Raw genomic sequence first — 288,358 nt, 5'->3', positions numbered from 1 at the left:
GATAACTTTCTCCATGGTGATACCAACAGTAATAACCCGGTACAAAGCCGAAAGTCCCAAGATGTGACATGACTGTAAACTCATCCAAAATGTTTTTATTGCGACACTTACGATGATTACAAGGACATCTTAACTTTCCACCATCCATGCATTGTGGATGTCTTTTAGCAAATGCAACAAAGTCCTCAACCCCATCAATAAACCTAGGATTTATAAATCCATCTTCCAATATTCTCTCATACATCCACTCACGATTGGAATTATTCATATTGTGCTCTCTGACACAAAGACAAATACATGTTAGAGCTTAAATGATGATAAGTTGTTTCTGACCGAAAAGGAAAACTTGTTCACAGGACTTCTTTATGCAGGCAAATATAGTTTTTCCTCATTCAGGTAAACAAAAGATCACTTTTCTGGTCAAAATACTGGAATATAGGCAATATGCAACCTGATTTGAGGAATAGAATTGTCAATTTATTCATGTGCTAAGATCATTAAAAGGCACAACCCCGACAAAATAAAATTCTGCAACTTTCAAAATAGATTGTGCTTCTACATTCAACAAGAGAAGTAGTACCTGTGAGTCCTCGCTTCCACTAGCAATAAAAGCTTAATCCAGTCCTCCAAAGCACGACCTCACAAAGAAAAATACTTGAAATTGCGTACTTTCTTTTTATCTTTTCACTAGGAATATGCTTGACTTTTGCTTAAATGTTGAAGAACTTGATCCAAAAAAAGAGAATAATAAAACCAAACATAATGGAAATAAGCATAGTGCATCCATACCACAATATTCACAAAATGCCAGTCTTTTCTAGACATTAAAAAAAAATGTAAAAAAAGAGTTCAACAATAAAGCAAAATGAGAACTGAGAAGACTGCGTATAACGGAAACCAATATAATGCATTCACACTAGAATATATGAATAAAGTACAACCCATTTTCTACTCACACCACATAAACATCAAAATAATTGCAGTAAATGAGTTGAACATATGTTGATAAACTAAATATCAACAAACTAAGCACAAACCCAACAAGCATTAGCTAAAGAACAAAAATGGTAGAAACCCAAATGAATAAAACACTAAAGAATGAACCAAAAAGCTTAAAAATTACTTCAAATCCACTTCAGTAAAGGACCCAATTTAATAGTTTGATCAAGATCAAAGATCAATTTTAGCCTAAATCGGAGTTTTTTTTTTAACTTAGATTAGAGGACCTAACAACAAAACCCAAAAATTATCCACTTAAGAAAACTTATTCAAGAAGAATGGAGACAAATTGGAGCAAGAGTTAAAGGACCAAAAAGTTATTCATTATAGATGAACTGAACAGATGAAGTGAACAGAGAAAATACAAACCTGTGAAGTCTAGAAGTGTGCCTTTGGCATTTTTGTTAATTTCTTTTGCACAGAGACGTACTCATCACTATTTATTTTCAATTTTGTAGCTATCAAAGGCACTGAGAAGACAATGAGAGTAGAGAAAGGCTCTGAGAAAAGGTTTCCGGAGGTCGGTAATGAATTCCTGAAATTCTATGTTGCGGTGGAAGACGAAAAAGGGGTTTGGGGTGGGAAAGAAAATATTGCAGTGGAAGATGAAAAAGGGGTTTGGGGTGGGAAACGAAAATATTGCGGGAATGTTGAAAAGTTGACCAAATTTTTCTTAAATTGTATCAGAAAAGATGTCAAAAACTAATTGTGACCGGAAATAGTTTGTCACAAAGTTAAGAATTTATTATTTTATTATATTTTTACATTTTGTGACGGAAAGAACAATCTGTCACAAATTTAGTGACGGACTTGTGACAATTTGTTGTCACATATTTTCATTTCTACAACTTTGTGACGGAAATTTTTTTGTCACAAAAATTATATTAAATATTTGTTACAATTCTGTCACAAATCCATCACTATCAGAATTTTTATAGAAAAAAAAACTATTTAAAAAATTTCGTCTAGATGAGGTTAATTTGTCACAAATCCGTCAAAATTCCGAGACAATTTGTGACGGACTCATCCGTCTCAAAAATTCCGTCACAATTTTGACATTTTCTTGTAGTGTCTAAGCTATTTCATCGAAACTTATCTTTCTCGTAGCCAACCTAGTCGGTCTTAAGTCTTCTTAACTCTTCAAATCACTTATCTAGGGACTTACCATCAAATACTGTTTAAAGTAAGATTTGCCAGCATCCAATGATCAGAACGGATCCTTATCACAATCCTAGAATCTCTTCGAAGCACAACCATTATCTTTACAACCCATTGTACTAACTGAAAGGCTAACTCTGGTGAGACACCACAAGGACTACTAATAACAAACCTCAAAAGTCAAGCGTCCCTTATCACATCCATTAAACTTATTTACTTGGAACCCATAAGTCCCATTAGAGTTACAAACTCGATCTAACCATTTCCATTCAAACCATAATGACCCAAAATGAATGCACCATTTCAAAATATATCAGTAATCACACAAACAGATTCCAAGATTCGAAACCCAATCACACTCTTACCTCACATAGCAAACCATAAGTTACCGCTCTCCGCTCTAAAAGCTGAAACTTATCCAAATGTTCTCAAGGTACCGGATAACGAAATCTTGCGAATGCAACCTCAAATTTCTTAACATCACCCAATACGCATACCTGGTACAACCCGAATTTTCCGACACTAAGGACATATGTACTCATAATTAATCTTTTAACTATCAAACTTTTCATTGTAATACCTCAATAACCCATAATACTTCCGAAAGCATTAAAATCTCATAATCCCTTGCGCTAACAAGCATAATCACCTCGAACCCATAATATCCAAAGTCCTTCCGTCAATGTTGTTTATAACACGAAACACTTAGCACAACACGATCCCATCTCGAAAACACTGATAACCATAACATACTAAGAATTTCTACAAATCCTTTCTCTAATACATACTTTAACTCATTCACTGCAAAGTACTGCGAAACTATCCAAAGGGGTACCACACAAGCCGCTTCCGATAAATATAACATGTTGGTTATCTGAAATCTCACTTCTCACTCAGCCACTGGTCACAGCTTCTTAGCACTTACCCATTCCGTAAACTTACTTTCCCAAAATCACACAACAATCACAAGCTCGTCTATTCCATACTAGAAAACAATACCACCATTCAAATAGATTCAAGTACTCCTAAGGGCGTACCTAATTCTTTCCACCCTCGACTGACACTAACCAATTCTCAAAGCTGCTAAATCAATTACCGCAAATCATAAGCCTTGCACACTACCGAACCAACCTTGGGGATAGAGTCACACCACACACTTTACATATTAGAGTTATCTTCTAACGCATCGGAGTCTAAACTGACTAAAATCTAAATCCAACGAAGCATATACTTGGTCTATAAAGACCCACTTTCCTCTACCAAGGTGCCCTTATTCCATTCCTTATTTTGAATTCCAAAATGATCCATGTAACTCGAATAGGTTTAAGCCTCATCTCTGATTCACTAAATTAGAACGTCTCCATTGTCGAATCTAAACACACCTAACTATTCAAGCGAGTACACCATCAAATCAATCGAATAACTACACTGATAAATAACAAAACTCACCGAAGCCACAAAATAAATACGAAGGCTCTCAGCCTCAATCCGATACTGGACATAACTCCTAATAGTTGCTTGGTTACTAGAATCTCACTCTCGTAATAGTCAGAAACACGTTCTCATAAGAATACCAAATGCCAATTATTTCCTTCTTAGTGCTCAAGAATTTTCTATCCAAATCCTCTTTATCACTACTCAATTCCATGTACACAACTTGTACCAATACCAATCCTCTTAAGAATTTGGATTCTCTATGCTCCCTCACAATATTTTCATGTTATTACTTACTCTCAACTCCTCTTATCTACCACACGCAATCACTATACTCGTCGAACTTTGTAATCTCTAGCGAACTCACTCTCGTCCTCGCATACCGATAATAAAAACTTAGCCATTGCAAAATCATTGCCTTCCCTAAGTTCACCTGTGCCATGCACACTATCACAACCCTCTCAAAGTCGAAACCTTCTTCCCAAGCAAGAACTCAACTAGGCCACGCATCTAAACCAAGATGACACCTCTCATACCATACCGCCACATAATATATGAGATCAAATGCATGAGAACGAGTGTTCGTCGTTTGAGGGAGGATGAAACAAGGATACAAAAATTCCAATTAGAATCGCCTAGATACCAATTGGACCCGTCGAGATACCAATTTGATCGAAGTAGCACTAATCGAAGGAATGAAGGGAGTTTTTTCTAAGATGCCTCATAGCCCCTCACGGATGGGTACAGACGTTTCCATACCATTCCACGAGACTCTACTACATATTGCTCTTGTACCTAGTAGATCGGTAACCTAGGCTCTGATACCAACTTGTCACGACTAAATTCGGGGTTATGCGGGCACTACCTTTCCCACCTCGATAGGCGAACCCTCTCATTGAATACACATCAATTAAATAAGGACTATTCATTTAAACCAATAGATATTTAGAAATAACAACGGAATATCACAATATTTATGTAATCAACTCAAGTGTTCATATGATTAGAACAAATACATGATTACAGACTCAATCCATCTTCCCATGACCTGGTCTAGACTATTACAAGAGTAACTAGTGTCTTAAGATTACCACTACATTCTAAAACTCAACCTCTTTCCCAGAATGAAATGGGAGGAGGCCTTCCAGATAGGCACCGCGTATTTCCACATATGCTTCGATCAATCACCAGAAACAATCTACACCCCAAAAAGGGTGTAGCAAGTGCAATATCAGTACAAACCACGCATACTGAGTAAGTATCATAGGCCGACAATGGTTAGTAACACATACCAGTAAAAGAATTCACAGGTAAACAGGATAATAACCCAAGCAAGTCATACGTCTATCTACCACACACTGTATATCAATACCCTTAAGCATTAAATTCACTCTAATAATTCACCAGTAAAGCTCACAACGATCTCGGAACTCACATATCATTAAATCTACCGTTTCAGTCTAGTAGTCAACTCATCATTAAGACACTCGTTACCCTACATCACATAGAGAATAAACATATAACTAATCTTACGGACGATCTGTGGGATACCTCCACAAGTTCGATCAATAAATCCAGATCCAAGTACATGTCATTGCCTAAGTAAAACATCTAGTCCCAAATGTGCCAAGTCTGAATAAATCAATCCGAATTCATTCATCATAAGTAAACACCAAATCATCTCAAACAAGCCATAATACAGTGCAATGCAAGATATATCAATGCAATGCATTGCAAGATGTATCAAGACAATGCAATGCAAGATGTATGAATGCAATGCCATGCCATGCAAATGAGGTGTAGACATGTACTCCGGACGGAAGTATCGACGTCTCGGTAGCACAACGTAGTGTGACTCGAAGGCTAAGTGCCACCCGTCCCGGATCTTTGCCTAACAGACAGACGGGACCCTGGCTAATTGCTCACAGGGGGAGTTTCGCTGGCACCACTCTCGGGGACCCGTAGAGTCTATGTACTAACAACCATTCCGGGATAATATCGGAATCGGCCATGCAACAACGATGCCGGAATAGCTCATCCGACATCAGCCACCTCACAGTCACTCAAGTAAAGGTTTATCAAAATATCAGTTTCGCTCAATCAACGATACCGGATCATCACCGGGTATTGGTCATGCATCATGAATATGAGAGAATGTATGCAATGCATATGTCAACAATTTCAGAATTGAACCTCGGACATCGGCCCTCTCACAGTCACTCAAGTAAAAGAGTTTGTGAAACACTAGTTTCATATAATCAATGATTCCGGAATGAATCTGCGGACATCGGCCTTTTCACAATCACTCAAGTAAAAGAGTTTAGCAAATATTAGTTCCGCTCAATCAAAGATATCGGATCATCACCGGGTATCAGCCATGCATCATGAATATGAGAGAATGCGTGCAATGCATGTATCAACATCAATAATCAAGCTCAATATCACAAGTACCAACAATGGGGTACGCCAATAATGTATCAATATCACAATACCAGTAGTGGGTATGCCAACAATGTATCTATATCACAATACCAACAGTGGGTATGCCAACAATATATCAATATCATATTACCAACAATGGCTGCCACCCCTGCAAATTGAACATATTGTGCAATATGCCTGCATTTGTGTCTGATATCACACATATTCCCATGCGATCCTTAATAATGTGTTGCCTTAAGTAGTCCAAAAACATACCCCACATACTAATGCTCTCATTAGCTCCAATTGCAAAAGCTAGAGGGAATATAGCTCCATTTGCATCCATTTCAACTGCTATTAGCAGCTTTATGTCATACTTCCCGTACACATGTGTTCCATCTATTGATATTACAGGCCGACAATGAGCAAAACCATCAATGCATGGTTTGAATGCCCAAAACACAAAATCAAAAATATTATCGGGCACACCAGGCTTCGATTTGAGCTTCTATTCAACAACGGTACCATGATTGAAGTGTTGTAGAGCCGCCATGTATCTCGACAACTTCTTAAAAGAGCCCTCTCAATTGCCATAGACTATCTCATGTGCACGCCTACGCCCAAGATACGCCTTCCTCCTAGTAAAAGTTTTGCTATATACTTTCAGGACGGCTGTAATACAATCTTTATTAAAGAACCTAAAAAAGTTGAAATATCAGCATATAACAACGAGGAACATTATATTAACACCAAAAATAAAATAAACTTAGGCGAAGGGGATACCTTTGGGTTTTTCCAATGTCAGCAACTAATACACATGCAATCAAATTAGTATCTAGATTACAGTGATCATTTGGGAGGTCACCCATATCACAAGTGTGCTTTGTGTAGAACTTTGAAATAACCCACATCTTTTCAGCAGTTTCCTTACCACAGAGCATCCATTCACAACCTTGATATTTTCGCTTGCAGACCAATCGCCAAAATTTTTGTGTGGAATCATCAACTTTAAACTCCCTCATCCCCTGGATGCAACAAATCTTAATAGCCCTTTGCAATGATTTTTTCGAGCTGAAAATCATGCCTTTTTCAATATGAGCCTTTTCTTTTAAAAGATCCACTGGCTCTTTCCACAAACTTCGCCGAATATGATTATCATCCCTAGTAAAGACAAAGGCATCTGGGCGATCTTGAAGATGATCAAAATAGAGGATCTCATCGGAATGCCACTGAATCGGGGTCGACTCTTGCTGTTGAAATTGGCTTTGCGGCTGAACCGGAGTTGACTCTTGCTGTTCAAATGGTTGTTGTGAATAGATGTTAACAACTACACAAAATTCCACACAAAATTGAGTTACTATGTCATTATTTGACCAATTTAGAGATATTAGTCGTCCTATATCGTTCACTCCAACAAACATATTTGAAGCAATGGGTAGGACCTGGGAACTAGATGATGATGATTTTCATTACTCAAATAACCCTAACGATAGATTTAATCGAGAATACAATAATAAAATGAGAGAGGAGTAAGATTGGTGTATTAGGGAGGCTGCAGCACTGGAGCACAAGTTAGCGTAAGTAGGGCTGAAACGCCCAAAAAAACGTGCTATGTCAATGCCTCGCGGAACTCCACAAGAGTTTAATTTTTGTCTTAATAGTTTTCGCGAAGAGAACAATCGGATGCAAATACGTTACCATAGGGTAGAATATGGTATGCATGGTAGCACAAGATTTAGATCCAAGTGGGATTCAGATTGTGAAATGTCCGATAAAGATTAATATTTTTCTTATAATAAGGTAAGTAGGTAGGGTCATAAAGACACCCCCCAGGGTACTTGGGGGTTTGCAACTACATAAGTAGCCTTTTTTTTGTTATTAGACTACACTATATTCAATGTCGAGTAGTGGAAACTCAGCTTAGTCTTTACTCTTTCCAAAAGAACCAAATAGCAGTGATGATGAGAGTTCAAATCATAACAGTTTTCAAGCGATACCAGTGATTTCAAACTAGATGAGCTAAATCCACACCTTCTTATAGAGCGTTATTATGATTTCTGCTGTGTGAAATATTTAGATCCGTGGGAATATTATTGCGGTTTACATCGAGAATGGTCACATCGTCTTGCCGAATCAGAACGTCTTGTTCGTGACTTGGAAAATCTCAATGCTCCAATCCTAACAAGGTACCCCTTAACCATGCCTCAAGTAGGTCTAGAAACTTGTGAGCTTGCCGTGCAAAAGATTAGAAAAGAAAATAACAGAATGCTGGCAAGACGATGTAGATTTTACATGCTAAAGTTGGCCGAAGAACAAGCATCATCAACCGGTAGAGAAGTAACTGCTACTGAAACAAGATGTGTCTTAAGAAATCGTCAATATTTTTCTGAGGACGATATTGAGGACTTGTACTCTGATGATGATTAAGAATGTTGTGATTTTAGTTTTATGTTTAAATTATGATGATGCTGTTATTTTGAAGAATATGAACAAGTTTAAGTATTTTCATCTATTCAAGGTTATGAATGATGCAATTTAATTAAGTTTTTTTTTTTAATTTTTTTTTAATGAATGCTGCCATTTTGACTAACTTTTGATTAATTATTAATGAACAAGTTTAAGTATTCGTAAAGAACTTCAAGCTAATGACACCGAGCCTTCAAACGAAAATGGCATTCGAGCACTTTTCAACCACTAAAACGGCCATCCAAAATTTTGTGTATCCTTGATGTATTGATCCTACCTTATTAATCGCACAAAAATAAGTAGGGTTCTATATAAAATATTGAAGTTTCGGGGTCCCGAAGTATGATTAATCTATAGTCAAGGTACGTTAAAAAGTGTAATGGAACAAGGGTTAACTAAAAGGGCCGAAAAAAAAGACGGACACTATAGCGCAGTAAATTTAACAGAGCCGCTCCCGTTATCTGCTTTAGCGCAGTAAATTACTGCGCTAAAGGTACTTCGGTAACATTTTTTTTTGTTAGGGTATTTTGATTCAAAATGATTTTTTTGGGGGGCATTTTGGTTCCGGACTCATGGTTTCACTTAACCTAGAACTCCATAATTAATATTGTCAGCAATGGTGCCGACTTATAGATCACTGACATTGTTGGTTATGTCTGGCATTACTTGTTGAATTTAGGCTACCACATTTCTTTGACCAAACAAATTGGTAACGGTTGACTTTTCATTTTGTTTTATTTTTGGGCCAATTTGGTCAAAACTAGCACTGCTCTTAGGTCTAGGCCCTCATTTCTAATGCCCTAGCAGTTGGACACGATTATGGCTCACTTTTCATGGATTTAGGCCACAATCCAAGTCGTTGCCTCAAGCATTGATCAACCTACTTTAATTCTATTTTTTCCGTTTCAATTTACATGATAGTTTTAAATATTGGACATAGAGTTTAAGAATGAAAATTAAATTCGTGGTTTAAAACAAGTTATAAATATTTGTGTGATATACATTATTTTATTAAGGAAAAAATGAAAAATTTAAAATTAAATTGTTGCTAAACGTCGAAAGGAGTCATTTTTTTAGAACTAACTAAAAATAAAATGGTGTTACAAAAATGAGGACAAAGAAAGTAATTGTTATATATTGAACATGATAACTCAACCATACGCCTAGCCTATTAGTTAGAAGAGCCCTTTCAACATATAAGCTCATTACTTTTTTGTTTTTTGTTTTTTGGCTATCAACAAAAAATTTAAATTGATTCGCAATATATTCACTTATAAGGTCATTCATGGTAACTCTCAAGTCTGACTAGATTTTGGAATTTAACCCTGAGCATTTTGAGAGATTTTACCCCTCAAGGCCGCAACATTCTTCCAAAATGACATGAAAAAGGAGTTTTTGCACAAATTTCCCTTCAAACGCACTGGTATTTAATATTTGCCCCTCGTATATGCTATCTTTATTTTTTTCCCTTCGTATTTGTGGTCTTTAATTTTTTCCCTTGCTGCTCATTTAATGAAAATATTCAAACCTGCTTAGCTCGGCATAAGTTCTGTAATATTTATCTGCGGAAACTGAACTTTTGCTTTGCTTGACATAAGTGTTGTAAGAATTAAGTTATGTAGTATAAGTTGTTTAGTATTTTCAGATTTCATTATAGTGTTCAGAAACTGGAGTTATGCTTTTTGGGGCATATACTCTTAATCCTTTTTGAGTTGAATATCGTGCATGTATTTTGTGGAGTTTGATGAGTTTTGACCATTTTATGTGTGAGTTTTGAAGTTTTTGAAAGTGAACAGGAAGTTGGGGGGGGGGGGGGGGGGGTATTGTAATTTTTTCGTTAAGTTAATCGACTGTTTGATATCAGTAGTAAACTATAGCTTGTATTTTGAAAGTAACTTAGGACAAGCAGAAATTAGATTGCAGTAGGTAAATGACACCAAATATTTTATGTTGGTTCGGATCCAATGCAGATACTAATCCAGTCCCTTTGGGTTACAAGGATGTTATCTGCAACTCTTGTAATTGTTTTTGGTACAATGGTTTGCTTGAATCTACATCTACACTCAAAGTCTCGTAATCTTTTTGATACAATGCCTCACCAACTATATTTTTTCTCTACTTTCTTTTTTGTTTACACAATAGATCACTCAGAAATATAATGCTTATGAAAAGTAGAGCAAAGAACTTAAGAAGTTGAGACGAAAGTATATTTTCATTCGTTTGTCGAGCCTCTATTTATATTCTTCAAAATATAGCAGTTTGGCTCTTCAAGTAGAGAAAGTAACACAAGAGATTTGATCCTTGAAAAGTAGGAATATTGAGGATCCTAATTTCCAAGAATAAGGCAAGAGCATTCATTGTCGATTGATTTTCAATATCTTCTAGGCAACTTTCTTTATAGATGACTTCATTTGTTACTTGATTGAAGATCTCCAGTAGTACTTTCCTTAATTTCTTCTCTTTGATGTAGTCCCTTGGTACTTGCTTCCTTAAATAATAAGATCCTTGATTGACCGTGAAGGCGCGAAGTGTATCTCCTTTCCTTTGAGCAGAAATCTTCGAGATTATTTTCCTTGGACGAGAATATGCTTCACTTGGGCTAATTGATTATACAACGTTATGGGCTATATACATCAATGGGATGACTAACTTGTCTTCAAGATCTGTCCAATGGGCTTGTTTAGGTCTTTGAGTATTTTCTTGCAAATTAGACTTGCCATCATTAAAATATTAGCATTAACAACCTCCCCCTTTTTGATGATGACAATTAATACTCAAGAGAGATTAGTCAACTTCCCTGTTATATAACTGACTTGGCTGCTCCTCCTGAATAGTTGACTTCCCCTGAATTGCAGACAGTTGACTCCTCCTATTTCTATTCTCCCCCTTTGGCATCAATCAAAAAATATAAGCAGAAAATAAAATAGTACACAACACAAAATATAACAAGCATAGCAAGTTAGACATAAATAGGACAACTTAAGAAGTCATAGTGCTGAATCAATCAGCACACAAGTAGCAAAAGCAGAAACATAGTAGCAGGACTTATGTCCAAAAGCACATTGTTTAAACAAGCCAATCATAAAAAACCATAACAAACTATATTGTTGCTGCGAACGAGAACGAAGAAAATAATCCAAGGTGTTCACAACGGTATCCTTCAGAGCCACCAAGGTTTCAGACATTTTGACAAGAAGATCAACCACACTTGTCTGAAGCTTGGTAAACAACTTCACTGCTTCCTTGAAAACTTGATCTAGCTTAATCTTGAGACGAGCAACATCAACACCTGTTTCCTTTGTAGATTCCCTTACCTTCTCCATGTTGAACAGGGTCGATGCCATTAAATCTTTAAGAGATTCAAGTTTTGCACCAGTATCATCCAATTTTGTGAAGACCTCAGAAGAACATTTAGTGGGAGGAGAGGATTAAGAGGTAGAGGGTTTGGACTTGGAAGGCAAAATAGAAGGAATTTCCTCAAGAATATCTCTGGGAATCCAAGTATCTCCAGAAAGAATATACCCCATGCTACCAAAGGCTTTAGAATTGTAGTATTTTTTGACAAGGATGCTGGGATAGTCATTCAAGTTGATATGATGAGCTTCAAGAATACGAGTGATGATCACACCATAAGGAAGACTAGTGGGGTTAGAAGCACACTCAATCATATAATTTATCATGACAGCGGACAGTCTGAGCTTCTTTCGAGTAAGCAAATAGTAGGAAATAATGACATCTCGCTGAGCAACATTTGAGAAAGAACAGACATGAGGAAGGATTGTGGTAGAAACAATGTGAGCAAGAACACGGGCTTTAAAGGTGATATCAAAAGGGCCTATTTGAGAAGGGGCAGCGGAGGAATCAAACAAGGTTTGTTTGACTTGGTCATAGGAAACTTCAAGAGATTCAGGCCATGTATTTTTGGAGAGCTCAGAGAAACCTGAGCAATGGCAATCTAGAATAAAGTCAATCACTTCATAGTCTAGCACGATTAGGGTTCCGAGAACAAGAGTTTTGAGTTCATTTGGCTTAGGGGATCGGAGATTAGCATAGAATATTCTAACTATCACAACCCAATTCGTGGGTTGAGCGGGCACCCACACTATCCCCCCTGGTGGGCGAACCCTTCCCTTATTTTTACCTTATTTGAAATAACAAGTGGAACATTAAGATAATACATAAGCAGTCTCTATATATAATTAGTAAATAAAAGTGCGAAAATACAAGACATACACTCCAAGAATCTAGTCTGAATCGTAGTACAAGAGCTACTAAATAAATATAAGTATAAAATGGAATACTAAGTCTCAACCCTAACAATAAATTGTCTCAGAAGAGTACGAATGTCAGATAATAGAGAGAAGAAGGCCTGTGGCTACGAATCTGGCAGGGCTCACCTTGAAGACTCTAGTAGATAGGCCTCGGGATCACTCACAAGGCTGTGACGAGGATGTAGTAGCAAACTTTGCACTCAGAAAAAGAGCACAACAAGGTAGTATTAGTACAACACAGTATTGGTAAGCATCATAGGCCGATAACAATTGGTTCACATATATAAAAGACAGAAATTAACAGGTATGCAGATAAGCAATCAAGCACACTCCATGAACAGTCTCAGTATAAAGACAGAATATGAATAAAATCAATTGAAACATAAGATCAATCCAAATGCAAATATCATTCAAGGCACAGAATCAGTTAATGCAAATGAATGAATGTATATGCGATTAATGCTATGTAATGGACTGACCAACGTTTCTGTACTGTACACACATGCTAAGGGCAAAAACTCATAGCCATGATCCATGGGGGACCCGTGAAGTCAATGTACACTTTGTGCCAGCAAGACACCTCGGGCATTGAGCACTCTCCTTCTCCGACAAATGACCTCAGATCACGAGCACACATTCTGCTCCGGTAACATCCTCGGATCATGGACTCTCGTCTCTCTTTTACGCTCTCCAATAGAGACCTCAGAGGCTACACTATCTCACTTATCTTCCTATCTAACACAGTTCATATCAAATCATCATATGAATAAGAATGTATGCCATGCATGACATCAACATTTACAGTTCATATCAAATTACATTCGTTACTTGTCATGAAGTACACAACACAAATTCAATCCTTGTTCATGATCTTTCCTCTTTCTGATGATAAGTGAGAAGACAATAGAGAGATGAATGCAAACCAATTACAATTTAACAAATATGGCGACGAACCCACATAACAGCTGACGGAACCAACCTAATTGGATTTCACCTCCACGCTATGCTCGAAGGCCTATCTTGCATTCCCTATCAATAACTACTTCTACATGGGCGGACCCGCACAGGCAAACCCACACCCGCAGAAGCGGGACACCAGAAACCAGCAAAATCTAATTTTTCACCAAGTCCAACCCAAAACCCAACACTCATCTGAGACCTCTCGGAACAAACCAAATATGCATAGCAATGTAGACGTGCTACGAACTCACTCTTGCCATCGTAATTCCTAACGGAGGTCATGTTGACCATGTCAACCCCCAAAACCCTAAAATTAAGTTTCCAACCAAACGATCAAACTACTCACGATCTCCTCGGGAATCGAACAAACCACCCCACCAACTTATAAATAACTTTTGAGATCTTATGGAACTGATGAAAATCCATAAAAGGTTCATTAACGCAAAAGTCAACTATTGGTCAAAGGTTTTCACTTTAAGCATCTAATTTCCTCAATTTTCACCTAAGATTCGCTTGGCTACCTTTGGAACCGTTCCACCCATCCCCACAAGTCAAACACACTCTTACGGAGCTAGGGGAAAGGTCAACAGGGGCAAATGGGTAAAATAATGCCTAAACGACCAAACGGGTTGTTACATTATATACCAACTAAATAATCGTTCGGCCTCGAACGGGGAAGAAGTGAAACGAAGGAAAGGTACCTGAGTCGGTAAAGAGCTGGGGGGATATCTGGTACACATATCAGACTCGATATCCCAAGTAGCCTTCTCAACTAGACGGTGCTTCCATTGCACCTTAACTGAACCTATCTCTGTTGATCTCAACTTACTAACCCGCTGGTCCAATATCGCTACCGGCTCCTCCTGAAAGACATATTTTTATCAAACAACACCGAGTCCAACAAATGATATAAGAGCCGTATGAATGGTATTTCTTCAACATGGACACATCGAACACCGGATGAACACCTGATAAACCTAGTGGGAAAGCCAACTCATAAGCCACCTCACCAACACGACGAAGAATCTCAAAGGGCCCGATACACCTCGGGCTCAACTTGCCCTTCTTCCCAAATCGCATTACACCCTTCACGGGTGAAACCTTCAACAAAACCTGATCACCAACCATGAACATAAAACCCTGAACCTTCCAGTCCACATGCTTCTTTCATACCTGATCCTCGAAAATGTGAACTAACTCTGCTCGAGTCTTTTGATTTGATTATAACCATACCTCTGAATATAATCGATTGGTCCACACATATCACCTAAACAACACAATCCTTTAGATGTAGTCACAAACCATTGCCCACTATGTATCAAAAAAATATTCTGATTCTACTACCAATTTTGGCAGAGTTTTCTCTATACTTCTTACTACCTCATTCCTGTACACAACCTAGAAAACACATCCGATGCCTCACGGAGCGATCCCAATTATCCGTAATAGCTAGCTCAAGTTCTTATATCAAATTCTATTGCTATTAATAAGGCAGGAAACATACCTTTCAGAGTAGCAATTTCAATTCTTATCAATTACTTCATGGCGGCATAATCAAATGCTTATCCATAATCAAAACATTTAGGGTTAGAATCAGGGACATTACATCCTATAATTTAGCTCTTATAGCATGATTTAATATGAGAAAGAAAGGTCAATCATTCCTAAATGCCTTCCAGCCTCTTGTTTATAAGTGTGGCGCGCTTCACACTCATAAACAAGACTCTACTGGACACGGTCTGTAGACAACCCTAGGACAGAACTGCTCTGATACCGAAATTGTCACGCCCTAAATCTGGAGTGGCGTGACCGGCACTCGATGCCAACCTAGGCCTGAGCAAACCACTCTAAATCTGAAACTCTGCGAGTAACCCCCAACTTAAACGAATAAGGCCTACGAGGCTGTCATGTATAAATATAAATACGCAACTGAGCTAGCCGATGAGGCTGCCATGTATGTTGTGCAGAAAACTGAGAGCCGACAAGGCCACATAATATCCCCAACAACGTACAACTGTCCACAGACCTCTAGGGAACACGAGGTAAATGATGAAATGTATAGATGTGTCTAGAATTTAAAAGAAGTGTAAATGATGAAAAAAGTGGAATCATAGGGTATTTATATCCTTTGAGAGTCGGTTCCACCGACTTTCTAAATGGGGCCCACGGGGATCCATTTGGCAGATTGGAGGCTTATTTTAAAATGCCCATAACTCCCTACTCCGATGTCATTTTGACGAATGGTTTGTTGCGTTGGAAACTAGACTTCCTAAACTTCGATTTAGGATTTTGTTTCACTTCAAAACTTCTGTTATACTAGGGATATGCCCCTCTAAAGTTTACCCAAAATTTCTATCCAAAAGTCTGCAAACGTTTTTCCAAATGTTCGAAAAACTTATTTTCTTCGATTTGCTTGATCCCGGAACCTTTTGACACTTACTTAACACTTGTTAAGAGTATTCCTTAACCATATAAGGGTTCCATTCCTCTCTTAGCTTACATTAGTTTACTTACAACGCAAACGGCGCGAAGATTTTCGAGGTGCAACATTCTTCCCCCCCTTAGAAACATTCGTCCTCAAATGTTGTCGCTTGTGAGCTTACGATGTTATCATCAATTTCTTGAAATGGTTGTCCTCCTTTAGTTCCTGATCTTCATGCTCTTATACTATGGGTTCATTAGTCTTCTTTCAAATTCTCCCAATTCTTTGTCGAACTTATTCATTAGTTCAATATCCTTATGTTCTTATGCATGTACTCAGTGGTCAACTGATATCTAGTTACTGTCCTGGGACCTGTTGCCATTAAGATGGTTCTAACTCATGATTGCTACGTCTCCTCACTGATCTGTGAGCACTTTTAATTGTCCCACTCTTTTGCCTTGCTCCTTATTTCTCTACTAGTAAACAAATTCTCTTGTTCAGATATGACACCTTTTCAATTTCCTCTCCTCAGTTTTAGCATAATTACAAAATAAACTCATGAACATGGAACTAAGATAAAATCCTAATTAATCATAATTTTCTTCGAATACGAGTATGCTTCCCTCCTTAAGTCCTTGGCTCTCGTATACCGGTGACTAATTGAGACTTAAACTAACCTCCATTCTTCTTTGGCTCCTTATCGTCATCCTTGTACCATTCTGTTAGCCATTTCATCATGGCGATCGTTTTTATGGTTCTATATCATACACCCTTGATAAGTTAGTATTTTACCAACTTATCTCTTCTTTAATCTTATATTTTTACTATGTTTGATTGATAAAGTAGTGCATTTAATGTCGTTTACTTCTATTTTACAGGTTTATGTGATTTAAAAGTGATCAGGAGAGAAAACAAGTGAAAACAAGTCAAAAGAGGTCAAATTGAAGAAAATGGAAAAAGTGGCTAAAAATGCAAAAACGGGTCAGATTTGCAAAATTGAAAGTTAGGGGCTTATTTTGTCATATTTTGACTTTGCAAGATTGGGGAATTATAAGAGAATGACTAGGGAGAAAATATCATCATCTTTGGCCATTTTACAAGTCTTGGAGAGCTAGGGTTCCAACACCCACCTTGAAGATTTGAAGATTTTGATGAGAAATTTCTTACCCCTTTACTCATTTCTTCAATTCCTTGCTATGTATTGAATATCTAAGTGTGTAGTATTTCATTTCTATACTTGAACCTTTTTTATGGAAGTATACATTGTTAAAGTTTGGATTGAAATTCTCGGTTTGCTTATGTATTGAATGATTTTTATTCCTAATGAAGTGAGTTAATGTTGTTTTAGTTAATCTTGTTCTTTAATATTTTTTTAAGAGATTAGCTAGCCCTAAGACCCGCCCATTTACTTCGATTTGTGCTTGGGAGAGGAGAATTGAGTTGGGAAAGATTAATTAACAAGAATTTGGGGCATAACCCTCATCTAATAACTCGAGCTAGGGATAGAAAAGTTACTTGAGATTATATTGATTGTGCTTGATATCACACTCTAAGGCTTGGAAAATCTTAGAGTGAAATTCACTGATTTGGTTGTAAGACTTTCAATGAGATTTTAGAAATCATTATCTAACTAACGTAAACTTGCTCTTAGTTGTAAAATCGTGAAATACATTCGATCGTTACTTGAGCGTAGGTTCCTTTATTCCCAAACTTGTGGCCATTGATCATTTTACTTGCTTTCTAGATTATTTTATATTTTCACATTAGGTATAATTTTCTCAAAAACCAAAATGTTATTAAGTGTTTGGCTTAGCATAGAAAGTGATAATTCCTTACTTATTTAAATCGGCTAGTATATTGTTCCCTGTGGGATCGACCCCAACTCATAGTTGGGTAAATTATATTGCATACGACTGTGTACAGTTTCTCTTTGAGGAGTGGATTTGGACGTTATCAACCCTCACAATTGATATAACCGGCGACTTGGAATTTCATGACTTACGAGGTACATCCTAATCTCAGGCAGGGCTGCTGTCTTGCTATCCATAGACACACTATCTTCCTTTCCTTTGAAGATTATTGAACTTCCTATAGATATTCCTCCTTTAAAGCTTTCATGTCTTCTAGTGCTACAAGTTCTTTTTAGCAATCCCGATTGTCCCTTATACTTATCCATGGTCACATGCGACCTTTCTCACTCCTTCTGTTACCCCTTGGAGTACTTGACTGCATATCTTAATGTACCTAAAATTTCTTCGGTGCGAGTGATTCAAGTCATAGTCCAGAATACAACGTATTGCGTTGACGAAACTTATTCTCTTTGATTCGCTAAACCTTCATCATCTTGTCATGCCTCCTTTTTCACATTTATCTCATAATATACTTGCATTTAGTCCATTCTCACTTTTCTTTAGCACATTCTTGACATATCGGTTCATCTCAAAATTTCACTCCTTCGATCCAATATGTTTCCCTCTTTTGAGCTTGGGAATAGTGTAGCTCATCTTAGAACTGAATTTGTTCTTCTCCCCTTTTAAAGGATGTTCTCATATACGCATAACCTTTGAGTATCAACCGTCTTTGATAGTCATCTGGCCTACCTTAGCGATCCTTCAACTCCTCTATTCCATATAATGCTAGAGTTCTTTCATCGCAGGGTTTAACTTATTTTCCTTTTTGCTAGTTGAGTTCTTGTATCAAATCAAAATGCTTGTACATATCAGATACAATTAAGATGCCTTCTTTGTTGTCTTTTCACTTCTACCTTTCATGACTAGTAATTCTCTAGGCTAATGAATTAATGGGGACATCAGAATTCATTAGGTCCCTTATGGAGTGTCCGACTATACTACGCTCCTTTAGCCCTAGTATTTCTCCATGACTATCTTCTTAATCTCCTTGAAATTCTCCTTGCTCTGGGTTCCCAATTCTGATTTATGTCTATACTATACCAGTAAAAGTTTATAATCCACACCATCCATTCCCACGACTCGTCCTTTCATTAAAGCCTTCTTATAAGGATTAGCTCGAAATACGCCTCATATTCCTAAGGTTGATACAATCTCCACTTCCTTCGTCGGCCAAACAACATCACATTTAGAGGTTATATAAACAATCTAGAAAACAATCATAATTGCAAACCAAGTTACCTAACCATTTCTCATTCTTGGGTTCAAGTGCATCAATTAATACCCGCAGTAACTCGGCCATAATAATTCTCAGAACAGTACCAACTATCAAATACTCAGAATCCCATTGAAGTCGAATGACTGGTGACCTCTGCATCCCAATGCAAACTCACATCATGTAGGAAAGTCCGATTAAATGAATCTATGTGTCTATCATCAACACGTCCTGATCTTATGTGTATATACATATATATCAATTTCTAGAGTAAAACTTTCCTCTATTCGTTAACTTCTTTTCCCATATCAATATCTCTTCATGATCCTTTACTAACCAATCTAATCTATAAATCGTAATACTGCATTTGAATTCCGAGTGTCAACTTTCCCTATATCCTCAATAAATATCAATTCTTCGAAATCTCGAATGCAACTCATTCCAGTTCCTTCAATTACTAATAATTTTTCCCTCCAGCGTTTTTCCCTTAAATTAAATTAAAATCATTCTAAAACTTCTCTTTGAAAGCATCTCATAATTGTTCATTCAATCATGACTTACCAAACATCCGATTGTCACATTTTCCTTTCATTCTTTATCTATAGCATAGACATTCAAACAATTCAATTTGTAAAAATTTCGGCACAGTTTCCTCTATACTTCTTACTGCCTCATTCCGGCACACAGCGCAGAAAACACATCCGATGCCTCACGGAGCGATCACAATTATCCATAATATCTAGCTCAAGTTCTTATATCAAAGTTTATCAATATTAATAAGACAGGAAACATGACTTTCAGAGTAACATCTTAAATTCTTATAAATTACTTCATAGCGGCATAATCAACTGCTTATCCATAATCAAAACATTTAGGGTTAGAATCAGGGACATCACATCCTATAATTTATCTCCATGGCACGCTCTAAGATGATAAAGAAAGGTCAATCATTCCTAAATGCCCTGCAGCCTCTTGTTTATAAGTGTGGCGCGCTTCACACCCATAAACAAGACTAGGACACGGTCTGTAGATAACCCTAGGACAGAACTGTTCTGATACCAAAATTGTTAGGCCCAAATCTGGAGTAGCGTGACCGGCACTCGATGCCAACCTAGGCCCGATCGAACCACTCTAAATCTGAATCTCTGGGAGAAACCCAACTTAAACCAATAAGGCCTACCTGCACACAAACAATACTAACAAGCCGGCGAGGCTGTAATATGGATATATATATATATATATATATATATATATATATATATATATATATATATATATATATATATATATATATATATATATATATATATATATATATACTGACCATCTCGTCTGAACTGGGCACGCATACCCAAAATATAAATACGTAATTGAACAAGCCGACGAGGCTGCCATGTATGCTGTGCAACAAAATGAGAGCCGACAAGGCTATATAACATCCCCAATAACGTACAACTATCCACAGACCTCTAGGGAACATGAGCTGTTGAAAGGACAGGACATGGCCCTGTCATACCCATATATACATGTCTAAATAGCATACCACAAAGGGACTATAGCTTCGGACCAAGTGGAGCGCACAGACTGCGGCTGAGTGGAAGGCCTATTAAGTTGGATTGTCTGTTCGGCTACCTGAGCCTGCAGGCATAAACGCAGCGCCCCCCAGCAAAAAGGATGTCAGTACGATATAATGTGCTGAGTATGTAAGGCAACAGATAACTGAAACTGAACTGAAAATATTATAATTTGGAGTCCAAAGATAAACATGTGCTGCAAAGAAGAAGGATAAGAATCAACTTGGCACATCTGGCTTACTAATGAGAATCTAGCATGCATGTTTCTTTATATTCTTCTACCTTTAACTACATCTATGTATAATACTGTGATCCTGACCTACGTATCCTCCTGGTCTGATCAGTGGTAACTGCCCGACCGGCTGCTGCATGGTGGTAACTGCTCGTCCTATTATCACCCGACGGTAGAGCGCAACTGCCTGACTGATAAGTGGTAACTTCCCAACTGGCCGTAGCTTGGTGGTAATAACTACCCAACTAGCCGTAGCATGGTGGTGAATATATAGCTGCCAACCGGTCGTGGACCAGTGGTAAAGATAATCAACATCATGATCCGTGCTTCATAAGTAATCTCTATGCATTTCTCATGGTCACATACGACTTATAGGCACAGTTCTGGGCCATTAGGACTTCTTCCCGCTTAACTAAACATTAAGCAAAGCCTGAGATACATCATAAGCCTCTCTTCAAGCATCAAATACTTCATTAGGGATCCTCTACTAGCACTCTATTCATGTCCTACAAAACATTGCTTAATTATACATTCCTAAACTCATCAGAGTGACGTAAGGTCGGTAAAGCTCCAATTAACATTATGGAACTATCATCATGAACATATCTTACCTTCAAAGAACAAAATCATAAGATGATATCAACATCAATGAATAACATCTATAGTCATGAAACAAGATCAATGATATCATTAGAACATCGGGAACTATAAGACTTGGTATCTTTAGAAATAGGGTTATTGAAGATATCATGCATAGGTTCACAACAAAGGAATCATGCCTTACGAAAGAAGGGTTTAGCCTTAACATACCTGGAAGTTCACTTCTCGACTTTTCAACCTACTTCCGATCTCGCAATCTACATATAAAACCATTCATACTATTGTTAGGCTTATCATCATATGCTTGTCTCAAGCCTTCAAATTAAATCCCCTTAAAATCTGCCAAAATTCGGGCATTATCTCCCCTGTTTATATTCCTAGCCCGAAATCACAATACCAAAAACCAACACAACAACAACAATACGGACACCAACAGCATCATCATCAATACAAAAATATTCCATAAAACATCCCACACGATGTTTATCAACATACAATAACAAATATACACTTCCTTTCTTCCCAATCAAGGAGCATAATATCATCAACATACCAACAACATTCGATACCATCCATATACATGGAAATTAGCCCAACAACACAGCCAAAACATGCTCAAAACAGTCCATAAACTCAACAACTACAACACAACATTTTATGACCTTTCCTCTATAACTATTTTCACTTTTAAGACTTGATAAACCTTCAAATCAACTCAACATAAGAGATAGGATGAAGAACATACCTTATACTTGAAGAAAGTTAGCAACACCAACTTTCTTCAAGACCAAACTCACCACAACATCAAGTAGAAACAAGAACAATCACTTTTCATGAACTAGTTTGGTGTAATCTTGCTGAATTCTTGATTTAAGGGGTTATAAGTGTTTAAGAGCGGTGTATGCATATGTCTAGATCTTAAAAGAAGTATAATTGATGAATTAAGTGGAATCATAGGTTATTTATACCCCTTGAGAGTCGGTTCCACCGAGTTTCCAAGTGGGGCCCGCGGGGAGCCATTTGGCAGCTTGGAGGCTTATCTTAAAATGCCCATAACTCCCTACTCCGATGTTGTTTTGATGAACGGTTTATTGTGTTGGAAACTAGACTTCCTAAACTTCGATTTAGGCTTTAGTTTCACTTCAAAATCCTATTATACTAGGAGATATGCCCCTCTAAATTTGACCCAAAATTTCTGTCCAATATTATGCCAACTTTTTTCCAAATTTTCGGTAAACTTATTTTCTTCGATTTGCTTGATGCTGGAACCTTTTGAAACTTGCTTAACACTTGTTAAGAGTATTTCTTAACCTTATAAGGGTTCTACAATGCAAACGACGCGAAGATATTTTGAGGTGCAACATAAATTTATTTCCGGAAACGGTTGACTTACAATGGCGAACAAGATGGACAAGAGGCAAGGATTCTAGGAGAAATGGCTGAGATGCTACAGGGCAAAGTGCTGCAGATGGAAAACAATCTCCACGAAATAGGGAGAAGGATTGAGGAAGTGGATGGATTGCTAAACTTGGTTGGAAATCCGCCGGAAGGCGTACCCCAGGAACAGTACTAAGAAAATGTCCTTGAGGAGGTGAGAGAGTTAGTGTTGAATTACATATCACTGGAAAGAAGACCCGTGACCCCCAGGGAAAGGACCCAGAGGAAACCAGTGGAGGAAAAGGGGCAGATTCGAACTCGTGGGTGTTCATGCACGATCCGCGTGAGGGAGGGGAGCCCTGGGAAAAGGACTTCGAGCCTGTTGAGGAATAACCAGAAGAAGAAGAAGAGGAACCAAAGGAAGAAGAGGAAGAACCTCACGACATGGAAGAGCGTATCAACGTAGGGGTCAAAGGAGAGGAGAACCCATTTGATATGTTCCTCGAGTTCCAAGAAAACGGTGCAGATGAAGAATATGTTATTATGCCCCCATTGATGAGGGAACTGATTCTATGAGCCTTTGCCCACGATGATACCCACCGTCTCCGCTATGGCTTCGGAACACTTTGTAAGAGCGAATCTCCCCGTCCTTGCCTCGTAGAGCATTGCATTCAAAGCTCGGTCTTCTCCATTCAGGGTAGCCTTTCTACTTATCACCTGTAAGGAAATATTCATGAATATGATGGCTACCGGGATGGATTGCACTACTAGGGCTAGGTTGCTGGTCCCCGACTTGGTATACGCCTACAAAAGATGACCATTTCACCTTAACCAGGCAGGGCACACCCTAAACGAGTGCATAGCATTGAGAAGAAGGATTTTTAGTCTCATAGACGACAAAATCATCGGGACCCTATGGGGGCCACACACTTTGCTAGTTCTTGACCCCATCACTTTAGGAGAAGGGGTTGCCCCCGAAACCCAGATATGGCAGTACGATTTTACTTTCTTTGAAGAATCATATGCTCACATTTTCTCAACTTTGGATTTATTGAACCGAGTCAGGCCTATGGAACTTGCCTACGAGCCCGTACCGATAGGGCCCAACAGGAACAAGTTCTGCCTATACCATACCAGAGACAGGGGACATGATATCGAAGAATGCCATGCTTTCAAGCTCGAACTTGAGAATATGATCAGGACCAGACAAATTTTGGTCCTACTTCCACCGTGGTTCTGAGAAAGAAAGGTCCGACAGAGAAAGCAAGTCCGTAAGGACAATGGCTTGCAAGAATTATACTTTTTGGTAGATACTAGGTGTCCGATATTTTGCACAAATGTTTCCCCCACCCTCAAAAAAATGTAAAGAAACCGCGCCGAACTGATGTCCCAATGGAGGGATACGCGGAAAGCCCTAGTCGGGCCTGGTCAGGGGATGTCTGTTGCTAGGACTAGTTAAAATGATATTTAGGAAAAATGTATATCTTAATTTTGTAATCGAACTACGTAGGGCCTGATTTCCCACGGTGGGATACATAGGCAGTCTACGTAAGACTCGGTCCCTTTCTGTTTCAAATTTTAAATTCCCCTCCTCATCCGCCTAAATGACAAGGCTCAGGGCTCGCCATTCTAAGTCAACCGCAGGGCCACTAAACCAAGACTCACCCGAACATAAAAGCCCACAATATCCCAGACTTTGGAACATCAGATCAAGAGTACCCAAGCTTCAATATGCGATCTTATGTGCTACTTGCGTGTTAAATACCTATATTTGATATTGTGCTTTATAATTGATATCCAAAAACTAAATCTCTTTGCCATTGAGTTTTTCTTATCTTATAGAAAGAGGCCATTTAGTGTGGTATCAAAAGCTAGCATATTTCACAAGGTCCAAAGCCGCGTTAGCAACCCGCTCCGACAAAGGGAAGGATGAAATGACTAGTACTTGTTGACACCTCATAAAACGCATATTTTAATTTTCAAATTTCCTGAGTCCAAGATGGAATAAGGATGCCCTTAAAAAATTTAAGAATTTAAAAATCCCAAGGCAATTGTAAAAATTGACGTTTAATTATTATTAAAAGAAATTACGAGTTATTTACTTTCATAAATATAATTCAAAAAGAGAATACATATCCCGCTCCATCTAACTCGAAAAAATTATTAATTAAGATGACGAATGAATTACAGCTCATTTTGATCGCATTTTTCAAAGCCCTAAAAATTATCCGGAACTATATCAATATTAGGCTCGTTTGAAGCTAATTTTATAAATATATGAGTTTTAAATTTTAAATTATCCTAACTAACTGTTTTTATTTGGTTTATATCACTTAGTTATTACATGGTTTATATTAAGAGGGAAGGGTTCTGATTTTAATTTTTTAAAACTTGGGAGGGTGGGTGGGTGGGGTGGGGAGAATCTATTAAAATAAAAGGGGGGAAGTTTAAATTAATTAACTTCCTCGCCCCCCCCCCCCAAATCGTTTCTTTTGTTTCCACCCGGCTCCTCTTATTTCTTTTGAGAGAGAATGGCTACGGCGTTAGGGTTTGGTCTTTGGGCTAATTCACGGCATCTCATAGCTGTTTTATGATGGATTCTAGGGGGTTTCTCTATCTTGTTTTCTTATGGTTACCAGGTTTATTTTAGCATATTTCGTTTGTTTGATCTTTGAATTTTTACCCCAATAGGGGGTGGGGATGTTGCTCGGGTCCTTCATGTGTGTAGTAGCCATGGGCGAGGCCTTGAGCCTCTAGCCAACTTGTGCACTACTCACAAAGTGTGAAGGACCTAGGGCAATTTCCCATGGGTCCCTTCCAAAATTGGGTACTAGGTTTAGGGGATTTTATCTGTTTATGTACGTTTTGTACCATTGAGACGCTGTATTTTTGTTTTGTTGTATGACTAGGTATACTATTTAATTTTTTGGATGATTTATTGGATTTTAGGGTATAGTTTTGTTATTATGTGATTTAGTATGTATTTGTGATTGGATAGAGGTACGAATTTGGAAAAATTGTGAGAAAATCTAGTTGGCTTTTCTGAATTTGAATGGGAGGAGTTTTAAAATAGGGTAAGAATGGGCGGAAATGGGATTTTTCCAGGTCTGTCCTTAAAACCCTACTTAAGTTGCTATAAGTAGAAAGTCTTTTGGCCATTTGGGGGATCCCTCTTTCTCTGAAAAAATCTCCTAAAAAATTCTGAAAATGTCTAGCCTATATACATGAAATATACCTCATAATATACAAAATATACATAGCAATATACCATGGTCTACTGAAAACACAAGAGAAAACTATAGTATATACTAATATACAAGAAGAATTTGAAAAAGAAAAAGAAAGAAAATCATCTTTTAAAGGGGTTTTCAAGTGCTTGTTGAAGTGTTGATCTAATCCCCCTTGTTTGATCCTTAGGTTGCCCCTCGAAAAGGCAATACTCAATTTTAGTTCATTTTTTATTCCTATCTCTATCTTACCCTATGTATTAACTTGTGAATGATTATTTTAAAAGCTGTTTTAGAGTCACTGTTTTATGAGTCTAGTTAGCATATATATGTTGATGTTGTTCATGTTAGTATAAAGGCTGTTTGTTTGCTGTTTTATTGAGCTTATCATGTTATTGTGTTATAACACTAGCATAATGAAGTATTAAAGATTTCAATCATTAGTTACTAGGCATTAAGACCAAAATAAAAGTCAAAAGAAGAAGATGTTAGTTTCTAGTTTGTTTACTGTTTCATTGGAGTTTTTAAGGCTGTCATGTTATAATAACAATATAATGAAGTTTAAGAGGATTATGAGTGCTAGTTGTTAGGTATTAAGGTTAAAAAAAGTTAAAAATAGTAGGTGTTTTGACTTTGGTTCTTGATTACTAAGCTTAAGACACTAGAGATGCCTTCTTCCCTTTCTGTGATTGTTTAGTTATGGCTCTATGGTTTTTGAGTACCTCTAGTCCTACTGTGACAGCTTTAGCTCTTCCTTTCAGTTTGTTAAATGATTTTGGGCAAGTTATGCACTATGTGATCTGATTCGCAGTTAAATGTTAACGTTTACTGTCAAAAGCTATTTAGAATCTTAAAAAATAAGCTCATGTTCTTATGTTCATTGCTAAAAATTGAAACCTAGCCTACATGATGTCTTGAAATGATTGTAAGGTGGCTAAATAGTCTTAAGATGAGAGCTAGTCTAGAAAAATGAATTTCAGTATTATTCTCCCCTTGAAGTGGTATGTTTTGAGTGTACTTCTGAAGATTTTGAGATCTGTCACCTATTTTAGATTTATATGGCCCTCTAGGATTAATTTAGACTTAAAATGACCTTGAAATCCTGAAATATAATGTTTGTGTTGTGTTGCTTACATATATTTGAGCTAAGAAGGAGTTTAAATCTCTGATTGCTTGTTGTATTTGTATTTGTGCTAGTCCTTTGTCACGACCCATTTCAGCTTAGGTCATGCAGGCACCTACCTTTCCCACCTCGGTAGGCGAACCCTTAACTCAACATTCACAATAATAGAAAGTAGCGGAAGAAAGTAAAATAACGTATGTCTCACAATATAATATAATGTTAACAAGTGCGAAAGTAAATGAAATCCTCCCCAGTATCGAGTCTGGTCATACAAGAGCATCTAAATCCAATTACTAAAGGTATGAATAATAATACATAAGTAGTCTCAAATAATGTCTCAGATTGGAAAGCAAGACATAAGTAGTAGGAGAGTCTTCGAGGTCAGCGGACGCTATGCTCACCCTGGAAAACTAGAGTGGAAGCTGAAGAGTCGATCAGTCACGAGTCAGAGAAGTAGATCTGACCTGATACTCTGCATTTATAAAAGGATGCAACAAGTGCAGGTCAGTACAAATAACAGTACTGGTAGGCATCATCGGCCGACCACGCATAGATAACACAATTCAGAAAATAAATAGATAGAAAGGAATCCAACAAGTATAAGATAATAAGATCACAACCAAGTATTCGTCATCGTCTACGTAAAGCCACTAAACCCAAGAACAACAAGTCTAAAATATGTATATATCCAATTCCATCATCAATCAACCAATCACCAAGAATCGCAATCAAGCCAATGCAATGCAATAATGGAATGGATGGAATGTAATGCCATGCAAATGAGGTGAACACATTGACTCTGGACGGAAATATCGACGTCTCGGTAGCACAACCCAGTGTGACTCGCGAAGTCTAAGTGCCACCTGTCTCGGATTTTTGCCCAACAGACAGATGGGACCCTCGCTAATTGCTCACAGGGGGAGTCTCCCCGGTACCACTCTGGGGGACCCGCGGATCCCATACACTAACAACGAATCCGGAATAACGTCGGAATCGGCCATGCAACAACTATGCTGAAGTCGATCATCAGTCATCGGCCTCTCACAATCACTCGAGTAAAAGAGTCGCTCAATCAACGATACCGGATACTTACCGGCAATCGGCCATACATCATGAATATGAGAGAATGTATGCAATGCACTTATCAACGATTCTAGAATTGAACATCGGACATCGGCCTTCTCACAATCACTCAAGTAAAAGAGTTTATCAAACATCAGTTTCATACAATCAACGATTCTGGAATGAATCTTCGGACAACGGCCTTTACAATCAGTCAAATAAGGAGTTTATCAATTATCAATTTACTCAATCAATGATACCAGATCATCACTGGGTAACGACCATGCATCATGAATGTGTGAGAATGACTGCAATGCGTTTATCAAGTATTCAACAATCAAGTTCAATATCACAAGTACCACGAAGGGGTACGCCATCAATGTATCATATCATAATACCATCAAGGGTATGCCAACACTATATCAATATTACTAGTACGAACAACGGGTACGTCAACAATATCTCAGTCAAGATAGTAACACAGATTCTGATATTTACCACTACTCGTAGCATCAACCATGAAAATGGAACAACAAATACATATAACTGGTTGGTTAGTCCCAACACATATGAGGGCCCAACCTAAGGCAATGTCTAACCCAACTTCATACCCGAAGGTTCGCATGCTGTCTCCGACATTATATTCTAAATATGTGATTCGCTATGCAAAGTCTCACTAGAGGTAAGCCATAACTTACTTGGACTGCCGAACCGCAACACAAACAAGTCACTCTATCGCCTTGCCCTTCCATTGAAGCTCAGAACCAAAGTAGTCTAAGCATAATCGAATTCTAAATTAGAAATCATGGAGAATGATACTGATATTGCTATGACATCAATTAGGTCCATTTTAACCCTAGAATTTGGGGAAACGGGCCCACAATGGTAAAACGGGAAATTCGCTCGCAAAATATCAAATTAAGTACTAGGGAATCCTAACCCAACCATTAATTGTTGAATTAACTCAAGAATTGTCCCAAATCTGATTTCAAGTAAAAACCCCCAAATTGGGTATGAACCCTAATTCTCCAAATCTGAAATTCAACGTTAAAAGTGAAATATATGAGGTTACTAAGCTTAGATTCATCATATTTTAACATCAATATCATCAATTTATCAATTATAATCCTAGGGAAGAGTCTCCTAAAACCCTCCTTCAAATTCCATTTCTAAGGGATTGAAAAGGGAAGGGGAAAATCTAAGATATTTGTGATTGAAGAGGAGTAAAGGATTAGACAAAGTTTTACCTCTAAGAATTTCCTCAATTTGACTCCAAGATCAATATCCCTAAGCTCCAATAGCGAGATATGAAATAATGAGGGTCTAAGACTCATTTAGGACTCATTTAATGGATTTAACTGCTCGTCACCCGCTATAGCGATACTGTGACCGCCCCAGCAGCGCCGCCCCAGCGGCCACCTGACCAACTTCGATATTTTGACTAACTCCCGAGGCCATCTGCTCACATACCAGATACCTAGTCCCACATAAAACACTCTACGAACGCGCTTGTTGCCTCAAAATTGTCAACGGCGGTCTCGTTGACCGAGTCAACCACCGATGCCTTAATTCCCATTTCCTATCCAATGTCCCGAAATGCATCCGAATGGATTGGGAACTGAACCAAATGCACACACAAGTTCTAAACGACTACCCGGACCTCTCGGAATTGACGGAATTCCAAAAATGGTCGTTTTCCCAAAAGTTAACTTTAGGTCAACAACCTTTACTTTTAAGCCTATATTTTCACCAAAGTTACCCGAATCCAGTTTAGACACCTCAGGAAGCATGTCAACGGTCCCCTCAGGTCAAAAGTGAGCCAATCAATGCTCGAAAATGGGCGAAAGTGCCAAAAGAACTATAACGACCAAACGGGTCGTTACATGAGATACCAATTGAACCGTTGCTCGTCCTCGAGCAAAGAAAAGAAGGAAAGTAGGAAAATACCTGAATCGATGAACAACTGGGGATATCGGCTACGCATATCAGATTCAGTCTTCAAGTAGCCTCTTCTACAGGACGGTGCTTCCATTGCACTTTCACAGAAGCAATCTCATTAGACCTCAACTTTCGAACCTGCTTATCCAAGATCGCGATAGGCTCCTCCTCGTAAGTCAAATTCTCATCAAGCAATATAGAATCCCAACGGACAATGTAGGTACCGTCGGCAAGGTGTTTCTTCAGCATCGAAATATGAAAGACCGGGTGAACTCCCGCAAGCCTGGCGGAAATGCTAACTCATAAGCTATATCACCTATACAATCCACGATCTCAAACGGGCCAATGTATCTAGGGCTAAGCTTTACCCTCTTACCATACCTCATAATACCCTTCATGGGTGAAACCTTCAATAGAACCTAATCACCATTAGCAAACTGCAAATCCTGAACCTTCAGGTCTGCCTACATCTTCTGTCTACTCTGAGCTGCCACGAGTCTAACTTGAATAACCATCACTCTATTAAGGGACTCTCTCAATAGATCCATGCTCCCGGGTCGAGCCTTTAACCATCGAACTAACCAATCGGAGACCTACACCTCCTACCATATAAGGCCTCAAAAGGTGCCATACCAATACTAGAATGATAACTGTTGTTGTATGCAAACTCCACCAAGGGCAAATGCTGATCCCAATGACCACCAAAGTCAATAACACACGTTCTCAACATGTCCTCGATCACCTGAATGGTCCACTCAGAATGGCCATCGACCTGGGGATGAAAAGCTGTACTAAAGTCCAATCGGGTACCCAACTCGTCATGAAATGCTCTCCAGAATTGGGAAGTGAAGATAGTACCCCGATCTGTCATGACCCGTCTAGGGGGCCGCGACGAGCACCCGGTGCTAGCCCACCCGGGCACCCCTTGACTCATACTTATGCTTACATCTAGGTGAGCCACATAATTAGACATGCATTTTCTTTCATTCATCAAACTAGTCCCATCGGACAATCACATCTTTAAATCATCATTGACATTTATGCCACATCAGATGTACATAAGCCGACAAGGCCAGACATATCTAACCGTATACACGTGACTACGAGCCTCTAAGAGTATAACAGAACATATGAGCGGGACAGGACCCCGCTATGCCCATAATTATATACACAAAAGAATAAGTACCCAAAAGCTATGGCTCCGGAAGAAAAGGAGCTCTGCTATGCAATGTCTGAATAAGCAGCTATGGATCAAGTCTATCTCCCTGTGCACCTACGGGCATGACGCAGCGTCCACAAACAAAAGGACGTCAGTACGAAGAATGTACTGAATATGTAAAGCATGATCAACATCGATATATAAGCATAGTAAACAACATGTGAAGTAGCATATGAGGGGAAGACAATAATGTCATCATCATGGCACTTACCTACCTTTCATAGGAAATACCCATTTCTCATGCGTATTTAATAATAGTGCTCGTATTAGTATACATGCCTCTGTTCGCGTTCATATACATAGTCTTTTCACATTCATATTCATATTATATACATAGCCATACACTTATATACATACATACGTAGCGTACCCGACCATAAGGTTTGGTGTTTCATACATACTTGGCCAACCAAGGCTCAATGTTATATCTACCTGGCCCTACCAAGGCTTCAGGGTTATCCATACCATCTACAGATGTGTGCGCGCGTTACGTAATCATATACATACATTTATATAAACATATACTCTACCCGGCACCATAGGCTCGGGGTTTCATTATATCCCTTTATAGGCACACATACATCTAATAGCCCGTAGGCACCCTTAGCATCATTATTATTATCATTATCATGACTATCATTATCATTATTGTTACATCTATATCATAGGCTTACTCGTTATATGAGGAGCGTAGTACAAACGTAGTACATATCGAGGATTGTGAGCTTATGAGCTCGGAGATCAATCATTTGGAGACAACATACTCGTATAGAGGATTTAGGAATTTGGCCAAAGAACCATGCCTTATGAAAGAAGGGTTAGCCTTACATACTTTTTTGTCAGACTATTCTACACTTGCACGTCCCCTTCCAATGTTAGTGTTTCTACCTTCATTAATATCATAACAATGGCCATTAGTTATTCACATTATCCACATTATCTAGATTTCTCAACTTGTTTCTAATTCATCCATATTCAAGGTCATAACACCCAACTACGTCCATCCGTCTAAAGTATCTAGTTCATGATCTTAATACCATTTATAACACATTCATATCACAACACAACAACATTCGTGATTCAATTCAAACTATTCCTCAAAATGTCACTATTCATCATTCATGACCTAGTTGACCATATTTTCTACAATCCATGCATTTCAGCTCTCCAATATCTTAAACATCATATAAATATCACGAATCTTACCTTAGAAGTTGTAGGAACAAACTTTAGTTGATAATACTCCACTTTGAGCAAAACCCTAGTTTTTCTCCATTTGGATTTCTTGACTTGGATGACCTTTGATGATGTTCTTACTCTTGATTCACTTTGTTTTATGTTGTTGATGACTTATGATCCTTGAAAGCTTGGATAATAAATGTAGAGAGAGGTTTTAGAGAGAAGGTGTGTAATGTGGAAATGAAATAAAACAAGTGTTGGTCCCTTTATTTAATGAATTGCAAAATCTGTGCTGCGGTGAACAGTGGTCGTAAACTGAGTTTACGACCACGTATTCCATTTTACGGTTCGTCCCTTGCGGTCGTCTTTAACCTTTTCAAAAACCAAAAACTTTGGTTGCTTGCATGGTGATTTGCGACCACGGTTTACGGGCCGTAAATCACTTTACGGTCCGTAAACCAGATCGTATTTTACCATTTCCTTAACTGGCAGAAAGTTGAAGGCTTGCATGCCAGTTTACGACCTAGCAGTTTACGGACCGTATACCAGTTTATGGTCCGTATTTGCACTTTACGACCACTGGGCAGATTTCAATTCTGCAACTTTCCATATTTCTTAGACTTCTCATTTTAATCACCCATATCCATGCACATGCATTGTTCACCTCACCTTGCCTTATCTTAGCCAACTTTCTCGTCTTACGTCGGATTCCTTTGAAATCTCGCCTAAGGTCATCAAACGTCGTTTCTTGCTCATGGACATCATACACCCATACTTATCACTAGTTCGTTCACTTACGTAACAACGGAAATTTTTTCTAAGGTGTAACATTCTTCCCCCCTTAAGAACATTCGTCCCCGAATGTTAAGGTGCTCGGGAATTCTACAAAAATTTCGCCAGAGTTTCCCCTATAACATGGCACTACCATCCTGCCACAACAACCCATAATATCGATGCCACACAGGGCCATAACATAATAACATAAAACTTTGGCCACACATGACCCAAAAGCATAAAAGGAAAACATACATACCTTATGATCTTGACGTCTCATCTTAGGCTTCTTCCAAGGGCTGAAATAAATGTGGGTATTTGGATCACATACTTTCTTCCGCTTCCCACGTCATTTCCTCTCGATGGTTATTTCTCCACAAAACTTTAACTGAGGCCACTTTTTTATTTCTAAGCCTCCGTACTTGCCTATCTAATATGGCAATGGGTATTTCATCATAAGTCAATTTCTCTGTCACTTGTACATCATTTACTGGGACGATCCTAGTAGGATCTCCAATGCATTTTCGGAGCATCGAGACGTGAAACACTGGATGGACTGACTCTAATTCCGGAGGTAGTTCTAATTCATAGGCCACCTTGCCTATTTTGCGCACAATCTCATATGGCCCAATATACCGGGGACTAAGTTTCCCCTTTTTGCCAAATCTCATAACGCCCTTCATTGGCGACACTTTCAAGAACACCCAATCTTTCACTTCGAACTCTAAGTCCCTTCGACGATTATCCGCATAGGACTTTTGACGACTTTGGGATGCTAACAACCGATCTTGTATGAGCTTAACTTTCTCTATAGCTTGCTGGACCAAGTCTGGCCCTATTAACTTAGTTTCTCCAGTTTCAAACCACCCAATTGGGGATATACACTTTCGCCCATATAAAGCTTCATACGGTGCCATCTGAATACTGGAATGATAACTGTTGTTGTAAGCAAATTCAATGAGTGAAAAATGATCATCCCAATTTCCTCCAAAATCTATCATACATGCCCGTAACATATCTTCAAGAGTCTGAATAGTACATTCGGCTTGCCCATCGGTCTGTGGGTGAAATGCCGTACTAATGTTAACTCGGGTCCCTAAACCCTCTTGGAAAGACTCCCAAAATTTTGCTGTAAACTGAGTACCTCTATCAGAGATAATAGATACCGGAACGCCGTGGAGTCTCACTATCTCTTTAAGGTAAAGCCTTGCATAATCTTCTGCCGCATAGGTCGTTCTGACCGGTAAGAAATGGGCTGACTTTGTGAGTCTATCCACAATCACCCATATAGAGTCATACTTACGTCGAGAACGAGGTAACTCCGTAATGAAGTCCATATTAATCACTTCCCACTTCCACGTTGGGATTTCTATACCTTGCAATAATCCGCCCGACTTTTGGTGCTCGATTTTCACCTGTTGACAATTAGGACATTGAGCTACGAATCCCGCTATATCTTTGTTCATCCCATTCCACCAATATATAGTCTTAAGGTCATGATACATTTTCGTCGCTCCAGGGTGCACAGAATAACGGGAGCAATGAGCTTCTCTCAAAATCTGGTGGCGTAGGTCTGCCACATCAGGGACACATAGTCTGCCTCGGCATCGGAGAACTCCTTCTCCCGAAACGTCAAACGATGACTCCTCCTTTTGAGGGAGTGTGTCTCTGTATTGTATTAGCATGGGATCCTCATATTGTCGATCTTTCACTTCTGCTACTAGCGACGAGACTGCTGTATTTTTGATAGTAGCTCCGCTGCTACCTGAGTCCATTACTCGGACTCCTAGGCTAGCTAACTGTCGGAGCTCACGGGCCATTTCTCTCTTTTCTGGTCATACATCACTTAGACTTCCCATCGATCTACGGCTAAGAGCATCAGCCACAACATTTGCCTTTCCGGGGTGATACAAGATATCCACATCATAGTCTTTCAGCAATTCTAACCATCGTCGTTGCCGCAAATTCAACTCTTTCTGCTTGAAGATGTATTGAAGACTCTTATGATTTGTATAAATATCCACGTGGACACCATATAAGTAATGTCTCCATATCTTTAATGCATGAACCGGCACGGCCAATTCTAGATCATGGGTAGGATAATTCTGCTCATGTTTCCGCAATTGCCTTGAAGCATACGCAATCACTTTGCCATGTTGCATCAATACTGTCACGACCCAGCCCCGTGGGCCGCGACTGGTGCCCTAATTGGACACCCAAACAGACTTACGTACCAGATCGACATATCAAAGACTTATCCAAATTTAGCATACGTTCTTTTGCACAAATACTGAGAACAGACATCATCTTAAGCGGTCACCCATACAAAAACATCATATCAATCCTGTAGGCTGGGGGAATACACATCGCCCCAAATATACACATATAAACAAACATATGGGCCGTTTTGGCCATAATAACAAACGGGACCGCTTAAGGCACAAGTCAGAGACATAATCGAACAAACACGACCCATGACCCACATATATGTCTACAGACCTCTACAGATAGCAACAGAATCACAAGACGGGACAGGGCCCCGTCATACCCCTGAACCACATACAAATGTACAATGGCAAAAGACTGTACCAAGACGTAGGCTCCGGACAACCGAGCACTCCAAGACAGCAGAATAGAATCCTAAGCGGGCGGATCGGTAAATCAGTCGTTTGTACCTGCGTGGCATGAAACGCAGCCCCCGAAGAAAAGGGGTCAGTACGGAATATGTACCGAGTATGTAAAGCACAGAATGTAGTAAACAAAGTCATAACCGAAGCAGAAGGTACAGAAAATGAACGGAATATCCAGAATAGCAAAATGCTGATCATAAAGCATAAATAGTGCATGCAGAAAACATATGTCATATCTGGTCCCATTACGGGACTGGGTAAACAGAACGTGATCGCCACCCCGACACTGGCGCCACAACACAGCATAACTCCAGAGTAGGGAATAACTCTGTAACATATCATATCATATCAGAATGTGCACATGTCAAACATATCAGATGGCCATATCATATCATATCATCATATATCAGAATATGTGTACATGGCACAACATACTCCACAACCCATGTACATGTATACCTGCCCCCTCACATCGAGGCGCGGCGAACAATGCAGTGGAATACGCGTGATAACATATCCTGGCCCGGGCTCAGTGAAGGAAACATTGAGGCATCCACGAGTGGAGTAGTGAGAAACTAAATGCATATAATTAAATAAATTCCAAAACTCGATGGACAAATATATTTACGACATCCGAAGGCTCAGAAATCAGTTTCGGGTCAACCGGAATTAGTATACGAAAGTTACGAACTTTTGAAGTACAGAACGTTCTAAAAACGTTTCAGAAGCTCTTTTTGAAAATTCAAGTAACAATCATATTAGGAAACTTTTAAATATCCTTATGGATCAAATCGAATGGAGCCTTTAGAGTCATATGTACGTATCAAAATATATATCCAAGACTTTAGCCATATCAAATATTTTTCGAACAACATTCGGAAACATATCGAATAGAACTTCGGACATCATAAGTACGTATCAAACCATGTGGAATGGCTTATGGAAGTCAAAGATATTGGCCATCCTGGTGGCTTTAAGAATAGAATTTTCTTTAAAAGCATACATATGTGTTATTTGTTCGTTTCATAAAGGCCATGCCAAAAGAAAGAAAGGTAGGCTTTACATACCTGGGTTTCTATCTAATTGTCCAACGTCTACTTCTCGAACTCGTAAGACTACAATTAAGATGATAACATCACGATTAGACCACCTACACCATTTACAATTTAATTTGCATACAAATGGAACTTAACAAAATTCGAGCAGCATTTCCTCTATAACCCTCACTCCAATCCAATTCGAAAACGGTCCATAATACGTACAATATCCCCAACAACAGCAACAACACTAAATAGCAACATAACCACTTGAGAATTTCCCCAAAAACCTCACCACAATAGTCCACAAGGCAATCATGTCAACAAACTAGTTAATACTTTCGTAGCACCATTTCCGCCACTTTAAACTAGGGAATTCTTTCGTAAACAACTTAATTAACAAGATATGAGGATAAAACATACCTTAATTGATGAATCTATCAACCATCCTTTTCACTTAAATTTGCCAAGAACAATCTTGCTCCTGTTAGATATTTGAACAAGAACTATACTTGCTTTCATAAAATAAGTGTGAAACGTTGCTGCATAAGTTCATGAGAAATTATTTAGCTAAGTATAACTTGGGGCTGCTGGTTACGTTTGGAAATTGCTCCCAAAATGAGAAAATAGGTACTGCAAACGTTTAATTCCCTCAATGACTTGTTGCTAAAATTAACGAAAATGGGTGTTGGAAGCAGTTAGTCTACTTGGTATATAAGAAGACATGTGTCCCTTATTTTACTCATCCCTTAGAATTAACTTAGCTTCTTGTAAGCACATGAATTCTCCACGTAGCAACACTTGGACAGGCCATTTAATCCTTTTCCAACTATTGATGTTAATCTTTATCCAATGCTAGTAATTCCCTTGGTGGGACCGATGTGTCCCATGTTGTCTCCCTTAAAATCAATAGAATGTTTATAATAATTCTACACGTAATTTATTTCTTAATCTTGATTTAATTAAATATGGACTACTCTTAATATACTTCATATACTCATTATCATGATTATGCAACATGACACTAGTTCATAGCTCTTTTTGATACACGCAAAATATTATTTCCAATCATCGTTGTCACACTTTTTCCATCTTAAATCATTTCGGGACTTTATTCCTTGTATACATCGAGTTCTTAATTTTCATGCTTGAATATGACCATATTCTTCGGGCTCAGGTAAATTTGTTCATGTTGGATGTTTCAATTTCCTAGTCCAAAAATACGGGATGTTATGGAGTAAGATGGAAACTTATCAGAAAAAGATTATTGCTGGCCAAATTTCTTAATTATAAAGAATGAATAGGTAATGATGATGTCTAATATATGTCCAAAATTCATGTGGTAACGTGGATGATATGCCACCCCTCCAATTATTTTAATGTAAAAAGTAAAATCATAAGATATAATCTCATACACTAATATTTTAATATTTCTTTGAAATACATAAGCTTCCAAAAATTTTGTTATTGAAATATCATATCAACTTAAGACATACACGTATTTCATAAAAACTAATACATCTAGAAATCATGTTCGTCAAATTATAATCTTTCCTCAACTTAACATCAATAGTACAAATTATTGTACTATCAATTCTCATAATGGAAAAAGATAGCTTTTCATAAGAGAAAATAATTTATGTACCCATAACAAATAAAATCTCATTTCTAAATGTCCTCATACCGCACACATAATTAAAAATGTATCCCAGAAGTAGTAACAGTAATAACTATAGAAAATCATGCTTATCAAATATTTACTAAAAGGGATTTACTTAAAAGAAAATACTATATCAAGACCATATATAACAGTTTCAAAATTCATCAAACTTATTCCGTTACTAATGTCATTGAACTCGTACGCTTTACAACTTGTGAAAATGAGGGATGTAACAAATACACAGCCTAGCCTAGCGCCTGAAGCATCACAATAAACGACATATCCTTCCAATCCCTCTGGAAGTATCAGAACTGGGGAAGAAGCCAATCTACCCTTTAACTCTTGGAAACTACGTTCACAAACATTTGTCCATTGAAACTTTGCCGATTTCTGGGTCAACTTTGTGAGTGGTGCAGAAATAGAAGAAAAACCTTCAACAAATCTTCTGTAATAACCTGCTAAGCCCAAAAAGCTATGAACCTCCGTAGGAGTTGTGGGCCTTGGCCAAATCTTCACGGCCTCAATCTTTTGGCTATCCACTCGAATGCCATCGGCTGCAATGATATGCCCTAAAAATGCTACCGAGTTCAACCAAAACTCGCATTTGGAAAACTTTGCAAATAACTCTCGAGTTCGAAGAACTCGAAGGACAGTACGCAAATGATCCGCATGCTCCGCCTCGGATCTAGAATACCCCAAGATGTCATCGATAAATACTATCACAAATAAATCCAGGAAGGGTCTGAACACATTATTCATCAAATCCATAAATACCGCTGGCGCATTAGTTAGCCCAAATGACATTACCCGGAATTCAAAATGACCATATCTTGTTCTAAAAGCTGTCTTAGGGATATTTTTTTCCCTAACTCCCACTTGATGATACCCGGACCTCAAATCAATCTTTGAAAACCATTTGGCACCTTGCAATTGATCAAACAAGTCATCAATCCTCGGGAGGGGATATTTATTCTTAATCTTCACCTTATTCAATTGCCTATAATCAATGCACATTCTCAAAGCGCCATCTTTCTTTCGGACAAACAATACGGGCGCTCCCCACGGGGATGAACTAGGCCTAATAAAGCCTTTCTCAAGCAGGTCTTTCAATTGCTCTTTCAATTCTTTCAGTTCGGCGGGTGCCATTCTATAAGGAGGAATAGATATAGGTTTAGTGTCTGGAAACACATCAATAGCAAAGTCAATCTCCCGCTCGGGAGGAAGGCCTGGAAGCTCGTCCGGGAACACATCCGGAAATTCATTCACTACGGGAACTGACTGAAGAGTCGGCGATTCAGCTTCTATATCTTGAACTCGCACTAGATGATAAATACATCCTTTCGTGATCATCTTCCTTGCCTTTAGATAGGAAATAAACCTACCTTTTGGTGACGCTGTGTTCCCTTTCCATTCTAAGATTGGTTCTCCCGGGAATTGGAAACAAACCATATTCATTCTACAATCAACATTGGCATAACAAGAAGCCAACCAATCCATGCCCATAATGACGTCAAAATCTACCATTTCTAGCTCATGCAAATCAATCATGGTACGACGGTCACAAGGCATAACTACACAATCTCTATATACTCGGCTAGCTATTACCGATTCACCCACGGGTGTAGACACCTCAAAAGGTTTGATCGACTCCGGCTCGACTATAAATTGACCCGCAATATAAGGAGCAACGTATGATAATGTGGAGCCCGGATCAATCAAAGCATATACATCATGAGCGAATACCGATAATATACGTGTGACCACGTCAGGAGAAGACTCAAGATCTTGGCGTCCAGCCAAAGCATAGATACGGTGCTGAGGACTGCTAGAACTGGGAGCTCTGCCTCTACCCCTACCAGGGCTAACTGGCGCATGTGAACCTTGCCCCGTAGGGCGTACAGATGCCGAAGATCCGGCTACTGACCCTGATGGCTGGGTCCTACCTCCACCATGTACTGAGGGGTAATCACGCATAATATGGCCTGGTCGAACACATGAATAACAACCATCTGAACCCAATCGGCATCGACCCCAATGCGACATCCCACATTGGGAACATTGTGGTGCAGGTGGCCTTGACTGGCCTGAATCATCTTTGAACTGAGGTCCTGAATAGCTCGGACTCAGCCCTGAACGAGCAGATCTATCAAGGCTCTGGCCTGGAAACCGTGGAGGGGCACTGGTCATGGAATAGCTTGAATGCCTGGAAAGCTGCTGCCTGTGTCCGCCTCTGGACTTACTCATCGGGCCTGAGGATCTGGCCCTCTTGCTATGTCCCCGATCTTGCTCACGCTCACTCCTCCGCTGTTGTAGGCTTTCTTCTAAGTTCTGAGCATGTGCCTGAATGCGTGCAATATCCATACCGTCCTGAAGGGACGCAGTCAAGCATTTATCCATCAGGTGTGGCCCTAGGCCCTTTACAAATCGGTGTACCCGGTCGCCCATATCCGCTACCATGGCCGAAGCATACCTAGCTAAGGAGTTAAAGCGGAGGCTATACTCTAGAGCACTCATACTACCTTGCCTTAAATTCAAGAATTTATCGGCCCTGGCTCGCCGAACTTCTGGGGGCATATAATGACGGAGAAAAGCATCGACCAAATCTTGCCATACCGGGGAAGGTGCATTGGCCCCTCGTGAAGCCATCCATACCGTATACCACTGGATCGAGACATCTCTCAATCTATATGACTCTAGTTCCACCGACTCGGTGTCCGAAGCATGTAACCGAAACGTCCTTAGCATACCATCGATGAAATCATGAGGATCCTCCTCCGGCTTTGACCCAAAGAATTTCAGAGGGTTTAAAGTAATAAAATCACGGGCCCTTGCACTAACAGCCCTATCACCATGCCTTGAAATGTGCCTCTTAGTCTGGGCCGCAACCAATTGAGTCAACAAATTAATGGCCTCTTTTACATCTTGGCCAGAAGCATCCGGCGGAGGAGCTGGACGTGCTGGAGCTGGGGCTGAGGCCCCCTCACGCTCCTCAGAAATAGGCACAGCTGGGAGGACTGAGATTGAGCCGCACTCTGGGACTCACTTTCCTCTACTACCGGTGACGGTGCTCTTTTAGCCAGCTTTTCTGCCACCGTCTTGCCCTTTTGGGCTGCTGTAGCCTTTTTCTTCTTAGGCATCTCTGAAATGCACAACACACGATTAAGGAGCAAGAATTTCTTACATCATAGCTCTATCGCACGATTCTTATGAAGAAGAAGGTCATTTATTCCTAAAATGTCCGCAGCCTCTTGTTTATAAGTGTGGCGCGCAACACACCCATAACCTAGACTCTACTAGACACGGCTTGTAGACACACCCTAGGACTGAATTGCTCTGATACCACTTTTGTCGCGGACCCCTAGGCGGGTCGTGACACGATCAGATACAACAGAAATAGGGATCCCATGTAATCTCACAATATCCTGAATATACATCTTGGCTAACTTCTCCGCGGTATAAGAAACCTCATCTGGAACAAACTGAGCAGACTTAGTCAATCGATCCACTATCAACCAAATAGAATCAAACTTGCCAAGGGTCTTCGAAAGACCCGTGACAAAATCCATGGTAATCCTCTCCCACTTCCACTTGGGAATGGGCATCCTCCGAAACACCCCACCGGGTCACTGGTGCTCATACTTTACCTGTTGACAATTTCCACACTTAGCCACAAAATCAACTATATCCCTCTTCATACGTCGCCACTAATAGTGCTGTCTCAAGTCACGGTACATCTTAGTCACTCCCGGATGAATTGAATAGCGAGAGCTGTGGGCCTCAGATAAGATCAACTGAATTAGATCACCAAGACGAGGAACGCATACGCGTCCTCCAATCCTCAGAATGCCTTCAAAATCAATCACGGCCTCCTTGGCCTCTCCTCTCGACACCCTATCGCGGATCTTGCTTAACTGAGAATCCTCAAACTGATGAGCCTTGATCCGATCCAATAACGATGATCTCGCCTCTATACAAGCCAAAATCTTTCCCGGGGTCGAGATGTCGAGACGGACGAAACTGTTGGCCAGAGTCTGAACCTACATGGCCAATGGATGCTCAGAAATAATCAATCGAGCCAAACTCTCCATACTCACTGCCTTGCGACTCAAGGCATCAACCACCACATTGGCTTTACCAGGGTGATACAGAATAGAGATGTCATAGTCCTTCGGGAGCTCCATCAATCGGCGCTGCTTGGAATTAAGATTTCTTTGGGTAAACACATGCTGAAGGCTATGGTGATCGGTAAAAACCCCACAATGGACACCGTACAAGTAATTCCTCCAAAGCTTCAAGGCGAAGACTACAGCCAATAATTCCAAATCATTAGTAGGGTAATTCTTCTCATGAACTTTCGTATGACGGGAAGCATAAGCTATCACTCTACCCTCCTGCATCAACACCGCACCCAAACCCATACGGGAAGCATCACAATAGACCGCGAACTCCTTGCCATCCACAGGTAAGGCTAGGATCGGGGCTGTGGTCAAAAGAAGCTTGAGCTTTTGAAAGCTCTCCTCACAATCATCCGTCCACTGGAAGGGAACATCTTTTTGAGTAAATCTGGTCAAGGACGAAGCAATAGCAGCAAAACCCTTCACAAAGCGACGGTAATAACTGGCCAAACCCACAAAACTATGAATCTCGGTAACAGTAGTGGGCCTCGCCCAACCCCTCACAGCCTCAATCTTCTGTGGGTCAACCATAGTTCTTTCTTTGGACTTCACATGACCCAAGAATGCCACAGACTCTAACTATTACTCACACTTAGAAAATTTTACAAATAGGCTATGTTTCTTTAACAACCCAAGGACGGTAAGAAGATGGCTCTCATGCTCCACTCTACTCTTGGAATACACCAAGATGTCATCAATAAACACAATCACAAAAGAATCAAGAAATGGCCTAAAAATGCCATTCATCTGAAAATGCCATTCATCAAGGTCATAAATGCAGTTGGGGCATTGGTAAGCCCGAAAGACATCACTAGAACCTCATAGTGGCCATATCTCGTCCGAAATGCTATTTTCGAAATATCCTCCGCCCTAATCTTAAATTGGTGATAGCCGAAATGCAAATCAATCTTAGAAAATACCGAAGCACCCTAAAGCTGGTCAAATAGATCATTAATACGAGGCATAAGGCAATTGTTCCGGATAGTGAACTTGTTCAGCTGGCGGTAATCAATGGACATCCTCAAGGTCCCATCCTTATTCTTCACAAATAACACCGGAGCACCCCAAGGGGAGACGCTCGGTCTAATGAACCCCTTGCTCAATAAATCCTACAATTGTTCCTTAAGCTCTCTCAACTCGACAGGTGCCATCCGATATGGTGGGATGGAAATAGGACGAGTACTCGAGTCCACGTCGATACAAAAATCAATGTCACGATTGGGTGGCATACCCGGCAAATCTAACGAAAATACCTCCGCGAACTCACTCACAATAGAAAGACTCAAGGGATGGAGATGCAACAGTCATATCATGAACATGTGCCAAATATGCTAAACACCAATTACTTACTAACTTCTTCGCCCGGAGGATGGAAATAATCTTCTTCGGAGCAGGACTATGAGTACCTCTCCACTCAAGCCTAGGGATGCCCGGCATGGCTAAAGTGACTGTCTTGGCAGGACAGTCCAAGATCACATGATAAGGAGAAAGCCAGGGGATACCCAATATAATATCAACGTCCACCATATCCAGAATCATCAATTCTACCTAGGTGTCATACCCCATAAAAGTAACTAAACAAGACCGGTAGACTCGATCAACAACTACAGAATCTCCGACTGGAGTAGACACATGAATAGGTATATCTATGCTATAACAGGGTAAATTCCAATCAACGGCATGTAATACAGATATATACGAATAAGCGGATATATGATCAAATAACACAGAATAAACTGACCTCGAACAGCAAAAAATACCTGCTATCGCCCCATCAAGGATCTCCAACCAGAGACCTGGCTGCCCTCGCCCTCGCGGCCTCAACTCTCACTGCACAGTCAACAGTGTCCTGGAACGAAGCGTCCGCTGCCTCAAGCTTGACACAGGGCAGCTGGAGAGGACCATCCAACCCGCTAATGAACCACCGAATCCTACCAGCCTCCGTCGGAATCAAAGGGTAGGTGTAATGAGCTAAGTAGGAGAAGAATAACACGTAGGTAGCGACCGGCATACCCCCCTGACGTAGAGCGAGGAACTGACCCTGACATTCATCCTTCTGAGAACGTGGCACATATCTCTCCAGAAACATCCCATAGAACTGCTCCCAAGTAAGTGGGCGCACACATGCTGGCCTGCTAGCAAGGTAGTCTCACCACTATGACCTCGCGCCAGCACTGAATCGAAGGGTAACATACCTAACTACAAGGGTATCTGTGATCCCTGCTGCATGGAGTAGCTCGTGCGTGATCACGATGAACTCATAGGCATTCTCGTCTGGTGCGCCCGTGAAAATTGGTGGGGTCAACCTCGTGTACATCCTCCATGCTGGCGTGTCCCGAATCCTCACCATCTATGAGTGAAGAGGTAACAATCAGATACCAATTTGGTCTTTCCAGATACCAATTTGAATAAAGTAGCACGATGGAAAGAAAGAAAGTGAGATTTCCTAAATGTCCCATAGCCTCCCGCAGATAAGTAAGAAGCTCATCGTACCGATCCACGAGACTCTACTAGACACACTCTTATATTAAAGATCAGTTAACCTAGGGCTCTGATACCAGCTTGTCACGACCCATTTCAGCCTAGGTCACGTGAGCACCTACCTTTCCCACCTCGGTAGGCGAACCCTTAACTCAACATTCACAATAATCGAAAGTAACGGAAGAAAGTAAAATAACATAAGTCTCACAATATAATATAATGGTAACAAGTGCGGAAGTAAATGAAATCCACCCCAGTATCTGGTTTGGTCATACAAGAGAATCTAAATCCGAATACTAAAGGTTTTTACAATAATACATAAGTAGTCTCAAATCATATCTCAGAATGGAAAGCAAGACATAAGTAATAAGAGAGTCCTCGAGGTCAGTAGATGCCATGCTCACCTTGGAAAACTCGAGTGGAAGCTGAAGAGTCAATCAGCCATGAGTCAGAGAAGTAGATCCGACCTGATACTCTGCATTCATAAAAAAATGCAGCAAGTGCAGGTCAGTACAAAAAACAGTAAACAATTCAGAAAATAAGTAGATAGCAAGGAATCCAACAAGTATAAGATAATAAGATCACAACCAAGTATTCGTCATCGCCTATGTAAAGCCTCTAAACCCAAGTACAACAAGTCTAAAATATGTATATATCCAATTCCATCATCAAGAAATCAATCACCAAGAATCGCGATCAAGCCAATGCAATACAATAATGGAATGTAATGCCATGCAAATAAGGTGTACACATGTACTCTGGACGGAAATATCGACGTCTCGATAATACAACCCAGTGTGACTCGCGAAGTTTAAGTGCCACCCGTCCTGGATCTTTGACCAACAGACAGACGACACCCTGGCTAATTGCTCACAGAGGGAGTCTCCCCGGTACCACTCTGGGGGACCCACGGAGCCCATGCACTAACAACGATTCCGGAATAATTTTGGAATCGGCCATGCAACAACTATGCCGGAATAGATCTTCGATCATCGGCCTCTCACAATCACTCGAGTAAAAGAGTCGCTCAGTCAACGATACCGGATACTTACCAGCTATCGGCCGTACATCATGAATATGAGAGAATGTATGCAATGCACTTATCAATGATTCCAGAATTGAACCTCGGAAATCGGCCTTCTCACAATCACTCAAGTAAAAGACTTTATCAAACATCAGTTTCATACAATCAACGATTTCGGAATGGATCTTTGGACATTGGCCTTTAATCACTTAAATAAGGAGTTTATCAATTATCAATTTACTCAATCAATGATACCAGATCATCACTGGGTATCAGCCATGCATCATAAATAAGTGAGAATGAGTGCAATGCATACATCAAGTATTTAACAATCATGTTCAATATCACAAGTACCACGAAAGGGTACGCCATCAATGTACCATATCACAATACCATCAAGGGTATGCCAACACTATATCAATATTACTAGTACCAACAATGGGTACGTCAACAATATCTTAGTCAATATAGTAACACAGATTCTGACATTTACCATTACTTGCAGCATAACCATCAAAATGGAACAACAAACACACATAACGGGGTGGCTAGTCCAACGCATATCAGGGCCCAACCTAAGACAATATTCAATCCAACTTCATACTCGAAGGTTCGCATGCTGTCTCCGACATTATATTCTAAATATGTGATTTACTATGCATAGTCTCACTAGAGGTAAGCCATAACCTACCTGGACTGCCGAACCGCAACACAACAAGTCACTCTTTCACCTTGCCCTTCCTCTGAAGCTCAGAACTAAAGTAGTCTAAGTATAATCGAATTCTAAATTAGAAATCATGCAGAATGATACTAATATTGCTATGACTTCAATTAAGTCCATTTTAACCCTAGAAAATGAGAAAACGGGCCTATAAGGGCAAAACAGGAAATTCGCGGGTAAAATAACAAATTAAGTATTAGGGAATCCTAACCCAACCATTAATTGTTGAATTAACTCAAGAATTGTCCCAAATATGATTTTAAGTAAAAACCCCCAAATTGGGTATGAACCCTAATTCTCCAAATCCGAAATTCAATGTTAAAAGTTGAATATATGAGATTACTAAGCTTAGATTCATCATATTTTAACATCTACATCATCAATTTATCAATTATAATCCTAGGGAAAAGTCTCCCAAAACCCTCCTTTACATTCCATTTTTAAAGGATTGAAAAGGGAAGGGGAAAATCTAAGATATTTTTGATTGAAGAGGAGTAAAGGATTAGATAAAGTTTACCTCCAAGAATTTCCTCAATTTGACTCCAAGAATAGTATCCCTAAGCTCTAATATCAAGATATGAAATAATGAGGGTCTAAGACTCATTTAGGACTCATTTAATGAATTTAACTGCCCGTCACCCGCTACAGTGGTACTGTGACTGCCCCAGCGGTCACCTGACCACTTCAGCGGTCAAGCCAAAATGGCTTGGACCACTTCAGCGGCAAGGCTACCGCCCCAGCGGTGCCGCTGCTGCGGTGCTGGTGCCGCCAAAGTAGACAACAGACACCAGAACTTGGCCTAAGTTTTTCATTTCAATTCAATTTTTTGACTAACTCCCGAGGCCATCTGCTCACATACCAGATACCTAGTCCTACATAAAACGCGCTACGAACGCGCCTGTGGCCTCAAAATTCTCAACGGAGGTCTCGTTGACCGAATCAACCACCGATGACTTGATTCTCATTTCCCATCCAATGTCCCGAAATGCATCCGAATGCATTGGGAACCGAATCAAATGCACACATAAGTTCTAAACGACTATCCGGACCTCTCGAAATTGACGAAATTTTGAAAATTTTCTTTTGCCCAAAAGTGAACTTTGGGTCAACCACCTTCACTTTTATGCTTATATTTTCACCAAATTTACCCGAATCCAGTCTAGACACCTCGAGATGCGTTTCAATGGTTGCCTCAAGTACAAAGTGAGCCAATCAATGCTCGAGAACAGGCAAAAGTGCCAGAAGAACTATAACGACCAAACGGGTCGTTACATCCTTCCCCATTAAAGGCTATTTTTTTTTATATATGTGTAAAAAAAAATAGTTTCCTATTCCTTTTAATCCTCCTATTTTTAAACTAAGTGACTCAGTCATTGCTTTGCCTTGATGTATATATTTTGCCATTCTTATACTTTACTAAGTATTTGAAAAGTGAAAATGATCCTACCTATTTGCTTTGTGAACTTTGAAATGGTTAAATGTGGATTAGAGCCTCTAAAATTGGAATATCTGTTTAAAAATGGGAACTTGATAAGTTTGTAACCTGCACAATTCATTCATCAGTATGACTTGGGTTTTATTTGGTCTTGTGTGTATACTTGCCACTTGTCTAAGTTATTGTTGATATACTCAGTGAGCCTGTTTTGATTAGATGACTTCTAAACACCCTTTTGTTTGTCAAACCATGTAGAAGCTAATGAAGACTAAGTTTAACCTTTTAAAAAAAAGGGAAATCTAGAACCAAGCAAAGAAGTGATTTAGATTCCTCCTTCCTTTCTTTTCTATGTTTGATCCTAGAACTTGAATATATTTGTTCCTTATACATTGTTGGACTATATTAAGTTGCTAAGAACTGGTTATGACTAGGATTTCTCTTAAAAGACTTGATTAAAACTTGTAAGGCTTGTGACATCTAATGTGGTGGTAAAACTAAACCTAGAACTGGTTTTAGTGAAACCATATTTTTTTAAAATGCTTTGAAAATGTGGTTATGAGATCCCAAAATGTGTTTTGAAAATCCAGTAGCTTGTCTGATTTCCTTGAGAGATTTAAACTTGAATCTCTATTTTTTTTCTTTAAACAACTGTGTGGTTATAAAAATTAAAAAAAAAAAAAAGAAGATTGGTGATTTATAGGTTTGCTTCTGCTTTATTTGAATATTGGCTTGTCCCTATTTGATGCTATTGAGTCTCCTTTGAAAGGTTGAGTTGGTTTTTGGACTTAGATTGTGAATTTTAAAATTTGTTTGAGGTTCTAGAAACTGCTAGTGAAGTATGTGGGCTTTTAAAAGGAGGACCTGGATATAAAAGATTGTTTGGAAGGTCCATGTCATTTGCTGTCTGCCTTATTGATTTCTGAGATTTTAAGTGTTATTTAGAACTTTGTGTGTGTTGCTAATGCTTATTCTGCCAAGCTGATTATTAGAATTTAGAAGTATAAAGAGTTTTTGGGAGGCTTGATTTCCTGTTTTTAAAACTTAGTATAATAGGCCTAAACTAATACTGTTGAAACTGTTGTATGTTATTTGTGGAATTGGTTTTCTTTCATCTGTCTATGTTAAGAACGCCCTATAGTCACTTGTTTCTTGAGACTTGTGCCTTCAGGATTGAAGTTTTGGGCTCACAGTTCTGGGAACTTTCGTCACATAGAGTTTAAATGTACAAAAAAAAAAAAAAAAGATGAAGCTAAACCAAAAGTGTCTAACAAGGACTAAGTGTAGGGTCTGTATTTGTGTGAACCATTCCCTTGGCCATTTGGTTTGGTTAATCCTATGACTTGTGCATTTTATTCTCCTTTCGTTGTTTGTTTGATTTATGCCATATCTGCACCATCTAGATCCTTCTGACTCTATGAATATGATTGTGATTATCCCCAATAGAACTCACTTTGTTGTGGTTTGACATGTTGAAACCTGACCTAAGCTTTCACTTAGAATAACATTAGGTGCCTCTGAATCCTTCTACTTTAACTAGATGGGCTAAAATTTCTTAGTGTTGTCATTTGAAAATTCCCTTTGTTGAATTTGACTTATGTCTACACCTAGGAACAGTATCATGCACCATTTGAATCCTTTGTCTTTTATAACTTGCCTTGATTGCCCTTCCCCCTTAAGTTGGAATCCCCTTTTGTTTGAAAAACTTGCATTGATCATTTTCTATCAACACCTAGGCCTATTTCCCTTTTATGCTATCCTGAGAATAAACTGATATTAGATCATCATTTGAGATTCTTGTGCTAGTATTTTTATAGGATCCATTGTTGTTAAGACCACTTATGGGACTTGTCTTTTAAAGCTGACTAATTTATAAACTTGCTTAAGATAAAATTGGCATAAAAAGGTTGTAAATGACAAGAACTGGCCTCTGTGGCTTCTGGTGAAGGGGATGGATTAAGAAAATAGTTTCCTTGCACTAGGTCTAATTCCCTCTTGTTTAAAAATGGATTTTTTAAAACTAGATAATGTACCACTTTGCCTCTATTAGCTACTGACCTCCTGAAAAGAGCTAGAAGTGGAGATTCTTGAATATGATAGTTGGGACCTTTGCCTTGTCACTTTTGCTCTTGTACTATTTTGCTCTTCCTACTCTGTCACTGTTGTTGTTGCTTATTTTGTCATTCTAAAAAACCAACCATACATTTCTTGGCATTATCATAATTGATTGCATGAAACTTCAAGTGTGTGTTGTGTCTAGTCATTGTCTACACTTGGAATGCCTGAGGCTATTTAAGTTCTCTTTGATACTTACTAAAAGACCATGTGACTCCATTGTTTTGTGATTGTGAACCAATCGTAGAGGACTGTGCCTGCTTGTATTGGTCTTGTTTGATAGAATGAAATAGGAATTTGGAGACTGTTGGATCATTGGGTAGGTTTAAAATTTTCTATTGCGCTTTATGTAAGGTGTTTAAGATGATGATAATCAGTTGAATGTGTGGTGTATATCAGGTGTATAGAGGGCATGCCCTTTATGGGTTTTCCTCTCTATTTTTAGTAGGTATATCAGTGGTATATCATGTGTATTTTAGCTTTGACACTTAGAAAAACTTGAAAAAATATAGAGTAGTATATCGGTAGTATATCTCGTATATACAATCCTGACACTTAGAAAATTCTTTAAGGGGGAAATGGTCTGGGCTTGGGCCTTGTCAACCGGGCTTCCATACTTGAGTTACTATTACTGTTGGGCCGAGACTATTTTGCTTGGATTATTTGATTATCTGTTGCTGCCAATTATAATGTATGGGCTTGGCCCAATAACACTGTAATTCATTTTGCTTTGTAATAATTATCGCAGTCTTAATTTTGTATTTATTTTAATTCATGAATGTGTACTAATATCATGTATACCCATTTGCATTCTTGTCCACCTAAACCCGACGGTGGGCCCCAACGAGGCCCACCAACGTATCTAGATCGAGTCAACCCAACTTGGAGCAAAAATGGAGCATACGTTTTTGGACCCGAGGATTTCCCCAAATGTGTAATATATTCTTGTTGGGCTTGGTCGGCCCAATATCCCTATCTCTTTATTTATTTATGCATTTAAATTCTATACTTGTGTATTTATCTATAAATTGGAACCCTTAAGGTTACCCCATATTTAAAGTTGCCTAAAACTGATTTTTGAAACTATGTAAAACCAATCATGCAAACTTTAATAGGATTTATGACTTCAAATGGATTGATTTAATTTGGATTGAAAATGACCGATGTCATAAAATTATGGGACCAATTCGGACATTCATGAAACCTGCTGACTTTGGCATGTGGACTAATTTGGACTAAACTCGTGGGACTAATTGCGACTATTTAGACTTAGATTAAATACTAAAATTTGGCTAAAACTTGACCAAAGCATAAGATAAAAATGGACTATATATGTAGTATACTATTAATATATGAGTTATAATAGTATGCCTAAAAATTATTTTCTTTAAAAAATACTTTCTGTACTAAAATATATATATATATATATATATATATATATATATATATATATATATATATATATATGTATTTTGAAACAACTATTTTGGGTGGACTTACGTAGAGTCCTACTTAGGCTAAGAGCCCTCTGGTATTAGCCTAAGTGTTATAGTTCGAAACCCTAAACGCCTTTTGACAAAATTTTATTACTTTTGATTTTTAAAATGCGCTATTTTTGCATAATTGACTAATATTTATTTGCGGAAATATTAAACAGAAACTATTTTTATCATAAACTAATTTATATCTATATAAACATATTAGTAGAACCCGTAGGTAAACCGCAATTGAGCAATACCGGGTGCCTAACGCCTTCCTCGGGGGATCACCAGAACCCTTACCGAGATTCTGTGTAGATTAGGTTTCTTTTAAAATAATCATAAAATAATTGTTTTAAATGAACCCTTTTCGACTCGGTTTTTCCTAATTTCCTACAAATTAGGTGGCGACTCTAAAATAAGTCCATTTAGAGTACCATTACGTAGAAGTATATTTTTTCCTTTTTCCCGATACGATTGACAACCGTACTTCCCCGGGACACTTTCCTTTCTAAATGAGGAAACTGTAAATACGAATCGGAAAAAATATGGCATGCTACAATAAACCCGAGGAAACAAGAAATGAGCTCGTTCTCTGCAACGGGGACGCCCAGGACTCGCAAGAGGCTGCCTCCAAAGAAGATGTAATCGCGACATTGTTAACTAACGTCGCTAGTCTCCAGGAAAACGTAGCCAGGAGGGAGGCAGTCGACGCAGAAAAAACACCACTGAAGGGAAAAGGGCCCCTCCCCCATTCCCTGTGTTGAGTTCCACAGTGCCCGGCCATTTTTCCATCTACCCGCCTGGAACCATGCCCCCACCACTAAGCATCGCCAACCCAAACCATGCTGGCCCTTCTTACTGTACCCAACCACCAGCTAAAAATGCTCAAGTTCCAGGGGCCATTCATTCGGTCTCCACATATCAAGCCCCACCGGCTAGTATTCTACAATCAAACCAGTCAAACGCACGTGCCAGTCCTGCCTGCGGGACAAAACGCTTCCTCCCCATTCAACCATGTCATACCCCAGATGTCCTTTTTCACTCCTAACGTGCCAAATGAATCCTCCCCTATGCACAAAGAACTAGATCACTACGAGGAAATAGAGAGGGTTTGGAGAGCTGAACGGGATAAACGAGAGAAAGACATGGAGAAAAAGATGGAGGAGTTGCGGGAAAAGTCCACAAGGTCTACAAGGAAGGCGACAGGCCTAAGGTGTGATGACTTGTGCATGCATCCGGACCTAGACCTGCCAGAACGGTTCAAGATCTCGAAGTTCGAGATGTTCAACGGGACAGGGAACCCCAAAGCGCACCTTCGCTCATACTGTGACCAGTTAGTCGGAGTAAAGAAGAATGAACCCCTGATCATGCGATTGTTCAGTCGCAGCTTGACAAGTAAGGCCGCGGAATGGTTTGCCACACAGGACATGCGACAGTGGCTCCATTGGGAAAATATGGCGGAATCCTTTATGGAAAGGTTTCGGTTCAATATCAAGACAGTACCAGACCGCTACTACCTTAAAACAGTCAAGCAAAAATCCACAGTAAATTATCGAGAATTCGCCAGCAGATGGAGAGCCGAAGCAGCCCGCGTGCAGCCGCCCATGAAGGAGGGAGAGCTCATTTCCATATTTATCAGGTTGCAAGAGCCGGATTTCTATGATAGAATGCAGTCAATGGCTTGAAGATCGTTCTCCGAGTTGGTAAAAATGGGAGAAGCCATAGAAGATGGCCTTAAGTCTGAGAAGATCGTCAGTATCTTTAACAAAGCGTCTGGCCAGGCCGCCACAGGGATCTTCCGCAAGAAGAAAGAGGACGTGGCAAGCATATCCCACGTCTCTGACCAAAACCCAAAAGGACCCTCACCATCCCACCAAGCCTCGCCCCTTCAAAATTGTTCCACCTCCCCACAAAACTCAGCTCATGTATATTACACCCAGCCAGCATTTACCTCGACTGCGCCAACATACCTGGCTCTGCCTGGCATCCCGATATCGGCCCCTGCTTACCAACTACCACCACAACAATCATACCAACCACCACCGCAGCAAAACTACCACCCACCACAAAATAACCCCTCGCAAGCCTATCAAACCCAGAACTACCAAAATCAGCCACCGCCCCTACATATAATGCGCCACGCCCAGCTTTCGAGAAGAGACCTGTGAGGGAATTTACGATGCTCCTCCAGCTAAGAGCCAAACTATTAGAAAAATTGCTGACTGCAGGATTAATTCAGAAAGCCCCGCCAAAGTTAGTACAACCTGGGAGCCGGTTCTACAGGGCCGATCAAACTTGTGCTTACCATTCGAGAGGGGTCGGGCACAGCACAGAAGATTGCATAAACCTAAAGTACAAAATCCAGGACCGAATCGACAAGAAGGAAATCGTTTTGGAGACTGCCGCCCCTAACGTGAACATGACCCCATTGCCAAATCATGGAAATGGTGGGGTCCATATGATAGAGAGAGACAAAGACTGGGAAGTCTGCTCCAGGCTATCCCCCGGAACCACCCAGCATCTGGAACAGACGGTGGCGTCCCTCATACTCTAAGAATAACCCAAGTTCAGACTCTTGATCCTTAGCCCGAGGGTTCCCAAGGCCATGTTCAGAACCTCGATCCTAGAGCCTATGGTGACCCAGATAGCGCGACTGGTGGTGTTGGACCCCAAAAGGACGGTCACCGTAAAGACCGCAATAACCCAAGGCATGACCCGTTTAAGGAGATATTACACTTCAGAAGAACTGGCCCAAAACTCCACAAAGAATGAGAATGCTCAGAAAAGGGCGATAACTGAGAGACAGGCGGAAGATTTCTGGCGGCGTATACAGCCCAAGGACTATTCCATTGTCGAGCATCTGAAGAAGACACCAGCGCAGATTTCGGTGCTCACTATTGGCTAGTTCACCATCTCACAGGCACGCCCTCATGAGGGTATTAGATGATGCACATGTGCCGGTAAGGACTAGCAGTGAGGATCTGGCCGAGCTGGTGGCCCATATCATTGGCGAACACAAGATCTGCTTCTATAAAGAAAAGCTGCCTGTTGAAGGGACCTCCCACAATAAGGTCCTCCATATCACCCTGGAGTGCCCTGACAAGGTGGTGGGAAGAGTATTGGTGGACAACGGGTCAGGCCTCAACATCTGCCCCGCTACCACCCTGACGCAGCTCGGCTACAACGTAGGAAAGATACGCCAAAGCACGACAAATGTCAGAGGTTTCGATGGAGCCTTAAGTGACTCCTTAAGAGAGGTCGACCTATAGATTCGGGTCATACCTGCCTCCTTCACAACAGAGTTCCAAGTCATGGCAATCACCGCCAATTACAACATGCTCTTAGGAAGGCCTTGGATCCACTCCACCGGTGCGGTACCGTCAAGTCTGCACCAGGCCATCAAATTCGAGTGGCAAGGATAATAAATTGTTGTGGCAACTGAGAGGGATGTTCAGAAGTCGCCTTATAACACCATCTCCTCGATCTAAGGGAATTATCCTTTCTCCAATTTTCACATAATAGGATACGCAGGGGAAACCCATGCAGGAGAAGAGACTGGCAACCCTATGCCAACCGTCTACTGAATGATTGTCTCGACATTATTGATAAATGGTTCGAAACGGGAAAGGGTCTACGAAAAGACCTCGAAGGAATAATATAATCTGTGCTGATCCCGGAGGAAAATTACCATTTAGTCTGGGATATACCCCTAACAAGGATGAGCTCGTGAGGGCACTTAGAAGGGAACCCAGAATAGGGAAACTACCTCATCCAATCTCGGGTTTGTACCAGTCATTCCCCAAAAGGATGCCGATGCTAAATGAAAAGGAAGTTGTTGAAAGTCTACAATCCTTGTTTTAAGAGGAGGGATGCTATGTAGTGAAGAAAGTTAGGAGACACCCAGCATATGCGACGTAGAGCCAGAGGAGCACCTGAATAATTGGATGTCCACACCCCTCTTGGTTCCTCGGTAGATAGATTTTTTCTTAAAAATAAAATCTTTTGCTAAAAAACGGCAACATCGGCCGAGGCCCGAACGATCAACCCTTTTTCCTAAAAAGGTTATTCTGCAATGTTCTGCAGTGGGAATGATCCAAGTTGTTCCGGACCAGGACCACAATTGTAATCCGTTGTTTTTGAATTAATGAAAGCCTTGTAAATCACTGCCTTTACCTATCACACCCTAATCCCGCTTGGGTGTGATGGGCACCCGGCCCCATATCCGGAGCCGAGCGAACCCACAGACTCTTATTTTACACATGATCTCCTCGGACTCTGAAATTAAATAGTAGTGAAATACATAGTAAGCTTTCAAATCTTTCTAATCTTTCTTTCATCAACGTTTTCGAATCAGACAACATCTGTAATCATGTGGAGTTTATCACATAATACAAAATGACATATCGGCTGATGGAGCCGCTTACAAAACCGACATACTATACCCACGACTCTGTCTGCAAAGTCTCTAACTTTGAAAAAACATCACAGCACATATACTCTGACTCGGCAACGCTCCAGGAGCAAATGGAGTTGCCAATCCAGTTGAAGCATCTTCTAGCAAAGTCCCGTACTCATCTGGGTGTACCTGCGTGGCATGAAGCGCAGCCCCCGAAGAACAGGGGGTTAGTACGGAATAATTACTGAGTATGTAAAGCATGGAATACAACAAACAGTATTATAATCGAAAGAAACGATACAAAAGTAAGTACACTTTCAGAATGCCAAAATACTTATTCTTCAGAATGCAAATCGTATATACTGATGCCATACGTCAGAAGAAGTACAGAAAGTAAGTAGGTCATCCAGAGTATCAAAATGTGTATTTTCCAAACACAGACCGCGCGTGCCAACAGCGTATGTCATCATATACGTTTACACATGACTGATTCATACGTAACATAATAGTGCCGAGGAACGTACAGCCCGATCCATATAACATATTAGTGCCGAGGAACGTTCGGCCCGATCCACAAATGTATTTGTTGCGGAACGTCCAGCCCGATCCATATACACATATTATATTGTTGTGGCACGTACAGAAGGTTAGTACAGACATTAAGCACGATATGCAGAATAATAAAACACTTACTGGGAACACGAATCATGCATGCCAAGAACGGTATCCGGCCCCTTACGGGACCCGGGGAAACGTGGCGCCACCCTGCCTTTGGCGCCACACACATCATACTCCAGAAGGTTTGCTCCGTAATCTCCGTCACACATCTTAATATCACATCATAAGATCAGAACATATATATACACATATATGGTTCGGCGAACCATGAACACATCATAACACCGTAACACATCATACTCTGGAATACATATATGGCACCCGTCCCTCAAGCAAGGGACCCGGCGTACCATGCGCACGATATATACCGGCCCGGGACTCGGCGAAAGAAGTAATAATACATGCACGAGCAGAGTAGTGGGAAACTAAATGCACATAAATCAAGACTCGATATATACGTACCTATACCGACCTTTGAAGGATCTTAAACATGTTTCAAGTCAATCGGAGTTAGAATGTGAAAGTTACAGACATTTTTACCACAGAAACTATTACGAACGTTTCAAAGCAAATCCAATATCTTTTACAGAAGTTAGGGACATTAAAATTTACAGAACTCTTTGAACGTTTCAGAAGCTTTCCTTGGAGAATCAAAATAATAGTCATATCATGAGCTTTTCGCATCTCATTATGGATCAAATCAGATAGGTCTTTTGGAACCATACATACGTATCAAACATAGCAGACTATTTCCAAAAAATTGAGCACATTGATTCTTACAGAATTCCTTTAAGAACATGTCAAAAGTGCACACGAATCATAAACAAGCTCGGAATCACAGAATAGAGTAACCCCAATGTACATATCAATATCATACCTTACTTGGCTCTAGGAGATGCCAAAGAAAGAAAGGGTAAGCCTTACATACTTGTCCCACGACCAACTAGCTACAGTTATTTGTCAAAACTTGCTAATCTACATTCAAGAAAATTGACATAATCATTAGACTCGTCGACATACACTTGTCTTAGTCTTTCAATGAATTCATTTATATTCTACCAAAATTTCGGCAGCATTTCCCCTGTAAACACACCATCCCCGAGAATCTAACTCGGCCAAAAATACAACAACCAATCCGAGAATTTAACTCTGCCAAAATATCAACAACAATACCAACAATTATTCTGACAATATCCACCACAACAATTCTAATAATCGTGCCAACAACATCAGTAATCAAATCAAGACACATTCTAACATTAACAACCTTCATCGCACAATCCAACGACATTTCATTTATATTCAATTCAATCACCTATAATCAAGCTAACACCAATGATCCCACATTCAAGTATTAATCCGAAATCTTTCTAACATAATTCAAAAATGCTTCTAACAATTCACATGACATTCCAACAACCCAATCAACATTTTTACTTTACCCGAAACTTTCCAAATGCGACACAACAACCACAATACATTCTCTTCTTGCAAATTCATGAACTATACCAACAATTCACACACTAACAACATTATTTTTCATAAGTGCAAGAACACTATATTCAATTCACATTAACTTCTAAAACAATTTTCCAACAATTACAACTTGAACTAGAATTATAAACTTCCATTTCTCATCATAGATTCCATTACAACAACAATCAAAATACTAGATAAAATTAGCTCATCATCCCTACACATTACAACACATATACACGGCCACACACACACTACACATCCATATTTTCACAAACGACTACAACTTCATTTTCAACCATTAAATCCTCATTTTACATCATAGAATCCACAACACAACAACAATAAAATTACTAAATAAAATAATTGGTTTACCATTCTTACACCACACACCTATTCGGCCAAGCACCAACACCCATAATTTCATGAATTTCATCCATTTCCACACTCCACAACATACATAATCACCCACAACATATAAGAAAAGGATTAAACCTTACCTTTTTCCCTTGATTTTTCACTTTGCTAGAATTTGTAACTTGTATGAATATATGTTTTTCTTGCTCCAATAACCACTTCACTTTGCTAAGGACCCTTTAATGGATTGTTTAGCTAGAAGAGAATAATTTTTTGATAAAAATTTTCCAAGGTTCTTGTTGGATTTATCATGGCCGAATGGCCTTGGTTCTTTTTCTCCTTCTCTTTTGTTCTTTAGTCTTCTTGAAGTTTCTAGGAAGGGAATGAATAAGATGACTAATAAGTCATCTTTTGGACTTATAAATTTTGTCCCCATATAGGCTTTGACCCATCTATTATGGACGGCCCAATGGCCCCCTTTAATTTCCAAGCCCATTTTTTTTTTGTTTTGTTTTGCACTTCATGAAAATTTATTTTTTTCAAATTCCAAATTTTCCCTTCGCCTTCCTCCATATTTCCACGAGTCATTTTGCGAATTTCCCCTTTTTACCCTTTGCCTTTCTTAATATTTCCACAAAAAACATTTTCATAAACAGCTCATTCACTAAAATAATTTTGGAAAATAGTCTTGACTTTAATTTCTCGCAATCATCTTGAATTATCCGAATGTACGAAATACGGGCTATAACATTACCGACTAATAATAACTGCTTTTCTTGCTAACTAATTAATAACAACCAATAATAAGCCTAATTTACCTCGCATCGCTTTTTAGTAATAATCATAATAAAATAGGAAAAACGTCATGGCATGTGGCGAAACGCGCGAAGAGGGCGACAAATAGGGGTACAACGAATCTACAATGATGCCAGAAGGGCTGGCGGAAGAGTTGGAAGAGGTGGAAGAAAAATAGAAGCCAAATATGGATGAAACTGAGGTGATCGACCTCGGTGGCAGAGGGGATGTCAAGGAGACGCGAATCAGCGCCCACTTGGGAGCTCCGCAAAGAGAAGAACTCATAGCTTTACTAATAGAGTATGCGGACGTCTTCGCTTGGTCGTACGCGGATATGCCGAGGTTGAGCACTAAGATAGTGGCTCACATACTGCCCATTAAACAGGGGTTCGCCCCAGTCAAACAAAAAATGCAAACGTTCAAGCCGGACATGAGTATCAGAATAAAGGACGAAGTCGAAAAGCAGATCGAGTCAGGAATAGTAGAGGTAACATCCTACCCCACTTGGGTGTCCAACATAGTGCTAGTGCCCAAAAAGGACGGAAAAATCTGAATCTATATGGACTATCGAGATTGTTACACCTCGAAAAATTTCTCGTTGATGCACAGTGAATAGACTAATGAAGAGCACGAGTATACGATATTTCAATAAGTAAGGAATGACATTTGATGACCCTAATTAAGATTTCAAAGACATTTGGAGTAAGAGGAGAAAGTTTGCCAAGAGAGGGCAAGGCATACGATGTGTATCAGAAAGGATTTACGAGTAGCAAGTTAATGATGATTTAATAGCGTCTTGGAGAAGAATTATAATGTCCCTTAGAATCGTTAATGAGGTGTTAAACAAGTATCAAGAAGGTTCCATAAGGATTGGAGATCAAATGAAGTGACGAGGACAAGATCAGAGGGAAGATGGGTTCCACGACCGATTATACGGTGCGTATAATGGTCTGCACAATCGTCACAGTGAAGTCCCTCATTGGCGGGATTATACGGTCACTTATACAGACCGTATAAATTTATTTATACGGCCCGCATAATGTGCCGTATATTGGTCACAGAATCGAGAGGTTAAAGGGGCGATTTCACGGTCACTTATACGGAGCGTATAAGTTTATACGGCCCGTATAAGTGTCCGTATAATTTCCTGACAGATCAGATTTCTAAGTTATTAAAAAGGGACTCAGTTCATTATTTCATTTCATTTTTCATCCAACAGTTCAAGAACTCTCTAGAAACCCTCTCCACTCTTCATCCATAAGAACACAAGAGAAATTTATGGTCAACTTCATCAAACCAAGAAAACCAAGTGTAAGAAACTCATTAGAGATCATTCAAGTCAAGAAATTTCATTGGAGGTGAACTAGGGTTTTGGATCAAGTGAAGTATTTCCACCCAAAGATTATTCCTACAACATCTAAGGTAAGTTTTATGATCTTTCCATGTTATTTAAGGTATTGAGAAGTTGAAACACTTGGATTGTAGAAGGAGATAGAAAATGGGTTATAAATGTGGGAATGGTGTCATTTTTGAATAGTAGCTTGGATTGAGTAATGATTCTTGATATGTTATGATTATAATCATGTTCTAAATGGTATTGAAAACATGGGATAAACATTGTATATGAGCGAATGTAATAGTGTGGTATGACCATAGATATGGATGATTGGAAGTGAATTGAGAAGTAAGGATAATGTAGGTGAATAAGGACTATTGTTATAATGTTGTAAATGTATTATTGATGCTTGGGAGTTGATATATGATATGGAGGAAGTCATAAATAAAGGAGATGCTGTCCCATTTTCCCTAGCTTTAGTCAAGAATGCTAAGCTATCGATTTTTTAATGATAGTATAACTCTAATGAAGGTAGAGACGCGAGCATTGAAGGAGAACGCGCAACTGATAGAATAGTTGAACGGAAAGGTATGTAAGGCTAACCCTTATTTCATAAGGCATGGTTCTTTGGCCAAATATCTAATCTTCTATAAGCCTATGATGTCCTCCAAATGATGCTACCTTCAAAAGCCACTAAGCTCATGATTCCCGATATGTTACGATTGTACTAAATTCCTTATATGACGAGTAATCCTATAAGGATAGATGCAGTGAACGACGATAGTAATGATGATAAAGATGCTTATGAGCTTTTATGTATATGTGCCTATGTATGCCTATTATGAAAACCCGAGCTTATTGGCCGGGTAGAATAGATATATATATATATATATATATATATATAATGCGCGCGCACCACTGCAGTTGGGTACGGAAAACACTGAGCTTTGGTAGGGCCAGGTATGTATAACACTGAGCCTTGGTAGGGCCAGGTATGTATGACACCGAGCCTTGTCATGGTCGGGTATGTGAAGCCACCGAACCTTCATGGTCGGGTATGCTATGTAAATGATATGTATATGAATATAAATATGTATATGACTATGAAAATGAGTATGGATAAGAATACGGATACGGATATGGATGTATGTGCACAATTACGCACTAGAAACAGAAAGTCTCTATGAAAATCAAGTAAGCGTTTATGATGATGATTCTGCTATCTCCCATCCTATGCTATATCTTATGTTTTATATTATGCTTTCATAATGATGTTGATCATGCTTTACATACTCAGTACATTCTTCGTACTGACGTCATTTTGTTTGTGGACACTGCGTCATGCCCGCAGGTGGCTAAGGAGACATACTTGATCCATAGCCTTATTACTCAGAGACTATATAACGGAGCTCCAGTTCATTCGGAGTTACAACTTTTGGTACTTATTCTATTGTGTACATATTTATGGGCATGGCGGGGTCTTATCCCGCCTATATGATATGACATACTCTCTTTAGAGGCTCGTAGACATATGTATATGGTTAGATGTGTCTGGCGTTGTCGGCATATACCTTTTGGTTATCATTTTGTTATCCTCGTTTGCTTATGTACATTGATATGGACATAGTTGCTAATGATCATATAAATGCATTGTTGTCCAATGGGATTAGTATGATTGATGGATAGAAAGTATGATTTAGCTATGTGGCTCACCTAGATGTAAATGTGAAGTATGATAAGAGGTGCCCGGGTGGCTTAGCACCGGGTGCTTGTCGCGGCCCTCTGGTTGGGTCGTGACAAAAGTGGTATCAGAGCAGTTCTGTCATAGGGTGTGTCTACGAGCCGTGTCCAGTAGAGTCTTTGTTATGGGTGTGTTGCACGCCACACTTATAAACAAGTGGCTGCGGGCATTTTAGGAATGAATGACCTTCTTTCTTCATAAGATCCTGCGATAGAGCTATGACCTAAGAAATTCTTTGTCCTTAACCGTGTGTTATATATTTCAGAAATGCCCGTACTAAGAAAGGCTACGGCAGCCCAAAAGGGTAAGACAGTGACAGAAAAACGGGCTGAAAGAGCATCGCCAATGGTTATAGAGGAAAGTGAGTCCCAGAATACGGCTCAATCTAAGTCCTCCCATTCAATGCCTATTTCTGAGGAGCGTGAGGGAGCCTCAGCCCCAGCTCCAGCACCTCCGGCTCCTCCACCGGATGCTTCAGGCCAAGATGTAAAAGAGGCCATTCATTATCCTATAGGGTTGTTAGTGCAAGGGCCCGTGATTTTATTAGCTTGAAATCTCTAAAATTATTTGGATCAAAGCCGGATGAGGACCCTCAGAATTTTATTGATGGAATGTTGAGGACACTTCGGTTGATACATGCTTCGGACACCGAATCAGTAGAGTTAGCATCCTATAGATTGAGGGATGTTGCAGTTCATTAGTAAATGGTTTGGATGGCTTCACGGGGAGCCAATGTACCCCCCTGGTATGGCACGAATTTGTAGATGCCTTCCTCCGATATTATTTGCCTCCAGAAGTTCGGCGAGCTAGAGCCGATAAGTTCCTGAATTTGAGGCAAGGAAGCATGAGTGCTTTAGAGTATAGTCTCCACTTCAATTCTTTTGCAAGGTATGTTTCGGCCATGGTATCAGATATGGGTAACCGAGTGCACCGATTTGTGAAAGGCCTAGGGCCACATTTGATGGATAGATGCTTGATTGCGTCCCTTCAAGACAATATGGAAATTTCACGCATTTAGGCCCATGCTCAAAATTTAGAAGAAAGCCTACAACAACAAACAAGTGAACGTGAGCATGATAGAGGGTATAACAAAAGGGCTAGATCTTCGGGTCCGATAAGTGAGTATAGAGGCGGGCACAGACAACAGTTTTCTAGGCATTTAGGCTATTCTATGACTAGTGCGCCTCCATGGTTTTCAAGCCAGATATTTGATAGATCCACTCATTCCGGGCCGAGTCAGAGTTTTTTCGATTCGCAGTTCAGAGGCGATTCGGGTCAGGCGAGGTCACCCATGCCACGATGTTCCCAGTGTGGAAAGGTACATTGGGGTCAGTGCCGATTGGGTTCAGAGGGTTGCAATTCATGTGGTCGGCCAGGCCATATTATGCGTGATTGCCCCTCAGTTGGTGGTAGAGGTAGGACCCAGCCTTCAGGGTCGATAATCCGATATTATCATATATACGCCCTATGGGGCCAGGTTCACATGCGCCAGTCGGCCATGGTAGAGGCAGAGGGAGAGTCCCCAGTTCTAGCAGTCCTTAGCACCGTATTTATGCTTTGGCTAGACGCCAAGATCTTGTGTCTTCTCCTGATGTTTTCACAAGTATATTATCGGTATTTTCACATGATGTATATGCTTTGATAGATCCATGCTCCACATTGTCATATGTTACTTCGTATATTGCGGGTCGGTTTAGAGTCAAACCGGAGTCGATCAAACCTTTTGAGGTGTCTACAACCGTTGGTGAATCGGTAATAGCTAGCCGAGTATATAGAAACTGCTTAGTTGTGATTTGTGACCGTTGTACTGTGATTGACTTGCATGAGTTAAAAATGGTGGATTTTGATGTTATTATGGGCATGGATTGGTTGGCTTCTTGCTATGCCAATGTTGATTGTAGAATGAAAATGGTTCACTTCCAATTTCCGGGAGAACCAGTTTTAGAATGGAAAGGGAATATTACGTCACCAAAAGGTAGGCTTATTTCCTATCTAAAGGCAAGGAAAATGATCACAAAAGGTTTCATTTATCATCTAGTTCGGGTTCAAGATGTAGAAGCTGAACCGTCGACTCTTCAGTCAGTTCCTGTAGTGAATGAGTTTCCGGATGTGTTCCCAGAAGAGCTTCCAGGCCTCTCTCCCGAGCGGGAGATTGATTTTGCTATTGATGTGTTTCCAGACACCAAGCCTATATCTATTCCTCCTTATAGAATGGCTCCCGCAGAATTGAAAGAGTTGAAGGAGAAATTGAAAGACTTGCTTGAGAAAGGCTTTATTAGGCCTAGTTCATCCCCGTGGGGAGCACCCGTATTGTTCGTCCGAAAGAAAGATAGCTCTTTGCGAATGTGCATTGACTATCGGCAATTGACTAAGGTGACGATTAAGAACAAATATCCTCTTCCGAGGATTGATGACTTGTTTGATCAATTACAAGGTGCCAAATGGTTTTCAAAGATAGATTTGAGGTCTGGTATCATCAAGTGAGAGTTAGGGAGAAAGATATCCCTAAGACAGCCTTCAAAACAAGATATGGCCATTTTGAGTTCCGGGTAATGTCATTTGGGCTAACTAATGCACCGACAGTATTTATGGATTTGATGAACAATGTGTTCAGGCCCTTCCTAGATCTATTTGTAACTGTATTCATCAACGATATCTTGGCGTATTCTATATCCGAGGCAGAGCACGTGGATCATTTGCGTATTGTCCTTAGAGTTCTTCAAACATGAGAGTTGTTTGCCAAATTTTCTAAGTGTGAGTTTTGGTTGAACTTAGTGACATTTTTGGGGCATATTGTTGCAGCCGATGGTATTCGGGTAGATAGCCAAAAGATTGAGGCCGTGAAGACTTGACCAAGGCCCACAACTCCTACGGAGGTTCATAGCTTTCTGGGCTTAGCAGGTTATTACAGGGGATTTGTTGAAGGTTTTTCTCCCATTTATGCACCACTCACAAAGCTGACCCAGAAATCAGCAAAGTTTCAATGGACAGATGCTTGTGAATGTAGTTTCCAAGAGCTAAAAGATAGATTGACTTCTGCCCCAGTCCTGTCACTTCTAGAGGGATTGGAAGGTTATGTTGTTTATTGCGATGCTTCAGGCATTGGGCTAGGTTGTGTGTTGATGCAACATGGTAGGGTGATTGCGTATGCTTCAATGCAATTACGAAAACATAAGAAAGATTATCCAACCCATGATCTAGAATTGGTTGCAGTGATTCATGCATTAAATATGTGAGACATTACTTGTATGGTGTCCATGTGGATGTTTATACAGATCATAAGAGCCTTCAGTATATCTTCAAGCAGAAAGAGTTGAATTTGCGGCAACGACGATGGTTGGAATTGCTAAAAGATTATGATGTTGATATCCTGTATCACCCCGGAAAGGCAAATGTTGTGGCTGATGCTCTTAGCCGTAGATCTATGGGAAGTTTGTGTGATGTACGACCAGAGAAAAGAGAAATGGCTTGTGAGATCACCCAGTTAGCTAGCCTAGGAGTTCGAGTAGTGAACTCAGGTAGCAAGGGAACTACCATTCAGAATTTAGCAGTCTCGTCGCTAGTAGTGGAAGTGAAAGAGCGACAATACGAAGATCCCATGCTAATGTATTACAGAGATAGTGCGACTCCATGGTGTCCCAGCATCTATTATCTTAGATAGAGGAACTCAGTTTACAGCTAATTTTTGGAAGTCCTTCCAAGAGGGTTTGGGGACTCAAGTGAGCCTTAGCACGATATTTTGTCCCGCAGACTGATGGACAAGCTGAACGTACCATTCAGACTCTTGAGGATATGTTACGGGCATGTATGGTAGATTTTGGAGGTAATTGGGATGATCACTTACCACTCATTGAATTTGCTTATAACAATAGTTATCATTCTATCATCCAAATGGCACCGTATGAGGCTTTATATGGGTGAAAGTGTAGATCCCCAATTGGGTGGTTCGAGGTAGGAGAGAGTAAATTGATAGGGCCAAATTTGGTCCAGTAAGCCATAGATAAAGTTAAGCTCATACAAGATCGGTTATTAGTAGCCTAGAGTCATTAAAAGTACTATGCGGATAATCGTCGAAGGGACTTAGAGTTCCAAGTGAAAGATTGGGTATTCTTAAAAGTGTCAACAATGAAGGGTGTAATGAGATTTGGAAAAAAGGGGAAGCTTAGTCCCCAGTACATTGGGCCTTATGAGATTGTGCGCAAAGTAGGCAAAGTGGCTTACGAATTAGATCTACCTCCTGATTTGGGGTCAGTTCACCCAGTTTTCCATGTCTCGATGCTTCGTAAATGTGTTGGAGATCCTACTAGGATCTTGCTAGTAAATGATGTGCAAGTGATAGAAAAGTTGACGTATGAAGAGGTACCCATTGCCATATTAGATAGGCAAGTACGGAGGCTTAGAAACAAAGAAGTGGTCTCAGTTAAGGTTTTATGGAGAAATAATAACCGAGAAGAAATGACATGGGAAGCGAAAGTAAATATGAAATCCAAGTACCCGCACTTATTTCTGCCCCTAGAAGAGATCCAAAATGAGACGTCAAGATCATAAGGTATGTATGTTTTCTTTTTATGCATTTGGATCGTGTCTGGCCAAACTCTATTGCTATTATGTCGTGGCCCTGTGAGGCATTGTTGTTATGGGCTATTGTGACAGGATGGTAGTGCCATATTACAGGAGAAACTCTGGTAAAATTTTATAGAATCCCCGCGGACTTAACATTCGAGGACGAATGTTCTTAAGGGGGAAGAATGTTACACCTCGGAAAATTTCCCGTTGATGCACAGTGAATAGACTAATGAAGAGCACGAGTATACAGTATTTCAATAAGTAAGGAATGACATTTGATGACCCTAATTAAGATTTCAAAGACATTTGGAGTAAGAGGAGAAAGTTTGCCAAGAGAGTGTAAGGCACACGAAGTGTATTGGAAAGGATTTACGAATAGCAAGTTAATGATGATTTAATAGCATCTTGGAGAAGAATTATAATGTCCCTTAGAATCGTTAATGAGGTGTTAAACAAGTATCAAGAAGGTCCCATAAGGATTGGAGATCAAACGAAGTGGCGAGGACAACATCAGAGAGAAGATGGGTGTTATATCCCGTATTTTGTACGTTCAGATATTTCAAGGTAGTCGTGGTAAGTTAAGGGAATGACCATCATCCAAAATTATTTTAATGTACAAGTTGGTTATGAATATTATTTATGAATATTATTAGTGTGAAAATATGGAGAAAGGTTAAGGGTAAAAAGGGAAATTCACAAAGTGGTTCATGGTAATATTGTGGAAGGCTAGGGGCAAAATGGGAATTTCATAAAACTTCAAGAAAAATTATGAAATGGGCCAAGGTGGCCGGCCAAGGTAGATATGGGCCTTGGCCCATATGGACCAATAATATATGTAGTCAAAAAATGACAAATTAGGATATAATTATCCTTTATTTTAAGAAGTTTCAAGAAAAAAGGAGAAGGGGGCATGTGTCCCCTTATCATTTGTTGGAGCTAATTATAAATATAGGCCAATGCTTACAAGGCAAGACAATTTCATCTTCCAACTTAGGAATATGAAGAGAGAAATATGGTAGGGTTCGGCCATGGCTCAAAATGGAGGCCATGGAAATTGATCAAGAAAACAAATATTTTCTCCTAGTATTCCAATTAATTGGAAGCCCCTCATTAACATGGAGTGATTGTTGGAGCAAGCAAAGCATTTGTTGTGCAAGTTGGAAACCTTAGCCAAGCCAAGAAGTTGAGTGAGAAATGTATGTGTTCAATCCTCTTTTACATATGTTATGGATGGTTGTGTATGTTGTAGTGTGTAGAAATGGATAAAAATCATGAATTTGGTATGATTGGGTGTTGGCCGAATATAGTTGCATTGTGTAGAACAAATGAATTGATTTTATTTAGTAGTTTGATTGTTGTGTTGTGGATTCTATGATGTAAAATGAGGATTTAATGGCTTGAAATGAAGTTGTAATCGTTGTGGTGTCGTTGTGGAAGTAAATGTGACACTAGCATGAATTCTTATATTTGTATGAATGAAGTTGTTAATGTAGGATGTTGGTGGAGTTATGAATTTGGAAGAAAAGAATGTGTAGGTTGTAAATATATTCATGAATTTGGAAGTGAGACATGGCTTGGAAGATTGTAAGTTGGGTTGTTGTGATTGAATTCGAAAGAAGGAAATAGGTTGTTATTGTCCTTGTTGGAATTGGAAGGTTTCGGGTGAAGTAGTATGTTGATTGAGTCGTTTTGAATGTTATGTGAATTGAATTGAATATAAATGAAATGTCGTTAAATTGTATGACAAAGGTTGTTAATGTTAGAATGCGTCTTGAATTGATTGTTGATGTTGTTGGCACGATTGTTGGTATTGTTGTTGATAGTTTGGCCGAGTTGAATTCTCGGATTGTTGATTGATGATTTGGGCCGAGTTAGATTCTCGGGGATGGTGTATTTACAGGGGAGATGCTGCCGAAATTTCGGCAGATCATAAGTGAATTTATTTGAAAGACTAAGACAAGTGTATATGATGATGAGTCTAATGATTGTGGCAATCTTCTTGAATGTAGACTAGCGATAGCGAGCTTGGACAATTAAGCGTAGCTAATAGGACGTGGAGCAGGTATGTTAAGGCTCGTCCCTTTCTTTCAAAGGCATGATCCCGATATTATGATTTCATAATTGTTTCCATATCTTGTTTTTCAACAGTTAGATGTTTATGATTCCAAGGCATAATTCTCTTCCCAATAACTCGTAAATGTTTTTCCAAAGTGTCCGTATTCTACCAAAACAGAGGTTTGTGATTTTGTAAGCTCTTATGACAATAACGATGAATATGTTTCGCAATGACAATGATGATGGCAAGGATAAGAATATTTCTATGATGACTATGTTAAGAATGATTTCATGTTTAAAGGTACTTGGTGTCACACCCTAATCTCCCTAGGGTGTGATGGGCACCCGTCCCCATATCCGGAGCCGAGCGAACCCACAGACTCTTATTACATACATAATCTCCTCGGACTCCGAAATCAAATAAAAGTAAAATACAAAGTAAGCTTTCAAAATCTTTCTTCTATCGTTCTCAAATCAAACAAAATCTTTGATCATGTGGAATTTATATCATAACACAAATGACACATCGGCTGATGGAGCCGCTCACAGAACTGACATTCTATACCCACGACTCTGTCTGCAAAGTCTGTAACTTCGAACAAAACATCATAGCGCATATACTCTGACTCGGCAGCACTCCAGGAACAACTGGAGCCTGGCAACTCCGCTGGATCATCTTCTATAATAGCTTCAACTCATCTGGTTGTACCTGCGCGGCATGAAACGCAGCCCCCGAAGAAGGGGGTCAGTACGAGCAATGTACTGAGTATGTAAGGCATGGAATACAGGAAATAGAACTATAATCGACACAAGCAGTACAAAAATAAGTACATTATTCAGAATACCAAACTACTTATTTTTTTAGAACGCAGATCGTATTTGTCGATGTCATATGTCAGAATAAGTACAGAAAGTAAGTAAATCATCCAGAATATCCAAATACTTGTTTTCCAAACCCAAATCATATATGCCGAAGACATATGCCAGAAGATAGGTGGCTTATCCAGAATATCAAAATGCTTACTAGAAACACAAATCATGCATGTCAGAAACGGTGTCCGGTCCCTTACGGGACCCGGGGAACGTGGTCGCCACCCCGTCTTTGGCGCCACACACATCATACTCCAGAAGATTTACTCCGTAATCTCCGTCACACATAACACATCATAGCATATACACGGTACCCGGGAACCGGACATATATACACGCGAACCCGGGAATCGGACACATCATACTCCATAACATATACACGGTAACCGGGGGCCGGACACATATACACGGTACCCCGGAACCGGACACATCATACTCTGGAATTATATATATGGAACCCGGCCCTCAAGCAAGGGACTCGGCGAACCATACGCACGATACATACCGGCCCGGGACTCGGCGAAAGAAGTAATGACACATGCACGAGCAGAGTAGTGAGAAACTAAATGCACATAAATCAGTTTTTTTAAGACTCGATGGATAAGTATACTTACCGACACCTGAAGGATCAAAAACAAGTTTCGGGTCAATCCGACTTAGTATAAGAAAGTTATGAGTGTTTGAAGTACAGAACCTTCTACGAGCATTTCAGAAGCTATTTTTGGCAAATCGAAGCAACAATCATATCAAGTGCCCCTCGGATATCGTTATGGTTCAAATCAAATAGAGCTTTTGGAACCATATGTACGCATCAAACTATATCAAAGACTCGATGGAGTAATCAAACGTGTTGTCATACTTACAGAACTCTTTTAAAAACATGTCAAAAGTGAATAAGAATCATAGACAAACTCGGAATCACAGAATAGAATAACCCCAAGATACATATCATACCTTACTTGGATCTAGGACATGCCAAAAGAAAGAAAGGGTAAGCCTTACATACCTGCTCCACTTCCTATTAGCTACGCTTAATTGTCCAAGCTCGTTAGTCTACATTCAAAAGAATTCACACAATCATTAGATTCGTCGTCATACCCTTGCCTTAGTTTCTCACATAACTTCACTTACATTCTACCGAAATTTCGACAGCATTTCCCCTGTAAATACACCATCCCCGAGAATCTAACTCGGCCAAATCATCAACAACAAATCCGAGAATGCAACTCGGCCAATTTATCAACAATAATCCGAGAATTCCACTCGGCCGCATTATTAACAATAATCCGAAATCTTCCAAACTTAGTAAGGACAATAACCACATTGTTTTCTTCCAATTCATGAACTACACCAATATTCTACATATTAACAACTTCGTCAATCAATTCCAAAATATATTCTAATGTTAGTAATTTCTTTTACATAATTCGACAACACTTTTCTTATGTCCAATTCAATCACAACAACCAACTTACAACCTTCCAAACTCAATAAAATCAACATATTTCTCCCTTCCAAATTCATGCATTATACCCATAACTACACATTGACAACATTATTCCTACAAGTATAATATTTCATGCTAGTGTTACATTAGCTCCTTCAATAATCCCACAATGATCACAACTTCATTTCAAACCATCAAATCTTCATTTTACATCATGGAATCCACAACACAACAATCAAACTACTAAATAAAAATCAATTCATTTGTTCTTCATAACTCAACTATGTTCGGCCACAACATCAACACACACATGTACCATGAATTCTATCCATTTCTACATACTTCAACATACATAAGCATCTCTAACACATGTAAAAGAAGATTAAACACATACCTTTTTCACTCAACTTCTTGTCTTGGCTAGGGTAAATAAATTGCACCAATGAAGACTTTGCTTGCTCCAACAACCACTCCATGTAAATTAGGGCCTTCAAATTAGTTGGAATACTAAAAGAAAATAATTTTTCTTGATAAATTTCCATGGCACCAAATTTTGGCACCTTGGCCGAATGGCCCTATTTTTTTTCCTCCAAGTTCTCTTCTTGAGATTTCATGAATAATTTGTCTTGGTTGGTCATCTCTCTACACACACACACACACACACACACACACACACACACATATATATATATATATATATATAGCTCCCTCCAATAACATGTAAACACATGCCCTCTTCTTGAAGTTTCTTAAATAAAGATGACTAATTATTTTATTTGGTCATCACTTTTCCTTATTTATATATATATCACACGGCCAAAGTGGCCTTCCTCAAGAATTTTCTTGAACATTTTGTGAAATTCCCATTTTGCCCCTAGCCTTCCACAATATTACCATAAGCCATTTTGCGAATTTCCCTTTTTTCCCTTAGCCTTTCTCAATATTTCCATACTAACAATATTCATAAATAATATTCATAACAACTTGTACATTAAAATAATTTTTTTGAAAATGGTCTTGCCCCCAACTTATCACGACTATCTCGAATTATCCGAACGTACAAAATACGGGCTATAACACTTGGTATGATTATTGCTTTGATTTTCCAAAAATGGCTTCTGAAACGTTCGTAGAAGGTTCTGTACTTCAAACGCTCATAAATTTCTTATACTAAATCAGATCGACCCGAAACTTGTTTCTGAGTCTTCAGGTGTCGGTTTATGTACGCTGTCATTCGTTGCTAGTCTCATCTTATAGTAATTGTTCCTTCAAGGTGAGACAGAGTCATGATGATTACTCCATAATATAATCGGAGGTTACCGACCTTACGTCACTCCGATAGATACATGACTTTCTTTGGGCTCTCCTGCATGCTGTGATATGATATATGTATATGTACATGTATATGGGGTAAGGGGAAAGGTGAGAGCGTTATATACGCATAGCCACCTGATCAGTTGGTATGATATGATATCGTACCGGACGCGGGATATATGGATAAATGGATCGGGCTGCACGTTCCGCAGCAATATAATATAGTATATGTATATATGGATCGGGTTACACGTTCCGCAGAACTAAGCATGCATGGCATCCTCCCTAAGAGGCACTCAGATGTACAGGTTACCCTTTTACCTCATGATATTCTCGATATTTCCATTCTGTTATTATTCATATTTATATCCCTTACTATGTTACTATTCATGCCTTACATACTCAGTACATTGCTCGTACTGACCCCCTTTCTTCGGGGGCTGCGTTTCATGCTGCGTAGGTACACCCGGATGAGTAGAAGCTATTACAGAAGATGTTCCAGCGGAGTTGGCAAGCTCTATTTGCTCGGGAGTGTTGCCGGGACAGAGTACTATGCTATGATGTCTTGTTCGAAGTTAGAGACTTTGCAGACAGAGTCGTGGGTGTAGTATGTCAGTCTTGAAAGCGGCTCCATCAGCCGATGTGTCATTTGTGTTATGATATAAGTTCTATATGATTATAGATTTTGTTCGATTTGAAAGCAATGAAAAAGAACATTTCTGAAAGTTGTGCTATGCGTTTCATCTTTATTTGATTTAAAAGTCCAAAGGATTATGTTTGTAATAAGAGTCAGTGGGTTCGCTCGGCTCCTAGTATGGGGTCGGGTGCCCATCACACCCTAGTAAAGTCGGGGTGTGATAAAGTGGTATCAGAGCAGGTCGTCCTAGGGGTTGTCTGCAAAGTCGTGTCCAGTAGAGTCCTGTTTATGGGTGTAAAGCCGGCCACATTTATAAACAGGAGGATGCGGGGCATCTAGGGATTGTTGACCTTCTTTCTGTCTTAGATCGTGTGATAGAGCCAAGTCATAGGAAAAAGAAATTCCTTATACAAGCCTTACCTACGGTGGAAGAAGGTGAGAAGCGATATGGAAAGTCACAGGGGTAAGTATTGATAATCTGTTCTGTTACCTGAAACTGGAGGCTCTGGATGGCTGAGATGTGTCGTATACGTATGTATGCCCTGTAAGGTATTGTCAATAATTGCTGCGTACAGATTTGGAATAGTAAGGATTGCAAAGGAGATTCTGCCGGAATTGTTCAAAAATCAGGTCATTTAGGTAAGTACGTCTAGCAGAAGGAAGCGTGGAAAGGAAATATCGTAAACGGACGATAAGTGGGATGAGTTGTTTCAGAAAGGTTATGGATTTGGTATGATACGAAAAATAATAGCGAGAAAGACGATTAGCAACCCAGAGGATTAAAATGGATAACGTTCGAGGCTTAGCAGGAGTAAGGTCTGCTAAAGGATTCAGAGAAAGTCGACAATTAGTTTTGCTGTGGATTATTAGGTAAGGATGGTGGGTGGAAGTCCGAACTGGCTGATAATCGGGTATGCGTAAGTAACGGCGACGAAGGTATATTCGTTACCATCAGGAATCTGGGAATCTAGGACGAAAGGTAGTGATACACGAAGGTGAAGGGTAAAATAGTAATTGTAAAGGGAAGGACGTGTTATGGGAATGTCTCGGAATCTATAAGACCTCGACATGCTCCAGATTATATGATGAAGGTCATGCGAGGAAGTGGACGCGATTATATCAGCAATAATGCATCGGATTCCATCAAAGTTTCGAGGTTAAGCGTGCTAAGGTGGGAGTAATTTTAGGATGGGTGACCCCCTGGGAAGTATGCAAGAAATTCTATATATCCAGACATAAGAGACAAATGAGAAGTTAGAGTAACCTAAGGGAAATTAGAGTATACGGGATGGCTGGAAACCTTAAGAGGTCGCGTAAGACGAGGTAGGCTAGACTGAAGAAGAGACAGAAAGTGCGTCACAGCTCTGGAAATTTAGATAGGCTTGAATAGCGTTTGGAAGTATTTGTGGGCTAGTTGATAGTATAAATATATATATGTATATATATATATATATATATATATATATATATATATATATATATATATATAAATGCGTAGGATATCTCACATATGATTGTATCGGTGGACATGGGAGTTCCAGCAATCGGCGCTATGGTAAGGAAGGCATTAATCAAGTAAGGGTACCGAAGATCGAGTGACAGCAAGAATAAATTATATAAGTGTTACAAGGTAAATTGATATCATTTTCACTACCGACTAAGATTGGAAAACTCAAATACAGCGATATTTGGAAAAGAGAGAGAGTGAGTAGATGGAAGATAAAGAAATCAAAGTGTCGGAAGAAGGTGAAAGGTAAGAAACCTTAGTGAGTGAAGCTCCCGAGAGAAACTACCTGCAAAGCACGAGACTATTTAGGTAAAACTTCAAAGATAGACATGTGAGAAGGATAGAGTGTGGTCATGCGAAACAAAGAGGAATGTGTGGAGTTCGAGGACCGGTTCCAATAAGTAAGTGTAAGGGAATAGTGACCACGACAAGGAATGTGAAGTAAGAGAAAGAATGATAAAGCCTTGTGACGATGTTAGGAGGAAAGTAACCGGAAATCTTTAACCATAGAAGTAAGAAGGATGTTCTGGTAAGTTAGCGGTAGGAATCTGATCACGCACCAAGGAAAGAATAAGGATGATGAGTCGACACTGCTGATTGGGAAGTTAGTGGTATGGAATAAGAATTCAGGTGAGGTTTGGAGAGATTTGATCTTAGAGGAAATGGAACGAAATGCAAGGAATGTACATGGGAGACCGCTCAGTCATAGTGTCATAAATATAGTCAAAAGTTCGATAAGTAAGGATAGAAGAAGTGTAACCTGTAAGGATTCTGTAATAAGAACAAAAGTAGTGGGACGCTCGAAAAATATGGACGCACAGCTGCAACGCGAACGCGTAGTTAAGAAGAATCATGAGTAAGCGAGCTAAATGGATGAAAGGAACTAATAGTGGGTAGGAAGATATGGGAATATTGACAAAAATTATGATATAGGCGCAGAATGAAAGGAAAACTTATGATGAGAAGTTCCCGATACGTCATGTACAGAGTTGGGAAGAAATGACTTGGGAAGGACAAGGATAATGAGTTGGCGCAGTGGATTAGAAGACCCATGATACGGAATAAGGATTCCTGTAAAGACCGAGAGGTTCGATTGTAAAGAAAATAGGGTGAAAGATAAGGAATGGGGATGAAGGAAAGGACAATTCTAGAAGGGACCCTCCAGAAGTACTATAACACCCCATGAGATCAGTTGAACATTCGAGGACGAATGTTCTAAAGGGGGGGAGGATGTTATATCCCGTATTTTGTACGTTCAGATATTTCAAGGTAGTCGTGGTATGTTAAGGGAATGACCATCATCCAAAATTATTTTAATGTACAAGTTGGTTATGAATATTATTTATGAATATTATTAGTGTGAAAATATGGAGAAAGGTTAAGGGTAAAAAGGGAAATTCACAAAGTGGTTCATGGTAATATTGTGGAAGGCTAGGGGCAAAATGGGAATTTCATAAAACTTCAAGAAAAATTATGAAATGGGCCAAGGTGGCCGGCCAAGGTAGATATGGGCCTTGGCCCATATGGACCAATAATATATGTAGTCAAAAAATGACAAATTAGGATATAATTATCCTTTATTTTAAGAAGTTTCAAGAAAAAAGGAGAAGGGGGCATGTGTCCCCTTATCATTTGTGATATATCCCGTGTTTTCGCACCTTTGGAAAAATTGGAAATACTGTTGATTTGTAAGAAATAAGGTTATAATTAATTTTATTTGACATAGGAGTTGTGTATGAAAGGATATTAATGTGGAAGTGTCGAACAAGGCTAAGGGTAATTTTGGAATTTTGGAAATTAGTTTCGGGAATTACAAAATACTATCCATAAGTTATTGGGCTCAAAAATTGAATTGAAAATGAGGCCCAAAGAGTTAAGGGTGGCCGGCCATGATGGCCTTGGCCCAAACCCAATTAGTGGTCATGTGCTTGGTCATGTGACCAAGCACTTCAATACTTATATAATTGAAGACTAATGATAAGGATCAACTAGAACAAACAAGAACAAAAAAAATAGAAGAGGAGAGAAAGAAGAGGTCTCGGGTTTGTGGAGAAAAATTGGGTATCAAAAATCTTGTTCTAAAAATTCATTTCTTGTTAAATTCCTACTAAGTCAAGGTTCCTTTGTAACTTGGTATAGTTGGATTGGAGTGGGGAGCATTAGAATCACCAAAGTGATCATATTTCCAAGTGAAGAAGACTTGAGGAAAAGGTAAGAATTTCTACCTTTTTATTGTGTTATGAAGCTTTGTTTGTGTTGTAGTATGTAGAAATGTGTTGATTGTATGAAGAAATGGAAGTTTGTGATGTGGGTTTGGAATATGGTGTTTAGCCGTGTGCATATGTGCCTTATATATCAATAATGTGTTGAATTTATGTTATATTCTAGTTGTGATTATGATGAAATACATATTGGGATTGAAAGTTGAATGATTTAGTTGAAGTTGCCAAAATAAGCATATGGCCGTATGGTATGTTGGAATTGGGATAGAAATGAATTAAGTTGTTTAGTGTGTTAGTGTGTTATTGTGATGTTTGTAATGTAAATGAAGTTAGAATGATATAAGTTTGTATTGAATTGGAATGTAGAAACTTATGTCGTTTTAGTATGATTTTCCGACATTAAGGAAATGAAGTTGTTTGGTTGTGAATTATGATGATCATTGATGAATTTGGAAGTTGGAAACTTGTTATGAAGTTGTATGCCAAAGATTTGATGTTTTGCATAAGTTATGATTTTGGCGGAAGATTGTATATCATGTATATCGAGTGTATATCTTAAGGCAAACGATATGAAATGTATCTAGAACTATATGGTGATGATCTTGATTGTTGATGAATATGAAATTATTGATATTAGTTGAAAGTTTGGGTTGAAATGAAGGTTATGTCAACTTGTGAGAAAAATGTCTAGTTGAAGGATATTTGTGTTCTTAATGTTCTTCGTTGATGTTAATGTTTTCGTTTGGGTTGTTGTTGATGATTTCTAGCCGAGTTGAATTCTCGGGGTGCCATATGTATAGGGGAAGTGCTGCCAAAATTTGGGTAGCCAAATATGCTTAAAGTTGAAATAATGGCATTAATAACTCACAATTGGTAAACTTGACCAATTGCAGTTTTTCGACGAAACGGGAAGTGAGTTTGGAAAGGCTTAAGGAGCGTGAAAGGTATGTAAAGCAACCCCTATTCTTCCCTTGGCATGCCCTTAGTGTGTTAGGGTCGGATCCGGGCCTCGAAGGACCTCTTGGCCCTCGGAATCCGCAAGAGAAAATTTCAGTTTTTCCTTCAGTGGAATTGAACCCCTTTAGTATGCTTTTCCGGAAAATTATGCAACTTTGCTCCAAATTACTTGGAAAGTCATAGAATGTCTGTATAACCTTTTTAGGTGATACCATAAGCTTAGAGGGCATGATTTGAGCCCGCCGCCTTATTTGTCCCTAGGCGGGCCCACTATTTCCGGTTTTGCCCTTAATGTGCTAAAGCTTCCTTTTTAAGCGATTTTTGAAAGAAATGTTTTGATTACCCTACTAATCGCTTAACAAATATTGTTTTAAATATTCTATTAAATCTTATAAATTATTTTGACACTCGGAATGACTTCGGGAAGGTTATATTTCTGTACTTTATTATGATATCCGAAATGCATATATTATGATTCCGTCCGACTTCATTGGATTTGTTTATCTTTGATATGCCTCTTCGAGTCTTTGAAAATGTTTATGATATTTTTAAATTGCATTAGTCTCTCACTACTCCATTCGTGGATGTCCCAATGTTTCCCACACTGAGCCCGGGCCAGGATATGTTGTCAAGCGTAATTCTCTGCATTGTTCGCCGCGCCCCGATGTGAGGGGGCAGGTATACGCGTACATGGGTCTGTGGAGTATGATGTGCCATGTCCGCCTATTCTGATCTGATCTGTTATGGCCATTCTGATATGACATTTTATGATACGGGGCCACGCCCCTTTTTCTGATTCCTCTGTATTGTGGCACCAGTGTCGGGAGGGTGACCACGTTCTGTCTGCCGAGTCCCGTGGCAGGGGCCGGATATGATATGACATATGTTTCTGTACACATTCTGTCTGTTTTGGAAATATGCATTTGACACTCCGGATTTTGTACTCATTTTCTGTAACCATTATGATTTGATTTCTGTGATTCCGCTTTACATATTCAGTACATATTTCGTACTGACCCCCTTTCTTCGGGGGCTGCGTTTTTATGCCGCGCAGGTACAGACGACAGGTTCGCTGATCCACACGTTTAGGATCCCGTTTCTGCTATTTTGGGGCGCTCTCTTCTTCAGAGCCCATCTTTTGGTACAGTCTGTCACTGATATCTGGATATGTACTTTGTTCAGGGTATTACGGGGCCCTGTCCCGTCTTATGATTATGATATGTTCTGTAGAGGTCTGTGGATATATCTGTGTGGGTTCTGTACATGTGTTTGGGATACTTTGCTTTATGATGGCCTTATCGGCCTATGTGTGCCGAGTCTGCTTATCTGCTAAATTCTGTGGCGTCCACTAATATTTTTATTATATTATTATTCTGTTAATATGTTAGTTTGGGTATCGGGTACGTATAGGTGCCCAGCTCGGGCACTGGTCGCGGCCCACGGGGTTGGGTCGTGACAATTTGTTGGAGCTAATTATAAATATAGGCCAATGCTTACAAGGCAAGACAATTTCATCTTCCAACTTAGGAATATGAAGAGAGAAATATGGTAGGGTTCGGCCATGGCTCAAAATGGAGGCCATGGAAATTGATCAAGAAAAAAAATATTTTCTCCTAGTATTCCAAGTAATTGGAAGCCCCTCATTAACATGGAGTGATTGTTGGAGCAAGCAAAGCATTTGTTGTGCAAGTTGGAAACCTTACCCAAGCCAAGAAGTTGAGTGAGAAAGGTATGTGTTCAATCCTCTTTTACATATGTTATGGATGGTTGTGTATGTTGTAGTGTGTAGAAATGGATAAAAATCATGAATTTGGTATGATTGGGTGTTGGCCGAATATAGTTGCATTGTGTAGAACAAATGAATTGATTTTATTTAGTAGTTTGATTGTTGTGTTGTGGATTCTATGATGTAAAATGAGGATTTAATGGCTTGAAATGAAGTTGTAATCGTTGTGGTGTCGTTGTGGAAGTTAATGTGACACTAGCATGAATTCTTATATTTGTATAAATGAAGTTGTTAATGTAGGATGTTGGTGGAGTTATGAATTTGGAAGAAAAGAATGTGTAGGTTGTAAATATATTCATGAATTTGGAAGTGAGACATAGCTTGGAAGATTGTAAGTTGGGTTGTTGTGATTGAATTCGAAAGAAGGAAATAGGTTGTTATTGTCCTTGTTGGAATTGGAAGGTTTTGGGTGAAGTAGTATGTTGATTGAGTCGTTTTGAATGATATGTGAATTGAATTGAATATAAATGAAATGTCGTTAAATTGTATGACAAAGGTTGTTAATGTTAGAATGCGTCTTGAATTGATTGTTGATGTTGTTGGCACGGTTGTTGGTATTATTGTTGATAGTTTGGCCGAGTTGAATTCTCGGATTGTTGATTGATGATTTGGGCCGAGTTAGATTCTCGGGGATGGTGTATTTACAGGGGAGATGCTGCCGAAATTTCGGCAGATCATAAGTGAATTTATTTGAAAGACTAAGACAAGTGTATATGATGATGAGTCTAATGATTGTGGCAATCTTCTTGAATGTAGACTAGCGATAGCGAGCTTAGACAATTAAGCGTAGCTAATAGGACGTGGAGCAGGTATGTTAAGGCTCGTCCCTTTCTTTCAAAGGCATGATCCCGATATTATGATTTCATAATTGTTTCCATATCTTACTTGTTTTTCAAAAGTTAGATGTTTATGATTCCAAGGCATGATTCTCTTCCCAATAACTCATAAATGTTTTTCCAAAGTGTCTGTATTCTACCAAAATAGAGGTTTGTGATTTTGTAAGCTCGTATGACAATAACGATGGATATGTTTCGCAATGACAATGATGATAGCAAGGATGAGAATATTTCTATGATGACTATGATAAGAATGATTCCATGTTTAAAGGTACTTGGTATGATTATTGCTTTGATTTTCCAAAAATGGCTTCTGAAACGTTCGTAGAAGGTTCTGTACTTCAAACGCTCATAACTTTCTTATACTAAATCGGATCGACCCGAAACTTGTTTCTGAGTCTTCAGGTGTCGGTTTATGTACGGTGTCATTCGTTGCTAGTCTCATCTTATAGTAATTGTTCCTTCAAGGTGAGACAAAGTCATGATGATTATTCCATAATATAATCGGAGGTTACCGACCTTACGTCACTCCGATAGATACATGACTTTCTTTGGGCTCTCCTGCATACTGTGATATGATATATGTATATGTATATGGGGTAAGGAGAAAGGTGAGGGTGTTATATACGCGTAGCCACCTGATCAGTTGATATGATATGATATCGTCCCGGACGCGGGATGCCCGGACGCGGGATATATGGGTAAATGGATCGGGCTGCACGTTCCATAGCAATATATATATGAATCGGGCTGCACGTTCCGCAGCAATATATGTATATGGATCGGGCTGCACGTTCTGCAGCAATATAATATAGTATATGTATATATGGATCGGGCTGCACGTTCCGCATCACTAAGCATGTATGGCATCCGCCCTAAGAGGCACTCAGATGTACATGTTACTCTTTTACCTCATGATATGCTCGATATTTCCATTCTGTTATTATTCATATTTATATCCCTTACTATGTTACTATTCATGCCTTACATACTCAGTACATTGCTCGTACTGACCCCCTTTCTTCGGGGGCTGCGTTTCTTGCCGCACAGGTACACCCGAATGAGTAGAAGCTATTACAGAAGAGGTTCCAGTAGAGTTGGCAAGCTCCATTTGCTCTGGAGGGTTGCCGGGACAGAGTACTATGCTACGGTGTCTTGTTCGAAGTTAGAGACTTTGCAGACAGAGTAGTGGGTGTAGTATGTCAGTCTTGAAAGCGGCTCCATCAGTCGATGTGTCATTTGTGTTATGATATAAGTTCTGTATGATTACAAATTTTGTTCGATTTGAAAGCAACGAAAAAGAACATTTCTGAAAGTTGTACTATGCGTTTCATCTTTATTTGATTTAAAAGTCCAAAGGATTATGTATGTAATAAGAGTCAGCGGGTTCGCTCGGCTCCGAGTATGGGGTCGGGTGCCCATCACACCCTAGTAAAGTCAGGGTGTGACAAAGTGGTATCAGAGCATATTATACGGTCCGTATAATGGTCTGCAGAATCGTCACAGTGAAGTCCCTCACTGATGGTATTATACGGTCACTTATACGGACCGTATAAATTTATTTATACGGCCCGCATAATGTGCCGTATAATGGTCACAAAATCGAGAGGTTAAAGGGGCGATTTCACGGTCACTTATAAAGACCGTATAAGTTTATACGGACTGTATAAGTGTCCGTATAATTTCCTGACAGATAAGATTTCTACGTTATTTAAAAGGGACCAAGTTCATTATTTCATTTCATTTTTCACCCAACACTTCAAGAACTCTCTATAAACCCTCTCCATTCTTCATCCATAAGAACACAGGAGAAAGTTATGATCAACTTCATCAAACCAAGAAAACCAAGTGTAAGAAACTCATTAGAGATCATCCAAGTCAAGAAATTTCATTAGAGGTGAACCAGGGTTTTGGCTCAAGTGAAGTAGTTCCACCCAAAGCTTATTCCTACAACATCTAAGGTAAGTTTTATGATCTTTCCATGTTATTTAAGGTATTGAGAAGTTGAAACACTTGGATTGTAGAAGGAGATAGAAAATGGGTTATGAATGTGGGAATGGTGTCATTTTTGAATAGTAGCTTGGATTGAGTAATGATTCTTGATATGTTATGATTATAATAATGTTATAAATGGTATTGAGAACATGGGATAAACATTGTATATAAGCGAATATAATAGTGTGCTATGACCATAGATATGGATGATTGGAAGTGAATTGAGAAGTAAGGATAATGCAGGTGAATAAGGACTATTGTTATGATGTTGTAAATGTATTATTGATGCTTGGGAGTTGATATATGATATGGAGGAAGTCGTATAAATAAAGGATATGCTGTCCCATTTTCCCTTGATTTAGTCATGAATGCTAAGCTATCGATTTTCTAATGATAGTATAACTCTAATGAAGGTAGAGACGTGAGCATTGAAGGAGAACGTGCAAGTGATAGAATAGTTGAACGGAAAGGTATGTAAGGTTAACCCTTCTTTCATAAGGCATGGTTCTTTGGCCAAATATCTAATCTTCTATAAGCCTATGATGTCCTCCGAATGATGCTACCTTCAAAAGCCACTAAGCTCATACTTCCCGATATGTTACGATTGTACTAAATTCCTCATATGACGAGTAATCCTATAAGGATAGATGCAATGAACGACGATTGTAATGATGCTAAAGATGCTTATGAGCTTTTATGTATATGTGCCTATGTATGGATATTATGAAACCCCGAGCTTATTGGCCGGGTAAAATAGATATATAAATATATAATGCGCGCGCACCTCTGCAGTTGGGTACGGAAAACACTGAGCCTTGGTAGGGCCAAGTATGTATGACACCGAGCCTTGTCATGGCCGGGTATGTGAAACCACTGAACCTTCATGGTCGGGTATGCTATGTAAATGATATGTATATGAATATGAATATGTATATGACTATGAAAATGAGTACGGATATAAATACGGATACGGATATGGATGTATGTGCACAATTACGCACTAGAAACAGAAAGTCCCTATGAAAAGCTAGTAGGCGTTTATGATGATGATTCTGCTATCTCCCATCCTATGCTATCTCTTATGTTTTCTATTATTCTTTCATAATGATGTTGATCATGCTTTACACACTCAGTACATTCTTCGTACTGACTTCCTTTTGTTTGTGGACGCTGCGTCATGCCCGCAGGTGGCCAGGGAGACAGACTTGATCCATAGCCTTATTACTCAGGGACTACATAACGGAGCTCCATTTCATTCGGAGTTACCGATTTTGGTACTTATTCTTTTGTGTACATATTTATGGGCATGGCGGGGTCCTGTCCCGCCTATATGACTCAGGGACTACATAACAGAGCTCCATTTCATTCGGAGTTACCGCTTTTGGTACTTATTCTTTTGTGTACATATTTATGGGCATGGCAGGGTCCTGTCCCGCCTATATGATATGACATAATCTCTTTAGAGGCTCGTAGACATATGTATATGGTTAGATGTGTTTGGCCTTGTCGGCCTATGCCTTTTGGATATCATTTTGTTAGCCTCGTCGGCTTATGTACATTGATATGGACATAGTTGCTAATGATGATATAAATGCATTGTTGTCCAATGGGATTAGTATGATTGATGGATAGAAAGTATGATTTAGCTATGTGGCTCACCTAGATGTAAATGTGAAAGTATGATAAGAGGTGCCCAGGTGGGTTAGCACCGGGTTCCCATCACGGCCCTCTGGTTGGGTCGTGACAGAGATGTCAACCGGGATAGTCCGAAGGATAACTTCCCTCTCCCGAGCATCCATATCCTGATAGATAATTACGCCAAACACGAACTACAGTCATTTGTGGATTGTTTCACTGGATACCACCAAATACTCATGAGTAAAGAAGACGCCGAGAAGATAGCCTTCAATCACCCCCTGGGGAGTCTATCATTACAGGGTAATGTCGTTTTGCCTTTAAAACGCCGACGCCATATATATGAGGGCTATGACTACTTTTTTCCATGACATGATGCATCGAGAAATCGAGGTCTATATGGACGATGTCATGATAAATTCTAAAGAAAGCTCGGAGCGCAAGTTCTTTGATAGGCTTCGCAAGTTCAACCTAAAGCTAAATCCTGCAAAGTGCGCATTTAGAGTGCCTGCTAGAAAATTGTTGGGGTTCATAGTTAGCCACAAGGGCATCGAATTGGATCCTACCAAAATCAAAGCAATCCAGGAATTGCTGCCACCCAAAACCAAGAAGGAGGTCATGAGCTTCCTAGGAAGGTTGAATTAAATTGGGCGGGTCATAACCCAGTCCACCGTGATCATGAAGCCAATCGTTAAGTTACTTAAGAAATATGCTCCCACGAATTGGACGGAGGAATGCCAAGAGGCATTCTAAAAAATCAAGAGATATTCCTCCAATCCCCTCGTTCTGGTGCCGCCCAGGCAAATGAGTCCTCTCTTACTGTACCTATCAGTATCGGAGAACACTTTCGGTTGTATGCTGTCCTAGCATGACGAAGAAGGCAAAAAGGAGCATGCCATTTACTGTCTGAGCAAGAAGTTCACATCCTGCGAAGCGTGGTACACGTTCGTGGAAAAGACCTGTTGTGCTTTGACTTGGACTGCTCAGAAGCTAAAGCACTACTTGTCGGTGTTTACCACCTACCTCATAGAGGCTGCTAACAAGAATATTAAGAGAATCCTGAGAAAGACAATTGACAACTACCGAGATTGGCACGAGCAGCTGCCTTACGTGTTGTTGGGGTACCGAACGACAACCCGCACTTCCACTGGGGTGACTCCTTATCTCATTGTCTATGGTACAGAAGTAGTTATACCCGCGGAAGTGGAGATTCCCTCGCTCCGGATCATCCAGGAGGCGGAGCTACAAGATGCGGAGTGGGTTAAGAGTCGTTACGAACAGTTGTCTATGATAAAAGAGAAGAAAATAGTGGCAGTGTGCCACGGACAACTATATAGGCAAAGTATGTCTCGAGCCTTCAACAAGCGGGTCAGAACCTGGCTCTTCCAGATCAGGCAACTTGTGCTCAAGTAAGTGTTTCCCCACCAAGAAGAATATAAGGAAAAATTCGTGCCAAACTAGCAAGGGCCATACATGGTCAGAAAAGTACTCTCGGGAGGAGTTGTGGTCTTAGCCGAAATGGACGGGCAAGAGTGGCCCAAGGCTATGAAAGCTGATGCACTTAAGAGATACTACGTTTAGGATTTCATTTGCTTGTAATTGCATTGTTATTTTCTTGTAATCGCATCTTCCGCTTATACTTATACTGGAATAGTAGCAAAACTAGTCATCTATATAATGAACTACGCAATGAACTGACTTCCCACGGTGGGATACGTAGGCAGTCCATATCGGACCCGGTCGCTTTGTTTGAAAAACAATCAATCTCTTTTACTCGAACTACGTTTGACCTGAATTCCTACTGTGATAGAATATGTAGGCGCTTTTGAGCTCGGTCGTCACAAAAGAAAAACCCAAAAACCATTAAGAAACCCCAAAGGCAATGGAAGCGGCGAAATTAAAACGCGAGAGCTGACCAGTGTCAAACCCACACTGGGGCAGAATTTTTGAGAAGATCAAAAAAAATCCTACCAAGGAACAATCCATAGAAAGTAGAGGGGGCCTCTCAAGGCAAGCCCAAACTGAGATAAGTTTTCAAGAAAGGTCTTGGAATCCCCTCGCCAAGTTCGGAGTCAGCGGTTGTACCTCCCAGGAATCTGGGAGACTGCGCTCACGGCTACATGTCATGACAATTTTTTTTATTTTTTCGAAATAATAATGATATGTATATAATCCTTAGTATAAGCGCTCCCCAAAACCGTCTTTAGAAATGCCAAGGCCAAGAGGATTCAGAAGAACATCCAGGGAAGACGCCAGACTGAAGCACAATAGCGCTAATCGTCTTTTTACGACACTTACAATTTATCTGTGGATACAAGTTTTAACTAGGGGTGGGCATAAACACCAAAAACTGAAAAACCGGACCGAACCTAATTAGTTCGGTTTTTCGATTCGGTTTCGGTTTTTTTAAATAAAAAATTGGGTGTTCGGTTTGGTATTCGGTTCCGGTTCACCGGTTCTTCGGTATTCGGTTAAACCGAAAATTTAGTAAATAATTTTTACTCCCCTCACCTTCAGATCAATTAGCTGGTTAGCCCACTCCACTTTCTATCTTTCTTAGGCCCAACTTAATATATCTATCCAAGCCCATCCTACCTGACCCAAATTAGTATTACCAGGCTACCAGCTATCCAATCCAACTCGTCTCCAAGACTCCAACAAATCAACCATTCAACCCTAACTTCATTTCGTCTCATCTCCTCTCCTCCTCATGCCTAACCTAACAGTCCGACTCCTCACTCCTTAGTCCTCACACGATCCACACCTAACAGTCCTCACACTGCTCTGTCCAACGGCGGCGGGAGTTCTCAGGAACCTCACGCCAAGGTAATTTCATTTTCTCCTTATAATTTCTTTGTTTGATTGTTCTTTCCTTTTCATAAGTTTGAACCTTAATTTCTTTTTTCACCGAACCCTAGCTAGTTTTGGATAAAAAATCACTGAATTTGTAAGTATTGGGTTGGATTTGTTTTAAATTCTTTTCCTTTTCAGTAAAGTTTAAATCTTTATTATGGGTGTTAGATTTTCTTAAATTATCAGTGGGTATCTTTAGAATTGTAATGAAAAGAAGAAGATAACATCTGTTCTTGTAGTTTTGGAGAAATCTGGGCAAGAATTATTTATACTGTAATTGCTAGATTTTCTTTAGGTGTATAACTGCATATTTGCTGCTTCTTGTTCGGTTTTGTTGAGTGTTTGTTAAACTGCTCTCCTGCTATAGAGCTCTATTTTTTTTTCTTTGAAACTGGTAACTGTTGCTATAGAGCTTCTATCTTATAGTTTCTCTTTTTAATTTTTCATAGATGGCGGATGAAACTAGACTAAGTGCGGCTGGTTCAACTAATAGCATTCCTAATACAGATGATAGCAATGACTCAGTTGACACCAGACCCAGGTAACAAAGAAAAGAAAAGAAATAAGTTCTAGGTCAGCGGTTTGGGATCATTTTGATAAGGTCATTGTGAATGGTATTGGTAAAGCGAGGTGTAGACATTGTAAAAATATTTATGCCGCTAATACAACTATAAATGGGACAACGGGATTGAGACAACATATAAACTTGAGGTGCCCAGTATATAAAGACAAGATTGAAACTTGCACTCATAAAAAGATAAATTTTGCATCTAAGGGTGAGCCGCTTTGGGAATTTGATCAACAGTTAATTAGGAGGGCTTTAGTTGAGATGATAATTACGGATGAACTACCATTTAGCTTTGTAGAAAAGGAAGGCTTCAAGAAGTTTATGAATGTAGCCCAACCTTTATTTCAAGTTCCTTCCCCTAAAACAATATCAAGAGATTGTTATGAACTTTATGGCGAGTTGAGACTAGATTTGAAGAAGAATTTTAGATAAGCAAAATAAAAAATTAGCCTTACTACTGACACATGGACATCATTGCAAAGAATTAATTATATGTGTTTGATCGCTCACTATATTGATAAAGATTGGATGTTGCATAAAAAAATACTGAATTTTTTCCCTATCACTAATCATAAGGGTGAGCATATGGAAGAGGCTATTAGTAATTGTTTGCTTTATTGGAACTTGGATAAGGTTTTTTCTGTTACTGTTGATAATGCTTCTTCCAACGATATTACAGTTAGAGAATTGTCTAAACAGTTAAATATGCGGGGAACTAATATAATGGATGGTAAGCAGCTTCACGTGAGATGTATGGCACACATAATTAATCTAATTGTGCATGAAGGTTTGAAGGAAATTGATGCTTTTGTCAAACGTGTTAGGCAAATGGTGAGGTATGTTAGATCATCTTCGGCAAGAGGAAGTCACTTTAAGAAATGTTATGAAGTTCAAAGGTTGGATTGTTCTAAAACATTAGAGCTAGATGTGCCTACTAGGTGGAATTCCACCTACTTGATGTTGGATACGGCACAAAACTTTGAGAAGGCCTTTGATAGGTTTGATCTTTTTGATGAGAATTTTAATAATTATCTTTCTACTCATGTTCTTGAAGATGGAAGTGTTGTAGGTCCTCTTCAATCTGATGATTGGGTGAATGTAAGGAATGCGATAAAGTTTCTTAAAAGATTTCACGAGGTCACCGTAAAGGTTTCAGGTTCACATTATGTTACTTCTAATGTTCATTTTGAGGATATATGTGATCTTGATGTACATTTGAAAGTGTGTTTATCAAGTGAAGATCTTAATTTGAGTAAAATGGCTGAGCGGATGAGAGAAAAGTTTAAAAAGTATTCGGGTGATCCTGAAAAGATGAACAAAATGATTTTTGTTGCTTCCGTGTTGGATCCTCGTAATAAGTTTGTGTATGTTAGCTTTGGGCTTGAAGAGCTATTTGGGGAAGAAGTAGGAAAGAAAGTAAGCAAAGGAGTGTATGATTATATGAACTCTTTGTTTGTAGAGTATCTCAAAAATTATTCAAGAGAATTTCATCATAAATTATCTCCATCTGCATCTTATTCATCTCAATGCTCATCTGATGTATCTTCTAGTTCTGACACCTCTTTGAGAGCAAAAGCTTTGAGAACTAAGCTTCAGTTAAAGAAACAAAAGGAAGATTCTGGATGTGGGGGTGCTAAATTGGAGTTGGATAAATACATTAGTGAAGAACAAGAGCCTGAAGATGAATGTGTCGAGTTTAAGGTCTTAGATTGGTGGAAAATAAATGCTCCTAGATTTCCTGTTCTTTCGGAGTTGGCTCGTGATGTGTTGGCTATTCCGGTTTCTAGTGTGGCATCAGAATGTGCATTTAGTACCGGTGGACGTATTCTTGATCCATTTAGAAGTTCATTGACTCGTAAATGTGTGCAATCTCTTATTTGTGCCCAAGATTGGCTTAGAGAAGAGACTAAACCCGTTAGTGTGGAAGAAAGTTTGGAGTATCTTGAGCAACTTGAACTTGGTAAGGTTTTATATTTTTTTGTGTTTTTTAGTGCAAAAATCATATACTTATTTATGTTGTATGACATATTTGATTAAATTTCCTTTAGAGATAGCAAATAGTGGAAGAGATCCTTGCATTGTTGATGTTTGATTTAGGGAGTTTGATTGCAATTTGCTACTAGTGGTAAGTTTAATATTTTATTTTGTATTTCTATTCTTTTATCTTGAAAGTTATATTCTAAATTTTTGTTTTGTCTTATTTTTTATTATGTTCAAGTTCAACAATGCCTCTTAATGCTCGCTCACATGTTTGGGAATATTTTGCGGTAGTTCAAGACAATGAAGAAGGGCATAAATTAAGGTGCTTGACATGTCGTATGATACTTAAATATAATTCAAGAGTGAATGGCACAGGTTCCTGGATGAAACATATTGGGAAATGTCTTGAGCGTCAACAAGAGAGGCAAATTCGCCTTCAAATTTGAGCTTGTGTTTTGAATTTGGTGAATTTTGGACCAAATTGTGATTGCTAGTGTTGTGTTAAGACAATGGATTTAAGACTTAGTTTGTGACAGCTAATTTTTTGTATTTGGAGCTAAATTTTAAGACATTTGTGTTGTTTATTTATGTTGTTTGGCAGTTTGGCTGCTGCTCGTTTAAGCTTATGTTATATTGTTATTTGTGTTGCTTGTTTTTACCTTGTGCGTTGTTTTGCACTTTTGCTGATGCTAGCTGGCTATTGTTATTGTTTTAAGTTGAAGGATTTAAGCCTAGTGGTTTAGTTTTGCTACTGCTGGCTGCTGCTACTGATTTTTGTGCCAACTTGGCTGCTGCTACTGATTTTTAGGTGGGCTGCTGCTACTGTTTTTTGTATTAGTGCTATGCTGCTTATCACTGTGGGCTGCTGCTACTGATTTTTGTATCTGCTACTGATGTTTGTGCCAACTTGGCTACTGCTACTGATTTTCGAGTGGGCTGCTGCTACTGTTTTTTGTATTAGTGCTGCGCTGCTTATCACTGTGGGGTAGTGGGCTGCTGCTACTGATTTTTGTATTAGTGCTATGCTGCTTATCACTGTGGGCTGCTGCTACTGATTTTTGTATTAGTGCTACTTATCACTGGAAAAATCGATTTTCGTATTAGTGCTGCTGCTACTGATTTTTGTAGTAGTTATGTACAACAGTCAGCAGTAGAATAGTTGAGTTGCAAATATGGTTAGTTGTACGTAAGATAAATGGCATGCCGTCTATTAAAGAAAGTCCATTTTACAAGTAGAAAACCGAATTAGAAAAATCGAAACCGAACCGAACCGAACTTCAAAAAACCGAACCGAACCGAATTAATTTAGTGCGGTGTTCGGTGTCCACTTTCAGAAAACTGAAACCGAAAAAACCGAACCAAAGAGCCGAACGCCCACCCCTAGTTTTAACAGGAAAGGAGACAGAACCGGGGAAGCCAAGACCCGCAAAGACAGCAAAAGAAGCAAAGGATGAAGAAACGTTCAACTAGAAAGACATGGACAAAAAGACGAAGGAGCATCAAAGACATATTTGACCAAAGGGATCATTACAAAGACAGAGGGGCATATCCGGCCACGAGGGTCCCAACCCACGCATAACAGATCATCCAGCATCAAGGGCCATATCTGTATCTTTTAACTCCTTTCAATCATTCCAATTCTTTACTTTCTTTTCGCCAAGAGCCGTTGCATATTTATTTTCTGTCGCCAAGAGGGCCATGCCAAAAGGGTCATTGCATATTTATTTTCTGTCGCCGAGAGGGCCATGCCAAAAGGGCCATTTATGCATCTCATACTGCCAAAAGGGCCATTCATGCATCTCATACTGCCAAAAGGGCCATTCATACATCTCATATTGCCAAAAGGGCCATTCATACATCTCATACTGCCAAAAGGGCCATTCATACATTTCATACTGCCAAAAGGGCATTCATGCATCCATGTAACACTGCCGAGGAGGAGGCTGTTCATTTTATTACATAATGCCATCACATGTTTGCTTCTGCTGCAGAAAGGATCATTTCACGCAAATACACGGAGACATTCGTGATATTGTTGAGCTTCAGAAGCAGGCACGCAATCTCTGAAATAAAGCCAACTTGCTAAACTGGATCCAAACAAATCGTGAAACAAACATGGAAATTTTCTTACACGGCCTGCCAAAAAGGGTGCCCATGAGAGTTAAGCTCTCCGGCCAAGATTTGGAGGACGCCAATCCCAGACTCAGCAAAGCCTGCTTGCTTTTGATTTCTTTTGCTAAAAAACAGCAACTAGTTGGGTACACGCCGGGAAATCCAAAGATGTTCCCTCATAAGGGACATACCCTTCTCCAACAAGTCGAGCTACATGTGGCTTGATTTCCAGAGGCCAGGGATATGTAGGCGGTCTCACCACCAGAGAGCCGACCACGCTCCAACGAAAAGCCCGGGCACTCGGGCACAATACCGTTGATCCCGGGACTCTCCCGTTACGCGCTCGAAAGTATTTAATAGAGTCGAACTAGAAGTGGCCTGAGCTCTCATATAGCCCGAGATATGTAGGGAACCCAATAGCCCGGGTCCGGCCACACCTATGTGATTTGCTTGAAAATTGAAGGGTAAAAAGAGTCAGGTTGGTCAAAAAACCAGGGTTAGTCAAATTTCGTTGCTCAGGGATGGTCTCACCATCCCCGCACACCGAAGGGGCAGTTGTTGACACCTGATTTTTGAACTTCCCTAATTTACTTTACTTACTCAGGGTCCTTGGATAATAAATAAGATAATTCTGCACACCCGCAGAGATTTATGAATAATTTTAAACAATTATTCAGGTTAATATTTTTTACTTCCATAAATTAATAGGGGCACTTTCAAAGCTTTACTAATTATTCAGAAATTTATTTTACAGTATTTTACAGCACTTTCTATAATTCACCCCTGCATGCCAGTACAATTTCGTACAATTGTTCATTTAGTTCAGGAAAAATCAAGAAAGGTTGGATAAAAGGCACTTTCATCTATTTTGTCCAAGGAATTTGTGTAATTGAAAGAATTCGCTACTTTTACCCCTCGAGCTTTGAATTATTGCTATATAGGCATATTTAAGCCACTTATGGAAAAATTATTTTCAAATTATGATTTCTAGCCTAATTTATTTTATTGTACATTTATGACCACCTCATGATTAACCAACTCATGGTTCAATACATCTAGGGTCAATTTTGCAAATTTCTGAATTTCGGATGGCCTTAATTGAAATGTCCAAGTCATGGACAGATTGATTAAAGACGTTGATTCAAATTAGTCTTATGTCACGACCCAATTCAGGGTCGCGTGGGTACCTACCTTTCGCACCTCGGTAGGCGAACCCTCTCATTGAATACACATCAATTAAATAAGGACAATTCATTTAAACCAATAGATATTTAGAAATAACAGCGGCATATCATAATATTTATGTAATAAACTCAAGTATTCGTATGATTTCAACAATACATGATTAAAGACTCAATCTAATTTCCCATGACCTGGTCTAGACTAGTACAAGAGCGACTAATGACTTCAGATTACCACTACATTCTAAGACTCAACCTCCGTCCCGGAATGAAATGGGAGGAGGCCTTCAAGATAGGCACCGCGTATTTCCACTTATGCTTCGATCAATCACCTGAAACAATCTACATCCCCAAAAGGGTGTAGCAAGTGCAATATCAGTACAAACCACGTGTACTGAATAAGTATTACAGGCCGACAATGGTTAGTAACATATATCAGTAAAAGAATTTACAGGTAAACAGGATAACAACCCAATGAAGTCATACGTCTATCTACCACACACTGTATATCAATACCTTTAACCATTAAATTCACTCTAATAATTAACCAGTCAAGCTCACAATTATATCGGAACTCACATATCATTAAATTGATCATTTCAGTCTCGTAGTCAACTCATCATTAAGACACTCGTTATCCTACATCACATAGAGACCAAACATATAACTAATCTTACGGACGATCTGTGGGATACCTCCACAAGTTCGATCAATAAATCGAGATCCAAGTACATGTCATTGCATAAGTAAAACATCTAATCCTAAATCTTCCAAGTCTGAATAAATCAATCCGAATCCATTCATCATAAGTAAACACCAAATCATCTCAAACAAGCCATAATGCAGTGCAATGCAAGATGTATCAATGCAATGCCATGCAACATGTATGAATGTAATGCCATGCCATGCAAATGAGGTGTACACATGTACTCCAGATGGAAATATTGACATCTAGGTAGCACAACCCAGAATGACTCGTGAAGTCTAAGTGCCACCCGTCCCGTATCTTTGCCCAACAGACAGATGGGACACTGGATAATTGCTCGTAGGGGGAGTCTCTCTGACACCACTCTGGGGGACCCGCGGAGTCCATGCACTAACAACTATTCTGGGATATCATCGGAATCGGCCATGCCACAACGATGCCAAAATAGATCTTCGGACATTGGCCACCTCACAATCACTCAAGTAAAAGAGTTTTATGAAAATATTAGTTTCGTTCAATCAACGATACCGGATCATCACCGGGCATCGGCCATGCATCATGAATGGATGATAATGCGTGCAATGCCTGTATCAACATCAACAATCAAACTCAATATCACAAGTATCAACAAAGAGCTACACTAACAATGTATTAATCCGTTTTCACACAATCAACGATTCCAGAATTGGTCATCGGACATCGGCCATCTCACATTCACTCAAGTAAAACGTTTTATCAAAATATCAGTTTCGCTCAATCAACAATACTGGATCATCACCGGATATCAGCCATGCATCATGAATGGATGAGAATGCGTACAATGCGTGTATCAACATCAACAATCAAGCTCAATATCACAAGTACCAACAATGGGGTACGCCAACAATGTATCAATATCACAATACAACCGGTGGGTATGCCAACAATGTATCTATATCATAATACCAACAGTGGGTTGTTACACCTCGGAAAATTTCCCGTTGGTACGCAAGTAAATGAACTAATGATGTGTGCGAGGAGTGCGAGTGTATAATGTTTCATGGGAAATGTATGTGAAGGGATGTGGGTGATTAGAATGAAAAGTCGAGAAATGAGAAAAATTGAAAGTTGGAAAAACTGCCCAGTGGTCATATATTGCAAAATACGGACCGTAAAGTGCAATACGGTCCGTAAACTAGCAGTCGTAAACTGCCATGCAAAAGCTTCAGCTTTCTGCCAGTGGTCGTAAAGTGCAAATACGAACCGTAAATTGGTATACGGTCCGTAAACTGCCAGGTCGTAAACTGGCATGCCAAACTTCAACTTTCTGCCAGTTGAGGAAGAGGTATAATACGACCTGGTGGACGGACCGTAAAGTGATTTACGGCCCGTAAACCATTGTCGTAAATCACCATGCATGCAGGCCAAAGTCTCTGGTCCTGCTTAAGCTTAAAGACGACCACGAGGGATGGTCCGTAAAGTGGAATACGGACCGTAAACCTCCATGGAAGACCACTGTTCATCCAGCACAAATTTTCCAATTCATTAAATATGAGGAGCAAGACTTATTTTATTTCATTACAACATTACACCACTTCTCTCTAAAACTTCTCTCTACATTTATTATATGAGTTTTCAAGGATTATAAGCCATCAATAACATTAAGACAAGTGAATCAAGGATAAGGGAATCATCAAGGATCATCCAAGTCAAGAAATCCAATGGAGAAAAACTAGGGTTTTGCTCAAAGAAGAGTATTATCAACCAAAGCTTGTTCCTACAACTTCTAAGGTAAGATTCATGATTTTTACAAGATGTTTAAGGTATTGGAGAATTAACATACATGGATTGTAGAAAATGTGGTCAACTAGGTCATGAATGATGAATAGTGACATTTTGAGAAATAGTTTGAATTGAGTTATGAATGTTGTTGTGTTGCGATATTAATGTGTCATAAATGGTTTTAAGATCATGAACTAAACACTTTAGACGAATGGACGAAGTTGGGTGTTATTACCATGAATGTGGGTGAATTAGAGGCAAATTGAGGAATCTAGATAATGTGGATAATGTGAATGACTAATGGCCATTGTTATGATATTAATGAAGGTATAAACGCTAGCATTGGAAGGGAACGTGCAAGCATAGAATAGTTCGACGGAAAGGTATGTAAGGCTAACCCTTCTTTCATAAGGCATGGTTCTTGGATAAATTCTTAAATTCCTCTATATGAGTATGTTGTCTTCACATGGTTGACATTCCGAGCTCATAAGCTCACGACCCTTGATATGTACTATGCTTATACTACGTTCCTCGTATGACGAGTAAGTCTATAAGGTAAATGTAACGATAATGATGAAGATAGTAATGATGATGAGAGTAAAATGAGACTAGAGATGCTTACGAGCTACGATATATGTGTATGTGTGCCTATGAAGGGCTATAATAAAACCCCGAGCTTATGATGCCGGGTAAGACTATATGTATATGACTATGTATAAAGTATGTATACGATTACGAAACGCGCGCCCACCTCTGCAGATGGTACGGATAACCCTGATGCCTTGGTAGGGCCAGGTATGTATGACCTTGAGCCTTGGTTGGCCAAGCATGTATAAGACACCGATCCTATGAGGTCGGGTATGCTATGTAAATGCTATGTATATGAAATGACTATGTATATAATATGAATATGAATGTGATAAGACTATGTATAAGAATACGAATAAGGACATGTATACGAATATGAGCACAAGTATGGTACGAGTATTATTATGGGATATGAACGACGATGTAAGCAAGTAAGCGACATGATAATGATGATATTACTGTCTCCCCTCCTATGCTATTTCATATGATATCTATTATGCTTCTATATTGATGTTGATCATGCTTTACATACTCAGTACATTCTTCGTACTGACGTCCTTTTGTTTGTGGACGCTGCGTCATGCCCGCAGGTGCATAGGGAGACAGACTTGATCCATAGCAGTTTATTCAGAGATTGCATAGCAGAGCTCCATTTCTTTCGGAGCTGTAGCTTGTGGGTACTTATTCTTTTGTGTATATAATTATGGGCATAGAGGGGTCCTGTCCCGCTCATACGATATGTCATACTCTTAGAGGCTCGTAGGCATGTGTATGTGGGTAGAGATGTTCGGCCATGTCGGCCTATGTTTTGTATATCCTTTGTTGGCCTCGTCGGCCTTGTACTTACGATGTGGCACATATGCCTATGATATGTTAAATGACGATGGTCGTCTAATGGGATCAATATGATTAACGATAAGGAAAGCACGAATTGACTTATGGTTCACCTAGATGTTATGTTATGTACGATAAGGGGGTGCTCGGGTGGGGTAGCACCGGGTGCTCGTCGCGGCCCCCTAGCCGGGTCGTGACATGGGTATGCCAACAATATATCAATATCACATTACCAACAGTGGGTATGCCAATAATGTATCTATATCACAATACCTACAGTAGGTATACCAACAATATATCTGAACCACAAATACCACAATGGGTACACGAATCTCACCCTACACTCAAAATCCTTCGTCACAATTGATTTAGAATTCAGTCACAATCGTTGGTACATTTTATCCTCCCATATATCCATTAGATTCAGTATTAATGGCATAACATAAGTAATCATATATTATGGGAAATTTTCATCATTAGGCAAAAAATTAAGTTTCGTCTGCCACTCCCAAGTCCCACAAATCCACCGATGTTCAAGAAAAACCACATCAAATAACCTAAGGAATCTACAGGCCACAAGCCCGAACAAAGAAGTCACACAACAATACCATCTGGGGATTCCATCCCAAATCTCCGATTTCCTACGCATGCATTCTCCGTTACTTATAATACAAAAATATGGGAAACTAATCGGAGTCTACCGAAGGGAAGCCATAACCTTCCTGGCAGCCAAGTAGGTGCCACGAAACCACATCTTGTTTCGTCTTTCGAAGCGTCTCCAAACAATCAAACTCTATCACGTATGAATTCTATGTAAGAAACCATGAATAATGATACCCATAATGAGCATATTCTATTCGGGTCAAAACCCATTCCTTAATTTAGAAAAAACGGGACTCAAGGGTAAAATGGGAATTTTATGGTCAAAACACCAAATTCAATACCAAAAGATCAAAAACCTTTACTATAATCATAGGAATACTCGATTAATTCTCAAATCATCATTTATATGAAAACCCCCAAATTGGATCTAAGAAACCTAACTTTGATTCATGAATTTCAACTCTAGCATGGAAGATTATTGGTTAACAAGCCTAGAAATATCATTATCTAGCATAAATAGCAACATTAACATCATTTATTCATAATCTAGGAAGCCAATTTGATTTTAGAACTCAACTCAAGAAACCCATTTAAAGACCTATTAGATTCTAGGGATTCTATATTATGCTAGATTATGAAGAGAGGTTACTGAAACTATAGGAATGTTACCTTAGGGAAGAAACAACTTGAAAACCCTCAAATTTGCCTCCACAAAGCTCTCAAGTCGGAATAGAAATAATGACTAGGGTTTTGGGGTTTTAAACTTATAAAACTACTCATCGACCACTCCAGCGGTCGAGACATTGCCCCAGTGATACCGCTCCAGCGGTCTAGTCACAATTCCTATTCATCGCTCCAGCGGCACCATCACCGCCCCAGCGATGCTGCTGTAGCGGTACTGGTGTTGCTGCAACGGACAGAACTAGATCGGACACCAGAATCCAGTTTTTAAGTTTCACCGTTTGATCCGATTTTCCGACTAGTTCCCGAGGCCATTTACTCATATACCATACACATAGACACACTTAAAAACACGCTACAAACGCGCCCGTGGCCTCGGAATTCCCAACAGAGCTCTCGTTGACCGAGTCAACTTTGGGTCAACTCTCTTTCACTTTAAGCCTATATTTCAAAAAACTTGCCCGAATCCCGGTCTAGACACCTCGGGAAGCGTGCCAATGCTTCCCTCGAGTAGAAAATAAGGTAATCACTACTCGGAAAAAGGAAAAAATACCAAAACGGCCATAACGACCAAACGGGTCGTTGCATATTAATTGGTTAAATTAAATACCGAAATAAGGCTACGCTTGCAAATACTTAATTGCGAGGATTATTTATGCAATTAATTACAATAATTGACCGTATTTGCAATCTTTACTACTGAAAGGTCAATTTGAGGCTTTTTCTGCAAAAGTACGTTTCGAAACACTTTTTAATTTTGTTACGTCTTCAATCGCCCTCGTTTTAATTATTTCCTTTTATGATTGCATACTTTGAGTAAAACCCCTTTTATTGGATTATTGTTTTTCCCTACGAGCGTATATATATTCGATATGTGCCCATATACTTGCGAAGTATACAAAAAAGGGGTCAGATTTTGAAAAAATATAGGGCTAGGTCAAGCCCACAAAGGGGCTGACCCGACCCAAATGACTTATAATAGTCCCTTATTAGAACTCCTAAAAAACAGAAGGGCCTTCATGTTATTTTAGAGGAGGGGCAAGGGTGAAACCCTAGCCGCCTCTCTACTCCCTCACCCCTCTACCCCTTTCCCCCTCTCTACGACTGGTCAAATCATCGATTACTGTGCTACCACCAGGGTAGTGACATCGTTGGGTGGTTGAAAGAGGACGAAGCATTTAAGGCTTCGTTCTTTTTCCTCTAGTTTTGCCTGATTTTTTATCCAAACAACCCCTATAAAGGTACAATCCACGATTTACATTTATTTGTACTCCATTTTACAGTTATGAGGAACGGTTGTGACCGTTGATGGCCATAAGCCTTGAATCTGAGCCCTTCCTCTGTGGATCTGGGCTTGAAATTGTGAAAATATGGAGGAGTCCTATATCGTTGTTAGTAACCTTAGGAGCATTCTAGGGTTTCTATAAATAGAAACCCCTTTCCACGAGTAAGGACACAGACTTTGAAAAGGGTTAAGACATTGGAGCTATAAAAACTCTCAAAGTTGAATATGTTTTAGTTTTTTCTTAAGGTTATTTTGATTTGCTCGAAAACCTAGTCTAAAATCTTTGTTTCTATTTTATTTTGTTGCTGGGCTTGTGCTTGGAGAGGGGAGTTCCTTTCAAATCCAGATTGGGTCCTGGCCGTGCCCAAAAAAGGCAATAATCTTTTGTTTATTTCCTTCCCTTTAATTCCTGTCAAATTTGTTTTCATTTGTTTATTTTTCGAATGATTTATTTTTAGTGATAAGTAGTTGTTTCTAGCATTGATTATTATGGCAACGTCTTAGCTTAACTTAGGTTTGGTGTGATAAATATAGGCAATAGATTGATGTTGTTGGTTTGATTAGGATCATGTTGTGACATTTGTTTCAGTCTTATGGAATTCAGTTATTTTGTAGAGATGGCCTAGTCTGATATGCTTTCTGTTGGCTTGTTTTGAATGGTCTGTTGTCAGCACTGGATAATGTTTTTGTTAGCTTTAGATGGCATGGCAATTTCCTTGAATTAAAGTTTGGTGCTGGTGAATGTAGGTAGCAGATAATGTTGTTGGTTTGATTTAATCATGTTACACCTCGGAAAATCTTCCGTTGGGACGCAAGTGAATGAACTAGTGAAATACGAGTATCGGGTTAATGATGACTTAAGGGCATTTTGGGAAAGAGTTATAACGTCCCTTAGATTGCTAATGAAGTGTTAAACAGGTGTTAAGAAGGTTCCATAAGGATTGGAGATCAACGAAGTGACGAGAACAAGTTCAGTGGACTGGTGAGTTTTACGGCACATTATACGGACCGTATAATGGACCGTAAAACCATCACAGTGAAGGTTGCTCACTGGTGCAATTTTACGGTCAATTATACGGACCGTATAAATTTTTACGGCCCGTATAATGAACCGTCAGATGGTCACAGTGTAGGGTGAAGGAAAGACACGTTTTACGGTCAATTATACGGACCGTATAACGATTATACGGACCGTATAATGGACCGTATAATGGACCCCGACAATTCAGCGATGAGTTATTAAATAAGGGACCAAGTTCACAAAATCATTTCCACATTTCATCCTTCTCTCTAAAACATCTCTCTACATTTACTACACAAGTTTTCAAGGGTTTGTAGTGATTAACAACATTAAACAAGTGAATCAAGAGTAAGAACCCATCAAAGATCATCTAAAGTCAAGAAATCCAAATGGAGGAAAACTAGGGTTTTTGCTCAAGTGGAGTATTATCAACTAAGGCTTGTTCCTACAACTTCTAAGGTAAGATTCATGATATTTACATGTTGTTTGAGGTATTTGAAAGTTTAAATGCTTGGTCATTAGAAGAGAATAGCAAAATGGGTTATGAATGATGAATAGTGACGTTTTTGAGAAATACTTTGAATTGAATTACGATTGTTGTTGTGTTGTGATATGAATGTGTTATAAATGACGTTAAGACCATGAAATAGACTTTGTAAATGAACGGACGAAGTTGGGTGTTGTGACCATGAATATGGATAAATGAAAGTGAATTGAGAAACCTAGATAATGTGGATGATTAATGGCCACTGTTATGATATTGTGAATGTGTTGTTGACGTTTGGAAGTTGAATTACGATATGGAGGAATGTCGTATAAATAAAGGAAATGCTGTCCGATTTTCTCTAGCTTTAGCCATGTGTGCTAATTGTCGATTCTAATGATAGTACAACTTTAATGAAGGTAGAAACGTGAGCATCCAAGGAGTACATGCAAGTGTAGAATAGTTCGACAAAAAGGTATGTAACGCTAACCCTTCTTTCATAAGGCATGGTTCTTTGGCCAAAAGTCTAAATCCTCTTTAAGTCTACGATTCCTTCAAATGATTGACCCTCTGAGCTAGTAAGCCTATGACATAGATGTAACGATAATGATGATGATAGAAATGATGCTAGAGATGCTTATGAGCTATTATATGTTCGTGTGCCTATGAAGGGCTATAATATGACCCCGAGCTTATGATGCCGGGTAAGAATATATGTATATGAATATGTATAAAGTATGTATACAATTACGTAACGCGCGCACACCTCTGCAGATGGTACGGATAACCCTGATGCCTTGGTAGGGCCAGGTATGTACGACCTTGAGCCTTAGTTGGCCAAGTATGTATGAAACACCGAACCTTCATGGTCGGGCAAGCTATGTATATGTATGTATATATGTGACTATGTTATGTATATGAGATGTAAATGATTATAAGAGTAATTAAGTACGGATGTGGATGTATGTATACGGATACGCAATAGAAACAGAATGCCCCTATGGAAAGCAAGTAAGTGCCATGATGATGATATTGTTGTCTCCCCTCCTATGTTACTGCCTAAGTTGTCTATTATGCTTCTATATTGATGTTGATCATGCTTTACATACTCAGTACATTCTTCGTACTGACGTCCTTTTGTTTGTGGACGTTGCGTCATGCCCGCAGGTGCATAGGGAGACAGACTGGACTCATAGTTGCTTATTCAGAGATTGCATAGCAGAGCTCCATCTCATTCAGAGCCATAGCTTTTGGGTACTTATTCTTTTGTGTACATAATTATGGTCATAGCGGGGTCCTGTCCCGCTCATGTGATATGCTATACTCTTATAGGCTCGTAGTCACGTGTATGTGGTTTGTTAAGTCTGGCCTTGTCGGCCTATATTTTGTATATCATTTTGTTGGCCTCGTCGGCCCATGTACATTGTTGTGGCATAGCTGCCTATGATGATTAAAGATGTTGTCGTCCTATGAGACTAGTATGATTGATGCTTAGAAATGTATAATTGATGATGTGGCTCATCTAGATGTGAGTATGAGTGTAAGCTAAGGGGTGCCCGGGTGGGCTAGCATCAGGTGCTCGTCGCGGCCCCCTAGTCGGGTCGTGACAAATCATGTTATGGCATTTGTTCTCCCTCAATGAAGTCCAATTATGTTGGTAGAAGGAGTCTATTTCTATGTCATGGGTGGAATGCCTATTTTGTTTGAACTTAGGATAAAAAACGAATTAGTTTAGTTGAGATACTGGCTTAGGTTTTGTTTGACAAGGGTATGGATGTTGACACCTAATTTTTACCTTATAAAATGCGTGTTTTAATTTTCAAATTTCCCGAGTCCAAGACGGAGTGAGGATGCACCTCAAAAATCAAAATTTCAAAAATCCCGAGAAAATTGTAAATTGACGTTTAAATTACTGTTTAAAAGAAAATTGGCGAATATGAGAAAATACGAGTTATTTACTTTATGAACATGTTTTAAAATTAAGACAAAAATCCTGCTCTGTCTAATTCGGGAAAATGACAAATTAAAAGGTAACGCATGAATTACGACCTATTTAAGCGCATATTTTTAACGTATTTGAAATAATAGTCGAAACTATGTCAATATTGGGCTTGTTTTAAAGCTCGTATTTTAAAAATACATATTATGATTTTATTTTTTTCAACATATTAGTTTACAAAGGCGATTTAATTCAATAAGTTATTTCTAAACTATGTATTATATTTGAACTTTATATTATGTTTTAAATAGGGGGGGGGGGGTCAAGTTTTAAATTATCAACTTAACCCCCCATATGTCTGAGACGCGTCATTTTTAACACTTAACCTAAAAAAAAATCAATATCCCTTTGAGAGAATGTCGAGGCGGCGTTTAGGGTTCTGTGGTGGTGCTGCCATGGTTCCACCGTGTTTCTTCCATTTTTCTTTGACATCGCGGGTATTCCCCCACCCCTATGGTGGTGTGAGATGCCATAGACAAGGCCCATGAGGCCGTTTATTATCTTGTGCTCTCACACCAACTCCTAAAGGGGTGTGTTGTGGCGATATGCTCATCGATTCCCTTTCCTTGTACTGTTGTGGGCTCTGATTGTTTTCCATCGGTCCTTTTGGATCGTGTACTGGTATTTTTATTTGTTTCTGTGACTCATCGTACGATTTGCTTGCTGTTATTTTCGTATTTGTGCAATTTTTGGAATCATTTGTCCTATTTTGTACTATTTTCGCGTGATTTTAGGGGCCTTGTACTGTTATTACGATTTTGGATAAAATCCCTTTTGTTTTACTGATTTTGAAATTGAAAATTGTGGATTTGGACGGGAAATTTGTAGAAGGGTCTTGAACCTTTCCCTTTTTGTCCCTAGGGTTCCTATTTGGTTCCTATAAATATTAAGTTCTTTGGCCATTTTCGGCGTTCAGAAATTTTGAGATTTTAAAGAGACTAGGGTTTCAAATATATCTCTAGTTTGAAGCTTTTTCAGTTTCTACTATTTTATACTACAAAAATACGTACATATACACTGCATATATTACATATACACCATGAAATACATACTTATTATAGCACAAGATACAATTCATAAGATATACAAAAGGAATTTTTTTTGAGAAAAAGGCTTGAAGGGTCTCTCTTGGCATGGTGTTTGGCTAGTTGGTCTCCAATTCCTCCATTTTGATCCTACGTTGCCATTTGAAAAGGTATTATCTTGTTTCAACTCACTTTCAATTCTATTTGTAGTTTAAACCATTTATTTGTTGCTTCCTTAATTATGGGTTAAGTGTTTATCTAGTTCATATACATGTTTTAGTGTTTTTTATGATAGAAGGTGACATTTCACCATTTAGATTAGAATTTCCATTATTATTGAGTGACATTTCACTAATGTGAGGCTTTCCTTACAAATTTTGCGCTACTTGGATCATATGGTTGATCCTTTGCTTATGAATCTGCCTATTTGAGTAGATGTTTAGTATGATGGGTTTATTATAGGATTCTTAGGCTTACAATATAACAATTGAGTCTTAATATGCTATGTAGGATTGTTTTAGGTCCATGGTTATTGTTTCATTGACTTTTTCTTGGGAAATGTGAAGTGTTTTTAAAGGGTTTAAGGTTTTAAGAAGTCCATTGATGGTGTTTTGGTGTCATTTGAATGAATTTGTGACTTAAACTGGTTTAAGAACATGAATAAGGGCTCTTTTTTTTTTTTTTTGAGTTTTGGGGTCTGTCCCATTTTCGCTAAAAAATTTGGTATGTCATTCTCTATATTGAACTTAAAACTTGATTGTTTTGCAGTATCACCTTGTTAAAAAGATTTCTTAAAATAGAAATGACTTTGAAGCATGCCTATTTGCTATGTTGTTAAAATCTTTTCATTAGAAGGAATCGGTCTTTTGCCTTGTTAACTCGGCTTTCTGAAAACAAGAATAGAAAGAGAGTAAGATAGATAATTGTTTTAGCTTGTTTATGTGTTTGCTTGACAGTTTAAGATTCAGTTTCACATGATATGCTCACCTAGACTAAGTAATAATTTAGGAGTCTTAAAGCTAATTTGGAAGACCTAAATTTGATGTTTATATTCTCAGATGCTGTCTATTTGTGAAAACTGGAGGTTGTCTTATCATTTTTTTTTTCTTGTGATGCTTTTGAGTTTAAAACAATGCCTAGTATGCTTATTTGGACCTATAACAGACTCCATGTCCTTTTTATCTTTTTAACTTGGTTCCTTATGTTTGTGTCCTGTCAGCAACCTAGGATAGAAACCATGCTCCATTTGGTGTTTCCATGATCTTAACCTGTATGTGTGATCTCTCCCTTGTGTTTAGTCTAAAAATGGACTTAATCCCAAACCACTGTCTATGCTATCTTAAACTACATTTGCATTTGTGTGCTACATGTTTGGCTTAGTTGGAATATCATGTCCCTAGAGGTGTTATTTGAAACCCTTTTATATTGCTGAAAATTTGGTCTAGATCCTATACTGTCGGAATGAACCTTTGATGCCTTGTTCATTTTTTTGCTTTGCTATGTTTGCACCTATGTGTGACTACTTGAGTTTGGCTGTGATCCTTGGATCTAGTCCTTTGGCCTATGAAGGATTCCATGCTCCCTTCAGACCTTAATTTGACTCCATAAGTTTGGCCCTTTTGGATAGGATCCATGTAACTTTAAACTTGTTTGAGTCCCCCTTAACTTGCTCTGAATGACCTCTTTATGCAAATTCCTGGAAATGAAGTTGTGTGTAATCTCTTTCACCACTGTTGATACCTTATTTGGATTCATTGACTTAACTTATTTGCTATTTGAAACCTGCCAGACTTAAAACTAGACTGAATTGGACATTGCTTGAAAATTTAGCACTGTGGTATCTTGTTTAGAAAAACTGGAGAATGGTTTGGTGTCTGATATGTTATTGTTAGTCTAAAATGAACCTCTAACCTGCTTGTCCACAATTTTAATGTTTTCTGTGTGGTCTTGTATGGTTCAACTTGGCACCTTTGAGTCACTTGTGCATTTCTGGGAGTTAGTAGTGATTCAGTCCTCATTTGAGACCTAGTTATATTGATAGAACCTATCTTTTGGCCCTGCATTAAGCTTAAACTAGATTAAAATTGAATCATGCACTTGTGATTACTGCTGTAATCTTCTATTTTGCATTAGATGATTTAAGAAGGCTTAAGCTTGGTTCAAACTGGTAAAATGATTTCCTCAAAACTGAACTCTGTGCATTGCTTATACTCCTACTAATTGTCCATGTGATATATAAGTCTTGATTGGCTCTGTGTGCTCCCAGTGTGATACCTAATACTTGTTTATTTCTTGATTTGTTTAAAACTTATGTGTGGTACTTGTGTGCTTCCCTTTTGATCTTTTAGTTGTGACTTACCCTGCTTGGTTTTTGTTTTTGCCTGTCACTATCACTTCCTTGCCATCTTATCTATTTGGAATGACACTACAATGCCTAGTTGTGCTATGTTTTTAGTTGATCTTGTATATTTTGAGCATTAGTGTAATCTGTCTATTTCTGGGTACTGTTGTATAAAGTCTAGTTGAGTTTTGCTTTTCTGTGTGAGGTTTGAGATGTTAATTAGCCCAGTGTCGCTTCTGATTGAATTCTGGACCCTTTTTTATACTCTAAAATCAACTAGAAACTTTAGGAGTTAGCCTAAAATGAAGTGTTCTTGGGTAAGAAATTGCTTGTGAGATTCTGGGATGAGGCTTTGCCTCTGATTTCTGGGAATGGATGATATACAAGGGTGTATATCATGGATATTGAGAAAGTGACCCTGTTTTGATCCATTGGAAAGGTGTATATAGGGGTTGTATATTCTGTATACTCTTTGACACTTAGTAAATTTTGGGGTGTTCTCCCTCTTGAGCCTCCAATATACTCTTGTGCCTGTATACTTCGTATTTGGGCAATTCATTCGATATACATGATCTGTTAATTATTATCCTATATAGGCCAAGCCCAACAAATGTGTAATTCATTTTTTGGCATTGTAATAATTTAATTTCCGTACTTATTTTCAAGTTATGAACATGTACTAATATTACGTATGCCCTTATCTATTTTTACTATTCCAAACCCGTTGGTGGGTCCCAACGGGGCCTACTAATGTATCTAGATCAAGTCAACCCAACTTGGAGCAAAATGGAGCATATGTCGGAATTAAGATGAACCCAATTGCATAAACATTTTTCTTTTTTTGAGCTTGGTCGGCCCAAATTCTCTATCTCCTTTAATTATGCACTTTAAATTCTTATTTGCACAATTATTATGTCAATTGGAACCTTATGAGTTATATCAAGTATTTAGAATCGCCAAAAAATGATTTTTACAAACTAATTGACACTAACTTGTGATAAATAGCATGAAAAATGGAGTAATTTGGACTTATGGATTATAACTGCCGAAATTGTAAGACTGAGGGACTAAAGTTGACATTTATTGGACATGTGGACTGATTTTGGACAAAACTTATGAGACTCATTATGATTGTTTAGACTTAAACCAAAAAATAAAAATTGACTTAGAAAAGCATAGAAATAAAATGGACTATATCTATGTACGTAGAATATTATATGGACTATAATAGTGTATCTAAATTATTTTCTTAAAATCTACTTTCTTACACTTCGAAATATTTTTTTCAAAACTTTTTGGGTGGACTTACGTAGAGTCCTACTTAGGCTAAGAGCCTCGGGTATTAGCCTATGTTCTAGTCCAACACCTTAAATGCCCAATTTGGGATAAAATTTTATCACTTTTGATTCTTGAATAGTGGTATGTTTGCATGAATGACTAATTTCTATTTGCGGAAATATGAAAAAATAAACTATTTTTATCACAACCAATTTATATCTACATAGACATACTATTAGAACCCGTAGTCAACCTGTTTTACGGATCCTTAATAGCGTGGTGCCTAACACCTTCCCCGGGGGATCACCAAAACCCTTACCCATACTTTGGTTAGATTAGGATTCTTTTAAAATTTAACTGCTTTAAATGAACCCTTTTCGAACTGGTTTTTGTAATTTCTTAAAAATTAGGTGGCGACTCTAAAATTAGTCCATTTAGAGCACCATCCATATAGAAGTATATTTTTTCCCTTTTTCTGGTACGATTGACAACCATACTTCCCTAGGAAACTTTCCTTTTTAAATAAGGCAAGTGAAAATATGAATCGGAAAAAATACGACTCGCTATAGATGGCGACTCTGCTGGGGAAATTTAAGGTTTTAACCATAAGGATTCCAATTGTTTGTGTGTTTGTGTGATATAAATTGTTTATGTGTTTAAATTTCCGCAAAATACAACTATCATTCATGCATGGATACTCCGCCACTCCTGGCATTTATTTTATATTTTTCTAAAGGATGACGACGTGAGATGAGCTGCGGTCATACCTTCACTAAAAAACTTTTAATATATTCTTTGGATGTCTCTAAGTTTGAGTGGGCATGCGGCTATCCCATAGCCTTAGAGAACCCACCCCCGGCTTGTCCGCTTGGGTAACCTGTGTCATTGGTTTGAAAACTACTTTAGAATAATTAGCATAGAGCGAAGTCAAATCCTTACTGATATAGCGCATACTGACCATGGATCGGTTTGGGTATCTCAGACCTACCTGAATCAGGCAGCAAAGACACCGTACTGTGTCCAGATGGTGTAAAAAACGGAAGACACTACATCTCACTATTTGCTATTTGGAAGCATTATTGTGTGTTGTGTGAAATAAATTACTGCTCCTGGGGGCGGGGAACTAACAGTGTTTTGTCTTGCAGGTATCTCCTGATGTGCAGTTTGATATGGTTTTGGGTCCACCACCTGGTTTAGTGATATGGTGGAAAGGTTTGACTAATGACCAGAAGAAAGAAATAAAAGGTTGTATAGGGCATCTACCTTCACTGATAGATATGGCTGGGGATCCGGGTCTGCTAGAGATCATTACTGGTTATGGGGATAACGACAGAATGGTGTTCAGATTTAGAGAGATAGAGATGATTCCCACTTTAGAAGAGATTAGAGATGTCTTGGAAAGCGTAGGAAGTGCTAATAGATCCAAAAAGAAATTAGCTCAAAATGTCCTTATCCCTCACAAACCTATCCGAAAAGAAATCAAAGACATGTTTGTTGTCAAAAAAGCCGATTGGGCACAAGGTCCCACTATAGTGTTTAGAGAGTTAGGGAGGTATTCATCCAAACATAGGTACGAGAACCACATCCTTGAGTTTTCCTCACTCCAGTCCTGGGAAGCTAACCAAACACTAGCCTTTATCACCTATCTACTGGGAACTATGGTATTTCCACTAAATGCCTCCCTAGCTATTGATACCCAAATTGTCTTTGTTGCCCATGTCGTTCTTAAGGGATTCACAACAAATGGGCTTACCAAATATTTCGACATCATCCCTATTATCCTATCAGACATATATCGAACTTTGCGAGAGTGCCGCAACCATTATTATTATTTTTAGGGTTGCAACCTCCTAGTCCAATGGTGGATACTTAAGCATTTAGATAAGAGTGGTTTATCTACCCGCCGAGATCCAGTCCTGAGAGAAGACGATTTAGGAGTGTCTGCTATACCTTGTGGGGTTCAAGATAAGAAATGATGGGCTCACATCTTTTCCAGATTGAGAGAAGAACACATCAGGTGGAGGGTACCTGATTTTCATTCCAAGACTGTTTGTGTTAAAAGCTGTAGGCGTCCATAGCTACCGCTTATGGGAATTAGGGGAATCAGACCCTACGTACTATTGAGAGTACTTAGACAGTTTGGCATAAGACAGGTTATTCCAAATGTGGGTAATATGGGGGAGTTTGTACGAGATTATGAAGAAGGTCGCATCGAGGGTATAAAAGATGCTCAGGTAGATTGGAAGAATGTGATAAAGAAAGATAAGTTGGATGAAGATCGAAACAATCCAAGTCATGATGAAAACTACTACGAGTTGCTTATGGCTGAGATAGCTGGTACTGCCACTCCAGGGCCGTATTTGTACAAATTTCCTAAGGATAGGGAAGCCGCGAATGCAATTCATGTTAGAAGAATGAAACAGCGAATAGAAGGAAGAGAAATGGATCATCAAGAAAAAACAAAATATGACCAGGAGATAATTAAGAGTCTGACAGACGAGGCGGATGCCTCATTAAAGAGCTTTGAATAGCTTGACACTTTTGTTAGAGGAGTCATGGATACAGGGATATCATTGCGTGATGATCATAGGGGTCAGTGGATCAGGACAACATTGATGCCAGCCCATGTAGCCATTCAGACCGCCCTTCGAAGGGCAAAAAAGGCGCGAAATGATAGAAGGCAGATTTCTATCCGTTTTCTTATTATTGCATTCACTTTAAAAGCCTTGTAATCCCACTTGGGAAGATACTATTAATGAAAAGCATTGGGATTTTTATTTTTTGGGAACAATATATTTGTTTACATATGGCACAATTCTGCTTCATACGCTAGTAGCCTCGGAGCAACGAGGTATAGGAAAGCCAATTATATATTGTCTAAATGCTTATTTGATATAACTGTTTTGGGTGAAAATCATATATTGTTGAAAACTCTTGATTGGTCCACATTCCAGTCACTACCCAAAAGAAAAACCAAAGAAAATAACCCTTAAAACAAATTTAACTCCACTTTTAAAAGGTTGATTCGCTTATAGGAAATGGAGACTCCGGACAGCATGAGTACAACTTCACCTTACGTTAACCTAGTTAGTGATAAAGAGAGCACGGAAGCAACAAGTGAGAAAAATAAAAAATGGGACGATAAAATGGCCCTAGCCACTGCTAGAATGAAAGAGGTTGTACAAACCACTAAGGCAGCCAATGAAAAAATGAAAGAAGTTGAAACTCTCCTAGCTTATGTTGAAAAACTAACAAAGCAACACCTGTGAACCGGGTAAAATAGGGAAAGACACTTGAAGCTCCACTTGGGAGTTATGTCCCACTCAATCAACAAGAAGGGCTTGACCCCATACCATACGGAGACGACGAACTACTTATCCCCAATCTGAAAGTTTATGGAGACCACCGCGAATCTCAGCTCGAGGAACCTCCTGTTTCATGCACAATTGTTCTTCAAGGCACAAGATCACACAATTGGGGTACACTAGTGTAGTTGTCAAAATAAAAACTCTTGGTGACCTTGGGAAGCGTTAGAGTGTACGCACAAATACCAAATCTGTTGCCACCATGCGCTCCTTCTTTGGGTTACAGAAAGTGTCTCTACCACCAAGGTCAATCAGGCCATACAACCAATGAGTGCGGAGCATTGGAAAGGAAGTTTATCCAATGGATTGACCAAGGGAGAATTAGCCAACTGTAGGGACCCTACTCTCTCTTAACTCATGACCAAGGAAGAAATCATCCAGAAAGGATATCAAAGGTTAGGTTCTGGAGAAGCGACTTTTCCAAATTCGAGGAGTCATACGTCAGGATCCACTCCCTGCTATGTAGCGTGAAGACGATAAGAGCAGTACCACAAACCTACTACGGTCACCCAGGATCCCCGAAAGAAAGGGTTTGTGTGTATCACCATGGCCTCCCCGGCCATAACATTGAAGAATGTGTGAATTTCAAACTTGAGCTGGAATGTCTCGTAAATGAAGGTCATGTTTGGATTGTCGCAGAAGGACGAGGATAGAAGATGAAGATAAAGAAAACAATGAAGATCTACTTAGTATGGTTGGGTAGAAAAACATAAGTATCCCTTTACTGCTTTCAATAAGATAGAATATCCCTTCCTATTTTATGTAAACGGAACGACGCTGACCTGATGTCCCGTTAGGGATACGTGGGAAGCCTACCTAAGCTCTGGTCAGGGTAGAAAAACTAAGTTTCGAGTAGTATAGGGAAAACCTTTTCTGTGTATGCCTGAACTATGGATGGACCTGATTTCCCCTTAGTGGGATACGTAGGAAGTCTAGTTAAGACTCAGTCCTTTTATGATAAAAATATAAATCCCCCTTAGTATAGGATGGGTACAAGCAAATCAACCATACAAACTACTTGCCGAAAAATCAATATTTCCAAAAATACAAAAACACCAAAATACCCTTGGAATGTGAATCAATCAAGAGTTGAAATAAAATATATGATTCTATGTGCTATAAACTGCAAACAACGTGATATTTTGTGTTTCGTGCTTAAAATCTAACGCTAACTTGGGGGATTTTGAGTTGTTTTCTCTTATAGACAGGGGTCGATTCGCTGGCACCAGTCACTCGATCAAAAGCTACCGCAGCGTCCTTAAACCTTCAAGAAGAAAACATGCCTGAAACTCTACCACCGAACAGAAATGCTTTAGTCGAAGGTACCCCAACAACTGACATAACTGGAATGCCTTTAGAAGATTCTATCGGTCTGCTAATGAGACAATTGGCTGAAGCCAGAGAAGAAGCGGACCGCCTGAGGGCCGAGAAAGAAAATGCTACTTATGCTGAGGCTAGGAGACCTCCACCCACTTTCCCAAATCTGGATTTACCAATTCCTGACCATTTCCATCAAACCCAGACCGGGGCTACTTTTCAAACTCCACTACGCTGAAATACCACCCATGTGGGGAATTCCTCCCATCAAACCCTGGCTTTTCAAACACCTGCTCACACCGCGAACGCGAATGCTCATCAAGCCCCTGGGAAACAGGGGTTCCTGCGATTCACCCAGTACAACCAAGTGTCACTTTCCAAGACCATGTTACCTATATAGACTCTTCACCAGAACTGGAAAACATGAAAATGTTCTTTGAAGCAAGAATAGACAAGAAGGAAATGGGAAAAAAATTGCTGAACTGGAACATGGCTCTAAAAAGAAAGAGGGGTTAATATACTCCAATTTGTGCATACATCCAGACCTGGGTCTGCTAGAAGGCTTCAAAATTCCCAAATTTGATCACTTTAATGGGTCGGGCAATCCCAAGGCCCACTTAAGGGCTTACTGCGACAAGTTGGTTGGAAATGGCGGAAATGAAGCTTTGCTCATGAGGTTGTTTAGTCGAAGTCTGTTAGGAACAGCTATGGAATGGTTTATCTCTCAAGACATTAGTCGCTGGAAAACATGAGAAGAAATGGCAAGTTCATTCATGTAAAGATTCCGCTTCAATGTGGAAAATGTGCCTGATCACTTCTCATTGGAGAAAATCCATTAGAAATCGACTGAAACCTACAGATAATATGCCAGTCCCTGGAGAGATGAAGCGGCGCGTGTGCAACCACCTATGACTGAAGCTGAGCTGGTAGCCGCATTCATACAGTACCAGGAAGCTGATTGCTTTGACAAAATGATAACTATGAAAGGGAGTTCCTTTGCAGATTTAGTCGCCATTGGGGAAGATATCGAAGATGGCCTCAAGACCGACAGGATTTTTAGTGTACTAAACAGAGCAGATGCGTCTAGCGCCGTAGGTGGAAAAAAGAAAAGAGAGAGTGTAGCTTATGTTTCTAGAACTACCAGCCCGAAAAGCCGAGGAAAAGAGATGACCCACAAAAATCCAGATAACTACCATCACCTCCACAGCCTAACTATATAACCACTTCACCCCAATATAGCCCAATGTCTATGTGCTACACACAACCCGGCTACCAAGCTCCACAACCAAATTATCAAATACCAGCACCAAGCAACTGAGCTCCACGACCAAATTATCGAATGCCAACACCCAATATCCAAGCTCCACAAAACCAGCCTCCGCCAGCAAACTATGAAGCACGCTAAAGGAAACCCATAAGAGCATTCACAACTTTGCCAGAATTAAGGACTAGTTTATTTACCAAGCTAAGAGATGCCGGGCGAATAGGCACTGTTCCACCAAAACCTGCTAATCTCACGGATCGATGGTACAGGCCGAATTTCTCTTGCGCCCACCATTATAACCAAGTTGTCCATGCAACCAAATACTACATAAACCTATGGCACAAATTATAAGATATGATTGACAATCATGAGCTTATCCTAGAACCAACACCTCCAAATGTGGACACAAATCCGCTTCTAAAGCATGGAGGAAACCAAATTCACATGATAGAAAGAGGTGATGAATGGGAAGAGTGTGCGGCGATAATTCGTCCAGATATTGAAGGGTTAGAGAGCACCATCGCCTCGTTGTCTTTACAAGAGCGAGAAGAAGTGTTAAGCCCTCTGACAAAGAAACCTAAGACATCTATTGTAGCCAAAAGGGAGCCTTTTGTGCTCAAATATCCCTCAGCAGTAGCTCGAATTCATAACGAGCCATTCATACTCAAAACATCAGGACTAGTTGAGAATGCACCATTTGTGATCAAAACGCCGCACCAGATGATGATCTATAAAGAAAAAGAGGTAGCTGCTGTGGTTCAGGGTATGATCAGGTTAGGAAGGTGTTATGCCTCAGAGGAACCTATGCTCAAAGCGCCACGTTGCGAAAACCCTCAGAAAAGACCAATCACCGAAGGTGAAGCTGAAAACTTCTGGAGGGCAGTCAAGAATTATTCGATTATCGAGCACCAGCATAAGACTCCTGCCAGGATATCGGTAATGTCATTGCTATTCAGTTCGTCTCAACATCGCTTATCCTTGATGAAAGCCTTGGATGAAGGCCGTGACAAGATTATTCCTCAAGTGCTAATTGATGGAGGAGCTGGGTTAAATGTATGCCCTGTGACGACTCTGAAACAACTCCGGTATGATATTGGCAAGATTTGTCAGATTCGGACCAACGTAAAAGCTTATGACGGCACGACCAGCGACATACTTAGAGAAATAGATCTACACATATAAATGGGCACTGCAGAGTTTGTAGTGGAGTTTGTCATCATGGATATCAGAACAAGCTATAACCTATTGTTAGGCCGACCATGGTTGCATGCCGCCAGGTTGTTGCATCTTCGTTATACCAGTCTCTCAAATTCATATCGGATGATTGAGAAGTCATGATTCACGGTAAAGGAAGTATGCATAACTATCCAGATAACTCTGTACCAGTCATAGAGAAGTCACCAGTGGGCGCTGATTTTCACACTGTTAAGCTAGCCATAGTAGATCATAGGGGAGATGACGAAGATATCCCTATGCCGCTGGTCTATAAAATGGTTGTTACAACTATGATAAGGAGTGGGTTTGAACCCGGGAAAGGTTTGGGAAAGAACTTACAAGGAATCAAAGAACCAATGAGTATCAAACATGGGAAGTTTCGATTTGGGGTTGAATACGAGCCATGTGAGGCAGAAGAAGAAGCAGAATATGGGCCGAGAGGTCCCATTGAAATGAGAAAGCAGTTACCTCATCTATACTAGTCCTTCACAGCATGCCCATGGGTCACAACAGCAAGGATCTAGAAGATGGTTTAAAGACGTTGTTTTGGGAAGAAGAATGCGCAACCATCATTGAAAAATGCTTTGATGCATTAGACATTCGCCATGCTGAACTAGGAGAGACAACAAGTGGATGGACTTCTACCCCATTGTTCACTCTGAGATAGAAAGAATGCTCATTTTTAGAAAAAATGGCGAAAGTCGGCTTTGAGGCCCAGCTTATCGCCTTTTCATGCTTTTATTTACGTGTTGTTTAATAATGGAAATGGCTCGATGTTCCATTCCGAATCAGGACCACAGTTTGTATCACTCTTTTAAATTTCAATGAAAACGCCTCAAAACTTATAATAAAGACAAAAATCATTTTACTAAACCTATATAAATATATATACATATGTGTTTACTAAACCTATATAAATATATATACATATGTGTATATATATATTTATATATGAATGATTATATATAAATACGCGATTAAAATTTCTTTTAAATGATTAATAACCGTGTTTTTTTTGTTTTACAGTAATAATACAGAGGCCACAAATAATGTCATGACATGTTATGAAACAAGTAAAAACGATGACGAACAAAATGGCGACGAACAAAATGCCGATCAAGAAGAAGAGATAACTGAACCAGAAGGGTTGATAGATGTCGAAGAAGAATATGAGAACAGACCAACGCCAAACCTAGAGGAAACAAAGGCAGTTAATCTAGGAAATGAGGAGTTGGTTTGGGAAACTAGAATAAGTGTGCATTTGATAGAAAATGAGATAGAAGGGTACCAGAGTTTGCTGAAAGAGTATGAAGATATCTTTTCTTGGTCATACGCCGATATGCCAGGTTTGAGTACAAACATTGTTGCCCATAGGTTGCTGATCCTTGAAGGATTTTCCCTGGTAAAATAGAAAATCAGACAGCCAAAGCCTGACGTTAGTATCCGAATTAAAGAAGAAGTAGATTCAGTCGGGAGTTGTTGAAGTGACACCATACCCGATATGGTTTGCCAACATAGTCACGATACCAAAGAAAGATGGGAAAATAAGGATTTGCGTGGACTACCACGATCTTAACCGTGCTAGCCCAAAGGATAATTTCCTACTCCCGAACATTCACATATTCATTAATAATTGCGCCAAGCATGAGGTCCAATCTTTTGTGGATGGTTACGTGGGCTATCACTAGATACTGTTGGATGAAGAAGATGCTCAAAAGACGGCATTCATCACGCCATGGGGAGTGTATCATTATCGGGTTATGCCTTTTGGACTCAAAAATGCCGGCGCTACTTACATGAGGGCGATGACCGCCATCCTTCATGATATGATGCATAGAGAGATAGAGGTATATGTGGATGATGTCGTCATCAAATCCCGAGTAGGTGAGGACTACCTCAAACATTTAAGAAGATTCTTTGATAGATTCCGCAAGTATGATTTGAAGTTGAATCTTGCAAAATGCGCATTTGGAGTGCCTGCTAGAAAATTACTAGGATTTATAGTCAGTCGTCGTGGTATCGAATTGGATCCCACCAAGATTAAAGCAATCCAAGAGCTCCCACCGCCAAGAACGAAGAAAACGGTCATGAGCTTCTTAGGAAGGTTGAATTACATTGGGCGCTTCATTGACCAGTCCACAGTAATCATAGAACCAATCCTTAAATTCCTCAAGAAAGATGCTCTAACTAAATGGACGGAGGACTGTCAAAAATCCTTCGACACGATTAAAAGATACCTGTCAAATCCACCTGTTTTGGTCCCGCTAAGGCCGGGAAGCCCTTTGTTGTATATGTCGGCATCAGAAAATGCTTTTGGGTGCATGTTGGGATAAAATGACGAAATAGGTTAGAAATAAAGAGCCATCTATTACATTAGTAAGAAGTTCACACCCTGTGAATCCAGATATTCCTTGGTGGAAATGACGTGTTGCGCTCTAACCTGGGTATCTCAGAAGTTGAGACATCATATGGCTGCATACACGACCCATTTGATCTCAAGAATGGATCCGCTAAGCTACATCGTTTGCCAGCCTATGCCCATAGGAAAGTTGGCCAAGTGGTAAATGTTGTTAAGTGAGTTCGACATTCAATAAGTCGCGTAGAAAGCAGTTAAAGAGCAAGCAATGGCAGACTTACTGGCCGGAAGTCCTGTAGATGACAATCCCATACCCTTGTGAACTTAATCCCCGAATAAAGAAATAATGACAATTGAAGGCGAAGAAAGTGAAGACGAGTCAGGATGCAAAGTATACTTTGACGGATCTGTCAACTTTAAAGGATCAGGAATCAGAGCCGTCTTGGTTTCAGATTTGGGCCAATATTATCCAGTGGTAGTCAAGTTGAGCTTTAGTTGTACCAACAACATGGTTGAATACAAAGCATGTATCTTGGGTCTATATTTAGCCCTCGACATGGATGTGAAAGAACTCCAGGTAATCGGCCACCCGGACTTGCTAATTCATCAGGTTCGAGGAGAGTAGGCCACTAAAAATGAAAAGATCATACCGTATGTTAGACTTTTGCAAAGATTGGCAGATTGATTCCGAGAAGTCAAGTTTAAAGACATACCGAGAAGCCAGAATGAGTTTGATGATGCATTAGCAACAATAGCGTCCATTATTCAGCATCCCGACAGTAGATGCATTGATTCTATCAAAATTGAGATTAAAGATCAACTAGCCCACTGTGCTTTCGTAGAGGCAGAGACTGATGGAAAGATTTGGTATGTTGACATTAAAATGTTATTGGAGAAAGGAGAATATCCCGAAGGAATCACCTTAAATTAAACGAGAACGACCTGTACAAAAGAACTCCGGATATGGGATTGATTAGATGTGTTGACTCGGTTGAAGCAACAAGATTGATTGAAGAAGTACATGCCGGAACCTGTGGGCCTCACATGAATGGGTTCGTGCTAGCAAAGAAAATCTTGAGAATAGGTTATTACTAGATGACCATGGAGAATGACTGTAGCAAATTCGTCCAGAAATGCCACAAGTGTCAGATTCACGGAGACTTGATAAAGGTCCCTCCGACAAAACTGAATGCTATGACGTCACCTTGGCCATTCGCCGCTTGGGGCATGGATGTCATAGGACCAATTGAGCTAGATGTGACAAACAAACACCACTTCATTTTGGTTGTCATAGATTACTTGACCAAGTGAGTGGAAGCAGCATCTTATTCATCAGTAACAAAGAAAGTAGTCACAGAGTTTTTGCGCAACAACATCATATGCCGATTTGTCATCCCACAATCAATCATAACAGACAATGGGGCTAATCTGAATAGCCACTTGATGAAAGACATGTGTGCGCAGTTCCGAATCACTCGTCGGAATTCAACCGCATACCGACCGCAAATGAATGGGGCTGTAGAAGTCGTCAACAAAAACATCAAGAAAATCCTCCGAAAGATGATTGATAACTACAAAGACTGGCATGAACAATCTCCTTATGCGTTACTGGGAAATCACACTACTGCCAGAACTTCAACTGGTGCCACTCCATACCTGTTGGTGTATGTCACCGAAACAGTAATACCAGCCGAAGTAGAAATCTCTTCACTTCGGATAATACAAGAAGCTGAGTTGGACGATATGGAATGGATCTGCAAAAAATATGAACAACTGGCTTTGATAGATGAAAAGCGGATGATTGCGGTTTGCCATGGCTAACTATACCAACAAAGAACGGCGCGAGCTTTTAACAAGCAATTGAGAACTAGGGTTTTTCAAATCGGGCAATTGGTGCTCAAACGACTATTCCCTAATCAAGAAGAATACAAAGGAAAGTTCGCACCAAACTAGAAAGGCCCCTATATGGTGCAAAAGGTTCTATCAGGAGGAGTTGTAGTACTTGCTAAATGGATGGTCAGGAGTGGCCAAGAGCAATAAATTTAGATGCCATCAAGAGATACTATGTGTGAAGAAAAAGACGACTGCGAAGATTCAGAGTTTTTATAGTTTATGTTGCTTTGATTACAATCCTTTGCTTGTAATTTTGCATTTTTAGGAAAACCAAAACCAAAATCATGTATGAACTACGCAAGGACCTGATTCCATATGCTTATAAAAGGATACGTAGGCGTTTTTCAAGCTCGGTCGCTTTAATAAAAAATCCCAAAATTATGTGTTTTGAACTACGTTATGACCTGATTCCCATTTGGGATACATAGGCGCTCTTTCGAGTTTGGTCTTACAAAAAAATTCCAATATGTTTACCCCGAACTACGTTTCAACCCGATTCTCAAAACGGGATACGTAGGCGCTCTCCCGAGCTCGGTCATTCCAAATAAAATTCCCAATAAACCTTAGGAAACCTCGGAAATGTTTTAGCAAGAGACAGATAAAGGTAACCCCACAAGGAAACTGGGGCAGAATTTTTGTGAGGATCTCAAAAATTCTTTAAATATATCAGTTCAAAGGAACAGACTGACTAAAACTTCCACACTGGGGCAGAATTTTCGAGAAGGACCTCGAAAATTCCTCGACCGTGGTAAAATTAAGAATTAACAAGTACAAACTTACACTGGGGCAAAATTTTTTAGAGGATCTCAAAAATTCCTTCGACATAGCGAAATTCGAGTTGGTATAAAGATGTATACAAACAAGGATAAAATTTTCGAAAGCACAAGTCGAGATCAAGAAGGAGAAAAAGAGACTGAAGACCTTGTTTGAGTAACCAATGTCATGACATTAGAAGGGCGTATGTAAAATATTATTTTCGAAATGTATATAATATACCAAAATACGTATATTCTCCAAAAATCACCGCCCAAAAAAAAAAACTTTTCGGCTCTACTAGAAAAAATAAAAGATTTTAAGGAAAATGAGCATCCTTTCCTGCCAAAATGTGAACGGAAGAAGTCCATGCGCAGGGAGAGCGGTCGACCATATAGGAAACTGACAAATTTTCTGTGGATGCAGGAACATAAAAGCATGGATGATTTACACTAACTTGTTTGCTAGAATGTTTAAAACAGGGTAACATCAATGAGCCAAGTGAAGAAGAAGCATTAAGGAATAGCAGCACAAAAGAGTGTACAAAGGGTAATGAAGCCCTCTCCAAGTAAAGTTTGCTTTACGCTAATAAGTTTGTTCATTTTGGAGAGCACAAAGATTGTTACAAAAGAAAAACTTTAAAGACTACTGAAAGATATAATCACGGTACACAAAAGTAGGGTCTCCACTAAATATTATTGTATCAAGGTATTGAGACCCCTGCCTAGTATACATTGGCTGAGTGGACATCCAAAAATCTAAAAATTTAAAATAACGCGTTGATATTGGTATTTAAATGCCGTTATTCACAATCGAGTCTATTCCTTTTGGGAGATGTGAACCCTGTTGACGGGCGGGTATTCTTCCCTTTGAGTCAAAAGGAAAGTGTAAGTCTTGCCACCAAGGTAAGGTTCATTACTCAAAATGACGATATGGATCGAATGACTACGTACCGAAGGGGCTGAGTCGTCATCCATATATATAGCCAAAAATAGGTAGCATAATTCCGAGGTTGATGTCCGCAATTGTTGAAATATGAATGTGATTCCTACATCAAGATTTGCGGTCGCTATTGCAGTCTATTTCAAGCTAATGTAATCATGGTTCAGGGATAGTGAAAGTCATGAGAAAAGGCTTCGCACTTGAATATGCAGTAGTTAACTTGAAAATTCTTACTAAATGTTATAATTCAAGATACAGAGGTTAGTAGTCATCATGAAAGGAATATGATACTGCACTCTGATATGCAGTATACATTTGGGTATTTTTTACTATAGGTAATGTTAGACCAACTGGTATACCGCAGTCACCGTATGCGGATAACGAGACATGCGACACCAGATTTGGATAGTCATCGCGATATGCAAACATTATGTGATGCCAAAATTTTGAGGGTAGCGGAAGTCGTAAGAAACAAAAATGTCCCCTCACAAGAAAAAATGGGTTTCATGATTGACATATCGACTTACGAAAATGACAACCGGACTGGGGTGTGTAGGTTCACAGGAATGCGGTGTAGCCCGACCCAGATCCCAACAGAAGTTATCATTGAACGATGAAAACATCTGAAAATGATGAAAAAAGAGCCGGTCAACGAATCATGATTGTTATCCAGAGTAGATGGTTTTTTCAAAAGATACATGAAAAACACACACTTACAGGAGAAAAGAAAGAAGACAGACAAGCATTTGCAAAGGACAAACATAATATCAACAAAACGGCAAAATACCACTCAGGTATGACTACATTAAAATCAAAAAAATTCAAAAGACTAAAACGCAGGACTTAGCATTTGGAAACGAGCTAGAAGTTACCGAAGATGGAAGCAAAAGCTGGATTCAAAACATGCAGAGAAAACGTGAAACGTTTTTTGGGCAACCGGTCAAAAACCGTGTACGAGAGTCAAGCTTTCTACACCAGGGATTGGGGATCACTTCAAACATCAACACTCATAAGTCCTTTCTAAAAACCGCCTCCAGTTTGGATTTTCAACCGGAAATAGCCAAAGGGGTTCCCACATAAAGGGATATTCCTTTTTGGGCTATCGAGTCGAACTACATTTGGCCTGATTCCCGCCAGGAATATGTAGGAGACTCAAAATTCGGAGCCCGGCCATATTCCTATAATTATCTCGAGATACCTCGAGGTAGTTTAAATAAAACTCTTTATTTTCGTAGTCCTCATAGAGTTAGAACTACAAACGGCCTAAATTCTCATTTAGCCTGAGATATGTAGGAAGCCTATAAACCGGGGTCCGGCCATACTCCCAAAATTTTGGGCAAGAAGAGCTGTAATTTATATTATTCAGTAAAAATTAGGTTTGTCAAATTCGTAGCTCAAGGATGGCCTGCCATCCTTGAACATCGAAGGGGCAGTTGTTGACACCTAATTTTTACCTTATAAAATACGTATTTTAATTTTCAAATTTCCCGAGTCCAAGACGGAGTGAGGATGAACCTCAAAAATCAAAATTTCAAAAATCCCGAGAAAATTATAAATTGACGTTTAAATTACTGTTTAAGAGAAAATTGGTGAATATGAGAAAATCTGGTTTTGCTCGATTTTTCATCCAAACAACCCCTATAAAATTACAATCCGCGATTTACATTTATTTTTACTCCATTTTACAGTTGTGAGAAACGGTTGTGACAGTTAATGGCCATAAGCCTTGAATCTGAGCCCTTCCTCTGTGGATCTGGGCTTGAAATTGTGAAAATATGGAGGAGGCCACATCGTTGTTGGTAACCTTAGGAGCATTCTGGGGTTTCTATTCATGAGTAAGGACTCAGACTTTTAAAAGGGTTAAGAAATTGGAGATGTAAAAACTCTCAAAGTTGAACATTTTTTAATTTTTTCTTAAGGTTATTTCGATTTGCTTGAAAACCTAGTCTAAAATCTTGGTTTCTATTTTATTTTGTTGCTAGGCTTGTGGTTGGAGAGGGGAGTTCCTTTCGAATCCACATTTGGTCTTGGCCGTGCCCAAAAAAGGTTATAATCTTTTTGTTTATTGCCTTCCCTTTAATTCCTGTCAAATTTGCTTTCATTTGTTTATTTTTTGAATGATTTGTTGTTAGTGATAAGTAGTTGTTTCCAGCATTGATTATTATGGAAACGGCTTAGCTTTACTTAGGTTTGGTGTGATAAATATACACAATAGATGAATGTTGTTGGTTTGATTAGGATCATGTTGTGACATTTGTTTCAGTCTTATGGAATCCAGTTATGTTGTAGAGAGGGCCTAGTCTGATATGCTTTCAGTTGGCTTGTTTTGAATGGTCTGTTGTCAGCACTGAATAATGTTTTTTGTTAGCTTTAGTTGGCATGGCAATTTCCTTGAATTAAAGCTTGGTGCTGGTGAATGTAGGCAGCAGGTAATGTTGCTGGTTTGATTGAATCATGTTATGGTATTTGTACTCCCTTAATGAAGTCCAATTATGTTGGTAGTGTAACCATCCATTTTGTTATTACCATGATTCTTCCGTTTTTGCCCTCGTTGACCCGTTTCTAAGTCTCGTTAGAACTATTTTGACCCGAGAAGATAGTTGGCATGACTTCCTAGACATCATTTTGGGCTTTGGAATGGTTTCTAGAAAACTTTGGCTTTAAGCGAAAATAGTTTGATCGGGAGTTGACTCTTGGGTGAACGGATTTGATTCGGAGATCAATCGATTCCGAGAGGTTCATAGACTGATTCATGACGCATTGGTGGGACTGGTTCGGCTCCCAATGCACTCAGGTTCATTTTGGGACTTAGTTTGGGAATGGTTATTGAGGTTTGAGAGTTGACTTAGTCAACGATATTATCACAACCCAACCCCGTAAGCCGCAACTAGTGTCCGTGCTGGACACCCGAACGTACCCAATAACCCAAACTAGCATATAAGCAGAATATTTAAATGTAAAAGTCAATTGGCGTTATTAGTTATCACAGATGAACGGATAAAGCACGAGGAAGCCGATCAGGCTGTCACAGATCATATCAATCCAAATCATATACAGAACCCACGTGCATGTCTACAGACCTCTACAGAACACATCAGAATTATAAGACGGGACAGGGCCCCGTCATACCCCTGAATAGCATACATATGTACAATAGCAAAAACTATACCAAACGTAGGCTCCGGACAAAAGAGCACTCCAAGATAGCAGAATGTAGCCCTAATCAGGTGGATCAGCAAATCTGTCGTCTGTACCTGCGCGGCATGAAAACGCAGCCCCCGAAGAAAGGGGGTCAGTATGAAATATGTAAAGCCTGAAGTACAGAAACAAAATCATAACCGGAACAGAACGTACAGAAAATGAGTGAAATACCCAGATTACCAAATGTATATCTTCAGAACATAAAGCGTGTATGCAGAAACATATGCCATATCATATCCGGCCCCCGCCAAGGGACTCGGTGAACAGAACGTGGTCGCCACCCTGACACTGGCGCCACAACATATCATACTCCAGAATGGGGAATGGCTCCGTAACATATCATATCATATCAGAATGTGCACATATCAAGCATATCAGATGGCCATATCATATCATATCAGAGTAGGTGTACATGGCACAGCATACTCCATAACCCATGTACATGTATACCTGCCCCCTCACATCGAGGCACGGCGAACAATGCATTGGAATACGCTTGAGAACATATCCTGGCCCGGGCTCAGTGGGGGAAATATTGAGGCATCCACGAACGGAGTAGTGAGAAACTAAATGCAATAAAAATACCATATATTTCCAGATATTCAATGAGGCATATCGAGTGACAAACCGTAATGATGTAATCGGACAGAATCATAACGAGCGTATGTCGGATGTCATAATGAGTTGCGGAAAAATAATCCTTCTTGGATCGTTTTCATATTCCAAAATAGTTCACAAAACTCAAGGGAATCATTAGAACAATTTTTCCTTTGGTAGTTAGAAGGATAGTTAAAACGTTTCATTTTATATTGTTCGAAAATAAGGCAATAGTACAATAAAAGGCAAAGCGGGAATAGTGGGAGACTAATTGCAACACAAAATTTCATACCTTTACAAAAACTCAATAAAGTATTTAGAATAAGTATCATTAGTAGTTAGAAGAGTAGTTAAGACGTTTCCTTTAAAATCGCTTGAAATCAAGTTACAAATTACAATAAAGGTGGAATCGGGAATAGTGGGCCCACTTCGGGACAACCGAAGCGGTAGGCTCAAATTACGTATATTAAGCTTATAGAGTCACCTATAGAGGTCCTAGGGACGTTCCATAACTTTCTAAGCAATTTGTGAAAGTTTGCATAATCCTCTCAACATAACATACTTATAGAATTCAATACTATTGAAAGAAAAAGGGACATTTTCAAACGCGGACTTCTATGAACGGAATACCTTCCGAGGCTCAAATCCGATCCTAGTACACCTAGGACATGCCAAAAGAACGATAGGGATAGCTTTACATACCTTATACGCTCTTTACGCCTTTCCAAATTCAATTCCCATTTCGCCCAAAATCTACAAATGGTCATATTTACCAAATGTTAGCCATAAGACTTTAGGACCTAAATCATAAATCAACACTTTTCTACAAAACTTTGGGCAGCATCTCCCCTATACATATAGCGTCCCCGAGAATTCAACTCGGCCAAAACAATCAACAACAACCCAACAACAACACCAACAACAACAACAATCAATATAGGACACAATATAACACAACTAGTCTTCTTTCCAACATAATGCAATAACTTTCATTCCGACTTCACATTTCCAAACCAATCTCAATGTTTTCATATTCATTACTAATCAAGATCATTACAATATAATTCGGAAGCATTCCATATCATTTCTACAAAATATTCACAAGATATACAAAATATACAAACTTTCCATCAAACCATAATTCATCCAAAACTTCTAATTTTCAACATACATATTCATAACATATTTCCACCTTCCAATTGCATCAACAATAGTCATAATTTGCACCTTAACAACTTCATCTCCATAATATCACAAAATCATACTAAAATTACACAATCTTCTACACTCCATTTCAATGCCAACTTAAACCATTTTATCTTCATTTACATTGCAAGGATCACAACACACAACTAACATATTAAACAAAATTAATTCATTCCCATTCCAATTTCCATATACCACACGGCCAATACCTATATTTCCAACTTCAACCAAATTCATTCAACTTTCATTCTCAATATGAATTCCACCCTACTCACAACTAGAATACAACATAAATTCAACTCACCATAGGTATACAGCATATATACACACACAGCCACATGCCATCTTACATACCCACTTTGCAAACTTCCATATTTCCATACTTTCTACTCATTTCTACATACTACAACACAAACAAACCTTCATAGCATAATAAAAAGGGGTTAATTCTTACCTTTTTCTTCAACTTCTTCACTTAACCAAAGTGTGAGATTGATGAAACAAGTACTCTCTCCTCCCAAACAATTGCACCAAGTTGTAGAGGACCCTTAATATAGTAGGAAAACCACAAAATAATAATTTTTGGAGGGAGATTTTTGAGAGGTGAAAGTGAAGAGCAAGGGCCGAATGGCCTTGTTTCTTTAGCTCCTCTTGTTCTTGTTTTTCTCTTCTTTGCTTCTTGAATCATCTAATGGATAATGATACATATATGGTCCCTTATATTAATTTGGCACATGGAAAATTATTAAAATTGTGGGCTTGGGCCTAAAGTTGGTCGGCCACCCCCCCCCCCCCCCCCCCTTAAAATTGGGCCTTAATTTTCATCCATTATTTTGAGCCCAATGACTTATGGATCACATTTTGTAATTCCCGAAACTAATTTCCGAAATTCCAATTTTTGCCCTTGGCCTTCTTCAACACTTCCACACTAATATTCTTTCATAAACAACTCATATGTTAAATGAAATCAATTATGACCTTATTTCTTACAAGTCAAAATTATTTCCAATTTTCCAAATGTACGAAAACACGGGATATAACATCCTCCCCCCCTTTAGAACTTTCGTCCTCGAATGTTAGATTAGTCTTATAGGGTCCGTAAGCGCTTCGGGGGAGTTTCTTTTTACGGCCAGCACAAATGATACACATTCATTATTGAATATAACTAAGTAAGGATTTCAGATTACCTGTGGGCATAGGGAATAAGTGAAGATATTTCTTCTTCATTTCCTCTTCAGCTTCCCAGGTCATCTCTTCCCTGTTATTGTTCCGCCACAGCACCTTAACGGAAGCTACATCTTTATTCCGTAATCTCCTTACCTGGTGGTCCAGAATGGATACAGGCTGCTCCTCGTAAGATAGTCCCTCCGTCACCTGAATATCGTCTGCTGGAAATATTCTGGAAGGATCACCGATACATTTACGGAGCATGGACACATGAAATACCGGATGTACCGCTTCCAAATCAGATGGCTGATCTAGCTCATAGGCGACATTCCCAATCTTTCGAATAATCTGATAAGGTCCGATATATCGCGGACTGAGCTTACCCTTTTTGCCGAATCGCATTACGCCTTTCATAGGCGATACCTTTAAAAATACCCAATCGCTAACCTGGAACTCCAAAGGTCGACGCCGTTTATCAGCGTATGACTTCTGTCGACTCTGAGCTGCTAATAGTCTCTCTCGGATAAGTCTCGCCTTATGAATCGCCTGTTGGATCATATCTGGGCCTATTAGTTCTGTTTCGCCAATATCAAACCAGCCGATCGGTGACCTGCATTTTCTGTCAAACAAAGCCTTGTACGGAGCCATCTAGATGCTAGAATGGTAGCTGTTATTATAAGCAAACTCAATCAACGGCAGATGATTATCCCAGCTGCCTCTGAAATCAATAACGCAGGCCCGCAACATATCTTCTAGCGTCTATATAGTGCGCTCGGCCTGTCCGACGCTCTGGGGATGGAACACTGTGCTCAGACTCACCTGAGTCCCTAATCCTTCCTGAAAAGATCTCCAGAAATTAGCCGTAAACTGGCACCTCTGTCAGTGATAATAGATATAGGAACTCCGTGAAGTCTCACTATTTCCTTAATATATAGCCTGGCAAAATCCTTAGCTGGATAAGTGGTTCTGACGGGGAAAAAAATGGGCTGATTTTGTCAGCCTATTAACAATAACCCATGTGGAATCATACTTTCGTCGAGTGCGAGGCAAACCTGTAATAAAGTCCATATTAATTATCTCTCACTTCCAAGTCGGAATTTCCATTTCCTGCAACAGTCCACCTGGCTTCTGATGTTCAATTTTTACCTGCTGGCAATTTGGGCACTGGGCAACGAACTCTGCGATGTCCCGTTTCATGCCATCCCACCAGTATAGGCATCTGAGGTCATGGTACATTTTAGTGGATTCAGAATAAACAGAATACCGAACATTATGCGTTTCGCCCATAATTGGCCGTCGCAGCCGTACAACGTCAGGCACACCTAATCTGCCTCTGTATAACAATACCCCATCAGGTGGGGCCCCAACTGGGTCCTTTCCTTATCAATGGTTGTATCTCTGTACCATACCAGAATAGAATCCTCGAACTGACGTTGTTTTACCTTTTCCATAATCGGTGATTCAGCAACTTCTCGGACAAAAATCCCAATATCTCCAGAATCGACCAAGCAGACTCCAAGGCTAGCTAACTGATGAATTTTTACAAACCAATTCCTTCTCTCCGGATACACGCCGGTCAAACCGCCCATAGATTTGCGACTAAGTGCGTCTGCCACCGCGTTAGCTTTTCTAGGGTGATACAAAATATCAACGTCATAATCTTTCAATAATTCAGGCCACCTTCTCTGCCGCAAATTCAGCTCCTTCTGCTTAAATATAATGGAGGCTCTTATGGTCCGTATAAATATCAACGTGGACCCCATGTAAGTAATGCCGCCATATCTTTAAAGCATGAATCACCGCAGCTAATTCTAGATCATGAGCGAAATAATTTCTCTTGTGCGGTCTGAGCTGCCGGGGAACATAAACTATAATCCGACCATGCTGTATTAATACAAAACCTGTCCCAATACCGGAAGCATCACAATAAATAACATGCCCGTCTGGCCCTTCAGGAAGAGCTAGAACTGGAGCTGTAATTAATTTTTCCTTCGGCAACTAGAGTACATTCACGAGTGTCGGTTCACTGAGATTTCACTGCCTTCTGAGTTAGCTTCATTAATAGTGCCGTAGTAGAAATAAAGTTATCCACAAATCTTCTGTATGCCAATTGTTTCCATTTATACTTACTTTACTTTCATCCGCTCCCCCCTTTGGGGTTATACTTATACCCTATCCATGTGTTTTCTTTCCAACCTATAGCTTGATTATCTTCGTACGAGGCCTTAACAGAATCACGATTATATAGTACAAAATCTTATCCGATAGCTAGCACTCAAGTAATATAATTAATATAGCAGTTTATCTCTTAGTAATCACATTCTTCCTTCATACCCATTCCTTATCTGTCGTTCTGTTTTCTCAATAATCGAATTATTTGATATTCACATGATTCATCATTTCATGCCATAAGTTTTCCTTTGCCATGCACTATTTCATTTTAGTTCGTTTTCGCAATTAACTTCGTACCTTGCCCGTCGGCTCTTTTAAAGGCTCTGCTTAACTACGTTTCTTACGATTCACTTTTTCTGACATTTTGATCTCCTTACCTTCCATTCAATTATTCTCTTTTATTTCCAAACATCGTTGTATTAGAATCTTCCAAACCCAACCGGTAGCAAAATGAGTATCAGTCTATTTCGTAACATTTGTACCATACCTTTCCCTTTTTCTCGTAAATTCTGTCCGGTTAATATTTTCCATATATTTCAACACTGGCTATTAGGGTTCACCAATCGATCGACATAGTCATAAATGGGGGGTCCTACACATACGTACATATATCACTGCCATTTCTTTTACAATACATCTTCAATCACCCGTTCAAATTTTTACTCTAATTCCAGAGCTGCGCTGCTTTTCCTTCCTTTTTACCAATCTAATCCGTCTCAGCTCACGTGACCCCTATAAGGTTTCTAACCATCCCACATATTCTAATTCCCTTTTGGTTACCCCGAATTTCCTATTCGTCTCTTATATCTACGTTTGTGAAAATTCTGGTACATTTCGCAGGGGGTCACCCATCCCAAAATTGTTCTGGCCCTAGCACGCTTAACCTTAACACTTCACTGCATTTAGGTGCGTTAAAGCAGGTATAATCACATCAACTGCCCCATGCGAACTTTATCACGTATTTTAAGGCAAATCGGGGTCTTAACAACTTTCAAAACATTCTCGTAGCGGGTCCCACCCCGATTTAGAGGGGATTCTTTCACTTTCTGACTATATAGTTACCGTGTCACCCCCTGTAAGTCCTCAATATTTACCTTCACGTATATATATAATTCTAGAAAGCCCACGAGTTTAAGTTTTTACTCCACAAATTCCATCTCCAATCAGTCAATGAAAACGGATAAAATGTTACTGTAAGGCTTTTTCCGACCACCAGTTAAAGAAAACTAGAGTCCGAAGCACTTCGCGGAATCTTCTAGTACTTAATTCACATAATTACCTCTATATATATATATATATTGAGTCGTGAGCGAACCACTCAATTCCCAACTGCCTGTCATACACTTTGTATTCTTCCAATTAGAGGAAACTTAATTGTTGGACATTTTTGCCCTTCCACATAGGCTGTTCTAAAGTAAAATGGGGTTGGAACATATTCTGGTCCGTTTAAATAAATTGCAAAGTTGCAACTCATATATGCTTTCTCGAGATACAATTTTCCAAATAAGGATAATACTTTTTACGAATGACATGGAGGGTATCTCTTAAACTTTAATCCAACATAATTGATTTACCCTATCGGTATCGACCTTCAAGACATGTGAAGAATTTATATCTCATTTTTCCCTTCGTATTTCTAGAAATATTTGGGCAGAGGTTCCTCTGTATTTCTTACTATCCCAAAACCTGCACACAGGAAATACCAACCATGCCTCACAGGGCCAACACATATACGTATATATATATATATATATATATATATATATATATATATATATATATATATATATATATATATATATATATATATATATATATATATATATATATATATATATATATATATATATATATATATATATATATATATATATATATCATATCATATCATATCATATCATATCGCATCATAGCCACACAGGGCTAACAATTTCAAATAAAAATATAAAGATGCTGAGGCTTACCTCACATGTCCAACTCGAACTGCACCTGTTACACTTTCCTGTTTACTTTCCCTTTCAATTTTCAAGTTTATGTTTCAATCGTACTTCAAATACCTTACCCAACATGCGTCTTTTCATACTATTGCTTACCTGTGTACTGTGTAGCTTCCCATATCATCGGTCACTGTCTTACGTCGATACCGTTCTCCAGCTGAAATCAGAGGTTAGTAAAAAGGAATTCATTTCCTACAGCTGGCTCTATCTCACGATCTAAGATTCAAAGAAGGGTAACATCCTAAATGTCCTGTAGCCTCCTGTCTATAGGTGTGGTGCACAACACACCGATAAACAAGACTCTACTAGACACGGTCTGTAGACACTCCGAGGACGAACTGCTCTGATACCACTTTTGTCACGACCCAACCCCGTAGGCCGCGACTAGTGTCCGTGCTGGACACCCAAACGTACCCAATAACCCAAACCAGCATATAAGCAGAATAGTTAAATGTAAAAGTCAATTGCGTTATTAGTTATCACAGATGAACGGATAAAGCACGAGGAAGCCGATCAGGCTGTCACAGATCATATCAATCCAAATCATACACAGAACCCACGTGCATGTCTACAGATCTCTACAGAACACATCAGAATCATAAGACGGGACAGGGCCCCGTCATACCCCTGAATAGCATACATATGTACAATAGCAAAAGCTGTACCAAACGTAGGCTCCGGACAAAAGAGCACTCCAAGATAGCAGAATGTAGCCCTAATCAGGCGGATCAGCAAATCTGTCGTCTGTACCTGCGCAGCATGAAAACGCAACCCCAGAAGAAAGGGGGTCAGTACGAAATATGTACTGAATATGTAAAGCCTGAAGTACAGAAACAAAATCATAACCGGAACAGAACGTACAGAAAATGAGTGAAATACCCAGATTACCAAATGTATATCTTCAGAACATAAAGAGTGTATGCAAAAACATATGCCATATCATATCCGGCCCCCCGCCAAGGGACTCGGTGAACAGAACGTGGTCGCCACCCTGACACTGGTGCCACAACACATCATACTCCAGAATGGGGAATGGCTCCGTAACATATCATATCATATCAGAATGTGCACATATCAAGCAGATCAGATGGCCATATCATATCATATCAGAGTAGGTGTACATGGCACAACATACTCCACAACCCATGTACATGTATACCTGCCCCCTCACATCGAGGCACGGCGAACAATGCAATGCAATACGCTTGAGAACATATCCTGGCCCGGGCTCAGTGGGGGAAATATTGAGGAATCCACGAACGGAGTAGTGAGAAACTAAATGCAATAAAAATACCATATATTTCCAGAGACTCAATGAGGCATATCGAGTGACAAACCGTAATGATGTAATCGGACAGAATCATAACGAGCGTATGTCGGATGTCATAATGAGTTTCGAAAAAATAATCCTTCTTGGATCGTTTTCATATTCCAAAATAGTTCACAAAACTCAAGGGAATCATTAAAACAATTTTTCCTTTAGTAGTTAGAAGGATAGTTAAAACGTTTCATTTTATATTGTTCGAAAATAAGGCAATAGTACAATAAAAGCAAAGCGGGAATAGTGGGAGACTAATTGCAACACAAAATTTCATACCTTTACAAAGACTCAATAAAGTATTTAGAATAAGTATCATTAGTAGTTAGAAGAGTAGTTAAGACGTTTCCTTTAAAATCACTTGAAATCAAGTTACAAATTACAATAAAGGTGGAATCGGGAATAGTGGGCCCACTTCGGGACAACCGAAGCGGTGGGCTCAAATTACGTATATTAAGCTTATAGAGTCACCTATAGAGGTCCTAGGGACGTTCCATAACTTTCTAAGCAATTTGTGAAAGTTTGCATAATCCTCTCAACATAACATACTTATAGAATTCAATACTATTGAAAGAAAAGGGACATTTTCAAACGCGGACTTCTATGAACGGAATACCTTCCGAGGCTCAAATCCGATCCTATTACACCTAGGACATGCCAAAAGAACGACAGGGATAGCTTTACATACCTTATACACTCTTTACGCCTTTCCAAATTCAATTAGCATTTCGCCCAAAATCTACAAATGGTCACATTTACCAAATGTTAGCCATAAGACTTTAGGACCTAAATCTTAAATCAACACTTTTCTACAAAAATTTGGGCAGCATCTCCCCTATACATATAGCGTCCCCGAGAATTCAACTCAGCCAAAACAATCAACAACAACCCAACAACAACAACAATCAATATAGGACACAATATAACGCAACTAGTCTTCTTTCCAACATAATGCAATAACTTTCATTCCGACTTCACATTTCCAAACCAATCTCAATGTTTTCATATTCATTACTAATCAAGATCATTACAATATAATTCGGAAGCATTCTATATCATTTCTACAAAATATTCACAAGATATACAAAATATACAAACTTTCCATCAAACCATAATTCATCCAAAACTTCTAATTTTCAACATACATATTCATAACATATTTCCACCTTCCAATTGCATCAACAATAATCATAATTTGCACCTTAACAACTTCATCTCCATAATATCACAAAATCATACTAAAATGACATAATCTTCTACACTCCATTTCAATGCCAACTTAAACCATTTTATCTTCATTTACATTGCAAGGATCACAACACACAACTAACATATTAAACAAAATTAATTCATTCCCATTCCAATTTCCATATACCACACGGCCAATACCTATATTTCCAACTTCAACCAAATTCATTCAACTTTCATTCTCAATATGAATTCCACCCTACTCACAACTAGAATACAACATAAATTCAACTCACCATAGGTATACAACATATATACACACACGGCCACATGCCATCTTACATACCCACTTTGCAAACTTCCATATTTCCATACTTTCTACTCATTTCTACATACTACAACACAAACAAACCTTCAGAGCATAATAAAAAAGGGTTAATTCTTACCTTTTTCTTCAACTTCTTCACTTAACCAAAGTGTGAGATTGATGAAACAAGTACACTCTCCTCCCAAACAATTGCACCAAGTTGTAGAGGACCCTTAATATAGTAGGAAAACCACAAAATAATAATTTTTGGAGGGAGATTTTTGAGAGGTGAAAGTGAAGAGCAAGGGCCGAATGGCCTTGTTTCTTTAGCTCCTCCTGTTCGTATTTTTCTTTTCTTTGCTTCTTGAATCATCTAATGGATAATGATACATATATGGTCCCTTATATTAATTTGGCACAAGGAAAATTATTAAAATTGTGGGCTTGGGCCTAATGTTGGTCGGCCACCCCCCCCCCCCCCCCCGCCCCTTTAAAATTGGGCCTTAATTTTCATCCATTATTTTGAGCCCAATGACTTATGGATTACATTTTGTAATTCCCGAAACTAATTTCCGAAATTCCAATTTTTGCCCTTGGCCTTCTTCAACACTTCCACATTAATATTCTTTCATAAACAACTCATATGTTAAATGAAATCAATTATGACCTTATTTCTTACAAGTCAAAATTATTTCCAATTTTCCAAATGTACGAAAACACGGGATATAACATCCTCCCCCCCTTTAGAACATTCGTCCTCGAATGTTAGATTGTCCGTAAGCGCTTCGGGGGAGTTTCTTTTTACGGCCAGCACAAATGATACACATTCATTATTGAATATAACTAAGTAAGGATTTCAGATTACCTGTGGGCATAAGGAATAAGTGAAGATATTTCTTCTTCAATTCCTCTTCAGCTTCCCAGGTCATCTCTTCCCTGTTATTGTTCCGCCACAGCACCTTAACAGAAGCTACATCTTTATTCCGTAATCTCCTTACCTGGCGGTCCAGAATGGCTACAGGCTGCTCCTCGTAAGATAGTCCCTCCGTCACCTGAATATCGTCTGCTGGAAATATTCTGGAAGGATCACCGATACATTTGCGGAGCATGGACACATGAAATACCGGATGTACCGCTTCCAAATCAGATGGCTGATCTAGCTCATAGGCGACATTCCCAAACTTTCGAATAATCTGATAAGGTCCGATATATCGCGGACTGAGCTTACCCTTTTTGCCGAATCGCATTACGCCTTTCATAGGCGATACCTTCAAAAATACCCAATCGCTAACCTGGAAATCCAAAGGTCGACGCCGTTTATCAGCGTATGACTTCTGTCGACTTTGAGCTGCTACTAGTCTCTCTCGGATAAGTCTCGCCTTATGAATCGCCTGTTGGATCATATCTGGGCCTATTAGTTCTGTTTCGCCAATATCAAACCAGCCGATCGGTGACCTGCATTTTCTGTCAAACAAAGCCTTGTACGGAGCCATCTGGATGCTAGAATGGTAGCTGTTATTATAAGCAAACTCAATCAACGGCAGATGATTATCCCAGCTGCCTCTGAAATCAATAACGCAGGCCCGCAACATATCTTCTAGCGTCTATATAGTGCGCTCGGCCTGTCCGTCGCTCTGGGGATGGAACACTGTGCTCAGACTCACTTGAGTCCCTAATCCTTCCTGAAAATATCTCCAGAAATTAGCCGTAAACTGGCACCTCTGTCAGTGATAATAGATATAGGAACTCCGTGAAGTCTCACTATTTCCTTAATATATAGCCTGGCAAAATCCTTAGCTAGATAAGTGGTTCTGACGGGGAAAAAAATGGGCTGATTTTGTCAGCCTATTAACAATAACCCATATGGAATCATACTTCCGTGGAGTGCGAGGCAAACCTGTAATAAAGTCCATATTAATTATCTCCTACTTCCAAGTCGGAATTTCCATTTCCTGCAACAGTCCACCTGGCTTCTGATGTTCAATTTTTACCTGCTGGCAATTCGGGCACTGGGCAACGAACTCTGCGATGTCCCGTTTCATGCCATCCCACCAGTATAGGCATCTGAGGTCATGGTACATTTTAGTGGATTCAGAATTAACAGAATACCGAACATTATGCGCTTCGCCCATAATTGGCCGTCGCAGCCGTACAACGTCAGGCACACCTAATCTGCCTCTGTATAACAATACCCCATCATGTGGGGCCCCAACTGGGTCCTTTCCTTATCAATGGTTGTATCTCTGTACCATACCAGAATAGAATCCTCGAACTGACGCTGTTTTACCTTTTCCATAATCGGTGATTCAGCAACTTCTCGGACAAAAATCCCAATATCTTCAGAATTGACCTAGCAGACTCCAAGGCTAGGTAACTGATGAATTTTTACAAACCAATTCCTTCTCTCCGGATACACGCCGGTCAAACCGCCCATAGATTTGCGACTAAGTGCGTCTGGCACCGCGTTAACTTTTCTAGGGTGATACAAAATATCAACGTCATAATCTTTCAATAATTCAAGCCACCTTCTCTGCCGCAAATTCAGCTCCTTCTGCTTAAATATAATGGAGGCTCTTATGGTCCGTATAAATATCAACGTGGACCCCATGTAAGTAATGCCGCCATATCTTTAAAGCATGAATCACCGCAGCTAATTCCAGATCATGAGCGAAATAATTTCTCTCGTGCGGTCTGAGCTGCCGGGGAACATAAACTATAATCCGACCATGCTGTATTAATACAAAACCTGTCCCAATACCGGAAGCATCACAATAAATAACATGCCCGTCTGGCCCTTCAGGAGGAGCTAGAACTGGAGCTGTAATTAATTTTTCCTTCGGCAACTGGGAATACATTCACGAGTGCCGGTTCACTGAGATTTCACTGCCTTCTGAGTTAGCTTCATTAATAGTGCCGTAGTAGAAATAAAGTTATGCACAAATCTTCTGTATGTCAATTGTTTCCATTTATACTTACTTTACTTTCATCCGCTCCCCCCCTTTGGGGTTATACTTATACCCTATCCATGTCTTTTCTTTCCAACCTATAGCTTGATTATCTTCGTACGAGGCCTTAACAGAATCACGATTATATAGTACAAAATCTTATCCGATAGCTAGCACTCAAGTAATATAATTAATATAGCAGTTTATCTCTTAGTAATCACATTCTTCCTTCATACCCATTCCTTATCTGGCGTTCTGTTTTCTCAATAATCGAATTATTTGATATTCACATGATTCATCATTTCATGCCATAAGTTTTCCTTTGCCCTGCACTATTTCATTTTAGTTCGTTTTCGCAATTAACTTCGTACCTTGCCCGTCGGCTCTTTTAAAGGCTCTGCTTAACTACGTTTCTTACGATTCACTTTTTCTGACATTTTGATCTCCTTACCTTCCACTCAATTATTCTCTTTTATTTCCAAATATCGTTGTATTAGAATCTTCCAAACCCAACCGGTAGCAAAATGAGTATCAGTCTATTTCGTAACATTTGTACCATACCTTTCCCTTTTTCTCGTAAATTCTGTCCGGTTAATATTTTCCATATATTTCAACACTGGCTATTAGGGTTCACCAATCGATCGACATAGTCATAAATGGGGGGTCCTACACATACGTACATATATCACTGCCATTTCTTTTACAATACATCTTCAATCACCCGTTCAAATTTTTACTCTAATTCCAGAGCTGCGCTGCTTTTCCTTCCTTTTTACCAATCTAATCCGTCTCAGCTCACGTGACCCCTATAAGGTTTCTAACCATCCCACATATTCTGATTCCCTTTTGGTTACCCCGAATTTCCTATTCGTCTCTTATATCTATGTTTGTGAAAATTCTGGTACATTTCGCAGGGGGTCACCCATCCCAAAATTGCTCTGGCCCTAGCAGGCTTAACCTTAACACTTCACTGCATTTAGGTGCATTAAAGCCGGTATAATCATATCAACTGCCGCACGCGAACTTTATCACGTAATTTAAGGCAAATAGGGGTCTTAACAACTTTCAAAACGTTCTCGTAGCGGGTCCCACCCCGATTTAGAGGGGATTCTTTCACTTTTTGACTATATAGTTACCGTGTCACCCCCTGTAAGTCCTCAATATTTACCTTCACGTATATATATAATTCTAGAAAGCCCACGAAGTTTAAGTTTTTACTCCACAAATTCCATCTCCAATCAGTCGATGAAAACGGATAAAATGTTACTGTAAGGCGTTTTCCGACCACCAGTAAAAGAAAACTAGAGTCCGACGCACTTCGCGGAATCTTCTAGTACTTAAGTCACATAATTACCTCCATATTTATATATATATATATATATATATATATATATATATATATATATATATATATATATATATATATATATATATATATATTTTGAGTCGTGAGCGAACCACTCAATTCCCAACTGCCCGTCATACACTTTGTATTCTTTCAATTAGAGGAAACTTAATTGTTGGACATTTTTGCCCTTCCACATAGGCTGTTCTAAAGTAAAATGAGGTTGGAAAATATTCTGGTCCATTTAAATAAATTGCAAATTTGCAACTCTTATATGCTTTCTCGAGATACAATTTTGCAAATAAGGATAATACTCTCTACGAATGACATGGAGGGTATCTCTTAAACTTTAATCCAACATAATAGATTTACCCTATCGGTATCGACCTTCAAGACATGTGAAGAATTTATATCTCATTTTTCCCTTCGTATTTCTACAAAAATTTAGGCAGTGGTTCCTCTGTATTTCTTACTATCCCAAAACCTGCACACAGGAAATACCAACCATGCCTCACAGGGCCAACACATATACGCATATATATATATATATATATATATATCATATCATATCATATCATATCGCATCATAGCCACACAGGGCTAACAATTTCAAATAAAAATATAAAGATGCCGAGGCTTACCTCACATGTCCAACTCGAACTGCACCTGTTACACTTTCCTGTTTACTTTCCCTTTCAATTTTCAACTTTATGTTTCAATCGTACTTCAAATACCTTACCCAGCATGCGTCTTTTCATACTATTGCTTACCTGTGTACTGTGTAGCTTCCCATATCATCGGTCACTGTCTTACGTCGATACCGTTCTCTAGCTGAAATCAGAGGTTAGTAAAAAGGAATTCATTTCCTACAGCTGGCTCTATCGCACGATCTAAGATTCAAAGAAGGGTAACATCCTAAATGTCCTGTAGCCTCCTGTCTATAGGTGTGGTGCACAACACACCGATAAACAAGACTCTACTAGACACGGTCTGTAAACACTCCGAGGACGAACTGCTCTGATACCACTTTTGTCACGACCCAACCCCGTAGGCCGCGACTAGTGTCCGTGCTGGACACCCGAACGTACCCAATAACCCAAACCAGCATATAAGCAGAATATTTAAATGTAAAAGTCAATTGGCGTTATTAGTTATCACAGATGAACGGATAAAGCACGAGGAAGCCGATCAGGCTGTCACAGATCATATCAATCCAAATCATATACAGAACCCACGTGCATGTCTACAGACCTCTACATAACACATCAGAATCATAAGACGGGACAGGGCCCCGTCATACCCCTGAATAGCATACATATGTACAATAGCAAAAACTGTACCAAACGTAGGCTCCGGACAAAAGAGCACTCCAAGATAGCAGAATGTAGCCCTAATCAGGCGGATCAGCAAATCTGTCGTCTGTACCTGCGCAGCACAAAAACGTAGCCCCCGAAGAAAGGGGGTCAGTACGAAATATGTACTGAATATGTAAAGCCTGAAGTACAAAAACAAAATCATAACCGGAACAAAACGTACAGAAAATGAGTGAAATACCCAGATTACCAAATGTATATCTTCAGAACATAAAGAGTGTATGCAAAAACATATGCCATATCATATCCGGGGCCCCCGCCAAGGGACTCGGTGAACAGAACGTGGTCGCCACCCTGACACTGGCGCCACAACACATCATACTCCAGAATGGGGAATGGCTCCGTAACATATCATATCATATCAGAATGTGCACATATCAAGCATATTAGATGGCCATATCATATCATATCAGAGTAGGTGTACATGGCACAGCATACTCCACAACCCATGTACATGTATACCTGCCCCCTCACATCGAGGCACGGCGAACAATGCAGTGGAATACGCTTGAGAACATATCCTGGCCCGGGCTCAGTGGGGGAAATATTGAGGCATCCACGAACGGAGTAGTGAGAAACTAAATGCAATAAAAATACCATATATTTCCAGAGACTCAATGAGGCATATCGAGTGACAAACCGTAATGATGTAATCGGACAGAATCATAACGAGCGTATGTCGGATGTCATATTGAGTTGCGGAAAAATAATCCTTCTTGGATCGTTTTCATATTCCAAAATAGTTCACAAAACTCAAGGGAATCATTAAAACAATTTTTCCTTTAGTATTTAGAAGGATAGTTAAAACGTTTCATTTTATATTGTTCGAAAATAAGGCAATAGTACAATAAAAGGCAAAGCGGGAATAGTGGGAGACTAATTGCAACACAAAATTTCATACCTTTACAAAGACTCAATAAAGTATTTAGAATAAGTATCATTAGTAGTTAGAAGAGTAGTTAAGACGTTTCCTTTAAAATCGCTTGAAATCAAGTTACAAATTACAATAAAGGTGGAATCGGGAATAGTGGGCCCACTTCGGGACAACCGAAGCGGTGGGCTCAAATTACGTATATTAAGCTTATAGAGTCACCTATAGAGGTCCTAGGGACGTTCCATAACTTTCTAAGCAATTTGTGAAAGTTTGCATAATCCTCTCAACATAACATACTTATAGAATTCAATACTATTGAAAGAAAAAGGGACATTTTCAAACGCGAACTTCTATGAACGGAATACCTTCCGAGGCTCAAATCCGATCCTAGTACACCTAGGACATGCCAAAAGAACGATAGGGATAGCTTTACATACCTTATACGCTCTTTACGCCTTTCCAAATTCAATTCCCATTTCGCCCAAAATCTACAAATGGTCACATTTACCAAATGTTAGCCATAAGACTTTAGGACCTAAATCTTAAATCAACACTTTTCTACAAAAATTTGGGCAGCATCTCCCCTATACATATAGCGTCCCCGAGAATTCAACTCGGCCAAAACAATCAACAACAACCCAACAACAACAACAATCAATATAGGAGACAATATAACGCAACTAGTCTTCTTTCCAACATAATGCAATAACTTTCATTCCGACTTCACATTTCCAAACCAATCTCAATGTTTTCATAGTCATTACTAATCAAGATCATTACAATATAATTCGGAAGCATTCTATATCATTTCTACAAAATATTCACAAGATATACAAAATATACAAACTTTCCATCAAACCATAATTCATCCAAAACTTCTAATTTTCAACATACATATTCATAACATATTTCCACCTTCCAATTGCATCAACAATAATCATAATTTGCACCTTAACAACTTCATCTCCATAATATCACAAAATCATACTAAAATGACATAATCTTCTACACTCCATTTCAATGCCAACTTAAACCATTTTATCTTCATTTACATTGCAAGGATCACAACACACAACTAACATATTAAACAAAATTAATTCATTCCCATTCCAATTTCCATATACCACACGGCCAATACCTATATTTCCAACTTCAACCAAATTCATTCAACTTTCATTCTCAATATGAATTCCACCCTACTCACAACTAGAATACAACATAAATTCAACTCACCATAGGTATACAACATATATACACACACGGCCACATGCCATCTTACATACCCACTTTGCAAACTTCCATATTTCCATACTTTCTACTCATTTCTACATACTACAACACAAACAAACCTTCATAGCATAATAAAAATGGGTTAATTCTTACCTTTTTCTTCAACTTCTTCACTTAACCAAAGTGTGAGATTGATGAAACAAGTACTCTCTCCTCCCAAACAATTGCACCAAGTTGTAGAGGACCCTTAATATAGTAGGAAAACCACAAAATAATAATTTTTGGAGGGAGATTTTTGAGAGGTGAAAGTGAAGAGCAAGGGCCGAATGGCCTTGTTTCTTTAGCTCCTCCTGTTCTTGTTTTTCTCTTCTTTGCTTCTTGAATCATCTAATGGATAATGATACATATATGGTCCCTTATATTAATTTGGCACATGGGAAATTATTAAAATTGTGGGCTTGGGCCTAATGTTGGCCGACCACCCCCCCCCCCCCCCTTTAAAATTGGGCCTTAATTTTCATCCATTATTTTGAGCCCAATGACTTATGGATCACATTTTGTAATTCCCGAAACTAATTTTCGAAATTCCAATTTTTGCCCTTGGCCTTCTTCAACACTTCCACATTAATATTCTTTCATAAACAACTCATATGTTAAATGAAATCCATTATGACCTTATTTCTTACAAGTCAAAATTATTTCCAATTTTTCAAATGTAGGAAAACACGGGATATAACAGATATCTCCGTTGGGAAATCCGAGGTATGGGTGCATTCGTAGCGTGTTTTTACATGTGGATGGATATTTCGTTTGTTGAAATCGGACCTCGGATGATTATCGAAAATCGGGTTGGAAAATTGTTTTTTGGCCGCTTGGGAGTTGACTTAGTCAACGGTATTTCCGCTGGGAATTTCAAGTGAGCGAATGAGTTCGTAGCGCGTTTTTTCTTATATCTACATATTTTGTTTGTCAAAATCGGGTTTCGGAAGAGCTTTCGAAGTTTCAGGGCGAAAAATTGAAAAACCGGGGAATCTGGTGTCTGGTGACTGCTACAGCGGACCCTTTACTACTGGGACAGCACCGCTACAGCGCCTTAGGACTGCTACAGCAGTTTGACTGCTGAAGCGGTAGTGGTTGCCGCTATAGCGGTCCTGTGGAAAACTGAAGTCGGGGCCAATATAAAAACCCTCATATCTCCCTCATTGTAAGTCCAAATGAGGCGATTCAAAAGCCAAAATTCAAGGGAGTTTCATGACGATTCCAATGGTTCCATCCAATCAGCATTTTGAGGTCATCTTGGCACGAAAAGTGAGGAAAAGCAGAGACTATTTCGGATTTAGACCTCATTTAGGGAACCTTCTCTTTTGGAAGCTTGGGGATGAATGGATTCTTGGTTATTTCTCAAGATTGTTCCTATGGGTAAGGTCTAAATCTCATGCTTAATAGTTTCCATTAATTAATTGTCATGACCCGAACCGGAGGGCCGCAACTGACACCCAAGACCCTACTCAGCTGAGTGCCATACTACTATTCCATCCATGAGTCACAACTTTTTGTGAACCGTTAATTTATGAAATGACGCTTCCGTCAAGTAAAACAGGACAAAATTTTCAATAAAACTCTTTCGTCAAATTAGGGACTTCTCCCTTATAGTTAATTCGAAGAAAACCTTTAGTCATAATAAAATCTTTAAAAACAAAGCATAAAAACACATCTACTTACATGGTCGCTTTACACAACGGTCGACATCTCAACGTACTATCCACAGGACACTGTCTGCAAAAGTCTCTAACATACACGAGATACCATAAGATAAGTACTTTAACTCGGCAACACTCCGAACTGAGATAGAGCTCACCAATCTAGCTGATAGCCTGGGAACATCGTCCTATAGCCAATGTCTTCTACTTATTTGTATACACCTGCGTGGCATGAAAAACAGCGCCCCCAGGAAAAGGGACGTCAGTACGAATAATGTACCGAGAATGTAAGGTAGATCTGAAGCAATATATCTCAACTCGAGTAATAAGGAAGTAATAGACTCAATCTGTACCTGTAACCAACACTGCAAATCATATATATAATGCCTTCGCCCTGCTCGCAGCCCCTTTGGGCATAATAGCATAATGGCCCCTTCAGGCAACCCCTTTGGGCATCAAAATCATCGTATACCAGCTGATCAGGTGGTTTGCGTATATAACGCCTTAGCCGTTTTCCCCTTCTCCATGAAATGATGTCGTGCATGTATGTAAATATGAAATGCTTGAAAATCTTTGGAAACCATCAAAAGACTCCCTTCAGAGCAACTTTTAGTTCCAAACGGGAACTTCCTCCCTTTTCTTAAAAATGGGAACTTCTTCCCTTTTCTTAAAAATGGGAACTTCTTCCCCTTTGTCTAAAAAATGGGAACTTCTTCGCCTTTTCATTTGTCTCCTTCGAGACTCAAAATCAAATGTGAAATGCATGGGAATAAGGAAACCTTAAGAATGTCCCATTCGGGAATTTGACATCGTTATGAAATCGTACAACTTATGGATGCCCTTTGGGACTTAAGAAGTCAAGAAACTCAATATATCCTACATCTAGGAATGGATTCATTATGGATATCATTATGCTTCGCACTTGTCATAGATCATGACAAAAATAAGGAAAGGATAGCCTTAAAATACCTTTTTTGCCTCCTACTAGTTACGCTTGTCCCTCCGAGCTCGTAATTCTAGAAGGAAAGGATAGCCTTAAAATACCTTTTTTGCCTCCTACTATTTACGCTTGTCCCTTCGAGCTCAAAATTCTACATTCAAAGGAATTCATACTATCGTTAGACTTATCATCGTATACTTGTACTGAGCTTTCGAATTAAACTACTTTATATCCTGCTGAAAATTGGGTAGCATCTCCCCTGTTTATATGCCTAGCCCGAAATTATAATCCAGCAACCAACAACAATAACAACAATACCAACATCAACCACAATATTATCAACACCAATAGGCTCCATAAAACATCCCACACGATGTTTTTCAAATTTCTCAACTAACCATAACCATATGTCACAATACCATAATCAAAGAATTATATTCAATTTAACCCAAAATCTCCTTTCAAATTCACCTCATGGCCATGAACTTCAATTCAACACTTTATGATTTTTCTCCTATGATTCTTTTCTCTCTAAGACTTGCTAAACCTTTACATCATCTCAGTCATGTAATAATAGGAAGAACATACCTTATAGAAGAAGAACTTCACTCTATTCACCCCTTTCCAAAATCAAGTTCATCACCACCTTGAAGAGAAACAAGAACAATTATCTTCCATGGATTTTATTTGAGGTTTTGATGTTGGTGTTCTCTCTTAATAATTTGGAAAGGCTATGGAAGATTATGGAAGGTTATGAAGGATTATGGAAGATTATGGAATGTTATGTAAGATGATGGAAAGTGATGGGAAATTATATAACTCTCAAGAAGTGTGACGGATGAGAAAATGATGAAAAATGATTAAAATTAATGGGTTAGAGGGGTATTTATAGGTGTGTGTCGGGTCGGTTACTGTAGCACTCGGTTACTATAGCAGCATTTTCCTGCTTCGTCCGCCTACCCTATAAGGTCCATAATTCTCTTCTTCGATGTCACATCGATGAGAGGTTTGTTTCCTTAGAAACTAGACTCTATGAACTTTATTTTAGGCTTTTGAAACACCTTAAAACTCCTAATATACTAGGAGATATACCCCTCCAAAATTGACTAAAAATCTGCCTAAAATCCTGCCATCTTTTTTCAAATTTTTGTCAAACTTATTTTCTTCAATTTGCTTGATCCCGGAATCTTCCGAAACTCTCCATGCATGATATTTATCATTAATCATACTTGATAATGGTCATGTCCTTTGGTTCCAAGGTTGTCATTCCCGGTTACGACTTACAAGATCGTAATTCATCCTTCACTTAAACAATATACTTAATAATGCTTTGTTCCTCACAATCCAAAGTTATTTTACCTAGAAATAGCTCGACATACTTACATTCAAATTTAACCAGTTCTTCTCTGAGGTACGGGGTGTAACATCCTCCCCCCCCCCCCCCCCCCCCCTTTAGAAACATTCGTCCTCGAATGTTGAGCTCTTAGGGATTTCTACAAAAAATTGCCAGAGTTTCCCTTGTAATTTTACCAGTACCATCCTGTCACAACAACCCAAAATATTCAATGCCTCACAGGGATACAACATCAATACCCATATTGGCTACAAACGACCAAGAATTCAAAGAAGCATCACACACCTGAGGATAATGATGTCTCTGGATGGATCTCTTTTGTTCTTGTGTACATAATCAGAAATCAACAAGTATCCTATTCTTGTTCTATCTCCGTTACAGTAATCTTGCCGGACTATGTCACGGCTACTCGCCATCCTGCGAATACTCTCTTTTTCTCGCTCTTTATTTCCCTATTAGTAGGCAACTCCCTTGTTTACTCCTTCGATGTCGCCTCGAGCTATCCCTTCTTATACTCATTGATCTTTTATACGCACTATATTGTCTCCTTGTCTCATCTTTAGGATATGTCACTGCGTATCTGGGTGCGGTACAATTTCCCCGGTACGAGGGATTCGAACCACGGTCTAGAAACATCATTTTCTTTGACTTGTTAATTCCCCTTATTTTCCTATCATACTTTCTTTCTCATACCTGCCCCATAATATACTTATTTTCAATCTGTTTTTGTTTTCTCCTGATACATTCTCGAGCTTTGGCTTGTTCAAACTAACACATTTCTTTCTTTTGAATTTTTGGGAAGGTCATAATTCATTTCTGGACTAAATCTGCTCTCTCCCCCCCCCCCCCCCCCTTTTTAAGGATGTTCTTATACACCAATAACCTTCAAGTATGAACCGTCTTTGATAATCATCAAGCCGACCTTAGCGATCCTTCAGCTTCTCTATTTCCTATAATGCCGGAGTTTTTTTCATTGCATGGCTTAACTCACTTCCTTTTTGTCAGTTAAGTTCTTGTATCAATTCAGAATCCTTATGTATATCGGATACAATTGTCACGACCCAACCCCGTAGGCCGCGACTAGTGTCCGTGCTGGACACCTGAACGTACCCAATAACCCAAACCAGCATATAAGCAGAATATTTAAATGTAAAAGTCAATTGGCATTATTAATTATCACAGATTAACGGATAAAGCACAAGGAAGCCGATCAGGCTGTCACAGATCATACCAACCCAAATCATATGCAGAACCCACATGTATGTCTACAGACCTCTACAGAACACATCAGAATCATAAGACGGGACAGGGCCCCGTCATACCCCTGAACAACATACAAATGTACCATAGCAAGGACTGTACCAAACATTGGCTCCGAACAATAGAGCACTCCAAGATGGCAGAATATAGTCCTAAACATGCAGATCAGCAAATCTGTAGTCTGTACCTGCGCGGCATGTACATGTAGCTTCCAATATCATCAGTCACTGTCTTACGTCGATACCGTTCTCCAGCTGAAATCAGAGGTTAGTAAAAAGGAATTCATTTCCTACAGCTGGCTCTATCGCACGATCTAAGATTCAAAGAAAGGTAACACCCTAAATGTCCTGTAGCCTCCTGTTTATAGATGTGGTGCACAACACACCGATAAACAAGACTCTATGAGACACGATCTGCAGACACTCCGAGGACGAACCGCTCTGATACCACTTTTGTCGCGGCCTACGGGGTTGGGTCGTGACAAAAGGGGACATTTCATAACTTTCTAAACAATTTGTGAAAGTTTGCCTAATTCTTCCAACAAAGCATACCTAAAAGGTTCAATTCTATTGAATGAAAAAGTGACAATTTCAAACGCGGATTCCGATGGACAGAATATATTCCGGGGCTCAAATCCGATCCTAGTACACCTAGGGCATGCCAAAAGAAGAATCGGGATAGCTTTACATACCTTATATGCTCTTTACGCCTTTCCAAATTCAATTCCCGTTTCTCTCAAAATCTGCAATTGGTCACATTTACCAATTCTCAATTTCCAATCTTTAAGTATTAAATCTTTATTCATAATTGCCTACAGAAATTTGGGCAGCATCTCCCCTATACATATATCATCCCCGAGAATTTAACTCGGCCAAAACAATCAACAACAACCCAACAACAACACCAACAACGACAACAATCAATATAGGACACAATATAACACAACTAGTCTTCTTTCCGACATAATGCAAGAACTTTCATTCCGACTTCCCATTTCCAAACCAATCTCAATGTTTTCATATTCATTATTAATCTAGATTATCACAATATAATTTGGAAGCATTTCATATCATTTCCACAAAATATTCACAAGACATACAAAATATACAAACTTTCCACCAATGTCATAATTCATCCAAAACTTCTAATATTCAACCTACATATCCATAACATATTTCCATCTTCCCATTTCATCAACCATAATCATAATTCACATCTTAACAACTTCATTTCCATAATATCACAAAATCATTCTAAAGTGACATAATCTTCTACATTCCAACTTCAACCAAAATTCATTCAACTTTCATTCCCAATATAATTTTCACCATAACCACAACTAGAATACAACATAAAATTCAACTCATATATGTATACAACATACATACACTCACGGCTACATATATATATATATACACTTTGTAAACTTCTATATTTCCATAGTTTCTACTCATTTCCATATACTACAACACAAACAAACCTTCATAACATAATAAAAAGGTATGAATTCCTACCTTTTTCTCCAATCTTCTTCACTTGTCCAAAGTGTGAGATTGATGAAACTAATGCTCAATCTTCCAAAACAACTACACCAAGTTGTAGAGGGACCTTGAATTAGTAGGAATTCAACAAGAAAATAATTTTAGAGTCAAGATTTTTTTGAGGGTGATTTTTCTATGGCCAACCCGAAATGGCTCTTATGTTTGCTCTTGGTTTTTCTTCTTTCTCTTCTTTCTTTGTTTCTTGAAACTTCTATTAGATAGTGACCATTTATAATTAATTAGCACATGGAAATATTCATTAAAACCATGGGTTGGGCCTCACTTGGCCGGCCACCCCTTAAACATTGGGCCTAAATTTTCATTTTATTTTTTTGGGTCAACTCGGTTGATCCCGAGTTGGGCCTAGCCCACTGACCTTTCGACCTTAAAACGTTCATATCTCCTTGTACCGACATCACCTAGGAACCCACGACCTATGGATAGAAAGCTAATTCAATTATCTACAACTTCTATTTCATGGTATCTTTCCAAATTCCAAACTTATAATACCGTTTTTGCCCCTCAAAGTCAGGTCACCCGAAAACGTTTTCTTAAAAATATTCGTTTGGAGGGCTTCCACTTTGATTTGGCCCAAGGGTACTTCATGAGTTGTGTTTAACTTTACATATGTGATTCATATGACTTTTTAGATGTTCTAAAAAAAAATCTCGGTGTGTGGGCCCCACCCCAGCAAATAATCCGACGTTCAAAAATACGGGATATAACAACAATTCTGATACCTTCTCTATTTTTCTTTCACTTCTACCTTTCGTGACTAGTAGTCCCCTGGGCAAATGAATTAATGGAGACATTGAATTCATTGGGCCCCTTTTATGGAGTATCCGACTATACGACACTTCTTTAACCCTAGTCTTTCTCCTTTCATTCACTTCTTATTTCCCTTTACGATACCATAGCTTGCTCGTATGTGTGTCTATCCCTCATATATTTGTTCTATTTCCTTCGTAATCGTATCTCTATTCCAAGTCCATTGTATCATGCTACCAACGTATACTTTTGGCCAACCTTACTAATTTAATAGACTTCCTCTTACCATCGATTGTCACATAACTTCCTTTAACCAATTCATTAACGTTCTTTCTCTTACTTTCATCTTAAGGTTCTTCTTGATTTCCTTTTCTCTTAAAGTGTTCTTTCGCCTTGGCAATTTTATAGTATGCCTAGAAATCTATAGAACATTCCACTATAAGTACAACCCGTCATCAACCCGTCCTGATCTTATGTGTATATATATATATATATATATAAACTTCTAGAGTAAAACTTTCCTCTACTCATTAACTTCCTTTTTCCATAACAATATCTCTTCGTTATCTCTTACTAACCAATCTAATCAATAAATCGTAATACCGTATTTGAGTTACTAATATCCACTTTCTTTATGCTTTCAATAAGTCTCAACCCTCCGAAATCTCGAATGCAACTCATTCCAACTCCTTTAATTACTAATCATTTTCCCCTCTCCAGAGTTCTCCCTTGAATTAAATTACAATAATTCTAAAAACTCTCTTTGAAAATGTCTCATCATGGTTCATCCAATCATAACTTACCGGTTGGGACTCACAATCGGTTCTAAGATAACATAACACTTATCGACGCCTCTGGTCTTGTGGGTCCACTAAGTCATAATACTCTTTCGCATAAATCATTCTTCAAACCACACTAAGACCATCTTAAAACTCCCTTGCATTCCCTTCTATTTTCTTGTCATATCCTTCCCATTTTGTGGACATTAAGTTCCCCACTAGAATATCGTTCAATTTCTTTTCTTCCCCACGAATTATTTTCAGTCCAGTCTCAATAGATACTCTTCAGTTACTCTATTCATTTGCTGACTTGCCTTCAGCTCTTGTTAAACTTATCTTCACAATAATTTTTACTTCAAATTATCTCTATAATTCATTCCCAATACAATATCTACCACATATTATTTCAGTCCTTGTGCTTGTACTCAAGCTTACTCGCTTCCCCCTTAAAGGTTTTACCTTATGGTGTTATCTTCCATTGCCATTCTCGATCGAACTTTCATCCCATAATAATCCTTTGGTCATCGCTTTTGTTCTTACATTTATGAATCCTTCAAGTTCCCTACTTATCATTACCCAAAAATGCTACTTTAAATCTCAAATCTTGCCTATAATAACCCCTGGGGATACTCGAAATAATGATGTTCCCAACTATCTGTCCAGCCGGAATAGTACTTTTTATTCCAATAACTAATGCCCAGTGTCCACTTGTAGCGTCATCTTCCTTTTATCATTCCATATCAACCTATCCCATACTTTCACATTAATGAATCTATAGCAATCATAGACGTATAACCTTCGTGATCTCCTAAATGTTTGGTCCTTGCCCTTTTTTGTCCTTGTCCTTAAATTTTAAGTAAATTCAAGCAGAGTGTCCCTTATATTTCTTACTATCCTAGACCTGCACGCAGCCCAGAAAATACATACAATGCCTCCCCGATCCAATTATATACATACTTGGCACACCTTATCCATACAGGCTCTCAATATCGAACAGAAATGCAAAGAGGATGAAACTTACCTCGTGCGTCACAACTCGGAATATACCTGAGCCATTATCGATTGTCCCTTTTTGCTTCCCTAGTCACTTCCTCTTCCGTTCATTAGCTATACATTTCAATCGTACTTGCAACATTCTTACCATATCTAACTTATAATTCTGTTTACCAATACTTACCTGTGTGTTGATTCCTTCAACTTCTATTGTCCCTGTAACCCCAATATCATCATTCACTTCCTTTGTCAATACCATTCTTCCGATGAAATCAAGAGTTAGTGCAAGAAATTTCATTTCCTATGACTTAGCTCTCATCGCACGATCTTAGATATGAAAGACGGGTAACCATCCTAAATGATAGCCTCCTGTTTATAAGTGTGGCACGCTTCACACCCATAAACAAGATTCTACTGGACATGACTTTGCAGACAATCCCTAGGACGAACTGCTCTGATAGCACTTTTGTGACGACCTAAATCGAAGGGTCGTGACTGACACCCAAGACCCTACTCGGCTGAGTGCCATACTACCATTCCATCCATGAGTCACAACTTTTTGTGAACCTTTAATTTATGAAATGACACTTTCTTCAAGTAAAACAGGACAAACATTTCAATAAAACTCTTTCGTCAAATCACGGACTTCTCCCTTATCTTTAATTAGAAGAAAACCTTTAGTCACAATAAAATCTTTAAAAACAAAGCATAAAAATACATCGACCTACATGGTCGCTTTACACAACGGTCGACACCTTGGCGTACTATCCACATGACACTGTTTGTAAAAGTCTCTAACATATACGAGATACCATAACATAAGTTCTTTGACTCGGCAACACTCTAAACTGAGATGGAGCTCACCAATCCAGCTGATAGCCTGGGAACAACGTCCTATAGCCAATGTCTTCTACTCATTTGTATACACCTGTATGGCGTAAAACGCAGCGCCCCCAGGCAAAGGGACGTCAGTACGAATAATGTACCGAGTATGTAAGGCAGATCTGAAGCAATATATCTCAACTCGAGTAATAATAAATTAATAGACTCAATCTGTACCTGTAACCAACGCTGCAAATCATGTATGTGTATATGAACTTTTAATGCATCATGAGTATATATATATATAATGCATGCCTTCGCCCTAATCGCAGCCCCTTTGGGCATAGTAGCATAATGGCCCCCTCGAGCAGCCCCTCCGGGCATTATAATCATTGTATAGCAGCTGATCAGGTGGTTTGCATATATAACGCCTTATCCCCTTTCCCCTTCCCCATGAAATGATGTCATGCATGTATGTAAATATGCAAATGCATGAAAATCTTTGGAAAACATCAAAAGACTCCCTTCGGAGCAACTTTTAGTTCAAAACGGGAACTTCTTCCCTTTTCTTAAAAATGGGAACTTCTTCCCCTTTGTCTCAAAAATGGGAACTTCTTCCCCTTTTCATTTGTCTCCTTCGAGACTCAAAATTAAATGTGAAATGCATGGGAATAAGGAAACCTTAAGAATGTCCGCTTCGAGAATTAGACATCGTTATGAAATCGTACAACTTATGGATGCCCCTTCGGGACTTAAGAAGTCAAGGAACTCAAGATATCCTATATCTAGGAGTGGATTAATTATGGATATCATTACACTTTGCACTGGTCATAGGTCATGCCAAAAATAAGGAAGGATAGCCTTAACATGCCTTTTTTGCCTCCTACTACTTACGCGTATCCCTCCGAGCTCGTAATTCTACATTAAAATGAATTCATACTTCGACTTATCTTCGTATACTTGTACTGAGCTTTTGAATTAAACTAATTTGAATCCTTTCGAAAATCGGGCAGCATCTCCCCTGTTTATATGCCTAGCCTGAAATTATAATCCAGCAACCAACAACAATACCAACATTAACCACAATATTATCAACACCAATAGGCTCCATAAAACATCCCACACGATGTTTTCCAAATTTCTCAAGTAACCATAACCATATGTCACAATACCATAATCAAAGAATTATATTCAATTTAATCCAAAATCTCCTTTCAAATTCACCTCATGGCCATCAACTTCAATTCAACACTTTATGATTTTTCTCCTTGATTCTTTCCTCACTAAGACTTGCTAAACCTTTACATCATCTCAATCATGTAAATAATAGGAATAATAAACCTTATAGAAAAATAACTTCACTCTATTCACCCTTTGCAAAATCAAGTTCATCACAACCTTGAAGAGAAACAAGAACAATTATCTTTCAATGGGTTTTATTTGATGTTTTGATGTTTGTGTTCTCTCTTAATAATTTGGAAAGGTTGTGGAATATTATGGAAGGTTATGAAGGATTATGGAAGATTATGGAATGTTACGGAAGACGATGGAAAGTGATGGAAAATTATAGAAATCTCGAGAAGTGTGGGGGAGGAGAAAATGATGAAAAGCCAAAAAAGGATGTTTTGTGTATAATCCTACATAATCTCGAATGTTATCAGTTCCGGTACGTAGACCAAATAATACAATGCAAGAAAAAGTTCCTAGATTCATGGAGATATAGGTGTGTCTTGGGTCCGGTACTGTAATACCCAGGTACTGTAGCACCCGGTTACTGTAGCAGCGTTTTCCTGCTCCGTCCGCCTAACTTGTAAGGTCCATAATTCTCTACTCCGATGTCGTATTAATAAGTGGTTTATTGTGTTGGAAACTAGCCTCGACAAACTTCATTTTAGGCTTTTGAAACACCTTAAAACTCCTAATATACTAGAAGATATACCCCTCCAAAGTTGACTAAAAATCTGCCCAAAATCTTGCCAACTTTTCCCAAATTTTCGTCAAACTTATTTTCTTCGATTTGCTTGATCCCGGAATCTTCCGAAACTATCCATACATGATATTTATCATTAATCATACTTGATAATGGTCTTGTCCTTTGGTTCCAAGGTTGTCCTTCCTGGTTACGACTTACAAGATTATAATTCATTCTTCACTTAAACAATATACTTAATAATGCTTCCTCACAATCCAAAGTTGTTTTACCTAGCCATAGCTCGACATACTTACATTCAAATTTAACCAGTGCTTCTCTTAGGTATGGGGTGTAACATTAATCCATCATTTTGGTTTGGAAAAACCCTTCCTCTTCCAAAAATCTCTATGCAAAACCTAGGATTCTTCAACCCAAAATCGAGGTTTTTCATGAAAGAGTTCTAAAAATGAATTTTCTTCCTAGATTGTGAATAAATGATGTTAATGTTCCTATTTATTCTAGACAATGATATATCTAGGCTTGTTAACCAATAATCTTCGATTCTAGAGTTAAAATTCTTGAATCAAAGTTAGGGTTCTTAGACCTAAATTTGGGGGTTTTCATATAAATGATAGTTTTATTAATTAATTGAGTTTCCCTATGATTAAAGTAATGGGTTTTTCCCTTTTGGTATTGAATTTGGTAATTTGGTCATAAAATTTCCCGTTTATCCCTTGAGACCCGTTTTTCCTAAATTAAGGATTGGAATTTGACTCGAATAGAAAGTAGCCAATATGGGTGTCATTATTCAGGGTTTCTTAAATATAATTCACATGTGATAGAGTTTGGTTATTTGGAGACGCTTCGAAAGACAAGGCAACGTGTGGGTTCATGGCACCTGTTCGGCTGCCAAGTAGGTTATGACTTCCCTTTTGGTCGACTCCGGTTAGTTTGATATATTCGTGTATTAGAAGGAATGGAGAATGCATGTATAGGAATTAGAGATTTGGGATGGAATCTTAGGATGGTATTTTTGTGTGATTTGTGTGTTCGGGCTTGTGGCCTGTAGATTCCTTAGGTTGTTTGATGTGGTTTTTCGTTAATATCGGTGGATATATATGACTTGAAAGTAGCGGGTGAAACCTATTGTTGTGTCTAATGATGAGAAATTCCCGTAATATGTGATTTTTGTGTTATGCCATTACTAGTGAACCTGTTGATAGATTGGAGGCTAAAATACACCAATGATTGTGATTGAGTTCTAAAAGGAGTTATGACGAATGATTGTGAGTGTAAGGTGAGATTACTTGTTCTAAGCTAATAGGCTGATTTAAGGAAGTGGTAATAATGTAAATTTACCTTTGAGTGTGGGACTAGCCACCCCGTTATGTGTGTTTGAGTGTTCAATTGTGTTGGCTTGATGCCATTTGTAGTTGGTAGATATCAAATTTTACTTATTGTCCTGATTCAGATAGGATTGACATACCCGTTGTTGATATTTCTACTTGGATATATTGTTGGCGTACCCACTATTGGTACTTGAGTTATTGATATATATTGGTATGCCCACTATTCGTATTGTGATGTGATACGTTGTTGGCATACCCGTTCTACTATTTGTGCTATTGAACTCCACTGTTGATAGTGTGATGTGATACGTTGTTGGCATATCGTTGTGGTATTTGTGATATTGTGCTCGACAGTTGGTGATTGACATTTACATTGCACACATTCTCTCATATCTATCATGAATAGCCGATACCAGGTGATGATCCGGTATCGTTGATTGAACAAAACTGATATTTGATAAACTCTTTTACTTGAGTGATTGTGAAAAGACCGATGTCTGGAGATCCATTCCGGATTCGTTGTTTATATGAAACTGATACTTCATAAACTCTTTTACTTGAGTGATTGTGAGAAGGCTGATGTCCGAGGTTCAATTCTGGAATCGTTGATTTGTGAAACTGATATTTGACAGACTCTTTTGAGTGATTGTGAGGAGGCCAATGTCCGATGGTATATTCGGGCATCGTTGTTGCATGGCCGATTCCGATGTTATCCGGGAATCATTGTTAGTGCATGGACTCCATAGGTCCCCCAGAGTGGTGCCGGTGAGACTCACCCTGTGAGAAATTAGCCAGGGTGTTGTCTGTCTGTTTGGCAAAGATCCGGGACAGGTGGCACTCAGACTTCGCGAGTCACACTGGGTTGTGCTATCGAGACATCGATATTTCCGTTCGGAGTACATGTGTACACCTCATTTACATGGAATGGCATTGCATCCATACATCTTGCATTGCATTGATACATCTTGCATTGCATGTTATGTATGGCTTGTTTAAGATGATTTGATGTTTACTTATGATGATTGGATTCAGATTGATTTATTCAGACTTAGCACATTCAGGATTAGATGCTTTACTTAGGCAATGACGTGTACTTGGATCTTGATTTATTGATTGAACTTGTTGAGGTATCCGATAGACCGTCTGTAAGATTAGTATATGTTTGGTCTCTATGTGATGTAGGATAACGAGTGTCTTAATGATGAGTTGATTACTAGACTGAAACGATCGATTTAATGTTATGTGAGTTCCGATATCATTGCGAGCTTGACTGGTGACTTATTAGAGTGAAATTAATGCTTAAGGGTTTTGATGTACCGTGTGTGGTAGATAGCCGTATTACTTGATTGGGTTGTTATCATGTTTATCTGTGAATCCTTTTACTGATATGTGTTACTAACCATTGTTGGCCTATGATACTTACTCAGTACGCGTGGTTTGTACTGATATTGCATTTGCTACACCTTTTTGGGGTGTAGATTTGTTTCAGGTGTTTGATCTAAGCAGATGTGGAAATACACGGTGCTTATCCGGAAGACCTCCTCCCATTTCATTTCGGGACGAAGATTGAGTCTTGGAATGTAGTAGTAATCTAAATTCATTAGTTGTACTAGTCCAGACCAGGTCATGGGAAGTGGATCGAGTCTGTATGTGTTACATCATTGTAATTTTATTGATTCTTAAGTTTATTGAATATATTATGAAGTATCGGCTGAATTTCTAAGTATCTATTGATTTAAATGAATCGCCTTTACTTAATTGATGTGAAATCAATGAGAGGGTTCACCTACCGAAGTGGAAAAGGTAGGTGTCCGCGCGATCCCGAATTGGGTTGTGACAGGTAGAAGGAGTCTATTTCTATGTCATGGGTGGAGTGCCTGTTTTGTTTTAACTTAGGATCAAAAAATGAATTAGTTTAGTTGAGATATTGGCTAAGGTTTTGTTTCAAAAGGGTATGGATGTTGACACCTAATTTTTACCTTATAAAATACGTATTTTAATTTTCAAATTTTTCGAGTCCAAGACGGAGTGAGGATGCACCTCAAAAATCAAAATTTCAAAAATCCCGAGAAAATTGTAAATTGACGTTTAAATTACTGTTTAAGAGAAAATTGACGAATATGAGAAATTACGAGTTATTTACTTTATGAACATGTTTTAAAATTAAGACAAAAAAACCCGCTCCGTCTAATTCGGGAAAATTGTAAACTAAAAGGCAACGCATGAATTACGGCCTATTTAAGCACATTTTTTTACGTATTTGAAATAATAGTCGAAACTATGTCAATATTTGGCTCGTTTTAAAGCTCGTATTTTAAAACTATGTATTATGATTTTTATTTTTTTCAAAATATTAGTTTACAAAGGCGTTTTAATTCAATACGTTATTTCTAAACTATGTATTTTATTTGAAAGTTATATTATGTTTTAAACAGGGGGTGGGGGGGGGGGGGTTAAGTTTTAAATTATTAACTTAACCCCCCCCCCCCCCCCCATATGTGTGAGACGTGTCATTTTTAACACTTAACCTAAAAAACAAATCAGTCTCTCTTTGAGAGAATATCGAAGCGGCGTTTAGGGTTCTGTGGTGGTGCCGCCATGGTTCCACCGTATTTCTTCCATTTTTCTTTGACATCGCGGGTATTCCCCCACCCATATGGTAGTGTGAGATGCCATGGAAAAGGCCCATGAGGTTGTTTGTTATCCTGTGCTCTCACACCAACTCCCAAAGGGGTGTGTTGTGGCAATTTTCTTGTCGATTCCCTTTCCTTGTACTGTTGTTGTGATGTGTGAGACTCTGATTGTTTTCTAACGGTCCTTTTGGATCATGTACTGGTATTTTTGTTTGTTTCTAAGACTCATTGTACGATTTGCTTGCTGTTATTTTCGTATTTGTGCGATTTTTTGAATCGTTTGTCCTATTTTGTACTATTTTCGCGTGATTTTAGGGGCCTTGTACTGTTATTACGATTTTGGATAAAATCCCTTTTGTTTTACTTATTTTGAAATTGAAAATTGTGGATTTGGAGGGGAAATTCGTAGAAGGGTCTAGAACCTTTCCTTTTTTTGTCCCTAGGGTTCCTATTTTGTTCCTATAAATATTAAGTTCTTTGGCCATTTTCGGCATTCTAAAATTTTGATATTTTAGTGAGACTAAGGTTTCAAATATATCTCTAGTTTGAGGATTTTTGGGTTTCTACTACTTTATACTGCAAAAATACGTACATATACACTGCATATATTACATATACACTACGAAATACATACTTATTATAGTTTAAGATACAATATATAAGATATACAAAAGGAAATTTTTTCTAGAAAAATGCTTGAAGGGTCTGTCTTGGTTTGTTGTTTGGCTAGTTGGTCTCCAATCCCTCCATTTTGATCCTAGGTTGCCATTTGAAAAGGTATTATCCTGTTTCGACTCACTTTCAATTCTGTTTGTAGTTTAAACCATGTATTTGTTGCTTTCTTAATTATGGGTTAAGTGTTTATCTAGTTCATATACATGTTTTAGTGTTGTTTTTGATAGAAGGGGGACATTTCACCATTTAGATTAGAATTTCTATTATTATTGAGTGACATTTCACTAATGTGAGGCTTTCTTCACAAATATTTCGCTACTTGGATCATATGGTTTATCCTTTGCTTATGAATCTGCCTATTTGAGTAGATGTTTAGTATGATGGGTTTATTGTAGGATTCTTAGGCTTACAATATAACAATTGAGTCTTAATATTCTATTTGGGATTGTTTTAGGTCCATGGTTACTGTTTCATTGCCTTTTTTCTTGGGAACTCTTAAGTGGTTTTAAAGGGTTTAAGGTTTTAAGTTTGGTGTCATTTGAATGAATTTGTGGCTAAAATGGTTTAAGAACATGAATAAGGGTCCTTTTTTTGAGTTATGATGTCTGTCCTATTTTCCCTAAAAAATTTGGTATGTCATTCTCTATGTTGAACTTAAAACTTGACTGTTTTGCAGTATCACCTTGTTAAAAAGATTTCTTAAAATAGAAATGACTTTGAAGCATGCCTATTTGCTGTGTTGCTAAAATCTTTTCATTAGAAGGAATCGGTCTTTTGCCTTGTTAACTCGGCTTTCTACAAACAAGAATAGAAGGAGAGTAAGATAGATAATTGTTTTAGTTGGTTTCTGTGTTTGCTTGGCTGTTTAAGATTCATTTTCACATGATATGCTTACCTAGACTAAGTAATAATTTAGGAGTCTTAAAGCTAATTTGGAAGACCAAAATATGATGTTTATATTCTCAGATGCTGTCAATTTGTGAAAACTGGAGGTTGTCTTATCATTTGTTTTTCTTGTGGTGCTTTTGAGTTTAAAACTATGCCTAGTATTCTTATTTGGACCTAGAATAGACTCCATGTCCTTTTTATCTTTTTAACTTGGTTCTTTATGTTTGAGTCCTGTCAACAACCTAGGACAGAAACGATGCTCCATTTGGTGTTTCCATGATCTTAACCTGTCCGTGTGATCTCTCCCTTGTGTTTAGTCTAAACTTGGACTTAATCCCAAACCACTGTCTATACTATCTGAAACTACATTTGTATTTGTGTGCTACATGTTTAGCTTAGTTTGAATATCATGTCCCTAGAGGTGTTATTTGAAACCCTTTTATGTTGTTGAAAATTTGGTCTAGATCCTATACTGTCTGAATGAACCTTTGGTGCCTTTTTCATTTTTTTGCTTTGCTATGTTTGCACCTATGTGTGACTACTTGAGTTTGGCTATGATCCTTGGATCTAGTCCTTTGGCCTATGAAGGATTCCATCCTCCCTTTAGACCTTAATATGACTCCATAAGTTTTGCCCTTTTGGATAGGATCCAGATACCTTTAAACTTTTTTGAGGCCCCCCTAATTTTCTTTGAATGACCTCTTTATGCAAATTCCTAGAAATGAAATTGTGTGTAATCTCACTATTGATACCTTATTTGGATTCATTGACTTACCTTATTTGCTATTTGAAACCTGCCAGACTTAAAACTAGACTGAATTGGACATTGCTTGAAAATTTAGCACTATGGTGTCTTGTTCGGAAAAACTGGAGAATGGTTTGGTGTTTGATCTGTTATTGTTGGTCTGAAATGAACCTCTAACCTGCTTGTCCACCATTTTAATGTTTTTTGTGTGGTCTTGTATGTTTCAACTTGGCACCTTTGAGTCACTTGTGCATTTCTGGGAGTTAGTAGTGATTCAATCCTCATTTGAGACCTTATTATATTGATAGAACCTATCTTTTGGCCCTGCATCAAGTTTAAACTAGATTAAAATTGAATCATGCACTTGCGATTACTGCTGTAATCTTCTGGTTTGCATTAGATGATTTAAGAAGGCTTAAGCTTGGTTCAAACTAGTAAAATGATTTCCTCAAAACTGAACTCTGTGCATTGCTTATACTTCTATTGATTGTCCATGTGATATATATAAGTCTTGATTGCCTCTGTGTGCTCCTAGTCTGATACCTAACACGTGTTTATATCTTGGTTTGCTTAAAACTTATGTATGGTACTTGTGTGCTTCCCTTTTGATCTTTTAGTTGTGACTTACCCTGCTTGGTTTTTGTTTTTGCCTGTCTCTATCACTTCCTTGCCATCTTATCTATTTGGAAGGACACTACAACGCCTAACTGTGCTCTGTTTTTATTTGATCTTGCATATTTTGAGCATTGTTGTAATCTGTCTATTTCTAGGTACTGTTGTATAAAGTCTAATTGAGTTTTGCTTTTCTGTGTGAGGTTTGAGATGTTAATTAGCCTAGTGTCGCTTCTGATTGAATTCTGGACCCTTTTCTATGCTCTAAAATGAACTAGAAACTTTAGGACTTAGCCTAAAATGAAGTGTTCTTGGGTAAGGAATTTCTTGTGAGATTCTAGGATGAGGCTTTTCCTATGATTTCTGGGAATGGATGATATACAAGGGTGTATATCATGGATATTGAAAAGGTGACCCTGTTTTGAACCATTAGAAAGGTGTATATTGGGGGTGTATATTCTGTATATGTTTTGACACTTAGTAATTTTTGGGGTGTTCTCCCTCTTGGGCTATCCTGTTTGAGCCTCCAATATACTCTTGGGCCTGTATACTTCGTATTTGGGCCATTCATTTGATATAGATGATCTGTTAATTATTATCTTATACGGGCCAAGCCCAACAAATGTGTGATTCTTTTTTTGGCATTGTAATAATTTAATTTTCGTACTCATTTTCAAGTTATGAACATGTACTAATATTACGTATGCCCTTGTCTTTTTTTACCATTCCAAACCCGTTGGTGGGTCCCAACGGGGCCAACTAACGTATCTAGATCAAGTCAACCCAACTTGGAGCAAAATAGAGCTTACGTCGAAATTAAGATGAACCCAATTGCATAAACATTTTTCTTTTTTTGGGCTTGGTCGGCCCAGATTCTCTATCTCCTTTAATTATGCACTTTAAATTCTTTATGTCAATTTGAACTGTATGTCTTATATCACGTATTTAGAATCGCCAAAAAATGATTTTTACAAATTAATTGACTCTAACTTGTGATAAATAGCATGAAATATGGACTGATTTGGACGTATGGACTATAACTGCCGAAATTGTAAGACTGAGGGACTGAAGTTGACATTTATTGGACATGTGGACTGATTTTGGACAAAACTTATGAGACTAATTATGATTATTTAGACTTAGACTAAAAAGTAAAAATTGACTTAGAAAAGCATAGAAATAAAATGGACTATATATATGTATGTAGAATATTATATGGACTATAATAGTGTATCTAAATTATTTTCTTAAAACCTACTTTCTTACACATCGAAATATTTTTTTTCAAAACTTTTTGGGTGGACTTACGCAGAGTCCTACTTATGCTAAGAATTTTCGAGTATTAGCCTAAGTGTTCTAGTTTGACATCATAAACGCCCAATTTTGGGTAAAATTTTTCCACTTTTGATTCTTGAAACGTGGTATTTTTGCATGAATGACTAATTTCTATTAGCGGAAATATAAAACAAAACTATTTTTATCACAACCAATTTATATCTACATAGACATACTATTAGAACCCGTCGGTCAACCGTATTTTACGAATCCTTAATACCGGGGTCCTAACACCTTCCCTGAGGGATCACCAAAACCCTTACCCATACTTTGGTTAGATTAGGACTCTTTTAAAACTTAACTGCTTTAAATGAACCCTTTTTGAACTTATTTTCCTAATTTCCTAAATATTAGGTGGCAACTCTAAAATAAGTCCATTTAGAGCACCATCCACGTAGAAGTATATTTTTTCCTTTTTCCAATCGTACTTCCCTGGGATACTTTCCTTTTTAAATGAGGCAACTGCAATTATGAATCGAAAAAAATACGACTTGCTACAATGGAAGAATAACATAATAGTTTAAAAGGGGGGAGGGAGTTACTAGTTATTTTGGTTGAATGAAAGGAAAGATGAAACGAGCTAGTAGCTGATAATTGTGATGCCAGCCTAGTCTTAGATAGGTTCATGACATCCTATTAGTGATACTATGATTGTGCAGCCCTATGTGATCTACTTCTTGATCCTGTTGAAACTTGTTAAGATTAAAATGCTCAGTAAGGGTATATGTTTTAGTATAATGTTGGTGTATGTCTATAGTGTGAGCCCTACTTGCTGTTGAAAGGGGAAGGGCCATGTGGAACAAAGTGAATTTTGAAAAGAAGGATGTAATAGCTTATCTGTCTTCCCTATTTTCTTCTTTGTGAATTGTGTTGAGCCTTTTGTTCAGAATTGGATTATTTGCACCTAGTGTTAGTCTCTTGTCTGAAAAATCCTGTCTGTTTGTTCAAGCTATCTTCATCATGTATATTATTGATACCACGTTTTGGTCTCTTGTGAGGATGTAGACTTAAGAGATATAATAAGGTTGTCTTCATGTGGTTTTGTAAGGGTGTGGCCTTGTACTATTCCATGATCACCAAGGCCAGTCATTTGTTTTTGGCACACATTACCCTTAGGTGGTTTAGCTCAACCTCTAATCTGCAGCTTATTCTTTAAGTTGTTATGTGCCTCCGTGAACCTCTGCTGGATTCAGTGTCAAAATTTAGTCACTCTAAGTCTGCTTTCACATAAAATGATATCCTACGTCCCTCCCCTTTTTTCTTGCTTGTTCATGCTTATTGAGTAGAGACCTTCTCAACTTTTTTCTTTAGAATATATGTGTGTGGCCTAGATGTAGCTTGCCTCCCTTTATGTTAAGTATGACCTGCTTGTTTCCTTCCCTCTTTCCCTAAGTTTGCTTTATTTTTCTCCCACCTTGCTAGTTAAACTTGTATGAACTAGAGTTAAACATACACCTTGGAACTTCTTTTGACTGCCTTGAACCAACACCTGTGCACCAAATTTCAAAACCCCACACTCATTCCCTTTGCATTCCAACTAGCCGCTCATGCTATTTGTATAAATGAGTCATCTAGAATGGATATGTGTATGCATTTAGCCACATGCATAGCACCTTGCCAAGCCTCCCTCTTGCATTGGCCCAGGCTCAAATTAGTCAGTGAGTATGCCCTCTTGCTTAGATAAGGTGTCCATATAGGTTGATCACCATTTTTACTATGCCTGCATCCCATGTATACCTTTTGACTGAAACCAGTTCTGTCTTCTCCTTGAACTGCCACATTTCTTGAAGTATTTTTGCATATCTAGCATACCTATTATTGCACTAAGTGTGTGATCATCCATGTCCTGTGTGTCTCTCAATGCCTCTGTCACCTATCAACAAAAACATCTATGCCTCAAGACCATTAAATGATTGTCTAGATTTTTTAAGCGTATGGTTTCCCTCTGGCAACTTCATCATAAAGTCTTGCCTATCATATCCCTGTCTACCTCACCTTGTTTAGTGTTTATCCATGTTTGGCCAGGTATGCTTGTTTCTCCTTTTCTCTCTTTTCTTGTTCCTTTTATTTTCTCTCCTTGCTTGGTATTGACATCTATAGTCCCTCCCCTTTCTCTTAACATGCCTGTTACCTACCCCTGCTTCCGTTGCTTGGATGCACCATTTTGTTTGTTTTACCTCACCTAGTCATGTAGTCCTAGGTACCAACTTTTCCTACTCCTTGTACATTACTGTGGTCTGCACCTAACTATGTACTATAGATATAGAAATTGGACTTGGTGACATTTCTATGACTTGTACTGAGCTTATGACCATGTTGTATTCCTTTGTTGATGCTGAACTATTCTGTTAAGACTTCTTGCTTTGCCTTGTCTTGTTCTATGGCCTTCTCTGCTGCTTTTGTTTGGAGCTTTGGTCCTTGATATGGCATTTTGCTTAGGCTCCCATCATGTCCCTACCCCTGTCCATGCATAATCTTGTCCAGACTACCTTGCTAGTGTGATTAGCTGCTACTGTTCCCACACATATGATTGGTCACAAGCCTCTTGTTTTAAGCAAGCTTGATGTCGTTTTCTTGCGTGTACTAATTTGCCTGAGGATAGCCCTGCATGCTCCTTCATTCTGTAAAGACTTGACCTCAAAATGGGCTGATTGACTCTTCTTCTTGGGCTGATCTTGCTTCAATTGTGTTGCCATATTATTAATAACCTTTGCTCTCCTTCAAACTTGCTGTAAAATGCTAATAATATTCTCATGCTGTGCCTTGGCTGATCTGCTGAATCTTACCAAATCATTACATGCTATGCCTTGGTTACATTTCTTGTTCCTGGACAGTGCTGTTGTTTTGTCATGTATGAGCTTAGTTGATTTTGTTTAGTCTTAAAGCCTTATGCTCTACTGTCTCTCTTTGGGGGTTTATCAGTTTTGAAATGAGTCGTGGTAGTTGGTGTTATCCAAGCCTTTCCCGGTGTTAGCCATGTCTGGGGTCCCTAGAAACCCCTTTGAACATGTGCGACATCGGGTATACGGGGCAAGGACCCAGTCCCCATAGCATGACAAGTCTTAACAAATAAAACCCCATTTTGGGACTAGTACGGGGTAAGCATAAAACTTTATACGTTTTGTTTGATATGCATATATACATAAATATAGTTGATTATTATTATAGTGATAAGTTCGGCGATTATAAACTAACCAGTATTTTCTTTCTTTTCCCCCCATCCTATCACGCGACTGCTCGGGTAAAAAAATGCTTAAACCACCCTTTTGGGCCTAAGGCCCAAGTAGGGATACTACTTCAAAAATAGAGTCCGCGAAGACAAAGAAGATAGTAAGGCGCGCAGAAGGCCCAGCCATGTGTGAAAATGGCCAACTAGGGGCTTGGTACGCCCCTAGTCTAACTTAGTCTCTTTACATTTATTCAAAGACTTGTTCCCGTTTTGATGTGCTTGTACAAATGTATTCAAACTCATATTATAGTGGAAATCCTTATGATTGGAATTAAAAATCTTAAGACAACGGTTCTTATGCCGTTTAGTCGACTTTAGGTCCCCGTATGCGATTTTTCTAAAAAACCACAGACTCAACATAATTTTTTCCCTTTTATATATATATATACCTAAATACTCAAGTAAGGCTTTAAACCGCCCCTAAACAAATTGCCATTGATTTTCCAAACTTAACAAGCAAACCACGATTTATATACAATTAAGTTATGAGTTTTTATTCCCACTCCAAACTGAATTTTCAAAAATCAGCTTTAATTGGACAGGTTTAACAAATGGATTTAATCTATGCATGACCCATTTTTGGCATAATATTGGGCTGGTTTTCAGAAGACAAAATTTTTTCTAAAACCATAAAATTTATCTCTAAAAAAATAAGAAACAAGTGGAAAATTTTTTAGCTCAAAGTTGGCCCAAATTAACCTCTATTTTCCGGCGGGATATACTCGTTAAAGAATAAAATACCTTGACAAATGATTTAAAAGCCAACGCGTAATATAAAGTTCTGGGTGAGACTGAAACGTACCAATACGAGTCAACCTGAGCCCCGGTGTATGAGTATAAAATAAACAATATTTTTTCTCATGGTTTACTTATTTCTTACATAAAAGGGAAACTATTTACGCACGGATAATATAAATCTGAAACTATGATACCCCTATAAATAAAGGGGATATATTCTTTCAAGATATATGATATGCATAACAGTTCCTCTTTTACGGGAAAATAAACACAAAATAAGCAGTTTAAACAAATACTTATACACTTGAATTCGAAGGTCAACCGTATAGTACGAATCCTTAATACTGGGGTGCCTAACACCTTCCCCAGGGGATCACCAGAACCCTTACCTAGAACTCTAGATTATGAAGGTTTTGTCACTGTATTTGAAAATCCTTCAAAATCAGCTTTCCTAATTTCCTAAAAATTAGGTGGCGACTCTTTAAAAAAACAAAGTCCGAAAGAGCGTTAGCGAGTTCGTAGTAGCTTTCTTGCGCCCTAAACCCGCGCAAAAAAGTGAACCGTTACAAGTCTTCCATAAGTCTATGGTGACCCAGTGTAATTCATTGTCCCTAAATCTCACATTCATACTGTTATATCCCGTATTTTTGAACGTCAGATTATTTGCTGAGATGGGACCCACACATCGAGATTTTTTTTGGGACATCTGAAAACTCATATGAATCACATATGAGAAGTTAAACACAACTCAAGAAGGACCCTTGGGCCAAATCAAAGTGGAAGTCCTCCAAACGAATATTTTAAGAAAACATTTTCGGGTGATCTGACTTCAAGGGGCAAGTACGGTATTATAAGTTTGGAATTTGGAAACGTACCAAGAACTAGAAGTTGTAGATAATTGAATTAGCTTTCCAACCATAGGTCGTGGGTCCCCAGGTGACATCGGTACAAGGAGATATGAACGTTTTAAGGTCGAAAGGTCAGTGGGCTAGGCCCAACTCGGGACCAAACCGAGTTGGCCCAAAAAAATCAAAACAAATAATAAGGCCCAAATTTGTGAGGCCCAACCGGCCATGGTTATGGCCCAAGCCCATATTAAATAAAATTTGGTCAATAAATAAGATGACTAAGTCATCTTATTCCACGTAATGTTCTAGAAATTTCAAGAAAAGCAAGAACAAGAGAGAGGAGAAAAACTTAAGGCCATTTCGGCCAAGAGCAATTTTCACAAGAAAAATTTGCAACAATTCTCCAAAAATCATTTTCTACCAAGTAAAGGGTGATTAACAAGGTGGAGTTGTTGTTGGAGCAAGAAAAATTCAATATCATACAAGTTGTCAAGTTGTAGTCATGTGAGAAGTTGAAGAAGAAAGGTGAGTTTTGATCTTGTTTTATGTGTTATATATGGTTTATATGTGTTGTAGTATGCTAAAATGGATGAAATTCATGAAGGAGAGAAATATAGTATATGGCCGTGTATATATATATGTGTGTGGGAGTCATGCTTCAATTATTTTAATTAGTGTTTAGTTGTTATTGTTGTGAATGATATGTGGAAAATGGAAGTTGAATGAGTTTGGAGAGATTGTAGTGGTGTATACATGTTGGAGCCGTGTGAGTGTGCATGGTATATGTGGCCGTGTATACTTGATGTATAGTCGTGTATATTGGTGAGTTGTGAAAGAATAATGAGCGAGTTGTAATTAATATCTTAATCGTTGTGTTGTAGATGTTATATCGCAAATAAAGACTTGACAAGTTTGGTGAAGTATTGGTAATTGGAAGTTTGTGTAAATTGAAAATAATGTTTTTGTATGGAAGACATGTAATGGTATTACTATGATGTTGTTGGAATATACGTATTATAAGGTTGTTGTTGTTTCATTGGAATTGGAGAGTATTGAAGGAGGTAGAATGTTAATTGAAGTGTTGGAATGCACCTTGAATGGAATATGTGAATTTTTAGTGTGATTGTTGAATTATGTTAATAGTTTGGCCGGGTTTGAATTCCCGGATTGTGATTGATGAGAATTTGGCTATGTTGAATGTTGAGGATGGTATATTTACAGAGGAAGTGCTGCTGAAATTTCGGTAGCCAAGTGGTTCTTTAAGATTCTAACTCTAAGTACCCTAATGAAAGTTTGGGTAAATGTGACCAATTTGCAGATTTTGACGAGATTGCAACGTGAATTCGGAATAGCAAAAGAAGCGGAAAGAGGTATGTAAGGCTTCACCCTTCTTTCTATGGCATGTCTTAGTTGAAATAAGTTGGGTACGAGCCTCGGGGACAACTCGGTTCCCCGGAATCCGCAACTAAAGTTTTCCACTTTTTGTTCAATAGAATTGAACTAGAAAGTGTGCCAATTGTTGGAAAAACCTCCTACACCCTTAGAACTTGTATAAATGGGACCCGATTACCCTAAGACCCTCACAAGTAACGCTATGACACGTAACATACGTAAATCGTATACGCTACCTCATCCGGCCCGAGGTGGGCCCGCTACTCTCGGATTTTTCCTTACAGTCTTGCTTGACTTACTTGAAGTGAATCCAAAGGGAACCTTTGATCCCGATTTCGATACCAAATGATAAATACTATGACTCCTCTAACGAGGGCACTTCCATGACGATAATGATAACAATGATGTTAGATAAGAGAATATGCCTATGATACGTACTACCGGAACGACTCTATGACTAAGATGACTAAGCTAAGTATCTTATGTAAACATGAAAATGATAAACTAATTTTTGAATCTTATTTATATTTCCTAGCTATGACTTTATTTTCTAAAAGATTTCAAAGTCTATGAACTGTCATCTATGATGCCCCGATTTCATTCTACGTTTACTTTAATATTATTCCCCGTTGGTAGTCTCACCTTAAAATACTCGTTCCTTCAAGGTGAGACAAAGCGATCACGAGTATTCTATAATATAATTGGAGGTCACCGACCTTATGTCACTCCGATGACTACATGATTCTTCTTTGGGCTTTCCTGCGTGCCTATGAGACATATGTATATAGGATACGTAAATGCATATAAGACATGTAAATGTATGTAAGATATGTGTATATATTTTTTTAAAACATGCACATGACGAAAGAGCTAGAGCGCTATAGACGCTGATGTACCTACACGACACACGTATATGTATATGATAAAAGAGCTAGAGCGCTATAGACGCTGATATATGTACATGATATATGCATGTGTATACGGGGAAAATGGAGGTAAGGGCAGAGCGTTATGAACGCATATCCACCTGATCAGTTGGCATTACATGATATGATATCGTCGCGGACGCGGGATGCCCAGACGCGGGATGTGTATATTTATGGTTAAATGGATCGGCTGCCGACGCCTCGGCAATATGAGATGTCCTATTTTATATGTATATGTATATGAACAAGGAAAGATTCTTAAAGGAAAGCTAAGTACGCATAGCACCTGCCAAGGGTATATATATATACAGGTTTTGTTTCTATCCCAGGACATGTGTTGTAACTCTCTTATGTCATTATACATGATTCATATTTTCTGTATATTACTATTCATGCCTTACATACTCGGTACACTATTCGTACTGACGTCCCTTCTTGTGGACGCTGCGTTTCATGCCGCGCAGGTCAGCAGACAGGCGGATTTGATCCTTAGAAGCTCTACCAGCAGTGTTGACAGTGCTCCAGTTATTCCGGAGCCTCACTTCCTTGGTACTATTTTGTGTATATATATTCGGGCATGGCCGTACTCAGCCCTTTCTATGTATAAGTGTACTACGTCTAGAGGCTCGTAGACAGATATGTACAATCAGTTAAGTATAGTTAGGTATATGGTGTTTTGGCATGCTAATGTTGATGTATAAGTGATAACGAAGTTTATTAGTCTATGTTCAGAATGACGCCGCTAATGTTAATGTTCAAAAAAAAAATGGCTCTGTTTACATGGCTTGCTAAGAGGTAAAGGTAAAACGATAGACAAGGGGTGCTCGGTACAAGTATCGGGTACTCGTCACGGCCCCTAGACGGGTCGTGACAGAAGTGGTATCAAAGCAGTTCGGTCCTAGGGGTTTGTCTACGTGCCGTGTCCAGTAGAGTCTTGTTTATGGGTGTGTAGCGCGCCACACTTATAAACAGGAGGCTACAGGGCATTTAGGAAATGTGACCTTCTTTGCATTCTGAAATCGTGCGATAGAGCTAAGTTGCCAGGCTTCCATATTCCTTTTCCTAAACCTGTGTTATGGTTTCAGTAATGCCGCCGAAGAAAAAGGCTACGATGGCCGAGAAAGCCAAGGGGGTGGCGGCCAGCAGAGTTGAACGGGAGCTAGAAGAAGAAGAATGTCATAATGAGGCTCCCCCTCAGACTGTTCCTGCTCCCCCTGCACCAGCAGAGCAGGAAAGAGTTCCAGCTCCAGCCCCCGCACCTCCAGTTCCACCGCCAGCAGTTCCGGGCCAGCAGATGGCAGAGGCCATCCAGTTATTATCCCAGCTCGTTGCCGCACAGGCTCAGCGGCAAGATGTAGACCTGGGAGGCAGAGCGGTAAGTGCAAGGGCCCGCGACTTTATCACCCTGAAGCCTCCAGAGTTTTATGGATCAAAACCAGAGGAGGACCCGCAGAGTTTTATAGATGAGATGCTGAGGACTCTGGGGATCATACATGCTTCGGATACGGAGTCCGTAGAGTTGGCTTCATACAGGCTGCGGGATGTGGCAGTTCTGTGGTACAGTAGCTGGATATCATCGAGGGGAGCAAATGCACCCCCTCCGGTTTGGCAGGAGTTCACTGAGGCGTTCCTGCGACATTTCCTACTTCCAGAGGTTCGACGGGCTCGAGCCGATATGTTCTTGAACCTGAGACAGGGAAATATGAGCGTTCGAGAATACAACCTCCGTTTTAATTCATTAGCCAGGTATGCCCCAGCCATGATAGCGGATAAGGGAGATCATGTACACCGATTTGTGAGTGGGCTAGGGCCACATTTGGTTAAGGAATGTTTGACAGCTTCACTCCAAGACGGGATGACTATTACTCAAATCCAGCCCCACGCCCAAAATCTGGAGGAACAATATCATCCACGGCGAGAGAAGCGTTACCCAGATAGGGGTTCCAGAAAAAGGGGCAGGTTTTCCAGGACTAGAATCGAGTACAGAGGGGGACAGGCACAAGAACTATTCAGGCATTCAGAACAACCGGCGGCCAGTGCACCGCCTCGATTTACGGATAAGGGACTTGACCGTTCTACTCACTCGCGACCAGATCAGGGTACTAAGGTGTCAAGATCCCAGTATAGAGCTGATTCTAGCAAGATGATGCCACCCCCGCCACGGTGTGCGCGATGTGGTAGACCACATTCTGGAGAGTGTCGCGCAGGTACAGGTGCATGTTATACTTGTGGGCGGGTTGGCCATTTGATGCGTGATTGCCCACTGAGGTATGAGGGAGACCAAGCCCAGCCCGTCGGGTCCGCGGTTGGTTCATCGTCGACCATACGCCCTCTTGGACAGACCTCCCAAGCCCCAGCGGGCCACGGCCGAGGTAGAGGAGGGACACCTAGTTCAGCTGGTCCTCCGCACCGCCTATATGCATTGACAGGACGACAGGACCCTGAGCCTTCCGCAGACGCGGCCACAGGTACTTTTTCGGCACCTTCTATGATGTGTATGTTAATTGATTCGGATTCTATCCTATCCTACGTTGCCTTTATATTGCTGATCATATTAAGAATTCAGAAATTAGGACGAAAGGTAGCCATACGCACAGGTAAAAAGACGAATACTAGAGATTGCGGAGGTTAGAACCGTAAATAAAAGAAGAGATGTGTTACGCGGCGTTTCGAAAACTGCTAAGACCCCAACTCGTTCCATAAAATGTGATATAAGTAGTGCGAGGGAGTGCGGGCGAAAATACTAACGCTAAGACGCTGAAATGCACTAAAGTTTCAAGGTTAAGCGTGCTAGGGTGAGAGTAATTTCATGATGGGTGACCCCCTGGGAAATATGCTAAAATTTTCACAAATGTGGGAACAAGAGACGAATGTGAAGCTAGGTAGTCCAATGTAAATTAGAGTGTGTGGAGTGGTTACAAACCCTATAAAAGTCATGTAGGCTGAGACGATCAAGACTAACGGAAGAGGAGAAAGCGTGACAGAAAGGGGACTTATTAACGTAGGGCCAACGTTCAGAGCTTACTCAATGGACTTACGACATAAAAGCGACCTAAGCGACATGTGAGATGTCTACGAAGGAGACCTCCCTGAAGTATTATGATACACTATGAGGCCAGTTTAACATTCGAGGACGAATGTTCTAAAGGGGGGGAGAATGTTATATCCCATATTTTTGAACGTCAGATTATTTGCTGAGATGGGACCCACACATCGAGATTTTTTTTGGGACATCTGAAAACTCATATGAATCACATATGAGAAGTTAAACACAACTCAAGAAGGACCCTTGGGCCAAATCAAAGTGGAAGTCCTCCAAACGAATATTTTAAGAAAACGTTTTCGGGTGATCTGACTTCAAGGGGCAAATACGGTATTATACGTTTGGAATTTGGAAAAGTACCAAGAACTAGAAGTTGTAGATAATTGAATTATCTTTCCAACCATAGGTCGTGGGTCCCCAGGTGACATCGGTACAAGGAGATATGAACGTTTTAAGGTCGAAAGGTCAGTGGGCTAGGCCCAACTCGGGACCAAACCGAGTTGGCCCAAAAAAATCAAAAAAAATAATAAGGCCCAAATTTGTGAGGCCCAACCGGCCATGGTTATGGCCCAAGCCCATATTAAATAAAATTTGGTCAATAAATAAGATGACTAAGTCATCTTATTCCCCGTAATGTTCTAGAAATTTCAAGAAAAGCAAGAACAAGAGAGAGGAGAAAAACTTAAGGCCATTTCGGCCAAGAGCAATTTTCACAAGAAAAATTTGCAACAATTCTCCAAAAATCATTTTCTACCAAGTAAAGGGTGATTAACAAGGTGGCGTTGTTGTTGGAGCAAGAAAAAATCAAAATCATACAAGTTGTCAAGTTGTAGTCATGTGAGAAGTTGAAGAAGAAAGGTGAGTTTTGATCTTGTTTTATGTGTTATATATGGTTTATATGTGTTGTAGTATGCTAAAATGGATGAAATTCATGAAGGAGAGAAATATAGTATATGGCCGTGTATATATATATATATGTGTGTGGGAATCATGCTTCAATTATTTTAATTAGTGTTTAGTTGTTATTGTTGTGAATGATATGTGGAAAATGGAAGTTGAATGAGTTTGGAGAGATTGTAGTGGTGTATACATGTTGGAGCCGTGTGAGTGTGCATGGTATATGTGGCCGTGTATACTTGATGTATAGTCGTGTATATTGGTGAGTTGTGAAAGAATAATGAGCGAGTTGTAATTAATATCTTAATCGTTGTGTTGTAGATGTTATATCGCAAATAAAGACTTGACAAGTTTGGTGAAGTATTGGCAATTGGAAGTTTGTGTAAATTGAAAATAATGTTTTTGTATGGAAGACATGTAATGGTATTACTATGATGTTGTTGGAATATACGTATTATAAGTGTTATGTCCCGTATTTTCGTATAACGGGAAATCAAGAAATAAATAAGACTTGTGTGTGTTGAGGAGATATTTTGATTCAAGTTGCTAGGCTCATGTTGATTATGAAATCATTGATGTCAAGACCTCGGGGAAGGCCGAGGGTAAATTTGGAATTTTAGAATTAGTTTCGGGAATTACAAAACGGGACTTTTAATGAATTGGGCCAAGAATTGGACAACAAAAAAAATTGAAGCCCAAGTCCTTGAGGGTGGCCGGCCATAGCCTTTGGCCCAAACCCATTTATAATGTCATGTGCTAAGCACATGACTAGATGTGGATATATATCAACTTACCCTTTGAATTATCAAGAATTAAGATCAAAAACAAAAAAAAAAGAGAAGGGGCATCAAATAAGGCTCTCGGCCGAAGTGGGTTTAGGAAGAGAAAAACAAATTGGCAAGCTTTGATCTTAGCCTTAAAAATCTTGAGTTTTGCATAGTGGTGAAGTACTCAAGACCCTCTTCGTGGTGGTACAATTAGTTCGACGAAAGGACGACGTTTGCGGCGAATCGGAATCTTAAGATTAAGGTAAGAAATCTATGTTTTTGTGTTATGAAATGGATTTACATGTTATAGTGATTGATGTTGCATGAGGATTGTGGGATGGTGTTGTGTTTGTGCATGGTGTGTGTGTGTATAAAGGGTGTGTTTGGCCGTGAGTCCCATGTAGTGCAAGGCATAAGAATTTTATCTTGTTTAGTTTGAATAATGTGTTGTTGTGATCTTTATGTTGTAGAGGATTGATTAAAGAATTGAGTTGGTGTTAGAAAATAATTTCGGACGTTATCGGAAAGTGTATACCTTTGGTATATTTGTGTATATCATAGTATATTTATGATACTAAAGACCTTAAATAAGATTTATGGTTGATGATAACGAATTTGGAATGAAACGACGCAAGTTAGAGCGTTCGTCGTAACTTTTGGTATTTTGAATGAAAATTGGAAAGTAGTGAACTTTGGGGATGTTTGTCTGTGGTTTGGAACTTGTTGGTGGTGTGTTTGAATAATTGTGAATGAGTGAATGAATGGACTAATGTGGAAATAGATTTAGAATTTTGAAGTTGAATCAAGAATTTGCCAACTTATGTATTAAAGTGAAATTTTGAAGTTAATGTAGTATGATTGTGGTTTATATGGTTTAATGATGTTTGGGCTGTTGTTGTTGTTGTATTTTGAGCCGAGCTAAGTCTCGGGGGTGTTAGATTTATAGGGGAAGTGCTGCCGAAATTTCGGTAGCCAAATATAGCCCAAAGACTAAAATGTTAATTCTCATGAATAGTAATTGGTAAAAGTGACCATTTGCAGTTTCTGGACGAAACGGGAATTGCGATTTGAGGAGCGTAAGGCGCCAACCAGGTATGTAAAGCCTACCTATCATTCTTTTGGCATGTCCTAGACATACTAGGTTAAGATCGGCCCCTCGGGAATAACCCTGCTTTTGGAAATCGAAGTTCAAGTTCAAGCACTATTCATTCAGCGCGATTGAACCCTTTTTGTCGCATTTGGTTAAAAGAATGTTCGTACCTCCATAACTTGTGTTGTTGTGTCCGAAACTCCTCGAAACTTTCGTAGATGGCTCTATGGAGCCGAAAGTCTGTGATTTGTGTCCGCCGCCTCAATTTGACCCGAGGTGGGCCCGCGAGCCCCGAGGCTCCCCTTATTCGGTTTGTTTGGTCCGTTTGTGTCCGTTATAATCTGCGACCGTCTGTTTATGACCAAGGATGCGTTTGAATCTTCCTATGCCATTAATGTACGTTTTCCCCTCTGAATGATGTGAGATTTTCGGAAAATGACTTATGAACGCTTTTTCTTGAGAATTTGGCAGTTTGGAACTTCGTAACTTTTACACATAAACTTTGATCAATCGGATTCCTGCTCCGAGCCTTCTGGCGTCAGTATATACCTATACGTAAACTATATGTTGAGTCCGACAAATTATTTTTGATATGCATATGGTTTCTGCACTACTCTGTTCGTGCTGTCTGCTATGACTTCGTTCGTCGGTACCCGGGCCGACTTTGTGATCGTGCGCGCTATAATATATTCGGGAGTTATGATGTGTTACGGTTTCTGAGGCCTCGCCATAGGGCCGGTTACCGTTTATGGAGTTATGATGTGATATGGCATTTGATATGTTCTGATGTGTGTGTGATACGATGTGTCTGGAGATTGTACGGAGATTTGAAACCTTCTGGAGTTATGATGTGTTGTGGCACCAGCGTCGGGGGGTGACCACGTTCCTAAACCCTATACATGATTTGATTTGCATTTGTACGTTCGCCTCCCGCACAGGTGTGCTTTGTTGCGATGTTGGTGTGTTTGTTCTTTCTGACTCCAGATGTGTTTGTGATTTCTGTACCTTCTGCTTTACATACTCAGTACTTCTCCCGTACTGACCCCCGTTTCTTCGGGGGCTGTGTTTCATGCCCGCAGGTACAGAAGCTCGTTTGGGTGGTCCTCCAGTCTAGGCTACTCACTCTGCTGTGTTGGAGAGCTCCCCTTTGATTCGGAGCCTAACGATTGGTACATATCTTTTGTTGTGTCTGTATTCTGTATATTTGGATGAGTGGGTATGGCGGGGCCCTGTCCCGTCCTATGTTCGTATGTTCTATTTTGTCTAGAGGCCTGTAGTCAGATTGGTGGGTCGTGGGTCCGGTGTGTTTGCATGTGAGTCTGTTTTGCGTTCTTAAGTGGCCCGTACGCTACTATGGCCAAGTCGGCCCTGAGTTGTATGTATGTGTATGCATTTGGGGGCGATGTACATTCCGCCACCCTTCTGATGTGTGTGTGTGAAATTTGGCGATGTATATTCCACCTCCTTTCTGATTTGTGATTTGTCTGATCTGTACGGGCGACTGCTTAGGATAAGTGTTCGGTAGATATCTGATTACGATGTTGAGTTCGAATAACGTACGTTGAGTTTGGACGAGTCTGATTGCGATGGTTTGGGTGTGAGTTCGTTTGGGGTGTCCCAGAAGGGCACCAGTCGCGGCCCACGGGGCTGGGTCGTGACAATAAGGTTATTGTTGTTTCATTGGAATTGGAGAGTATTGAAGGAGGTAGAATGTTAATTGAAGTGTTGGAATGCACCTTGAATGGAATATGTGAATTTTTAGTGTGATTGTTGAATTATGTTAATAGTTTGGCCGGGTTTGAATTCCCGGATTGTGATTGATGAGAATTTGGCTATGTTGAATGTTGAGGATGGTATATTTACAGAGGAAGTGCTGCCGAAATTTCGGTAGCCAAGTGGTTCCTTAAGATTCTAACTCTAAGTACCCTAATGAAAGTTTGGGTAAATGTGACCAATTTGCAGATTTTGACGAGATTGCAACGTGAATTCGGAATAGCAAAAGAAGCGGAAAGAGGTATGTAAGGCTTCACCCTTCTTTCTATGGCATGTCTTAGTTGAAATAAATTGGGTACGAGCCTCGGGGACAACTCGGTTCCCCGGAATCCGCACCTAAAGTTTTCCACTTTTTGTTCAATAGAATTGAACTAGAAAGTGTGCCAATTGTTGGAAAAACCTCCTACACCCTTAGAACTTGTATAAATGGGACCCGATTACCCTAAGACCCTCACAAGTAACGCTATGACACGTAACATACGTAAATCGTATACGCTACCTCATCCGGCCCAAGGTGGGCCCGCTACTCTCGGATTTTTCCTTACAGTCTTGCTTGACTTACTTGAAGTGAATCCAAAGGGAACCTTTGATCCCGATTTCGATACCAAATGATAAATACTATGACTCCTCTAACGAGGGCACTTCCATGACGATAATGATAACAATGATGTTAGATAAGAGAATATGCCTATGATACGTACTACCGGAACGACTCTATGACTAAGATGACTAAGCTAAGTATCTTATGTAAATATGAAAATGATAAACTAATTTTTGAATCTTATTTATATTTCCTAGCTATGACTTTATTTTCTAAAAGATTTCAAAGTCTATGAACTGTCATCTATGATGCCCCGATTTCATTCTACGTTTACTTTAATATTATTCCCCGTTGGTAGTCTCACCTTAAAATACTCGTTCCTTCAAGGCGAGACAAAGCGATCACGAGTATTCTATAATATAATTGGAGGTCACCGACCTTACGTCACTCCGATGACTACATGATTCTTCTTTGGGCTTTCCTGCGTGCCTATGAGACATATGTATATAGGATACGTAAATGCATATAAGACATGTAAATGTATGTAAGATATGTGTATATATTTTTTTAAAACATGCACATGACGAAAGAGCTAGAGCGCTATAGACGTTGATGTACCTATACGACACACGTATATGTATATGATAAAAGAGCTAGAGCGCTATAGACGCTGATATATGTACATGATATATGCATGTGTATACGGGGAAAATGGAGGTAAGGGCAGAGCGTTATGAACGCATATCCACCTGATCAGTTGGCATTACATGATATGATACCGTCGCGGACGCGGGATGTGTATATTTATGGTTAAATGGATCGGCTGCCGACGCCTCGGAAATATGAGATGTCCTATTTTATATGTATATGTATATGAACAAGGAAAGATTCTTAAAGGAAAGCTAAGTACGCATAACACCTGCCAAGGGTATATATATATACAGGTTATGTTTCTATCCCAGGACATGTGTTGTAACTCTCTTATGTCATTATACATGATTCATATTTTCTGTATATTACTATTCATGCCTTACATACTCGGTACACTATTCGTACTGACGTCCCTTCTTGTGGACGCTGCGTTTCATGCCGCGCAGGTCAGCAGACAGGCGGATTTGATCCTTAGAAGCTCTACCAGCAGTGTTGACAGTGCTCCAGTTATTCTGGAGCCTCACTTCCTTGGTACTATTTTGTGTATATATATTCGGGCATGGCCGTACTCAGCCCTTTCTATGTATAAGTGTACTACGTCTAGAGGTTCGTAGACAGATATGTACAGTCAGTTAAGTATAGTTAGGTATATGGTTTTTGGCATGCTAATGTTGATGTATAAGTGATAACGAAGTTTATTAGTCTATGTTCAGAATGACGCCGCTAATGTTAATGTTCAAAAAAAAAAAAAAATGGCTCTGTTTACATGGCTTGCTAAGAGGTAAAGGTAAAACGATAGACAAGGGGTGCTCGGTACAAGTATCGGGTACTCGTCACGGCCCCTAGACGGGTCGTGACACATACTATCGTTCCCAACCTCAAAAGCCAAAATTTCCCCTAGTCGTCAATCGAGCACTGATGAACTATACCTTATGAGTTTGTATCTTGTTGTTCCTTAACTCGCATTAGTCACCCAAATACAATAACTTCATGGAATAGAATTACATTTAGCTCTCCTCCTTTTAATTTTACTAAACTCGTTCATATTCCCTAACACTCGAACGTAAGGCCTATGGCCCCGAACTTCACCTTTCACAACCGTAAAATCTCTGAGTGCAATACCCTATTATTCCCTTAGCAAATCTAAAATTATCAAATCTTACAATACATGTGCCGTACCATACCCAATTCCCAAGTCCTTTATATTCGAAATACTCTACCATACTATCTGACCATCATTTTGACATAAACCACTACCACTGACGTAGTCTTACCTCGAAATTAGACCCTCAACTTTCCATTGTAGTGATTTCTTCTTATTAATTAAATTTATCCCACTCATTCAAGGATGCCCAGAAATTACCCACCTTGATACTATACCATTCTCCTTCTCGTCAAACTTGCCACACACGTCATCAAAAATATGCATCTCTTCTATCACTTTCCGCAAAGTCATATAGCACCTGCCATACCCCATGTCGAATAGTCCATAGACTTCCTTCCTCAATCATACTTATCACTTCACACCCTATCTAAAAGATATAATATATTGTCGACATAACTTGTGCATGATTCAAGTAGTCACGCTGTTATAAGTTCTAGTCCTTTCCTTTTATGAAGATGTACCTTACTCCCTCAGGTTCAAGATCACCCATGACTCACCTTAATTCCTCACTTCCCATGTTCCATTTCAAAGTCACAATACCGACCAAACATCACTCAAACCTACTCAAGAGCATACAACAATATCATATGTCTTGCAAAATAGCTGAGTCAATCATGAAGATTGTAGTATGCCACACACTTGAGTCAACCAAGAGCTCCCTTATCTCACCTGACTACAAAAATGATTTATCCTTTAAATTCAGCGCATCACATCTATAATTTTTTTCATAAGCCTCTCTGCTAGAAAAATATCTACCAACTCTAGTTATCCCAACAAGAATCAGTCATTGTCGATGCAATACTTCAAATCACCACTGAACTGTTCAAAAATCCTCGATTACCGTACACATAATCCTACTAACGTCCTCATTTAACTTCAGTGAGGTACCCTTCTTCTATCTTGTTCCATGAGTTTCTGACCCTACATCGATACCCAAACGTTCTCTAGTGAATTCACCTTTTCTTGTTTCAACCGGTACTGTTGATCCTTAACCTAATTTTTGAAATGCTCTTCGAAACTTGAATTAATTCAAACCATCATTGATCTACCACTTCAAATATCCTTATTGACCGACCCTCACTCAAGAGTCTTTAAACAATACTTGCCTGCAAAGAACCACCTCTTGCCTTATTTTGCCGAACCAGAACACCTCTAACAATAGCGCGATTATTCCTCTCATTTGGCCAACTTCACAAAGTCACTACACCAATAATCGTAGAATTCTTCATGCATTAACCTTTACATACCATGCCCACAAATCTTCCGCAAGACTAGATGCAAAAACCGATAATTTCTTATAAATGAAACTTCACCCCTGTCCACCACTAGAGTTATCCCCATTAGCCTATGACTTGATCGCACATACCAACACATCTATGAACCCTTTCATTCACTCTTCATCGAAAGACCGTAACATGACTCTCAAAGCAAAAAGCTCTTGGATCAAACAATCCCTTTTTTATCTCTAACCTCGAAACACCACGACCATACGAACATGCCCTTTATTGAAGAATCCCAGTTGTATATTTCCTTAAGTTTCACTCGTCACAAGAATCCTTGCCACTAACCTAGAACATATAGCCATTTTCCTGAAAGAACCCCAAACCACTAGTTATTATTCTACCATTACAATTTCGGTCATGTCAAAGCCCGACTTAACTTTTCATACCCCTATACGACATCTATCCTCGCATATCTTGTAACCTTATCCTGACGAGCACGTCAGATACCAATTGTTCCCTTCACATGGCGAAGATTGATCATTTCAAATTCTTTTCCTTACGCCCCCATCCCATAGAACAACGAAGTACTTTTACCTTTACACCCAAGAAGTCTTATTTCGTCACGCCTTATCACACAAGACGCCTTTCCTTTCCTTATCCTCGAGTTCTCTTCACGTCTTAACACGGACACTATCCTTTTATCAACTCTGATGATCCTTTTAAAGCTTATACTTGTTTGCAGATACTAACGTCTACACTCTACCACTACTGAATTGCTGACTTGCCTTGGTACACTCACACCAACCAAACTACCATAATAACCTTGACGATGCTCAACCAATCACACCTCAAGCAACTCGATCTTGGTAAGCCATAATTGCACTTCTGCGACTTTCGAGCAACCAATCACTGAAAACATAGAGATCATGCGATCCTCTGTATTATCACTCCACTTCCCAAGAATATCACAAAATAAACGAGTATTAATCACAGCCTCACAAAATGGAATCTTCAAGTCATAGCTGGAAACTTAACCATGATCACTCATCCATATCAGATTGACACATCTCGTACCATACTGTGCCACGTCATATCAACCACTCATTTACGAATTGAAGAACTCGTCCTCACCATCTGTGACAGAATAGAAGTGAAGTCAGATACTAATTTGAATAAATTAGCATGAAAGGGATTAAAGAATTGGAAGTTTTCTAAATGTCTTATAGCCTCTTGCGGATAAGTACGAAGCTCATCGTACCGATCCACAAGACTCTACTAGACATGCTCTTGTACTAATAAAATCGATAACCTAAGGCTCTGATACCAACTTTATCACTACCCAACTCGTGGGTCGAGTGGGCACCCATATTATCTGCCCTGGTGGGAAAACCCTTCCCTTACTTTTACCTTATTTTAAATAACAAACGAAAGATTAAGATAATACATAAGCAGTCTCAATATATAATTTCTAAATAAAAGTGCAGAAATACAAGACATACACCCCAAGAATCTGGTCTGAACCATAGTACAAGAGCTACTAAATAAATACAAGTTTGAAATGGAATATTAAGTCTCAACCCTAACAATAAACTATCTTAGAAGAGTTCGAATGACAGATAATAGAGAGAAAGAGGCTCCGGGCTGTGGATCTGGCAGTGCTTACCCTGAAGGCTATAGGATCCCGAGGCTGTGACGAGGATGCAGTAGGGAACTCTACACTTAGAAAAATAGTACAACAAGGTAGTATTAGTACAATACAGTACTGGTAAAAATCATAGGCCGACAATAATTAGTACACAACTATAAAAGACATAAATGAATAGGTAGGTAGGTAAGCAATCAAGCAAACACTCATTGAACAGTCTCAGTATAAAGTCAGCACATGAATAAGATCAGTTGAAACATAAGATCAATCCGAATGCAAATATCATTCAAGGCACAAAATCAGTCAATGCAAATGAATTAATGTATATGCAACGCAATGCTATGTAATGCATTGGCCAACCTTTCTGTACCGCACACACATGCTAAGGGAAAAACTCATTGCCATGAACTATGAGGGACTCGAGAAGTCCATCTACACCTCGTCCAGGCAAGACACCTCGAGAATCGAGCACTCTCTCGCTCTAATAAATGACCTCGGATCACAAGCATAGTTTTGCTTGAGCAACAACCTCGGATCACAGACTCTCATCTCTCTTTTACGCTTTCCGAAATAAACCTCAGATGCTACATTCTCTCACTTATCATTATATCTAACACAGTTCATATCAAATCATCATATGATTAAGAATGTATGCCATGCATTATATCAACATCAACAGTACAACAACAACAACAACAACAATAACAACAATAACAAGCCCAGTATAATCCCACCATGTGGGGTCTGGGGAGGGTAGAGTGTACGCAGACCTAACCCCCACCTTGAAAGGTAAGGAACAGTGATCATATGAAATCACATCCGTTACTTTTCATGAAGCACACAACACAAATTCAAGCCTTTTTCATGACCTTTCTTTTTTCTGATGATAAGTGAGAAGAAAAGAGAGAGACGAATACAAACCAATCACAATTTAGTACATATGGCGACAAGCCCACATAACAGCTAACGGAACCAACCTAATTGGATTTCACCTCCACGCCATGCCCGAAGGCCTATCATACATTCCCTATCAATAACTGCATCTACATATGCATCTCTAATCGAAGTCTAACCATAGGGTAAGTCGTAACCTGCCTCAATGCCAAGCAGGTGCCATGAATTTTCCAACACGAGCCTTTTGCTTATGAAGAGCTTTCGAATGGTCGAAGTATATTCAACAACGTAATCTACATTAGAGATCGAAACTAACGATACCCATATTGCCATACAATTATTTGAATTGAAAACTGACCTTTAAAAGGAGAAGCCCGGGTGCACAAGGGTAAAAATGGAAATTCTAAGTTGGAAATGATTAACCCCAAGCCTAAGAAGTCCAAATACCAGTAATCAACACAATCTAATCCCAATTTAGCATTAATTTCATCATTTATCGAAAAACCCCATATTTAGCGAAACCCCACAAATTCCATAACCTAGATTCTTGAAATATAAGGAGGATTCAAGCCTGGGGACAAATTACCCATTGATTAGATTATAGAGATTAGAAAATTTCCCAACAAAACTCAATTAGATTGAAAAGGATTTTTAATAATCATCTTAGGGTTTATGACCCCATCTTCCCAACTAATTCATAAAAACTACCATAGCCTTCAAACTTAAGCCATAAATAAAAGTAAAAGAGAGTACAAGGAACTTACCCCAAGAAGAATCACTCACAATCTTCCACAAGTCGCCCCAAAATCTCCTCTGGGTCTCCATTTTGTGAATGGAAATGAAATAGTTCTAATTGGGAATTTAAAAGGTGTCCGCAGAAAAGAAATAGTTCTATTTAGAGAAATAGTTCTCACATCAGCGGAGCTATCGACACATCATTCCCTCACATATGTGGGCCAATTCCCGTAGAGGCAAACCCATACTCGCAAAAGTGGGACACCAGAAACCAACAAAATTTGTTTTTTCACCAAATTCAACCTAAAACTCGACACTCATCTAAGACCCCTCGGATACAAATCAATTATGCATACCAATATAAACACATGATATGAACTCATGCGTGCCCTCAAAATTCCCAACGGAGGTCATCTTGACCCGTCAACCCCAAAAACCCCAAAATTAAGTTTCCAATCAAGAAACCAAAATTCACTCGAGTGCCTCGATAATCGGACCAACCACCCCACCAAATTATAAAAGACTCTCTGGACCACATGGAACCGATGAAAATCCCAAAAATATTCGTTTACCCAAAAGTCAACTTTTGATCAATAGTGTTCACTTTAAACCTTTAATTTCCTCAAATTTCAACCAAGACTCGCCTGACTACCTTGGGAACCGTTCCACCCATCCTCATAAGTTAACCATGCTCTAATGGAGCTAGGGGAAAGGTTAACAAATGCAAAATGGTCAAAAATGGCTAAACGACTGAACAAGTTGTTACACTAATAGGGATTTCAGAGGCTTGAGTGGGGTTTTTAAGAAAGTTTTCCTAACCTTAAAACTGAAAAAGAGGCTTTACCTTACAAGATAGAGTTTGCATGTGGTCAAGATTAACAATGCGACTTGTAACAGTGGATTTTTCTTTGAGGGAGACAATTAGGTCATGATTGGGGATATCCCAGAAGTTTTTGTTGAGATCAAGAAGATTTTTGGAGTCAGACTTAATTTTCTTGAAAGATTATACACAAACGTCATGATCAACAGGGCATTTTCTAAGATTTTTGAGGGGAATCAAGTGTGTTGCTTCAGACGAAGTGGAATGAGCCGAAAGATTGGAATCTACTCGAACAGTGGAGGAGTATTTTCCTCTTCCTTTGATCGGGGTATTTTGGAGAGTGGAGGTGTTCATGGTTTCTTGAGTTTTGGACATGGGGAAAGGAGGGTTTAGTGGTGGAAGAATGAAGTGGTAGGGTTAGATATTAAAGTAAGATAGGAAAAAACTTAGGATAGTGAGTGTTATGGGGAAAGGAAATGGTGGAGTGAATGGAGTACAATGGATGGGATGTGGACCGACACGGTCATAATGAAGTCTCCTCGAGCAAGTAAAATAAGGAAAAGACAGTTAAAGACTTAATTTAAGAACACAATATACACGTAAAAGATTTTCACACACATGTAAAAGGAAATAAATCTTGATACATGTATGGAAAATTTTCTAGAGTACTATAGGGTTTATATAAGACCTATAGAGTTTCTTGGAAAGCAAAAACGTTCTTCTAATAGAGATTTTGGAAAAATTTCAGCAAGCTGGTTTTCTGTATTAACAAAAAAAATTCAATATTTACTTTATTAATATGATCTCTAATAAAATAATGTTTAATATCAATATGTTTAGCTATTGAATGATGTACAAGATTTTTAAAAAGAGATATAGCACTCGAATTATCATGCTAAATTCGAACAGGTTTAGAGAAAGCATCATAATCACTAAATTGAGCACAACATTTACCAATGGAAATATGTAACGACCCGTTCGGTTGTTATGCGTGTTTTGATCATTTTACCCTCGTCAACCCAATTCTGAGGTTATCGGGCTATTTTAGTAAAAACTGAAAGAATTAGAACCTTTGAGTGAAAATGGTTGACCAATAATTGACTTTTGGGTAAATGGATCTTTTTTAAAATTACGTCGATTCAGTGAGGTTTGGAGGGTCCTTTATGACTTGGTGGATTGTTTGGTTCGGTTCCGGAGGCTTTCAGGGGGCATTTTGTTTACTTGGTTGGAAACTTGACTTTAGTCATTTGGGGGTTGATCAGGTCCAGATGACCTCTGTTGGAAATATCGTGGGCACGAGTGAATTCGTAGTGTCGTTTATATTCAGTTTGCGTATTGGTTTTTATTGGCAAGGTTCCGAATGAGTCTCGAGATTTCGGGGTGTTGGAGTCAAAAACCAGAAAATCTGGTTTCAGCTATTGCTGGTGTCCTTCTTCGCGGTTGCTAACCTGATGGAAACAAGCCCTCGCGATCGCATGGAGGCGCGTGTGTGAGTGGGTCAGTCGCGGTGCTTCACGATTGCAAAGGTGTTAGCCGGGTTGGGTAGCTTTCGCTTCGAAGAATGGTCTGCAGCAGTGATTAAAATTTCCCAAACCGTGAGTTATTCTTTATTCACAAACTCTAAATTCTTGAGTTGGTTTTTGATAATCTAGACTTTGAGGTAAGTTCCTAATCTTAGTTTCATGTTTTCCATTTGATTATTGTCCTTATTTAGTAGTTGTAATCATGTTGGGTTGAGGATTAGAAATTTATGATTTCTAGGTTGAAATTAGGGGTTTTGGGTATTTAATGAAATTGGAGAACCAATTGTGGTTTGAATTTTATGAAATTTAATGATTATTTAGGCTATGCGTAGTGTAATTTTACCCTTAATTTCCAATTTCTCCCTTGAGGTTCAGTAGGGGTATTTTGTGGCTTTTGGGTTAACTTTTGCACTCGATTCCTATTGCATCTAATTGAACGTTTTGCGATCATTTGCTTAGAATTTGGTAATTGTGAGACTTCGATCATTCTGAAGCGCTTCGGAAGGGAAAAGCTCAGATTGGATAGTTCGTGGCACCTGTTCGGCATTGAGGTAGGTTACAGCTTACTCTAGTTAGACTTTGATTAGGGACTCATATATGATTGCATAGTGTTGATGGGGAAAGCATGTTAGGTCTTCAGACATGATAATAAGATAGATATACAATTAGGTTTGAATGATTTTTTATTCTGTGGGCTTGTCGCCGTTATTTACCCATTATTGACATGTGGTTGGAGTTATGGGATGTTATAGATTCATTATAGTGATTGAAACTCGATATTGATCCTTTAATGAGTGTTGTTGATTTATGCAAGACTTGATATGACTTATGGTGTTTTGTGATTCCATAGCATATTCATTGATTTCATGGATTTCTTTCATTTATACACCTCATGCATTCATTTGAACCTATACATATTGGATCGGGTTGCACGCCAAAACATATATATACATATTGGATCAGAGTGTGTGTTGCACATATATATACATATTGGATCAGAGTGCACGTTGTACATATATATACATATTGGAACGGTTGCACGCCGAAACAAGGTATATGGACCTCGCGAGTCCCCATGAGTCATGACTATTGAGACGTCGAGATTTCGTCGGTAGCATGTGTATACAGGTTTGAGTATTGGCCATTGCATTCCATGACATTAATCTCATTGCATTGCGTGTATTATCATCCATTCTACATTGATCTACGGAGATTTGGTTGTGGTTGTGTTGTGATTGCCTTGAGAGCTGATGAGATTTGACACACTCATTGTTTAGAAGCTTCACCTTAGGCTGTGATTCGGTTATTTGATATTCTGTAACTTCGAGTGATTATTATGTGCCTATCTATTTAACTTGTTAATTATGTGCCTTATATGCGTGAACTAATCTTAGTTGGCCAGTGATGCTCACCAGTATGTTGTGTACTGATACTACCTTGCTGTACTTTTTCTGACTGCAGAGTTAGAGCTCGGATCATCTTCCAGATCCCTTTTCTAGCCTCGAGTTTATTTGCTGCCGTGATTCTAAGGGTGAGGGACCTACCTTTCTGCACCCCTAGATTCCATCCTATATCTATTATTCTTCCATTAGACATTGTTATTTGTATTTCAGACATATGTATTTACTCTTAGACATAGTTTGGCTAGTTGTTCTTGTACGGTGACTTCAGTTTCTGGGGATTGTATTATGATTTAGTATCTTCCACACTTCATTATTTATGCTATGACTTAGACTTATGATGATTGATCTCGTTATTTATGCTATTTTGTAATTTGGATAATTGATGAAAACAATGGGAATGGTACGCCCACCAGGGGTGTTAGCGTGGGTGCCATTATGACTGTGTTATTTGGGTCATGTCACGATATATTCAGCTTTAGTTGTTGACAAGGAGACAGATCCTTGCTTTTATACTATTCCGGTAAATTAATGATTTTCCCAGAAATTGGCATGTGCCACTAGTTGTAACGACCCGTTTGGTCGTTATAGTGTTTTGACCTATTTAACCTTGTTGACGCTTTCTCGTTAGTATGACCTATGACTTAGTGAAGCCATTGGTTTGCGTCCCAAGGTGTCCGGGGATGTTTTGAGTCTCGAGTGAAGGATTAATTTCATAGTGTTGGGTTGACTTGGTCAACACCGGGTTAAAATGATATCTTTTGGGAATTCTGAGGTCACGGCTGAGTCCATAACGTGGTTTACAATCAAAACACATATATGGTTTGTGTTCGGGAGGTTCCGGATGAGTTTCAGGCGCTAAAAAGAAGTTTTTAACGTTTCAGAATTTTAGACACCAGCCATAGTGAAGGGTGCACCCGCCACAGCGAAAAAACTGGGCAGAATGTCCATTTTTAAGTGTTTTTTTTTTCAAGTCTTTCCCCTCATAAACCCAAAAACACTTCCCTAGAACAGAAGGGGCTACTTTCCTAAGGTGGAGTTCCTCCTTAAAGGTAAGTGCAAACCCTTACGTGATTCATTATCTTTCCTTCCTCAAATCCCATGACAAGCTTAAGCTTCATTAATGGTGGGTGCAAGATTAGAACCCAATAATTGATGAAACATTCACAAGTAATTTGGGGTAAGATTCTAACCTAGTATTCATTATTTATTTGTCGATTATCATGATCTCATAGTCATCCTACACACTAATTGTGAAAAACTAATAGGTTAAGAACCCTAAGGCTAAGAATAGAAAAGATAAATTTGAATATCTTGTGATGAATAGAATTTCATGAAATTAAGATTGAAGGTTAAATAGATGATGGGTAACATAATTATGCACTAAATTTCTTGTTTTACCCTCATGAACCCGGATTCACATTGTAGGGGTATTTTGGACATTTTTCTAAAAGTATAGCAATATGGGTATCGTTGGACTCGTTTATACTCGTAGAGAACTATTTTGACTATATTGTATCTGAATTTTTAATAAAATTACAGTTTTGCCTTTGTGGCTCGAGTTTGACTATTTTGGGTTCATTTTTGGGTTTTGGATAAAACTATGGCAATATGGGTATCCTTAGATTGGTATTCTGACATAGAATTCATATTTGTTAGATGTTAATCGTTTTGAGGTTCTCCAAAGAGCAAGTCAAGGCTAAGGTTTGGCGATTCGAGACTGTTGCTCAGCATTCCCGGTAGGTTACGGCTTACTTTAGTTAGACTTTGATTAGCGAAACGTATGTATTATGTACAATTGATGGGAGAAAGCGTGATTAGGTCTTTAGACAGGGTGTTTTGGTTGGATATTAGCTAGGTTGGTATAACTTCCGATTTTGTGGGCTCGTCGCCATTACTTTAGGTACTGAAATATGAGGTGTAGTTGTATTCATACTGTGTTGATTTGGGATGGATTTCTATTAGGTTGATTGTTGTTGATGGTGGCTCGTTGTCCTATTGTTGTGATTAGACTTATTACCTAAATTGTCGTGTTTTACTCAATTCTCTTTTATTGTGACACATATCATCGGAGAAAGGAAGGATACTGAGTTTAGACCTGAATTGTGATTTATATATTTATGATAGTACGTAGATGAACACTTGATGTATGATTTACTGTTGATAATAATATCTAGAAAAATGGAGCATCTTGGTGATACAAGACTTAGTTGTGAGGAGTACTTGCTATATATGGAAGTAAAGAGGGACATATACTCTTATGTTAGTTGAGACGGGTTGTATGATTCATTTCATGGTTGAGTTTATCTAATTCTTGATATGACTTGTGGCTTTGTGACTTGTACCTTCATGGTTAGCTTATTTGCATTGATTTACTATGTGTACACTCATTCATGCATTCATACACTTATACATGATGGAAATGGTTCAGAAATGATTCATGAAAGACTTGTGGCATGATGCCTTGTGTTTGACATTGATATTGCTAATTATTCATAGTCCATACATACTAATGAACTGGAATACGCTGAGATATACATTGTGATGTGAAATTAGTGAAGAAGTTAATATAATCTTCTTGTTGAACTTGTGATACTATTTGATTCATGGTACTTGATAATCGCTCATTAAAGGTGATGTGACAATATGTAGATATATCTATATGAAAAAGCACATTTGACCGGGGGTAAGGATGTGACCTAGATTATGGGCTCGTGGTCAGAGGTTCGTTCCGGTAACGAGTGGTACATGATGTGGATCTGCGTCCGAGGTTCTTCAGGAGTGGAAAATTTATGGCTCGGGTCCGATGAGTATCCGGAATGAGTGGTACATGGACACCATGGGTCCCCTGCAGGTTATGACTTCTGAACAATGACACCAGTGAACATGTGTGTATAGTGTGTATTTGGATAGTGCATTGCATGCACATCCTCATATTTTGCATTGCACATCACTACATTTTATTCTGCATTATCATATGCTCGTTTAGTTTTAATTTTGGTATGGTTTGTTGAATGGCTATTATGATAGAGATATGATCATTGACTAAGTGAAATTGTGTGTTAGTGATTCTACCTAAGGTCGGAACTTGGACTTGTGATTATCAGGTGAGATTATTGAGACTTGACAGACTGGTGGTTTAGAAGCTTCATCTTAGGTTGTGACTCTGTTATGAAATGTTCTATGACTTCGACTTGAGTATTAAGTGCCTATCTGTTTATTCTATTGATTTTATACTTATATGTGTGAACTAATCTTAGTCGGCCTATGATGCTTACCGATACATAGTGTTTGTACTGATACTACCTTGCTACACCCTTTTTTAGCGCAGATTGTGTTCCAGAGATTTCATCCAGACTACATCTCTAGCTTGAAGCTAGTTTGCTCGATTAGATCCGAGGGTGAGCTTCTAGCCATGCCATGCCACCTGAAGATCTCTCTTTTTAGATGTCTACTTTCTTTCCAAACATTATTTGTTATTATATTTGAGATATACTTCATTCTTTAGACATTGTTGGTTAGAGTCCTTCACGATGACTTTCAGATTTTGGGGGTTGTAATAGTTAAGACTTCCGCACTTATATTAATTATTATTTATGACTTGGTCAGACTATTTATTCATTTACTTGTTCATTGATTATTTTAGTATAAATGATTAAAGAAGTTAAAAGTGGCTAATGACTAATGGGTTAACAGGTAAGGATTCGCCTACTAGTGATAATAAGTTAGGTGCCCGCACGATCAGTAATTAGGGTCGTGACACTAGTACTTTTCGATCATTTTTATCATTTGTAAAATCAGCATCTGAAAATCCTTCAAGTTTAAATGTGTCAGTACTTGGATACCATAAACCATAATTTGAAGTACCAATAAGATATCAAATGATTCTTTGAACAACTATAAAATGAGATTCTTTTGGAGCTGCCTAAAATCTAGCACACCTACAACACTAAACATGATATTTGGTCAACTAGTAGTTAGGTATAGTAGTGACCAATCGTACCTCAATACTTAGTATCATCGACGGGTTTACCTTCACCATCTTTATCAAGTGTACAAGTGGGGCTCATTGGGGTTCCCAATGCCTTAGCCTCCATCATTCCAAACTTTTGAATAAGTTCCTTTATATACTGGGTTTGGCATAGGAATATCCCTTTTGCAGATTGAACAATTTGTTGCCCTAACAAAAAGGTTAACTCTCCCATGGTACTCGATTTGAATTCACTTTGCATAAGATCAGAGAATTCTTTGCACAAAGACGGATTAGAACTTCCAAATATAATATCATCAACATAAATTTGAATGATGAGATTTCTTGAGGATGGCCTTTTAATGAAAGAGTCATGTCAATTTTTCCTCTAGAGAAACCATGATCAAATAAAAATATACTCAAGCTATCATACCAGGCACTTGGAGCTTGTTTTCTTGGAGCTTGTTTAAGATTGTATAGAGCTTTTGTTAGTTTGAAAACATGATATGGTTGTTTAGAATTTTGGAAACCTAGCGGTTATTTAACATAAACTTCTTGTTTAATAAAACCATTTAGAAAAGCACTTTTAACATCTATTTGAAAAAGTTTAAATCTTTTAAAAGATACATAGACAAGTAACATGAGAATTGATACTAACCGTGCTTCAGGAGCAAAGGTTTCATCATAGTCGACTCCTTCTTGTTGTGAGTAACTTTTAGCAACCTGTTGAGCTTTGTTTCTTACCACTTCTCCAGCTTCATTTAGTTTATTTCTAAACACCCACTTTGTACCAACGGTAGAGACATTTTCAGGTTAGGGACCAGTTTCCATACCTTTTTTTTTCCACAAATTAATCTAATTCTTCTTGCATTGCTTTGACCTAGTGGTCAACTTTAAGAGCATCATCGACCTTCTTAGGCTCTAGTTGAGAAATGAGGACAACATTTGCATTATTCTTACAGGAGGCTCTTGTTCTCAGTCCATTATCTAATGATAAACTTCTTCGGATAATCAAGTTCACTTCTCCATTCATTTGGAATTGCGTCAACAATGAGACCAGCCGATTTTTCTGGGACAGTAGTTGACTTTGCCTCATCGTGTTTTTCAATGGAAGAAGCAACTGTAGCATTTGCCTTTTCTTCCTCCTCTGCAATGTTACTTTTCTCAACCAAGCGATTAGTATCATCAAATATTACGTGAATAGATTATTCAATTGATAAAGTGTGTTTATTAAAGGCTCTGTAAGATCTACTATTGTTTGACTAGCCAAGAAATATACCTTCATCGCTTCGTGGTCAAACTTACGAATATTATCCTTATCGCTGTTGTGCACAAAACACTTACATCCAAATGAATGAAAGTAAATTATGTTTGGTTTCTTCCCAATCCATAACTCGTAGGGAGTTTTCTTCAAGATTGGCCTGATTAAGCATCTGTTAAGAACATTACAAACTGTGCTAGCAGCTTCCGACTAAAAGTGATGTGGTAAATCATATTCGACAATCATGGTTCTTATCATATCTTGCAGTATTCTATTTTTCCGTTTAACAACACCATTTTGTTGAGGATATCTTGGTGAGGAGAAGTTATGAATATAATGTAACGACCCGTTTGGTCGTTATAGTTATTTTGGCACTTTCGCCCGTTCCTGAGCATTGATTGACTCATTTTTGACCCGAGGAGATCGTTGACACGCTTCCTGAGGTGTCTAGACTGGATTCGGGCAACTTTGGGAAAAATATAGACTTGAAGTGAAAAAGGGTAGACCCGAGGTTGACTTTTGGGTAAACGGACCTTCTTCGGAATTCAGTTGATTTTGAGAGGTCCGGATGGTCGTTTAGAAACTGTATGTATATTTTTTTCAATTCCCAATACATTCGGATGCATTTCGGGACGTTGGATGGGAAATGGGAATTAAGGCATCGGTTGTTGAATCGGTCAACAAGACCTCAGTTGGAAATTCCAAGGCCACATGTGCGTTCGTAGCACATTTTTATGTGGGACTAGGCATCTGGTATGAGAGCAGATGGTCTCGAAAGTTAGTCAAAAAATCAGATCGAAGGAAAATATTGGGCTATGTTTCTGGTGTCCGGTGCCGCCAACGGCCGCACTGCTGGGGTGGTGTACCTGCCGCTGAAGCGGTACGGGCCATTTAGGCTTGACTGCTAAAGCGGTCAGTTGGCCACTGGGGCGGTCACAGCACCACTGTAGCGGGTGACGGGCAGTTAAATCCATTAAATGAGTCTTAGATCGTCATTGTTTCATATCTCGATATTGGAGTTTGGGAAAGCTATTCTTAGAGACAAATTGAAGGAATTCTTGGAGGTAAAACTTTATCTAATCCTTTACTCCTCTTTAATAACAATCATCTTAGATTTTTCCCTTCCCTTTTCAATCCCTTAGAAATCGAATTTGAATGAGGGTTTTGGGATATTTTTCCCTAAGATTATACTTGATAAATTGATGATGTTAATGTTAAAATGTGATTAATCTAAGCTTAGTTAGCCCATATCTTCCATTTTTAACGTTGAATTTCGGATTTGGAGAATTAACGTTCATACCTAATTTGGGGCTTTTTACTTGAAATTAGATTTGGGACAATTCTTGAGTTAAATCTACAATTAATGATTGAGTTATGATTATCTAGGATTCAATTTGGTATTTTACCCGTGAATTTTCCGTTTCGCCCTTGTGGGCCCATTTCCCCAATTTCTAGGGTTAAAATGGATCTAATTGATATTATAGGAATATTAGTATCATTCTCCATGATTTCTAATTTAGAATTCGATTATTCTTAGACTTATTTGGTTCTGAGCTTCAGAGGAAGGGCAAGGCGATAGAGTGACTTATTGGTGTTGCCATTCGGCAGTCCAGGTAGGTTATGGCTTACCTCTAGTGAGACTATGCATAGCGAATCACATATTTAGAATATAATGTCAGAGACAGCATGTGACCCTTTGGGTATGAAGTTGCGTTGGGCCCTAATATGTGTTGGGACTAGCCACCCCGTTATGTGTGTTTATTGTTCCATTTTGATGGTTGATGCTATGAGTAGTGGTAAATATTAGAATCTATGTTACTATCTTGACTGAGATATGGTTGACATACCGTTGTTGGTATTTTCATTGTGATACATTTTTGACGTACCCGTTGTTGGTACTAGTAATATTGATATATTGTTGGCATACATTGTGATATGGTACATTGATGGCGTACCCCTTCGTGGTACATGTGATATTGAACTTGATTGTTGATACTTGATATACATACGCATTGCACTCATTCTCACACATTCTTGATGCATAGACGATACCCGGTGATGATCCGGTACCGTTGATTGAGTAAATTAATATTTGATAAACTCCTTATTTGAGTGATTGTAAAGGCCGATGCTCGAAGATCCATTCTGAAATCATTGATTGGATGAAACTGAGATTTGATAAACTATTTGACTTGTGATTGTGAGAAGGCCGATGTCCGAGGTTCAATTCCGGAATTATAGATAAGTGCATTGCATACATTCCCTCATATTTATGATCCATGGACGATAGCCAGTAATTATTTGATATCGTTGATTGAGCAATTCTTTTACTTGAGTGATTGTGAGAGGCCGATGGCCGATGATCTATTCTGGCATCATTGTTGCATTGCCGATTCCAATGTTATTCCATAATCGTTATTAGTGCATGGGCTTCGCGGGTCCCCCAGAGCGATGCCGGTGAGACTCCCCCTGTGAGCAATTAGCTAGGGTCCCGTCTATCTGTTGGGTAAAGATCCGGGACGGGTAACACTTAGACTTCGCAAGTCACACTGGGTTGTGCTATCGAGACATCGATATTTCCGCTCAGAGTACATATGTACATCTTATTTGCATGGCATTACATCTCATCCATTCCATTATTGCATTGCACTGCATTGCATTATGACTTAATTGAGATGTTGTGATGATTGGATTGTGATGACTCTGTTATGATGATGGATTGTGATGATTGAATTGGATATAAACATATTTCGGACTTGGTGTACTTGGGTTTAGAGGCTTTACGTAGGCGATGACGAATACTTGGTCGTGATCTTATTATCTTATACTTGTTGGATTCCTTGCTATCTACTTATTTTCTGAATTGTGTTATCTATGCTTGGTCGGGCGATGATGCCTACCAGTACGGTTGTTTGTATTGACCTGCATTTGCTGCATTCTTTTATAAATGCAGAGTATCAGGTCGGATCTACTTCTCTGACTCATGATTGATCGACTCTTCAGCTTCCACTCAAGTTTTCTAGGGTGAGCATGGCGTCCGCTGACCTCGAAGACTCTTCTGTTACTTATGTATTGCCTTCCATTCAGAGACATGATTTGAGACTACTTATGTATTATTATTCAGACCTTTAGTATTCAAATTTAGATGCTCTTGTATGACTAGACCACACACGAGGGTGGATTTCATTTACTTCCGCACTTGTTAACATTATATTATATTGTGAGACTTACGTTATTTTACTTTCTTCCGCTATTTTCTATTATTGTGAATGTTGAGTTAAGGGTTCGCCTACCGAGGTGGGAAAGGTAGGTGCCCGCATGACCTAGGCTGAAATGGGTCGTGACATATAACCTTATTCATTGCAGAGTTCCTTAAAGGCTCTGTTTTCAAATTCTCCTCCATGATCACTTGTAGTCGAGGTGATGTAGTATCCTTTTTCACGCGTACTTTCTCACAAAATAATTTAAAATTCTTTAAAGTATCATCCTTATGAGGAAGAAATATAATCCAAGTAAAATGAGAGAAATCATCAACTACGACAAAAGCATATCTCTTTCCTCCAATGCTAGCAGTTCTAGTGGGACCAACAAGGTCCGTATGTAGTAGTGGCAAGGGTTTAGTCGCAGACACAATATCTTTTGAATTGAAATAGCTTCTAGTTTGTTTACCTTTTTGGTGTGCATCACAAATGAGATCCTTTGAATAATTTAACTTGCGTAATCCTAAAACCAGTTCATACAGGGCTTTTGATAGAACCAATACGTATTCATTCTTATTTCTGCTTCCAAGAAGAATTTCTTTTCCAGTTGGGTCTTCTATAACACAGCCTGTTTTTCTAAAATCTTACTACAAGATTAGTGTCACATAGTTGACTTATGCTCAGGAGATTGTACTTGAGTCCCTTCACAAGATAAACATTAGTAATATCACAAGAATTATTGAACGCAATAGTTCCTATATATACAGTTACTGTTACTGTGGAATTGTCTCCAAATGTTACTAATCAACTATCAAAGGCAGTGACTGATTTTAACAAACTTTTATCACTGGTCATATGACTGGAACCATCTAGATACCATTTTCCTTTTGGTTTCTCTTTGTGGTGTTCCTGCAAAAACGAGTAGTCACTTTCTTTTAGGTACCCAAGCTTTCTTGGGTCCTTTAGGATTAGAATTTTAATCATCATTTTGGGCCTCCATACCAAACTAGGAGTACCTGCATAACGAAACCTGCATTGATAATATTTATGACCATTTTTACCACAACAAAAATATTTTTGAGAAAAGAGTTCTTCAGTGACTGATTGGTTAGTCGACTTATTCGTGGAAATTTTATTACTTCTAGACTTCCTTTCAGTTGACTTGAAAGTCCTAGACGACTGATTTGTCTTAACATGAAATTTTGACTTACCATTTTAGTTGTTAGAAGCAGTTTTTTCACTGATAGGCTTTTTCCTAGTTGACTTGTGATAACGAGTCGACTGGTTATACCTGACTTAACTATGACTGGTAGATTTGCACAAACTATTTAGTTGTAGTTGCAAATCATGAACTTCTTCTTGAAGAAGATCTCTTTCAATTTCACATACTTCTAATTTAATAGGTCTTCCAGAGTTTGATTTAAAAGTTCTTGAGTTTCGTTACATTTAGAGCAAGGATAAGGTCTTACCTCTGTTGTTTCACCAAATGCCATGAAGTAAACGTTTTCTACTCCTTTATCTTCATCTTCTGAGATCTCATCTTCACTCTAGCTGCTGAAACCCCTTTGCTTTTGATAATTTCTAGATTGTCTTCTTTTTTATTCAGGACATTCAGATGCAATATGACCATACTCTTCACATTCATAGCATTTCCATCATTCCTTTTTTGATTAGTGGAAGTTTTTCCTCTTTGAAAGTTTGAACCACCTTTTTCTGTTGTTGCTTGATCTTCTCATGACTTCTACCACAGATCTAGATATCATTGCTACTTCTTCTTCTTTAAAATCATCATTTAATTCTTGAACTTGAGATTTGAACGCGACCACCTTTTTATTTTCTTCCTTTCGATATCTGTTGATATGATTTTTCTCAAAAGCAATTAGATTGCCCTTGAGTTCATCATATCTGAGGTTGTGTAGATTTCCATTCTCTAGGACCAATATCCTTGGTTTCCCATGCCTTTGATAAGCTTTTGACAAGATTCTTGACTTGTTGAGAATTTGAGTACACCACTCCTAGTGACTTGATTTCACAAATAATCTTGCTGAATCTAGTAATATTGATTCAAGGTTTTCATCTTCTCTCATCATGAATGTTTCATAATCATGTTGTAGTGCATCAATCGTGGTTTTTCGAACTTTGGATGTTCCTTTATAAGTGACTTCCAACTTGTCCCACATTTATCTGGCAGTCTCGCATGTTGATATCTTTCCATATTCTTGTCCTTGACGACACAGTAAAGTAGGCTTATAGCCCTAGCATTTGTGGAAAGCACTTCCTATTGCTCTTTAATAACATCAATTGATTCCATATCAACTCTAGTCTTTGGATCCTTTGTGTTAGCACTGGGAATAGGCTTTGGTCCCTTTTTAATCATGAGCCATGCTTGGTAATCATTTGATTGAACGAAGATCTGGATTCTTTCCTTCTAGTGGTTGTAGTGTTCACCATTGAAGTATGGTGGTCTATTTGTGGAGTGCCCATCTTGCAAATTGCTCCAGGAATTTGATATCTAGCCATTTGATTCCTCACGTGATGCTAAGAAACTAGAAATGAGCCCTTGCTTTGATACCAATTGAATGTGCAAATAGGGGGAGGGGGGATGAATTGGAATTTTTTTCATTATGTTAGTTGACTATCTGTGATCAGTAGTCAACTATGGCTTGTATTTTGAAAGTAACTTAGAACAGTGCAGAAATTAGATTGCAGTAAGTAAATGACACCAAATATTTTATACTAATTCGGATCTAATGTAGATCCTAATACAGACCCCTTGGGTTTAAAGGGTGTTCTCTACATTCAATGTCTTATAATCTTTATTATACAATGCCTCACCACCTATATTTTTTTTCTCCTCCCTTTTTTGTTTGCACAGTAGATCACTTAGAAGTACAATGCTTATGAAAAGTAGAGCAAAGGACTTGAGAAGTTGAGATGAAAGTATATTTTCATTTGTCTATTGAGCTTCTATTTATATTCCGTTTGGCTCTTCAAGCAGAGATGGCAACTCAAGAGATTTGGTCCTTGGAAATTAGGAATATTGAGGATCCTAATTTTCAAGAATACGACAAGAGCATTCATTGTCGATTAATCTTCAATATCTTCCAGACAACTTTCTTTATAGACGACTTCCTTTGGTACTTAATTGAAGATCTCCAGTAATTTCTTTCCTTAATTTCTTCTCGTTGATGTAGTCCCTTGGTACTTTCTTACTTAAATAATAAAATCCTTGATTGGCCGCATTTAATTAAGGCGTGTAGTGTATCTCCTTTCCTTTGAGTAGAATATCTTCGAGATTATTTTCCTTGGACGAGAATATTCTTCACTTGGGCTAATTGATTGTATAGTATTATGGGTTGTATACATCAATGAGTTGACTAACTTGTCTTCGAGATCCGTCTAATCGGCATGTTGAGGTCCTTGAGTATTTTCCTGCAAATTAGATTTGTCATCATAATATCTTAGCACTAATAATTTTGTCGTGTCAGGCATGACTTGTGGGATGCTATGCTATGAAAATATAAACTTATGCCGAGCGAATATAAAATTATGCTACATGAAAAATGTTGAAGGGCGAAAATTAAAGAAAACAAATTTGAGAGGCAAAAATTAAAGGCCAACCCGAAATAGGGACACCTGTGAGAATGACCCTATGAAAAACTCAAGTCTGATTTAGCGTTAGTTCTCTTTTTTTTTTCTTTTTGTTTTTTGGACGTAAGCCCGTTCTTTTTTTCCTTTTTTACACTATTTCTTTCAAAGAGCATATTTATGCCTTATAAAACTAACAAATTAACATGAATTGAGTAGCATGACTATTATATATGTATATTTTCTTATAATTTATTATGGTCCTTGTTTTATTAAGTGGACTATGTTTCTAGTAAGGTGTCACAACTCAATTTCACTAAGTTTTGCAAGCACCTAACTTTCTCACCTCGGTATGCTAACCTATAATGACCTTCCCAGTTGTTATGGAAAATCTAGGATCACCCTACAAAATAGAACCCTTCGAAGGGTAGAACGAGCTATTAGAAACTCAAATGTAAAAGTTTAAGAACTGAAAACTTGGCTTGTTGTGATTATTGTTTGGTTGTGTTGAGCCTATTGGGGGATGACGTGGGAAATTAGACCTCCGCTGGAGATTCCGAGGCCACGAGTGAGTCCGTATGGCATTTTTACATTAATGTGTATGCTTTGTTTTGTGTTTATGAGACCTCCAATGAAGTGTTGTGTGGTAGAGTGAAAAACTGATGGAAATTAGCGAGCCTACTGGTTCAGTGGCACCGCTGCAGCGGACGGTGTACGGCTGCGGTGGGGCCACTTGTAGCGGCATGATCCTCGCCGCCACAAACGTATGGGAAATGGGGGTGTCCACTATGGTGGACACTGGACCGCTGTAGCACTTGGCTATGGCGGGTTCATGCTCGCTACAGCAGAAGTGGACAGAAGTTGGTGTCCGCAACAGCGGGCCCTCGCTAGCTATAGCGAGACCGCTGCAACGACACAACGATCGCTGCAAAGGTCAACGGGCAAAGTAAACCGCATTTTTAAACACTTAGTCTGAATTCTTTATTCATAAAAGCTCCAACACAGTTTCCAAGGAGCACCTAGGGTGAAATTCTATGTCTAGGGAAAGAATATTCTTGAGTGGTAAGTCTCAACCCTTCCCTCTTTCATTACACATTCATCTCTAAGACTATCATCATTCTAATGGGTCTACAATAGTAAATTGATACTCGCAACGCTAGAACTTAATAAACCTTTAATAGTTGGTGGGTTATGAATATTATTGTGTGATTATCATCTAAAGGCTTGGGTTATCACTTTATAATCAAGAATTGAATGGTTAGAGACTGCTATCAATCTCATCTAAAGGCTTGACCATAGAAATTGCTTGTAAGAGATGACTTAAATGAATAACCTTATGAATTGATAGTTTATGGTTGCTAAGGCCAACGTCAGGATGATTTACACCTAGTAAGCATTCACCCATTATAAACGGTAAAGTGGAAGGGTGTTCATTGAATTGATATTGTTGACTAGAGTGTTGTGACTTATTTACCATCTTAATTGCTATACTTTGAGCATTTTGTGACATTACAGAAAGGAAAGGATGTAGCGGAGTGATTCGAATTTTCCAGCACTGCAGTTGAGGGTGGTCACGGTTTACTTGAGTTAAGACTTTGATTAGTTGATTATATGTGTTATGAGATTGATAGGAGAAAGCATGTCTATCCTTCAAGCATAATGTGTGGTTGGAATTCCTATATGATATTGACTGAGTGATAATGTGGTCTAAATGCCATTATTCGATGTGTGGTGATCTATAATTTGATGACAATTTTGGTGACAAGTTAATATGATCTTTTTGGTGAAAATGATATACTACTTGATAATCGCCCGCTAAAAGTGATGTGACAATATATATATATATATATATATATATATATATATATATATATATATATATATATATATATATATATATATGAAAAGGCGCATTTGAAAGGGGATGAGGATGTGGCCTAGATTTTGGGCACATTTGAAAGGGGGTGAGGATGTGGCCTAAGTTAAAGGCTTATGATTTGAGGTAAGAGTCCAGAGCGAGGATACATGGACACCATGGGTCCCCTGCAGGTCATAGCTATTGGGTAAAGACACCAATTAGCATGTATGTACACGAGTCATGAGTGACTAAGTGAGTAAGAAGGTTGTGGCGAGGTTTATTCCATTGCTTGCTTCCGTTGACGTGCTTGTTAATATCATTGGTTGACTTGATTGTTAATATCATTGTTGGACTTGATTTGTTTATATCATTGATTTACTTAGTGTTGGCTATCCGATTATGTGTTGTTGACTGGTCTGTATATCTTATTGATTTTACGATTCATGCATGATAATAATATTAGTCGGCCTATGATATCTACCGGTAGATAGTGTTTGTACTGATACTACCTTGCTGCATTCTTTTGAGCGCAGATTGTGATCCAGAGATTGCTACTCGACCTTATATTTAGCTTGAGGCCATTTGCTGACAGATTGAGGGTGAGCTTCTATCCGTGATAGGCCGCTCGAAGATCTTCCTTTATCTAATGTCTAATTCCATTCTAGACATTGATGTTTATTTATTTCAGACAGTATGAATTCCTTGGACGTGTTTTGGATTAGAGTCCTTGTACGGTGACTATCGAATTTTGGGATTGTATTCATTAGGACTTCCACATTTACATTATTGTTTTATGGCATGACTACTTCTGATTAATCTAGCATTTAATTAATTAATAACTGAATGAATTGAATAAGCACCCACACTAGAAGTAGTGTGGGTGCCAGTCATGGCGGGTTGGGTTGTGAAAGATTTGGTATCAGAGCATGAGGTTCATCTATCTCATCGTACAAGGACATGTCAAGTAGAGTCTTACGGATCGGTGCAGAGACATTTGTACTTATCTTCGGGAGGCTACTGGACACTAGGAAAATTTCCTTCCTTTCTTTCTTTCATGCTATTTGATTCCAATTGGTATCTGGATGATTCAAATTGGTATATGACTATCATTCATTCTCTCGAAAATTGTGAGAACATGCATGGCAACAGCCAGAGGTAGAGGTGGAGGTAGAGGAGCAGGTAGAGAGGTAGCGCCGGTTGGGGGCGGAGTTCCAGCTGTTAATCCCGTACTTTTTATGGCTCCTAATGAGGCTGCAGAAAATGCAGCCGCACCAGCTCCATCAAGGGAAATAGGTACTCCAGGTTTACCAGATGCGATGGCTCAGGTGCTGAACTGGTTAAACGGGTTGGCACAGACAGGAGCGATACCAGCCATTCCAGCAGGTAGAGGTGTAGGGATAGCAGCCCTAGTTCCAGACAGAGTTTAGGCTCTGGGAGTTCAGTATGCCATAGCCGTGGCTCCTCAGTTGGATGAAGTTCCAAGCTTCGAGGCATTTCCAAGGCCAGTTGCAGGGCCATTAATGACCGGTGAGGAGCATGATTTATTTTAGAGATTCACTAAGATGAAGCCTCCGGTTTTCTATGGTACTAATTCAGAGGATGTGTATGAGTTAATTATAGATTGTCATGAGAGGCTCCATAAGATGGGGGCGGTGCACAAGTATGGAGTTGAGCTTGTAACTTTTCATATCTTGGGTGATGCCAAGTTGTGGTGGAGGGCATATGTGGAGTGCAGGCCAGCTGGGTCACCTCTGTTGACTTAGGCTCAGTTCTATTTAGTGTTTTTGGAGAAGTATGTTCCGTGTACTTTGGGGACAAGAAGAAGGATGAATTTGGTAATATTGATAAAGGGAACTCGTCTGTTATCGTTTACGAGTCCCATTTCCATTCCTTGTTCTGATATGCTCTTCAGTTGTTGCCTACTGAGGAGGTGAGGATCAGACGTTTTGTGAAAGGATTGAACACTAGACTTCAGCTATCAACGTTTCAGCCTGTAGCCACTGAACCTTTATTCTAGGAGGTTATGGAACATGTCTGTTTTGTTGAGGGGATTAGACAGGAAGGTTATGTAAGGAAAGCAGAGAAGAAGGCCAGAAAGGTTGGAAATTTCAGCAGCTGCTTCTCTAGGGGTCAGTGCGCTCAGGTGTACTCCGAGCGTCCGGTTCAGTCTGCTATGCAGGTGTCTCTTGGGGGCCCATCAGGGGCCAATTATCATTCTTCGGGTCATCATAGGGGTGTACAGCCCAGCTACCCAGAGCATGGGGGTTATAATGATTCATCAGCTTCTGTTCAGCGACCTCTACTGGACCGTTCTTATTATGAGTGTTGTGAGCGAGGGCATTTTAAGAGGTTCTGCCCCAGACTCAAACCGGGTGGTCAGGGGACTCAATATTAGGCTCTCCGAGCTCCATTCGCACTAGATAGGAGAGGCAAGGACCGTGCACGGGCAGGGAGGAGTGGCCATATCCTAGGTAGTGGTGGCGTTCAGCCTAACCGAGGTGGATCTCAGGCAGGCAGAGGTGGACAGCAGCTCGGCCGGGGCGAGGCTCAGATTGGGCAGGGTAATCGTAATGGTTCTGTTACACCCCGTAGTTTTGCGTATTGAGTTTCGAGCTACCTTTCAGGAGGCATGTGAGAATTATATGTGTTCATATTATGGTTATAAGGGTTTAAGTTCATATAATAAGCCCTGGAAGGATCGGAGGGCAAGTGAACCAAGGAAATTAAGTTGTTGGAACTTTGGAGAAAATGTGAAGGGCAATTTTGGCCCAACTTGGAGGAAGAATATCTTTTAGTACGTGAGGAGTTTTTAGGCAAAGAAAAAGTCTAAAGTGAAGTTCACGAAGTCTAGTTTAGAATGCAACAAACCGTCCATTGATACGATGTCGGAGCAAGGATATATGGATGTTACAAGCTAGGATGGCAGGCCCCGAAAATGCACTGCGCGAACTCGTAAAAGTGGTGGCAGACAACCCAGCGCGAACGCACCACTACCAAGCGCGAACACGCTGAGCAATTTTTAGGTCGGTGCAACCCAAGACTCAGACGTTATAAAAAAGGGTTACCCCCTTATTTTCTCAACCAAAACATCCGCTAAGCCACTCCAAACCTCTGGAACTTCCACCAATTTCCACACACCAAATTTTAACGTGAATCGAGTATAATCCCCGGATTCTGGTCCAGATAGCGTATAGTTACGATTATAAAATCATATAGCGATGAGTTCTGGCTCAAATTCAAGGTGGAAGGTGAATATATTGCAATACTAGAGGGAGTAAGATAAGAATCTCTCCTTATTAATATTAGTTTCGGTTTATTTACGGAGGTAAAACTGTTAAACATTTTTATAATGAGTTGGTCAGTTGAAGAATTTGGAAAACACTATGTGGGATGTTTTATGACGTATATTGGTGTTGGTAATGTTGTTGTTGATGTTGGTATTATTGTTATTGTTGTTGGATATTGAATTGTGATTTCGAGCTAGGCATATAAACAGGGGAGATGCTGCCCGAATTTCGGCAGACTCCAAATGGCATTAAATTAAGGAATTGAGATGGGTGTATGACATTAAACCTAACCATAGTACGAATGGTTTATATGTAGATTTACGAGCTTGGGAGGATAACCGTTAAGTCACTAAGGAGACCAAAATGTATGTTAAGGCTAGTCCCTTTCTTTCCTAAGGCATGATCCCTTTCTTTCTAAAGGCATGATTCCTTTCTTATGAACCTATACATGTTTTACATAATGTCCTTATTTCCAAAAGCTAAAGATTCATGATTTTTAATGTTTCTATGACGCTAAAGATGATTATGCTTTCACGATGAAAATGATGATGATGATTCCGTTTGTAGAAGTTTCAAAGTTCATGATTTTAAGTGCTATGATGAGATTGTTGAGCTTATTTCATGATTTCCTTGATTTTATTCATTGTTTTTTATCTCACCCTATAACCATTGTTCCTTCAAGGTGAGATATAGCGATGATGATAATTCCATAACGAAAATCGGAGGTTACCGACCTTACGTCACTCCGATGTATTTATTGCTTTTATTTGGCTCTCATGCATGCTTTATATATATATATATATATATATGTATGCACTATTTTACTACACCGAGCCGCGCTATAGTCGGCCGGGTACGACACCTATTGTGCAACCACTGATCAGTTGGTATTACACACCGAGTCCTGAAAGGGCTGGGTACTTACACACCGAGTCCCGAAACGGTCGGGTACTTACACACCGAGTCCTGAAAAGGCTGGGTACGTTATGATGATTATATCATATATACGTACGTATGAAAAAGTTTTCTTTAAAGTTAAGCATGCATGCTATCCGCCTCATGAGGCAATCAGATGCACAGGTTATCCCTTTATCTCATGTTATGCTCCATACTTCTTATTATGTTGTTATTCATGCCTTACATACTCAGTACACTGTTCGTACTGACGTCCTTTCTTGTGGACGCTGCGTTCATTCCCGCAAGATCAGGTAGCTAGCCGGGCGATCCAGACTAGTAGGATCTTCTCTCAGCCGCGGTCAGTGCGCTCTATTGGTTTGGAGCTGCAGCCCTTTTTGGTACACTATTTTTGCTATGTAGAGATATGGGTATGGCAGTGCCTTGTCTTGTCTTTTCTATAGTGTATATTCCATAGAGGTCTGTAGACTGTTGTAAATAGTGGAAATGTTATATAGCTTTCTGGCCTCCTTTTTTATGCACGGCGCATGTAGTGGCCATGTCGGACCACATTGTCATCCTTTGCTCGCATGCCTATATATATATATACATATATATATATATATATACATATATATATATATATATATATACATATATATATATACATATATATATATATATATATATATATATATATATATATATATATATATATATATATATATATATATATATATATATATATATATATATATCCATATGGATTGTTATGATTTGTTGAGGTAGAGTTATTTTGTATAAATCTTACAACAGATGCTATTATTCGAATATAAGTTAGAAATGGGCACCAGGTTATTCAGTATATGGAAAGTACGAGGTTAGGAGTGTCTACAGACCGTGTCCGATAGAGTCCTGTTTATGGGTGTGAAGCCAGCCACACTTATAAACAGGAGGCTGCCGGGAATTTAGGAATCACTGACCTTTCCTTCTATCCTAGATCGTGCGATAGAGCCAGAGTCTAGGAAAGATCGTTTCTGACCCTCTTTCCCTGTAGGTAGGAGCAGTTTGACGAGAGATGAAGAGATCAGTCTTAGATAGTGGGGGTGCCAGGAAGGCCCCCAGGGTGGATTTGGGACCCTAGATTCCGGGATCGAGCAAGAGGAGTCTCAACTATTCTATTGAGACAGACCCTTCCGAGGATCCCGCGACGATCCCCCCAGAATTCCTAACTTCCATGGAGGAGGACCAGTCGTAAAATAGATATAAGACGGACCCGTCTGAGGGTTCGTATGAGACGCCGGTGGAGGAGGCTCCCGAGGATGTACTAGAGTTGACCTCTCCAGCTTCTCCTATGGTGGAGCATTATGTTAGGGCAGCTACACCTGTGAGTGTTACCGATTATTCTAGCCCTTTATCTTGGCCTTCAGTAAATCAGGAGTTGCCAAGATATTCATACCCTTCGGATTCGGATGGGGGAGATGAGAAGGGCCTGACCAGTAGGTGGCGAGAGGATGCTGAGGAGGATTCTTCACTTTACAGCCCTCCAGATCAAGAGCAGGACAGGCCGGCTACAGGTATATGAGTCTTTTATTGAAATTTCTTATATGCGTATAATTATTGCAGGATATCAATAATAGATGACAAACGAGAATTTTAGAGGAACCGATAACTAAAGTACTTATGGATAACTGCGACTAAGATGTTTTGGCCACCACTGGAGATCTTAAATCTAGGAATGGAAGACAGTCGTGCGGGTCGATTGGTGATTGTTATTGGGAATTCCTAAAACTAAGCCAGCATTTGTTCGGTCAAGAGAGTAAGAGACCCTTCCAATCCGGAGGGAGATGCATTACGGGAATTTTATCGGGATTTGTTAGGACTTCAACTCATTTTAGGCCATGTGATGAAGGCCACGTAGCGTGATGGATGCGGTTATACCAGCGCTAATGCACCGGATTCCATCACGAGTCTAAAGTTAAGCGTGCTAGGGTGAGAGTAGCACTAGGATGGGTGACCCCACGGGAAGTGTGCAATATATACATATATATATTCAGACGTAAGAGAAGGATGAGGAACCGGAACAACTTGAGGGAAATCAGAAGCGTGTGAAACTCACGGTTGGAAACTTTAAACGATTGCGAGAGATAAGGCGGACCGGCTTGGTGAAGAGAAAGAAGACGTATTACTGCTCCAGAATTAGGATGAATTTAAGTAGTATTGAGGATACTTGTAAGTAAGGTTTTAAGAAAGGGTGTACATGATATCTTTAGCGTGGTTTGTAATCCGTAGGTGTGCCCCGATAATCAACGTTGCGCTATGTTAAAGGTACTGATTGAGCAGGGTATTGAAGTTCAAGTGGCAAGTGCTACAGGGCAAGTTGACATTATTTTCTCTAAGGGATAGGATTGTATAAGCTTGATAAAATAACATCGGGGAAAAGAAGAAGTGGGTATACAAGAGAAAGAAAAATAGGATGTCCTGAGAAAGGAAAAGTGTGAGCAGGGGAAGTATTTTGCTAAAAAGGGCCAATTAAAGCTCCCAAGAGAGAGAGTTTTGGATGACGGTAGAGGTAGAGGAACACTTGGACGAGTTTCAAAAGTAAGAATGTGATGGGAATAGAATATGGTAGTGTGGAACGAAAAGACCAGTGTGTAGAGCTCGAAATCAGATTCTGATAAGTGAGTTTGAAGGGCAGTAACAACAAGGATGTGAATTAGGAAATAATAAGTAGGTTCTGTGAAGATGCTAAAGGGTTTCTGGTTTTTGAGAGGTACGCGAAGAGGTGAATGCATAGTTATAATAACACGCCACAGTTAACGCGGAAACGAAAAAGCCTTCCAAAAGGATAGCTTAGAGATAGTATTTGCACTTCCGAAAGGATATTCTGCGAACTCCAGCGCCATGGTTATAAAATGGCAAGTGGAGAGTAGCACTTTGGAGTCAAAGAACTCAAAACCCTGAGGACGGGAGTAATAAAGGTACACTAACGGATTGGTTGAAGGAAGTCGGGAAATCACCAAGGAAAAGAGAGAGGATAATAAGTTAATAAAGCCGATTAGGAGGAAATATATGAGTGACATAGGATAAGAACCGCTGTAAAGAGTATAGAGATCCGGTCATAAAGGAAATAATGATACACGAGGGATATTTATAAATGTGAACTAGCCGTAGTGGCAAAAAGAAAGATGAGGGCTTGACCAAAAGAAGAAGGGAAAAAGTGTACCTTGAAAGGATTTTGTAATAAGAACAAGAAGCGGCAGGACACTGGAAGAACTATGATGCATAACTGTGACGCAGACAAGTAGTTAAGGTGAGTTACTGGACAAATGAGCTAAGCAAATGAAAGGAGGAATCGTAGGAATGGATGATGTGGAATATTAACCTTTAATGGTATAATATAGACGTGAATCGGAATTGAGAAATCAGAGCAAGAAGAATTTCAAGGGTGTTAAGAAGATGACCATGGAAAAATACTAGGGATGAAGGAACGAAGTATGATCAGACAGTTCATAAAGGAGCGTGATGAATTCCGCTATCCACATTAGTTCACTAGCCTAGGGAATTACTCGTCAGGGTAGAAGTGGAAAGATAACAAAGAAGGCATCTGAGGTGGCTATGGTATGCACGGGTACGTCGATCGAATACAAAGACTTCGACTAGCAGAAAAAGGAAGTAAGTTGAGCCATGTGACGAAAGGAACTCTGGCATTATAAAGAATCGAGAAATGGGAGAATCGTTAAGGTCCACTAGATGACTATCAAATATAATCACTATTCAAAGGTTACTGGTGTATAAGAACATCCCTAAAAAGGGAGGAAGGAGCAAACTTAGTCCTGAAATAAATTATGACATTCCAAAATTCCAAGGAAGAAGTGTATTAGCGCGAGGAAGTCAAAGTGGAGATGTACGGATATGTCGAGAATGTATCAGGAGAAAGCAGAAACAGATTGGAAATAAGTATATTATGGGGCAGGTATGGAAGAGAAAGTATGATAGGAAAGTAAGGGGACTAACAAGTCGGAAAGAATGATTCTCATTGACGCGAGATATGATGTCTCTAGACCGTGGGTCGGATCGCTCGTACCGCAGAATTTGGACTGCATCTGAATACGCAGTGACATATTATGAAGGGTAACAAAGAGGATAAGAGAGGTTTGCAGGTCATCCAGAAGTAGAAAAAGAATGAAATGAATATTAAGGACGATTGAGCTACAGCGAAACAGAATCCTAGTGCCAGAAGAAGTGAAAATAATAATAAGAAGGATAATTATAGGCAGGAGCCGATCTCCAAAAGAGGAGGAAGGTAGTGTGCTTATGGATAGCAAGACAGCAGTACTGCCAAGAATTAGAAAGTATCTCACAAGTCTCCAGCTATGCCGAATATGAGAGCACGTATTATAGAACTGTATGAACAATCACCGCGAACAAGTGGCCAATAAAGGAAAATGATATACGGATAGCTACAGAAAGTCAACAAAGAATGAAGGCTTATTGAATAATCACGGGTATACGGAACTCAAGAATAAGGTACTCGTGTTGGAAGGAAGTGGTAGTAAAGTGAGAGTTGCTTTAGTTCCATGACGGTAAGTACATTGCAAGATTTGTGAAGAAGAAATCAAAGAAAAGTTTTAATATGAGTTCGAAGATAATTGGAGTATGAATTAGTTTGAACAACGAGTATTAGCTCAACGTCAGTGTCATTCTACTGCGAGGAAATATTAGCTGTGTACGTATTTGAGAGACCGTGTTGGGGACATTGTTATAGTTGGTTTTGGAAGAGAAATTGAATGGATAGTCGAGGTAAGTAACTGTTAAGAGTAGGGGTTCATCGGCAATAAAATACTGTTGTAAAAATAACTATGATGAGCTTATGGAGACTCAGGCGTTCTGATCAATGGACTAAAAAGAGATGATGTGGTGCGTATACTAGATCGACGAATATGAAAAGGAAACGGCCCAAAGTAGTACCAATGAAGTAAGCAAAGGAAGGTGCCACCATTGAACGAGAGAATTCTCCGTCAGCAAGTAAGAAGAGGTACTTTCAAGTCAACGGGCAGCCATAGCAGTTATCCCATCAGGGTCTCGTTGACCAAGTCAACCCCGATACCTCAAAACTAAAGTTCCAACTCAAGTCTCAAAATGCACCCGAGTGCATTGGGACCCAAACCGAATATCCACGCGAGTTCTAAATGACCATCCGAACCTCTTGGAATAGATGGATTTCCATTAAAAGTCCGTTTTCCCAAAAGTTAACTTCGAGTCGAACATTTTTCAGTTAAAGTCTAAGTTCACAAAAACCAACCTATTTCGCATTTGATGACCTCGAAAATCATACCACCCATTCCTGCGGGTCAAATATACACTGATAAAGCTTGGGAAAGGGTCAACGGGGTCAAACTAGTCGTAATGACCAAACAGGTCATTACATAAGGGCCCAATAAACTTATTTGAAGGTGTCATCACACAAATGCCCCTATTACGGGCTGCTATTTAATTTTTGCCCTTCAAATTTGTTGTGTTTAATTGTTTCCCTCCAGTAATTTTGGCGCGACATAATTTAGAGTTCACTTGGAAAAGCTTACATTTAGCGTCATCATATGTATCATAACATCCCACATGTTAGGTCCGACAAGACAAAAATTTCAACACTCAACATAATCTGAAAAACGACAGAAGTTTAGATTTCGCTCGGCAAAGTTTACATTTAACTTCGGCATATGTATCATAACATCCACATAAGTTATGCTATAAAAGGAAAAGCTTTCAATACTCAACGTAATATGGAAAACACTACATAACTTATGTCGCATAATTTAGTTCCTATAGAACTTATGCCGCATAATTTAGTTCCTACAGAACTTGTGCCAAGCGAGGTAAAAGTTCAATTTTCGAAGATAAAAATATTACAGAACTTATGTTAAGTGAAGAAGGTCTGGATATTTTCATTAAATAAGAAGCATGGACAAAGATTAAAGACCACATGTATGATGAGAAAATATTAAAAACCGGTTCATTTGAAGGGCAATGTATTTGAAGGTTTGATAATAATTGGGATCAAAGTCCACACTTCCCACGACGACCTTAGTCCAACAAAGATGCCAAGAACCTTACTGAATATAAATGCCATAATCGCTTCAGGACTACAACTTTTCCTGATCGAACGTTAGTGTCACGATCCAAATCATGGGTCATGATGACACCTGCACTATCCCACTGGTAGGCGAACCGTCCTCAAGTTGTCAAATCATTTCTAATGTAAAGCGAAAAAGTTAAATAAATTTGAAATTTTTTCTACTATATATATATATATATATATATATATATAAAGTACAGAAAAATAACTTAGTCTGTTAAACCCCAAAACCCAATCTAAGTCATACAAGAGCATTAAATAAGTCTGATACAAGTCCCATGGAACGAAATAAATTGTCTGTTGAAAATCAAATAGAAAGCAAGTAAAAAAGAGAAGTCCAGGGCCACGGATCTGCCATGTAGCTCACCCTGAAGGTCTAGGATGTTGTGCCTCAGGATCAGCCACGAGCTCTCTAACTGGAACAAGGGTTGTTATCTGCACAAAGTGCAGAAGTGTAGTACGAGTACAACCACTAGTACTCGTTAGGTATCATAGGCCGAAAATAAAAGAGACACATGTATAAGCATATAAAGACTGAACACACAACACGTATTGGACTAAAACAGTAATACAACCTAGTAATGACCCAAGAATCTTATTTCAAGTAAAGGCAACATGTAAGCAAATAATCAAATTGTAACGACCCGTTAGGTTGTTTGGACTATTTTACCCTTGTTGACTCTTCCCCTAACTTTATTAGATTATATTTGACTTGTAAGAATGGGTGGAACAATTTCCCAGGTATTGAGATGTGATTTGAGTGGAAAAATGGATTTTTTTAGGCTTATAACTGTTTGGTTGACCAAAGTCAACATCGGGTGTAAATGGATCTTTTTAAGAGTTTTTTTATTCCATTAGGTCCGGAATGTTGATTAGGACTTGGTTGAGTAGTTGGTTCGGTCCCGAGGGACTTGGGGGCATTTTGGTCTTTTGGTTGGAAACCTAGTTTTAAGGGTTTTGGTGTTGACCGGGTCAAGATGACCACTTTTGGAAAGTTCGAGTGCGCAAGTGAGTTCGTACTGTGTTTTACGAGTGGGTTGCATATTTGGTTCAAGGTTCCGTATGAGTTTTGGGTATTGGGTTGAAGTTTGAGACTTGGCAGATTTACTGGTGCGCTGCACCTGCGGATATAGGCCCACGCCAGGGGAACTGCTTCTGTAGCTTAAGGTCTGCATCAACAAAGTTATGGGTAAGAGGCAGGGGTCCGTACCTGCGTGCCTTGGCTCGCAGATGCATGACCGGTCCTGCGTTATTGGCTCCACATTAGTGGACTTGGTCCGCATAAGTAAACCTCGCTGGTGTGAGGGAAGGAACGTAGAAGCAGACCCCTTCTACGAGAATCACTAAACATAGTAGATATTTATTCCCTAATTTGAGTTTGGTTCATTCATTCACATATTTGAGACTTGAGAGCTCAGTTAAAGGAGAAATCAGGAGGTTTTCCATGATTCTTATATTGGGTAAGATCCTAACCTTCGTTTTACGATTTTATCTTCGATTATTATAGGATTTCGTGTTAGAAATCATGAAATTAGGTTTGGGAAATTGGGGGTTTATGAATCCAAAGTCTAAATTAAGAAATCTTGATTTAATCATGAAATTGACGTTGGATTAAGTTGATTTTGGTATACATACTCCATAGGTAATGGGTAATCTAATTTTGGGTTGAATTTACCGTTTTACCCTTCGATGCTCGGAATCCTATTTTGGTGACCTTTTGTGTTTGAAATTAAGGTATATCAATATGGGTATTTTTAGTCTCATATTTTTACATAGATACTGTTTTGAACAGATTGGGATCATTTGAAGGCTTTATGGAAGGGCAATGCTTCATTGTGACTATCGGACTCTAATTTCAGGCAAGTTGAGATCTTGACCTTATTTTAAAGCGTCATGTTTGTCTAACTGGTCTAATTACGAGGGAGTGATAGGGTAATTAAGGGGGGCCCTGATACTTGTGAGGTAACAAGCACTTGTATCGGGTACTGTCACGACCCAAATCACTAGTCGTGCGGGCACCTACCATTTTCCACCATGGTAGGAGAACCCGTCCCTTAATCATCAACTCACACGTAGTAAAGTAAATAAGACATTATAATATAAGTCTAAGACATAAATAAGGATAAGTGCAGAAATATAAATACAATCCCTAAGAACTGGTCTGACTCGTGCAAGAGAAACTATCTAAATATACAAGTCTGTAAGTCAAACAAAAAATTGTCTGAATGGAAGAATATAACTAGAGGATACATGAGTCTCTGGGCAACGGCTCGTCAGGTGCTCACCCTAGATACTCGTAAGCAGGGCCTCGGGTATCAGTCATGGGGAGTGAAAGTAGAGGTTGTCACGTGCTCTGCACTCAAAAAAGAATGCAGCAAGGTAGTATCAGTATAAACACTGTGTACTAGTATGTATCATACGCCGACAAAAGTTAGCTAACATATATAAAGGAAGAAACTGAAGAATGGGCATGCTCACAATCAAGTACAACCACAACACAGTCCAAGAACAATAACTCAAGTATAGTAGTCTCAAGTCATAGCCTAGGTTAAAGTCTCTAATCCTCGAGTCCATCAAGTTTCTAAGTAAACACCTTACAAGCACGCAAGAACTCAATGAATCATCAACCAAGGAATCAACGAGGAAATGTACCATACAATGATAAGGAATGCAATGCAAGTGAAATGTGATGATAAGCAATGCACTGGCTGAATGTAATCTTCGTACAAACATGTTACATATAGAATACCTTTACGCCTCGATAGTCATGACCCATGGTAGACCCGAAAAGTCCATGTACTACTCTCACTATCCCGGAAAAGACCTCGGGCATCAGGCACTCATCTCTCTCATATACAATCCAGCAAAGACCTCGGATGTTCCTTTATCTCACTTATCATTGTCAGTACTAAGTCACAACTCATATCAATGTATCATGTAAAATGAGGATGAGTGCCATGCATAATATCAATGCCAAGTGAAATCATATCAATACCAATCGTGCAACGCATAGACACATATCACAATATCAAGTCAAATTTTTTCCTCTATTCACGATGATGCCAAGATAAGTGAGAAACAATAGTGTCATAATCACAATATGGCAACTAAGTACAAATCCAATATCACACACTTGGCGGCAAGCCCACAAATCAATCAACAATACCAAACCTAAGTAATCCATCCCAACTCCATACCCGAAGGCGTAACATGCTTTCGCCAACAATCGCTAACTCTATATATGCTTCGCTAACCAAAGTCTAACCAAAAGGTAAGCTATAACCTACCTGGCTACCGATCTGGAATCACGAATAATCAAATCTGCGCCTGCCTCCAAATACTCAAAGTATATCCATTATCAAATTCTAAGTTAGAAATGAGAAAAATGATATCCATATTGCTATACTCTTGTTAGAATAAAAAACAACTAAGAAAAAGGGAGGAAACAGACCCACAAGGGTAAAATGGGTATTTCAAAGATAGAATAGGTAATGAAACGTTTTAGAATTTCAATTCTACTCCCTAATTGCTAAATTAACTCAAATATTGGTCAATTTCATCATTCAAGTCAAAACTCCCAATTTGGGTGTAAACCCTAACCTTCAATCTTTTAATTCATCAACTATAATGGAAGATTCAAGCCTATTGGTCACTAATTCATCAATTGTCATGCTTAGATTACTCGAATCTATCAACAAATCTCATATTTGAAGGCTAAATATCAAATCGTAAAGTAAAGGTCAAAACCCATCTTCTTCCTTAAGTTCTATAGAATTTCCATCATAGATTCATACTTAATAGAGGGAAATAAATGAAATCAAGGTTAGAGGACTTACTCCCAAGAAGAATATGCTTAGAACCTCTTCAATTCGCCTCAAAGACACTTAGGATCAATAAATGTAAAGAATAGGAAATGAAGAATTTAACTTAGCATTAACTAGGATTCTTGTCTACATCAACTGTGGCAGCGGTAGAGGGTCCGCAACAGCAGGATCGCTCCCACGGCTCACCTTCTGCCATAGCGAGTCCGGTCCACTGGAGAGCGAATTACAATAACTTCACTCAACACGCCATAGTGGACCAGGCCTCACCAAGGCGGGTCAGGTACAGCTCATAAGGTGCCGTCACAGCGGGCATCAGACACCAGAAAAATGTGGGGTTTTCACCAACTCAAACCCGACAATCACCCAAGACCTCCCAGATGTAAAAGAAATATGCAAACATACATAAAATCACACTACAGACTCATTCTAGGTCGCGAAATTCCCAACGGAGGTCTATTTGACTGGGTTAACACCCAATAGCTAAATACCAACTTTCCAACCAATAACCTAAAACCCTCGCAAGTGCCTCAGGAACCAAACTGAATATCCAACCAAGTCATAATCGATCATACAAACCTCTCAAATCTACGAATTTTTAAAAAGGTCCGTTCACCCAAAAGTCAACTACCGATCAACCATTTTTCACTTTAAGGCTCTATTTCACATAAGTGAACATAAATCTCACTTGATTACCTCTAAAACCATGCCACCTATCTCTGCAGGTCAAAATAGTACTAATAGGGCTCGAGGAAAGGTCAACAGGGGTAAATGGGTCAATAGCACTATAACGATCAAATGGGTCGTTACAGGTATCGATGTCATGTTAAGCGTATTTGCATACTTTAAATTGTATCGTTCATCTGAATGTCATGATTTGCGCACTAGCTGATAGTATAGATTATTGTGTGACTTGTGGTGGGTATGAGACCCCTTATTGATTACATATATGCTTTCTACCTAGCTTATATGTTGTCATCACTTTGAAATACTCATTATAAAAGTGGAAAAGAGGCTAAATATTGAGTCTTTATTGTTAGGAATTGATTACTTATTGTGTGTGTATCATGTTTATGGTTTCATAAGGTATCTCATGCATATTACACTTGAGGATACATGAGTTGGGTCCGAAGGAAAATGATTCCGGACGGTGAACAAGAGTGTATAGGCCTATTGGCTGAGAAATGTGATTGATATGAGCCATATTGGCTAGTGACAGGTAATGTGAGCCTAAGAACGGCTAGATGATGTGATTGAAAGTCAAATATGGCTAAGAAATCAAAAGGGAAATGGTTATGGACCTCGCGAGTCCCTCATGGGTCATGCTCCCTATTGAAGGAGTGTTTGTGTACTGGAGATGGAAAGGCCTGCGTTGCATATCACCAGCATTTCTTACCATTTTCTCATGCTTGTGTTTGTTTTTGTGTTAAGCTGATGTTGAATTCTTTGGCAGCTTGATTCAAATTTATTGGACTATGCACATGTGCATTGATTATAGGTAGCTGAATAAGGTCACTATCAATAACAAATATCCTATTCCTCGAATTGACGGTTTGTTTGATTAGCTTTAGGGTGCATCGATCTTCTCCATGATCAATTTGAGGTCCGATTATCACCAGTTGAAGATTAGACCAGATGATGTCTCTAAGACGGCTTACAGGACCCGTTACGGTCACTATGAGTTCCTAGTTATGTCAGTGAACGGTGTTTTCAGACCGTACTTGCACTCCTTCATGCTTGTCTTCATTGATAATATCTTGATATACTATCATAGTAGGGAGAACGAGCAGCACTTGAGGATCGTGCTTGGGATTCAAAAAGGAGAAGCAATTATATGCTAAGTTCTCAAAGTGTAAGTTTTGGCTTGATTCTGTGGCATTCTTCGTTCATGTGGTGACTAAGGATAGGATTATAGTCAATCGTAAGAAGATTAAGGCAGTTCGTGATTGGGTCAGGCCTACTTCAGTTACCCAGATTTAGAGTTTCATTGGCCTCACAGTTACGATCGGCATTTTGTAGAGAGGTTTTCATCTATTGCATCTCCATTGACCAGATTGACTCGGAAAAATGTACCCTTTTCAGTGGTCGGATGAGTGCGAACCAAGATTTCAAAAGCTCAAGACTTTGTTGACCACAATTTCTATTCTAACTCTTCATATGGAAGGAAGGGCTTTACTATGTATTGTGACGCTTCACACATTGGACTTGGTTGTGTCTTGATGCAGAAAGGGAAGGGTGAGAGTGTTACACCTTGGAAAATCCCCTGTATATGTACAGTAAATAGGATAACAAAGGACATAGTGTATGCGATGTTTTGATGAGTAAGAAATAGTATTTGATGATCCTCAACGAGATTTCAAAGGCATATAATGCAAAGAAAGAAAGTTGCCAAGGAAAGAGAATCACATGTTGTGTATCGGATAAGAATTTCGAGCAACGAGTCTATGATGGCATAATGATGTCTTGGAGACAAATAATAACGTCCCTTAGGTTGGTATTGAGGTGCTAAACAAGTGTTAAGAAGGGTCCATAAGGATCGGAGATCAAACGCGTCGACAACAACGAAATCGCTTCAGTTGGCATTATACGGCCAAACATACGGTCCGTATAAATTATACTGGCCGTATGTTGGACCGTATAATTGGCCAAGAGAAGGATGACATTCTGGACCAAACATACGGTCAGTAAAAATTATACGGACCGTATGTTGGTCCGTATAACATGGTCGGCCAAATTTTAAGTTTAAGTATAAGGATCCCTTTTTCATTTCATTTTCATTCCACTCTCACTCCACACTTCAAGAAAAATCTAGAATACTCTCTAATACTCCTCCATAAGAGAATCAAAGGAAAACCAAGATCAACAACACCAAATCATGAAACAAAGTGTATGAAACCCAAGTGAAGGTCATTCAAATCAAGAAAACCCAAGGGAGGTGAAGTAGGGTTTTGGTGTTAGAGGAGAAACTCCACACAAAACTTGTTCAACCATCATCTAAGGTAAGTTTTATGACTAAACCATGTTGTTTAAGGTATTGGAAGGTTAAGATACTTGAATTGTAGAAAGACATAGGAAATGGGTCATTAATGAGTTAATAGTGCCATGTTTGGATGGTAGTTGGATTGAATCATAAATGTTTGTGTGTTGTGATTATGAATACATCATAAATGACATTTAGACCATGAAATAAGTGTGACACATGAGAAAACGCGATAGAAAGCTATAACCATAAATGTGGAGAAATTGAAGAGAAATGGTGGATTGTGGTCAATGTATATAAATGATGATTGTTGATTGCAATATTGTGAAAGTTGTTGTGAGCGTTTGGGAGTTGATATAGAATATTGAAAAATTAGTATGAACAAAGTAAGTGCTGCCCAATTTTCCCTAGCTTTAGAAAGCCCGTTTTTATAATTGCTTAGCTAATGACGATATAAATCCTCTTGAAGGTAGAACGTGTGCATTAAAGGAGAACACGCAAGCAATAGCTTAGTTAAACGTCAAAGGTATGTAAGGCTTATCCCTTCCTTCAAAGGCATGGATCTTTCAAGTTTTCCATGATCCTCCTAAATGATGGAGCTTATGAGTCCTTAAATATACTAAATTACGTACGAGCATGATAATGATGATAAGGAGTTAAAGCATAGAGATTCGATAGTTCATGATATGATGACCCCACAACGCTAATGATGTCATTGTTGTTAACACTCACCTTATGCACTATCTCCTTCAAGGTGAGGCAAGGTACTCATAAACGTTCATAATATAATCGGGGGTTTACGACCTTACGTCACCCCGACATAGCTATGGTTGTCTTCAAAATCTAATGTATGCTCCTAATGCTAAATGTGAAATAATGCTAAGTCATGATATGTCTATAAGATGATTAATGATGCTAGCTTATAATATGCCTATGTTATGTGTGAGAATGCCGAGCTGTGATATGTTCATAAAATGTGCAATAGTGATGGGTAATGATTGATTATATGATGATGAAATGCCACCGCGCCGGAATGGCCGGGCATGTCACCGCTAAGGCGGGCTGCATATGGTTCCACCGTGCCTAGATGGTCGGGCATGTCACCGCTATAGCGAGCTGCGATGTTACACCGTGCCTTGAGGTCCGGGCATGATCACCACTAGTGGGCGGCATATGATGGTTACCCGGACGTGGGATAACGATGAGATATGTGATGTGACGAGATTTGTAATGTGACGAGATATGTGATGTGATGACATATGTACCATGATTACGTAAAATATGATATTTGTACAAAATGTATTTGCTTATGACACCCTTGCAGGTTATATCTTGCTCTCGTGGCTCACGATCCTCCTATTATATTTATTTCATTCTTGTCTTACATACTCAGTACAATATTCATACTGACGTCCGTTCTCTTTGGACGCTGTGTTTATGCCCATAGGTAGACAGGGAGGCGAGCTGGAGCCAGACTCGTAGGAGCTGCTAGCCGATTGAAAGCACTCATTTGTTTCGGAGGTGCTTGACTATTCTTTTGTGTATATTTGTATATGTTGGGCTCGATGGGGTCCTGTCCTGTCTATGCGTTTTGTACATCAGTAGAGGCTCGTAGATACACAGTGTGGGTTATGTGATCTGATAAGGTCACTATGGTATGATTGTATATATTATTTTGATTAACAAAAGGGCTTATGTATATGAAACTATTTATGTTTACAAATGAAACATGACTTTCTTATGATTTGAGTATAAAAATCGATAAAAGAGTAGTTAATGAGCATGATGAGTAGTAGAACGAGCGGTGCTCGGTGGTTAGCCCCGGGTACCCGTCGCAGCCCCTAGCTGGGTCGTGACAGAGAGCCTATGCTTCTAGGCAGTTAAAGGTATTTGAGAAGAAATATCCCACTCATGATTTGGAGTTGGCGGCGGTAGTATTTGCAGCAAAGATTTTGGAGTTGGCGGTGGTAGTGTTTGCATGGAAGATTTAGAGGCACTACTTGTGTGGTGTGATTTGTGAGGTCTTTACCGATCATAAGATTTTTCAACATATTTTCCATTAGAAAGATCTTAATTTGAGGTAGCGAAAGTGGTTAGAGATGCTCAAGGACTATGATATGTCAATTCTTTATCATCGGGGAAAAGCAAATATAGTGGCGGTGCCTTGAGTCGCAAGGAAGTGAGTATGGGTAGCCTAGCATCTTTACAGGTTGGGGACAGACCTTTGGCTATGGATGCCCAAGCTTTGGCCAATAGCATAGTTACACTTGATATTTCAGAACCTGGAAAGGTTTTGGCTTGTGTAGAGGTACGTTCTTCCTTATTGGAGCAAATTAGAGCCCAGTAGTTTGATGATCCAAAGTTGAGAAAAATTCAAGAAAATGTGTTGAAGGGAAAGGAAAGAGAGTCAATTCTTGATCATAAGGGTGTTTTGAGTATCAAGGGTCGCATATGTGTTCCCCAGGTGGGTCATTTGACTAGATTAATTATGGAGGAGGCTCATAGTTCGCAGTATTCTATTCATCCATGAGGTACAAAGATGTATCTGGATTTGAAGCAACATTATTAGTGGTGTAGTATGAAGAGGGGCATCATAGGATTTCTGGCTAAGTGTTTAAATTATCAACAAGTGAAGTATAAGAACCAAAAGTTGGGTGGAGTTACTCAACGGATGCCTATACTTGAGTGGAAATGGGAGAGGAGTGCTATGGACTTTGTGGTAGGATTACCACGGACTTTGTGGTAGGATTACCACGGACTTTGGGGGAAATTTGATGCTATTTGCGTTATTGTAGACCGTTTGACTAAGTCGGCTCATTTCATATACCAGTTCAGACTACCTACTATTCAGAGAAGTTGTCCAGGATCTACATCCAAGAGATAGTTCATCTGGATGGTGTACCTATATCTATCATTTTGGACCGAGGAACTCAGTTTACATCCCATTTCTGGCGATCGATATAGAAGGAGTTGGGTACACGAGTGGAGCTTAGTATAACATTTCACCCTCAGACTGATGGTCAGTCCGAACAGACTATTCAGGTCTTTCAGGACATGTTATGGGCCTGTGTGATTGGCTTTGGTGGTCATTCAGATAAGTTCTTGCCTTTGACGGAGTTTGCTTACAACAGTTACTATTCGAGTAATGAGATGAAACCATTCGAGGCATTATATGGTAGGAGGTGTGGTTCTCCCGTTGGTTGGCTTGATGAGTTTGAGGTGTGTCCTTTGGGTACAGACTTGTTGAGGGATTCTTTAGACAAGTTCAAGTTGATTCAGGAAAGACTTCTCACAGCTCAGAGTAGACATAAGATTTATGCGGACCGAAAGTTTATGACCTAGAGTTCATGGCAAGTGAGTTTTATTGAAGGTTTCACCCATAAGGGTGTGATGAAGTTTGGGAAAAAGGGAAAGTTGATCCATAGATACATTGTTCCATTCGGTATTGTTCAGTGTATCGGTGAGGGAGCCTATGAGTTGGCTTTGCCTCCTGAGTTGTCAGTTCTTATGTGATTCAGTGGGATTTGGTGTTGCTTGATCAGAATTTTGACTTTTGAGGAGGATCCAGTTGCTATTTTTGATAGGCAGATCCGGAAGTTGAGGTCAAAGAAAATTGCTACAGTAAACGTTCTGTGCAGGCATCGTCTGATCGAGGAGGCTACCTGGTAGACTGAGTCAGATATGCGGATTAGATATCCCCAGTTTTTTAGCGATCCAGGTATTTTTCTTTTCTTTCATCTTCGAGGACAAACATGTATTTAAGTGATGGATGATGTAAAGACCCGTTAGGTCATTTTGGTTGTTTTGACTATTTTACCCTTGTTGACCCTTCCCTTAGCTTCATTAGAGTATATTTGATTTGTGGGGGTGGGCGTGATTCTTGAGGTATTTGGATGTGATTTGAGTGAGAAAATGGGATTTTTTGAAGTTTATAAGTGTTTGTTGACCAAAGTCCACATCGGGGGCAAATGAGTTTTTTTGGGAGTTTCATCAATTCCTATAGGTCCGAAATGTCGATTATGACTTGGTTGAGTAGATGGTTTGGTTCCCAAGGGACTTGGGAGCATTTTTGTCTTTGGTTAGAGTCCTAGTTTTAAGGCTTTTGGTGTTCACCGAGTAAAGATGACCTCTTTTGAAAATTTCGAGTGCGTGAGTTCGTAGTGTTTTTTAAGAGTGGGTTGCATATTTGGTTTTTGTCCGGGAGGTTCTGGATGAGTTTCAGGTATTGGGTTGAAGTTTAAGACTTGATAGATTTTTTGGATTTCTAGTGCATTCTACCTGCAGATATAGGCCCACAACAGTGAAGCTGCTTCTGCGGCTTAAGGTTCGCATTGGCGGAGTGGGGTTTAAGGGGCAGGAGTCTGCACCTGCATGGCTTGGCTCGCAAATGCTTGACCGCTCTTGCGTTATTAGCTCCGCATCAGTGGACTTGGTCCACTTAAGTAAACCAAGCTGGTGCGAGGGAAGGAGCGCAGAAGCAGGCCTGCTTCTGCAAAATTTTGGCCGCTTCTACGAGAATCACTGAACATATTAGATATTTATTCCTCAATTCGAGTTTGGTTCATTCATTCATATATTTGAGACTTGAGAGTTCAGTCTGAGAATAAATTAAGAGGTTTTGCAAGATTCATCCATTGGGTAAGTTCCTAACCTTCGTTTTACGATTTTGTCTTCGGTTATTATAGGATTCCATGCTACAAATCATGAAATTAGGTTGGGGGAAATTGGGGATTTATGAATCCCAAGTCTAAATTAAGGAATCTTGATTTAATCATGAAATTGATGTTGGATTGAGTTGATTTTTGGTATATAAACTCCATAGATGATGGGTAAACTATTTTTGGGTTGAATTTTTCGTTTTGCCCTTCGAGGCTCGGAATCCTATTTAGGGTGAATTTTGGGGTTTGGAATTCAGGTATAGAAATACAGGTATCGTTAGTCTCGTATTCTTACCTAGATACCGTATTTGAATAAATTGGGATCATTTAGAGGCTTTCCGGAAAGGCAAGGCTTCAATGTGACTGTCAGACTAAAAACTCTAATTTTAGTTTGAATCGTCGTGTTGGTCTAATTTGTATAAGTAAGAGGAAGTAATGGGGGTAATTAAGGGGTTCGCGATACTTGTGAGGTGACGAGCACTTGGATCGGGTACCCGTTCCATGTTAAGAACTTTATACAAACTTTATATAGTTATATTCTATAACGACCCATTTTGTTGTTGTTGCACTTTTGACCCATTTACATCCTTGACCCTTCCCCAAGTCCTGTTAGCAAGATTTTCACCCGCAGGGATGGGCGATACTATTTCTTAGGTCATCGGGTGAGTTCTAGTAGGATTTGTGGAATCTAGAGTCTTAAAGCGAAAAACCTCTAACCAATAGTGGACTTTTGGATAAATGTGCCCGTAATAAAATTTTGACAGTTCCATTAGGTCCGAAAAGGTGATTTATGACTTAGTGAAATCATTGGTTTGGTTCCCAAAATGTTTGGGTGTGATTTGAGTCATTAGTGGAGGAACTAGTTAAGTTAAAGAGTTAGAATTGACCACGGTCAACATCAGGTTAGGATGACCCTGTGTCAATTTTTCGAAAGTTCAAACAAGTTCGTGTGATGATTTTGGACTTGTCCGCAAGTTATGGTGAGATTCCAAAGGGTTTCGGATGGATTTGGGTTGTGTTGCTCGTATTCGATGTTTTCGCCATAGTTCGTTGGCTATAAAGGGTATCATATTGATCAAACAACCTTTGTTTTGTGTTTTGATTGAACCATTAGACCTATATCGTAATTACGAAGTTATAGAAAAAGGAATCGTCGCATTTCGCCTTCGTATGAGGAAGTTATGGTCATTTTAGCGCGAACAGTTGTTGTTGTACTTACTGTGTGCACTGTAGCGGACTTTTGGCCCACTGTAGCAGACATTGGTCTGCTAGTGTCACGACCCAACCCCGTAGGCCGTGACTGGTGCCAGACCTGGACACCCGTATACATGTTCTTTAGCTATATGTTCTTTTCACAACAAACTCAATATGGATCTTATAACGACCAACTATAGTCTCAGATTTGTCGCATAATTGTACATATAAAAGCAAGCCGACAAGGCTGCCATCACATATCAATATCATATGCAAGCCAACAAGGCTGCCATTATAGACGAACATCATACCACAACACATCGTATAGACACAGCTGAACAGAACCCATACACAACCCACACATATGTCCACAGACCGCTAAGAGTTTCAACAGTAAATATGACGGGACAGGGCCCCGTCATACCCTTAGTCAACATATGCATATATTTAGATTAGAAAGGATCTATACCAAATCTGGGCTCTGGAACAACGAAACTCTCCAAAATAGCAGAAGGGGAATCGTAAGCTGTCGCATCACCAAAGCGAGTATCTGCACCTGCGGGCATGAAACACAGGCCCCCGAAGAAAGGGGGTCAGTACGGAAGATGTACCGAGCATGTAAAGCATGAAATACAGTAAACGGGATCATAACTGAAGTAAGAGGTACAGAAAATGAGTACAATAACCAAAATACCAAGTACTTGCTTTTGAAACATAACTCATGCACATCAATATCAAATGTCAGATCCGGCCCCATTATGGGACTCGGTGAACATGGTCGTCACCCCGTCTCTGGCGCCATAACACAGCATACTCCAGAATATAATATAACTCCGTAACACACCATAACTCTGTAACACAGCATAACATCATAACACAGCATAACACCATAACACAGCATAACTCCAGAATATATGTATATATATTGTACCCGGCCCTTTAATGAGGGACTCGGCGAACAATGCAGTGGAAGTGCGCACGATAACATACACGGCCCGGGACTCAGTGAAAGATATATTGAGGTATGCATGAGCAGAGTAGTGAGAAACTATATACAATTCAAAACATTTTTAAGGACTCAATAGGATAGTCAACACGAACCATCGTTCGCAATTTCAAATAATAGTCATACCATATACCTTTCGGATGTCCCTGTGGATCATATCAAAATGGAACTTTGAAATCATGTGTACATATCAATATATGTAAAACAAAACATAAGTTATGGGAATCAAGATCAATAGTCATCCTAGTGGCTCTAAGAATAGGAATTTCCTTTGGAGTCGTATATATATCGTATATTCATTTCACAACGATCATGCCAAAAAGAAAGAAGGGTTAGCTTCACATACCTTTAGCGCTTTTTCGTCACACAATATGTATACGCTGCCCAATAATACTTCAACCTATATTAAGATGCCAACAACTACGTTTAAGTTACGGGGAGATTCAAAACGTATTCTAATGTTAGTAACTCCTTTCTAGATGTTTAGACGACGTTTTCTCTTGTATCCAAAACAACCACATACAACCAATCCAACATCAATAATTATGTGTTCAATACCAATCCGGACAGCCCACACAATATCCCAAACAGCCCACATTCACAACATGCAATAACGATTCACATACAGCTACTACATCCTCAAGTTACTTCTAATAGTTCGTAGCCTTAACGTTTGCATGTAACAACTTATAACAGCCTATCCAACACAATGTATAATCTTAATTATCATTAATCTCACAAGCTCAATTAGAATAACAACAACGTGTCAAAACAGTCCGCACATTACAACACCCAATAATAGTCTACATGCGATTATGACACGTCCAATTTATTCTTGTTAGTCTATAGTCATAACATTTCGTCGAAACGATTCTATAACATCCCAACCACTATGACAACATGATTTATATTCTTAACTATAATTAATTTTCCTAACTTAGCCAAAACAACACGTCCAAAACAGTCCCTAACCAACAACATGTCCAAAACAGTCCCTAACCGACAACATACAAATGTTCGGAATTCTTGCAAACGTTTACGAACATACTAAGCAAACCACATATGATTCTTACACATTATTTCATGTCTTCTTTTCATATAATTTCAGTAAGTTATGACCAGCTATCCACACGACAAGTACAACATCAATTCATACGCAACTAAGCTACATCGTCATCTCTATAATCCTTACAACAACTCACAAACGACTTTGGTTTCAACTCCAACCATTAAACACCTTCATTTACATCATAAAATTCATGACAATAAAAATAAAAATATCAAGTAAAATCAGTTCACTAACTTCTTACAAAAACAGTCCATACACGGTTTCAACATGCTTCAACATCACTCACATAAAATCATAGATTCAATTATTTTCATACTAACACAACTTCACTTTTAACCTTCCAATTCTTTTCATTCCTTTTTACCATGAGATCTATGATAGTAACAACCATATTTATTAAAGAAAATTAGTTCATTAATTCCACCAAAACAGTCCCCTCGGCCACATAGTCCTTCCAACACCAACATTCATGATTTTATGCATGCGATTCATGTTCATCAAGTTACAACCATACTTCAACATCAACACCTATAACCTCATGGTTACTGTCATGTTACCACATAAACACACCTTATTTCATGCATACAACTTATATTTACACATCTACATCACCCTTAATACATGAAAAAGAAAGTTAGATCTTACCTTGACAACTTGACTTCTCAACTTGGCTAGAGTTTGTGAATTGAAATGAAAATGGTTCTTGTTGCTCCAATGAATATCTTCACGTTTCTAGGGACCTTCTAAAGGGTTGAAACACATTGGAAAATAATTTTTGGATCAAGACTCAAAGTGCTCAAAATCAGCCAAGCTTGGCCGAGAGCTTTCTCTCTCTAGGTTTAGGTTTTCTTTCTTTGTGTTGTGTAGTTGAAATGAATGTATTTGCTGATCTCCTTAGTCCTTATTTGGTTAAAATATGATTCCTACAAGGTGGACATATTCTCCACTAATGGAATTGAGTCACTCCATTAACTTTACACAAAAATTCCATTTCTTTTTCTCCTACTTTCGGCTAGGTGTTGGCCGAATTGTCCATCTTTGTTTCCTTTATTCTTTCTTTTCAATTGTTTACAAGACAATTGCATGTGTAGTGGATGATTCATACACTAACCCTTGTTCATTGTAATCATACAAGATGAATGGTCAATATTTAATGTGAAATGATTCCTCCACCATGTTATGTCTTCATAAAATAATGCATGCTTTCATAAAGTAATGGATGCTTCAATATTCAATTGCATGCTTCAACTTTTTCTCCTCCAATTTTCAGCCATCTTGGCCGAGTATTACATGTATATTTCTTCCAATTTAATTGTCCACAATATAATGAAAGTGTAGTGGATGAATCAACATTAAATACATATGTGTATGTCTTCCATAATAGCCTTGTTTTAGATGACTTTCAGTCATCTTTTGTGTATTGCACGTTGGTGTTCATGAGTTCCTAATCTCCAATAACATTTTTATACTAAGTAAAATTTATAACCGATTATTCCTCGGCTTCCCAGGTCATCTCTTCCCTATTGTTGTTTCGTCATAATACTTTGACTGAAGCCACGTCCTTAGTACGCAACCTCCTAACTTGCCGATCAAGTATGGCTATAGGATGCTCCTCGTAGGATAATTCCTCTGTTACTTGGACATCATCTACGGGGAATACTCTGGAAGGATCGCCTATACATTTGCGAAGCATTGACACGTGGAAGACTGGATGCACTATTTCCAAATCAGCTGGTAGGCCTAGCTCGTAGGCAACTTGGCCTACTCTTCGGACAATTTGATAAGGTCCAATATATCTCGGTCTTAGCTTCCCTTTCTTCCCAAACCTCATAACACCTTTCATGGGCGACACCATCAGGAACACCCAGTCACTAACCTGAAACTCTAAGTGTCAACGTCGGTTATCTGCATATAATTTCTGCCGACTCTGGGCTGCCAGTAATCTCTCCTGGATAACCTTCACTTTATCAACAGCCTACTGAATCATATCTGGGCCTATCAGCTTGGTCTCACCAACATCAAACCAGCCAATAGGTGATATGCACTTCCTCCCATACAAGGCCTCATACGGTGCCATCTGAATATTCGAATGGTAGCTGTTATTATAAGCGAACTCAATAAGTGGCAAATGATCGTCCCAGCTACCCCGAAAACCCATAACACAGGCCCGTAACATATCTTGTAGTGTCTGAATGGTACGCTCGGCCTGTCCGTCAGTCTGAGGGTGAAATGCCGTACTGAGACTCACTTGTGTCCCCAATCCCTCCTGGAAGGATCTCCAGAAGTTAGCTGTGAACTGGGCTCTTCTATCAGAGATAATAGTTGTGGGAACCCCGTGAAGTCTCACTATCTGCTTAAGGTACAACCTGGCATAATCCTCAGCTGAATATGTAGTTCTGACTGGAAAAAAGTGGGCTGATTTTGTCAGCCTATCAACGATGACCCAAACAAAGTCATATTTTCGCAGAGTGCGAGGTAAACCTATGACGAAGTCCATGTTGATCACCTCCTACTTCCAGGTCGGAATCTCCATCTCCTGTAATAGTCCTCCAGGCTTCTGGTGCTCGACCTTAACCTGCTCACAATTCGGACACTGGGCAACAAACTCTGCTATATCCTTCTTCATGCCATCCCACCAATACAAGCATCTGAGGTCATGATACATCTTCGTTGACCCTGGATGAATAGAATACCGGGCACAGTGTGCCTATCCCATCACTTGTTGTCGTAACCCTGCAACCTCAGGTACACATAATCTATCTTTGTATCGTAGTACCCCCGTCAGGTGCAACCTTAAATGGGGTCTCTTCTTTTTGAAGAGCTGCATCCCTATGATGTACAAGGATAGGGTCCTCGTACTGGTGTCTCTTTATCTCTTCTATGATAGAGGACTCAGCAACTCCCCGAACAGAAACCCTACCATTTTCAGAATCAGCCAAACGGACTCCCAAACTAGCTAATTGGCGAATCTCACGGACTATCTCCTTCTGCTCTGGTTGTACGTCTTCCAAACTACCCATAGATCTACGGCTGAGTGCATCTGCTACAACATTTGCTTTCCCTGGGTGGTATAGAATATCAACATCATAGTCCTGCAGCAACTCTAGCCACCGCCGCTGCCGCAAATTCAGCTCCTTCTGCTTAAAGATGTACTGGAGACTCTTATGATCTGTATAAATGTCCACATGCACACCATATAAATAATGTCTCCATATTTTTAGAGCATGAATCACCGCTGCTAACTCCAGATCATGGGTGGGATAATTTCTTTCGTGCTTTCTGAGCTGTCGGGAGGCATAGGCTATGACCTTGCCATGCTGCATCAGCACACAACCTAACCCAACACCGGAAGCATCACAATAAATGACATAACCATCCGCTCCCTCAGGAAGAGTTAGAACTGGGGCCGCAGTCAACTTATCCTTCAGCAACTGGAAACTCCGCTCACAAGCGTCGGTCCACTGGAACTTAGCTATCTTCTGGATTAGCCTCGTTAAAGGCACTGAAATTGAGGTAAACTTCTCTACGAACCTTCTGTAATACCCTGCTAGTCCCAGAAAGCTGCGTACTTCAGTAGGTGTCGTAGGTCTAGGCCAATTCTTCACCGCCTCAATCTTCTGCGTATATACCCGAACGCCATCAACTCCAATAATATGCCCCAAGAATGCTACTGAAGTCAACCAGAATTCACATTTAGAGAATTTAGCATACAATTTCTAGTGCTGGAGCACCCTAAGTACCGTTCTCAAATGATCTGCATGCTCCTCTTCTGATCGTGAATAGACCAGAATATCGTCAATGAATACGATTACGAACAGGTCAAGAAATGGCTTGAACACTCTGTTCATCAAATCCATAAATACTGCTGGAGCATTGGTCAACCCAAAGGACATCACTCTAAACTCGTAATGTCCGTATCGGGTCCTGAAGGTAGTCTTTAGAATGTCTGCCTCCTTTACTCGCACTTGGTGATAACCTGACCGCAAGTCTATTTTCGAGAAACACTTAGCACCCTGCAACCGGTCAAATAAATCATCGATCCTGGGGATGGGATACCTATTCTTTATTGTTACTTTATTCAGCTGCCTATAATCAATACACATCCGCAGCGACCCATCCTCCTTCTTTACAAATAATACCGGTGCTCCCCAATGTGATATACTGGGCCTTATGAAGCCCTTTTCTAATAGATCTTTCAGTTGCTCCTTCAGCTCCTTCAGTTCTGCAGGTGCCATTCTGTAAGGAGGAATAGATATGGGCTGAGTGTCTGGTAATACATCTATAGCGAACTCTATCTCCCGCTCAGGAGGAAGGCCTGGGAGTTCATCTGGGAATACATCGGGAAACTCGCTAACCATCGGCACTGATTGAATAGTCGGCGCCTCTGCCTTCAGGTCATGTACCCGTACCAGATGATAAATATAACCCTTTCTGACCATCTTCCTTGCCTTGAGGTATAAAATAAACTTACCCCTCGACGATGCTGTATTTCCCATCCACTCTATCATTGGCTCTCCTGGGAACTTAAACCGGACTATCTTGCATCTACAATCAACGTTAGCATAACAAGAAGCTAACCAATCCATACCCATAATAACATCAAACTCAGTCATATCTAGCTCTATCAAATCTGCCTTAGTGCAACGACTATATATGTTCACCGAACAGTCTCTATATACTTGTCTTGCTATAACAGAATCTCCTACTAGTGTAGCTACCTCAAATGGTTCTATTGATTCGGGTTTTATCCCAATTCTACTAGCAACAAGTGGGGAAATATATGATAATGTGGAGCCTGGGTCTATCAATGCATACACATCTCGAGAGAAAATCGATAGCATACCTGTAACCACATTAGGTGATGCCTCCTGATCCTGGCTAGTAGACAAGGCATATATGCGGTTCGAAGGACCGCTAGAACTAGAAGCTCCGCCACGACCTCTACCGTGGCCTGCTGGTACCTGGAAACCCTGCCCCATAGGGCGCACAACCACAGAAGAAGATGAAGTAGCAACTGATCCAGTAGGCTGAGCTGCACCGCCTGGACTACCCCCGAGTGGGCAATCCCTCATAACATGGCCCTGACGGCCGCAAGAAAAGCAAGCACCTGTAGCACGATAACATTCGCCAGAATGCTGTTTCCCACATCGAGAACACCGAGGCAAGGGTGGCCTCGACTGACTTGGAACCCTAGGCATTTGTGAACCCGAAGCCTTGGAGTTATGGCCAGCTCCTGAATACCCGGTATTATCAAATCTCCTACCAGTGAGTTGTGGGGGTGCACTCCGTGCTGCCCGAGAAGGATATCTACTGTGCTGCTGCTGAGGCTGCCTGCCTCGAAATTCACCCGGATGGCCGGCTAACCTAGCTCTCTTGTGCTGGCCTCTGTCATAGTCTCTATCGGGCTGACGCCCCCTGTGTCGATCCTCCATCCCCTGGGCATACGCCTGCACCTGAGCAATATCCATCCTTGGCTGGGAGGCCATTACTATACAGCTATCAACCATGTAACGATCCAACCCCATCACATATCGATGCATCCTACCGGTCATATCAGCTACAATAATAGGTGCATATCTTGCCAACGAATCGAACTCGAGACTATAATCCTGAACGCTCCTGCCATTCTGCCTCAGACATAAAAATCTATCGACTCTGGCTCGCCGCATTTCTGGAGACAGAAAATGGCCAAGGAAAGCCTTCACGAACTCATCCCACACTGCTGGGGGAGCATCCGCGCCCCTAGATAACTCCCACGACTCATACCAGTTGACAGCTATGTCCCGCAGTTGATACGAAGCTAACTCCACAGACTCAGTCTCAGAAGCCTTAACTAACCTCAGCGTACGCTGCATCTGTCGAACGAACTCCTGTGGGTCCTCCTCAGGCTTCGACCCAAAAAATTCTGGAGGGTTACAACTTAGGAAGTCACGGGCCCTCAGACTGTCATGTCTATCCGCCTGGTCAACCCCTAGTCCTTGCCTGCGAGTCTGTCCGGCCACTAGTCTAGTGAGTAACTGAACTGCATCCCTCATAGCTCTATCCTCCGCCCCTGGCTGAGGAGCTGGAGGTTCATGTGTTGGGTCCTCGGTAGCTGGCGGTGGAGCCGCCCCCTGACCCAGAGCTGTCGCTGCCCTAGGTTCCTCTTGAAATGGCGGTGTGGTAGAACTCGCGGACTGAAGCAAAACCTCAGGCAAAATCTGAGCACGATCCCTAGTAACTCTCCCAGTCTGGCTAGTTTCTCCTGCTATCGATTTACCCTTCTGGGAAGCTGTCGCTTTCTTCGGAGGCATAGCTGTAAACGTAATGGTCTGTTAGAAAAAGATCACCCTAATAATATAGCTCTATCGCACGATCTAAGATAAGAAGGAAAGATGACATCCTAAATATCCTGTAGCTTCCTGTTTATAGATGTGGTGCACAACACACCGATAAACAAGACTCTACTAGACACGGTCTGTAGACACTCTGAGGATAAACCGCTCTGATACCACTTTTGTCACGACCCAACCCCGTAAGCCATGACTGGTGCCCGACCTGGACACCCGTATACATGTTCTTTAGCTATATGTTCTTTTCACAACAAACTCAATATGGATCTTATAACGGCCAACCATAGTCTCAGATTTGTCGCATAATTATACATATAAAAGCAAGCCGACAAGGCTGCCATCACATATCAATATCATATGCAAGCCAACAACGCTGCCATTATAGACGAACATCATACCACAGCACATCGTATAGACACAGCTGACAGAACCCATAGACAACCCACACATATGTCCACAGACCTCTACGAGTTTCAACAGTAAATATGACGGGACAAGGCCCCGTCGTACCCTTAGTCAACATATGCATATATTTAGATTAGAAAGGATCTATACCAAATCTGGGCTCCGGAATAACGGAACTCTCCAAAATAGCAGAAGGGGAATCTTAAGATGTCGGATCACCAAAGCGAGTATCTGCACCTGCGGCCATGAAACGCAGCCCCCCGAAGAAAGGGGGTCAGTACGGAATATGTACCGAGCATGTAAAGCATGAAATACAGTAAACGGGATCATAACTGAAATAAGAGGTACAGAAAATGTCACACCCTAATCTTGATTGGGCATGATGGGCACCCGACTCTCATCAGAGTCGAGCGAACCCTTCGACATTCGCTCTATCAAAATCTGTCATTTCAAAAACTTGTAAAAACATGAAGCTTTTCCAAATAGAGGTCATTATCTTTATAACGATTATGAAAACTTTCAATCAAATAAGTACTTTAACCCAATTGAAATCATCTAAAATACATGCTCTCTTAACATACACAAATGGTTCAGCTGACATCGCTCTGTCGACATCTCGACAAACGCACCACAGGACGCTGTCTACAAAGTCTCTAATATAGACGAAATACCATAGCGTAATTACTCTGACTCGGTGACACTCCGGAAGGAAATGGATCTCACCAATTCAACTGGAACATCTTCTGGAAACATTCTCTACTCATCTGTATGCACCTGCACGGCATGAAACGCAGCCCTCGAAGAAAGGGGGTCAGTACGAAATATGTACTGAATATGTAAAGCATTACTGAATCATAAACACAAGGAAGGGCGCAACAGTAAACAAGTTTAGAATCAACCCGGGAATACCTGGAACAACATTTTGAACCGTGCCACATAGTACCTTACGCAAATTCTAGCATACACAATATACATACGGCATACACAAATTCTAGAATACACAATATAAATATAGTATCACAATAGTCCCTTCGGACAGTCGCTTCCGGCATAGTAACATAATAGTCCCTTCGGACGGCCGCTTCCGGCATAATAATAATGATGATGGCCCCTTCGGGCATGCCGCTTCTGGCATAATAACATAATAGTCCCTTCGGACGGCCGCTTCCGGCATAATAATGATGATGGCCCCTTCGGGCATGCCGCTTCCGGCATAATAACATAATATTCCCTTCGGACGGCCGCTTCCGACATAATAATAATCATGGCCCCTTTGGGCATGCCGGTTCCGACATAATACTACCCTGGCCCCTTCGGGCATGCCGGTCCCGACATAATAATAATGATACTGGCCCCTTCGGGCATAATAATAATAATGATATAGAAAGTAAACATAAGTCGTAAATGAAATGAAGTAGTAAAACCTCGCACCCCCTTCGGTGTGATTTTTTTGAAAATCTAATTAGTAAAATCTCGCACCCCCTTCGGAGTGGTTTTGAAAATCAAACTTTATATTTCCTTTAGTATAAAACTAGTTTTCTCGAAATCATTAGTAAAATCATATGCACAACTCAATTGGCATAACATAAACTGAGGCCATATGTTATATAGCACGCTCAGACATAAGCTGAGGCCATCGCACACTCTGGCATAAGCTGAGGCCATAGCACACTCAGTGATCAGCTAAGGCCATAGCTCACTCAGGCATAAGCTGAGGCCATAGCACACTCAGACTTAAGCCGAGGCCATACGTTATACAGCACGCTCGGTCGCGTCATGAAATCATATAGAAAAAAAAACTATTATGAACGTCATGTATGAAATCAAACCCTTTTCATTTGTGTCCTTCGAGACTCACAAATTTAAATGTAAAATGCATAAGTAAAAGAAAGACCTTATGAATGTCCCCTTCGGGATTTAGACATCATTATGGAATCGCACAACTTGAGAATGCCCCTTCGGGCTCAAGAGGTCAAAGAACTCAGGATATCCTACATCTAGGAATGGATTCATTATGGGTATCGTTACGCTTTGTACTTGTCACAGATCATAAACACGTTTCGGGTCAATCCGACTTAGTATAAGAAAGTTATGAGCGTTTGAAGTACAGAACCATCTACGAACGTTTCAGAAGCTATTTTTTTGTAAAATTAGAGCAACAATCATACCATGTACCTTCCAAGTATCGTTATTCATTATAGAAACTTCTACGACCATATTCAAGCAATCCGAGACCGTCTACGAAAGTTAGGGACATTACCACTTACAGAACTCTTTAAACTTTTCTTGTTATTCAATCATACAATAAGCTCGGCTATACTAAGTATACTCACATCAAGAAGTGAATGAGAAGCATTAAATAAGCTCGGAATCAAGAATAGAGTTACCCCGAGATAAGTATCATAGCTTACATAGCTCTAGGACATGCCAAGAAAAAGAAAAGGTGAGCTTTACATACTTGTCCCACGTCCAATTAGCAACGCTCATTCGTCCAAACTTGCTAGTCTACATTCAAGAGAATTGGCATAATCATTAGACTCATCGACATATGCTTGTCTTAGTCCTTCAAATGAATTCATTTATATTCTGCCGAAATTTCGTCAGCATTTCCCCTGTAAATACACTATCCCCGAGAATCTAACTCGGCCAATTTATCAACAACAAATCCGAGAATTCAACTCGGCCAAATTATCAACAACAATACCAACAATCATATCTCCAACTTCAACAATTATTTCAAATGCATTCTATCACTCGCAATCCTTTCTACACAATTCGACGGCATTCCTCTTATATTCAATTCAACCACACCTAGTCAAGCTAACATCCATGATTTCACATTCAAGTATTAATCCGAAATCATTCTAACATGATTCAAGAACACTTCAAACAATGCAACCAACATACCACTTCACCCGAAACCTTCCAAATTCAACAAGAACAATGACAACATATTTTCTTTCCTTCCAAATTCATAAACTACATCAACAATTCACATGCTAGCAACATTATTCTCCATAAATACAAGAAACTACATTCAAATCACATTAACTTCTCCAACAAACCACAAACAATTTCAATACCAATTTGAAGCATTAAACCTTCATTTGCACCATAGAATCTACAACAACAACCACTAAAATACTAAGTAAAATTAATTCATCACTTCTACACAAAACAACCATCCACACGGATTTAACCCAACACTCATATTTTCATGAATTTCATTCATTTCTACACTCTACAACACATACAAACCATCCATAACATATAAAAGAGGAGTAAACCTTCCCTTTTCCACTTAATTTCCCACTTGGCTAGAATCATGGTCTTGCAACAAATAGTGGTTTACTTGCTTCAACAACTCCTCCATGTTAATAAGGACCTTCCAATTGGTAGAAAAAGCTAGAAGAAAATATTTTTTTGATCAAGATTTCCAAGAGTTCATTTTTTTGCTCCATGGCCGAATGGCCTTCTCCATATTTCTCCAAGTTTCTCCAATCTTCTAAGCTAAAAAAGATGAGTAATATGAGTAATAAGTCATCTTTTGGGGCTATTTATTTTAATTCCATGTGGGCCAAGGCCCACACCCTATGGACGGCCCACTTGGCCCCTTTTGCTCCAAGACCCATTTTTTTTTTGGATTTCATGAAAAATTATTTCCAAATTCCAAATTTGCCCTTAGCCTTCCTCCATTTTTCTATGAGTCATCTTGCGAATTTTCCTTTTTGCCCCTAGTCTTTCTTAACATTTCCACATCAAAACATTCATGAACAACTAGTGTGCTAAACAAGGTCAAAAATATATCCTTGCCCTTAACTTCACGCAATTATCTTGAATTATCCGAATACGCAAAATACGGGATATAACAGAAAATGAGTACAATAACCAAAATACCAAGTACTTGCTTTTGAAACATAACTCACACACATGAATATCAAATGTCAGATCCGGCCCCATTATGGGACTCGGTGAACATAGTCGTCACCCCGTCTCTGGCGCCATAACACAGCATACTCCAGAATATAATATAACTCCGTAACACACCATAACTCTGTAACACAGCATAACATCATAACACAGCATAACACCATAACACAGCATAACTCCAGAATATATGTATATATATTGTACCCGGCCCTTTAATGAGGGACTCGGCGAACAATGCAGTGGAAGTGCGCACGATAACATACACGGCCCGGGACTCAGTGAAAGATATATTGAGGTATGCATGAGCAGAGTAGTGAGAAACTATATACAATTCAAAACATTTTTAAGGACTCGATAGGATAGTCAACACGAACCATCGTTCGCAATTTCAAATAATAGTCATACCATATACCTTTCGGATGTCCGTGTGGATCATATCAAAATGGAACTTTGAAGTCATGTGTACATATCAATATATATAAAACAAAACATAAGTTATGGGAATCAAGATCAATAGCCATCCTAGTGGCTCTAAGAATAGGAATTTCCTTTGGAATCGTATATATATCGTATATTCATTTCACAACGATCATGCCAAAAAGAAAGAAGGGTTAGCTTCACATACCTTTAGCGCTTATTCGTCACACAATATGTATACGCTTCCCAATAATACTTCAACCTATATTAAGATACCAACAACTATGTTTAAGTTACGGGGAGATTCAAAACGTATTCTAATGTTAGTAACTCCTTTCTAGATGTTTAGACGACGATTTCTCTTGTATCCAAACCAACCACATACAACCAATCCAACATCAATAATTATGTGTTCAATACCAATCCGGAAAGCCCACACAATATCCCAAACAGCCCACATTCACAACATGCAATATCGATTCACATACGGCTACTACATCCTCAAGTTACTTCTAATAGTTCGTAGCCTTAACGTTTGCATGTAACAACTTATAACAGCCTATCCAACACAATGTATAATCTTAATTATCATTAATCTCACAAGCTCAATAAGAATAACAACAACGTGTCGAAACAGTCCGCACATTACAACACCCAATAATAGTCTACATGCGACTATGACACGTCCAATTTATTCTTGTTAGTCTATAGTCATAACATTTCGTCGAAACGATTCTATAACATCCCAACCACTGTGACAACATGATTTATATTCTTAACAATAATTAATTTTCCCAACTTAGCCAAAACAACACGTCCAAAACAGTCCCTAACCAACAACATGTCCAAAACAGTCCCTAACCGACAACATACAAATGTTCGGAATTCTTGCAAACGTTTACGAACATACTAAGAAAACCACATATGATTCTAACACATTATTTCATGTCTTCGTTTCATATAATTTCAGTAAGTTATGACCATATATCCACACGACAAGTACAACATCAATTCATACGCAACTAAGCTACATCGTCATCTCTATAATCCTTACAACAACTCACAAACGACTTTGGTTTCAACTCCAACCATTAAACACCTTCATTTCCATCATAAAATTCATGACAATAACAATCAAAATATCAAGTAAAATCAGTTCACTAACTTCTTACAAAAACAGTCCATACACGGTTTCAACATGCTTCAACATCACTCACATAAAATCATAGATTCAATTATTTTCATACTAACACAACTTCACTTTTAACCTTCCAATTCTTTTCATTCACTTTTACCATGAGATCTATGATAGTAACAACCATATTTATTAAAGAAAATTAGTTCATTAATTCCACCAAAGCAGTCCCCTCGGCCACATAGTCCTTCCAACACCAACATTCATGATTTTATGCATGCGATTCATGTTCATCAAGTTACAACCATACTTCAACATCAACACCTATAACCTCATGGTTACTATCATGTTCCCACATCAACACACCTTATTTCATGCATACAACTTATATTTACACATCTACATCACCCTTAATACATGAAAAAGAAAGTTAGATCTTACCTTGACAACTTGACTTCTCAACTTGGCTAGAGTTTGTGAATTGAAATGAAAATGGTTCTTGTTGCTCCAATGACTATCTTCACGTTTCTAGGGACCTTCTAAAGGGTTGAAACACATTGGAAAATAATTTTTGGATCAAGACTCAAAGAGCTCAAAATCAGCCAAGCTTGGCCGAGAGCTTTCTCTCTCTAGGTTTAGGTTTTCTTTCTTTGTGTTGTGTAGTTGAAATGAATGTATTTGCTGATCTCCTTAGTCCTTATTTGGTTAAACTATGATTCCTACAAGGTGGACACATGATCCACTCATATAATTGAGTCACTCCATTAACTTTACACAAAAATTCCATTTCTTTTTCTCCTACTTTCGGCTAGGTGTTGGCCGAATTGTCCATCTTTGTTTCCTTTATTCTTTCTTTTCAATTGTTTACAAGACAATTGCATGTGTAGTGGATGATTCATACACTAACCCTTGTTCATTGTAATCATACAAGATGAATGGTCAATATTTAATGTGAAATGATTCCTCCACCATGTTATGTCTTCATAAAATAATGCATGCTTTCATAAAGTAATGGATGCTTCAATATTCAATTGCATGCTTCAACTTTTTCTCCTCCAATTTTCAGCCATATTGGCCGAGTATTACATGTATATTTCTTCCAATTTAATTGTCCACAATATAATGAAAGTGTAGTGGATGAATCAACATTAAATGCATATGTGTATGTCTTCCATAATAGCCTTGTTTTAGATGACTTTCAGTCATCTTTTGTGTATTGCACGTTGGTGTTCCTTCTTGGTTCATGGTTGTCACAAAATTTTAATTAACACCACAATTAAGTAGTTCCTAATCTCCAATAACATTTTTTATACTAAGTAAAATTTATAACCGATTAGTTCTAGTTTAGAAATTAAAAATCCGAGGTTTCTATCTCACGTTGATTCCTTCGCGAATAACTCGACGTATAAATATGGGGTCTAACATTCTCCCCCCCCCCCCCCCCCCCCGCTTTAGAACATTCGTCCTCGAATGTTGAATTTGGTCCTGTGACGTTCTATACGAATTTTGGGGAAGTCTCCCTTATCGTTATAACATATAGTTCATCAGGCAATTTATATAATCAAGTGAGGAGTTTGAGTTACCTGTAGGCGTAGAGAACATGTAAGGATACTTGTCCTTCATCTCCTCCTCGGCTTCCCAGGTCATCTCTTCCCTATTGTTGTTTCGCCACAATACTTTGACTGAAGCCACGTCCTTAGTTCATAACCTCCTAACCTGCCGATCAAGTATGGCTATAGGATGCTCCTCGTAGGATAATTCCTCTGTTACTTGGACATCATCTACGGGGAATACTCTGGAAGGATCGCCTATACATTTGCGAAGCATTGACACGTGGAAGACTGGATGCACTGTTTCCAAATCAGCTGGTAGGTCTAGCTCGTAGGCAACTTGGCCTACTCTTCGGACAATTTGATAAGGTCCAATATATCTCGATCTTAGCTTCCCTTTCTTCCCAAACCTCATAACACCTTTCATGGACGACACCTTCAGGAACACCCAGTCACCAACCTGAAACTCTAAGTGTCAACGTCGGTTATCTGCATATGATTTCTGCCGACTCTGGGCTACCAGTATTCTCTCCTGGATAACCTTCACTTTATCAACAGCCTGCTGAATCATATCTGGGCCTATCAGCTTGGTCTCACCAACATCAAACAAGCCAATAGGTGATATGCACTTCCTCCCATACAAGGCCTCATACGGTGCCATCTGAATACTCGAATGGTAGCTGTTATTGTAAGCGAACTCAATAAGTGGCAAATGATCGTCCCAGCTACCCCGAAAACCCATAACACAGGCCCGTAACATATCTTGTAGTGTCTGAATGGTACGCTCGGCCTGTCCGTCAGTCTGAGGGTGAAATGCCGTACTGAGACTCACTTGTATCCCCAATCCCTCCTGGAAGGATCTCCAGATGTTAGCTGTGAACTGGGTTCTTCTATCAGAGATAATAGTTGTGGGAACCCCGTGAAGTCTCACTATCTGCTTAAGGTACAACCTGGCATAATCTTAAGGTACAACCTGGCATAATCCTCAGCTGAATATGTAGTTCTGACTGGAAAAAAGTGGGCTGATTTTGTTAGCCTATCAATGATGACCCAAACAAAGTCATATTTTCGCAGAGTGCGAGGTAAACCTATGACGAAGTCCATGTTGATCACCTCCCACTTCCAGGTCGGAATCTCCATCTCCTGTAATAGTCCTCCAGGCTTCTGGTGCTCGACCTTAACCTGCTGACAATTCGGACACTGGGCAACAAACTCTGCTATATCCCTCTTCGTGCCATCCCACCAATACAAGCATCTGAGGTCATGATACATCTTCGTTGACCCTGGATGAATAGAATTCTGGGCACAGTGTGCCTATCCCATCACTTGTTGTCGTAACCCTGCAACCTTAGGTACACATAATCTATCTTTGTATCGTAGTACCCCGTCAGGTGCAACCTTAAATGGGGTCTCTTCTTTTTGAAGAGCTGCATCCCTATGATGTACAAGGATAGGGTCCTCGTACTGGTGTCTCTTTATCTCTTCTATGATAGAGGACTCGGCAACTCCCCGAACAGAAACCCTACCATTTTCAGAATCAGCCAAACGGATTCCCAAACTAGCTAATTGGCGAATCTCACGGACTATCTCCTTATGCTCTGGTTGTACGTCTGCCAAACTACCCATAGATCTACGGCTGAGTGCATCTGCTACAACATTTGCTTTCCCTGGGTGGTATAGAATATCAACAGCATAGTCCTTCAGCAACTCTAGCCACCGCCGCTGCCGCAAATTCAGCTCCTTCTGCTTAAAGATGTACTGGAGACTCTTATGATCTGTATAAATGTCCACATGCACACCATATAAATAATGTCTCCATATTTTTAGAGCATGAATCACCGCTGCTAACTCCAGATCATGGGTGGGATAATTTCTTTCGTGCTTTCTGAGCTGTCGGGAGGCATAGGCTATGACCTTGCCATGCTGCATCAGCACACAACCTAACCCAACACCGGAAGCATCACAATAAATGACATAACCATCCGCTCCCTCAGGAAGAGTTAGAACTGGGGTCGCAGTCAACTTATCCTTCAGCAAATGGAAACTCCGCTAACAAGCGTCGGTCCACTGGAACTTAGCTGTCTTCTGGATTAGCCTCGTTAAAGGCGCTGAAATTGAGGCAAACTTCTCTACGAACCTTCTGTAATACCCTGCTAGTCCCAGAAAGCTGCATACTTCAGTAGGTGTCGTAGGTCTAGGCCAAGTCTTCACCGCCTCAATCTTCTGCGTATCTACCCGAACGCCATCAGCTCCAATAATATGCCCCAAGAATGCTACTGAAGTCAACCAGAATTCACATTTAGAGAATTTAGCATACAATTTCTGGTGCTGGAGCACCCTAAGTACCGTTCTCAAATGATCTGTATGCTCCTCTTCTGATCGTGAATAGACCAGAATATCGTCAATGAATACGATTACGAACAGGTCAAGAAATGGCTTGAACACTCTGTTCATCAAATCCATAAATACTGCTGGAGCATTGGTCAACCCAAAGGACATCACTATAAACACGTAATGTCCGTATCGGGTCCTGAATGTAGTCTTTAGAATGTCTGCCTCCTTTACTCGCACTTGGTGATAACCTGACCGCAAGTCTATTTTCGAGAAACACTTAGCACCCTGCAACCGGTCAAATAAATCATTGATACTGGGGAGGGGATACCTATTCTTTATTGTTACTTTATTCAGCTGCCTATAATCAATACACATCCGCAGCGACTCATCCTCCTTCTTTACAAATAATACCGGTGCTCCCAAAGGTGATATACTGGGCCTTATGAAGCCCTTTTCTAATAGATCTTTCAGTTGCTCCTTCAGCTCCTTCAGTTCTGCAGGTGCCATTCTGTAAGGAGGAATAGATATGGGCTGAGTGTCTGGTAATACGTCTATAGCGAACTCTATCTCCCGCTCAGGAGGAAGGCCTGGGAGTTCATCTGGGAATACATCGGGAAACTCGCTAACCACCGGCACTGATTGAATAGTCGGCGCCTCTGCCTTCAGGTCGTGTACCCGTACCAGATGATAAATATAACCCTTTCTGACCATCTTCCTTGCCTTGAGGTATGAAATAAACTTACCCCTCGGCGATGTTGTATTTCCCATCCACTCTATCATTGGCTCTCCTGGGAACTTAAATCGGACTATCTTGCCTCTACAATCAACGTTAGCATAATAAGAAGCTAACCAATCCATACTCATAATAACATCAAACTCAGTCATATCTAGCTCTATCAAATCTGCCTTAGTGCAACGACTATATATGTTCACCGAACAGTCTCTATATACTTGTCTTGCTATAACAGAATCTCCTACTGGTGTAGCTACCTCAAATGGTTCTATCGATTCGGGTTTTATCCCAATTCTACTAGTAACAAGTGGGGAAATATATGATAATGTGGAGCCTGGGTCTATCAATGCATACACATCTTGAGAGAAAATCGATAGCATACCTGTAACTAGGGGTGTACATGGACCGGGTTGGTTCGGATTTTTTAAACACCAAACCAAACCAATTGCGTCGGGTTTTTAAATTTATACACCAAACCAAACCAATAAAATTCGGGTTTTTCAACCTCGGGTTTTCTCGGGTTATTCGGTTTTCTCGGGTTTTTCGGGTTTTTTTTCGGAATAGTCTTGATACAAAACATATAACTTTTACTTCAAATATTTCTTTAGTCCTAGTAAGATACAACTATATAATTAAGGTGTTTCATAAGAAAATAACACAAAATGTGAGAAGAGTGATGACATTGTATTAAAATATTCAACAAAAGATAATAAAATGGGTTAAAATAAATACTGCTAATTAATAAGCCATAAAGAAAATGACCATGATCTAAAAATACTAAGTCATGCTAAAATAAATACGGCTAATAAATATTAATTACATGACAATAAAAAAAAAACTTAAGTTATGTATTTTCACTCGGTAAACCAATTATGCAAAACTAAAGAATAGATATCCAATATTATTGTCATTCCTAGTGGTAAATTGAATTTCTTTTGTTAGTATTAGTGTTGAGTTGGTTTTGGTTAGGACTTTATATGAGCTACTAACATCCATAGGATATAAAACTTATTGACATTCAAAATTCTAAGTTCAAGCTTGAATAATATGATAATAGATTAAAAACTACCGAAATTTTTTAAGAAATATTTATAAATTACATTACAAATAAATATTTTTTTGTATAAAACATTTTTAAAATTAAATACATGTAATGTCGTGTTGGTTTGGTTCGGTTTGACTTTTTTTTAGCTAAAACCAAACCAAACCAATTGTGGTCGGGTTTTTTTTTTCAACACCAAACCAAGTCAAACCAAACCACTAGTCGGGTTTTTTTCTCGGTTTGACTCGGTTTATCAGTTTGGTGCGGTTTATCGGTTTACTTTGTACACCCCTACCTGTAACCACATTAGGTGACGCCTCCTGATCCTGCCTAGTAGACAAGGCATATATGCGGTTCGAAGGACCGCTAGAACTAGAAGCTCCGCCACGACCTCTACCGTGGCCTGCTGGTACCTGGAAACCCTGCCCCATAGGGCGCACAGCCACAGAAGAAGATGAACCAGCAACTGATCCAGTAGGCTGAGCTGCACCGCCTGGACTACCCCCGAGTGGGCAATCCCTCATAAAATGGCCCTGACGGCCGCAAGAAAAGCAAGCACCTGTAGCACGATAACATTCGCCAGAATGCTGTTTCCCACATCGAGAACACCGAGGCAAGGGTGGCCTCGACTGACTTGGAACCCTAGGCATTTGTGAACCCGTAGCCTTGGAGTTCTGGCCAGCTCCTGAATACCCAGTATTATCAAATCTCCTACCAGTGAGTTGTGGGGGTGCACTCCGTGCTGGCTGAGAAGGATATCTACTGTGCTGCTGCTGAGGCTGCCTGCCTCGAAATTCACCTGGATGGCCGGCTGACCTAGCTCTCTTGTGCTGGCCTCTGTCATAGTCTCTATCGGGCTGACGCCCCCTGTGTCGATCCTCCATCCCCTGGGCATACGCCTGCAACCGAGCAATATCCATCCTTGGCTGGGAGGCCATTACTATACAGCTATCAACCATATAACGATCCAACCCCATCACATATCGATGCATCCTATCGGTCATATCAGCTACAATAATAGGTGCATATCTTGCCAACGAATCGAACTCGAGACTATAATCCCGAACGCTCCTGCCATTCTGCCTCAGACGTAAGAATCTATCGACTCTGGCTCGCCGCATTTCTGGAGACAGAAAATGGCCAAGGAAAGCCTTCACGAACTCATCCCACACTGCTGGGAGAGCATCCGTGCCCCTAGATAACTCCCACGACTCATACCAGTTGACAGCTACGTCCCGCAGTTGATACGAAGCTAACTCCACAGACTCAGTCTCAGAAGCCTTAACTAGCCTCAGCGTACGCTGCATCTGTCGAACGAACTCCTGCGGGTCCTCCTCAGGCTTCGACCCGAAAAATTCTGGAGGGTTACAACTTAGGAAGTCACGGGCCCTCAGACTGTCATGTCTATCCGCCTGGTCAACCCCTAGTCCTTGCCTGCGAGTCTGTCCGGCCACTAGTCTGGTGAGTAACTGAACTGCATCCCTCATAGCTCTATCCTCCGCCCCTGGCTGAGGAGCTGGAGGTTCATGTGCTGGGTCCTCGGTAGCTGGCGGTGGAGCCGCCCCCTGACCCGGAGCTGTCGCTGCCCTAGGTTCCTCTTGAAATGGCGGTGTGGCAGAACTCGCGGACTGAAGCAAAACCTCAGGCAAAATCTGAGCACGATCCCTAGTAACTCTCCCAGTCTGGCTAGTTTCTCCTGCTATCGATTTACCCTTCTGGGTAGCTGTCGCTTTCTTCGGAGGCATAGCTGTAAACGTAATAGTCTGTTAGAAAAAGACCACCCTAATAATATAGCTTTATCGCACGATCTAAGATAAGAAGGAAAGATGACATCCTAAATATCATGTAGCTTCCTATTTATAGACGTGGTGCACAACACACCGATAAACAAGACTCTACTAGACACGGTCTGTAGACACTCTGAGGATAAACCGCTCTGATACCACTTTTGTCACGACCCAACCCCGTAGGCCGTGACTGGTGCCCGACCTGGACACCCGTATACATGTTCTTTAGCTATATGTTCTTTTCACAACAAACTCAATATGGATCTTATAACGGCCAACCATAGTCTCAGATTTGTCGCATAATTATACATATAAAAGCAAGCCGACAAGGCTGCCATCACATATCAATATCATATGCAAGCCAACAACGCTGCCATTATAGACGAACATCATACCACAGCACATCGTATAGACACAGCTGACAGAACCCATACACAACCCACACATATGTCCACAGACCTCTAAGAGTTTCAACAGTAAATATGACGGGACAAGGCCCCGTCGTACCCTTAGTCAACATATGCATATATTTAGATTAGAAAGGATCTATACCAAATCTGGGCTCCGGAACAACGGAACTCTCCAAAATAGCAGAAGGGGAGTCTTAAGATGTCGGATCACCAAAGCGAGTATCTGCACCTGCGGCCATGAAACGCAGCCCCCCCCCCCGAAGAAAGGGGGTCAGTACGGAATATGTACCGAGCATGTAAAGCATGAAATACAATAAACGGGATCATAACTGAAATAAGAGGTACAGAAAATGTCACACCCTAATCTTGATAGGGCATGATGGGCACCCGACTCTCATCAGAGTCGAGCGAACCCTTCGACATTCGCTCTATCAAAATCTGTCATTTCAAAAACTTTTAAAAACATGAAACTTTTCCAGATAGAGGTCATTATCTTTATAACGATTATGAAAACTTTCAATCAAATAAGTACTTTGACCCAATTGAAATCATCTAAAATACATGCTCTCTTAACATACACAAATCGTTCAGCTGACATCACTCTGTCGACATCTCGACAAACGCACCACATGACGCTGTCTACAAAGTCTCTAATATAGACGAAATACCATAGCGTAAGTACTCTGACTCGGCGACACTCTGGAAGGAAATGGATCTCACCAATTCAACTGGAACATCTTCTGGAAACATTCTCTACTCATCTGTATGCACCTGCACGGCATGAAACGCAGCCCTCGAAGAAAGGGGGTCAGTACGAAATATGTACTGAATATGTAAAGCATTACTGAATCATAAACACAAGGAAGGGCGCAACAGTAAACAAGTTTAGAAGCAACCCGGGAATACCTGGATCAACATTTTGAACCGTGCCACATAGTACCTTACGCAAATTCTAGCATACACAATATACATACGGCATACACAAATTCTAGAATACACAATATAAATATAGTATCACAATAGTCCCTTCGGACAGCCGCTTCCGGCATAGTAACATAATAGTCCCTTCGGACGGCCGCTTCCGGCATAATAATAATGATGATGGCCCCTTCGGGCATGCCGCTTCTGGCATAATAACATAATAGTCCCTTCGGACGGCCGCTTCCGGCATAATAATGATGATGGCCCCTTCGGGCATGCCGCTTCCGGCATAATAACATAATATTCCCTTCGGACGGCCGCTTCTGACATAATAATAATGATGGCCCCTTTGGGCATGCCGGTTCCGACATAATACTACCCTGGCCCCTTCGGGCATGCCGGTCCCGACATAATAATAATGATCCTGGCCCCTTCGGGCATAATAATAATAATGATATAGAAAGTAAACATAGAAGTAGTAAAACCTCGCACCCCCTTCGGTGTGATTTTTTTGAAAATCTAATTAGTAAAATCTCGCACCCCCTTCGGAGTGGTTTTGAAAATCAAACTTTATATTTCCTTTAGTATAAAACTAGTTTTCTCGAAATCATTAGTAAAATCATATGCACAACTCAATTGGCATAACATAAACTGAGGCCATATGTTATATAGCACGCTCAGACATAAGCTGAGGCCATCGCACATTCTGGCATAAGCTGAGGCCATAGCACACTCAGTGATCAGCTAAGGCCATAGCTCACTCAGGCATAAGCTGAGGCAATAGCACACTCAGACTTAAGCCGAGGCCATACGTTATACAGCACGCTCAGTCGCGTCATGAAATCATATAGAAAAAAAAACTATTATGAACGTCATGTATGAAATCAAACCCTTTTCATTTGTCTCCTTCGAGACTCACAAATTTAAATGTAAAATGCATAAGTAAAAGAAAGACCTTATGAATGTCCCCTTCGGGATTTAGACATCATTATGGAATCGCACAACTTGAGAATGCCCCTTCGGGCTCAAGAGGTCAAAGAACTCAGGATATCCTACATCTAGGAATGGATTCATTATGGGTATCGTTACGCTTCGTACTTGTCACAGATCATAAACACGTTTCGGGTCAATCCGACTTAGTATAAGAAAGTTATGAGCGTTTGAAGTACAGAACCTTCTACGAACGTTTCAGAAGCTATTTTTTTGTAAAATTAGAGCAACAATCATACCATGTACCTTCCAAGTATCGTTATTCATTATAGAAACCTCTACGACCATATTCAAGCAATCCGAGACCGTCTACGAAAGTTAGGGACATTACCACTTACAGAACTCTTTAAACTTTTCTTGTTATTCAATCATACAATAAGCTCGGCTATACTAAGTATACTCACATCAAGAAGTGAATGAGAAGCATTAACAAGCTCGGAATCAAGAATAGAGTTACCCCGAGATAAGTATCATAGCTTACATAGCTCTAAGACATGCCAAGAGAAAGAAAAGGTGAGCTTTACATACTTGTCCCACGTCCAATTAGCAACGCTCATTCGTCCAAACTTGCTAGTCTACATTCAAGAGAATTGGCATAATCATTAGACTCATCGACATATGCTTGTCTTAGTCCTTCAAATGAATTCATTCACTCGCAATCCTTTCTACACAATTCGACGACATTCCTCTTATATTCAATTCAACCACACCTAGTCAAGCTAACATCCATGATTTCACATTCAAGTATTAATCCGAAATCATTCTAACATGATTCAAGAACACTTCAAACAATGCAACCAACATACCACTTCACCCGAAACCTTCCAAATTCAACAAGAACATTGACAACATATTTTCTTTCCTTCCAAATTCATAAACTACATCAACAATTCACATGCTAGCAACATTATTCTCCATAAATACAAGAAACTACATTCAAATCACATTAACTTCTCCAACAAACCACAAACAATTTCAATACCAATTTGAAGCATTAAACCTTCATTTGCACCATAGAATCTACAACAACAACCACTAAAATAATAAGTAAAATTAATTCATCACTTCTACACAAAACAACCATCCACACGGCTTTAACCCAACACTCATATTTTCATGAATTTCATTCATTTCTACACTCTACAACACATACAAACCATCCATAACATATAAAAGAAGAGTAAACCTTACCTTTTCCACTTAATTTCCCACTTGGCTAGAATCATGGTCTTGCAACAAATAGTGGTTTACTTGCTTCAACAACTCCTCCATGTTAATAAGGACCTTCCAATTGGTAGAAAAGCTAGAAGAAAATATTTTTTTGATCAAGATTTCCAAGAGTTCTTTTTTTTGCTCCATGGCCGAATGGCCTTCTCCATTTTTCTCCAAGTTTCTCCAATCTTCTAAGCTGAAAAAGATGAGTAATATGAGTAATAAGTCATCTTTTGGGGCTATTTATTTTAATTCCATGTGGGCCAAGGCCCACACCCTATGGACGGCCCACTTGGCCCCTTTTGCTCCAAGACCCTTTTTTTTTTGGAATTCATGAAATATTATTTCCAAATTCCAAATTTGCCCTTAGCCTTCCTCCATTTTTCTATGATTCATCTTGTGAATTTTCCTTTTTGCCCCTAATCTTTCTTAACATTTCCACATCAAAACTTTCATGAACAACTAGTGTGCTAAACAAGGTCAAAAATATAGCCTTGCCCTTAACTTCCCGCAATTATCTTGAATTATCCGAATACGCAAAATACGGGATATAACAGAAAATGAGTACAATAACCAAAATACCAAGTACTTGCTTTTGAAACATAACTCATGCACATCAATATCAAATGTCAGATCCGGCCCCATTATGGGACTCGGTGAACATGGTCGTCACCCCGTCTCTGGCGCCATAACACAGCATACTCCAGAATATAATATAACTCTGTAACACACCATAACTCCGTAACACAGCATAACATCATAACACAGCATAACACCATAACACAGCATAACTACAGAATATATGTTTATATATTGTACCCGGCCATTTAATGAGGGACTCGGCGAACAATGCAGTGGAAGTGCGCACGATAACATACCCGGCCCGGGACTCAGTGAAAGATATATTGAGGTATGCATGAGCAGAGTAGTGAGAAACTATATACAATTCAAAACATTTTTAACGACTCAATAGGATAGTCAACACGAACCATCGTTCGCAATTTCAAATAATAGTCATACCATATACCTTTCGGATGTCCCTGTGGATCATATCAAAATGGAACTTTGAAATCATGTGTACATATCAATATATATAAAACAAAACATAAGTTATGGGAATCAAGATCAATAGCCATCCTAGTGGCTCTAAGAATAGGAATTTCCTTTGGAATCGTATATATATCGTATATTCATTTCACAACGATCATGCAAAAAAGAAAGAAGGGTTAGCTTCACATACCTTTAGCGCTTATTCGTCACACAATATGTATACGCTGCCCAATAATACTTCAACCTATATTAAGATGCCAACAACTATGTTTAAGTTACGGGGAGATTCAAAACGTATTCTAATGTTAGTAACTCCTTTCTAGATGTTTAGACGACGTTTTCTCTTGTATCCAAACCAACCACATACAACCAATCCAACATCAATAATTATGTTGTCAATACCAATCCGGACAGCCCACACAATATCCCAAACAGCCCACATTCACAACATGCAATAACGATTCACATACGGCTACTACATCCTCAAGTTACTTCTAATAGTTCGTAGCCTTAACGTTTGCATGTAACAACTTATAACAGCCTATCCAACACAATGTATAATCTTCATTATCATTAATCTCACAAGCTCAATAAGAATAACAACAACGTGTCAAAACAGTCCGCACATTACAACACCCAATAATAGTCTACATGCGATTATGACACGTCCAATTTATTCTTGTTAGTCTATAGTCATAACATTTCGTCGAAACGATTCTATAACATCCCAACCACTATGACAACATGATTTATATTCTTAACTATAATTAATTTTCCCAACTTAGCCAAAACAACACGTCCAAAACAGTCCCTAACCAACAACATGTCCAAAACAGTCCCTAACCGACAACATACAAATGTTCGGAATTCTTGCAAACGTTTACGAACATACTAAGAAAACCACATATGATTCTTACATATTATTTCATCTCTTCTTTTCACATAATTTCAGTAAGTTATGACCAGATATCCACACGACAAGTACAACATCAATTCATACGCAACTAAGCTACATCGTCATCTCTATAATCCTTACAACAACTCACAAACGACTTTGGTTTCAACTCCAACCATTAAACACCTTCATTTCCATCATAAAATTCATGACAATAACAATCAAAATATCAAGTAAAATCAGTTCACTAACTTCTTACAAAAACAGTCCATACACGGTTTCAACATGCTTCAACATCACTCACATAAAATCATAGATTCAATTATTTTCATACAAACACAACTTCACTTTTAACCTTCCAATTCTTTTCATTCCTTTTTAAATGAGATATATGATAGTAACAACCATATTTATTAAAGAAAATTAGTTCATTAATTCAACCAAAACAGTCCCCTCGGCCACATAGTCCTTCCAACACCAACATTCATGATTTTATGCATGCGATTCATGTTCATCAAGTTACAACCATACTTCAACATCAACACCTATAACCTCATGGTTACTATCATGTTCCCACATCAACACACCTTATTTCATGCATACAACTTATATTTACACATCTACATCATCCTTAATACATGAAAAAGAAAGTTAGATCTTACCTTGACAACTTGACTTCTCAACTTGGCTAGAGTTTGTGAATTGAAATGAAAATGGTTCTTGTTGCTCCAATGACTATCTTCACGTTTCTAGGGACCTTCTAAATGGTTGAAACACCTTGGAAAATAATTTTTGGATCAAGACTCAAAGAGCTCAAAATCAGCCAAGCTTGGCCGAGAGCTTTCTCTCTCTAGGTTTAGGTTTTCTTTCTTTGTGTTGTTTAGTTGAAATGAATGTATTTGCTGATCTCCTTAATCCTTATTTGGTTAAACTATGATTCCTACAAGGTGGACACATGCTCCACTCATGGCATTGAGTCACTCCATTAACTTTACACAAAAATTCCATTTCTTTTTCTCCTACTTTCGGCTAGGTGTTGGCCGAATTGTCCATCTTTGTTTCCTTTCTTCTTTCTTTTCAATTGTTTACAAGACAATTGCATGTGTAGTGGATGATTCATACACTAACCCTTGTCCATTGTAATCATACAAGATGAATGGTCAATATTTAATGTGAAATGATTCCTCCACCATGTTATGTCTTCATAAAATAATGCATGCTTTCATAAAGTAATGGATGCTTCAATATTCAATTGCATGCTTCAACTTTTTCTCCTCCAATTTTCAGCCATCTTGGCCGAGTATTACATGTATATTTCTTCCAATTTAATTGTCCACAATATAATGAAAGTGTAGTGGATGAATCAACATTAAATGCATATGTGTATGTCTTCCATAATAGCCTTGTTTTAGATGACTTTGAGTCATCTTTTGTGTATTGCACGTTGGTGTTCCTTCTTGGTTCATGGTTGTCACAAAATTTTAATTAACACCACAATTAAGTAGTTCCTAATCTCCAATAACATTTTTATACTAAGTAAAATTTATAACCGATTAGTTCTAGTTTAGAAATTAAAAATCCGAGATTTCTATCTCACGTCGATTCCTTCACGAATAACTCGACGTATAAAATACGGGGTCTAATATCTAGGGTGGAAACCTCTGCGTATAAAAAATCAAACTGCGTTTATTTCGTATTTTGAGCATATCTTGAGTTCTTGAGCTCTATTTTGAGGTGATTTTCGTGGAGTTGTGCTCATCTCAACGAGGGGAAAGTATCTAACCTTTATTTTGATGTTTCCTTGGGTTTATTTTCGTTGGTTATCAATGTTATCCGACTTTGATTGGGGGAAATTAGGGTTTTGAACCCAAAAGATAAAAAGTGGAAAATCATGGTTTTGAAGATCAAGATGATGGCTTTTTGAATGGGTTTTCTGGATCTAGTCTAACTAAGCTATGGGTAAACTAATTTTGACTTAAATTTTTAATTTTTCCCTTGCGGGTTTGGGGTTACCTATTTGGGTTCATTTTGGGGTTTCGAATTAAAGTATAGCAATATGGGTATTCTTAGATTCGTATTCTAACATTGAATTCATATTCGATAGACGTTAATTGTTCTGAGGCTCTCCGAAGAGGAAAGGCAGGGCTCAACTGGATTAGTTTGTGTCACCTATTCGACATCGAGGTAGGTTACGACTTACCTTATGGTTAGACATCAGTTAGTAAAACATATGTAGGGTTAGTGATTATCGGAGACAGCATGTTATGCCTTGTTGTGATCTATTTGGCTTGTTACCTTGTTGTGATCTATTGTCTTGCTGCCACGTGTGTGATATTAGACTTGATGCTTAGTCGTCTTATCGTGATTGTGAAATTTCTATCCCTCACTTATTGGGTATTATCTTGGATAGAAGAAAGAACTTGACTTGTTACTGATTCTTGTTGTGGTTATTTATTGTATTGTAAGGTGCGCCTGGACATTGACTTCCTTATTGATTACTAATTTGAGATCGCCGAGTGCCTTATTAATACATACTTAGGGATTGATGGACTAGAGGAGTAGAGACTTTTTCCTAGGCTATAACTTGCAGTTACGGAGTGTTGTTGGTTGACCAGTTGTTATTCTGAAGAATCGTGTGAAACTTGGCAGACTTATGTTTAGATGCTTCACCATATGCTATGATTCGGCTAATTGATCTTTATGTACTTGAGTTTTTATTCTTAGATTGTGTGGTGTTTATACTTGATTGAGAGCATGTCTATTCTTCAGTCTCTTCCTTTAAATATGTTAGCTAACTGTTGTCGGCTTATGATGCCTACACAGTACGTGTTGTTGTACTGATGCTGCCTTGTTACACTCTTTTTTAGGGTGTAGAGTGTGTGACAGGTTCTATATCTGATCCTCGAGAGTGTTTTCCTGAGACGGTGTTGTTGGAGACTTAGGGTGAGCTACTGCTAGATCTGCAGCCTGAGTTTCCATTCTTCAAATACTTGTCCTCTACTTCTAGACAGTATTTCTTAGATGTTTTAAGCCTTGTATTGCAATATTCAGATAGTTCTTACTATATATTAAGACTTACGTGTTTATTAGTAGCTCTTGTACGGACTTCGACCAGATCCCATGGGTAGAATATGTATTCCGCACTTATTCTCCTTTACGGGAAAATACATTAACCCCCCCCCCCCAACGTATAGCCAGATTAATTATGACGCACCCAACCTTTGCGGGCGACCTATTACCCCCCCCCCCCCCCCCCACACACACCCCAGTCTTAATTTTTCAGTATTTTAGTGACCTTTTAGCGCTAATTTTTAGTGACCCCCAGTTTTTTATCTTACGTGTTGTACACGCGCCTTTTAATTTTCCAAATCAGCATTATTTTTAACTCCCTTTTCATTTCACCCCTTAAACGTAAACAAAATTCATTTCCACTCCCCTCTCTCTCTTTCTATCTCTCATCGATTTTCACAACATTTGCACTGTTTACCTTGTTAATTTTCAACTGATCTGCCACCACATACATTAATTCGCGTAATACTTAGTGATTTCTAGGGTTGTTTTTGCATTCTCAAGTTTGGTGAAGTTGTTTTGCTGAAGAAGGCTATCATTCGTGAGGTAAATGTATGGTTTTGACACATTTAATTATTTGCTTGCATTCTAGGGTTTTGAATCGGGTGTTTGTTAATGTAGGGTCATTTGCTAGGGTTTTGACACATTTAATTATTTGCTTGCATTCTAGGGTTTTGAATCGGGTGTTTGTTAATGTAGGGTTTTTTTAGTAGAATGAGGTAAATGAACGAGTAACTTTTGCTGCTGATTTTGTTAAATATCATATGTTTCCCTTTGTTGTTGCCTGTTGGTGAGAAGTTTTGTTACTTTGTAATTTAAGGGTTTTGTTAAGTATTGTTGCTTTGTAACTTTCAGGTATGGCTGATTTTATTTATGTTACGTTGAGATGGTTTTATGGTGGGGTATTTGATTTAAGTAGTGGTGTGCCAAGATATGAGGGTGGTAATTGTACAGAATTCTTAGATCTTGATGTTTATACGTTGTTATATTTTGAGCTTAGGGACTACATAAAGGAATTAGGATATAGTCCAAGTTGTGGTTTTAAGGTGAAGCCCCCTAATAGTGACATTCTTGTTGATGTACTTACTGACAAGGATATTTTTGACCTTTCCCTAAGTTTGAAAGATGGGGACATTGTGGAGATTTATGTCGGCCACATGGTAGATGAACCAGATGTGCCCCCATTGCCTTGGGAATATATTGTTCCCAACAACCAAACAAAAAGTGATGCTTTTAATAAAGTTGGTGAGGGTATCCAATGTGAACCAAATGTTTCTCAAAGCAACCCTAATAAGAACCCAACCACTGAAAATACACCACTTTAAACTGCAGCAGCTACTACTTCACCCTCTCAATTTCCCACTAATTCTTCAACCCCACAACAGAAGCTGCTGAAAATTCACCCAAACAAACTGAACCTAAAGATGGTGAAAATGCAAAGCAAGTAAGTAGTGACCATGTTGACTCTCAATCAACAGATTCTGATGTTGAATCACATGTTGAATGTGATGTAGAATCAGACCATGTGGCAGTATTTGATGGTCCAGATGGTGATGATGGATCTGATGTACATGAGGAAGTTACAACATTTAGGGCTGAAATGAGGGCTTATAAGAGAAGGACTAGAAGAGACAAAAAGGGGCAACCTAACATTGATGATGTACCTTTAGGTGAAGTTGAACAAGACATAGGATTTGATGAAACAGAACCTAATGAAAGAGGTTTGGAAGGAAGGGTAGGTGGTGATGAACCCTTTTACTTTAGTTCTGATGCATATAGTTGTACATCTGATGAGGATGATTCTGAGGAGGGGGTAACCTTGAAACCTAGAAGGGAAAGATACAATGACTTAATGTTTTCTGCTTAATTAAGTATTAGAATGACTTATTAATCATACTTGTTTTTGTCCATTGTTTGTGCTCTGTTAGCTGTGGTACTGTGATTTGGGCAGTGTGTACATTGAGCACTAAAGTTAAATGTGCAGTCTGTGTACTGTGCCGTGTGTGTACATATAAATGTGGGAAGATTTATGTGGCGGCTTGAATTCAGGTACATTGACTGAAATGAATTCAGTCAGTCTGCATTGGACGATTCAATTCAATCTAATTGAATTCATGTACATTGACTGGTAGTTGGGAAGGCTAATGAGAATTGTAACCATTCAATATCATCAGCCTATAAATAGTCTATTAAGCTGTCCATTTCAACTCATCCCTACACCATTCCTTCTCATTCAAACAATGAATTTCATAGCAAAATGCCTCTAGGTAAAGATGAACTGATTTACTTCGAGAAGAAACTAACCAAATCATATGTTGACAATGATGACTTTGTAAGTGTTATTTTGCAAACTTATTTCAATTGATGTGTTTACTTATTCATAATGCCTCATGTATTTTGTGCAGATCCTACCTTCTAACATACAATATTTTCTTCCAAACACAACTACACAAGTTGTTGTTTTCTACGAGCACCGTGAATACAATATGATGTATAAGGTTGGCGCGCATACCCGCCTCTTCCAAGGGTGGAAGGATTTCATTGATGCAAACCTTCTAAGGGAGGGACACGTCTTATGCTTTAATGGTTGTGAACATAATGAGAAAGTAACCTTCTTTGTTAATATCAAGAGGGAAGTTATCGAAATAGATTAGGTTTCTCCCTATTATGTAAAGTTTATTAATTATCATCAATGAAATCTATATCTATGAACTTTATCTTTATCTATGGTTTTTCTTCTCAAGTTGAATGAAGACAACTTTTTAATTGAACATCCATGACAAGAAACTTCTTCAACTTACATACATAAAGTGAATAACAATCACTTAAACATCCTTCAACATACAAGCATGTAATCCTACTATGGCAATCGACATTGGTAATGCTTGTTCAAAAACACCCAATAAACCAAATAACAACACCAAAGAAACACAAAAACAAAAACTTGTTAATAGTAATGCATCTACCCCTATTCTCTTGTTCAAACTTCATCACTTTCATCTCTTCTTCAAGCTTTGACACTTTCATCTCTTCTTCAACCTTTAACACTTTCATCTCTTCATTTGTAGTGATATTCTCATTACCGATGGCCATTTCACTATTGTCACTACCAATATCTCCATCAATGCAAGAAGACACTCCTTCTTCCATTTCATTTGTCAAACCAACTTCTTCCGCCATTTTCTTCTTCAATTCCATTGTTTGCTCTTCCATTTTCTTCTTCAATTCCACTGCTTGCTCTTCCATTTTCTTAATCAATTTGTGAATAACAAACTTAGACCTTTCATCAATAGGATCATCCCTCCATTCAAAGAACTTACATTTCTTAGCCTATAAAATAAATTCAACTCATGTTAGGCACACTGTAATGTGTGGCAGAAATAAGGCACGCAACATGATAAAATATATTTATAATCGTACCCCATAGAATGGGCATGTCCAAAATCTTCTTCCGGGATTATTGGAAGACCAAGAAATCTGCATTTTTAATAATACTCCGTGCTGGCATCGCACTTGACACTTCATCTTTGGATCGTCATTTTGATTACAAAGATTGTTCAACTCCGATTTGAACTCTTTCATTAAGAACCCTAGAAAAAAAATTAAGTGAAAGATATAACATATAAATAAAAGATGAGAATAATAATGAGTTTGGAGAAAATATTACTTATCACTAGAATGAATGGCACAGATTTCAATTTTTTTTTCTTCAAGCTTTGGCAAAAATGGAGTCAAGATTAGAAAATGAAGAAGAAGAAAGAGAAAATAAAGGGGGAGGGGGTCGGGCGGGTTTTTTCCCATTATTTTTATCCACGTGGAGAAAAATAACAGGTCAAATGCCCCCCTCACGCGCTGCTTGGTCGTGTAGTCACGCACACTGCCAGATCAGCGCTAAAAGGTCACTAAAATACTAAAAAATTAAGACTGGGGGGGTAATAGGTCACCCGCAAAGGTTGGGTGCGTCATAATTAATCTGGCTATACGTTGGGGGGTTTTAATGTATTTTCCCTTAAAATTATAATGATATTAATTAATAATTACATTGTTCTTCTGCATTTATAGTCTGTATGTTGGGTAAAAGAAAGGGTTTGCCTACCAAGGTGGGAAGTAGTAGGTGCCCGCACGACTAAGCAATTTTGGATCATGACATGTTGGTAATCAAAGCCCTAGGTTACCTGAATTATAAGTACAAGAGCATGTCTGGTAAAGTCTTGAAGATTGGTACGATGTCTGTACTTATTTGCAATAGGCTATAGGACATTTATGAAACTTTCAATTCTTCCATTCCTTTTGTGCTACTTCATTCGAATTAGTATCTAGTCGATTCCAATTGGTATATGAATATCTTTGTCTTATTCTCTCATGAATGGCGGAAACTCGTCCTTAAGCTATTATGCAAATGAATTTATTATGACGTGGCTTGGTATGATACGAGATGTGTCATCTTGATTTGGACCCTTGACCAAGTTCAGTTTCTAGCTATAGCATGAGGTTTCAGTTGTGTGGGATCGTGGTTAGACTCGTTTATTGTGAGGGTTTCTTGAGAAATGAGAAATATTGTGCAAACAGTCAAATGATCTTCATGTTTTCAGCATTGGGTTGCCCGGAAGTGACAAAGAGTGCTTTTATGGCTTAATAATATTGATTTTTCGATGACATGATTGGTTTTGGGAAGTTTTAATTTCATCAGTGCACTATGATGGTGTGCGTGGCACGGGTGTACCTATGGCAGGTCAATGATTCATCAGTTGTAGGGTATTAGATGTCGAGATGAGGGGATGAGTGTAAGTTCGGTAAGGATCATCGGATTTGGCAACATTACAGTGACTGTATGTAATAAGAAGGGAAGTTGAGAATAAGGAAATAAAGGACAACTTTTGTGGGAAATGTGCACCAAAGTAAGATTTTTAAGGTATTTTGGTATGAGTTCTTTTCGTGAAAATGGGACGGAGGCGTAAGGAAAAGGATTTGGATAGATTAATCTCCATTATTAGGAAGAGAACAATTAGTATCTGACATGCTCGTCAGGATAAGGTTGCAATTTGTATGAGAATGGATTCCATATTCGGTCCAGATAAGTTAAGATAGGCTTTGATGTGTCTTTATGGTAGTGATTTGTGAGTTCTTCTAGGAAAATGGTTATCGGTTCTAGATCGGAAAGCAATGGTACTTGTGACGAGTGGAGATTTAAGATATTTAGCAGTTGTGGTCCTGGCATAGTAAGGGTTTGTTCGCCTGGTCTTCATGTTAGATGAATGGTTAAGATATCGTGGAATCAAGAGCTAGTTGATTTGAGAGTTATATTGCAGTCAAACTTGGTAGAATAGATATAAGGGATCAATGATGAGGTTTGAATAAATTCGAGTTGTGAAGAACATTTCGAAATTTGAGTTAAGGGAATTCGAGCAGAGGCACCTCGGTGGAGATACATGAGGACATTAGTAGGAATGTGTATGTGATATGATGGATTTAGAGAGTATTCGTTTAGAGTGAGCGAGTTAAGGGAACTCTAGTGTGTAGAATTTGTGGTGTGTTGCTATCTCCAGGAGTGACTTGGCTAGTTTACAAGACTTATGATTATGTGCATGTTATACCTCAAAATGTTTTGCGTAGTTTGCATTGTAAGTAAATGTACGTAAGCTCGGAGAGGTCGTGGAACCCTTATAAGGTTAAGGAATACTTTTAACAAGTGCTTAGCAAGTGTCTAAATGTTTCGAGATCAAGCAAATCGAAGAAATTAAGTTTGTCAAAATTTTGGAAAACATGGCAGATTTTTGGGCAGGAAATTCTTGTCCAAGTTAAGGGAGGTGTATCTCCTAGAATATGAGGAGTTATGGAATGCATAACCTATGTGTATCTACCAGACGGCTTCTCCCCAGGCCCTATTTGGAAGGCAGTGGAACCGACCTTCAAGGTGTATAAATACCCCCATTCCCCTCATTTGATCATCATTCTACACTCCCTTGATCTCTAGAAACCTCCATAAACATTTCTTGAACAATTATAGCCCCTTAGATCAAGAATTCAACAAGATTACGCTAAACTAGTTCATGAAAAGTGATTGTTCTTGCTTCTACTTGATGTTGTGGTGTGGTTGGTCTTGAAAAAAGTTGTGTGAGTTAAAGTTCTTCAAGTATAAGGTATGTTCTTCATCTTGACTTTGATATTGAATTGTTTTTGGAGGATTTTAACGGTTTAAAGTGAAGGAAAACATAGTATAAAGGTCGTAGTATGACTTGCTGATGTTGTTGGCTTATGGGATGATTTTCGAAGGAAGTATTGGATGGATTTGTATATGTTTTTCATGTAGTATCTTGATTATGTTATTGTTGATGTTGTCATGATGTTTGGGAGCTGTTTTGGAATTGGTTGGAGTGGATAATATAGGGGAAATACTATCCGAATTCTGTTACTTATTAACTAGTAAAGATTGAGTGTGAAAGTGTTCATATGGCTTGATTGTTGTATGAATCATCTTGGATGTAGATTTGCAGGCTCAGAAGGTAGACTTTGAGTGAATAAGCAACAAGGTATGTTAAGGTTGTCCCTTTCTTTCTCAAGGCATGATTCCATTGCTTCGAGCTTATACAAAGTATGTTCATAATGATTCCTCTCTTAGAAATATTAGAAGCATATATTCTTGATATTCTTATGATATTGTTGATCCTTATCTCATGATTATTTGTTATTGATCGCATATTATGGTTATTGATCTTATTACTGATGTTGATCTCATCTTATGATTATTATTCCTTTGAGGTGAGCTCTGTCCATGATAATCGTTCCGTAATGATAATCGGAGGTTTATCGACCTTACGTCACTCTGATAGAGTCATAGCTTTTATTTAGGCTTTCATGCATAGTTATATATATATATATATATATATATATATATATATATATATATATATATATATATATATATATATATACACACACACACACACATATATATAGCTATTTTCTCACATCAAACAGCGCTATAGTCAGCCGGGTATGGCACCTATTATGCAACCATTGATCAGTTGAGTATTTCACACCGAGTCCTGAAAAGGCTGGGTATGTTTGACACTGAGCCCGTAAGGGCGGGTACGTTATACACTGAGTCCTGAAAAGGTTAGGTACGTTAAACATCGAGTCCTGAAAAGGCCGGGTACGTTATGATAATGATATGATGATAACACCGAGCCTATATGGCCGGTTACGATATTATATATATATATTTGTATGAAAATATATTTTTTAAAAAGGTAAGCATGCATGACATCTGCCTTAACAGGCATTCAGACGTACAGGTTGATCTATCGTATCTTATGCTATCTCCATATTTTCATTATGTTGTTATTCATGCCTTATATACCCAGAACATAATTCTTACTGACGTTCTTTTATTTATGGACGTTGCGTTCATGCCCGCAGGTACATAGGGAGATAGTTCAGACTCTTAGGCTGCCATCTCAGCAGTTGTACAGCAGCACTCCACTTGTTCCAAAGTTACAGTCCAGTTGGTATGATCTTTTTGTGTATAGATGGGTATGGCAGGGTCCTGTCCCATCCTTATTATGTTATGCATTCTAGTAGAGGCTCATAGATAGATATGCACAATTAGATGTCTTATGGTCATCTCGGTTAATATTATGTTGTATCACTACTACGAATAGCCGTGTCGGCATACGTACTTGGGATTAGCTTGATGACGTATGTATATTATGTTTTGGGCTTATGTCCTACATAGCTTATGGTATCTATGGGTTAGCATTATGGCCTACTCAGATATGACTAAGACATGCATATATGTGGTGCTCAGTAGGTTAGCTCCGGGCGCCCGTCATGGTTCTTCGGTTGGGTCATGACAGTGTATTCTATTGAGTGGGTTCGAGAAATGGTTAAATGGTGACGATGATTATGATTTGATTAGAAGTTGAGGAATTAAGAAATCAAGAAAGCGTATAGTTGATTGAGAATCGATAAGAATGAGGTACATCTTTGGGATTACTTGGGTCAATATGGATTATGGTTTTGTTTCTTGCATATTTCAGATGGGGCGTGATTATTGAGTACGCTTAAAGAGTGAAGTCTACAGAAATGGACTAAGTGATATGACAGAGTTCCGTGAGGTTTCGTGATCAGCAAGTACTAAGAAGCAAATATCAGGTAACCGACATGTTAAGGCTTATGGATATGGCTTGTCTGGTACACCATTGGGTAATTTCGTAACACTCTTCAATGGATGAGTTAGTGTGTTTTAAGAGAAAGGAATTGCGAAAATCCTTATTATGTGAGGGCTAGAGTTTTATTTTCGAGATGAGACCATATTCGTGGTAGTGTATTATGTCACAAATAATACTGACTGGATAGCTTAGGTGAGCATTATTTGGTATTAAGGACTTGGGAGTAGTTGCTTGAGATTTAGAGCGGTGGTTGTAAGATTTGACACTTTTAGAATTATTATGGGCATATCGAGGTGTTGCAACGGGAGACTCGATGGGTGGAGGGGTATTATATGAGGCTATAGGTTTTGCATCAAAAAGCTTGGGGTGTATTAGATTTACGTATCGGGTGAAGATTGAGAAACATGAAGACTGTGAACATAAGGTATACTTCTTCGGTACTAAGTTGGCAACTTAGATAGGACTCAGCTTTTGGAATCGATGGTGACAGACATGATTGATTATGGGTGAAGAAAAGATTGAAATTGACCTACAGATGTGTTGTAGGGCTGTGATTGGTTTCAAAAATTTGGAGTTAGATCAAGTGGCTATTGAAAATATTTTACCGAGATTAGCTATTCGGACAGATATAATGGTTACGTTGGAATTTGGTAATGATTTGAGAAGGTGTTATAGTTGCGAGAGGTCTTTAGAGTGATTAGATGGTTTCCTACAGACACGGCCCTGCGAGCTACTTAGTGGTATGCATGCTTCTAGTGTAATGATTTGAAGGTTTAAGAAAACTTGAAACTAGCCAAGTTGACTATGAGTAAGACCAGTTGATGAAATTGCCTAGAGTTGCTCCGACAAAGCAAGAATTCTTTTCTGGCAAGAGTAAGTCATGGTTTCGGATTTGTGTTTTTGTATTTCTAAGAAATCATGGTGCGAAGAATGGCTCTAGAGGCCAAAGAAAGGTTAGTGGAATCAGGGTATTTTACCGGTTCAGAGTGGGATATGATTGTGTCAATATCTAAAGGTTTGTGTTATTTTGAGAAATTTTTGTGGACCTATTGATCGCATTCAGAGGTATGGTTATATCGAATCAGAGAATTCCAGCAAAAGCAGCTCTTTATTTCGGGGATCAGTTGTGAGAAAAATTCGAGGAAGAAAATATGGAAATTGGGTCTTTTATCTAAGTTAGAGGAAGTTTTGACTGATAAGGTGTGCAGGAAATGATTTTTGCATACTTCGTGCCGTGGAGGTTTCCGTGTTGTTATGTTAAAGATTCTTTGGTTACTGTCAGCTTTCATACACTCTTTCTTCATTCGAGGACTAACGATTGTTTAATTGGTATCTAATGTAATGACCCATTTGGTCATTATTGCACTTTTGACCCATTTACCCCCCGTTGATCCTTCCCCAGGTCCTGTTAGTATGATTTTGACCCATAGGGATGACCGACACGATTCTCAAGGTCATCGGGCGAGTTCTAGTAGGATTTGTGTAATCTAGAGTCTTAAAGTGAAAAACCTTTGACCAATAGTCTACTTTTGAGTAAACGTGCCCATAATTGAATTTTGACAGTTCCATTAGGTCCGGAACGTGATTTATAACTTAGTGAAGTCATTGGTTTGGTTCCCAAAAGATTTGGGTGTGATTTGAGTCATTGGTGGAGGAACTAGTTAAGTTACGATGACCCCGTGTCAATTTTTTGAATGTTCCAACAAGTTCTTATGATGATTTTGGACTTGTCCGCAAGTCTTGGTGAGATTCCGAAGGGTTTCGGATGGATTTGGGTTGTAAAGCTCGTATTCGATGTTTTGAGCGTAGTTCTTTGGCCATAAAGGGTACCATATTGATCAAATGACCTTTGTTTTCCGTTTTGATTGAACCATTAGATCTGTATCGTAATTCTGAAGCTATAGCAAAAAGAATCAACGCATTTCGCCTTCGTAAGAGGAAGTTATGATCATTTTAGTACGGACAACTATTGTTGTACATGGTGTGTACGCTGTAGAGGACTTCTGGTTCGCTGTAGCGGACATCTCTATGTATAAAAAAATCAAACTGCGTTCATTTCGTATTTTGAGCCTATCTTGAGTTCTAGAGCTCCGTTTGAGGTGATTTTCGCAGCGTTGTTCTCATCTCAACAAGGGGAAAGTATCTCACCTTTATTTTGATGTTTCCTCAAATTTATTTTCGTTGGTTATCCATTGTATCCGAATTTTATTAGGGAAAATTAGGGTTTTGAATCCAAAAGTTGAAAAGTGGAAATCATGGTTTTGAAGATCAAGATGATGGCTTTTTGAATGGGTTTTTTGGATCTAGACTAAATAAGCTATGGGTAGAATAATTTTGACATAAATTTCTAGTTTTGCCCTTATGGGCTCGAGATTACCTTTTTGGGTTCGTTTTGGAGTTTCGAATCAAAGTATAACAACACAGGTATCCTTAGATTTGTATTCTAACGATGAATTCATATTTAATAGACGTTAATTGTTCTGAGGCTCTCCGAAGAGGAAAGGCAGGGCTCAACTGGATTAGTTCGTGGCACCTGTTCAACATCGAGGTAGGTTATGACTTACCTTATGGTTAGACCTCGGTTAGTAAAGCGTATGTAGGGTTAGTGATTATTGGAGACAGCATGTTGCGCCTTTGTGTATGAAGTTGGGATGGATTACCTAGGTTGGTACTATTGTTTGATTATGGTTTGTTGCCTTGTTATGATCTATTTATCTTGTTACCTTATTGTGATCTATTGGCTTGTTGCCATGTGTATAATATTAGACTTGATGCTTAGACGTCTTATCATGATTGTGAAATTTCTATCCATCACTTATTTGTATTATCTTGGATAGAGGACAGAACTTGACTTTTTACTGATATCGAGAGATATGTCCATGTGTGGATGATTGATTTGATATGTTGTCATCATACATTGATATTATACAGTGCACTCATTCTCATCTTTCATGATACTCTGATATGATCTGAGCTTGGTATTGTTGTTGATTATGGCTTGTTGCCTTGTTGTGATCTATTGGCTTGTTGCCACGTGTGTGTTACTAGACATGATACTTAGTGACTTATTCATGGTTGTGAATCTGTATCTCTCAGTTATTGGTTATTAACTTGTAAAGGGGAAGGAATTGATATTGATCTTGATATTGGGATATGTGTCCATGTGTGGCCCGATTATCATTGACATACTCTTGTTGGCACTGATATCATGCATGCACTCATGCATATATACTTGGATCGGGTTGTGCGCCGCAACATATATTGAACTGGTTGCACGTTCCGCAACATATATTGGACCGGATTGCACATTCCGCAATATATATTAGATCGGGTTGCACGTTCGGCAATATACATTGGATCGGGTTGTACGCCGCAGCAGGTACATAGACTTCGCGAGTCCCCCATGGGTTATGACTGTCGAGGCATAGAGGTATTCCGCTAGGAGCATGTGTGTATCATTGCATTACATTGCATCGCTCGTGCATTCATATTTCATTCACTCATACATCTAATTCTGGTTGTGGTTATTTATTATATTGGAAGGTGTGCGTGGACATTGACTTCCTGGTTGATTACTGATTTAAGATCACCGAGTGTCTGATTAATACATACTTGGGGATTAATAGACTCGAGGAGTAGAGACTTTCTCCTATGCTATGACTTGAAGTTACAGAGTACTATTGTTGGTTGTTGTCACGACCCAACTGGAGGGTAATGACGGGCACTCAGAGCTAACCTACCGAATACCACATGACATACGTAATTACATAATCATACCTGAGTGGGCTATAATGCTAACTAATAGACATCGTAAACTATAAGGGACATGAGCCCAAGAGATATATGTATATATACGCGTCATCAAACTGTGCCCATATATATATGCCGATAAGGCCGTCAAAATGATATAACAAAATGTAGACCGAGAAGGCCAAAGGACAACTAACTGTACATATCTGTCTACGAGCCACTAAATGAAGTGCATAAAGTAATACGGATGGGACAGGACCCCTCCATGCCTATATGTACACAAAAGAATCATACCAATCTGATCTGTAACTTCGAAACAAGTGGAGTGCTCCTGTACAATCGCTGAGAAAGCAGCTTATGGGTCTGATACGTCTCCCTATCAACCTGCGGGCATGAACGCAGCGTCCACAAACAAAAGGACATCGTTATGAGAAATGTATCGAGTATGTAAGGCATGGAAAACAATGCAATAAGGATATAGAAATAACATGAGATAAGAGAGAAATAACTTGTACATCTGGATGCCTCTTAAGGCAAAATACATGCATGCTTTCCTTTTAAAAAAATATTTTCCATACATATAGATATATAATATCGTACCCGGTCATAATAGGCTCGGTGTTATCCGTACCCAACTGCAGTGGTGTGCACAATAGGTGTCGTACCCGACCGACTATAACGTGGCTCGGTGTAAGAAAATAGCTACATGTATAAGAAAATAGCTACATATATAAAGCATGCATGAGAGCCTAAAGGAATGTTACAACTCTATCGAAGTGATGTAAGGTCGGTAAATCTCCAATTTCCATTATGGAACCATCATCATCGATAAATCTCACCTTGAAGGAACAATAACCATAAGATGAGATCAACAACAATAAAAAAGATCAATTATCATAAGACAAGATCCATAATCGTGAGACAAAGATCAATAATAGCACAAGAACATCAAGAACCATAAACTTCTAGTATTTCTAGGAATAGGGACATTATGGATATCATTTGTGTGGGTTTGTATTAATAAGATCATGCCATAAGAAAGAAAGGGACAACCTTACATACCTAGTCGCCTACTTAACCACTCAACGTCTATACTCCCGAGCTAGCAAATCTACATTCAAGATGATTCACACTAAGGTTAAGTCATTGAAACTCTTATAAGGTCAAACTAAACTATTAAGTAAGCTAATGAAATTTGGACAACATTTCTCCTATATCATCTACTTCCTCCTGTTACACCTCGTACTTTTATCCGAAAAGTTTCGTAGTGAGTTAGTTGACAAAGAATTAAAGGGCAAGGTTGTTGTCAAGGTCATAAGGAATTTTGCATGCTCATTCTTCATACATGAGAGCTTGGTATCATGTTTAGTAAGTATCCACAAGGTTGGATGTTAAGCGAATTGAAGAAATTAAGTTTGTTGCAACTTTGGAAAAATTTGGCAGAATTCCGGACAGAAATTTTCGGTCAACTTTAGAGAGGCATATCTCCTAGAATCTGAGGAATTACGGAACCCATAACCTATGCATTCATATGTTCAGCGAGTCTACTTTCCAATACAATGGGCAGATCTAAATTTTCTCATTTTAACTCACACCTTTCCTAAACTCTCCCTAATACTCACCAATCCTCTCCTAACCTTTCTTTATCATCCAAGTAAGATCCGAGCCCTGAAAACCCGAGCAAGTGAAGGGAAAGTTGTTCCAAGGGTTTGATTGAAGTTGTTAAGCTTAGGAGTTGGATTTGGAGTTTGGTTCTTGGAATTCCAGCCCCGTTAAGGTATGTATACTATTCTTATCTTTGCTATTGAGTTGATTACCAAGATTTTTAGTGATTTAAAGTGAAGGAAATATAGCTATGGAAGCGGTGAGTTAATTGAGTCAAACTGAGATTAGGGGCTGTTTTGGGAGATGTTTGGCATGAATTTGATTATATTTTGATATGAAAGTATTGACATAAGTTGTTTGTGAAGGAACCTTAGTTTAAAGTGAAGGGAAAACATGATATGAAGGGCCTAAACTAGTTTGTTGATGTGGCTGCCTTGAAGGCTGTTTCGATTGGAAGTTTGGAGAGATTTCTAATTGTTTATGTTGTTGTATTTTGCTACTGTTTTTGTTAATGATGTTGTGTATGTTTTGCGCCATTTGGGAGTTGGATTGGAGTAAGAATTTTAGGGGAAATGCTGCCCGAATTTCATTAAGTTTTATACGTACTTGAAATGGGTAGTAAGGGATGTATATGGCCTAATTGAAATTTGTGTTATCTTGGTTGTAGTGTTGCAAGCTTGGGAAGTAAGCATCGGCATTAGGTAGACTCCATGGTATGTTAAGGATATCCTTTCTTTCATTTTGACATGATCTGATGATATGAACTAACAAACGAGTAAACGAGCTTCCATATTACTCTACTCTTACAAGCATTAGTAGTACTTCAGTCTTTGATGTTCCTGTACCCGTTTATGATTGTTCCTTCTGTTCATGGGTCTTGAGATTTCTTATATTGATGATATTATCTCAAAGATGTCCATCGGAGGTAGTACAACCTTATATCACTCCGAGAGTTCTATGTAGTCAGTTGATTCATGCATTGCATTCATATATATTTATGCACCTTGACCTATGATCAGAAGGCGTTATACAAACGTACGTTATATGTATATGGGGTATGGGTAAATGGATAGGCAGTTATATACGCGTTACCACCTGATCAGCTGGTGCACAGTGATGACAATGATATATGGATCGGGTCGTACATTCATCGGCACTATTATATGATATATGTATCGGGCCGTACATTCCTCAGCACTATTATATATAGATCGGGCCGTACGTTCCTCGGCACTATTATATGATATATGGATCGTGTTGTACGTTCCGCAACACTATCAGTTATATTTTTACCTATGCATATCATACGCCCTCAGAGGCATCTTCAGTTAAGCACAGTTATATAGATATATTCAGACAGTCAATTTTGCTTATGAGTTCAGATCCTCTCCATGATTCTTATGTATGTGTTACTCTTATGCCTTACATACTCGATACATTATCCGTACTGACTCCCCTATTGCTCGGGAGGCTGCGTTTCATGCCCGCAGGTCTGCATATTTAGGTTGGTGATCCATCTATTAGGATGTCAGCTCAGCGGATGTATTTGATGCACTTCATTTGTTCTGGAAATGCCAGGATTCAGCATGGTCTTATGTTTATATGTAGATATGTACACACATATGTATGCGTATGGCGGGGCCCTGTCCTGGCCACGTTGTGTCATGTTTTCAGTAGAGGCTTGTAGACAGTTATGTATAGTCAGATGAGGTCTAGGTTTGAGATTTCATATGTCATTACAGACGATTATGATAGCCTTACCAGCTCATATAGCATGTTCGGTATTTGCCTACAGATGAGTCTTTCAGAGCAGTTAATATATGCATATTTCCCTATGAGATATTGTGAGTCACATTATGGCCCTATCAGCCCACCTATGTTCATATTCATGTCAAATGTATGCCAGGTGGTACTTGACTAGTACGGTTAAGTGCCCATCATGGCCCTCTGGTTTGGGTCATGATAGAGGTGGTATCAGAGCAGTTCCGTCCTAGGGTTGTCTACAAGCCGTGTCTGGTAGAATCTTGTTGATGGGTGTGAAACACGCCACACTTATAAACCGGAGGCTACAGGGCATTTAGGATGATTTCCTTTCTTTCTCATTCTAGATCGTGCTGTAGTGCCAAGTCGTAGGATATGGATTTCTAAACTGTAACTCTGATTGTTTTGCGACTGAGAGATGGTTTCTACAGGAAAAGAGATGAGTGGTTCAAGAGATCCAGAAATAAGTTATTCTTATGAGACCGACCCATCTAAGAATATATCTTTTATGGGTAGCCTGTAAGGCAATGGATGTATTTTGTAGGCTGTGTGCAGGTTTGTGGATAGCAAGAATTACAGAGGAAACTCTGCCAAAAAATTTTGAAATATAAGCTATTTGAGTATATCTGTGCTGCAAGGGTAAGATGTCATTATAGGTCAAAGAAGTTTAGTAATGGGTGATTAAAAGAGGAATTAGCAGTGACCCTATGTGAGGAAGCAGATATAGAAGTACTAGAAAGAATTAACATGTTCCCTACGAGGAGAAATTAAAAGAGGACTCAAATGTTTAGGGAAGGCCAAGAGAAACAACCTGTTTCGAAGGCAGTTATATATGAGTTGCATTGGTCTCAAGTACTACTATTTATCTCCGAGCTTTCGAGCCGTTGAGTATGTTATTTCATGTGTACCAAGGTATGAGCTCATGAATATTAAGTATCAAAGGATTAAAGGTTAAACGAATCGACGTCAGAAGAGGGTCGAGAACTGTGCAACTTGACGGGCAGATTGACGAGCCGTCAACATGGTCGACGGTCCGTCAACCTTGCACCATCAATCAGCCCTGAGAATCAGAGGCTGCTGTAACTTGACACTTGCAAGTTGACGGTCATCAATAGTGTTGACGCCACCATCAACAGTGTTGATGCCACTGTCAAAATTAAGGCGGTGCCAATTTCAAGAAAAGCCTAAGTGCCTACATACCACGAATGGAGGCAGTGGTTAAGCTTTTGAGATATTATATATTGACCCCTATGTTTTGTTAAGATACAACGCGGAATTGTTATGCACATATATGTATAGTACGAATACAGGTTAGCAGATCAGAGATAGATTCATTGTTGACGACTAAAGTTTTATATGTCTGATAGACCAAATTGCATGGGCTCATAATAACGATATAAGGTAATGAATAAGGAAAAATGTTATGTGGGTGTCACGACCCAGCCCCGTGGGCCGCGACTGGCACCCTACCTGGGTACCCAGACCAAATCGCATATTCATTTACCAAATCCAAACTTATTTCAAGATTTCATAAAAATCATATCAAACATAACTTATATCAAAATATGTCTTAGGCGGTCGCACAAATCAAAATATCATATCGAATCCAAAAGGAGCGGCGGAATGGACATCGCCGGTCGTAAGTGCAAATATAAGCATAAGGGCCATTTAGGGCCATCATAACAAACGGACCGCTTTAAGACCCGAAAACAAACTCAAACAAACATATATAGGACCCTCGCCCCACACACATGACTACAGGCCTCTACAAATCCAAAACAAAGACATATGGCGAGACAGGGCCCCGCCGTACCCAAATAGTCAAATGTACAAAATATACATAGCAAAAGATGTTTGTACCAGAAGTGGACTGCGGATCAAGGAGGAGTACTCCGAAATAGCAGAAAAGTGAAGCCTACAGTGGAGGATCACCAATGTCTGTACCTGCGGGTACGAAACGCAGCCCCCGAAGAGAAAGGGGGTCAGTACGAAATATGTACTGAGTATGTAAAGCACGGAGTATAGAAGTATGGCCAAAACTGAAAGCAAACCGGATAAAAAAGGGGAGTACAACTCAATGTGTCAAAATCCGTATCAAAATCATATACATATACATAATGCAAACGAAATCATGCAATGCTTAAGAACGTGGTCGCCACTCCGACGCTGGCGCCACACACAGCATAACACCGGAAGGTTTCAAATCTTCGTACATCCCTGAACACACATACACATGGGAGCGTATCGCATCACCAGCTATATCACAGCATAACTCCAAACGGAACCCGGCCCTATGGCGAGGCCTCGGGAACCAGAACACAGCATACAGCCGAATTATCATGGGGCGCACGAATCATAACCGGCCCGGGAACCGGTGAACGAAGTCATAATAAGGCACGAGCGGAGTCGTGAGCAAACAAATGCAAATTATATTTCAAAATAGCCTTTCAAAACATAATAATTTCATAAGTCATTTCGTAGACCCAAAATAGACAAATGGTTACTTGATACGAAAGTTTAATTCAGGAAATGTTTCCAAAGCAGTACGTATGGCTCAAACGGAACTTAACATATCATACTAGTCAAAACATATTTCATAGAGGGAAGTTTCAAAGTCGAAGATCTCATATCGAAGTTCATCCAAAAAGAGAGCCTGATAGGACAACTAAGGCGTCTCGGGGTTAGCGGGCCCACCTCGGGTCAAATCGAGGTGGCGAACATAATTTATGAACCTTTAGAGGCTAACAGATCATACATAATGATTTCAAAGTGACCCGATCACATTTCCATAGGTTTCGGATATTTAGTTGCATTCTAGCCAAAATAGGGCCCTTAGGCTTCAATTGAATTGAATGAATAGTAGCCGTTTTATAGATCAGGTTTCGAGGAGCAGAATTGCTCCGGGGGCTCCGATATTCACCTAACGTACTAAGACATGCCAAACGAAGAAGTGGGGAGCTTTACATACCTTATGGACGTCTTATGCTTTCCTTAAAATCAAATCCCGTTTCGTCCAGAATCTGCAAATGGTCAAAGTTACCAATTAGAGATTCTTAGGCTTAAGATTTCCATTAACTTGATTTTTGTCTACCGAAATTTCGGCAGCATTTCCCCTATAAATCTAACACCCCCGAGACTTAGCTCGGCTCAAAATACATCAACAACAACAACCCAAACATCACCAAACAACATAAGCCATAATCAAACCATTCTAACTTCAATGTTCTTCCTTACTATATAAGTTGGCAACTTTTCATTCAAACTTCACAATTCCAAATCTATGTCCACATTATTGTATTCATTCAATCACTCAAAATTATTCAATCACACCCCAATTATGCTCCAAACCATATACAAAATTTCCCAAAGTTCATTACTTTCCATATTTCATTCAAAACATCAAAAATTACGACGAACGTTCTAACTCTCATTGTTTCACTCCAAATTCATTAACATCAACCATAAGTCATATTTAAAGTCTTTAGCATCATAGATATACAATGATATACACAAATGTACCAAAGGTATACACTTTCCCATAATGTTCCGAAATCATTTTCCAACACCAATTCAATTCATTAAACGGTCATTTACGTCATAAATGTCACAACGACGCCACAAACCAACTAACAAGATCAAATTTACATGGCCTTGTACTTCATGTAGCTCACGGCTACAACACCAAACACACACACACCCACGGTTTTCTACACATATCAAAACTACGGGATTCTCGTCTATTCTCAATCCTTATCACATTCATACAAATTCCATAACAAAAGAATAGCAAAATTCTTACCTTTTCTTAAATTTCCGACTTGTCGCAAACGCGCACCTTTCGCCAAACTAATTGTACTCCGTCGGAGAGCGTCTTGAGTACTTCACAAATATGTGAAAACTAAGATATTTGGGTTGGAATCAAGGGCTTGGGAATTTTTTTTTCTCTTTCCCTATTCGGCCGAGAGCCTTCTTTGTGGTGTTCTTCAAATTTTTTTTTTTTGCTTTGCTTTGTTCTTGATAATTACCAAGACAACTTGATATATATCCATTATTAAGGGTCATGTGCATAACACATGACATTTAAAATGGGTTTGGGCCTTGCCTAGTGGCCGGCCACCCCATTAACCTTGGGCCTCAATTCTTATTCAATTTTTCTTGGCCCAATTCGTAAGAATCTCGTTTTGTAATTCCCGAAACTAATTTCCGAAATTCCAAATTTACCCTCGGCCTTCCCCAATGACTTAGCACCAATAGTTTCATAACCAACATAGTCATATTATCTAGAATCAAAATATTTCCTTATAACACACAAGTCTTATTCATTTTTCTCGATTTCCAAATATGCGAAAACACGGGACATAACATTCTCCCCCTCTTAAAAACATTCGTCCCCGAATGTTAAATTAATCTTATAAAGCCTTATGATCATGGCAGGAGTGTCCCTTTTTAATAATGGCATACATAATTCATTTTATCAATCAACACAACAAACTGAAAAGTTTAAATTACCTGTGGACGCCGGAAACAAGTAAGGGTATTTCTTCTTCATCTCGTCCTCCGCCTCCCAAGTCATCTCCTCTCGATTGTTATTGCGCCACAGGACTTTGACTGAAGGCACTTCCTTAGTGCGCAATCTCCTTACCTGTCGATCCAGAATAGACACAGGCTGCTCGTCATAAGACAACTGCTCTGTTACCTGAAGGTCATCTACTGGGAATATCCTGGAAGGGTCACCAATGCACTTCCGCAGCATAGACACATGAAATACCGGGTGTACGACCTCCAAATCGGATGGTAAGTCTAGCTCGTAGGCGACTGCGCCTATCCTCCGAACAATCTGATACGGCCCAATGTACCGCGGGCTCAACTTACCCTTTCTACCGAATCTCATGACACCCTTCATGGGCGACACCTTCAGAAATACCCAGTCGCCAATCTGGAACTCTAACGGTCGACGTCTTCTGTCTGCATAAGCTTTCTGTCGACTCTGAGCAGCCAATAATCGCTCTCGAATAAGCTTTACCTTATCTACAGCTTCCTGGATCACATCTGGCCCAATCAACTTAGTCTCGCCCACGTCAAACCAGCCAATAGGAGATCTGCATCTCCTGCCATAAAGGGCCTCATACGGAGCCATCTGAATGCTGGAGTGATAACTGTTATTAAAGGTAAACTCAATAAGCGGCAAATGATCATCCCAGCTGCCCCTGAAATCAATAACGCAGGCCCGCAACATATCTTCGAGTGTCTGAATAGTGCGCTCGGCCTGCCCGTCGGACTGAGGGTGAAAAGTTGTACTGAGGCTCACCTGAGTCCCTAATCCCTCCTGAAATGACCTCCAGAAATTTGCTGTAAACTGAGCACCTCGGTCTGTAATAATAGATACAGGGACTCCGTGAAGTCTGACTATCTCTCTGATATACAATCTGGCATAGTCCTCAGCCGAATAAGTAGTCCGAACCGGAAGGAAATGGGCTGATTTCGTCAGCCTGTCAACAATAACCCAGATAGAGTCGTACCTGCGTGGAGTACGCGGTAACCCAACAATGAAATCCATATTAATCATCTCCCATTTCCAGGCTGGAATCTCCATCTCCTGTATTAATCCACCGGGCTTCTGATGCTCGATCTTAACTTGCTGGCAGTTCGGGCACTGACTAACAAACTCAGCAATATCTTTCTTCATACCGTCCCACCAATACAAACACCTGAGATCCCGATACATTTTAGTGGAACCGGGATGAACAGAATACCGTGCATTATGTGCCTCGCCCATAATCTGCCGCCGTAAGCCCGCAACGTCCGGTACGCAGAATCTGCCGTCATATAATAATACTCCTTCAGGCGAGATTTCAAACGGAGTCTTTGATTTATTAAGAGCCACATCTCTGTACTGAATCAGAAGAGTATCTTCAAACTGGCGCTGCTTTACCTCCTGAATAATAGATGATTCAGCAACTGGACGAACAGAAATCCCAGAATCTCCAGAATCCAACAAACGAACTCCGAGGCTGGCCAGCTGATGAATATCACGAACCAAATCTCTCTTATCAGATGGTACACCAACCAGACTGCCTACGGACTTGCGGCTAAGCGCATCAGCTACCACATTGGCTTTCCCTGGATGGTACAGAATATCAACGTCGTAATCCTTTTGTAGCTCAAGCCATCTCCGCTACCGCAAATTTAGTTCCTTCTGTTTAAAAATATACTGGAGACTCTTATGGTCCGTATAGATATCAACATGGACCCCATATAAATAATGCCGCCAAATCTTCAAAGCATGAATTACCGCGGCCAACTCAAGATCATGAGTGGGATAATTCTTCTCATGCGGTCTGAGCTGCCGGGAAGCATAGGCTATAACTCGACCGTGCTGCATCAATACACAACCTATCCCAATACCAGAGGCGTCACAATAGACAACATACCCGTCGGATCCCTCTGGAAGAGCCAAAACTGGTGTTGTAACCAATCTTTCCTTCAGCATCTGAAAGCTGCGCTCGCAGGCATCGGTCCACTGAAATTTTGCTGCTTTCTGGGTAAGCTTCGTCAGTGGTGCTGCAATAGAAGAAAAATCCTCCACGAACCTGCGATAATACCCGGCCAATCCCAGAAAACTGCGCACCTCTGTCGGTGTAGTAGGCCTGGGCCAATTCTGTACAGCCTCAATCTTCTATGTATCGACCCGAATACCATCTGCACCGACAATATGGCCCAAGAATGCCACAGAAGTTAACCAGAACTCACATTTAGAGAATTTAGCATATAACTTCTGCTGACGGAGAATGCCAAGTACCGTCCTCAAATGATCTGAATGCTCCTCGGCTGATCGCGAGTAAATCAGGATGTCATCAATAAATACAATAACAAACATGTCCAGAAAAGGCCGAAATACCCGATTCATCAGATCCATAAATACCGCTGGAGCATTAGTCAGCCCGAAAGACATAACTCTGAACTCATAATGCCCGTACCGGGTCCTGAAAGCAGTCTTCGGGATATCTGACTCCCGCACTCGCACCTGATGATAACCTGAGCACAGATCTATCTTTGAAAAATGTTTAGCACCCTGCAGCTGATCAAACAAATCATCAATCCGGGGAAGGGGATATTTATTCTTTACAGTCACCTTATTCAGCTGCCGGTAGTCGATGGACATGCGCAGTGACCCATCTTTCTTTCTCACAAATAATACCGGCGCTCCCCAGGGTGATGTGCTGGGTCTAATAAAGCCCTTATCCAACAAATCTTTCAGCTGCTCCTTCAACTCCTTCAATTCAGCCGGTGCCATCCTGTACGGAGGAATAGATATAGGCTGCGTGTCTGGTAACAGCTCTATAGTAAAATCAATCTCCCGTTCAGGCGGAAGGCCAGGAAGCTCGTCAGGAAATACATCTGGGAATTCATTAACGACCGGAACAGACTGAAGGGTAGGTGTCTCAGCTGCAGTATCGTGCACACGAACCAAATGGTAGATATAACCCTTCTGGATCATCTTCTTAGCCTTGAGGTATGAAATAAACTTACCCCTCGGCGATGCTGTAGATCCGAACCACTCTATAACTGGTTCCCCTGCAAACGGAAAATGGACTACCTTTCTCTGGCAGTCGACATTAGCATAACAGGAAGACAACCAGTCCATACCCATAATGACATCAAACTCAAGCATGTCTAACTCTATCAAATCAGCTTTAGTGCAACGATCATAAATAGTCACAGAACAATCCCTATAGATCTGTCTTGCTATAACAAAATCCCCAACTGGCGTAGCTACCTCAAATGGCTCTATAGGCTCAGACACTATCCCAATTTTACTAGCAACGAGCGGTGAAATATATGATAAAGTAGAGCCAGGGTCAATCAATGCATATACAGATCTGGAGAAAACCAATAGTGTACCTGTGACGACGTTTGGCGAAGCCTCCTGCTCCTGGCGGTTGGCCAAAGCATATATGCGGTTCGAGCGACTGCTAGAACCTGAAACGCCACCGCGGCCTCGACCGCATCCTGCCGGTGCCGGCATACCTCGCCCTCCAGGGCGTGCAACGGATGGAGCAGATGATGAACCGGCGGCTGACCCCATCGGCTGAGCCACGCTACCAGAACCGCTCGCCAACGGACAATCTCTCATAAAATGGCCCTGACCACCACACGAAAAACAAGCTCCAGTAGCTCGATAGCACTCCCCAGGATGAGACTTCCCGCAATGGGAACAACGGGGCCTGGGTGGTCTGGCCTGGCTGGGGCCTCTAGACACCTGTGAACCTGCCGCCCTGGAGCTCTGACCAGCCCCAGACGGTCCTGCACTATCAAATATCCGGCTGCCTGACTGAGTACTCCGGCTGGACGGAGGAAACTGTCTGCCTGACTGCTGCTGCTGAGGCTGTCCGCCCCGAAAATCTCCGGAATATCCTGCGGACCTAGCCCTCTTGGGCGGCCTCCTATCCCGATCTCTACCAGAATGATCTGACTTGTGACGGTCCTCCATACCCATCACATAGGCCTGAAGTCGGGAAATGTCCATATCTGTCTGCAATGACACTGCCATACAGCCGTCGATCAAATACCGATCCAATCCCATAACATATCTGTGCATCCGATCGGACATATCTGCTACTACGGCCGGTGCATATCGGGCCAGAGAATCAAACTCAAGATTATACTCGCGAACACTCCGACCCCTCTGCTGCAGATGTAAGAATCGGTCAGCCCGCGCCCGCCGTAACTCTGGGGGCAGAAAGTGGCGGGTGAAAGCAGTCACAAACTGATCCCACGTAGCTGGAGGAGCACCCTCACCCCTGGATAACTCCCAAGTCTCGTACCAGTGAGCAGCAACATCCCGAAGTCTATGCGAGGCCAACTCAACTGACTCGGTCTCTGAAGCCCAGACCAAGTCTAGTGAGCGTCGCATCCCCCGAATAAAGTCATGGGGGTCCTCGTCGGGCTTAGACCCGAAAAACTCTGGAGGGACACATAATAAGAACTCCCGAACTCTCAGGCTGTCCCGCCTGTCATCATCATCATCGTCCCTCCGCCCGCGTCTGCGAGCCTGTCCTGCTACCAGTGTAGTCAGCAACTGTACAACCTCTCTCAGGGTCCTGTCCTCCGCCCCTGGCTGAGGAGCTGGAGTCTCAGGAACGGGTACTCGGGCCTCTGGAGCTGCTGAAGGTCCTGCACCAGGCTGTACTAGTGGGGGTGTAGCAGACCCCTCAGAATGAGGCACAACCTCAGGCAAATCATAAACACGAGCCCGGGTAGCTCGCTGTGCCTGACTAGTCTCTCCCATCCGTGCCTTGCCCTTCTGGGCCGCCGTTGCCTTCTTCGGAGGCATCCCTGCAAACACAATAACGGGTCAGATCTGAATCACCCTAATAGCACAGCTCTATCGCACGATCTAAGATTCCAAAGAAGGTAACATCCTAAATGCCCTGTAGTTTCCCGTTTAAAGATGCGGTGCACAACACATCGATAAACAAGACTCTACGAGACACGGCCTGTAGACATTCCGAGGACAAACCGCTCTGATACCACTTTTGTCACGACCCAGCCCCGTGGGCGGCGACTGGCACCCTACCTGGGTACCCAGACCAAATCGCATATTCATTTACCAAATCCAAACTTATTTCAAGATTTCATAAAAATCATATCAAACATAACTTATATCAAAATATGTCTTAGGCGGTCGTACAAATCAAAATATCATATCGAATCCAAAAGGAGCGGCGGAATGGACATCGCCGGTCGTAAGTGCAAATATAAGCATAAGGGCTATTTAGGGCCATCATAACAAACGGACCACTTTAAAACCCGAAAACAAACTCAAACAAACATATATAGGACCCTCGCCCCACACACATGACTACAGGCCTCTACGAATCCAAAACAAAGACATATGGCGAGACAGGGCCCCGCCGTACCCAAATAGTCAAATGTACAAAATATACATAGCAAAAGATGTCTGTACCAGAATTGGACTCCGGATCAAGGAGGAGTACTCCGAAATAGCAGAAAAGTGAAGCCTACAGTGGAGGATCACCAATGTCTGTACCTGCGGGCATGAAACGCAGCCCCCGAAGAGAAAGGGGGTCAGTACGAAATATATACTGAGTATGTAAAGCACGGAGTACAGAAGTATGGCCAAAACTGAAAGCAAACCGGATAACAAAGGGGAGTACAACTCAATGTGTCAAAATCCGTATCAAAATCATATACATATACATAATACAAACGAAATCATGCAACGCTTAAGAACGTGGTCGCCACTCCGACGCTAGCGCCACACACAGCATAACACCGGAAGGTTTCAAATCTCCGTACATCCCTGAACACACATACACATGGGAGCGTATCGCATCACCAGCTATATCACAGCATAACTCCAAACGGAACCCGGCCCTATGACGAGGCCTCGGGAACCGGAACACAGCATACGGCCGAATTATCATGGGGCGCACGAATCATAACCGGCCCGGGAACCGGTGAACGAAGTCATAATAAGGCACGAGCGGAGTCGTGAGCAAACAAATGCAAATTATATTTCAAAATAGGCTTTCAAAACTTAATAATTTCATAAGTCATTTCGTAGACCCAAAATAGACAAATGGTTACTTGATACGAAAGTTTAATTCAGGAAATGTTTCCAAAGCGGTACGTATGGCTCAAACGGAACTTAACATATCATACTAGTCAAAACATATTTCATAGAGGGAAGTTTCAAAGTCGAAGATCTCATATCGAAGTTCATCCAAAAAGAGAGCCCGATAGGACAACTAGGGCGTCTCGGGGTTAGCGGGCCCACCTTGGGTCAAATCGAGGTGGCGAACATAATTTACGAACCTTTAGAGGCTAACAGATCATACATAATGATTTCAAAGTGACCCGATCACATTTCCATAGGTTTCGGATATTTAGTTGCATTCTAGCCAAAATAGGGCCCTTAGGCTTCAATTGAATTGAATGAATAGTAGCCGTTTTATAGATCGGGTTTCGAGGAGCAGAATTGCTCCGGGGGCTCCGATATTCACCTAACATACTAAGACATGCCAAACGAAGAAGTGGGGAGCTTTACATACCTTATGGACGTCTTATGCTTTCTTTAAAATCAAATCCCGTTTCGTCCAGAATCTGCAAATGGTCAAAGTTACCAATTAGAGATTCTTAGGCTTAAGATTTCCATTAACTTGATTTTTGTCTACCGAAATTTCGGCAGCATTTCCCCTATAAATCTAACACCCCCGAGACTTAGCTCGGCTCAAAATACATCAACAACAACAACCCAAACATCACCAAACAACATAAACCATAATCAAACCATTCTAACTTCAATGTTCTTCCTTACTATATAAGTTGGCAACTTTTCATTCAAACTTCACAATTCCAAATCTATGTCCACATTATTGTATTCATTCAATCACTCAAAATTATTCAATCACACCCCAATTATGCTTCAAACCATATACAAAATTTCCCAAAGTTCATTACTTTCCATATTTCATTCAAAACATCAAAAATTACGACGAACGTTCTAACTCTCATTGTTTCACTCCAAATTCATTAACATCAACCATAAGTCATATTTAAAGTCTTTAGCATCATAGATATACAATGATATACACAAATGTACCAAAGGTATACACTTTCCCATAATGTTCCGAAATCATTTTCCAACACCAATTCAATTCATTAAACGATCATTTACGTCATAAATGTCACAACGACGCCACAAACCAACTAACAAGATCAAATTTACATGGCCTTGCACTTCATGTAGCTCACGGCTACAACACCAAACACACACACACCCACGATTTTCTACACATATCAAAACTACAGGATTCTCGTCTATTCTCAATCCTTATCACATTCATACAAATTCCATAACAAAAGAATAGCAAAATTCTTACCTTTTCTTAAATTTCCGACTTGTCGCAAACGCGCACCTTTCGCCAAACTAATTGTACTCCGTCGGAGAGCGTCTTGAGTACTTCACAAATATGTGAAAACTAAGATATTTGGGTTGGAATCAAGGGCTTGGGAATTTTTTTTTTCTTTCCCTATTCGGCCGAGAGCCTTCTTTGTGGTGTTCTTCAAATTTTTTTTTTGCTTTGCTTTGTTCTTGATAATTACCAAGACAACTTGATATATATCCATTATTAAGGGTCATGTGCATAACACATGACATTTAAAATGGGTTTGGGCCTTGCCTAGTGGCCGGCCACCCCATTAACCTTGGGCCTCAATTCTTATTCAATTTTTCTTGGCCCAATTCGTAAGAATCTCGTTTTGTAATTCCCGAAACTAATTTCCGAAATTCCAAATTTACCCTCGGCCTTCCCCAATGACTTAGCACCAATAGTTTCATAACCAACATAGTCATATTATCTAGAATCAAAATATTTCCTTATAACACACAAGTCTTATTCATTTTTCTCGATTTCCAAATATGCGAAAACACGGGACATAACAGTGGGATTGAGGATGAGTTAAGAGAATGATTGTATGAAGAAGAGGTCGTAGTAAATAACATGGAGGGAATGATGAGTAAAGAAAGAATAGGATAATGAGTCGATAACTAAGAGCAAGATGACAAGGACAGCCAATTAAAGGATGAGGGGAGAGTGAGTAGTGACATTATGAAGTATTCGTGATTAAAACAAATGAAAGGAAAGGTTTAGGAAGGAGGTAGATAATTAAATGCCTACCTTCTATGAGGACTACAATAAGTATAGTATGAGGAAGATACGCTCCCCACAGGTACTTCTGTACTAGGAGAGAAATTAGCACTTTAAGGCGATTGAGAGTAAGACAAGCCGCCAAGGATATATGTTACATGATTATATTCTAATTGAAAAACGAGACGTTATAATTGTTGAATACTTCAGTTTTCCAAATATCAGTTAAAAATGGATTTCTCGTCCCTCCTAAGTACACTTTGCAATCACAACCTACCAATGATCCCTCAGAGTAGCAAAGGATTACCCGTTATGGCATTACATACTAATTTAGGGAAATTCCAAAAAGGATGCTGTTCAATTCAAATTAAAGTTGTTGCCACAGGTGAAGTTTAAGACGTTCTTGGTAATGCCCACGATTAACCTAGTATGTGTTTTGCTATCTAAAGAAAAAAAAGACGAGACAAGGCACAAAAAGGACAAAGCATTAATTTTATGCTGTTGGATTATTTTGAGGATTCAAGAGGTTGTTATGAATAAACGTCGAGGATAAAGGATATAAGTAAGTTTTTGTGATGTCCTATCACAATAAGATGAAGCTATTAAGGGGGGGGGGGGGGGGGGGAAGAATAAATTTGAGTGCAATAGCCAAGGTTAAGATAGAATGTTTATGAGTCACAATCGATAAAAAGGGCAGGATGATCATGAGTTATTTTGGATAAGATAAATTACGTTTACAAAGGAATTAAGGTTGTGAGACGAACAAGCTTTGAAAGCTTAATAAGAAATGAATGACGAAGGGAATCCCATGTTAAGAAAATGACAACGAGAAGTGGAATCTTCAGGTGAATATTAAGACAGAAGCGAGACAACAAAGATTGAAACTGGGTGTATACGATAAGAGACTTCCGTGAGTAACATGGTAGATGATTGGGAGAACGATGGCGGTACCAGAAAAAAAAAAAACAGGCAATGAGTTATATAAATTGTGATGCCAAAAAGAAGGAAGATAAGTGACTAAATGCTGATTCATTTCCTATACTAACAACAGAGAATTCAAATGTAAGAGAGGATTGAAAGAAGAAGTAAAACTTAGTCAGCGAAACCTGTGAGGCTATTCTAAGATTCAACAATATGGCGCGACATATCCTTATTGCTCCCCTATATGAGTTGTGCATCTTATACTTTGCAAATACACCGGATCTAGGGCTATCAGATATGCCTATAATCAGTTAGCATTCTAGCGTGTTAATCCTAAAGTTGAGTTCAAGTTGCAATAAAGAGATTAGAGTTTCCCTAAATATATTGTTGTCAGAATATGATTAAAGGAAATTATAGAATGTCGGTTAATAAGAGATGGTCCATGCTTGAAGGTAAGTGATGGATGGTAAGAGTGGGATACCACAAAAGGAAGTACAAATAGCAGTATGGAATCAATGATAAGAAAGATAAATATACTATTACACCAGAACGTAAGCAGGCAAGGAACTGCCATACGAAGAACCTGATGTAACCATTAGCCAATTCAAAGGAATTGATTGGAAATAGAAGGAACATTTTTAAGGGAATTGCAAAGCACAAGAATGATATTTAACGTAAGAAATGAGGGAAGAAAGAATGGAATAAGGTAAATAGTAAAAGAAAGACAAGATAGATAAACTACAAAGGCGGAAGCGACAATGTCAAGTAAAGGATATAGAATGATCCTATCACTATAGAGATAGAAGTGAGAAGAATGGGGAAGCATATTGAGCACAAAAGTGACAACTCTAAGTTGACAAAGTATAAAAATTTGAGAAAGGCTACTGGCATCGAATGATGATTCAGTAAACTGGGATAATATGGTATCTTCGGTAAAGCATTCAAACCAATGGGTCATATTACATGAAGGAAAAACCAAAAGGAAAATTTCAGAGATATAGTTCGAGGTGAAGGCAAGAAACTGGTAACTTGGAAATATAAAAGAAAAGAGATTCAAGGCTCGTGACAAGGATAAGGAAAGAGTGATAAAATGGACCTTTAAATACACAAAAGTACACTCTTTGACTTATGGCTCCCCGGTATTAAATGGTCCAGCTAGGAAAAAAAGGGAAAATAAGGATTGTTTGGTGTCTCGTTTGCAACTCCAGAATAAGATAAGAAGGCGTGTGATATTAGCCAGCTCAATGCAAGCATTAAAGATTTTAAATTAAGTCGATGAAATGATAAGAATACATGCGAAAGGAAAAATGAGAAGAGAAGCAATAAATATATGTCAAGTAAGGCGAACGATGGTACGATTAAACATCACCTGTCGTGAGAAAGATATATGTAGGGCATGAATTCAACAAGAGAATTCTTGAGGAAGTATTGAGAATTCAAGGCTAGTTTAATATTCGAGGACAAATGTTCCTAAGGGGAGGAGTATGTTACACCCCGTACTTTTATCCAAAAAGTTTTGTCGTGAGTTAGTTGACAAAGATTTAAAGGGCTAGGTTGTTGTCAAGGTCATAAGGAATTTTACATGCTCATTCTTCATACATGAGAGCTTGGTATCATGTTTTGTAAGTATCGGGAAGATTGGATGTTAAGCGAATCGAAGAAATTAAGTTTGTTGAAACTTCGGGAAAATTTGGCAGAATTCCGGATAGAAATTTTGGGTCAAATTTGGAGAGGCATATCACCTAGAATATGAGGAGTTACGGAAATCAAAACCTATGCATTCATAACTTCAGTGAGTCTACTTTACAATCCAATAGGAAGATCTGCTTTTGCACATTGACGGTGGGAGATATGGGCCGTCGAAGTGTCGACGATCCGTCAATGCACATCGACGACCCGTCAATTTTCAGGTGATGCGGCTGCTATATATATGCATCTAATTAGTGATTGTTCTCATTTTAACTCACACCAACAGACCCTAAACTCTCCCTAATACTCACCAATCCTCTCCTAACCTTTCTTTATCATCCAAGTAAGATCTGAGCCCCGAAAACCCAAGATAGTGAAGGGAAAGTTGTTCCTAGGGTTTGATTTAAGTTGTTGAGCTTAGGAGTTCGATTTGGAGTTTGGTTCTTGGAATTCCAGCCCCGTTAAGGTATGGATACTATTCTTATCTTTGCTATTAAGTTGATTACCAAGATTTTCAGTGATTTAAAGTGAAGGAAATATAGCTATGGAAGCGGTGAGTTAATTGAGTCAAACTGAGATTCAGGGTTGTTTTAAGAGATGTTTTGGCATGGATTTGATTATATTTTGATATGAAAGTATTGACATAAGTTGTTTGTGAAGGAAAAGTGAAGGGAAAACATGATATGAATGGCCTAAACTAGTTTGTTGATGTGGCTGCCTTGAAGGCTGTTTCGATTGGAATTTTGGAGCGATTTCTACTTGTTTATGTTGCTGTATATTACTACTGTTGTTGTTGATGATGTTGTGTAGGTTGTGCGCCATTTGGGATTGGAGTAAGAATTATAGGGGAAATGCTGCGCGAATTTCGTTAAGTTTCATACGTACTTGAAATGGGTAGTAAGGGATGTATATGGCCTAATTGTATAACTTGGTTGCAGTGTTGCAAGCTCGGGAAGTAAGCATCGGACATTAGGTAGACTCCAAGGTATGTTAAGGATATCCTTTCTTCATTTTGGCGTGATCTGATGATATGAACTAACAATCGAGTAAACGAGCTTCCATATTACTCTACTCTTAGAAGCATTAGTAGTACTTCATTCTTTGATGTTCCTGTACCCGTTTATGATTGTTCCTTCTGCTCATGGGTCTTCAGATTTCTTACATTGATGATATTAGCTCAAAGATGTCTGTCGGAGGTAGTACGACCTTATATCACTCCAAGAGTTCTATGTATAAGTTGATTTATGCGTTGCATTCATATATATTTATGCACCTTGACCTATGATCTGAAGGTATTATATACACGTATGTTATATGTGTATGGGGTATGGAGAAAGGGATAGGCGTTATATATGCATTACCACCTGATCAGCTAGTGCACAGTGATGATGATGATATATGGATCGGGCCGTACGTTCCTTGGCACTATTATATGATATATGGATCGGGTCATACGTTCCTCGGCACTATTATATATGGATCGGGCCATACGTTCTTTGGCCCTATTATATGATATATGGATCAAGATGTATGTTCCACAGCACCATCAGTTATATTATGACCTATGCATATCATACACCGTCAGAGGCATCTTCAGTTAAGCAGAGTTATACAGATGTATTCAGACAGTCAGTTTTGCTTATGAGTTCAGATCCTTTCCATGATTCTTATGTATATGTTACTCTTATGCCTTACATTCTCGGTACCTTATCCGTACTGACTCCTCTATTGCTCGGGGGGCTGTGTTTCATGCCTGCAGGTTTTTATATACAGGTTGATGATCCATCTATTAGGATGTCAGGTCAACGGATGTATTTGATGCACTCCATTTGTTATAGAGATGCCAGGAGTCAGCATGGTCTTATGTTTATATGTAGATATGTACATACATATGCATGGGTATGGCGGGGTTTTGTCCTGGCCACGTTGTGTCATGTTTTCAGTAGAGGCTAATAGACAGTTATGTATAGTCAGATGAGGTCTAGGTTTGAGATTTCATATGTCATTACAGACGATTATGATAGCCTTACCAGCTCATATAACATGTTCGGTATTTGCCTACAGATGAGTCTTTCAGAGCAGTTGATATATGCATGTTTCCCTATAAAATATTGTGAGTCATATGATAGCCCTATCGGCCCACCTATGTTCATATTCATGTTAGATGTATGTCAGGTGGTACTTGACTAGTACGGTTAAGTGCCCATCATGGCGGATATATGTCAGGTGGTACTTGACTAATACGGTTAAGTGTCCATCATGGCCCTCCGGTTTAGGTCGTGACACCTCCAAACATCAAATCAACTCCCAAATATCATTAACAATATCAACAATGTCATATCCAAAAGATTACATTCAAATTACACCCAAATCAATCCAAATCTTCTTTTCAAATTCAATCCATAACCAATACTTCAACTTAATACATTTATAACTTCTCTACCATGATTATTTTCACTTTTAAGACTTATTAACCTCCATATCAACTCATCATAAGATGAAGAACATGCCTTATACTTGAAGAACTTAGCCACACACAACTTTCTCCAAGATCAAAAGTTTCCACAACTCCAAGTAGATGCAAGAGTAACTAATTTCTATGAACTAGTTGGGGATTCTTGACCTTGATCTTCTCTTAATATGACTTGGGATGTTTATGGGTGTTTGAGAGAGCTTAGAGAGACATAAGGGATCTGTTTTGATGAAAGTATAAGCCCCAAGTCATGGCCCCTTAATATATAATCAAGGAGTAAAATCTCCATCGCCTTAATTTCACAGTACACTTTCACGATCGTGAAAAAAATCATTGGCCGTGAAACTGGTCCAGTGGCTCCTCCTCCACTGCCACCATTTCACGATAG

General features: G+C 39.4%; 1 protein-coding gene and 2 long non-coding RNA genes across 3 annotated transcripts; 2 read left to right on the top strand and 1 right to left on the bottom strand.

Moving 5' to 3' along the window:
* Positions 1-36,145: 36,145 nt before the first annotated feature.
* On the bottom strand, positions 36,146-37,857 carry LOC132611080 (uncharacterized). Its single transcript, XR_009571451.1, has 3 exons — positions 37,650-37,857; positions 37,257-37,304; positions 36,146-36,234 (listed from the first exon to the last, which is right to left on the bottom strand). It is a non-coding gene; the product is annotated as an uncharacterized LOC132611080 (long non-coding RNA).
* Positions 37,858-88,867: 51,010 nt separating this feature from the next.
* LOC132611999 (zinc finger BED domain-containing protein RICESLEEPER 2-like) lies at positions 88,868-89,838 on the top strand. The gene is made up of 2 exons (XM_060326352.1): positions 88,868-89,698; positions 89,833-89,838. Exons 1-2 carry the CDS (start codon positions 88,868-88,870, stop codon positions 89,836-89,838), a joined length of 837 nt encoding a protein of 278 aa, XP_060182335.1.
* A 172-nt stretch (positions 89,839-90,010) lies between these two features.
* On the top strand, positions 90,011-90,643 carry LOC132611196 (uncharacterized). Its single transcript, XR_009571501.1, has 3 exons — positions 90,011-90,242; positions 90,331-90,407; positions 90,501-90,643. It is a non-coding gene; the product is annotated as an uncharacterized LOC132611196 (long non-coding RNA).
* Positions 90,644-288,358: the final 197,715 nt, after the last annotated feature.

Source organism: Lycium barbarum, chromosome 9, assembly GCF_019175385.1.
Source record: "Lycium barbarum isolate Lr01 chromosome 9, ASM1917538v2, whole genome shotgun sequence".
Taxonomy (NCBI): domain Eukaryota; kingdom Viridiplantae; phylum Streptophyta; class Magnoliopsida; order Solanales; family Solanaceae; genus Lycium; species Lycium barbarum.
Note: the sequence above shows the minus strand (reverse complement) of the source record. Positions and strands in the feature narration are given on the sequence as shown.

What these genes read in the sequence shown, in the direction of transcription:
- LOC132611999 (XM_060326352.1), top strand. Translation starts at nt 88,868, where the DNA reads ATGGAAGAGGCTATTAGTAATTGTTTGCTTTATTGGAACTTGGATAAG.